Raw genomic sequence first — 288,358 nt, 5'->3', positions numbered from 1 at the left:
GATCTCCAGGAATGAAATAATATAGAGAGAACTGAGTGACCAATCCAAAAGGAAAAATATCTGCATTATAGGGGGGCCAGAGGAAGAAGAGAGATAAAAAGGGATAGAAAGTGTCTTTGAAGAAACAATTGCTGAGTACTTCCCCAAACTGGGGTACGAAGTAGTTGGACAGAATGGAGGCACACAAAACTCCCAAGAGACGGGACCCAAAGAGGTCAACACCAAGTCACATAGTTAAAATGGCAAAGATCAGGACAAGGAGAGAGTATTAAAGGCATCCAGAGAGAGTAAAAAGGTCACCTACAAAGGAAAACATATCTGGCTATCATCAGGCTTCTCAACAGAAACCTTACAGGCAATAAGAGAATGGCATTATATATTTAATGCAATGAAACAGAAGGGCCCTGAACCTGGGATACTGTATGCAGCACGATTATCATTTAAATATGAAGGAGGGATTTAACAATTCACAGACAAGCAAAAGTTGAGGGAATTTGCTTCCCACAAACCAACTCTACAGAGTATCTTAGCTAAAAATATCACAGAACAAAACACCCAACATATGAAGAACGGAGGAGAAGGAAAAAGAAGGGAAAGAAATAATCATCAGACTGTGTTTATAACAGCTCAATAAGCGAGTGAGGTCAGACAGTAAGGTATTAAACAAACTAACCCTGAACCTTTGGTAACCACAAACTTAAAGCCTGCAATGGCAATAAGTTCACACCTCTCAATAATCACCCTAAATGTAAATGGACTGAATGCACCAATCAAAATACACAGAGTAATAGAATGGATAAAAAAGCAAGACCCATCTATATGCTTCTTACAAGAGACTCACCTCAAACTCAAAGACATGAACAGATTAAAAATCAAGAGATGGAGAAAGATATTTCATGCAAACAACAGAGAGAAAAAAGCAGGTGTTGCAATACTAGTATCAGACAAAATAGACTTCAAAATAAAGAAAGTAACAAGAGATAAAAGGACATTACATAATGATAAAGTGCTCAGTCCAACAAGAAGATATAACCATTATAAGCATACATGCACCCAATACAGGAGCACCAATGTATGTAAAACAAATACTAACGGAAACAAAGGAGGAAATAGAATGCAATGTATTCATTTTGGGAGACTTTAACACACCACTCACTGCAAAGGACAGAGCCAAAACACAAAAAATAAGTAAGGACACAGAGGCGCTGAACAACATGATAGAACAGATGGATCTAATAGACATCTGTATAACTATACAACCAAAAGCAACAGGTTATACATTCTTCTCAAGTGCATATGGAACATTCTCCAGAATAGACCATATACAAGGACACAAAAATAACCTCAGTAAATTCTAAAAGATTGAAATTCTACCAGCCAACTTTTCAGACCACAAAAGTATAAAACTAGAAATAAATTGTACAAAGAAAGCAAAAAAGCTCACAAACACATGGAGGTTTAGCAACATGCCCCTAAATAACCAATGGATAAATGAGAAAAATTAAAATGGAGATCCAGCTATATATGGAAACAAATGACAACAACAAAAAGCCCCAACTTCTGTGGGATGGAGCAAAAGCAGTCTTAAGAGGACACTATATAGCAATCCAGGCATATTTAAAGAAGAAAGAACAATCCCAACTGAATAGTGTAATGTTGCAATTATCAGGTTTTGTTTTTCTCCACTATACTATTGGCTTTGCTTTTGCTTGCAATTTTGCCAAGGGCTAACTAACCTTTGCTAAACAGTGTGGAAAAGATGAGAACACAAGTTTTCCAGAAGCATTTCAGGACGGTGCTCCTGAAGAATGGAAAACGCAGGGGCCAGGTGGCTATCTTGGCATGAAATACTGAAACCTACTGTTAGTTAGTCAAACATTGACTGCCCCATCTCCACCTATGTGAGAATGCCCCCCTTTTTTATTACAATGCTAGTGAAAATAGTGATGGAGAGTCTTATAGAAATACAGTTATGAGAGAATATTAACTAGAATAACCCTGTCTGACAATCAATCTTCTCATGTTTTCTTCCATCTGCTACTTCTGTAGCTTTTCTCCTTTCCCCATTACAACCATTTACTAGAATTCATTTCCCATGTGAAATTACCAAACACCATAATTTTTCAAGAAGTAAAAGTACCTCAAGACAAGTGCTGGGCATGGAAGCCACAGGACATAAACCTCCAAAGAAGAAAAGAGCTAACATTTTCAAAGAATATTTCTCTCCAATATTACCAGCTTTACATCTCCTGGTACAGCCCCAGAAGATGGCTGGTTAGCCAGAGACAGGTAAGATTCCTCACTGGAGGAACAACCTAAGACAGGAACAGTCACAGGGGGACCATCAGGTGAGAAAATGGGGGCCAACAGAAGTGAGGCTTAGAACCTCACCCTCCCCCAAGTTTTGAGAGAAATTTTCTGCACCCATGGAAGTTTTGTTGTCCTTGTCTAGCTTGGGTTAATACCTCATCTATAGGCACAGACCTGACCATCTATACTTGCCTTTTTACAGCACTAAATCATGCTTTCTATCTATACCTTGCATCTGCCTGCTACATCAACATTTTATTAGAAACATGAAGGGGAAAATGTGGGATTCACATACACAGTAAAAAAAATCATATGAATAATCATACATCATATTTGACTAGTTTATTAAGTTTGTAGTCAAAACAGAAAGAGTTTCTGATATGAATGCCTTTGCATTGTTCATCATTTAAAACTTGTTTAGTCCCTGCATTCGTGGAGTCATAGAGACCTGTGTATTGTATGTCAGGGAGATTTTTGTGTCCACCCAGAAGAAAGACAAATATAAATATGAAAGGAAAATTTAGTTTGCTCTGTACTGTGCCATATAAAGGGGTGTATAATGAAGATATGAGTTTGATTTTAGATTGATTATAAATTTATTAAAGCCTTTAAGAATATTTTTGTGAGAAAGAATCCTAACTAACTGTGGCAGTAGGTGACCTGTGTTTCACCCTGAGCTGTTAGACTCCATCGTCACTGCTACCTACTGCACAGTCTTGCAGTCACATGCACTACTTAGAAACTGTGTTGCATAAAAACATAGAATATGATAGAGTACATGTTGCTAAGAAACCTTTCTGTCAAGGAACAGAAAAAATATCACCTCTCTAACATTTGGTTAACCATCTATAGATTAGAAGGAAACAGAAAGAGAAAAGCTTGCCTGTGCTTGTTAATCTAAAGAACAAATAAAAAATAATCATATCTTTGTGCAAAATGGTATAAATAAAGCTGCTGGCACTTTGTCGAGAGACCACCTCCACCTGCTGGAGCTAGACTCCGGCAGTGATTGGCTTATTTCACTTAGCGTAATGTCTTTTAGCTTCATCCATGTTGCCTTATATGGCAGTATTTCATTCTATTTAAGGTTGAATAAATAGTATACCTATATATATATACCTATATATATATATACTTCATATTCTTTGTCCATTCATCTGTCAATGGACTTTTATGTTGCTTTCATGTCTTGGCTATTGTGAATAATCCTACACTGAAGATGTGAGTACAGGTAAAATTTTGAGATTCTGATTTCAATTCTTTTGGAGATATACCCTGTGTGGAATTGTTGGATCATATGATAATTCATTTTTTAATATCTCAAAGAATTGCCATATGTTTTCCATAGTGACTGCAACATTTTATAGTCCCAACAGTGCAAATGGGTTCCTGTTTCTCCACATCCCACTTAATACTTGTTATTTTTTTATAATAGTCATCCTGACAAGTGTGAGATGATATCTTATTATAGTTTAGATTTGCTGATTAGTGATGTTGAGCACTTTTCATAGTCCTCCTATTCTTCTTAAGTCTTCAAAGATCACCAAGAAGAATCTCATCCATACCTTTCTCTGTTTCATCACTTACATTGGGCTTAAAATTTCTTTTCCCAAAGTTTTAATATGTCCGTTATAAAATCATTGCCTTTTGTAGAGAGGATGGGGGGAAAGGGTAGGTGAGTAATTTTGATCTTTCTTTTTTTATCATATGTTAAAATAATATATAAACCAATATTTTTTCCCACATGAATCCGGGATAAATCTTGGTGATCTGTCTTGTAATGGGAATCAGAAGACCTGAATTTTAATCCCACTTCCCTCCCTATGCTCACATTTGTTTTTGTGATTTTTAGAAAGTGGCTTCCATTCTGTGGGCCTTTGTGTTAAATAAGTGGAAAAGTGATGTCTAAGATCTTTTATTCTGTGATGAAAAGAGTACATTAGAATATGAAACTTGCATAGTCATGGATGCTTGACAGTTTTATTTTATCCATTGTCCCTACAGCCGTCTTGGGCCCCTTAGTGTTCTTCCTATGTTCGTTTGTTTTTTATCTCATCTACATGTAGTTGTATTTTAGCCAATTCAGATTAGTGATTATAGATGTTAATTGAATCATAGAATCATACAGTTGTATCTCTCACAGCATGTTCATAGTGAGAAACACCAACAACTTAGAAATAATCATTTGCATAGGCACTGTAAATTTACCAGTAACATCAAGTTAAAAGTAAATACTCATCAATAATGCAAACCTTTGAAATATCTAATTACTAATTGGAAATATCTAATTACTTGTAAATTTCTAATTACTCTACCTGTAATCATCGACTTTTAGGATGTTAGATGTTGACCTTTATGACTTTCTTTTATATTGCCCATGAAAAGCTGATTTTCTGGAAGGTAGAGATCAACTTTTCTGTTGTCCTTCGGTTTCCATGAGGGAAGACTTTGCCTTCACTCTTCTTTTCCCTCACCTACTGAGTCTACCTGGCTGAAGAATTTGGGAGCATGAACTGCGAATATGTAACTGAATCTCTTCCTCTGTTTCCTGAGCTGCTGCCTGCCCGCAGGAAGCATGTGTTCTTATCTGTTTCTTTGCTTCTTATGTTTTACAGGAACAGGCTTTCCCATAAGGATACCTGTGAGTGGATGGGTAAGTCTGACTAATTATTTGGTGCAATTTTACGGAAGCCATATTAATCAACATTAGCTTTATCAGTAATAATGCTGACATTTTGATGTCTGTCTAGGTGCATGACTTCATCATCTTTCAAGTGGTTCCAAACTCAGACAAAGAAAGGGGAAGTTCTACTGTGGCTTCCTAAAGGCTTTACAATAAAGTAGAACTCCTACAAACCTAGAAAGCACATGTAAGCTCTGTCATCTTCAGTTATGCTACAATGTGTATATGGGGAGTCATTCAAAAAATGTCTTATCACAGCAGCAAGATAATTTTTACTGGCCAACACTTTGTGGACTTCATGATTGCTTCCACTAACAGACTAAAATGCCAACTGAGTGATGACTTCGTTCTGGACACTCCAGCAACCTTGAGAAACTCTCACCAGAAAGACAGCACAAGATCTGAATCTTTTTCAAAAACCTTAGGCGAATGCTTGGCTATACTGGCACCTTGCATATAAGCTTGTAGGTTTTTTGAACAAGGCAGACATATTTTTAGGGGTATCTCAGCACTGTCATATTGAAGAGATGGTCTGGTCTGAAGTGTAACGTTCCCTACAGATTCTAATGGACTATTACTACTAAACTGAATGGGCTTGTAGTCAAATGGGACTTTTGGTAAAGTAAATTCTTCTCTAATTATCTTTATTTGTATGAGCTCTGAATTTAGAAAAAAACTATCTGCCCTCAACTTAAAATGAAGTTACGAGGGAGTTCCTATAATCAGGAGATAGAAAAAAAATCTTTGAGGACTGCAACAGAATGACTCCAATACCCACCCATCAAAAAGGACAGGAAAAGCGACGCTGAGGAAGATACTGGCCCATTTGTGATTCTGTTATGTTAATCTATAGAGTATACAATTTTAATGTCCTATTTTCTGTGCTGGAGAATCCCCTTAGCAAATACTTAGCATATTAACAGTCTGTGTTTTTGCCAGAGCTCCCAAATCAGCCTTTCCCTTGGAAGAAAAAGGGATGAAAAGAGGGAGAGGAGGAATAACTATACTGTTAAAGAGTGGAAAAGAGTGGCTTTTGATAGTGTTTTTTAATACTTTGTTGAAGCAAGGAAAGGAAATAGGAAATTGTAATGCCTTGTGAACAGTGCAAGACAGGTTTCTCAAAGATCTTTGCAATCCTACTGTTTCAGACACATGAAAGGCAGTAAACTTTCCATTATGAGCAAACAGATTTGTTCCCTATCCTCATGATGCCAAGGTTCTTGTTTTCACAGTCAAAGAATGAACTTAGCAAACAGTCAAGGTAGGAGAGCAACGTACAGGCTTTTATTTAGAAATAAAGTGAGAGGAAGGAGCTCCTGGCTCACACCAGGAAGGGACAAGACAGCCCATCCTGGTGCCTTTTCAAGGGGATTCGTAGGCAGCTGAGGACTTTTGGGAACTGAGGGCTGAAGAAGTGGACTTATACCACCTGCCCTGCCCTCAAGGTGAGCTGGGTTATTGTCTGTTTGCTAAGGCTGTTTACAGTGAATTCACAGGTAATGCTGAGATAACCTTGTGAAACACAAATATTCCAGGAAAACTTGCTCCTGGCATTTTGACCTTTAACTGGTATCACTGAGGATGTCTGCATTCCCACACCTGTATCTTTTACCTAGAGAATTAGAGACCTTGATTTTGCATAATGCTTAACACAGTTTCAATAGGTAGTTCTTTGCCCATTTTTACATTGCTGACTGTAAATATTCCACCCTGCTTTTCCCAGAGGCCCTCACCCTACTCTGAGTACACCCACAGTCCCTGTATCATTCCCCCCTCTACAGATGGAGACCCTAGCTGCTGCTAGGGAAAGGGGGCAGTGACCACTCTGGCTACTTCATGCTGAGAAGGGGCACAGTAAAGGATGCAGTTAGGTCTCCACCAGTGATCAGTTGAGAGGGCCTCAGAAGATGGGCACTTCTATTCCAGGTCACATTTCTATTACTACTTTCAGTTTTGTGCCTTGTAGGCAAGAGAGAACAAATTGTGTTATTAAGTTAATTAGCAACATCTGGAGTTGGATTTTCCATTCTGGAAGAACAAACTTGATAAGATTAAGAATGCATGGCTGAATATGAGGACTAGAAATAGAAAACAAATTGAAATGATGGGAGAAAGCTAAAACATCTGCAAAATCATAGTCAGATATTTTGAGGAAACTAGATTTCTGGATTTGGTTTATATCCCAATATCTATTAGGATTTAGTATAGATAAGGCTGCATAATTGAAAAAAAATACTTTTCTCTAAAATCACCCTCATTTTTATTAAAAGTAACCAGATTAAGAAAATAATTAACAGTTGGCTTAATTATTCGCTTAAGTGCAGCAGGAAGTCCAATTGGTTACATAGGCTCTTTTAAATGTGCTTTGCTGGAACTTTTTGTAAGGAACTTCAGATTGCCCTTTTGAAGGCCTCTCAAGGCCAGAAAGCCACGCCAGACTTGCCATTGGGTTTTGCCTGCAGTACCTGTAGATTTGGGTGAATTCCTCTCTTCCCAAGGTCTCCAAGACATCCTAAGGTTCCTGCACCCTCCAGCAAGTGACCTTCCTTCCTCACCTGGTAAGGCTGGTGAGAACACTGTAAGCCAGTTACCAGGCCAGTTCTTCTGAGAGGCTGTGTTGGTTTTATAAAGTTAACCTTAGTTCCTTAAAGCTGTCTGTTCATATCTCAGTTTACACACGTCTCTCAGGTATGACATTCCAGTCAAAGCCTTGCTAATATAACCAGTGTGTCTACTTGATCCTCTTAAAAGGAAAGCAGATTCTTATTGAACTTATGCAAATAACCATCCTGCCATGAAATATAAAAATAGTCACTGAGGGGGGTCTGAACCAAGATGGTGGCGTGAATAGTTCAGTGGAAATCTCCAAAATACATATATTTATGAAAATACAATAAATAGGACTATTCCTAAAAGATACACCAGTGGATACAGTAAACAGCCAGGATACATCTACATCTGTGAGAACTCAACATCTCACAGAGGGAGTAAGTTACAAGCCACGGCCCGGGGGACCTGAATGCCCCATGACCCAGTAATCTTGTGGGAAGAAAGGAGTTGGAATGGGAAGGGAGTGAAAACCCAGGACTGCAAAACAAGCAGGTCTAGAATTCCTCACCTGGAGCACAGATGCATGGTGCACAGGGTGCTGGATATTAGTAAAATGGAAAACCAAACCTGCAGAGAAGGGCTGGCAAATGGTGCCCCTCAGACAAAAGAAAACTGCATGCTTTTTGCAAGTATTAAAGAGACGGGGACCCCACAGCTGGTTGAAGTCATCCCGGCACACATAGCCAGCAGCTGGGAATCCTGGGGAACTTTAGGCACCCTAAACCCCTTGGTGGCAGCACAGCTCTGAAGCCCTTCATGGGACTAAGCAGCCTGCCTGTTGTTACCCCAACTAGTGTGGAGCCTGACACACCAGTCCATGTGTGGGAGAGCAGCACTGAGCACCAGGTGTGGCAGAGCCAGAGGAGACAGTGGGTGGCACGTGCATGCCAGTGGCACCAGTGGGGACTGGGAGCATCCCATGCAAGCCCACCATTGTGGCAACCAAGAAGTCCTGAGCGGTTCATGAGCCAGCAGGGGTGGTGCCAGAGGGGCCTGGAAGAGGTCCTTGCAAACCAGTAGTAACCAAGACTGAGCAGCCCAGAAGCAGCCCGTGCACCAGTGGGGCCCAGGAGAGGCGTGTGCAAGCATGTGGGAGCAACCAAGTAGCCTGGGAGTGACCCGCACTTACCTGCAGTGGGAGCACAAGAGGGTCTCAGGTGAGACCCGCATGTATCTGCAGCATTGCCAGCGGGACCTGAGTGCAGCCTGTGTGTACTGGCAGAAGCAGTGCCAGAGAGGCCTGGGAGCGGACATGGGATCTGGTAACAGTGGTGCAGGAGCAGCTGAGGAGCAGCCCTGCTCCCAGCAGCAGACCAGAATCCTAGCCCGATGCACAGCCACCCGGGCCAGCTCCAAAGGCTGACGGCCCCACACAGCTGACCAGCTGGGGCTCTGCTATCACTGAAGAGCACACCCAGCTTGCCTGCCACTCACTGCAGGGCTCTGCATTGCTCTGAAGGAGACCCTGCCCACTGAAGCTTAGGGGATTAACCTGGAGTCAGCTTCTGGAGTGCAGGCAAGCAACACAGGCAGTACTGGAGGGCGAGGTGTCCAGCAAGCAGGAAAGGACTTCCTTGTCCCATCTAACACACCTGCAACCTGCCTACAGCCACAGCTATCACCATGAAAAGGCAAAAAATTTAGTCCAGTCCAGAATAGTCCAGACAACCCCTGAGAGAAGATCTGCAGAAACAGACCAAACCAGTCTCCCTGAAAAAGAGTTCAAAATAAATGTCTCAAACATGCTGAAGGATCTGCAGAGCAATATGCAAGAGCTAAAGGAGCAAGTACAGAGGAGACTACAGAAATAAAGCAGTATCTGGAAGGACTTAAAAGCAGAATGGACAGGATGCAAGAGGCCATTAATGGAATAGAAATCAGATATCAGGAACGCATAGAAGCTGATGCAGAGAGAGATAAAGGGATCTCCAGAAATGATATAATATTAAGAGAACTACGTGACCAATCCAAAAGGAACAATATCTGCATTATAGGGTTTCCAGAAGAAGAAGAGAGAAAAGGGGATAGAAAGTGTCTTTGAAGAAATAATTGCTGAAAACTTCCCCAAACTGGGGGATGGAAATAGTTGCTCAGTACACAGAAGCACACAGAACTCCCAAAAAAGGGACCCAAGGAGGACAACACCAAACACATAATAATTAAAATGGCAAAGATCAAGGACAAGGAAAGAGTATTCAAGGCATCCAGAGAGAGAAAAAAAGGTCACCTACAAAGTGAAACCAATCAGCCTATCATCATATTTTTCAACAGAAATCTTACACGCCAGAAGGGAATGGCATGATATATTAAATGCAAAGAAACAAAAGGTCCTTGAGCCAAGGATACTGCATCCAGCATACTTATCATCTACATATGAAGGAAGGATTAAACAATTCCCAGACAAGCAAAAGTTAAGGGAATTTACCTCCCACAAGTCACCTCTACATGGTATTATAGAGGGACTGCTTTGATTGGAGCACTCCTAAAAGAAGCACAGAAAAAAACACCCAAAATATGAAGAATGGAGGAGAAGGAATAAGAATGGAGAGAAATAATCATCAGACTGTGTTTAGATAAATCAATAAGCAAGTTAAGTTAGCCAGTAAAGTAGTAAAGAAGCTAACCTTGAATCTTTGGTAACCAGAAACTTAAACTTGCAATGGCAATATGTACATATCTTTCCATAATCACCCTAAATGTAAATGGACTGAATGCACAAATCAAAAGATACAGAGAAAAAAATGGATAAAAAAGCAAGACCCATGCATATGCTGCTTATAAGAGACTTACCTCAAACTTAAAGACATGCACAGATTAAAAGTGAAGGGATGGAAAAAATATTTCATGAAAACAACAGAGAACAAGCAGGTGTTGCAGTACTAATATCAGACAAAATAGACTTCAAAAAAAGAAAGTAATGAGATATTGAAGGACATTACATAATGATAAAGGTGACAGTCCAAGAAGAGATTATGACCATTATAAACATACATGAGTGCAAGACAGGAGAACCAACATATGTGAAACAAATACTAACAGAATTAAAGGAGGAAATAGAATTCAATGCATTCATATTGGGAGACTTCAAAATGCCACTCACTCCAAAGGACAGATCCACCAGACAGAAAATAAGTAACGGCACAGAGGCTCTGAAAAACACACTAGAACAGAAGGAACCAACAAACATCTATAGAACTCTACATACAAAAGCAACAGGATACACATTCTTCTCAAGTGAAAATGGAATATTCTCCAGAATAGAACACATAGTAGGCCACAAAAAGAGCCTCAGTTAATTCGAAAAGATTGAAATCCTATCTACCAACTTTTGAGACCACAAGGAATAAAACTAGAAATAAATTGTACAAAAAAGCAAAAAGGCTCACAACACATGGAGGCTTAACAACATGTTCCTAAATAGTCAATGGAACAATGACCAAATTAAAATGGAGATCGAGAAATATATGGAAAATTTGAAAACAACACAAAGACCCAACTTCTGTGGGACGCAGCAAAAGCAGTCTTAAGAGGAAAGTATATAGCAATCCAGGCATATTTAAAGAAGGAAGAACAATCCCAAATGAATAGTCTACTGCCACAATTATCAAAATAGGAAAAAGAAGAACAAATGAGGCCTAGGGTCAGCAGATGGAAGGACATAATAAATATCAGACAAGAAATAAACAGAATTGAGAAGAAAAAGCAATAGAAAAAATCAATGAAACCAAGAGCTGGTTCTTTGAGGAAAGAAACAAAATAAATAAGCCTCTAGCCAGATTTATAAAGAGGAAAAGAGAAGCAACACCTGCCAACAGAATCAGAAATGAGGATGGAAAAAGCACGACGTACCTCTCAGAAATACAAACAATTATTAGAGAATACTATGAAAACCTATATACTAACAGGCTGGAAACGCTAGGGGAAATGGATAACTTTCTATAAAAATTCAACCTTTCAAGACTGACCCAGAAAGAATTAGAAAATCTAAACAGACCAATTACCAGCAATGAAATGGAAGGGGTAATAAAAAAAACTACCCAAGAACAAACTCCAGGATCAGATGGATTTACCTGGGAATTTTATCAGACACACAGAGAAGACATAATACCCATTCTCCTTAAAGTTTTCCCAAAAATAGAAGAGCAGGGAATACTCCCAAACTCATTCTATGAAGCCAACATCACCCTAATTCCAAACCAGGCAAAGACCCCGCCATAAAGATGACTATACACAAATATCCCTGATGAACATAGATGCAAAAATACTCAACAAAATATTAGCAAACCGAATTCAAAAATATATCAAATGGATCATACACTAGACCAAGTGTGATTCATCCCAGCAATGCAAGGATGGTTCAACATGTGAAAATCCATCAATATCATCCACTACATCAACAAAAAGGAGGACAAAAACCACATGATCATCTCCATCAATACTGAAAGAGCATTCAACAACATTCAACATACATTCATGATAAAAACTCTCAAGAAAATGGGCATAGAGTGCAAGTACCTTAACATACTAAAGGCCATATACGATAAACCCACAGCTAACATCATACTGAACAACGAGATGCTGATAGCTTTTCCTCTGAGAATGGGAACAAGATAGGGATGCCCACACTCCCCACTGTTATTCCACATAGTACTGTAGGTCTTAGCCATGACAGTTAGACAAAACAAAGAAATACAGTGAATCCAGATTGGAAAAGAAGAAGTCAAACTGTCACTATTGTACATAAAAAACGCTATATACTCCACTCCAAAACTACCGGAACTAATATCGAAATTCAGCAAAGTTGCAGGATACAAAATTAACACACAGAAATCTGTGGTTTTCCTATACACTAACAATAAATTAATAGAAAGATAAATCAGGAAGACAATTCCATTCAAAATAGCATCAAAAAGAATAAAATACCTAGGTATAAACCCAACCAAGGAAGTGAAAGATCTACACCCTGAAAACTACAAGACACTCTTAAGAGAAATTAAAGAGGACACTAACAAATGGAAACTCATCCCATGGTCCTGGCTAGGAAGAATTAATATCATCAAAATGGCCATCCTTCCCAAAGCAATATACAGATCTGATGCAATCCCTATCAAATTACTGACAGCATTCTTCACCAAACTGGAACCAATAGTTCAAAAATTTATATGGAAACACCAAAGACACCGAATAGCCTAGGCAATCCTGAGAAGGAAAAATAAGGTCGGGGGGCAGTATTTCACTCCCGAACTTCAGCATCTACTACAAAGCCACAGTAATCAAGACAATTTGGTACTGGCACAAGAGCAGAGCCACAGACCAGTGGAATGGAATAGAGTCTCCAAACATTAACCCAAACATATGGTCAATTAATTTATGATAATGGTGCCATGAACATACAATGAGTAAATGACAGACTCTTCAAAAGATGGTGCTGGCAAAACTGAGCAGCTACATGTAAGAGAATGAAACTGGATCTCTGTCTAACCCTATTCACAAAAGTGAATTCAAAGTGGACCAAAGATGTAAATGTAAGTCATGAAACCATAAAACTCTTATAAAGAAACATAGGCACAAATCTCTTAGACATAAACATTTGTGACCTCTTCATGAGCATATCTCCCTGAGCAAGGGAAACAAAAGCAAAAATGAACTGGTGGGACTATATCAAGCTTAAAAGCTTCTGTACAGCAAAGAACATCTTCAATAGAACAAAAAGGTATCCTACAGTATGGGAGAATATAATCATAAATGACAGATCTGATGTAAGGTTGACATCCAAAATACATAAAGAGCTCACACACCCCAACAAACAAAAAGCAAATAATCCAGTTAAAAAATGGGCAGAGGAACTGAACAGACAGTTCTGTAGAGAAGAAATTCAGATGGCCAACAGACACATAAAAAGATGCTCCACATCGCTTGTCATCAGAGAAATGCAAATTAAAACCACAATGAGATATCACCTTACACAAGAAAGGATGGCTACCATGCAAAAGACAAGCAACAACAAATGTTGGTGAGGTTGTGGAGAATCAGAAACCCTCCTACACTGCTGGTGTAAATGTACATTAGTTCGACCATTGTGGAAAGCAGTATGAAGGTTCCTCAAAATTCTCAAAATAGAAATACCATTTGACCCAGGAATTCCACTTCTAGGAATTTATCCTAAGAATGTAGCAGTCCCATTTGAAAAAGACAGATGCACCCCTATGTTTATTGCAGCACTGTTTACAATAGTGAAGAAATGGAAGCAACCTAACTGTCCATCAGTAGATGAATGGATAAAGAAGATGTGGTACATATACACAGTGGAATATTACCCAGCCATAACAAAAAAATAGATCCTACCATTTGCAACAACATTGAGGAGCTGGAGGGTATTATGGTCAGTGAAATAAGCCAGGCTGAGAAAGACAAGTACCAAATGATTTCACTCATATGTGGAATATAATAACAAAGAAAATCTGAAGGAACAAGACAGAAGCAGAATCACAGAACCCCCAAATGGATTAACAGTTCCCAAAGGGAAAGGGACTGGGGTAGATGGGTGGAAAGGGAGGGATAAGGGCAGGAAAAAGAAAGGGGGCATTACAATTAGCATGTCTAATGTGTGGGAGGTATGGGGCAGGCTCTACAACGCAGAGAACACAAGCAGTCATTTTACAGCATCTTACTATGCTGATGGACAGTGACTGTAAGTGGTATGTGCGGGGGTCTTGGTGAAGGGTGAGCCTAGTAAACATATTGTTCTTCATGTAATTGTAGACTAATGATACCAAAATAATAAATAAATTAGTCACTGAGAGTTCTTAAATTCTGGAGGTACCAAGTAGAAAGATAAAGTTTCAATGCTGCTTATAAAGATAGTGATTTACTAAAATGTTGTCAGGTTAAGAGAAAAAGCTTAAAACACTATCAACAACATTTGAAACAAAAAGCCACAGAATCATCTTCCTTAGCTTACTTAATCCTATGTAACCAATACCCTTTCTGCTGAAATCTTGTTCTTTAGTAGTTTATGAGTATTTAAACAGGGGCTATAAATAACAAAAGACTTACAAATCACAATGGTTAAAGATCTGATGAGAGGTTACTATAAGATAGTTGATGTGAGGAAATTCAGATATTTCGGTAACACAAAACATTCAGTAACAAAGTTTAGCATCATTCCTCTTGACGTGCTTTCTGGGTAATTAAGCAGGTAATTATGTATCTGGTAAATAATCCAAATTAGCCAAATAACTTTCCTCAATGAGAAAAATTTCCTCTGACATGTTCTAGGGGCACTTTGGAAAATATCAGAGTTAACTAGAGGTAAAAGCAACTTTTTGATTTTGGTTTTGGGAAGTTTTCAGAAGAAAGTTTCTTTAGCACTTGCTTAAATAGGATTGTAGGTTCGCAGGAAGCAATACTTATCCATTTAACTGGAATGACAGCAAAATACCTGAAAGGCAAATACAGAAGGTTACAGTTGTGAGCAAAGTTGACCTTTTAGTCCTTTTAACATTAAGATCTCATCTTAAATACTCAGACAACTGAGACTTAAAGCATGAGAAACTGCTTTGGTAAAACAATTAGAAAACCTTTTGCAACCTTTCAACATTAAAAGCAGACTAACAGTTTAAGAAAACTGTCTTTTAACTGAAAACAAAATTCTGATTTGCTGTGTACTTGATATTGAGACTCACTTCCTTTAATTTTATGTAGCATGACCATATCAATTCTTCCACAAACGTTCTACAGCTTCATTTTACACTCAGAGTTCTCCCTCTTTAAATAAACAGCTGTACTTTAGAACAAAGTTACTTTCTTGTATCAAAAGACACATTCTCTAGAATGCAGAAATATTTTCCTTATTACTTTAAGTAGCTTTAATTAGAGCTTAAAATCATTAGGAACCTGGGGCGGAGCCAAGATGGCGGCGTGAGTAGAGCAGTGGAAATCTCCTCCCAAAAACACATAGAGCTATGAAAATATAACAAAGAAAAATCTTCCTAAAATAGAGACCACAGGACACAGGACAACATCCAGACCACATCCACACCTGCAAGAACCCAGTGCCTTGCGAAGAGGGTAAGATACAAGCCCCGGCCCGGCGGGACCCGGGCGCCCCTCCCCCGGCTCCTGGCAGGTGCAAAGAAACCGGAGCGGTTTTTATTTTTTTGGCAAGTGCTTTTTGGAAGCCTTAAAGGGACGGGCCCCCGTTGCTAGGGAGGCAGGGTGGCGGGACCGGTGAGCAGGTGCTTGGGACCAGCACCTGAGGACAAAGAATATCCCGCGTTTCTACCTGCAGGACCGGTGGGCGGGTGCCTGAGACCGGTGCCTGAGGACGGAGGAAATTGCGCGTTTTTCCCCTTTTTTTTCTCTTTTTGGCGAGCCCTTTTTGGAAGCCTTAAAGGGACAGGGACCCCGGTGCTAGGGAGGCAGGGTGGCGGGACTGGTGAGCGGGTGCCTGGTACCGGCACCTGAGGACAAAGAATATCCCACGTTTTTCCCTGCGGGACCGGTGGGCGGGTGCCTGAGACCGGCACTTGAGGACAGAGGAAATCGCGCGTTTTTCCCCCCCTTTTTTTTTTTCTCTTTTCTACGAGTGCTTTTTGGAAGCCTAAAAGGGACAGGGACCCCGGTGCTAGGGAGGCAGGGTGGCGGGACTGGTGAGTGGGTGCCTGGGACTGGCACCTGAGGACAAAGAATATCCCACGTTTTTCCCTGTGGGACCGGTGGGTGGGTGCCTGAGACCGGCACCTGAGGATGGAGGAAATCGCGCGTTTTTCCCCTTTTTTTCTCTCGTTTTGGCGAGTGCTTTTTGGAAGCCTTAAAGGGACAGGGACCCCGGTGCTAGGTAGGCAGGGCGGCGGGACTGCCTGGGACCAGCGCCTGAGGACAAAGAATATCGAGTGTTCCTTCCCTGCGGGACCGGTGGGTGGGTGCTTTTTGGAAGCCTTGAAAGGACAGGGACCCTGGTGCTAGGGAGACAGGGCAGCAGGACCAGTGAGCAGGTGCCTGGGACAGGCACCTGAGGACAAAAAAAAAAAAATCGCGTGTTTTTTCCTTTTTTTTTTCTTTCTGTTCCCTCTCTCATTGTTGCTGTTGTTGTTTTGGTTTGGAGAGTGCTTTTTGGAAGTCTTAAAGGGGCAGGACAGGTCACTCGGACCAGAGGCAGGGAATCTGGGGATCTCTGGGCACTCTAACCCCTAGGACAGCAGGGAGCACAGAGGCCCCTTATGGAGATAAATAGCCTCCCGGCCGCTCCCCCTCCAACGGGGCTCCACCATTTTGGAGGAATAGCCCCAGCCAGGCCAAGCCCACAGCAACAGCGGAGATAAAACCCAAAGCAACTAACTGGGCAGGAAGCAGAAGCCCTGTCTGCGCACAGCTGCCCAGCACAAGCCACTAGAGGTCGCTATTCTCCCAGGAAAAGGCTACAAACCAACAAGAAGGGAAGCTCTTCCAGTGGTCACTTGTACCAGCTCTGCAAACTATCTCTATCACCATGAAAAGGCAAAACTACAGGCAGACAAAGATCACAGAGACAACACCTGAGAAGCAGACAGACCTAACTAGTCCTCCTGAAAAAGAATTCAAAATAAAAATCATGAACATGCTGACAGAGATGCAGAGAAAAATGCAAGAGCAATGGGATGAGATGCAGAGAAAAATGCAAGAGCAGTGGGATGAGATGCAGAGAAAAATGCAAGAGCAGTGGGATGAAGTCCGGAAGGAGATCACAGATGTCAGGAAAGAGATCACAGAAGTGAAACAATCCCTGGAAGGATTTATAAGCAGAATGGATAAGATGCAAGAGGCCATTGAAGGAATAGAAGCCAGAGAACAGGAACATATAGAAGCTGACATAGAGAGAGATAAAAGGATCTCCAGGAATGAAACAACACTAAGAGAAATATGTGACCAATACAAAAGGAATAATTTTCGTATTATAGGGGTACCAGAAGAAGAAGAAAGAGGAAAAGGGATAGAAAGTGTCTTTGAAGAAATAATTGCTGAAAACTTCCCCAAACTGGGGGAGGAAATAATCAAACAGACCATGGAATTACACAGAACCCCCAACACAAAGGATCCAAGGAGAACAACACCAGGACACATAGTAATTAAAATGGCAAGGATCAAGGACAAGGAAAGAGTTTTAAAGGCAGCTAGAGAGGAAAAGGTCACCTATAAAGGAAAACCAATCAGGCTAACATCAGAATTCTCTACAGAAACCCTACAGGCCAGAAGAGAATGACATGATATACTTAATGCAATGAAACAGAAGGGCCTTGAACCAAGGATACTGTATCCAGCATGACTATCATTTAAATATGATGGTGGGATTAAACAATTCCCAGACAACAAAAGCTGAGGGAATTTGCTTCCCACAAACCACCTCTACAGGGCATCCTAAAGGGAATGCTCTAGATGGGAGCACCCCGAAAAAGCGCATAGAACAAAACACACAACATATGAAGAATGGAGGAGGAGGAATAAGAAGGGAGAGAAGAAAAGAATCTCCAGACAGTGTATATAACAGCTCAATAAGCGAGCTAAGTTAGGCAGTAAGATACTAAAGAAGCTAACCTTGAACCTTTGGTAACCACGAATCTAAAGCCTGCAATGGCAATAAGTACATATCTCTCAATAGTCACCCTAAATGTAAATGGACTTAATGCACCAATCAAAAGACATAGAGTAATAGAATGGATAAAAAAAGCAAGACCCATCTATATGCTGCTTACAAGAAACTCACCTTAAACCCAAAGATAAGCATAGACTAAAAGTCTAGGGATGGAAAAACATATTTCAGGCAAACAACAGTGAGAAGAAAGCAGGGGTTGCAGTACTAATATCAGACAAAATAGACTTCAAAACAAAGAAAGTAACAAGAGATAAAGAAGGCCACTACATAACGATAAAGGGCTCAGTCCAAAAAGAGGATATAACCATTCTAAATATATATGCACCCAATACAGGAGCACCAGCATATGTGAAGCAAATACTAACAGAACTAAAGAGGGAAATAGACTGCAATGCGTTCATTGTAAGAGACTTCAACACACCACTCACCCCATAGGATAGATCCACAGGGCAGAAAATAAGTAAAGACACACAGGCACTGAACAACACACTAGAACAGATGGACCTAATAGACATCTATAGAAATCTACATCCAAAAGCAACAGGATATACATTCTTCTCAAGTGAACATGGGACGTTCTCCAGAATAGACCACATACTAGCTCACAAAAAGAGCCTCAGTAAATTCCAAAATATTGAAATTCTACGTACCAATTTTTCAGACCACAAAGGTATGAAAGTAGAGATAAATTCTACAAAGAAAACAAAAAGGCTCACAATCACATGGAGGCTTAACAACAGGCTACTAAATAATCAATGAATCAATGAACAAATCAAAATAGAGATCAAGGAATATATGGAAACAAATGACAATAACAACACTAAGCCCCAACTTCTGTGGGATGCAGTGAAAGCAGTCTTAAGAGGAAACTATATAGCAATCCAGGCACACTTGAAGAAGGAAGAACAATCCCAAATGAATAGTCTAACATCACAATTATTAAAACTGGAAAAAGAAGAACAAAGGAGTCCTAAAGGCAGCAGAAGGAGGGACATAATAAAGATCAGAGAAGAAATAAACAAAATTGAGAAGAATAAAACAATAGCAAAAATCAACGAAACCAAGAGCTGGTTCTTTGAGAAAATAAACAAAATAGATAAGCCTCTAGCCCAACTTATTAAGAGAAAAAGAGAGTCAACACAAATCAACATAATCAGAAATGAGAATGGAAAAATCACGACAGACTCCACAGCAATACAAAGAATTATTTAAGACTACTATGAAAACCTATATGCCAACAAGCTGGAAAACCTAGAAGAAATGGACAACTTCCTAGAAAAATACAACATCCCAAGACTGACCAAGGAAGAAACACAAAAGTTAAACAAACCAATTACAAGCAAAGAAATTGAAACAGTAATCAAAAAACTACCCAAGAACAAAACCCCGGTGCCGGACGGATTTACCTCGGAATTTTATCAGACACACAGAGAAGACATAATACCCATTCTCCTTAAAGTGTTCCACAAAATAGAAGAAGAGGGAATACTCCCAAACTCATTCTATGAGGCCAACATCACCCTAATACCAAAACCAGGCAAAGACCCCACCAAAATAGAAAATTACAGACCAATATCCCTGATGAATGTAGATGCAAAAATACTCAATAAAATATTAGCAAACAGAATTCAACAGTATATCAAAAGGATCATACACCATGACCAAGTGGGCTTCATCCCAGGGATGCAAGGATGTTACCACATTCGAAAATCCATCACCATCATCCACCACATCAACAAAAAGAAAGACAAAAACCACATGATCATCTCCATAGATGCTGAAAAAGCATTTGACAAAATTCAACATCCGTTCATGATAAAAACTCTCAGCAAAATGCGAATAGAGGGCAAGTACCTCAACATAATAAAGGCCATATATGATAAACCCACAGCCAGCATTATACTGAACAGCGAGAAGCTGAAAGCATTTCCACTGAGATAGGGAACCAGACAGGGATGCCCACTCCCCCCACTGTTATTTAACATAGTACTGGAGGTCCTAGCCACGCCAATCAGACAAAACAAAGAAATACAAGGAATCCAGATTGGTAAAGAAGAAGTTAAACTGTCACTATTTGCAGATGATATGATACTGTACATAAAAAACCCTAAAGTCTCCACTCCAAAACTACTAGAACTGATATCGGAATACAGCAAAGTTGCAGGATACAAAATTAACACACAGAAATCTGTAGCTTTCCTATACACTAACAACGAATCAATAGAAAGAGAAATCAGGAAAACAATTCCATTCACCATTGGATCAAAGAGAATAAAATACCTAGGAATAAACCTAACCAAAGAAGTGAAAGACTTATACTCTGAAAACTACAAGTCACGTTTAAGAGAAATTAAAGGGGACACTAATAAATGGAAACTCATCCCATGCTCATGGCTAGGAAGAATTAATATCGTCAAAATGGCCATCCTGCCCAAAGCAATATACAGATTTGATGCAATCCCTCTAAAATTACCAGCAACATTCTTCAATGAACTGGAACAAATAATTCAAAAATTCATATGGAAACACCTAAGACCCCGAATAGCCAAAGCAATCCTGAAAAAGAAGAATAAAGTAGGGGGAATCTCACTCCCCAACATCAAGCTCTACTACAAAGCCATAGTAATCAAGACAATTTGGTACTGGCACAAGAACAGAGCCACAGACCAGTGGAACAGATTAGAGACCCCAGAAATTAACCCAAACATATATGGTCAATTAATATTTGATAAAGAAGCCATGGACATACAATGGCAAAATGACAGTCTCTTCAACAGATGGTGCTGGCAAAACTGGACAGCTACATGTAGGAGAAGGAAACTGGACCATTGTCTAACCCCATATACAAAGGTAAACTCAAAATGGATCAAAGACCTGAATGTAGGTCATGAAACCATTAAACTCTTGGAAAAAAACATAGGCAAAAACCTCTTAGACATAAACATGAGTGATCTCTTCTTGAACATATCTCCCCGGGCAAGGAAAACAACAGCAAAAATGAGCAAGTGGGACTACATTAAGCTGAAAAGCTTCTGTACATCTAAAGACACCATCAATAGAACAAAAAGGAACCCTACAGTATGGGAGAATATATTTGAAAATTACAGATCCGATAAAGGCTTGACGTCCAGAATATATAAAGAACTCACACGCCTCAACAAACAAAAAACAAACAACCCAATTAAAAAATGGGCAAAGCAACTGAACAGACAATTCTCCAAAAAAGAAATACAGATGGCCAAGAGACACATGAAAAGATGCTCCACATCGCTAATTATCAGAGAAATGCAAATTAAAACTACAATGAGGTATCACCTCACACCAGTAAGGATAGCTGCCATCCAAAAGACAAACAACAACAAATGTTGGCAAGGCTGTGGAGAAAGGGGAACCCTCCTACACTGCTGGTGGGAATGTAAATTAGTTCAACCATTGTGGAAAGCAGTATGGAAGTGCATCAAAATGCTCAAAACAGACCTACCATTTGACCCAGGAATTCCACTCCTAGGAATTTACCCTAAGAACGCAGCAATCAAGTTTAAGAAAGACAGATGCACTCCTATGTTTATCGCAGCACTAATTACAATAGCCAAGAATTGGAAGCAACCTAAATGTCCATAGGTAGATGAATGGATAAAGAAGATGTGGTACATATACACAATAGAATACTACTCAGCCATAAGAAGTGGAAAAATCCAACCATTTGCAGCAACATGGATGGAGCTGGAGAGTACTATGCTCAGTGAAATAAGCCAAGTGGAGAAAGAGAAATACCAAATGATTTCACTCATCTGAGGAGTATAGGAACAAAGGAAAAACTGAAGGAACAAAACAGCAGTGGAATTACAGAACCCAAAAATTGACTAACAGGTACCAAAGGGAAAGGAACTGGGGAGGATGGGTGGGCAGGGAGGGATAAGGGGGCGGGAAGAAGAAGGGGGGTATTAAGATTAGCATGCATGGCGGGGAGGGAGAAAGGGGAGGGTGGGCTGCACAACACAGAGAGGACAAGTAGTGACTCTACAACATTTTGCTAAGCTGATGGACAGTAACCGTAATGTGGTTGTTAGGGGGGACCTGATATAGGGGAGAGCATAGTAAACATAGTATTCTTCAAGTAAGTGTAGATTAAAAATTAAAAAAACAAAAAAAAAGAAAGAAAGAAAGAAAAGGGGGATTACTCCTTAACAGGATAAAACTATTGGTAAATCAAAGATCAACGCATGCTTTAAATATCCTTAATGTTGATCACTTAAAGGGTGTCAGATGATCAGCTATGGATGTACTCTTTTCTGATAATATTCCTTTCTCTTAATTAAAAAAAAAAAAAAGGCAGTTACTGTGTGCTGACCTCCAATGAGTTCTGCACAGTGGTATAGAGGGCATGTCAAAGCGTGGGCAAAGGGTCTCTTTGTTTCTACGCAGAAGATCAAGGCCTAGCTTGGATACCCAGAAAATGAACTAAGATACGATATGAGGAGGAGCTTCTGGCATCAGCACTCTCTGGAGGACTTGTGCCGGGGGATGATCATCAAAAAGCCTCCACAGGGATCCGGACGATGCTGCGGTTGTGGCTGCATCCAGCCCACCGTCTCCTGGACTTGCCATAAGAATGAGGAGGGAGATGTCTAGGCTGGCATGTGCATACAGTGAGATAACGAATTTGACCAGATCTGTACTGTTGGAACTCAACCAGGAGTTGGGAGGGATGCAAGTTGTAGCACTCCAAAATCTCATGACTATAGACTATCTATGGTTAAAAGAATATATGGGATGTGAACAGATCCCAGAAAAGGGCTGCTTTAATTTGTCTGATGGTTCAAGTACAGTTGGACAATATCCATCATATCATAGATAAATTTTCACAAATGCCTAGGGTGCCTAAATGGTTTTCTTGGCTTCACTGGAGATGGATGGTAATTATAGATTTGCTTTGTTTATGTCACCGTATTCCTATTATGTTAATATGTGTGTGCAAATTAGTTAGTAGTTTAAAACCTATACATACTTAAGGTACTATACAAGAAGATATGTCAAAAAAATAATCAATCCTCCCATGTTTCCTTCATATGCTACATCTATAGCTTTTCTTCTTCCTTCCTAATTACAACCCTTAAATAGAATTCGTGCCTCAGATCGAATTTACCGAGTATCATAATTCCTCCAGGTGGTAAAGATACCTCGAGACAAGTGCTGGGCATAGAAGCCACAGGGCATAAATCTGCAAAGAAGTAAAAAGCTAACCTTTGCAAACAGTATGGCTTCTCTCTCACTTACCAACTTTACATTTCCCTGTATGGCCCTGGAAGATGACTGGTTAGCCAGAGACGGGTAAGATTCCTCAAGGGAGGAAGAACTTAAGACAGGCACAGTCGCAGGGGGGCCATCAGGTGAGAATTTGTGGATCAACAGAGGTGAGGCTCAGAACCTCACCCACCCCCTGCTTTGAGAGAAATCTTCGGCATCCATGGATGTCTTGCTGCCCTTGTCTAGCCTGGATTAATACTTAGTCCATAGGCACACACCTGATCATCTGATCATCTACATTTGCCTTCTTACAGCACTAAACTATGTTTTCTACCTTTATCTTGCATCTACCTACCACTTCAGCATTTTATTAAAAATAAAAATAATAATAATAATAGGAGAAATGTGGGATCAACATATAAATCAAGTACAAAAATCAAACGAATATTCATATTTGACCTGATTGTTTATAGGTCATATTGCATGATCAAAACCGAAAGTTTCTGTGATGAATGCCCTTGTACTGTTCACCATGTAAGAATTTATTCACTATGTAAGAATTCGTTCCCCATGTAAGAACTTGTTCATTATGCTTCAGAAGATTAGAGACTGATGAGAATTAGGCTTGAGATGATTAATGATTGTACATTGTGCGTTGACCCCCCTATACTGAATTTTATTGTTGTTAACAACCGTTTGATCAATAAATATGAGAGATGCCCTCTCAAAAATAAATCATTAGGAACCTTAATTTTTAATGAACACTGAGAATTAGGCTATTGTAAACTGTTACACTAGCATTATTTAATTGATGAATTTATGAACACATTTTATAATTTCTGTAACCATGAGCTTTACAGCACAATCTCTCACTAAGCACAAAGTATGTCATCTTAGCAAAACTTAAGGTTTAAGGTTATCACAAAGATTCTCAGGCTGTTTTAGGTTTGCACACTGTAGCACACTATAACACACAGTTATTTTGAGGTTCACTTGATACATTTTAGTTTACTCATTCCTAACAACTAAATTATATTAGTCACATTAGACAAAGTCACTGCTCACTTTAAGCATTTTTCCATGAAAGTTTTACCAGATAACATAAACCTAAGTGAGTTCAGGTAAATTTAGGCAACTGATAACCATAAGGACATGTTTCTTTCAGTTCGATTTAAATTAGCATGAATGCTTAATATTTTCTATTAGAGTTTTCTGGAAGATTTAGAATGCCCAATTTTCACAAGTGCTTGTCTTTAAATCAATTACATTAATACCATCCAGAGATTGAAAAGTATTTTTCATTTACACACTTAGACACGTAAACATACAGAGTGACATGTAATGACTAAAGTTGGCAACACTTTCCACAAAACAACATATACACAGACAGATAAACTGATGCAAAGATTTGAGTTACTGATATTCAACTGAATTCTTTCTTTTTAGCTTATTTGACTAAAAGTATCTTAGTTTTCAAGAATACACTCTAAGGGTGAGCAGTTTACATCACTGGGATAAGATCTAGATGGCCCCAGACAAACAGAGCTGGTGAAGGCTCCAAACTGATAGGGACTGCGTGTGTCCAGGGGGCTGCAAATGAAATGCAAGTACAATTCTAGCACTGGTCACTTAAAGCCAGGCCATATTGTAAAACAGAAAATTCTTTAAGGGAGTTTAACTTAAAATCTTCCCAATTTTGGAAGATAATGATGAACCCAGTAAGTAGAATAGATTTTCACCAAAATAATTTAGAAAGGAAGTCCCATATTGTAGAAGTCCATGGGACATTTGATTATTTTCCTTCCTTGCATTAAAATAAATTTAGCTGTATAACCTTATTATAGTGTATACTTCTCTGAGGGGCCAAGCCTCTCCATTAGGGAGTTTGTATTGAGGCCAGGCTTGTGTGCAGAACAAAAGACACTTATTTTTAAGGGTCTGGGCATCAAATTGCTCCCAGTTTTTAGGATGCATGCCAGTAGTATGTCTGGCTTTAGTCTTGAAGAGGATGATGCCACCTGGAAAGGAGAGAAGGACAGGCGTGTGACAACTGGTTAGCCTTTTCTCTGTGTGAGCCTGGGTGGCAGCAGTCAATCACCTCCTCTGCCAGGCCTACTGGACTTAACCACTCCTTAGCTGTGTGGCCTGCACCTTGCCTTGATTCCCCTCATGCCTTCCCACTCAGCAAGAGTCACCTAAGAACTCTGGATTTAGTGGGACCTTACCAGTGTGCTCCTATTTTACACGTTCCGGGAGTCCTCATCCAGAACCTAGCTTCTCTGCATGGGATTTAGTCATTCCTTGAGAGCCCCCTGCCTGTCCAATCAGTGCCGAGACTGTGTGACCTCTCACTGACTGAGTCTTGGTCAGAGCCACAAGCCTGTTTTGCTTCCTTGGGGCTGCAGAAAAGGAAATTCCTAACCCCAGGATGGCTGCCTCTAAGGAAGGGAGGTCAATAGAAGAGAGCCATTGACATGTTGAGCTCAGAGTTCAGTTTGATTATTTCCCAGACTTCATTTACATTACACAGGAGAATGTAGCACAGGCCTAAGAGGACTGATTTGAGTGAGTAGCAAGGGAACTTCTTCCAAGGCCAGAGGTAAAATTCAGAGGCTGCCACTGATGTTTATGGGGGAGGGGAGGTCCATACTCTTAAACACCAGTTTCTGCCACTGCCTGGGTATATCATCCTTCTAGTCACCCACTGGAAGAAATCTGATCTGTGAGACAAGAGGTCAGGGGTCACCTGCGACTCTCATAGGCAGCAGCCTAGCCGGAGGTTCAGTCAGTGCCATGGGATCAATTGGTCAGAACCGAGATCCAGGACTACAGTCTTCTAGTCCTGTCTGCCCTCAGAGACCACAGATTAGGATAGGAAAGCAGGAAATGATCTCAGACACTCCCATACATTCCCTTCTATCTGGAGTTGTGGGATCAGGAGAGGCAGACACCAGGAAGCCTTTCAGCATATACTTAAGGCTGGTAGCCAATGCTAATCACCTTTTAAGTGGCAAATGGTGCCAAGCCACATTTTATGAGATAAAGTGTAGAGCATTACTTCAGAAATAAGAGTGAAGCATAGACCTCTTACCTTGAGATGGTGAGCATCACGTTCTGTGAAATTGATAAGTTAGGAGAGAGTTAGGAATGCCCCCTGCCTTACTATGTCCAGGGTGGCCTGAAAAAGCAGGCTGGAGGTCAGTGACAGAGAGAGAAACTCTCCTCATAGACACCCAGGTGGGCTATCAGGGCCTGTTTCCAGGTACATGGGCCTTTGAGAAGCTGCTGAAGTGTAGCCTCAGCCTAGACTCTCACAGGTGACCATGTCTTTCCTCAGTCCCTCGCATCTGAGGAGATGCCTGTGAAAGGGAATCCTGGCTGACATTTCTGGCTCCCAAGGGAGAGGGGGGATCCATTGAGGGAGATGCAGGGGAACCAGTTGCTCAAGACTTTGAGATAAGCAGGTGAGTTAGTCCCATGTAAGTGGCTGACAATTGCCCAATGGTGTGTGCCTCAGATGGCTTCCTTCTGTGTGGACAGTGAGAGAAAAGGCAGGCTCGGATGCTGATACCTCCAAAGTTATCCTGTATGAGCCCCCCAGAGATGATGCTGAGGCTCTTGTTTGCAGTCAAATAATGAACTTGACAAACAGTCAAGATAGGAGAGCAAGGTACGGGCATTTATTTAGAAATGGAAAAGTGTAGAGATGTAAAAAAGTGGTCAAATTTGAGAGACGTTTAGGAACTCAAGTACAACAGAACTTGGTACTAGAATGGATGTAGAATATAGGAATTCTACACAGTCATTTTGACTTGATTGGATGGATGGCAGGATCACCTGCTGAGATACAAAATACTGAAATAGTGTAGTTTATTTATTTTTGGCAGATTGATGGTGATTTCTTTATGAACATTACTTAGAGACACCTGTGGAGTACCCAAACAGAGATAGTAAATTGGAAGTTTGATATATTAATCTGGCTCAGCAGACAGGACTAAGATAGAGATATACATTAGAAGTCATTAGCATATAGATTGTAACGTTGGAAATGAGAATGGATGAGATGGTCAAGGAAGAATGAAAAGAGAGATGGAGACAGCCTGAAAGAAGCCTGGGAAAGCCCAGCTTTTCAGGGAATGGGAGGTGAGAGTGGGGAAGCTGATCTAAGCAGAGAGGGGTGAGTGTCCAGACAGGATTAGGGTGTGCTGTCCTGGAAGCCAGTGCAGAGAGACATATCTCAAGCAGGAGGTCCTGGGCAGCCAAACTGAGAGGTCAAGGAAGACCAGAGCAGGGCTGACAGGTGACCCAGTGAGTAGACACCAAGAAGGTCGCAGGTGGCCTTGGCAACAGGCTGTTTTGGTGTGGCGATGGGGGCAAGGCCAGAATGGAGTAAGTTGGGAGAGAGGGAGAGGTGAGGCAGTGAGAGAGCCAGCATGGATTACACTGGAGGAATGGGTGGGGAAGAGGAGGGCAAGGGCGAGTGGTCAGTGGCAGGAGGGAGGTGACTCTGATGGAGGGCTTTCCCCTCCATATTGCCTTACGACAGGAGGTGCCACTGAACCTCCAGAAGAAAGGGTGATAGAATGAACACTCTTACAGGGAGTCTGAACAGGGAGGAGAGCTTGGGGTCCAGCTCTCAGCACGTGAGGGACTGTTCCCCAAAGGGAGTGGGGGCCCCTTCCTCCATCACTGCAGAAGGAAAAGAGAACAGGAAAGGTGGGACACAAATCTGCTGGCAGCCTCAGAGACAAGAACCTATGGGGTTCCTGGGGGAGCACTGGGGCTCTCTTGAGCAGTGACTTCTGGAAGGTGCCTCCGCACCTGCCACGGAGAAACATGTGGAGAGCCTTGGACTCAGTGCCCTCCTTCCACCTGCAAGGAGCACGAGCTCCCCTCTCAGGCCTGGTGGGATGGCCGGAGGTTCTCACCTTCCTGTCCTCTGGTCACTTCTTCCCAAGTGGATGGGAAGATCCAGTCGTGGCAGGCAGGAGCCTCATTCACAGCTCACTGGCCTCTGAGGTGTCCTCACCTGTGTCTGTCCTGCCTCCAGGCCCCCTCTGCATCGTGGCCCTGGTCATCATTGTGGGCCTCACCGGGATCATAGCGTCTTCCGTGGTGGACCTGGCAGTGGCTTCCCTCGCATCCAGCAACTCTTCAGCAGTGAATGTGGGCCCCTTCCCTGCCTCATTATGGAGGTCACCACGGCGGCTGCCTGGGCTGGGGGTTGAGGCTCCAGGGGTGGCCCAGACTTCCTGGCAAACCACCTCTTGCTGTCACTAGTCTGTTTCGGCAGGCACCTGGCACAGCCAGCCCCCACCCACCCAGGTGCTTTACGTGGGAATGCCAGTCCCCACTAATCACAATTCTGTGTCCAGGTGGAGTCAGTGGGGTCTGAGTGAGGGGCTTGCTCCCTGCTTGCTCCTTGCAGTTCTTCCACTGGGCTATTAGATGGGGAGGGCACTCGACCCTTCTTACTGGTGACAGTTCACCTAAACATTTTTTTATCGTCTTTTCAATGAAAAACATTGTGGTTACTACATTCACCCATATGATCAATTCCCCCGCATACCCAATTACAGTCACTGCCCATCAGTGTAGTAGGATGCCACAGAGTCACGGCTTGTCTTCTCTGTGCTACATTGTCTTCTCCATGAAACCCCTACACACGTGGACCCAATCATAATGCCCCTCAATCCCCTTCTCCCTCCCTACCCACCCGCCATCCTCCACACCTTCCCTTTGGTAACGTCTAGTCCCTTCTTGGAGTCTGGGCATCTACTGCTGTTTTGTGCCTTCAGTTTTGCTTCATTGTTATACTGCACAAATGAGGGAAATCATTCGGTACTTTACCTTCTCTGCCTGGCTTATTTTACTGAGCAAAATATCTTCCAGCTCCATCCATGTTGTTGTAAATGGTAGGACTTGTTTTCTTCTTATGGCTAAGTAATACTCCCTTGTGTACATGTAGCACATCTTCTCTTGCCATTCACCTATCTGATGGACACTTTGGTTGCTTCTATGTCTTGGCTATTATAAATAGTGCTTTGATAAACATAGGAGTGTATATGTCTTTTTGGATCTGAGAAATTATATACATTGGGTGAATTCCTAGGAGTGGAATTCCTGGGCTGAATGGTATTTTTAGCTTTTTTGAGAAACCTCTGTATTGCTTTCCACAGTGGTTGAACTAGCTTACATTCCCACCAGTCATGTAGGAGGGTACCCCTCCACATCCTTGCCAGCATTCGCTGTTCTTACTCTTTTTAAATACTGGCCATGCTAACTGGTGTGAGAACATATCTCAGTGTCGTTTTAATTTTCATTTCTCTGATGATTAGCAATCTGGGACATCTTTTCACATGCCAGTTTGCCATTTCTATTTCTTTTTGGAGAAGAGTCTGTTCAGGTCCTCTGCCAATTTTTTGATTTAGATATTTGTTTTTTGTGTGTTTAGGCATGTGAGTTCTTTATATATTTTGGATGTATTAACCCCTTATCACATGAGTCACTTACAAATATATTCTCCCATACTGTAGGATGCCTGTTTGCTTTGCTTATGGTTTCCTTTGCTGTACCAAAGATTTTTAGTTTGATGTAGTCCCATGTACTTTTGTTTCCCTTGCCTAAGCAGATGTGTTCAGCAAAAGTTGCTCATGTTTATTTTCACGAGATTTTTGCCTCTGTTTTCTTGTAAGAGTTTTATGGTTTCATGACTTATGTTCAGATCTTTGACCCATTTTGAGTTTACTTTTGTGTATGGAATTAGGCAGTAATCCAGTCTCATTGTCTTACATGTGGCTGTCCAGTTTTGCCAACACCAACTGTTGAAGAGGTTGTCACTTCTCCATTGTATATCCATGGCTCCTTTATCATATATTAATTGACCATATATGCTTGAGTTTATGTCTGGGGTCTCTAGTCTCTTCCACTGGTCTTTGGGTCTGTTCTTTTGCCAACACCAAATTGTCTTGATTACTGTAGCTTTGTTGTAGAGCTTGAAGATTTGGAGTGTAATCCCCCCTGCTTTGTTCTTCCTTTCCAGGATTGCTTTGACTATTTTAGGTCTTTCATGGTTCCATATGAATTTTAGAATTATTTGTTCATTGAGGAATACCCTTGGTATTTTGACAGGGATTGCATTGAATCTGTAGATTGCTTTAGGCAGGATGGCCACTTTGACATTAATTCTTCCTCTCCATGAGCATGTGATGTATTGCCATTTATTGGTGTCCTCTTTCATTTCTTTCATGAGTGTCTCGAAGTTTTCAATATATAGGTCTTTCACCTACTTGGTCAGATTTATCCCTCAGTATTTTCTTCTTTTTAATGCAATTGTGAATAGAATTGTTTTCCTGATTTCTCTTCCTGCTCATTTATTGTTAGTATGTAAAAATTTAACAGATTTCTACATGTTAACTTTCTATCCTGCAACTTTGCTGAATTTGGTTATTAGATCTCATAGATTTTAGGTGATTCTTTACAGTTTTCTATGTATTATATCATGTCATCTGCAAATAGTGAGAGTTTAACATCTTCCTTACCAATTTGGGTTCCTTTTATTCCTTTGTGTTGTCTGATTGCTGTGGCTAGGACCTCAAGCACTGTGTTGAGTAAAGTGGTGAGAAAGGGCATCCTTGTCTTCTTCCCGATTTTAGAGGAAAAGCTTTCAGCTTTTCGCTGTTAAGTATGGTGTTAATTGTGGGTTTGTCATATATGGAATTTATTATGTTGAGGTACATACCCCCTACACCCATCTTGTTGTGAATTTAAAAATATGAATAGATGTATTTTGTCAAATGCTTTCTAAGTATCTATTGAGATGATTATATGCTGTTATCCTCCTTCTTATTAATGTGGTGTTTGATATTGATTGATTTATGAATATTATACCATCCTTGTGTCCCTGGAATGAATCCCACTTGGTCATGGTGGATGATTTTTTTTGGTATATTTTTGGATTGGCTGCTAATATTTTGCTTAGGATTTTTGCATTTATGTTCATCAGGCACAATGGTCTGTAATTTTCTATTTGGGTGTTCTTTTTATGGTTTTGGTATTAGACAGATGCTGGCCTCTTAGAATCGGTTTGGAAGTATTCCCACCTGCTCAACTTTTTGGAATTCTTCAGAAAGGATGGGTACTAGTGCTTCTTTAAATGTTTGGGAGCCTTTGGCTCTGAAGCCATCTGTACCTGGCGTTTTGTTTTGAGGCATTTTCTGATTATGAATTTGATTTAATTGCTGCTAATTGGTCTCTTCAGATTTTCTGTTTCTCCCTGGGTCAGTCTTGGAAGGTTGTATTTTTCTAGGAATTTGTCCATTTTTTTCTACATTGTCTAATTTATTGGCATATAATTTTTCATAGTGTTCTCTAATAATTCATTGTATTTCTGCAGTATCCATTGTGATTATTCCTACTTTATTTCTGATTCTTTTTATTTGCATACACCCTCTTTGTCTTGATAAGTGTGGCTAGTAATTTATCTATTTTGTTTATCTTCTCAAAGAGCAAGCTCTTGGTTTCATTGATTTTTTTGGTATTGTTTTATTTTTCTCTATGTATTTATTTTTGCTTGATCTTTTTTATGTCCCTCCTTCTACTGACTTTGGGTTTCACTTGTTCATCTTTTACTAGTTTCTTAATTATGATTTGATTTTAGACTGTATATTTGGGATTGTTCTTGTTTCTTGAGCTAAGCCTGTATTGCTATGTACTTTCCTCTTAGAACTGCCTTTGCCACATCCCATGTATTTTGGACTGTTGTATTTTTGTTTTCATTGGTCTCCATGTATTGCTTGATTTCTATTTTAATTTGTTCATTGATCCATTGACTATTTAGAAGTATATTTAGACTCCGGTGTCTGTAAGTCTCTTTTGTGCAATTTATTTCTATTTTCATACTCTTGTTGTCTGAGAAGCTTCTTGATACAATTTCAATCTTTTTTAATTTATTGAAGCTCTTCTTGTGGTCTCATATGTGATCTATTCTGGAGAATATTCTATGTACACTTTAGAAAAATGTGTATCCACTGTTTTTGGATTGAGTGTCCTGTAGATATCTGTTAAGTCCATTTGATTTAGTGTATTATTCAGTGCCTCAGTTTCCTTAATTTTGCTGTCTGGTTGATCTGTGAGTGGTGTGTTAAAATCTCCTAAAATGTATGTTATAATCTATTTACTCCTTTAGTTCTGCTAGTATTTCTTTTGCATATTTAGGTGCTCATGTGTTGGGTGCAAAGATATTTATAATGGTTATATCCTCTCATTGGACCATCCCCTTTATCACTCTGCAGTGTCCTTCTTTCTCTCTTTTTACTTTCTTTGTTTTGAAATCTATTTTTCTGATATAAGTACTGCAACTCCTGTTTTTTCTCCCTGTTATTTGCATGAAATGTCAATATATCTTCCCATCCCTGCACTTCTAGTCTATGTATGTCTTTAGGTCTGAAATGGATCTCTTGTAAGCAGCATATAGATAGGTCTTGTTTCTCTACCCATTCTGCCACACTATGTCTTTCGATTGGTGCATTCAGTCCATTTACATTTAAGGTGATTATTGATAGATATGTACTTATTGCCGTTTTATTAATTATTTTCTTCTGTTTGATCTATTGATGGTTTTCTGTAGTATTATAACTGAATTTCCTCTCTTTTTAATATTTATTCATTTTTTTGTGTGTATTTATTGTAAGCTCTAGGTTTGTGGTTACCAGAGATTCAAGGATAACCTCTTTACTACATAACAGTCTATCTTAAATTGCTGATTACTCTATTTCAAACAGAATCTAAAGGTACTTTTTTCTCTTTCGTCTTCCTCCTCCTCATTTTTTTGTATTAGATGTCATGCTCTGGTCGTTTTGTGTATCCCTTGACCGATTTTGTGTATAGTTGATTTTTCTTCTTTTGTTTTGCTTTAATTTCAAACTTGCTTGGTAATTCGTTGGTGTACTACCTACACTGTGGGTTTATTTTCACTGGAGAAAACTAAGAGTTAGTCTTAGGGTCATTTCCATCCATAGCAATCCTTTTCATGTCTCATGTAAGGCTGGCTTAATGGTGGTGAATTTCTTCAACTTTTCTTTATCTGCAAATTGTTTTATCCCTGCTTCAAATTTAAATGATAATGCATAGAGGATTCTTAGTTGGATGTCTTCCTGTTTCAGTGTATTAAATGTATTATGCCCCTCCCTTTGGGCCTGAAGGGTTTATGTTTAAAAAGCCTGCTGATAGCTTGATGGTATTTCCTTTATAATAATATTTTTTTTCTCTCTCTGGCGGTTTTAAACATTGTCTCCTTATCCTTGATTTTTGCTATTTTAATTATATGTCTTGGTGTTGTCTTGCCAGGTTTCCTTTTGTTATGGGATTTCTGTACTCCCATGACCTGATTGTCTATTTCCTTCTCTAGATTTGGGAAGTTTACAGCAATTATTTCCATCAAGAGATTGTCTATCTCTTTGTCTTTCTCTTCATCTGGTACCCCCATCATGCAAGTATTTTTTCATTTATATTAGTCACATAGCTCTCTTTTCATTCTTTCATTTCTACAGATCTGTTTTTCTTTGTTCCTCAGATTCTTTGTCTTCCTGTTCTCTAATTTCTACTTCATTTAGCGTCTCCTCCATATGATCTAATCTACTTTTAAATCCCTCCATGGAATGCTTCACCTCAGATACTGTATTATTCAACACTGAGTGGTTCATTTTAGGTTTTCTATCTCTTTGTTGAAGCCCTCTCCAAGATCTTGAATACTTTTCTGTAAATCTTTGAAAATGTTTATGACTTCTATTTTGAAGTCTTTATGAAGAAGACATGATCTCTGTTTCATTTAGCCCTCCTTCTGGGGTTCTGAGTTGTAGTTTTGATTGGATCAAACTCCTATGCATGCTCATCTTGTCAGGGATTCAATGTTTCTTTCTTTGTATTAGATATGTTTATTATGCTTTCTAGTCTAAAGATAAATAGCTTTATGAAGAACGTGTGTTATTTTGCCCAGAAGCTCAAGATTCTTTACTCTGTAGTGTCTGGTTCTGTTTTATGGGGCTCCAGTTGTTGGTGTGCTGTGGATGGGGCGCCTTTCTGTCTGTCTTCTGTAGTGGTCTAAGTCTAGGTGGGCAGTTTTCATGAGCTGCTGCCTTTGTGATGAGCTCAGGAATCTCCCTTGTGCTCACTGTGTGTGGGGCCACCCTCTGCCTGGCCTGCATCAATGGCAGGGCTGCAAGGTTAATGCAGTAGTATGACCAATGTGCCCCAGCTAGACCCACAGCACCAGGTTTGGATACCTGCAGGGAAGATGGAGCTCTCTGGGCTGGCTCCTCCAGACACCTTACTTGTTGGGATTAAATGAAGGTAAACAAGCTTGGGGTGTCTTCCTTTATCTGCCAGGCAGCAAAGTTGGATGCTGCTTCTGGGCCAAGTGGGTTGATTCCCAGCAGCATGCAGGGAGGTGCCTCATGGCTGTGTTGCCAGCAAGGGTGATGGAGCATCTGGAGCTCCTGAGAGTTCATGATCTTTTGGGGTAAGGAAGGCCTGAGAGGTACCCTCTACCTGTGCTTCATTCTGAGCAGAGAATTTCATCCAACACCCAACACCTCTGGCTCCTCTTCCACTGCTGGCAAGTCTTTCACACTGCTGCCTCTTCTTTGGATCTCAGGACTGGGGAAGCGTGGCTGCCCTCCACACTGGCTGGAGTATTGGCCTCCCAGTGTGCGACACCTGCTCCCGGTGTCCAGCCACAATAATCACCAGAACTGAATGTAACATGGGCTCATGCTCCCAGAGAAGATCTCCAGGGCCCGGTGTGCAGCACTCTTGGGCTTCTATCCCCTCACACTCTGTTCCCCTTTCCCCTACCTGTTGCCTGGTGTGGCGGAAGGGCTTGGGTCTCACTTGATCTTGGCTTTGCTCCTCACCCTTCTCTGTGTGGTCCTCTCCTCATCCTCAGGTGCAGGGGGTCTGTTCTGCAGTCTTAGGTCATTTTCAGTCTACTTGCATTTGCTGGATTTTCCTATTTTTCTGTGTTCTTTTTGGTTTCCATCTTGCCTTCCTAATCCATCATCTTTAATCTGATCAAGGCACAAAATCTTGATCGTAGTATAAATTAGTCATAGAGATGGAAAAACAGCATGAAAATACATATAAAATAAATAATATGTCCATCAGAAGTTAAAATCCAATAGGCAGAGTCATAAATTACTATAACTGAAAATAGTACATAAATCTACAATTATAGTCAGAGGCCTCAACAATTCTTTCCCAGTGGCTGGTACAACAAGTAAACATGAAATCAGTAAGGATGTAGAAGACCTGACCAACACTATCAAACACCAGGACTTGGTTTATATTTACAAAACACTGCACCTAATAAAAGCAGAATACATTTTTTTCATGTACACATGGGATGACATACACTATTGTAGACCACATCTTGTTTCATAAACAAGCCTCAATGAATGTAAAATTATCACTCATATAAACTGTGTTCTTAGGTCACAGTGGAATTGAACCAGAAATCAATAACAGTAAGATTACTGGAAAATTCTAAATATTTGGAAACTGATCAAAGAAGAAATCTGTACAAAAATTTCAAAAGCTTTTGAATTGAATGAAGATAAAATACCACAGATTAAATTTGTGGGCTGAAACTAAATCAGTGCTTACAGAGAACCTTATATTGTTAAATTCTTACATTAGAAAAGAGTAATAGTCTAAAATAAATAATCTAAGCTTCAACTTAAGAGGTTCAAAATAAACCCAACACAAGCAGAAGAAAAACATAAAGATAAGTCATTGAAATTGGAAGAGAAAATAAGTGAAATAAAAGTTGCGTCTTAAAAGGTCAATAAAATTGATAAGCCTCTAACTAGACTACCAAGAAAAAAGCAGGAAAATTAGCAATATCAGGAATACAATATGGGAATGTCACTAAAGGCCACACAGATGGTAAGAGGATAAAGGAATACTAGAAAAAAGTTGTGATGCTCAGAAATGAAACTTAGATGAAATATACTAGTAACATGAATGACAGCCTACAAAAACTCACCCAAAGAGAAATAGATAAACATAGCAATCTTATGTCTATTTAAAATTTTGTGTTTATTCTTTAAATGCTCCAAAAAAGAACACACCAGTCCCAGATGGTCTCAGAGATGTACTCTCCCATATACTTAATTACTGAAGAAATAATACGAATGATACTCAGTCTCGAGAGTATAGAGGGAACACTTTCTTCCCCAATTAAGCATTAATAATATGAAATCAAAGATATTACAAGAAAAAGAAACTGGAAACCGAGAGCATAGATGCTAAAATCTACATAAAATATTATGCAACCAAAGCTAGAAATACATAAAATGCATAGTACATCATGACCAAGGAGGTAATCATTTATTCTAATAAAGAAAAGGCTGGTTCAACCTTTGAAAATCAAAGTAATTCACCAGATTAATAGATAAAGTAGGAAAAAATATGTTCATTTAAATAAATGCAGAGAAAGCATTTGTTTTTGTCTTGAAGTATTTTCTTATGTTGCTTTCAAGTATACAACACAGTGGTTCACCAGTTACCCATATTATTAAACCCTCACCCCGAATAGTGCAGTTATTATCTGTTAATTTAGGAGGATATTACAGAATCATTGACTATATTCTCCATTCCATTCTAGTACCCCCGTGACCAACTTAAATTATAATATAATTGAGAATTTTTGTGCCTTTTGATCTCCCTCCCCCTACCCACTCTGTCACAACCCCTCTCCCATGGTAACCACCAGTCACTTCTCAGTGTCTATAAATATATTGCTGCTTTGTTCATTTTGTTCTCTTTAGGTTCCACAAATAAGTGAAATCATATGGTATTTGCCTTTGTCTGCCTGGCTTGTTTCACTTAGCATAATACACTCTAGTTCCTACAATATTGTGGAAAATGGCAGAATTTCTTTTTTGTGGCTAGATGGTATTCTATTGTATATATGTACGTTGTAAGCATCTACACATGACTTTTTAAGTCTCCCAGAAAACTAGGAATAGAAGGAAGCAGCCTCAACAAAATAAATGGGATCAACAAAAACCTGACAGTTAATATCATCCTTAGTGCTTAGAGATTTAGTACTTTCCCTGCGAGATGAAAAACAAAGCAAAGAAATCCTCTCTCACAATGACTCCTCAGAAAAGTACTGGAAGTCCCAATCAATGCAGTAATGGAGAATTAGAAATAAAAGGCATAGAGATTGAAAGAGAAGAAATAAAACTAACTATACTTTCAGACTACATCATTTATTTATGAAGACAATAGCAAAGAATCTACACAAAAAGATTCTAGATATAATGTATGACTTTAGCAAGTTTGTAAGATACAAAGTCAGTGTACAAAAATTAACTATATTTCTATTGACAAGGAATGCACAAATTCTTTTAAAATCCCACTTACAATAGCACAAAAATGAAATACATAGGTATAAATCTAATATACATTCAATATATACAGTGTTTGTATACTGACAACTACAAAACACCACTGAAAGAAATCAAAGACCTAAATAAATGAAGATACATACGATTCCCATACTTTGGAAGATTCAGCATTGTTAGGATGTCGGTTGTCCCAATTAGCTCTTTAGATTTAATGAAATTCCAATAAAAGTCCCAGAAAGCTCTTTTCCTTGCAGATGTTGATGAGTTTATTCTAAAGTTCACATGGAAAGCCAAAGGAATCAGAACAGCCTAAATAATTTTGAAACAAATCATGTTGTATAACTCACACTGATTTCAAGACTGCCTATAATCCTACAGTAATCAATATAGGATGATATTTACAAAAGCATGGATACATAGGTCAATGGAAAGGAAAAGATATCCCAGAAATAAATTTATAAAAATACAGTCACATGACATTTGAAAAAATAAAAAGATAATTCACAGTAGAATATATATCTTTTGCAAAAAATGGCACCGAGTCAATTGGACAAATGTGCAAAAAATTCTGTTCTGTAATTACTACCTTATGCAAAAATTAACCTGACAGATTAACCAACAAAAGGATGGGTAAAAATGTGCTGTATACATACAGTGGAATATTTTGCCTTAGAAGGAAGGAAATTCTGTCATGTTACCACATGAATAAACCTTTAGAACATTATGCTCAGTGAAATAAGCCAGTAACAGTAAGAAAAACACTGCAGAAGACCTTCTACATGAAATGAATTACCTAAAATAATGAAACACATAGAAGCAGAGAATACAATAGCGGTTGCATGGGGGTGGGGAAAATGGAGAGTTTGTATTCACTGAACATAGAGTTTCAGTTATGCTGAATGAGTAAGTTCCAGAGATATGCCGTACAACATAGCACCTATAGTGAGAAATAAAGTTTTGTGTACTGAAAAATTTGTTAAAAAATGGATCTCACGCGAAGTTTTCTTAGCACTGATCCCCAACCCACCCCACCCCCACACACAAGGGACACAAGGAAACACTGGGGGAGATGTTAGATATGTATTTTACCTTGGTTGTGCTGATGGTATCACAGGGATTACATATTCCAATCTCATTAAATTATACCCATTAGATATGTTTGGTTCTTTTACACTAGAGGTAAGTATTTAATAATATATGTAACTGTTGAACCACTGTGTTGTATATTTGAAATGAATAGAATATTGTATATCAATGATACTTCAATAAAAAAGGATATACTATATGTTCAGTTCTTTTGTATATCAATGAGAAACTCAGTAACGCTGTTAAAAATTGATTCAAAATTGTTTATAGTCCTAAATGTAAAATCATAAGATCTCTGGATGAAAGATCAGAAAATATCTGTGTTGCCTTGATTTAAGCAAAGAGTTTTTAGATTTGATATCAAAAGTAAAATCCATTTTAAATCATTAATTGTATTTCACTATAATTTACCAACCATTTACACTGTTGAAGACATTATTAACAGAACAAAGGACAAACTCTGCAAGGAGCACAAGAAGAGGTAGTACAGGAATGTAAACTGTGAGGTTTTGTGGAAGAAGAAAAAAATTTGTTGAAAAGTGAGAATGCAATGCAGCAAAGCTTTGCAAGGAGAGGTAAAGGCCATGAAGGAGGAGGATGTGCTCCTGTGAGAAGCGTAAGAGGCAGCGTGAGAACACCAGCTGTGAGGTACTGAAGAGAAAGTAAGAGAGTTTTTGCAGTGCAAGGCACTGTAGGATGGGTAAAGGATGTAGCAGAGGAGGTGCTCAGGGCAGCAACCGGGAAGCTGCCATCAGCTCTGGAAGCGACAGATGGTACATCAGAGAAGGATGAGAGGGTGGTGATGCAGGCACCCAACTCTCTTTCTTGAAAGCCCTCCCAGTTGTAGTCAAGAAAATAACACAGCAACTTCACATTCCTCCAGGGGAGGTGCAGGCCCCTCCCAACGTTGTGGAGCGCTCTGTGCTCTGTTCTTAGACACAGGCTGAGCTGGTATAGGTTTTGGGCCTTTTAGGCTACTGGAGAGTGTTTATCCTGCACTTGGCACAAATTCTGAGGCCCTAATACTGTTTGATATGAAAGGGTGTCATGTGGGTCTGGGATGAAACTATTTTTTCCACCATTAAATTTTCCTGATACTTTTGTGAAAAATCAATTGACCATAGGCACTTAATTCTATTCCATTGATCTATGTATCTGTCTATATGCCAATACTACACTGTTTTGCTTACTGGAGTTTTATAAGAAGATTTGAAATTAGAAAGAAACTAAATAACAAAATACTTCTATTTTGTTTATCCCTTTCAAGTTAGTTTTGGCTATTCTGTGCCCCCTACATTTCCATATGAAATTCAGGAATCACTTATGTAAGAAATTTCTGCAAAAACTCCAGCTGGAATTTGGAAGAGAATTAGGTTGAATTTTTAAATCAATTCAAGGTATATTTCCATTTTATCAGTGTTTAGCCCGCTGATCCATAAACATGGAATGTGTTTCCATATTTAGGTTTTCAATTTCTTTCAACAATATTTTATAGGTTCCAGTGTACATGCCTTGCAGGTTTTGAAAATTTATATTTTAGTGTTTATTGATCTTTTTTTAAAAATTAAAATATCATTAATATATGATCTTATGTTGGTTTCAAATGTACAACACAGTGGTTCAACAGTTACCCATATTATTAAATCCTCACCCCCTCTAGTGTGGTCACTATCTGTCAACATAGTCAGATGTTACAGAATTGTTAATTGTATTCTCTGTGCTACCAAACCGTGATCTACTTTATGTTGTTATTCTGAATTACTGTGTCCCTTAACCACCATCTCCCACTCCACCTTTGTAACCACTGGTTTCTTCTCCATGTCTGTGAGTCTACTGCTGTTTTGTTCCTTCTGTTTTGCATTGTTCTTTTGTGTGTGTGACATTAATACACAACTCCATGAGCAACACTGTGATTACTAGATTCCCCCCATTATCAATTCCCCACCCTACTCCATTACATTCATTATCCATCAGTGTGGTAAGATGCTATAGAGTCACTATTGTCTTCTCTGCTCTATACTGCCTACCCCAAGCCCATGTACATTATGTGTGCTAGTCATAATGCCCTTACACCCCTTCTCCCTCCCTTCGCACCCAGTGCCCTTATACCCCTTCTCCCTCCCTTTGCACCCAATGCCCAGTTGCTTTCCCATTGGCAACTGTTGTTAGTCCATTCTTGGGTTCTGTGAGTCTGCTGCTGTTTCGTTACTTCAGTTTTTGCTTTTTTCTTATACTACACAGATTAGTGAAATCATTTGGTACTTGTCTTCCTCCGCCTGGCTTATTTCACTGAGCATAATACCCTCGAGCTCCATCCATGTTGTTGCAAATGATATGATTTGTTTCCTTCTTATGGCTGAATAATACTCCATTGTGTATTTTAACACATCTTCTTTATCCATTCATCTACTGAAGGACACTTAAGTTGCTTCCATTCCTTGGCTATTGTAAATAGTGCTGCGATAAACATTGTGCTGCAATAAACTTAGGGATGCATATGTCTTTTTGAATCTGAGAAGTTGTTTTCTTTGGGAAATTCTCAGGAGTGGAATTCCTGGGTCAAATAGTATTTCTATTTGTAGTTTTTCAGGAACCTCCATAATGCTTTCCACCACGGGTTAACTAATTTACATTCCCACCAGCAGTGTAGGAGGGTCCCCCTTTCTCCACATTCTCGCTAGCATTGTTGTTCCTATTCTTTTCTGTGTTGGCCATCCTAAGTGGCATGAGGTGATATCTCACTGTGGTTTTAATTTTCATTATATAAATTAATGTACCTTTAGCCAGCTGAATTTCTTTTTTGGAGAATTGTCTGTTCATATCCTTCACCAATTATTTTTGTCAGGTTAGTTGATTTTTGCGTGTTCAGGCATGCGAGTCCTTTATTTATTTTGGATGTTAACCCCTTGTCAGATCTGTCATTTACAAATATATTCTCCCAAACTGTAGGATGCCTTTTGTTCTGCTGACAGTGTCCTTTGCTGACAGAAGTTTTTTAGCATGATGTAGTCTCATTTGTTCGTTTTTTATTTTATTTCCCTTGCCCGATGAGATGTTTTTGGGAAAAACTTGCTCATATTTATACCCAAGAGAGTTTTGCCTATATTTTCTTCAAAGAGTATTATGGTTTCATGACTTACATTCAGGCCTTTGATCCATTTTGAGTTTACTTTTTTGTATGGGGCTAGACAATAATCCATACACAGCACACTCAAAAAGAATACAACACACACATAACACAATATTGGGCATACACAGAAAGCAAACATCACAGCAAAGACACATAGAAGCAATCCCTACACAACATATCCCAAAACAGAAAATCATTCAAATCCATACACAATACACAGAGAATAGTACACAATAACACAGATGCCGCACATTTCACAACAGACACAAAATACAACCAAATCCAAACACAAGCACAGTACCACATGCAAAACACACACAAGAGATAGAAAATCACTCATCACACACAATCCACAGTACAATGAAAGCAGTACACACGGAACATACATTTCATTCACTGGGCAGAATACAACAGACACATACCACAACAGACCACACACAAAGCCTGACTCAGCCAGCACATGGAAAACACAATACACACACACAAAACAGGTTCAACACAAGTATCCATGCACAAAAGTCAAAATAAACAGAAAACCCACCACACACCATACACCACACTCAGAAAAGAATATGCAGAACACCAACACAATGGAGAGCAGAGTACATAACACACAATGCAAAGAATGGGCACATCACACACTACATGTGACCAAGAGGGCCACACACAAAACACACATCATATAGAACCTCAAACACAAAATGCAACCCAATAGTTGCAACATATATGACATATAAAGACCCACGCCATACACACAACACACAACCACATATTTCACACATAAAACTCCAAAGAGAACACATAGAGAACAACATACAAAACAAACAACAAAGCATGTTAACCACACACTTCTCATATAAAACTCTCACAACACAGGCAACACACAACACAGGGAAAACACACAAAACCCAGGGATAAAAGAAAACACAAGCACACAAGCACACACACCACTCAGTGCAAAACACAATACACACACAATCACACACTACAAATCATTCACTGCCATATTCACACTACTCAAACAACACACTAAACCCACAACAGAGAACCCATCACATGCAGCATAGAGCATATACACACCACACAAACAAAAACCAACACATAAACCACAACAGAGAAAACTCTGAAACAACACAACACTTCAAACACAAAAGCAAACATCACATTTAGCACAAAAAACATGCAGCGACACAGAACAAATCCTGACTGGAACACCATGACCACAAAAAACAGAGAATGCATGCAACCTTTCAGCAAACAACTGTTCACACTAATCAAGACACACCACACACTTCACAGCACATAACTGCACATAATATCCATAAGCCACTTTTTGCAGAGTACACTCAGAACACACAGTGAGGATCACCAAACAAGCACAACCACAGTGTCAACACACTTCACATTACACACATAACCTGAAAAAGCACAACCACCCATAGTCAACACATTTCTCATTACAAACATAAATCAAAACCCAACAGAGAAAAACTCTCAAAAACAAGCAGACAAAAATCACGTCACACACACAAAACTCACACAGCACATACAAAACCACATGCAAAGCACACAGAAGGAAGGAAATGACATAGGAAACCCACATATCCTACACTGTGGAAAAGACACACAACCACTCATAGAAAACATATCCACATGAAGTCAGTACAATGCAGAAAGTACAACACTCATGCACAACACACAAATATATCAGTCACAGGTCACACAGTATGCAAAACAAATATCACACACCACATGAAACACACACATAGCACATATGCACAGCATATGCAACATAAAACATGCACAGCAAATATGTACAATGCACTAAACACACAGACCACAAAACTCACGCACCACACACACACAACACACACAACACAGAACACAATATTTAACACAACACATAACAGACACAACAGAGCTCAGACCACCAACCCAATATGCACAACACAGACAACACACAACACACACAAAACACAACAATGGATAAACAACCCCATTTCTAAACATGGTACAATACAGGGAAAAACAATACAAAACAGTAACAGCATACACAACATGACAACAGAGTGAAAACACACAGCATCACAGCACAAACATAAAACTCAGTGCCAAATGCACACAGCACACAACCAAAACAACACAACCACAGCAACGAACTTTCAAAACACACAAATTCTGACACAGCAAACAGAGCATAACCGAAAAGTATACAATACACTAATACAACAATATTAGACAAACACAGAAAGCAAACATTACAGCAAGCACAGATATAACCACAATCCCTACACAACATATCCTAACACACAACCATGTTTCACACATAACACTCGAAAGAGAACACACATGAACAACATACAAAATGAACAACAAAGTAAGTTAACCACACACTTCTCATACAAAACTCACACAACACAGGCAACACACAAATCAGAGAAAACACACAAAACCCAGAGAATAAGGAAAGCACAAGCACACAATAATGCACACCACACAGCACAAAAGAGAATACACACACTATCACACAATAGCACAAATCACACACTGCCTTGTTCACTCTACACAAACAACTACACCCACAATGAAAAACCCATTAGATACAACATAGAACATACACTTATCACACACACAGAAGCAAACACGTAACACAGAACAGAGAAAATACAGAAAACAACACAACACATCAGACACAAAAGGAGACATCACAACATTTAACATACAACACACACAGTGACACACAACAAATCCTGACTTGGCCACCATGACAACCAAAAACAGAATGCACATAAACTCTCAGCAATACAGTTCTTCACAATAATCAACACACACCACACACATCATAGCACATAACTGCACATAATATACATGAACCACTTTTCACAGAGTACACCCAGAACACACAGTGAGGATCACTAAACAAGCACAACCACAGAGTCAACACAGTTCACATTACACACATAACCCAAAAAAGCACAACCACCCATAGTCAACACATTTGTCATTACACACATAAATCAAAAGCCCAACAGAGACAAACTCTCAAAACTAACCAGATAAAAATCTCATCACACACACAAAACTCACACAACACATACAAAACTACATGTAAAGCACACACAAACAAGGAAATGACACAGGAAACACACATACCCCACACTATGGAAAAGACACACTACCATGCATAGAAACACATATCCACATACAGGCAGTACAACACAGAACATGCAATACTCAAGCACAACACAATCAAATATATCGGTCACAGGTCACACAGTATGCACAACAAATATAACACACCACATTCAACACAGACATACCACATATGCCCAGCATATGCAACCTAAAACATACACAGCATATATGTACAACACACTAAACACACAGACCACAAAACTCACACACCATATACCAAACACACAACACACACAACAGAAACACAATATTTAACACAACAAATAACAGACAAACACAACAGATCTCAGACCACCAAACCAACATGCACAATGCAGACAACACACAACTCACATGAAACACAACCATATGTAAACAAACCCATTTCTAAACACATGGAACAGAGAAGAAACCACACAAACCAATAACAGCATACACAACATGACAACACAGTGAAGACACACAGCATCACACAACAAACATACAACTCAGTGCCATGTGCACACAGCACACACTGCAAACACTGCACACAACACAATGACAACAAAGTACACTCAAAACACACAAGTTCTCACACAGCAAAAACAGCATAAATCTACAGAATACACACTACACACATAACACAATATTGGTCAAACACGGAAAGCAAACATCACAGCAAGCACACATATATACACAATCCCTACACAACATATCCCAAATCAGCAAATCTTTCAAATTCACACACAACACTCAAAATGAGTTATGCACAAGGTCACAGATGCCACACTTTTTACAATAGAAACAGAAAATACACAAAAACAAATCCATGCACAAGCACACAACGCACAGTAACACATGCAACACACACACAACAGATAGAAAATCACACAATCCACAACACAATGAAAGCAGCACACATGCAACACACTATGCACAACACAAAAACAGACACATACCACATACTGTACACACAGAGAAGCCAAGCCATCACATGGCAAAACACACAGCATACACACAAACTAAGAAAACAGGTTCTACACAAGTAACAACACACACAACAGACAAAATAAAGGGCAACCCACCACACACCATACACCACACTCAGGAAAGCATACACAGAACACCAACACAACCGAGAGCACAACACATATAACACAATGCAAAGCACAGACATATCACATACTACATGTAACCAAGAGAGCCACACACAAAACACACAACATATGCAATCACAAACACAATATCCAACCCATAGATGCAACACATACAACATACAAAGACCCACACAACACACCCAACAGCTAACCACATATTTCACACATAACACTCCAAAGAGAACACACACAGAACAACATACAAAACAAACAACAAAGTAGGTCAACCACACACTTCTCATACAAAACTCACACCACACAGGCAACACACAACACAGAAAACACACAAAACTCAGAGATAAATGAATACACAAACACACAATAATGCACACCACACAGCACAAAACACAATACACACACTATCACACAGCACAACAAATCACTCACTGTCATATTCACACTACACAAACACACTACACCTACAACACAGAACCCAGCAGACACAACATAGAACATACACATACCACATACACAAAAACAAACATAATGCACAACACACAAAATGGAGAATATCACAAACAAAAATATACGTCACAACATTTAATTCACATGACACACAGTGACAAACAACAAATCCTGACTACACCACCATGACAATAGAAACATAGAATACACACAAGCTCTCAGCTAACAAACAACACTTCACAGTAATCTGTACATCATAGCACATAACTGCACATAATAAACATGAACCAATTTTCACAGAGCACACTCAGAACACACAATGAGGATTACTAAACAAGCACAACCATACAGAGTCAACACACTTCACATTACACACATATATCAAAAAAGCACAACCAACCACATTCCACACATTTCTTGTTACATGCTTAAATCAAAAACCAAACACAGTCAACCTCTCAAAAATAACCAGACACAAATCACGATCACACACAAAAAACTCACTCAACACATACAAAACCACACGCAAAGCACACACAAGCAAGGAAATGATACACAACACACGTTTCAAACAATATAGAAAAGGCACACAACCACACCTAGAAACATGTATCCACATACAGGCAGTACAACACAGAACATATGACATGCATGCACAATACATAAAACATGTCAGTCACAGGTCAAATAGTATGCACAGGAAATATCACACACCACATGCAAAACACACATACCACACATGCACAGCATATGCAGCATAAAACGTACACAGCAAATATGTACAACACACTAAGCACACAGACCCCAAAGTCACACACCATACACAAAACACCACACACACACAACAGAGAATGCAATATTTAACACAACACATAACAAACAGACACAACAGAGCTCAAAACACACAAACCCAATGTGCACAATACAGAAAACACAGAACACACACAAAACACAACCACGGGTAAACAACTCCATTTCTAAATACATGGAACACAGAAAAAACAATACAAAACAACAGCGCACACAACGTGACAACACATTGAAGACACACAGCAACACACAATGAATATAAAACTCAGTACCATATACACACAGCACACGCTGCACACAACCAACACCAAACAACCACAATAAAGAATATTAAAAACACAAAAATTCTCACAGCAAACACAGCAAAGCTGAACAGAATAAACACCACATACACATACACAACCTGCAACACACACAAAAGACAGAAAATCACTCAAGCCACACACAATCCACAAAACAATGAAAACAGCACACGTGCAACACACATTTCACACACTATGCACAATACATGAACAGACACATACCACATAGAGCACACACAAAGTCAGACCCAGCAAGCACATGGAAAACACACAACATACACACAAAATGCACACACAACACACGTTCTACACAAGTAATATCAAGCTCAACAGGCAAAATAGACAACCGACCACACACCAAACACCACACTCAGGAAAGCATACACATAACAAAAGCACAACCAAGAAGCACAATATGTAACACACAGTGAAAAGCACAGACACATCACACACTACACGTAACCAAGAGAGCCACACACAAAACACACAACATACACAACCATGAACATAGCATGTAACCCAATAGATGCAGCACATATGACATACAGAGATGCACACAACACATTGAAACACAACCACACATTTTACACATAACACTCTGAAGAGAATACACACAGAACGACATAAAAAATGAACAACAAAGTATGTTAACCACACAATTCTCATACAAAACTCACACAGCACAGGCAACACACAACACAGAGAAAACACACAAAACTCAGAGGTAAAAGAAAACACAAGCACACAATAATGCACACCAAACACCACACTGTGTGAAAGAAACAGAATACACACACAATCACACAATACCACAAATCACTGCCGTATTCACACTACACAACACACTAAACCCACAACACAGAACCCAGCAGACCCAATATAGAACATACACACACCACAGACACAAAAAAAATGTAACACACAACAGACAAAACACAAAAACAACACAACACAGAAAACACAGCACATCACACACAATAGTAAACGTAACAACATTTAACACACAAAATACACACAGCAACACACAACAAATCCTGACTATGCCACCATGACAACAAAAACAGAGAATGCACACAAGCTCTCAGCAAACAAACAGCACTTCGCACGAATCAACACACACCACACACACCAAAGTACATAACTTCACATAAACATGAACCACTTTTCACAGAGCGCACTTAGAACACACAGTGAGGATTGCTAAACAAGCACAACCACACAGTCAACACACTTCACATTACACACATAACCCAAAAAAAGCACAACCACCACAATCAAGACATTTCTCATTACACACATAAATCAAAAACCAAACACAGATAACCTCTCAAAAACAACCAGACACAAATCCCAATCACACACACAAAACTCGCACAGCACATGTAAAACTACATGCAAAACACATACAAATAAGGAAATAACACACACACACAACCAACACCACACAAGCACAACACACTTCTTATACAAAACTCACACAACACAGGTGACACAGGACACCAACACAACCATTGTTGTTACCTATTGTATTCTTCATCACTGTCTCTTTTCTCCCACCCAATAAAATACACTACTTCTGTCATTCAGAAGGCTTTGTCAGCGGAGATACTTCAGATAAGAGTCAGGCTTCAAGTTTACAGAGCAACGATTAGGTGTCAGTGACTAGTGGAAGGTGGGGCATCTGCCGCCAAAGCAAATGTGAGAATCCAAGAATGGGAAGGGTCTTGGGTCAGGACAGCCACTCTGAGATTCATGTGATGTCCTAGATGGTCATTGTGGGTAAAATTGTAATATTTCCAGAATATCTCACCTGGCTTTAGTACATCTGCATATCAATAGGCATCCAGAGGTGGAAGAAGTATAGCTTTAGTGCATTGGCATCATTCCTCAGGGGTGGAGAGAAGTTCATCTCCATATCAACGGGTAATTACCTGGGCAATGGGAGGGGTGATCTGTACCTGAGAGATAGCAGGGAGGGCCGTTTTTACTTCTGCTGGAGCAGGAAAGAGAGAAGGGCCCGGACTGCAGTTTGTAAGCAATAAATGGATTTTAAACTTTGTTTCTCCCTTTGACTAATTCCAGTTTTTAGAGGTATTTTGCCCCAGGATTTCCTCTCCCTGGACTTACAGCCACCAAACCTGTCTCCCTAATGGGAAAAAGACTAAAAAATATACATGGAGGCAGGTTTGGATGTCATATTAAGGAGTTTGGACTTTTCCCACAGGCCTTGCGAAGCAACTAAGATTTTGAAGAAGATAGTGACAGCTCATAGCTTCTCCAAGAGATGAGGTGGGAGACACGAAGGCCAGTGAGGAAACACCTATCCTGGGGCAGGGGGGCAGGGGTGGCTGGAGGGCTGCAGACAGGGCTTAGCAGGATGTAGCAACCGGTTGGATATGGGAAATGCTAGAGAAAGAGCCCCTGGTGAGGACAGAGATTTCAGACTTACCTAGATGAAAGCATGGTAATGTTCATTAACCAAAACTGTAACAGAGAGGTTAATTTGAACTTAGAACAGCCCAAAATGCTAGTGGCCATCTCTGTGCTGTTATTCAGAAAATAGTGGTTAATTCCAGCCTTTCTCTGAGGAGGTGGGCGAATCTGCATTTACTACTTGGAAGAGTTTAGGTTTCTTAGATGCTAAATGACAACTTTTCTTGAATGATTACAATGCTCTGAGAGTTACAACTTCCGTGACTTTCAGTTTCTCATACTTAATCTAAGGAGCTAGAGTAAAAATGTTTCTAAAGGCCCTTCCATGTTTGTAATTGTGCAATTCTCAGAACTTTGCCCAGAATAGTGAAACAGTAGCAAAAGGAACTCGTGAGTTTGAGAATCGGAGGGAACTAAACTCTAATTAATCCCTGTTCCAGTTCTAAAGCACACGCCAGTGAACTTGGAGCTGTGGCTGCACCCTTGGCTGCTCTGAGTCTCCTGCTCCTGAAAACTGTGTTTCATAAAACTTCACATGGCTGCTTTGAGTCTGTTGTATGTGAACTCGGTGCCCGGCACAAGGTAGGTTCAGAGTAAAGATAGATTCCCTCCCTCCCTCCCTCCCTTCCTTCTTCCTCCCTTTGTCACTAAAGGGAAAGTGTTAGTCCAGTTCCCAAACTGGTGCTGGGGTAAAACCTTCTCTGTAGACTCTGTGGTGCCCCAAAGCAGCTATCATTGTGTCAGAGAACTGCTTTCTATGTGCCATGGTCAGTTTTGCCCCAAAGCACAAGACCTGACTGTGAGAGTAGCAGAGTGGCAAAGAGGCCTGGGCAGCTAAGTCTGCAGTTGCTCTTTCAGTTGGACCCATTTCCACTCCAAATGCCACACCCGGGGATGTGTATAAAGGGGTAGAAAAGAGCCACCCCATCTTCCCTGCACAATTGAGCAACAACACATTCACTCATTATATTTAAGGGATATAGTGAATCAGACAAGGTTTACTCACCTTTGCACAATGCTTTGCTGCTGAGAGCTTTAAAAAAGCCTCTGTGATAGTTACAGTTCTACTGCTGAACCTCAAAGACAGCATGAAGCTCTCTAAACCTGACCTCCAATCACTGAGTTTATCAGGATTCTCAGGAGCAAGAGACAGGAGTTGTCCCCTCTCCTGCAGTGAATGCTAGAAATGTTACTTTTTCCAGAAAGCTAAAGCTCCCACCCCTGTCCTGTACAACTCATCTATGGAGAAAATGAACAAGAAAAAAGGTTGGAATCTCCTTGTATATAAAATTTAAATGGCACTTGAATCTGACATGATGTTTGTGTTCAAGTTCCAAATTGCACAATTTTCATCAAAGACTTCTGTAGATCCTACCCCAACATTATGTAATGTTGCTGTACTTAGGAATTTTGTTTTGGGGTAAATGAGAAATAAATTAATCCTATCAGTCCTTGAGGAGATACCATTTAGAGACCTTGCTATTTCCTGAAGGAGATGCCTCAGAGATATAAATAAACGTGTGTGTGTATACATACATATAATAAAATAAAATAAGAAATATTACACTGTATATAGAAATATTAAAGAGATTACATTCATGCCTTACATGTGAGGAAACAGGCAAACAGGCACATGGAGGCTGAACCTGGTTATATTGCTCTCCCACTGTATAAAAGAGCAGCCTGTTTCAGCTCTGAGATCCATATCATCTCTCCTCCACATACCCAATCAGCAAGGTAGACCAAGAAGCAAGGGTAGGCAAATGGACTAATCGCTGGTTACTTTGCAAATGCATTCATTTTTCAGCATGCTGTTATTGAACATCTGCTGTGTGCTGGGCATGATACAAGCAGTGGGGATAAAAGATGAATGATATAATTCCTGGCCTCTTGTTGACAGAAGGCTGATACAAGTTTACAATCTAAGACTTGTCTCTACACAGAGAAAACAACACTTAAATCTCAACAAATCCATCATTCCACCATCAGATAAAGTTCGAGGCTTTACAGTTCCCAGAATGCCCTGTAGACACAGAAAAAGTAAGAACAAGCAAAAACAGGAACACAACAACCATAGAAGAGCAGCCACCTCTATAATGGAATAATTGAGGTGGCCTTCGATTTAAAGCTGGTCTTTTCTCCTTTATGCAGCCTCCTTAGTTCTGGTTCTCTGCAAAAATGGGTGATTGATCAGCATTAGAAATTTAATTACCAGTTAATTGGTTGTTATTGAATCACTGGTACATCTCAGTTACCTGCCACTTCACAGAGCAATCTATAGTATTTCAGTGAAGAAAAGGTTCCAATTAAATAGTGAAATAGCACTCATTAATATGTCAAAGTAAATGTCTAGAATGAGAACATTTCAATAATTACGAGTGTCAGGGCTTAGCATCTCTGGGACTCCATTTGTTAATGTATCACCATGCAAAAAGAAGAACTATTTGTTGCTATATAAAACAGAGCATTTTAGATGATTTTTTAAACATCAGAGTCAATAGATACAAGAGATTTGCACTCCATTTGACAGATATATAACATAAGGAATAAGTTTATTTTAAATATAAATAACTAAATTTTTATTTCAGTTTATTCTTAAACACTAACTTGATTTAAAATGTACCATGACAACCTTCTGACTACTATAAATGTAATAGAACAATAATAGAGAATTTGTAGTTGTCATTTTCTGGTACTTGTAGCTACATACAAAGATATATAAAAGTAAACATTTTCTTTCTTCCAAGTTAGACTTCATTCTCCTTAATAAATTCTTCTGCTTCTGTTAAATGCCACAAATTTACCATTTCTCAGCTACCTTCTTAGGAAAGTCAGGAGCCAGACACTATTTGTCCATTTTAAATTCTTAACTACCCCTATTCCTAAAAAAAATGCTTTGGTAATATTGGTTTATAGCTCCACACTCATTCCCTATCTAGTCATAACCTATTAACTTTCTTGTTCATTCAATCAGTTAATATTCATAAAAAAATCTACTATGTGTGTTATGGCTACTAGCAATATAGTGGTGAACAAGCAGGGACCCTGATGGCAGGGACATCATTCAGATAATCACACAAGCAAATAGCAGTTGAGTCTGTAATGAACACTGTGGCACATAGTAAAAAGTATTACGGCCATGTATAATAGAAGCATTTGACCTAGGTAATAGGATCAGGACAGGCTTCCTGAGGAAATGATGACAGAGTAAAATCTGAAGGAGGCATAGCAGTTAACAGGGTAAATGGAGGTGGAAGGAGCTCTCCAAGCAGAGAAAAAAGCATGTGCAAAGGCCCTGTAATAGGAGGACATGTGGCACACTTGGAGAACTGAAAGGCCAGCAAACTGGAGCTCAGTGTACAAAGTAGAGCTTGGTGTAGGATAAGTCTGGAAAGTTAGTAGGATTCAGATGATTCAGGGACCAACAGGCCTTGTTAAAATTTTTGTTTTTATTCTAAGAGCAATGGGAGACATTGTTTTAAACAGAGTGACATGATGAGATTTGTGTTTTAAAAAGACAATGTGGCCACAATGTAGAGAATGGATCTGCAATAATGAGATCGAATGTGGCAGGTTTAGTTTGGAAGCCATTACAGTAGTCCAGGAAAAGGACAAGGTAGCTTAGATGAAGGTTGAATTGGAGACAGAGAAAACAGGTTGAAATCCAAAGATACTCAGACAGTGCAGCTGATGACAATTGGTGATGGGCTGGATATGGGGAGGAATCAAGGATGACACTTATATTCCTAACTTGAACATCGGGAGGAAAAGTAGAGGTATTTGCTGGAGTGCATTGTCTCATAACATAAGGCCTGGGAGAAGATTGTGGTTCCCGCTTTACCCATACTGAGCTGGAGGTTTTTGAGACACCTGAGTGAATATTTCATAAGCAGTTTGATGTGTGAACAGTCAGCTCAGAAGAGAAGGGTAGCATGGGAGTACTAACCTGTGTGTCAACTAAATAGAAAGAGAGGCTGAGATTGCCTGGAGAGAGGGTGAAGAGAAGAGGAGCAGCCCTAAGATGGAGCCTTAAGAAACCCTGACACTGCTAGCCATGAATGGTCCTGCAGAGGAGACATAAATGTTGCAGTCTGAGAAGTAGAAGGAAAACCAGGAGAATGAAGTGTCAAGGTGAAGGGAGGGATCTATAGTGTTGTTGAGTCATCTGTTATTAAACAATATTTTTATAAAGCATCCCATTTGAAGTTGAAACCTAAAGGACAAATACCTAATTGAGTGGTAATTGCCTTTTAGTAAGCTGAAGCATTTGATACACCACTTTTACATTTTTTGAGCCTATCAAGATAATGATAGGTTCTGTTGTAAGGTATTTCTGTAAGCTAGCTCATTTAATCTTCACAACAGCTCCAAAAGGTGGGCACATTTCTAAAATTCTCTTTATTTTACAGGTGGTAGAACTGAAACAGATAATGTGAATTTCACAAACACAGAAAAATTATAGGGACTGCATAAGGTAAACAAGCATTAGGGACCAGAATTTGATGCAGGAGCTTGAATCTGGGTCTGTGCTCTGCTGCCTCCCCATAAATAATCTATCAACAACCACTTCCCACCACCTCACTGGACACAAATGCATGCATTTTAAAATATAATGTCCTAGTACGACTCTAACATTTACTATTCTTCCAGTTGAAATTCATCTCATTGGATTTGCCTGCTGGAAGCATTACCTTTATGCCCCGGGCTGAGTTGATTTTTTTTTTTTTTTTTTTTTTTTTTACTAGCACCAGCTCAGTTCCATTTTTGGAATTAATATGCATATTGAACCATGGTGCAAATTGATATTTAAGGTTTGTCCCCAGTTTGGAGTCTATAGCTACACAATAATAGCACTTTGCCGTCCTGGGGCATTTAGGTCACTAGAACCACTGCTATCACTCTGGGGCTGTTTGTTTATTTGGGTGGTTATCCCTGCTCTTCCTCCCCAGCTCTGAAGTTTCTTGCTACTTTCTTCACATCTGAACTCATATTAATTCTATGACCATATTTTATTCCAGCACTTTCGAGAAATCCCTCAAGTTTGGAAGTGTGCAGTGACGTGTATCAAACGGAGTTCACCACAGCCTTGCAGCATGTTAACTTATTCATGGGCCAATTGAACCGAGTCCTCTTAATATCTATATCCACCTTCATTAATGGAGAACTCACCATCGCTAATCTTGGGACGTCAGAGGGTTGCTTCATGCAGATACATGCTTTCTGAAAGTGGCTGTGTCTGCTTTATTTATGATTGTGCAATTAATATTTTTCTGTTTTGGCACTAAGGTATTTGCAAATTTTGAAATGTGAAAATCACAGTAGAAGGTACAGACACAGACTGAAAGCAAAACAATGAAGCCTGGTCCCCTTTTTATGAAGTGTACAGCCTATTTTTGTTAAATTTTCAAAGCTTTCAGTTTAAAAATGTTTCCTTTAATTTTCTTGCCTAGAAGGGTTTGGGTTTTGTTTTGTGTTTTCCCATTCATGATTACTGTCACATGACTGGAAAATAAAATGAAACAATTAAAGCACTTTCAGTAGATGCTATGGATCAAAGAAGAGCTATTCTGTGAACTGTGCATCTCCATGAAAAGAAACATTCACATCATTGAGAAATATTGGCAGCAGTTAGGAAAAGACGTTATCATCAAAATCCCACTGTAACTCCAGCTCTTCTGGTTCTGTAAAATGATGGGGGTCAAACACAAGTTTAAATACTAAAAAATATCCGGATTTTATTAAGAAATGCTCTTAATCGACAGCAACAGTGTTTCCAGACAATAAAAGTTCATGTTTCAGACTTGCTGTTATCATGTTTCCTAGATTCAGGAATCATAGCACTTTGCAGAAATTAAAATGCTCTTGTGCTGGATCACTTTTGCTGCTTTAATAGTTTTGGTAGGGCTTTCAACCTGATTTCATTAGTAGGTTCTTAATGCAGAATGACCATGGCATCTATAGAAGTGTTGACTTTCTACAAATACTAGAAATTTCTTTTAAAGAGAGATGGTTATTTCAAAATCATCTGATAAAGTTAACATCCTAATCAGAGAATGACTTTTAGTAAATTAGTTGAGGAGAATGATGTTTTCATGTGACTTGCTCATCTACACATCTTCTCCCTGTATTCTTTTGTAAAATCTATTTTCAAAAATTACCACTGTCAGAATCTAAAGATACAAATATGTGGTCAGAAATACTGACCATAGACTGTTGGTTACCACAGAAGTAGGGGAGGGGTAAAACAGGTAAAGAAATACAAACTTCAAATTATAAAATAAATTGGTTGTAGGACTGGAAGTACAGTAGAGAAAATATAACCAGTAATGTAATATCTCGGTATAGTACTGGGTTACCTACACTTAACCGTGGTGGGCATTTAATAATACATGTGATTGTTGAATCACTATGTTGTACACCTGAAGCAAATATTGTGTATCAGCTATATTTCAATAAATAAAGAAAAAAAACTTAAAAATTACCCCTATCTTTATAGCGGCCTAGATATTGGTCATTGCCATATTGTAAATCATGTTTTTCTTGTACTAGTAGGCATAGTTGAATTTTTTCAAAGTCATAAAAAATATAAATAAAACCTTCCTAGCTCAAAACTAATCTTAATGGTCCTATTATCTAAGCGTTCCCACAATTAGTCTCATCTTCTCCCATTTCTCCTCCCAAAAAATCTATACCTTTCCTTCCCCTCATCCCTCTTTTCCTGCCCACTGTTCTTATTTACCCACCTCAGCCCAGTTCTCTCCTGAGGTCCTCAGAGTCTGAAAGGTGGATGCCAAACCCGTCACACACACACACACACACACACACACTAATGTATCTGAAATGTGGTTATAGCTGTTACTGTACAATGTGTAGTATTAGGTTGTATCTATGTTTTTTAATTTACATTGATATCATTCTATAGAATTCCAAAAAAATTGAAGAAGGATTAGAGAAGCTATATTGAATTCTTTACGTGTTCCCTTTGTCTTTGATTTGCTTCCTTTTATGTCTTCTTTTTGTTCCTAATTGTCAGTTATCTTGCCAAACCAGTTTCATATTACTAAGCAAGCTTTCTACAGCTACTGGAGATCTGACATTACTTTTTGAATCAAACTTCCTGGGCTATTTCCAGATTTCTAAGGTTCTAATAAAATCCAACATTTAGACAGATTCTTTTAAAGATAACTTTATAACTTTATAAACCATTGATAACTAAGTAATTCTGTTGTATGACAGATTCTACCACCCAAGTAATATGTCAGGCATCAGGCTCATTATAGCAGAAATGCTGCAGTAAATGTTTTATTCTCATCTCATTTTATTCTTGTAGTATTTTCATAAAAGAAATTTTATTAACACCATTACCTATCCATCCAAAACATTAAAGATGAAAATAAGTAAATTAGTAAACACTTATTTTATGGAAAGTACTGATATCACTGATTTTTTTAATGAGGAAGCTCTTAATTTATCAAATATATTTTGAGAACCTACGCAATAAGCAAAATAAGTGAATCTTATTACACAAATAACTGAATCAAAGGAAGCAATGACATAGAACCTGTCTTTAAAGAACTAAGTTTTTAGGAGAGATACAAACATGGACCTAACATCAAGACTACACAAGACAAAGACATACAGACAAAGGTTATTGAGACCCACATAAGATCTATTTCTCTGACACTTGCCTACCAGAATTCCATTGCATTAAATTTTTTAATGTTGTTATCATTAATCTACAGTTACATGAAGAACATTATGTTTACTAGGCTCCACCTTACCCCCAAGTCCCCCCCCACAAACCCCATTATAGTCACTGTTCATCAGCATAGTAAGATGTTGTCAAATCACTACTTGTCTTCTCTGTGTTGCAAAGCCCTCCCCTTTTCCCCACCCCAAACATTATACATGCTAATCATTATACCCTCTTTCTTCTTCCCCACTCTTAACCCTCTCTACCCTCCCATTCTCCCCAGTCTCTTTCCCTTTGGTAACTGTTAGTCCATTCTTGGGTTCTGTGAGTCTGCTGCTGTTTTGTTCCTTCAGTTTGTCTTTTTTTCTTATACTACACAGATGAGGGAAATCATTTGGTATTTGACTTTCTCCATTTGGCTTATTTCACTGAGCATAATACCTTCTACCCCATCCACGTTGTTACAAATTGTAGGATTTGTTTTCTTCTTATGGCTGAATAATATTCCATTGTGTATATGTACCACATCTTCTTTATCCATTCATCTACTGATGGACACTTAGGTTGCTTCCATTTCTTGGCTATTGTAAATAGTGCTGCGATAAACATAGGGGTGCATCTCTTTTTCAAACTGGAGTGCTGCATCCTTAGGGTAAATTCCTAGAAATTGAATTCCTGGGTAAAATGGTAAGTCTATTTTGAGCATTTTGAGGAACCTACATATTGCTTTCCACAATGGCTGAACTAATTTACATTTCCACCAGCAGTGTAGGAGGGTTCCTGATTCTCCACAACCTCACCAACATTTGTTGTTGTTTGTCTTTTGGATGGTAGCCATCCTTAATGGTGTGAGGTGACATCTCATCATCGTTTTAATTTGCATTTCTCTAATAACTAGTGATGTGGAGCATCTTTTCATGTGTCTGTTGGCCATCTGAATTTCTTCTTTGGAAAACTGGCTGTTCAGCTCCTCTGCCCATTTTTTAAGTGGATTATTTGCTTTTTGTTTGTTGAGGTGCGTGAGCTCTTTATATATTTTGGATGTCAAGCCTTTATTGGATCTGTCATTTATGAAAATATTCTCCCATACTGTAGGGTCCCTTTTTGTTCTATTGATAGTGTCCTTTGCCATACAGAAGCTTTTCAGCTTGCTATAGACCCACTTGTTCATTTTTGCTCTTGTTTTCCTTGCCCAGGGAGATATATTCATGAATATGTTGCTAATGTTCGTGTCGAAGAAATTTTTGCCGATGTTTTTTTTTTAAGAGTTTTATGGTTTCATGACTTACACTCAGGTCTTTGATCCATTTTGAATTTACTTTTTTGCATGGGGTTAGACAGTGATCCAGTTTCATTCTCTTACATGTAGCTGTCCAGTTCTGCCAGCAACATCTGTTGAAGAGACTGTCATTTCCCTATTGTATGTCCATGGCTCCTTTATTGAATATTAATTGACCATATATGTTTGGGTTAATGTCTGGAGTCTCTAATCTGTTCCACTGGTCTGTGGCTTTTTTCTTGTGTCAGTACCATATTGTCTTGATTACTACGGCTTTGTACTAGAGCTTGAAGTTGGGGAGTGAGATCCCTGCCACTTTATTCTTCTTTCTCAGGATTGCTTTGGCTATTCTGGGTCTTTGGTGTTTCCATATGAATTTTTGAACTATTTGTTCCAGTTTGTTGGAGAATGTTGTTGGTAAGTTGATAGGGATTGCATCAAATCTGCATACTGCTTTAGGAAGGATGACCATTTTGATGATGATAATTCTTCCTAGCCAAGAGCATGGGATGAGTTTCCATTTGTTGGTGAACTCTTTAATTTCTCTTGAGTGTCTTACAGTTTTCAGGATTTAGGTCTTTCACCTCTTTGGTTAGGTTTATTCCTAGGTATTTTATTCTTTTTGATGCAATTGTGAATGGAATTGCTTTTCTGATTTCTCTTTCTATTGGCTCATTGTTAGTGTATAGGAAAGCCACATATTTATGTGTGTTAAAGTTGTATCCTGCAACTTTGCTGTATTCCAATATCAGTTCTAGTAGTTTTGGAGTGGAGACTTTAGAGTTTTTTATGTACAATATCATGTCATCTGCAAATAGTGACAGTTAAACTTCTTCTTTACCAATCTGGATTCCTCTTATTTCTTTGTTTTGTCTAATTGCTGTGGCTAGGACCTCCAGTACTATATTAAATAACAGTGTGGAGAGTGGGCATCCCTGTCTTGTTCAGGATCCCAGAGGAAAAGCTTTTCACTTCTTGCTGTTCAGTATGATGTTGACTGGGTGTTTATCATATATGGCCTTTGTTATGTTGAGGTACTTGCCCTCTATACCCATTTTGCTGAGAGTTTTTATCATGAATGCATGTTGAATTTTGTCGAATGCTTTTTCAGCATCTACGGAGATGATCGTGTGGTTTTTGTCTTTCTTTTTGTTTATGTGGTGGATGATGTTGAGGGATTTTCGAATGTTGTACCATCCTTGGATCCCTGGGATGAATCGCACTTTGTCGTGGTGTATGATCCTTTTGATATATTTTTGAATTCAGTTTGCTAATATTTTATCGAGTATTTCTCCATCTACATTCATCAGGGATACTGGTCTGTAATATTCTTTTTTGGTGGGGTCTTTACCTGGTTTTGGTATTAGGGTGATGTTGACTTCCTAGAATGAGTTTGAGAGTATTCTCTCCTCTTCTATTTGTTGGAAAACTTTAAGTAGAATGGGTATTATTTCTTCTCTCTATGTCTGATAAAATTCTGAGGTAAATACATCTGTCCCAGGGGATTTTTTCTTGGGTAGTTTTTTGATCACCGCTTTAATTTCTTTCATTGCATTAAATTTTATGTAAATAAACCTAAAGCATTTGAAGGCTCAATCAATATCACTGAAATCCATTTGTTTTTTATTTCAAATACTATTCAGGGAAGAGTCGGGAGTGCAGCAAAGACAGGAGAACTTCTAATTTAATCTAGCCAAGCAGTAATTACTGCCAAGTTCTATAAAGGTTTGCACTAAAGCACTAAATCTGGCCAGGCCTAAACTCTACAACTCACTTTTTAATAATACTGTGGAGTTTCTGTAACAAAATAGCATGGGCGTATTTTTTTCCCAAAGACAGCTGCCATACATGAAAAGGAACAGGCTAATGGTTTTACTTCCTTCCTACCCTGAAGCCTAAATGCATAGTTACTTGGCAAATGTTTTCTCCCAAGAATTTACAGCTGTTTCTGCCTTTCCTTTTGTGCTTATGTTTGGCTCTGGGTGGGAATACAAGCTAAAGCCCCAGATGTCAGGTGCAAAGTGAATCAGGTGTTTCACAGTGGTTATTTGATTAGAAAGAATTATATTGTTTAGCTAACAATATTATATGTATGGCAGACAACATTTTTAACATGTTTCTAACATTTAAACATGTGTAACTTATCTCCTACAGGTGCAACTATGTCTAAATATGCTGATATCTACATATATTTGAGTCTCTCTTTAGAGCCATGTCAGTATAGATACAGATTTCAAAAGCAGTTTTTATTTGTGTAGTCACTCTCTTGGGATGCTTTGAAGTAAAATAATATGAAAAGCAATACCCAAGATAGTTTAAGTAAATAATAAGAACGCACAGTGCCCCCTTAGGAATTTTGAATGGGGAAGGGACATAGATGGGAACAAGACTCAGTAGCAGCCCAGTGTGCAGGGCAATGTGGGAGAGGGAAGGGGTACTCATAATGATCACAGGACTGATCACAGGAATTGCCCACGTCTCCCCTTCAGAACTTCTCATCTAATCTAATCCAAAAATAATGCTTGACTTATTTTTACAGCAATTGTGTAAGGCCTTTAATCTCTAGATGCAAAGCATTGCTAGTAATATATTTGTGCATGACTGTCAGGCCAGGGAGAGTGAGTGGATCAGGAGTGTGGTAGGGGGGAAGTACTTTCAAGACTTGTTTCAAGTTCAGCTCAACAAATACACACTGGGCAGCTATCCTAGGCTGCATACAGTGGCCACTGCCTGCACACTCTCATAGCTGTCATTGGGTCTTTTGTCAAAATCCTTGCTCTTCTCCTATCCTCTTCCCCTCTCCCAATTCCTTGATGCTGTCACCATCCATCACCCCTTTTCTCTCATACCTCTAATTAACTGGGCTAGTTGCATCTTAAGCAAGAAACTTAGAGGTAGGGATCACCTAAAAAGACATCCTCTGCTTATGATGATTATTTATGACCATCACTTAAAGGATTATGTTAGCATTCAGTGAACTTAATAATTACTTATCTCCACTAAGAGGAATCCATTCATCTATTGACCTCCTGCCTTCAAATTCCTTTGGTTCCTGTGCCACCATCATGGTATGTCAGTGATCTGTGTCAGAAGCCTGTAGCATACAAAACATTTGCGATTGCTGCTGTCTCAGAGTATGTACACCCAAGTCATCAACTCATCAGTGCTCTGAGCATCCAGCAGACACATAGGCAGATGATCCTTGAACCTGAACATTTCTCTTTAGAGATTTCTAACTTACCCATCTCCTTTATAAAATGGTCAGATACAAATATCACCTACCTTTTTATTAAATTTGTGCGTTGATTTAGTTATATCTCTAAAGAATGGTAGCTTTGGTGTTTTTCCTTGGAGGAAAATATACTCATAGGTTCTGAATGTTCCTTTGTGTTGGAAGAACCTATTATAAGTAGTAATTTTAGAATTATGTCAAGAACTAAAAATTAAATCCAGTTCAGGTACTGTCTCCCAAAATGATTTAATTCATGCTCTTGAAATACCTACAACTTAAGCACTGTTACATGAATAGAAATGTAAAATATAAGTATTTGAAACCATGGTAAAATGCTACACTTTTGTTTGTTTTGCTTTTTGGTAGTAGGGAATAACTGGGATTTGTTTGGGTGCTTTTTTGAAAGAGTGAAGAGACATTTTAAAACCTAAAGAATGTGTGTGTGTTCGTGTATAATAGTAGTTGTTTTTTTAAAATTTTATCACTTCTAAAATTCAGGAACAATATACTCTGTTACAGATTAGCTAATGCTACAATCATTGTATTTGGAATACTGATTTGCAAGTACTGGTTATTTTTAAAGTTTTACAAAATTACTAGCATATTTGGCTTTTGGATCCTTTAAATTTTCTTAGAAAGGTCTCAATCTGGTAATGACCCATTCCGCTCACTTTGGCTCATCTCAAAAGTCGAAACACAGACATCAGTATTGTAACAATAAGGAAAATGTCTTACTTTTTGTGGGTACCTGGCCTTACTGGTACCAAATTGGTGCAGAATCACTTGTGCCCATTTACCAAAAACAGCAGAGAACACAGTAAAGCTTCATTTGTTCAACTTTTGGAATAAAGTTGAACACAGGCTTCCGCCTGCTATTTTTTCTTACCACTTTTAATCTTGTGTTGTCAGCATGAATCAGCAATTTCTATTTCTTCTCATGTTTCACTTTTTTCCATCCCAGAAAACTAGATGTTTACCTTGATTGTAAGAAAAAACTGTCCTCTTCCCATCTGATTTCCTTCTAAACAAACACTAATTTCTCTTACATACTGAGGAAGGAAATAAACCTTAAGCAAGTGTCTGAGCCAGCTTAGGCCGCTATAACAAATTACCATACTCAGGGTGGTTTAAGCAGCAAATATTTATTTCTCACAGCTTTGGAGGCTGGGAAACACGAGCTCACAGTGCCGGCAGACCTGGTATCTCGTGAGCACCTGCGTCCTGGTCCACACGTGTTGTTCCTGCTGGTGTTCTCACACAGCAGCAAAACAGCAAGAGAGCCCTTTGGGGTCTCTTTTATGAGGGCATTCATCTCATTCATGAGGGATGCACCCTCATGACCTGATTACCTCCCAAAGTCCTCACCTCTTAAAACCATCACACGGGGGTTAGGATTTTAACATGCGGATATTGGGGTGACACAAGCAGTCCATTTCAGTAGGCAAAAAGCAGGAGGTGTTAGAAGCCATTTCTAGAAATGCTGATAAAACTCTTGAAGGTGGTCTAAATTTCTAAAACATTTAAAAATCCCATCCTTCACCAAGCCTTAAGTGAGCTTCTTATTTCAGTCTATCCATATATTTAGGCAACAAGTATACCTTCAGGACCTATCACCTGCCCAACTCCATACCAGGAACTACATGAAAGCAGACCCACTTCCTGGAACCTTAAGGTCACACCCACTTATAACCCAACTTGTTTAGTAATAGTGTTGACACCTTCATTCGCATTTTTTTCCTCTCACATTTTTTTCTCATTGAGTCTCAGATTCCAATAATTTGCATCATCTTTCAATAATATTGAAGCTTTCCTTCCTCCTTAACAGAAATCCTCTATTTTTCTTAACTTTTAAATTAGAAATCAATCTAGATAATATCAAAGGCTCCACTTGGTTCTCTTTGCCTAGAAATAGAACTGTATATTTTCTGTTCTTATTCAGTCTTCACATAACATTAGTACCTGGGGAGTAGGCTGCATCTCCCACTCTAACTGATTCTCCCAGTGAGAATGCACTTTATTCTGTCTGTCCCTCCCCCACCTCCAGCCTCTTGAGGATCCTGTTTTACCAAAGTCCAGTGTGGCCATGAAGGAAGTTCTTCAGAACCCTGGTTGTGAGGCTGAGCATATAATGCCCAACTGCTCAGTCCCAGGCAGGAGGAATGGATGGAAGACTATGGACACTCAGTAGTAAACCTGTCTTTTACATAATTTAAAAATGTTTAGCAGAGAAATACAAAATTCTAAATCCATAATAAGGTACCATGGTTCACACCCACTGGCATGGCTTTAATCTACAAAGCGGAAAATAACAAATGTCAGTGAAGATATGGAGAAATTGGAACCATCATACATGCCAGAGGGAATGTATAATTGTTCAGCCTGTTTGGGAAATGGTCTAGCATTTTCTCAAAGGTGAAACATATTTACCAGAAGACTCAACAATTCCAGTCCTAGGTTTATAACCAAGAGAAAATATATGTTCTCACAAAAACTGGTGCATGAATGTTCATAGCAGAATTATTCACAAAGTCAAAAAGTAGAAACAAACCAAATGTCCATCAACTGATAAGGGGATAAATAAAAGATGGTATAGCCATGCAATGGAATATTATTCAAGGGTAAAAAGGACCAAAGTACTTATACATACTCCAGCATGGATGAGCCTTGAAAACCTTATGCTAAGTGAAAGAAGCTAGTCACAAAAGACCACATACTATAGGAGTCTACTTATATGAAATGTCCAGAATAGGAAAATCTATAGAGCTACAAAGTAAATTAGTGGTTGCAAGGGTCTGGAGGGTATGAGGGGTGGTGGTATGATGACTAAGAGATATGGGTTTAGAACATTAAAATGGTCTAAAATTGGTTGTGGTTCTCGTTGCACAGATCTGTGGATATAATTTTAAAAATCATTGAACTGTCCACTTAAAAAATGAAGAGAAGGCCACATAAAAGAATTTCATGTTAAAGTGTTATTCTTAAATTCTTACACTGTTTAATCAAAAATGAGACTATGTTGGGGATGAAGGGATATGGATTTTATGTATTTGTAGATATATCAAACAAAACTACTTTGGTCAGGTTTATGAATTTTGGGGCCTAGCCACAAAGGTTTTATTTATACTATTTGTCCATATATTTCTTCCTTGTGTCCACTCCCAGAAAATTTGAGATCATAGGTACAACAATCAAGTAAATTCAGATTCTTCCCAACTCCCTGGCCCGAAATATATCAGTCTTGTAGTTTCAGGAGCATATAGAAAAAGGTTTTGAGTCCTAAACACCAAAGATTAGTTGTCACCACAGTAGAGACTAATTTCCAGTCTTCTGTTTCATACTAATTGCCCTAAGATCGCCTGGTGATTTATCATAAGAATTAAATTTAAATGCTAGAGTCCGTTCTATCCCTAGAAATGTCTCCATGACAACCAAGGGACCTCCTAATTTCTTGCAGACATTGCTACACGAGTATTTCGAGGTTTTTTAACTATTTAGAATTCTGGCAATAAGAGAAAGTGAGGAATTAATGACAGAAACACATTCTTGGCAGTTTATATCAGTAGGTGTACATGCAGAGAAAGGGCTAATGATCCACTAGGAAGGTATTTGTATCCATGATCATGATATCTGCTTAAAACTGCAGTCATCTCACTTTTCCACACACTTCCCATCTTCCCTGGCTCATCCTGTTTTCTGTACCATGCCACACTCTTCCTAGTTCATACCCAAAAGTAGAGCTCACTAGCTCTACCAGTGACATTTCCTCTGTGCCACTAAAAACCATTTAGATGATGAGTCTTTCTCCTTAGGCACACTTAACCTGTACAGCCCAGATTACTGAAACAAGAAGTATTTGGCAAGGCAAATATATTGTGAAATTTATTTTAATACTTTGGCTCACATGTGGCTCTTGGGCTCTGAGTTAGAGCTTTTTATTGGTATTTACTTTGGTGCTCTGAGAGTGTAGCAGTTGAGTGTTTAAGAAGAGGTCAAGCAAACAGATTCTGGCATTAGATAAAGCTGCTTGGCAACTTGGCTCTTGTACTTTCTAGCTAAAGTTCTCTGGTGTATATTCTTTGTAGAAAATAGTAGTATGTACGTCATTGGATTATTGTGAGGAGCAACAGAAATACCCAAATCACAATGTCTGGCTCAGTTGCAATGTAGAACCATATTTTGTACTCTCCAGACAAAATGTCTTAACAGGGAATGTACCATATCAGTCTACCCAAGTTCCAGAGGTGCAAAGAGCATCTTTATGAAAAGACAAAGAAAAGTTGATCCTTTCTGGGAAATGCTTACTTGGGTAGACTTCAGATATTTTATAAAATCCAACATGATGATCCTAGTGGTGAAGAAGGGATTGCTTACTGTACATATGGAAAGTGATACAAAGAGAGCAAGAAAATAGAAAAAAAGGTACTAGATGGTAATTGTTATGTAACAGGTCCAAATAGAATGAGAAATACTAGAGGGATGGACACAAAATGCCGATATACTTAGGAAAGTCCAGAAGGATAGATCATCTTCAGAGACGTGGAAAGCACAGACTGAGGCACAGGCAGAGCTGGGTTATTAACAGGCTGTTTTGACGAGTGTGAGAAATTTTTGTTTTCAGCTTTGCAGTTGGAAGAGACTGGCAACAATCAGGGAAATGCGAAAAATTGGGGTGTAAGGGATAGGAAAAATAGGAGGTGGTGAACACCAGAGGTGAGTCCAGGTTAGAAACTGCATAATTAAAATGTCGATAAATTGAGAGAGAGGTTTTAGAAGCCTGATGTCCTGATACTCTGCCTCTGACCAGCACCTGGAGGCGGGTAAGACCGGTAATCAAACTTCTTTTTACTTCCCTTATGAAAGTCACATGAATTATTTGGCGGTAAACTGAGGAAAAACAGCAGTTTCCATTGTTTTCCATCCTGACCAAATAAACTTTGACCCACCATTTAACTTCGGTGCAAATACTGTCACCCTGCTTAATGGAGATACTTTGAAAGTGTTGACTGTTTCAAGTAGAACAAAAAAGTGTCATGATGCTCAGCTTTCATGGCTTTGTGTGTGCTTGGTTAGTTTCTCTATCAACAATCTTCTCTCTGGGAACAAATAGTTACCTTGGAATCATCCCAGATTGTTTCAGAGCACATGACTCCTTGGGCTGAAGAAAAAATTTACTGCTGCCCCAGAACTTTTATATGTTGTGTTTGAGTTTGTTAGAGTACTAAGCAGTTAATTTCTCCTGTAATTTTCATTCCCATTTTAAAGATGCCCTGTGATGTCATACTCATGGCAAATACATGTGCTTTCAATGAAACGTTAAAGGGTATTTGGGATGTTGAGCAATTTCCCAGTCAATTTCAAGCCCAGAGCTGTCCTTATCCTTCGGCACCTCATGTAGGAGCAACGTTAGAGCCCATTTCAGAATGAGAGTCTCCCGGTGAGGTCCGAACTCTCCTAAGTCTGAGTGCTAGTCTCAGGTAGTCATCCTGGTTTTGTTGGACTTACTGTCACTGGGTTCTAACAATAGGGCAGATGGAAACTGTATAGCTAAGAAACATCTCAAATTAGAAATACCTGAAAGTAAAAATGACACCTGTCATCAAAACTCATTTCCAAGACATTGTTAAAACCATCACACCTTATTATAAAACCAGACCAAGAAGCAGAACTTTACTTATAATCTAAGTGATAACATATGATAGGGCAATGGCTTATAAAAACAATAGCACTTCATTTCAGAGTCACTGAGGGCCTATTTTGAACTCAATGATCTATAAATATGGCTTAAGATTATCAAAGCTGGAACTAGAGCCAGGTCTCCACAGTCCCTGTCCACTATCCCTTTCATTATATAAAGGAAAGCTGCTCTGTGGGAAGGGCCATGGAGGAGAGATTAAAAAATATCCTTGTAGCATAAGTGACTTCTTCTGTTCTGGGAGAGTGTGGGCTCTTCCAGTACCACCGTGAGGATTTGCCTGAACATGCTGGTTGATTGACTCAATATCTCCTTCCCTAGAAACCATTGAAAGTTCATCGGCAAGAGTCTGTCGTGGGGTTCAGATAAATTGCCTTCAGGGCAGGAGATTAGAAGATGTCATCTTGATTTACAATGAGCTAAACTGTAGGGCCTTTAGGTCAAATACCCGTGAGCTCTCCTGATCTGTTATTATTGTTATCATTCACATTTTCCTCTTAATTTAAACTGAGCTGATTGTACAAAGGGTGTTTCTGTTTTGTTTCTCAGGTTGTGGTTTCTCCATCGGTATCATGAACCCCTCCTGTGAATATTCCCCTGGATTCCCAACCTGCATCTCCAGAAGTTATCGCGGAACACCCATTAAACCAAAATGGCAGAGGAGGGAGCCAAGATGGCGGCATGAGTAGCTCAGTGGAAATCTCCTCCCAAAAACATGTTTATTTTTGAAAATACAACAAATACACCTATTCCTAAAAGAGACACCAGTGGGTACAGTACAGCAGCCAGGATACATCTACATTTGCGAGAACTCAGCATCACACGAATGGGGTAAGATTCAAGCCACAGCCCAGCGGGACTCGAAATGCTCCCCCACCAAAGACCCCAGAGTGAAGAAAGGAATCCGAGCAGGGAGGGAGAGAAAGCCCCGGGCTGCTAAACAACCAGTTCTAGAAATCCTCACTGGGAGTTCAGACACAGATGCACCAGGTGCTGGATATTGGAGAAATGGAAAAGCAAAACCTGCGGGCAGGTCTTCACCACCGGCGCACCCCTGGGACAAAAGAAAAGCGAGTGCTTTTTGCAAGTCTTAAAAGTACAGGGACCTCACAGTTGGATGAAGCTGTCCCGGCACACTGAGCCCAGCACCTAGGAATCTTGGGGAACTCTAGGCGACCTAACCACTTGGGTGACAGCACAACTCTGAAGCACCTCATGTCTATAAGCAGCCTGCCTGTCATTCTGCTAACTGGCATGGTGGGTGACACATCAGCCCAGTAGTGGGAGAGTAGCAGTGCACGCAGGGGCAGTGCCAGAGGCACTTGGAAACGGCCTGTATGAGCCCAGAGTGGCAGTGGCTGAGCAGCTCGTGGCCAGCCCTCATGAGCCAATGGTGGTGGCAACAGAACGGGCCACACAAGCCCACAGTGGCAATGCCATAGGGGGCCAGGAGCAGCCCACAAGTGCACGTGGTGGTGGAAACTGAGCAGCCCGGCAACATCAGTGGTGGCGGTGCCAGAGGGGCATGGGAGTGGGCCACGGACACCTGCAGTGGTGCCAGACAGTCCCAGGAGTGGCCCGAGGGAGCTGGCATTGGTGGAGGAGCAGCTCAGGAGCACCGTGCCCCAAGCAGCTGCCCAGAATCTCAGCCCAATGCACAGCCACCCAGGCCAGACCCAAAGGCTGCTTCAGGCAGAGAGCTGCATGGCAGGGGCACCGTTTTCACAGGAGAGTGTATGAAGCATGCCTGCCACTCCCTGCAGGCTCTGCGCTGCTCTGACAGAGACCCCACCCACAGCAGCTTAGGCGATTAACCCAGTGGATCCTCCAGGATTGTGAGTAACTGACACAGGCAGCGCATAAGTGCAAGGAATCCAGCAAGCAGGAAAGGACTTTATTCTCCCAGCTGACACATCCACAACCTGCCTACAACCACTGCTACCACCATGAAAAGGCAGAAAATTTTAGTCCAGTCCAAAGTATCCAGACAACCCCCAAGAGCAGATCTGCAGAGACAGACCTAACCAGTCTCCCTGAAAAATAATTCAAAATAAAAATCATAAGCATGCTGATGGATCTGCATAGCAATATACAAGAGCTAAAGGAACAAGTACAGAGGGAGACTACAGAAATAAAACAATGTCTGGAAGGACTTAAAAGCAGAATAGACAGGATGCAAGAGGTCATTAATTGAAATAGAAACCAGAGAATAGGAATGCATAGAAGCTGGTGCAGAGAGAGATAAACAGATCTCCAGAAACGAGACAATATTAAGAGAACTGTGTGACCAATCCAAAAGGAACAATATCCACATTATAGGGATACTAGAAGAAGAGATAGGAAAGGGGATATAAAGTGTCTTTGAAGAAATAATTGCTGAAAACTTCCCAAAACAAGGGGAGGAAATAGTTGCTCAGAAGACAGAAGCACACAGAACTTCCAACAGCAAGGACCCAAAGAGGACAACAACAAGATACATAATGATTAAAATGGCAAAGATCAAGGACAAGGACAGAGTATTAAAGGCAGCCAGAGAGAGAAAACAGGTCACCTACAAAGGAAAACCCATCATGCTATCATCAGACTTCCCAACAGAGACATTACAGGCCAGAAGAGAATGGCATGATATATTTAATGCAATGAAATAGAAAGGCATTGAACCAAGGATACTGTACCCAGCATGATTATCATTTAAATATGAAGGAGGGATTAAACAATTTCCAGAGAAGCAAAAGTTGAGGGAATTTGCCTCCCACAAACCACCTCTCCAAGGAATTTTAGAGGGACTGCTCTAGATGGGGGCACTCCTAAAAGGAGCACAGAATGTAACACCCAATATATGAAGAATGGAGGAGGAGGAATAAGAAAGGAGAGAAATAAAGAATCATCAGACAGGGTTTACAATAGCTCAATAAGTAAGTTAAATTGGACAGTAAGTTAGTAATGAAGCTAAACTTGAACGCTTGGTAACCACAAACGTAAAGCCTGCAATAGAAATAAGTACATATCTTTCAATAATCACCCTAAATGTAAATGAACTGAATGCACCATTCAACAGACAGAGTAATAGAATGAATGAAAAAGTAAGACCCATCTACATGCTGCTTAGGAGAAACTCACCTCAAACCCAAAGACATGCACAGATCAAAAGTCAAGGGATGGAAAAACATATTTCATGCAAACAACAGGCAGAAGAAAGTAGGTGTCACAGTACTAGTATCAGACAAAATAGACTTCAAAACAAAGAAAGAAACAAGAAACAAAGAAGGACATTACATAATGATAAAGGGCTCAGTCCAACAAGAGGATATAATCATTATAAACATAATTGCACCCAATACAGGAACACCAAAATATGTAAAACAAATACTAACAGAACTAAAGGAGGAAATAGAATGCAAAGCACTCATTTTGGGAGACTTCAACACACCACTCACTCCAAAGGACAGATCCACCAGACAGAAAATAAGTAAGGACACAGAGGCACTGAACAACACACTAGAACAGATGGACCTAACAGACATCTACAGAACTCTATGTCAAAAAGCAATGGGATACACATTCTTCTCAACTGCACATGAAACATCCTCCAGAATAGACCACATACTAGGCCACAAAAAGAGAGTCACTTAATTTAAAAAGATTGAAATGCTACCAACCAATTTTTCAGACCATAAAGGTATAAAACTACAAATGAATTGTACAAAGAGAGCAAAGTGGCCCACAAACATTTTGAGGCTTAACAACATGATTCAGAATAATCAATGGATCCATGACCAAATTAAAATGGAGATCAAGCAATATATGGAAACAAATGACAACAACAACACAAAGCCCCAATTTCTGCGGGACACAGCAAAAGCAGTCCTAAAAGGAAAGTATATAGCAATCCAGGCACATTTAAAGAAGGAAAAACAATCCCAATTGAATAGTCTAATGTTACAATTATTGCAACTGCAAAAATAAGAACAAATGAGGCCTAAAGTCAGCAGAAAGAGGGACATAATAAAGATCAGAGAAGAAACAAATAAAATTGAGAAGAATAAAAAAATAACAAAAATCAATGAAACCAAGAGCTGATTCTTCAAGAAAATAAACAAAATAGATAAGCCTCTAGCCAGGCTCATTAAAAGAAAAAGAGAATCAACACCCATCAACAGAATGAGAAACAAGAAAGGAAAAATCATGACAGACCCCACAGAAATACAAAGAATTATTAGAGAATACTATGAAAAAATATATGCTAACAAGCTTGAAAACCTAGGAGAAATGGACAGCTTCCTAGAAAAATACCTTTCAAGACTGAACCAGAAAGAAACATAAAATGTAAACAGACCAATTACCAGCAACAAAATTTAAGCAGTAATCAAAAAAACTACCCAAGAACAAAACCCCCGGGCCAGATAGATTTACCTCAGAATTTTATCAGACATACAGAGAAGACATAATACCCATTCTCCTTAAAGTTTTCCAAAAAACAGAGGAGAGAGGAGTAACCTCAAACTCATTCTATGAAGCCAACATCACCCTAATAGCAAAACCAGGCAAAGGCCCCACCAAAAAAGAAAACTACAGCCCAATATCCCTGACAAACGGAGATGCAAAAACACTCAACAAAATATTAGCAAAGTGAATTTGAAAAGACATCAAAAGGAACATACACCACGACCAACTGGGATTCATCCCAGGGATGAAGGATGTTACAACATTAGAAAATCCTTCAACATCATCCACCACATCAACAAAAAGAAGGGCAAAAACCACACGATTATCTCCATAGATGCTGAAAAAGAATTCGACAAAATTCAACATCCATTCATGATAAAAACTCTCAACAAAATGGGCATAGAGGGAAAGTACCTCAACATAACAAAGGCCATATATGATAAACCCACAGCTAACATCATAATGAACAGCAAGAGGGGAAAGCTTTTTCTCTGAGATCGGGAACAAGACAGGGGTCTTGCCCACTCTCCTCACTGTTATTCAACACAGTACTGGAGGTCCTAGGCATGGCAATCAAACAAAACAAAGAAATACAAGGAATCCAGATTGGTAAATAAGTAGTCAAACTGTCACTATTTGCAGATGACATGATATTGTACATCAAAAAACCATAAAGACTCCACTGCAAAACTACTAGAACCAATATCGGAATTCAGCAAAGTTGCAGGATACAAAATTAACACACAGAAATCTGTAGCTTTCCTATATACTAACAATGAGCTAATAGAAAGAGAAATCAGGAAAATAATTCCATTCACAATAGCATCAAAATGAATGAAATATCTAGGAATAAACCTACCCAAGGAATTGAAAGATCTATACCCCGAAAACTACGGTACACTCTTAAGAGAAATTAAAGAGGACACTAGCAAATGGAAACTCATCCCATGCTCCTGGCGAGGAAGAATTGATATCATCAAAATGGCCACCCTGCCAAAAACAATATACAGATTCAATGCAATCCCTATCAAATTACCAACAGCATTCCTCTATGAACTGGAACAAATAGTTAAAAAATTCATATGGAACCGCCAAATACCCCGAATAGCCAAAGCAATCCTGAGAAGGAAGAATAACATTGAGGGGATCTCACTCCCCAACTTCAAGCTCTGCTACAAAGCCAATCAAGACAATTTCATACTGGCACAAGAACAGAGCCGCAGAACAGGGGAACAGAAGAGAGACTCCAGACACTAACCCAAACATTTATGGAAAATTAATATATATGTATTATTACATATATTATAATATATATATTATATTATATACCATGGATGTAGAATGAAGAAATGACAGTCTCTTCAACAGATGGTGCTGGCAAAACTTCACAGCTATATGTAAGAGAATGAAACTGGATCACTGTGTAACCCCATACACAAAAGTAAACTCCATATGGATCAAAGACCTGAGTGTAAGTCCTGAATTCATAAAAGTCTTAGAAAAAAACATGGGCAAAAATCTCATGTACATAAACATGAGTGAGTTCTTCATGAACATATCTCCCCTGGGATGGGAAACAAAGGCAAAAATGAACAAGTGGGACTAGACTATATCAAGCTAAAATGTTTCTGTACAACAAAGGACACCATCAATAGAACAAGAAGGTATCTGAAGTATGGGAGAATATATTCATAAATGACAGATTGGATAAAGGATTGACATCCAAAATATATAAAGAGCTCACATATTTTAACACCCAAAAAGCAAACAATCCAATTAAAAAATGGGCAGAGGAGCTGAATAGGCAGTTCTTTAAAGAAGAAATCCAGATGGCCAACAGGCACAGGAAAAGATGCTCCACATCACTAATCATCAGAGAAATGCAAATTAAAACCACAATGAGATATCACCTCACACCAGTAAAGATGGCTACCATGCAAATGACAAGCAACAACAAATGTTGGTGAGGTTGTAGAGAATCAGGAACCCTCCTACACTGCTGGTGTAAATGTACATTAGTTCAACCATTATGGAAAGCAGTATGGAGGTTCCTCAAAATGCTCAAAATAGAAAAACCATTTGACCCAGGAATTCTACTCCTAGGAATTTACCCTAAGAATGCAGCACTCCAGTTTGAAAAGGACAAATACTCCCCTATGTTTATCGCTGCACTGTTTACAATAGCCAAGATATGGAAGCAGCTTAAATGTCCATCAGTAGATGAATGGATAAAGAAGATGTCGTACATATACACAATGGAATATTATTCAGCCATAAGAAAAAAACAGATTCTACCATTTGCAACAACATGGATGGAGCTAGAGACTATTATGCTCAGTGAAATAAGCCAGGTGGAGAAAGACAAGTACCAAATGATTTCACTCATATATGGAGTATAAGAACAAAGGAAAACTGAAGCCACAAAACAGCAGCAGAATCACAAAATCCAAGAATGGACTAATAGTTACCAAAGGGAAAGGGACTGGGGAGGACGGATGGGAAGGGAGGGATAAGGGCGGGGAATAAGAAAGAGGGCATTACGATTAGCATGTATAGTGTTGGGCGGGGCACAGGGAGGGCTGTGCAACAGAGTGAAGACAAGTAGTGATTTTACAGCATTTTACTATGCAGATGGACAGTGACTGTGAAGGGGTATGTAGAGGGAACTTGGTGAAGGGGGAAGCCTAGTAAGCATAATGTTCTTCATGTAACTGTAGATTAATGATACCAAAATAAAAAAAGAGAGACTCCAAACAACCTATCAAACAAAAAAAAAAAGCTCTCAACAATATGGGCATAGAGGGCAAGTACATCATCATTATAAAGGTCATATATGATAAACCCACAGCTAAGATCATAATGAACAGCAAGAAGCTGAAAGATTTTCCTCTGAGATCTGGAACAAGACAGGGATGCCCACTCTCCCCACTGTTATTCAGCATAGTAGTGGAGGTCATAGCCACAGCAATTAGATAAAACAAAGAAATACAAGGAATCCAGATTGGTAAAGAAGTCAAATCATCACTATTTGCAGATGTCATGATATTGTTCATAAAAAACCATAAAGACTCCACTGAAAAACTACTAGAACTAATATCAGAATTCAGCAAAGTTGCAGGATACAATATTAACACACAGAAATCTGTGGCTTTCCTATACACTAACAATGAACTAATAGAAAGAGAAATCAGGAAAATAATTCCATTCACAATAGCATCAAAATGAATAAAGTATCTAGGAATAAACCTAACCAAGGAATTGAAAGACCTATACCCTGAAAAACTACAGTACACTCTTAAGAGAAATTAAAGAGGACACTAGCAAATGGAAACTCATCCCATGCTCTTGGCTAGGAAGAATTAAAATCATCAAAATGGCCATCCTGCCCAAAACAATACACAGATTCAATGCAATCAAATTACCAACAGCATTCTTCGATGAACTGGAACAAATTGTTCAAAAATTCATATGGAATGCCAGATACCCCAAATAGTCTAAGCAATCCTGAGAAAGAAGAATACAGTTTGGGGGGAGGTTCTCACTCCCCAACTTCAAGCTCTACTACAAAGCCATAGTAATCAAGACAATTTGGTACTCTCACAAGAACAGTTCCACAGACAAGTGAAACATAATAGAGACTCCAAAAATTAACCCAAACATATATGGTCAATTAATATTCGATAAAGGAGCCATGGACATACAATGGAGGAAATGACAGTCTCTTCAACAGATGGTGCTGACAAAACTGGACAGCTACAAATAAGAGAATGAAACTGGATCATTGTCTTAACCCATACACAAAAGTAAATTCGAAATGGATCAAAGACCTGAATATAAGTCATGAAACCATAAACCTCTTAGAATAAAACATACGTAAAAATCTCTTAGGCAGAAACATGTGTGACTTCTTCATGAACATATGGCATTCCCTCCCTGGATAAGGGAAACAAAAGAAAAAATGAAAAGGTTGTACTATATCAAGCTGAAAAGCTTCTGTATAGCAAAGGACACCATCAATAGAACAAAATGTTATCCTACAGTATGGGAGAATATGTGACAGATCCGATAAAGGGTTGACATCCGAAATACACAAAGAGCACACACCTCAACAAGTAAAAAGCAAATAATCCAGTTAAAAAATGGGCAGAGGACCTGAATAGACAGTTCTCTAAAGAAGAAATTCAGATGGCCAACAGACACATGAAAAGATGCTCTACATCACTTCTCATCAGAAAATTGCAAATTAAAACCACAATGAGATATCACCTCACACCAGTAAGGATCGCCAACATCCAAAAGACAAACAACCACAAATGTTGGCAAGGTTGTGTAGAAAGGGGAATACTCCTACACTGTTGGTGGGAATGTAAATTAGTTCAACCACTGTGGAAAGCAGTATGGAGGTTCCTTAAAATGCTTAAAATAGAAATACCATTTGACCCAGGAGTTCCATTCCTAGGAATTTACCTGAAGAAAACAAAATCCCAGCTGCAAAAAGACAGATGCACCCCTATGTTTATTGCAGCACTATTTACAATAGCCAAGAAATAGAAGCAACCTAAGTGTCCATCAGTAAATGAGTGGATAAGGAAGATGTGGTACATATACATGATAGAATATTATTCAGCCATAAGAAGAAAACAAATCCTACCATTTGTAACAACATGGATGGGGCTAGAGGGTATTATGCTCAGTGAAATAAGCCAGGTGGAGAAAGACGAGTACCAAATGATTTCACTCAAATGTGGAGTATAAGAACAAAGGAAAACTGAAGGAACAAAACAGCAGCAGAATCACAGAACCCAAGAATGGACTAACAGTTACCAAAGGGAAAGGGACTGGGGAGGATGGGTGGGAAGGGAGGGACAAGGGTGGGGAAAAAGAAAGAGGGAATTACAATTAGCATGTATAGTGTGTGGGGGGCATGCGGAGGGCTGTGCAACACCGAGAAGACAAGTAGTGATTTCACAGAATCTTACTACACTGATGGACGGTGACTGTGAAAGGGCATGTGGCAGGACTTGTTGGGTGGGGAGAATAGTAAACATAATGTTCTTCATGTAATTGTAGATTAATGATACCACAAAAAAACACAATGTATGAATCTAAAAAAAAACAAACAAAACAGAGGAATCCACATCAAGGTCCTATGTGTTACTTTTTGACCTTGGTTACCTACATTTTTTTAAATAGTAGATGTCTGACAAACTTTCAAGAATGGGCTTTTAAAAAGCCCTACTACTGAAATTTCACTAATACTATAAGTCTCAAGAAAAAAATATTTCTGGCCAGAAATTGAGAGGAAATTCTTCTGCTCCAGAAAATCATTCCAATGGAGTGATCTGTTACTCTAGTGGGGATATGGCATAATGGAAGGAGTAGGATTTGGGCAAAGATAGATCTGGGCTTGAATTCCATCTCTGTCCATCCTAGTTATGTGAATTTATTTACCTGTACAATGAAAATTAAAATGCCTACCTTGTAGGTTGTTGCAGAATGTTAAGTAATCCATAAAAAATGCCTGACCCAGAATAGTGCTCCATAAATAGTAGCATTGTTTTACATCTTTTCTTCCTTGCACTGTAAAATGTCTTGAAAGGCACAACCTCTATTTCCACACCTCATTCTCTCCTCAACTCACTCCAGCTTAGTTTCACATTCCTCCATTCCACTGGCTCTCTTCTTGTCAAAGTCACCAGTGGTGTTCAATCATTCCTCAATGTTATGTCACTTCTCTGCAATATTTAGCCCAGGTGGTCACTCCTCCCTCATTGATTAGCTTTCTTTTCTTGGCTTCAGTGACACCACACCATCCTAGCTTCTACCTGTAAGTCCAGGAGGAGGAAATCCCAGGGCAAAATAGCTCTTAAAACCAAAATCAGTCATAGGGAGAAATAAAGCTTAAAACCCATTTATTACTTACAAACTGCAGTTGAGGGTTGTCTCTCTCCTCTGCTCCTGAAGAAGCAAGTCAGCAAGGAAGCCAGCCCCCTCTCTTTAACCTCTCTGGTTCAGACACACCCTCAGTTGCCTAGGTAATTACCCACTTAGATAAAGATGAACTTCTCTCCACCTCCCCAGGAATGATACAAATGCCCTAAAGCCATACTTCTCTCCACCCTTGAGCATCTGTTGATATGCAGATGTGCTTAAAGCCAGATGAGACATTCTGGAAATATAACAATTTAACCCACACCACCTATGTCACAGTAGGCTCCTTCTCATTTTCCTTTGCTGGGTCCTTTCCTCCCTCCAACTCAAGTATCTCAGATTCCGTCCCAGAACCCTGTTTCTGTCGTGGCCTCACACCCTCCCAAGTAATACTGTCCAGTCCTATTGTTTTAAATTCATGTATAGACCCCCAATTATTTATTTTCCCCTGAATTCCAGATGCATATGTTCAGCTGCCAGTTGACATCTCCATGTAGTAAGGTTAATTGATAAAAAAATAGATCTCTTGACTTTCCTGGCTCCTCACATCTTCCCCCACCTTAGTAAATTGCATCATGCACTGGGGATACTCTACCAAAACCCTAACCTCCAGCACATGCTCTTAACTCTATTTCCAAAATGTACCCACAGTCTGCTTCATCTGTGCCACCAAACCCCCAAGACCAGGCCACCATCATTTCTTAGCTGGACCATTGCTCAAATGGTCTCCAAGTTTGCAGTACAATCCATTCTTCCACAGCAACCAGAGTGATCTTCGGAAAACATAAATCATGTCATGTCAGTTTCACACTTAAAATCTTTCAGTGGCTTCCCACTGTGCTGAGAATGGAATCCAAAGTTTTCCATGGTTCCCTCAGGTCTGCATGACTTGGCCTCCTCTCCCTCTCCAGCCCATCTCATCCTGCTCACCCCCTCTAGCACCCTACCCTCTGGTCGTGCCAGCCTTTATTCTTGCCTCAACGCTTGTTTCCCCCTCAAGGTCTTGCCCTCCTAGTTTCCTCTGCCTAGACATCTGCCCCAGATTTTTCCATGGCTGCCCCTTCTCCTCATCCTCAGCAAGGCCTTCCCTGATCACCCAGTCTGAAATAGCACCAGCCCCTCAGTCATGCTCTATCACGTGACCCTGCTTTCTTTTCTTTTCATTATTTATAATCATTTGAAACTATCTTGCTTATTTTTGTGTTTTTTTCTGTATTTTCTTTCTTCCCTCCACTAGATTATAGGCACCTGGAAAGTAGGATTGATCTCTGTTATTCATCCCTGTGTCCTTAAAACTTAGACAGAGCCCAACACACAATAGACACCTGAAAATGTGTGTTTAATGAGTGAATGACTGAGTGACAGCTCTGCCTGTATGCCAAGCTGACACTCAGATGCTGTGGAATCCAGTCCTCTTCTTTTTCATCTTTTGCCACATGGGTAGTTCTTCTGCTTTACCTAAATGTTTTTTCTTCTCTTTCTCTGCTTCCCTCTACATTTTAAATGTCAGTGTTTTTCAACTAGTTATTAAATTCTCTCTCTTCAACATCTCCTATTTCTATCTTGTCCCCTCCTGCTCATGTCTGTCCTTACCTCACACTATCATCTTTTACCATAGCATTAAACAGTCTCTTAATTAGTCTACCTCCCCCCAGTATCACCATTCTTAAACCCAATATCCAGTTTTTCTAACACATAGATTTCAGTTAACAGCCTTGAAAGTCTCCACCTATCCCACAGACCCCTAAGTGAGGTGGGGAGAGGTCCTCTATGGTTGGGCTGGGCCTCTGCCTTCTGTGAGCATCACAGTTCCCAGCCTCCCCAGATGCCCCTACGCTCCAGCCATTCCCAAATGGCTTTCAAATGTCTTCCTGCTTTTCATCCCTTGCTCTGGTACAGACTTGCTCTTTCTGCTGCCAACCCCTTCCATCTGTATGTTAAATTTACACTCATCCTTCAATACCCAACGCGAGGATCTCCTCTTCTGCGAAACTCCTCCAACCTGCCAAGTCCACATTGGCCCTTTTCCTCCTATGCTTCCTCATTATCAAGTACATACTTCTGTGATTTTACTTTTCAAGTTATACAACAATCATTTATTAGCTTGGTACCACATTTTGAGTTCCTTAGTCACAGAAATTAAGTATTATCTTTGCATTTCTACACTCTGCATGAAATCACACAACTATTTATATCCACAATACCTCTCCCTTCCGTCACTTTGAAAATGGCTGGTTAACAAAATCCTTTACTTTGCACACATCTAACAATTGCTCTGAAAAAAAAGTAGTCTGCTTATTATGAGAACTCTAGGTTATTTTGGAATTCCTGAACCAAATGCATAATAAATTGGTTCTTTTAATAGTCCTTGGAAATAGATAACAACCAAGCAGATGCCAAAAGAAAAGGAGATGCTTGGTGTTCTTTGGTGGGGCGTGAATGCTAGGAACACTTGTACCTTTTGGAGCTTTCGCACTGCAGAGTCAGTGTCAGCACAAATGCATACGTGCACTATAAATATAAGCCTCTTTTTTTTTTGCCTTTATTCCCTATATCCAAAAGAATGAAATAGGATGTACATCTAAACTGTATCATCTCTCCTCTGCTGCTCAGAACAAAACTATCTTCCCCACTTTTAAGGCCTGTCCTTCCTACCACAGAAGTCAGCATACCACCTTTATAAAATTCCTGTTAAGAAGCACCCCAGAGATTTCTCCCAAGCAAAAATCAATTCCTATCACTCTGTTGGCAGCATTAGTGTGTGTGATTTTCAAAGAGAAACCAGCTCCCAAGATGTCAGATGGATAAGAAACAGGAAGTTGTTGACAGAAAAATAAGCCTGAGAAGGGAAGGACAGGACTGCAGGCAAAATTCAGGGTACGCCCCGCTCCAGCAGGCCTTGGTTTTTGCATAACGATGTGGTGATTAAAGCTTGCAATTAAAATGAGCAATGGCTTTCCAAGGGACAGCCTATTAAGAGTTAGGGTTCAAACTCAAGCATCTCTGGGGCTTAGGACGATTCTCAGTCCCACAGAGAAAAACTGTCACGGGTTGTGTGCTTACCTGGCCATGACAAGTGCAAACTCTGAGGTTAATGACCCTTGAAAGTATTGAAGAGTAAAAGCAATACATGTGGTTCCTAACTTGGTTTGGACTTCATTTATGTGAAACCTGACTAAGATTACCATGCTACATGTGTTTTTTTGTGTGTGAAAGTATTGAGAAAATATTAGAAAACCAAGATCTCCTCTGTAAGTCCAAGGAGAGGAAATCCCAGGGCAAAATACATCTCAAAACTGAAATCAGTCAAAGGGAGAAATAAAGTTTAAAATACATTTATTGCTTACAAACCTGCAGTCTGGCCCATCTCTCTCTCCTGCTCCAGCAGCAGCAATACCAGCCCTTCCCCTCACCTCTCAGGTCCAGATAAGCCCTCCTTGCCCAGGTAATTACCCACTGATATGGAGGTGAGCTTCTCCACCCCTGAGGAAAGATGCAAATGCACAAAAGTCATACTTCCTTCCACCTCTGAACTCCTGTTGATATGCACATGTACCAAAGCCAGGCACCATATTTTGGAAATGTTACAATTTTACCCACACCTCCTAAAGTGTCATAATTAGGGGAAACCCACAGTAATGAAATGTTTTGGGTATAGAAACACATGAAACAACACAAACACAGAACTGCCTGTTCTTTCTACACCAGAGTATAGACCCCATGTCCAGTGAATTCCAGTGAAAACAGCATGAACTTACAGAGAAATGCTACAAGATCAAAATGGTTCATAGCTTAGAATAGCCAGTCACCTCTGAGGGAGAAGAGGCAGTGGAATGTAGGAGCAGGAAATGGAGAGATGAAAGGCTGACAAGCAAAAGAATTGTTCTATGAAATGAAATCTCTTTGCCAAAAACAGAATAGAGTCTAATATTGTTATTAAGAGTGACTATTGACTGAAACTCTTACTTACAAAAGCACACTTAAGGATTAAAAAAGCCATGACTAGCTGCTGGGAAAAAAAAAACACTATTAATAAACTGTTGGTAACCATTCTTTTACCATCAGCATACCCCAGCATATTAATTTCATCAGGCTGCTGAAGCAAAGTAAAACAAACTGGGCGTCTTGAAGCAACAAAGTTTTTCGCCTATTGTCTGTAGGTTAGAAATTAGAAATCAAGGTGTCAGCAGGGCTGGGCTCCAAGACCGAGTCGAATCCGTTCCTGCCTTGTCCTAGCTTCTAGTAGTGGCTCTTCCTTGGTGTTCCTTGTTTTACCGCTGCTTCACTCCAATCTCTGACTCTATTGCTAATGGTGTTTTCTCTGTGTCTCTCTTTAACATGACATTTTCCTCTTATAAGGACGCCAATCATACTGGATTAGAAGCTACCCTAATGACGTCATTTTAAATTGATTGCATCTGCAACGACCTTGCTTCCAAATAAGGTCATAATCGCAGGCACTGGAGGTCAGGACTTCAGTACACCTTTTTGAGGGACACAATTCCTTTCCCTTGATTCAGCCTCCCATGGTGATCTAAAATAGGGCAAGCCTCAAGTTAAAATCGTCCCAGACTCCAAAATGAATTTTTCCCAAGCCCTACCACTTCCAAATGCAAGCTCACATGTATATTTCACCACGACCAATATCCACTCTGAAATCCTACAGCATTTATCTTGTGAGCTCCATTTCTAAAGTACTGCACTTTTGATTCACACATCATGTAAATGGATACTTGACATCCAATCTTTTATATCCAATCTATATGTCCTGTACGCGTATGTCTGTTCTTGACTGTGAGATCCCAGAAAGCAGTGACTAATTAATGGCTCCTTTTCTTTATTTTTGTTAAGCTCTTTAGAGGAGTTCCTACAAGCAAAGTGTTTTGAGCCCATAAAGATGTAGTTCATATATAGCAGCCTGGCAGTGTTGACACTGAGTCAGGGTAGACTCACATGTAGTCACATATTGTATTCAGAATCTTCTGCCTTCTACTTTGGACTTTGACCTAAGTGACTTAAGTGTGACTCACTCCTTGCTCCCTTATAAGGTTTTCTTATTTTATATGTCCTTCTGTCCGCCCTTTAATACAGCTTCCCTAAACCCAGCCTCCCATGAGGACATCTAACATTGCTTTACATGACTGAACGCTAAATATAGCCATCAATTAAGTTCTTTCCAGTGACACTCCTGAGACTCAGAAAAATTAAGAGATACAGTTGAAAATCAATTTAAGTGGCCCCCTGAGTACTTCCTTCATCATCATCATCATTTAAAAAAGCACATTAACATTCATTGAGTGCTTGACAGGTATTTTCTCATCAAAAGCCCATAAGGTAGGTACTTTATCATCCTAATTTAATTTTCAGTAAGGAAAACTGAGGTACAAGGACATCAAGTGAGTTGCCCAAGGTCATGCAGCTACTAAGTAGAGGAACACAGCATTTCATGGTGTCTGAAGCTTTTTCTGCTTGACAACATAGAGGACTACGGAAGCCTGGTTACCTAACTTCACACAGTTGTCCCTGGTAGCTGGGGCACAGATAAGATGTCATGTTACAAAGGAAATGTATTTGTCTAGGAAGAAAAGTAGTGTGGTATTGGGTATAGGTTATATGGTAGTTCATAAACTAATATTTAAGCAGGAAAACTCTGCTTATATGCAGAAGTTCGAAGAGGAAGAAAACTGAATGACCACAAATGGCTCTCTGAAAATGCGCTCCTCCTCCAAGAAATTTATTTATACAGTGAGTTCAAAGTGTCATGTGATGGAAGAGCTGTTGAGACTATCCCTGGCAAGAGGTGACTCACTACAGTCTTGACAAGAAGTTTAAGTTCAGTTCTTCATATGTCTCATCTTCACCTCACCGATCTGTTTTTTGATGAATTTCTCCCCTAGTCTCTTTGAATTGTTTAAGTGGACTTTAGTAATGCAATACTAAATCTAAAAGAACAAATGTTGAGGATGTTCAAAATGTTGAGGTCAGGATGTGCAAAAGATGATTTTAGTGAGTGAAATCTTTTGTTGCCTCTCATAGTGTATGTGACTGGCAGTAGTGTAGGTGGCCCATCATCCATGTGTCTAATCATGATAATGGTAGTTTTTCTGAATAGTTATGAGGTAGGGCAAGGACATGGAACAAGCATCGTGATTAGCTTTTCCTGCCTATGATGAAAAATGCCAAGATACAAACAGCATAGTAAGAACAGGAGGGACTCCATCTTAAGGCTAAGATTCCATTTTTATAACAAGGGATTTAGGAGGTAGGATTCTTAACATATTCTTTGGTAATCATCCAACAACCTATCTTAAGGCAGGGCAAGCAGTCCTAATATGTTCTCAGTGCTTGAGACATACCACTATCTTGGAGAAGAACTGATCAATAAGTTCCTTGTGTTAAATTTATCTTACAGAATATCTAGAGGACTGACTGTGGTTGGTGACATAAGGTCTCTCACTGAAGAGAGACATCATGAGACCACATGTCAAGCTTACACCTCCCAAACCCCCACTGCCCTTTGCCCCATTATTGAAAGCCTTAAAAGACAGAATCCTAAGCCCATAAGTGCACCTCCTCTCTGAGGTTGTCTGCACTCCCCTTTCTTCAAGTGTGTACTTTTCACCTTAAAGAGTTGTCACTGCTCAAGTTACTGCATTTTGTCTCTGCCCTCTTCTGGTGGTAAGTGTCTTTGTTACTGGGCTATTTCATTCTATTTTCTAGACTTAAACGCAAGTCTTCACTCTTTCTGTCCCACTTCAGACAAGAAGGGAAGGGGTAATGAGGTCTCTGATTTGGGCTTGAAAGTTTCCATAACCTGAGTGACTGGACAGGGCTTCAGATATATGATCATGCTCTCTAGTAGCCTGCTGGAAAACCTCCTTTCTTTGCCTTTGAGAAGTTCTCAGAACATAACCTCACTCCATCCGGTGCTCTGCAGCTCCCCCTAATCATGGGGTGGTAGGGGCTTAGTTCCCATGCCATGCAGATTTGAGTAGTCATTGGATACCAGGTGACCCTGGCTTTAGTAGTTGACAAGGATCTTCCCCATGCCTAGCAGGAGTTTAGGGAGCCTCCATCTCCTCCCTCTATTCATTCTGGCTCTCTGCTGCCTGCAAGGCAGCTGCCATTCCCTGCTACTATTGCTTTAATGAATTCCTTCCTTACCTACACTTGTCTGACCTGCTTTTGCTCAGTCAAGAAGCCTCCTCCATTCAGACTGAAGTCTCACCAATAGCAGAGAGAGACCTCCACAGGTGCAGCTGCCCTACAACATTTGTACTATGTAATTAAAACGCAGAGAAGGAAAAAATTATACATATTAATCATGGCTGGTATATATTGTGTACTCACTAAGTACAAGGAATGTTACAAATACCTCACTGTTATTATCTCAGTTAAATTCTCAAAACCTTTTTCAGTACAATTCATCAGGTTTAACACAGGAAATTGCTGATATTCAACTGTTCATAACCTATAAAAATGGCAAGTTCATATTTCAGCCTAATATTATTATCCCTTTGTACTAATGAGTAGACTAAGACTCATAGGGATTAAGGAACTGTCCCAAAAAAATGATGGAGCCAAATAGTTGAATCCAGGCACAGTGATTTCAAAGTCCAGAGTCTTAGACTTGTTTGAAGGACACAGCATATGACAGAATGCATTAGGATAGACATCATGCAAATATCTATGTCCACACATGTAGAAAGTCTCCCAGAAAGTTTTGTTCTTCATCAAGGACAGTTTCCCTTCTTGGATTAATAATGCTTTTCCTTTTGATGCCAAATACTTAATAGCCAAAAATTTCAAAGGAAACATCAGTGTGTGTGCACTACTCCTCCAAATGTTCTTTTCTCCTAATAATTAACCATTCGTCCCCTTTCTGACCTTTATCACAGTGAGACTGAGAATCATCACATGGCTCCCCCACCCTGGAAATGATTCATCTGGTGAGTCTGTGCAGTTTGTTGGGTGATTCAGTTTGTAGGAGGGTACTGGTTAAGTAAATAAAAATTTATCTGTTGTTCCAAAATATGATCTTGGAACAGAAAAAGAACATTAGAAATCAACTGATGAAGTCTGCTGAAGTATGGACTTAATAACAATGAATCAATATGTTTATTAATTGTCACAAATACACCATAATAAATGTTGATAATATGGAAACTTGATATGGGAACACTCTATACTATCTTGGTACTTTTTCTGTGAACCTAAAACTATTCTAATATAAAAGATTTTTCTTAAAATCTGGTTGCCTAAGGATCTCTCTTGCTGAGTTGGCCTGGTCATTATATCATTCAGAATTCTCTGTGAAGTAGTAATTGGAAAATTAGTATAAGCTGGCAAAAAGTAACACATTAGCATAGTTTCACTTTTTGTATTATTTCTCTAATCTGATCACCCCACAGTGGTCCCTGTTCAGACCCCTCAGAAGGCCCTAAGTAATGGTAAGGGCTTCCCTAATCCAGCTGCCTGTTCCTCACCCAGAGCATATGTAACCCTTAGGGTCAGTAGCAAGGCACAAGCAGGTGAATTGAGCCACTTGGCTATTTTACTTGAACACTAGTTATGGGGCAGGTAAAAAATGTAATTTAAATTTCAGAGTAATGTACACTTTCAGGCTTCCAGTTGCAGTAAAGCAGGGTATACAATGGGCTTCAAAGTACTTATAAAATATCCCCTATCTTTAGTTGAATGGAGGGTACAGGAATGCTTCTTTTATTATTCTTTAAAGCACATAAATGCTTTATACACCTGTCTGAAGTTGACATTCTTGGGAAGAAGCCTCTGAGATGGAAGTTATCATACAGAAGATTTATTTGGGAGTATCCTTAGAATCAACAGTGGAAGGTCATTGAAGGCAGCAGCATTGGATAGGGGAAGAAGCTGATCTGCAGTGCAAGTCTCAATGGGCATCTGAGCCAACCATGTAGGGGGTTTTGAGCTGGGGTGGTCCTTGAAGGTCGTCCTGACTTGGTGCTGAGGGACTGGTCTTTACAGCCCCTTGCTGGTCAGTAGGTGAATGAAAACTGCTCTTGGGAAAAGGTCTTCACCTTGAACACAGCTCCTCTCCTTGGCTGACATTTCCACACAGCAGGCTCACTGCTGACGGCTTTTTCCTGTTCTCAAGCAGTTGGGTCCAAGTCCTGACAGAGACTGACAGCACATCACAATGCCCAGCACAACACTGGTTTATGTGTGCTATTTTTCACAATAAAATGCATTTTAAAGAAAAGAAAATGGATAAAGCAAGAAGGTCAAGATGCTGAAGTCCAGCTCCAGTGAGTCCAGGAGTCCCTGAAGGATGGACAGCATCGGTGACCAACCAAAATAAATGAGGACACAGACACTAGCAAAAGATGAGCCTGGCCTTTAATGAAAAGTAGCAGCTTGATTATATACTCTTTGCTTACTTAAAGTACAGATATTAATAATTTAATTGACACATAGCAAGGTTACAAGAGTTGAGAGACTGAGATTACACCATTCATCAGATCTTGTTTCTAGGTAAGCTTGGTTTTTAGTTATTGTGGACAGAAAATTTTACAAAGGTTAGGTAGCTGTCAGACTCTTGGTTTCTTTTCAGATGACTATCTAAAGGTCACTCTTCTATTATTTTTATGTAGGCCCTCATTCTTTCATAGCTACACTGCCATTCCTCATCTTCGGTAGGAAAGAAGGAGGCTCTCTCTAAAAGAACATGATGGCCTTTTGTCAGGCAGGAATAAAGTTTATGGACTGTGCCTCGGACCCATTTCCAGTAAGACTTACAATGGAGGGTTTTCTGATCTGGAGTTAGGTAATGCCCTGTTCTCATTTGTTTTATAGTTTGCCAGGTTGTTCTTTGGCAGGCTAACCAAAGAATATTATTTGTTCTCTGTATCCACCTGTCACCATTAATCATTGAGTATGTTATTTGGAGGCCACATAGGGGTGGAGGCAGAATCTTGACCCAGGTAAATTTCCCATATCTTTTTTCCCATAAGATTGGATCCAGTACTCATGGGGTCTCACTTTCCCATCATCAGGGATAGTCACAAGGACAGTAGTGGTTTTTCCAATTTCCTTTAGGACCAGTACCCATAATTTTCAGGGATAATTGGATATGGCCTCTTCCCTGAAGGGGCAGCTTGAATTGAAACCAAAATAAGCAAATGTATTAGGAGAGACATTTTCAGCAGGAGGGATTTTGTGGTTGCTCCTCTGGGAAGGCCACTGTGCAGTCCCTTCCATCTGACTGCCTGGACTGTGTTAGCAGGCTGGCGGTTCAGACTGGCTCCCAGCATCAAGATAGAAAAGAGAATTCTTTAGGAATGCTACAGAAGCTCAGACATGACAGGACAAAGTCAGAAACTTAAAATGATGAGTTAGAATGAGGGAGAAAACTGAGCAGACTTGGAAGTGTCTGTCTGCCGAGTAATACAGAGGATCTCCACTGAGAAAGATGAAACCAGTGATGCAGGTGTTATTTGGTAATACAACCCAGACTGTATGATTAACAGTCCTAGTGGAGTCAGCCTTATGGGTGAGTTAGATTGACAACTCTCAGGAAGTTAATCTGCATATTCATCTTTTGCTTTGTCCCCACTGTAAGGGACATATGTGGACAAGGGTTTTTATTCCGAGTCTGAGAAGTCTGTGCTCCTTTAGTTACACAAAGGAAGGTGGCCCACCAGGGTGGTGAAAGATTCCTTGAGAATTCTAGTATGGAATATGTTCAAATGATAGAAGGAATTCACTTTCTCTTCTCTCTCGCTGACAACTATCTTATTATTATAAATGCTATAATAAATGTTTATTCTTCACTATGAACCAGGCACTGTTTTAAATGTTTAAGTGTCTTATTCATTCTTCACAACAGCTAAATGAGGTAGGTACTGTAGTTATTTCCATTTTATTGATGAGAAAAGTGAGGCACAGGTGAATTCAATCACTTACTCAAGGTCTCCAAGTTAGGAAGTAATAAGACAAGCACTGAACATAAGCACCTTGGTACCAGAGGCCCTCAGCTGGAATACGCAGCTGTCTGGTAGAGGTGGAAAACCATCAGTGGTGGCAGGAGCCCTGTGTGCGGCATACTCTCTGGGCAAGGATGCAGCTTAACTTAGCAGTCAAGTTGGCAGCACCCAGCACTGAGATGCAGACGCAACATCCAGGCATGGAAGGTGTGCCTGGTGGGGAAGGCTGTGGGGTGTCAACAAGAACTCTGAGAACCAGAGACAGCATTACCCCAGCCCTTGTTCTGACTCCACAGAATTCCCCAGGAGCTCTGCCTCGAGCCCCCAAGACTGTTCTTTGCCACCCTCACTTATTTGCACAAAAATGGGGCATAATTAGGATCATGACCTGAATGAAGTTCTTGTCTGCAGATGGATTTTGAGAGAGTCAGGTTAGCAGTATCACTAGACAAGGAAGGATGTTGAAAAATTCTGATCTTAGGCAGCAGCAGTTCAGTGACAAAGGAAAAAGTTTTCTGAAGCAGAAAACACTCATACTGGGATGGGAACTTTTACAGCCCTTCCCACAGAGCAGGTTAAGAACCAAACCCTGGAGGGAGACTAGCTGGATCAAGAACAGAGTACCTGGGGACCCTGAACATGATACTATCACTCTCTGTGCTTTAGGCATGGGTAAGGTGGTACCAACCTCCTCACACTGCACCTGAAATTGTACAGCATTGACACATGTCAAGTTTTCAGAACAGGGCATGACCTGAGTTTTTCTGAGCACCTAGGTGCTATCATTAATTCCTCCTGGGTAGTAGGACCTTGTTCCCCTTGACAAGTCCACTCCAGCCTTTCCTTTTTGCTCCAGGAAATCAGGGCGTGGTTCTGGGATCAAAATCATTCTGAGTAACAGAGTAACTAACCATTCTGTCTGGAAGGAAGGCAAGTATCCCACATGAATAGACAGGCTAATTCTATTCTAGTTCTAGCATAGGCAGACTAGCTCTAAAACTGGGAAACACATCAAAATGTATGACTTAAAAACAGAAAACACAATCACATTCTCTGGCCCTCTGGTTCCTTATATGTAAAGTGTAGTGGGGGTTCTGGACTCAATTGGTGGCCCCTAAATTGGCTTGCTCAGAGCTGGCATCATCAGCCTCCCAGGAAGGATGGAGGAGAAGCTGTGCAAGCAGGACCCCAGCCCCTACTCCAGCCAGAGCAGCCTCCAAATGGCATCTGCTTTATCATATCATCATGACTGTAAGAACAAAATACCTGTCGATGGAAAGAGAGCAGAACCACAGCTCCTGATGAAATATAATCAAGTTCATCCTAGAGTAAGAATCTCAAAGCTCTCTTTTTATAATTAAGGGTACAACCATTAAAATATTATACAATATTATACCCTTTTTCTTAATTCATGACAAATCCAAGTGAGCATAATTTGGAAAGCAGCAGGAAAGGGAATGAATAAATTGAACTAATTATTGTGCTGAATTTTCATGGGGTGCCACAGAAAGAGAGATGCTTTACAAATTTAAGGAAGCTGGAAAATATTTTTATCCTTGTTAGGAATTTAGACTTCTGTGTCTCTGGGAAGTCCCTTATTCCTTGCGAATGTGTGTTCCTGGTCCAACAGGCAGGCCTACCAGGACTGGCTTTTTCCTTAGACATGGTAGACACAGCAACTAGGGACCATAATAATTTTAGGGCCCCACTGAAATGTTTTGTTTTTCATTTTGTGTAAAATGAGGAGAAAAAAATATTATCAATAATAATCATTTCAGACTGGATCATATTCATCTTTGTACCAACAAAATCATAAAATCTGTACATCATAAAATATCCCTTTTAACATTTTTCAATGGAAGGAGTCAACAAAGGCAAGCGTGCATGCATCCTGATAATGTCCTAATGCAGCCCCATGCCTACAGCTCACAGCAGGGAAGGGTCACTCAGGGGACCAGCTGTGCAGAGTCCAGGCACAGCCCACTTGGAGGACCAAATCCCCTGATGTGTCTTGGATTTAATCATGTCAGCAGCATTCCGTTTGTCCTGAGGATCCTTCCTATTCAGACTGTTAAGAGAACCTTCCTATTCAGACTGTGGCCTCATCTGGGGACTGGTTAGAAATGCAAACTCACAGGCCCCACAAAAGACCTTATGAATCAGAATCGGGATTTCCACGAGATTCTGAGTGATTTAGAAGCACAGGGATATTTGCAAAGCATGGTACCAAGCATGATGATTCAGATGATTCAGATGCAGAGAACTAAAATCTGCAGAGAAACAAGCAAACCCCAGAGCAGATCAATGCCTGAGATTAGTTGGACATTTTCTTAAAAGGAAGGTAGAAGCACCAGTAAGCCCAGGTAAAGCCAAAGGCAGGAGGGCCAGGAAAGAAGCAGGAATGGAAACTAAGGGAGCCTGTCAGAGACATTTGGCCTTTACTGTGCTTTTCCCACTGGACTCCGGAAACGGTGTGTTTGGGGATGGGAATCTGGACACCTGACCTCCAAGCATGATGGCTCCCTGGAAGCTGAATGGACAGTGTGGCAGAATCAACCTACCTGCCCACATTCTCCTCCCCCACTTGGACTCAGGCAAGGGCATCGCATCCCCCCAAGACCAGTGCCCAGAGCTTTGAGGCGACAAGAAGCTAAGGAAGCCATGGTGTGTGGCAGAGCCACAATCAATCCAGAAGATCAGGAGATGCCAAAGAGCAGCTTCCGGGTAGCAATTTTAATAGAGATAATAAGACCAAAACAACTACTCTCTCCCTGTACTCTAGGCAAAAGGGAGGTGGGTGCTAGCTCTTTGGTTATAGGAAGGTTTCATCTACATTTTCTTCTTTAAGCGGTGGTTGTATTGCTTTAAAATTTTCAAAAACTCTAAACTGGAAAAAACTCTCAAGTTCCTTCCAGCTGTAATGAGGCCTGTTTCAGCCGTAATCCTCCCTGTCTGGGAAGGCTGGTGGGCACCAGTCACTACCTTTCTCTCTCCAGCTTCAAACCAGTTGAACAAATGCACATAAGGAGCCTGAAGATGATAAAAGGACAAAACCAACTATATATCTGGTGAAGCAGAATGGGAAAATTAAAACAAATTCCCACGCCCCTAGGAAAGACCTGATCCCCTTATAGTATTGCAATGAGTGGCACTCAGAACCTGCTTAAAACTTATTCGAGACAGTCACAGACTCACCCCAATAACGGTCCCACAAAGTCTATCAGCCAACAGCAGTCTCGCCTGAGTACCTGGCTTCTGCAGGTGATGTCATCTCCCCGAGCTTCTGCAAACCCACAGGCCCTGAGCCTCTGTGTTTCCCCTGTAGAACCCTATTGGGAGTTTTATCAACCATTTGCTCAGACAGACTGTGGCTCCTTTACTATTGTTAGCAATCAATTTGGTTTTGATTTTGTCATTTTATTTCAAATATTGAGTGAGGGTCACATCATCCTTTTCACACCCCGAACTCAGGGTGTATGAATGGAACTTCTCCAACCAGTTGCAGGTGGAGATGCTTAGTTAACTAACTTCATAGATAAAGCAGCCACTGGAGAACCCTGGCATTTTTACTAATGTGTGCAGCAGTTAGAGGAAGAGAGGGAATTAGTGACATCCTAGTTTCCACTGTCCAACTGGACATGAAGGGATGTCCACCAGATTCTCTCTGTCTCACCAAGCATATTAGTCACTTCCCAGGAGAGGGAGCACAGGTGAGAGGGAAAATGAGAGGATGGAGATAGAAAGTGGAAATGATGCTCCAAAACTGCTCCTTCCAGAGATTGGAGGCTGATTCCATAGAAACAGGAGGAGGAGAGAACAAGTACTCCTCCTAAATGTTCTCCATATGGACCACTTTGCAAGCTGGTTGGGGACAGGAGATATAAATACTTAAAACACTTGAGAAATACAGGGCAAAATAGTCTGCAGAAGATAGTTTCATTGGGCGTCAGATAGTAAGGAAGGATTTCATAGAGAAGAAAGAATTTGAGATGACCTGGAAAAGATGGAATAAATTAATCAAATATCATCAGGTTTTTTTCATCAAATATGATCCGTTTTATCAAGTACCATGGTGTCAGATAGTGGTTTCTGGGTTTTATAAACAAAGACAGGTAAGTCATCATTTCTAACCTCAAGAAGCTCATACCCTGAGTAAGTGGTTTGCAAACCTAGGTGCACATTAGAATTAACTGAGGAGCTTTTTGCATATACCTACAATCCTGATTTAATTGATCTGGGATGGCTTCTGTGTATCAGTATATTTTAAAACCTTGGGTGTAAGCAAAGAATTATTAAAGAGAAAAAGAAGATAACCACACAAGAAGAAGATAATTTAGACTTCATTAAAAGTAAGCTTCTCTCATCATTAAAAGACACTACCAGGAGTGAAAAGACAAGCCACAGATTGAGTGAAAATATTAGCAGTGCAAGTATCCAAAGCTAGAAACAATATAAATGTTCTGTATAGCTTGTAACAAAACAATTGTCCTCAATAGGGGAATGAATAAATGAAATGTGGTTGGAACATTGATATAATGGAATATTACACACAAAAAGAATAAATGAACCACTTACACAAAGAATGGAATGGGTGACTCTCACATTTTGTTTAGTGGAAGAAGCCAAAGACAGAAGAGTATATACTGAATAATTCAATTGTTAAAATTTCAAGAACAGGTAAAACTAATTTATGGCATTCCGAGTTATCCGTTGGTGACTTGACTGCGAACAGGAACAGAGCTTTCTAGGAAGCTAGAGTTGTTTGTTTTTTTCTAAATCCTGATCTGGGTGGCAGTTACGCAGAGTGTGTACAAGGACAATTCTCAGGAATTCAATTGTGAACCATCAGCAACCAATACCTTCAGCAAATAGGGGAAATAAGGGCCTTAGTACTGGAAAGGAGGTCTAGGAAGAGAATCAAAGCATCCACTCTCCAGTGGGTTCCAGTGTGGACCCCAGCGCTGAGAGCTATTGGTAACTGGTTCTCAAAGTCCCTGAACACACAGAGTAATACCCAAGTGATGGTTAGAAATGCAAATTATTGACTCCTACTGAATCAGATCTGAAAGTAAAGCCCAACAACCTGTATTTTAACAAGATCCAGATAGGCACTGAATTTGAGAACACTGTTTTAAGCAGATTTCACTTAAAAGTAGAGAAGAGCTTTTGGAGAAATGGAAGCAAACATAGCAATGTCACAAAGCAAGTCCAGTATGACATGAACAGAGTGCAGTCTGGAGAGGTGAATGAGAAACTTGTTTAGCAAATGGGACTAGACAGTAGAGGATTTTATTTTAAAATTTCCTCTCTTGGGGAAAGGATTAAAGATGTCAGCTTGAGAGGTGAGACAGAGGCTTCCTCCTAAAACTGCATATAATATGAAAATACAATTAATACAACTATCCCAAAAGAGCACCAGGAAAGAGGGCTGTGCCAGACTGCATATACCTGGAGAAAAGAGCAGATCTCATGGAACAGGGTAACATAACAAGGCTGTGGTCCAGCAGGACCTAAGCCCTTCCCCCACTCCAGCTCACTGGCGGGAGGAAGAGAAAACGGAGGAGGGAGGGAGTGGAAGACTTGGGACTGCTGAATACCTAGCTCCGGAGATCTGCTCTGGGAGCACAAACTTAGATTTCATGGTGCTTTCATGATACTCTCGTGATTAGGGGGTTGCAAATTCAAGACAGGCAGGGAGAATTCCTAGAGAGACTGAGATTCCAGCCGCTTGTGGAAAACAGGGATCCATATCTGGCTGCTCTGGTACAAAAGAAAGGCAAGCAGGAATGAAATAGAAAAGCAACAGAGACTTTTAGCACTGGAAGAGTGCAGACAAATATGATTCTAGAGTCGAGGGCAGAGCCAAGATGGTGGCATGAGTAGAGCAGTGGGAATCTCCTCCCAAAACCATAAATGAATACAACTCTTCCTAAAAGAGAGACAAGAAGACACAGGACAACAGTAAGACTACATTCATACCTGCAAGAACCTGGCACCTTGCGAAGGGGGTAAGATACAAGCTGCAGCCCAGTAGGACTGGAGTGCCCCTCACCCCAGCTCTGGGTGGGAGGAGAGGAGTCAGAGGAGAGGTAAAGGGAGCTCAGGACTACTAAATACCAGCCCTTGCCATCCACACCAGAGCGCAGACACAGTGCATGCGTGGGGTGCTGGAAACTAGGGACACAGGACAGTAACACCTGTGAGTGGGTCCCTGCGGCAGGTGCACATGAGACAAAGAAAAGCGAGGGCTTTTTGAAAGTCTTAAAGGGACAGAGACCCCACAGCTAGACAGAAGCATCATGGGACAGTTATCCTAGCAGCTAGGAATCATGGGGAACTCCGGGCACCCTAACCCCCTGGCAAGCAGCACAGCTTGGAGGCCCCTCATGGAGATAAACAGCCTCCTGGCCATTTCCCCTCTGACATGGCTTGACCATATCAGAGCAGCCGCCTGAGTCAGGCCATGCCCACAGCAAACACGGAGCTAAACTCCATAGCGACAGGGCAAGAATTAGAAGCCCCGCCTGTGCGCAGCTGCCCAGCACAAGCCACTAAAGGTCACTGTTCTTCCAGGAGAGGAAGGCCACAAACCAGCAAGAAGGAACATTCTCCCAGTCGTCACACATGCCAGCTACACAAACTATCTCTATTGCCATGAAAAGGCAGTAGAATTTGATAAAGACCAAATCACAGTCAACCTCTGAGAAGGAGATAGACCAAACCAGTCTTCCTGAAAAATAATTCAAATTAAAGGTCATAACTATGTTGACGAAGCTTCAGAGAAATATACAAGAGCTAAGGGATAACATCCGGAGGGAGATTACAAAAATGAAACAATCTCTGGAAGGATTTATAAGCAGAATGGATAAGATGCAAGAGGACATTGATGGAATAAAAACCAGAGAATAGGAATGCATAGAAGTGGATGCGGAGAGAGATAAAAGGATCTCCAGGAATGAAACAGTGTTAAAAGACCTGTGTGACCAATCCAAAAGGAACAATATCTGCATTATAGGGATACCAGAAGAAGAGAAAAAGGGATAGAAAGTGTCTTTGAAGAAATAATGGCTGAAAACTTCCCCAAACTGGGGGAGGAAATAATCAATCAGACCATGGAAGTGCACAGAGCTCCCAACAGAAGGGACCCAAGGAGGACAACACGAAGACACATGATAATTAAAATGGCAAAGATCAAGGACAAGGTGCAGAGTTTTAAAGGCAGCTAGACAGAAAAGGTCACCAATAATGGAAAACCCATCAGGCTATCATCAGACATCTGAACAGAAACCTTACAGGCCAGAAGAGAATGGCATGATATATCTAATGCAATGAAACAGAAGGGCCTTGGACAAAGGATACTGTATCCAGCATAATTATCATTTAAATGTGATGGATGGATTAAACAATATCCAGACAAGCAAAAGTTGAGGGAATTTGCCTTCCACAAACCACCGCTACAGGGTATTTTAGAGGGACTGCTCCAGATGGGAGCACTCTAAGACTAAACAGATGTCACCAAAGAAAGTAAAATCCCAGCAAGCAGACTAACCAAATACTAACTAAAGGCAAAAAATAAAATCAACTACTCACAAAAGCAGTTAGAGGAAACACAAAAGAGTACAGAATAAAACAACCAACAAATAAAGAATGGAGGAGGAGGAATAAGAAGGGAGAAAAATAAAGAATCACCAGACAGTGGTTATAACAGCTCAATAAGCAAGTTAAGTTAGACGGTAAGATACTAAAGAAGGTAACCTTGAACCTTTGATAACCACAAATCTAAAGCCTGCAATAAGTACATATATTTCAATAATCACCCTAAATGTAAGTGGACTGAATGCACCAATCAAAAACATGGAGTAATAGAATGGATAATAAAGCAAGATCCATCTATATGCTGCTTATAAGAGACTCACCTCAAACTCAAAGACATGCACGGATTAAAAGTCACGGGATGGAAAAATATTTCATGCAAAGAACAGGAGAAAAAAGCAGGAGTTGCAATACTAGTATTAGACAAAATAGACCTCAAAACAAAGAAAGTAACAAGAGATTAAGAAGGACATTGTATATTGATAAAGGGCTCAGTCCAACAAGAGGATATAACCTTTATAAACATATATGCACCCAATACAGGAGCACCAGCATATGTGAAACAAATACTAACAGAATTAAAGGAGGAAATAGGATGCAGTGCATTCATTTAGGGAGACTTCAACACACCATTCACTACAAAGGACAGATTCACTGGGCAGAAAATAAGTAAGGACATGGAGGCACTGAACAGCATACTAGAAAGAGATGGACCTAATAGACATCTATAGAACTCCACATCCAAAAGCAACAGTACACACATTCTTCTCAAGTGCACATGGAACATTCTCCAGAATAAACCACATACTAGGCCACAAAAAGAGCCTCAGTAAATTCCAAAAGTTTGAAATCCTACCAATCAACTTTTTAGACCACAAAGGAATAAAAGTAGAACTGAATTGTACAAAGAAAGCAAAACGGCCCACAAACACATGGAGGCTTAACAACATGCTCCTAAATAACTAATGGATCAAAGACCAAATTAAAATGATAGTCCAGCAATATATGGAAACAAATGACAACACAGAGCCCCAATTACTGTGGGATGCAGCGAAAGCAGTCTTAAGAGGAAAGTATATAGCAATCCAGGCATATTTAATGAAGAAAGAACAATCCCAAATGAATAGTCTAATGTCGCAGTTATCAAAATTGTAAAAAGAAGAACAAATGAGGCCAAAGGTCAGCAGAAGGAGGGAGATAATAAAGATCAGAGAAGAAATAAATAAAATAGAGAAGAATAAAACAATAGAAAAAAATCAATGAAACCAAGATCTGATTTGGTTTCAAACAAAATAGATAAGCCTCTAGCCAGACTTACTAAGAGAAAAAGAGAATCAACACCCATCAACAGAATCAGAAACAAGAAAGGAAAAATCACGACAGACGCCACAGAAATACAAAGAATTATTAGAGAATACTATGAAAACCTATATGCTAACAAGCGGGAAAACTTAGAAGAAATGACCAACTTCCCATAAAAATACAACCTTCCAAGACTGACCAAGGAAGAAAGACAAAATCTAAACAAATCAATTACCAGCAAAGAAATTGAAGCAGTAATCAAAAAACTACCCAAGAAAAAAAAGAACCCGGGCCAGATTGATTTACCTCGGAATTTTATCAGACATACACAGAAGATATAATACCCATTTTCCTTAAAGTTTTCCAAAAAGTAGAAGAGGAGGGAATACTCCCAAACTTATTCTATGAAGCCAACGTCACCCTAATACCAAAATCAGGCAAAGACCCCACCAAAAAAGAAAATTACAGATCAGTATCCCTGATGCACCTAGATGCAAAAATACTCAACAAAATATTAGCAAACTGAATGCAAAAATACATCAAAAGGATCGTACACCATGACCAAGAGCGATTCATCCCAGGGATGCAAGGATGGTACAACATTCAAAAGTCCATCAACATCATCCACTGCATCAACAAAAAGAAGGACAAAAATCACATGATCATCTCCATAGATGCTGAAAAAGCATTTGACAAAGTTCAACATCCATTCATGATAAAAACTCTCAGCTAAATGGGTATAGAGGGCAAGTACCTCAACATAATAAAGGCCATTTATGATAAACCCACAGCTAACATTATACTGAACAGCGAGAAGCTGAAAACTTTTCCTCTGAGTTTGCGACCGAGACAGGGATGCCCACTTTCCCCAGTGTTATTCAACATAGTACTGGAGGTCATAGCCACAGAAATTAGATAAAACAAAGAAATACAAGGAATCCAGATTGGTAAATAAGAAGTCAAACAGTCACTATTTGCAGATGACATGATATTGTACATAAATCCCTAAAGATTCCACTCCAAAACTACTAGAACTAATATCGGAATTCAACAAAGTTGCAGGATTCAAAATTCACACACAGAAATCTGTGGCTTTCCTATACACTAACAATGAACTAATAGAAAGAGAAATCGGGTAAACAATTCCATTCACAATAGCATCAAAAAGAATAAAATACCTTTGAATAAACCTAACCAAGGAAGTGAAAGACCTATACCCTGAAAACTACAGGACACTCTTAAGATAAATGAAAGAGGTCACTAACAAATGGAAACTCATCCCATGTTCCTGGATAGAAACAATTAATATTGTCAAAATGGCCGTCGTACCCAATATACAGCTTGGATGCAATCCGTATCAAATTACCAACAGCATTCCTCAATGAACTGGAACAAATAGTTAAAAAATTATTATGGAACCAGCAGAGACCCTGAATAGCCTAAGCAATCCTAAGAAGGAAGAATAAAGTGGAGGCGGGGGGGGGTTCTCACTCCCCAACTTCAAGCTCTACTACAAAGCCACAGTAATCAAGATAATTTGGTAATGGCACAAGAACAAAGCCACAGACCAGTGGAACAGAATAGAGACTCCAGTCATTAATTAACCCAAACGTATATGGTCAGTTAATATATGATAAAGGAGTCATGGACATACAATGGGGAAATGACAGTCTCTTCAACAGATGCTGCTGGCAAAACTGGACAGCTACATGTAAGAGAATGAAACTGGATCACTGTCTAACCCCATACACAAAAGTAAATTTGAAATTGATCAAAGACCTGAATTTAAGTCATGAAACCATAAAACTCTTAGAAAAAAACATAGGCAAAAATCTCTTAGACATAAACATGAGTGACTTCTTCATGAACATATCTCCCTGGGCAAGGGAAACAAAGGCAAAAATGAACAGGTGGGACTATATCAAGCTAAAAAGCTTCTGTAGAGCAAAGAACACCATCAATAGAACAAAAAGTTATCCTACAGTATGGGAGAATATTTATAAATGACAGATCCGATAGAGGGTTGACATCCAAAATATATAAAGAGCTCACACACCTTAGCAAACAGAAAGCAAATAATCCAATTAAAAATGGGAAGAGGAGCTGAATAGACAGTTCTCTAAAAAAGAAACCCAGATGACCAACAGACACATGAAAATATATTCCACATTGCTTGTCATCAGAGAAATACAAATTAAATCCACAATGAGATATCACCTCACATCAGTAAGGATTGCCACCATCCAAAACACAAACAACAACAAATGTTGGTGAGGTTGTGGAGAAAGGGGAATCATCCTACACTGTTGGTGGGAATGTAAGTGAGTTAACCATTGTGGAAAGCAGTATGGAGATTCTCCAAAAGGCTTAAAATAGAAATTCCATTTGACCCAGGAATTCCACTTCTAGGAATTTATCCTAAGAATGCAGGAGCCCAGTTTGAAAAAGACATATGCACCCCTATATTTATTGCAGCACTATTTATGATAGCCAAGAAATGGAAGCAACCTAAATATCCATCAGTAGATGAGTGGATAAAGAAGATGTGGTATATATACACAATAGAATATTATTCATCCATAAGAAGAAAACAAATCCTACCATTTGTAACAACATGGATGGGGCTAGAGGGTATTATGCTCAGTGAAATAAGCCAAGTGGAGAAAGACAAGTACCAAATGATTTCACTCATATGTGGAGTATAAGGGCAAAGAAAAACTGAAGGAACAAAACAGCAGCAGAATCACAGAACCCACAAATGGACTAACAGTTACCAAAGGGAAAGGGACTGGGGAGGATGGGTGGGAAGGGAGGGATAAGGGTGGGAAAAAGAAAAGGGGCATTACAATTAGCATGTATAATGTGGTGCTGGGTACAGAGTGTGCTCTACAACACAAAGAAGATAAGTAGTGATGTTACAGCATCTCACTACGCTGAAGGACAGTGACTTTGTAGGGGTATGTGGGGTGGACTTGGTGGAGTGGGGAGCCTATTAAACATAATGTTCTTCATGTAATTGTAGATTAATGATACCAAAAAAAATGTTGATCAGAAAGAAAATACATGCAAATACAGGAAGGAATAGATTTAAAAAAATCAAGCACCAACTCACGAGACAGAATATATCAATAACTAGAAATGCAGCAAGATTGAGATAGTAGAAGAATGGAAATCATCAATGAAGTAATTTTAAAAGTTTCTCAGAAATGAAGGATGTGCTCTTCTGGGTTGGAAAGATTCAAAGGACCCACTAAAATGGATGAAAAGCCATTCCATTGTGACATTTCAGAACTCTTAGGACAAATGTCACTGATTAAAAAATAAAAAATTCTGAAGAAATGGGACAGTGCCATCAAAATTCTGAATGAAATGATTCCACTGTAGAATTCCATATACAACCAAACTATCAGTCAACTACAAGGGCATCATGTTTTCAGATATGTACCATTGCAAAAATCTACTGCTTACTTACCTTTTCTCAGGAAGCTTCTGGACAATATGTCCTACAAATACAAGAGTAAATAAAGAGAAAGTCATTAGAAACCGAGAAGAGGAGATGACATGACAATAGGGTATCCCACACAGACTCGACGCAGAGGACTAAAGGAATCTCCAAGAGAATGAGACAGGGAGACACTGGAGGGGACATGTTCCAGCTTGGAGCACAGTGTTCCTCAGGAATAAGGACTTCTCATGGGCTGTCAGGACACTAATGCCTGCTGTGATCTGAAGGCCAAGGGCTGAGGTGAGCCTGGCTCAGGTCTGTGTCTGCAGTGGGCTTACTTTGACCATGTGCTGAAGTGCCTGCTCCCTCCTCCTCGCCCAGGTCAAGAATCACCTGCTTAGACCATCTTGGTTCCTTGGTCTCACCCCAGAAGTACACTGCTTCAACCTAAACCTGAGAGTGGGAGGATGGCCCTGGCGAGCCTGGGATCAGGGTACAGAGACCCCCATGCCCCCTCATTCCTGGCAGATGTCTCAGACCACATTCTACTACTGACTGGTGCCATAGTGTTGCCTGGAACGCACTCACAGCCATGCCCCGTGATTTTTTTACGCAAAGCATTTGTAAATTCACAGAAATGCTGAAGCCAGGTTGTATAGCACAAAGACCATTTTGTTGATCTTCTCCCAATTATGCTTAGCAATATTGTCCTGTCCTTACACAATGAAATAGTGCTTGAGCAGTAAGGTTCTTAATAACCTTGTCTTTCCATTTACACATAAACTGTTGTCAATAAAATAATAAAATATTATGTGGAGAAAATAAGCAGCACAGAATGATACACATTGAATCCAGATAGTGTTTACTCAGCGAGGTAAGGATAGACAGGAGAATGAGATGAGAGAGGAAGATCCGGGGACCTCAACTTTGTGAACAATGCTTTATTCATAAATATCTAGTAGAAGACATATGACATGAGGCTAGTTAGTTAACATCTGATAAAGCTGGACTGTGAACATGCAGATGTTTATGATATTAATCTCTATTCTTGACTGCATATTTGAAATACTTCATTGTGAAATAGAATGTATTTTAAAAATGAATTGAAGAGAGGTTAGATTTAGAGGCTTAAATGACTGTCTAGAATCGATCCCTTTTTAAGTGGGTCTGTGATTCTGCCTGTTTCCAAGGAAACAATTTAGCCTACTATAGATATATGGATGCTGGCAGAAAACATGAGACCCCTTGCAGAAGACAAAGGGCTTTATTGCTCATGGCAGATCAAGTCACAAAAGCATCATCATTATTTGCATTAATTTCTCTTGTCCCTAAGTCTTATTTGGCAGCACATACAAATTCAGATGGAAGGCCACATGTGTCATGGGGTACATTGCAGAAGAGGAACCCTGAGCTCAGAGAACCTGAGTCTTTTTCAATGGGAAGCAAGCATGCTTCTGTTTTGCTCTAGAGGTAGTCAGTATCTTCTAAGGTTTATGACTATGCAGGTTTCTTTTAAAATGATAGTCCAGAATAATCGTCTGCTTCCAACATGTGCAGCAGCATGAGAGGCCCGTTGAGTATTATCTCTCAGGGTATACACTCAAATCACCCTGTGTATTCCTTTCACTACACTTATCACATTTATAATATCATGGTGATTTGAGTGATTATTTGTTTACCATCCATTTCTTCTCTAAATAATCAGCCCCATGAGGGCAGGGACCTTTCCATCTCCAGTAACTAGAAGTGCGCTGATGTGTAATAGAAGCACAGTAAAGGGTTTTTGAAGAACTGCTCATGCATTATTAGACTTGAGTACACTAGAGGCATAACCAGCAGAAATGTGAATGGCTGGTTGCTGATGTCACAAGGCAAAAATTACTTTAATGATAATTCTTTACATTTATCCAGCACTTTTTATTTTATGAATCACCTTTTGTACATTATTTCATCCAAGCTTCATAATAAATCTTGAGTTGGATGAAGATGTTGAGAGACCTGTCTGAGATCAATGGACATTTTATGTGAAAAAAAAAACTCTGAAACCTTATTCTAAGCCTATACTCTTTCCTATCTTGGATAAGACCATTTTTTATCCATGACAGTTATAAGGTAGAACAATGTCAAAGCAAACTAGGAGAAATATCTTTCCAATGTTTCATGTAAATGAAAAGTTAAACATTTGGGCAAGTATTTCATATGTTCATTAAAGGTATCACAGTGAAGATGAATGATTAGAATTCAATTTCCATCAGACTATGAATTACAAACAGCAATGCTTTATATATTTATAAACTATGCAACGTTTGTACATCATTTTATCCTTACAGAACACAGTGAGGTAGATATTATTTGTGTTTCCTTTTTAACAGATAAGAAAATTGAGCCTAGTGAAATCAGTGGAATCATACCCCTATTTTTCCCATAAATTAAAATATAGAAATGTTAGACTGAGGCTTTCTTATAAAGGGAATTACTTTCCCAAGATGCAGAATCCTTTTCTTCAATACAACCCACAACAGTGTATTCTAATATGTTCTGCTCTACATTAATCTCTTACTTTGGCTCATTATGTCAAATATCATGAAATCAGGAAACTATTTCCTAAACTAAGCCAATTCATGTAAGAAGCAGTTGGTATATAAACTAATAGAAGCAATCACAATCACACTGTCTTCTGAATCTTGATTTTCTCTGGGAGTATTGAGATTTAGAGTAAAAGTAAATATTAATAATTTAGCTTTGTAATGTGGTTTAAATTCACACTGTTGTCATGGGATAGGCAGTGTAGCAGATAACTACATTAGAGGAGCAGAATTTATAATTCTGTATTTCATCCTTTCATCCATTTTTTTCAGTATGTGTTGCATCCAATCTCATATATATAAAGAAAACATTTCTCATTTTTACCATTTATTTTGTAGCTGCCATATACTGCTTTGTAGGCTGATCTTTTTATATATTAATTTATAGCCTTTCACAGCCAGGATATGTTACTTTAAGATATGGATCATGTCCTGTAGTTTAAAATTCTGTCTACTTCACCTCTCTGCTCTGAAGTATCCGATCCAATTCAGGTGAGTTCCTGGTGCTCTATTTCTCTCCACATTTGCAAAATTAGCCCTACTCTGTTCCCAGGGAGAGTCTTACCAAGGCAAGAGTAAAGTCTTTCCAAGTCAGTATTTTAGAGCTCATCCTCAAGGCTACACCATCCCTGATGAGGTGCTGGCTTCCCACCCCCAATCTGGAGTACCAGGGCACCCTCATGTGCCAAACCTTACCTTCTTTTCTATTGCTGTTGTTGTGTTCCCAATATGACAATTTTTCAGAATCCCTGAGTCAACTGCCATGAAAGGGGAAAGAGGCAAACTGAGCTTGACTTTCTTGGGGAAAATGCGAAATGTAAATGACACCTCAGAGTTGTTCTGACCTGCGGCTACAGAGCTGGGTTTTCATGCTCCGTCATCTGCCAGCTGTTAGCTAAGGAGCTTCTCCACCACACCTAAACTCCCAGCTGTCTGCTTGCTGGCAAAGCAGCCCCAGTAGCATGAGAGAATCTCCAAAGGAGAATTTCTTTGTGAAGCAGATGCAAGAAACTCTGCAGCATAGAAATAGCAAAGTGATCTGAGGACATCTGGTCAGAGCACTTAACACTGTCTGTCCGGGCTTTCCATACCAGAGGCAACTCAAGGGAGAAAACAGAGGTTCCCTCCACCAACAGCCCAGGACAGTGACTGGGGATCATCCAGCATATCCAGCATATCCCCGCATGGATGCAGCTAAAGTCATAAGAATAAGAAGTGGTGACATGAGCCCTGAGCTGTACGTCCTTGAGGGGAACATGACGAAGGAGGAAAGATACCTGGGAGAGGTCTGATGAGATAGGGAGCATCACAGGTGATAATTACCGAGGGACAAAAGACAGAGGAAGAGTGGGGGGTAAGCCTTTCTGAATGTGCATGAATTACTGTGGGGCCTCCCCAGAGCTGGGAGGGAGGAATCTGGGCCGGTACTCCTGCAATTCTTTGGATTAGACTCGAGTTAGAAAAACACAGCTGACGAGGTGGGTGCGGCTTGGGGAAACACAAATGACAAATTTCTTGATCTGTCCTGCTGCTCTTCTGCTGTTACTTAGTCCAAAAGAGTTAAAGGTATTATCAGACATTAAGGGTAAAAAAATCTATCTTTTCATTTACTATCAGCAAATCTGTTCATTTTGTTGCTTCACCTTTCCAGATCAAGAGTCCAACTTAATTTTTCACTCTTTCCTCAAACTTATGTTTGCCATATAGGGAGATAATTTTAAGTGAGAAATTAGTCTAATATTCTCTATCCACATTGTTTCCAAGACTATGTGAAGAAATCATATTCATGAATTCATTCCATAAACACTTTTTGAATTGGATACCACATTAAGTGGGTAAAAAAAAAAAATGAAAAGGAAATAGTCCTTTGTTGAAAAAGTACCAACATGCATAGGAATGATAAACATCAGATTCAGGTTAGTGGTTACCTGTGAGAGAAATGAAAGGGAGTGGGATTTGGAAGGCGTAAACTATATAATTATATTTTTTATATATCTTTTTTGTAATAATAATCCAAATAAGTAAATAAAAATAAACAGAAACTTTAGTATTTCCTTGCTGTAATTTAAATTCCAATAAATGTCAACTGAAGTAAGCAGGCAAAGAGAGGTAACAAAGGGCCTGGTAGTTTATTTGAATGCCACCCTGGGTGATGTTCCGTGGTCTGAAACACAGGCCTGGGAAGTCACCCCCAGCAGGGCAGGCAGCAAGTTTTTAAAGAAGGCAGGGGGAGGGAGAGCAAAGATGTACAGTGGCATGAGGATTGGCTCGTCTAGGGTATGTGGGGGTCTCTCGTTGGCCTTTAGCCAGGCACTGGAAAGTTACCACTAATCCTTTAGCTTGGGGAAAGGGCTCTAGTTGGGAGGGTTATCCCATCAGGCTCTGGAATGTCGTCAGACCAGAACCTGTTGGTTTCTTCACCTCGTTTGCTGAGGCCTGAGCTTGTCCATCAGGCTCACCCCTTCAGCTCATGCCTGCAGCCTAACACTTTCGTCACCCTAAAGAATCACCTCGGACACTCCCCATGTCCTGTACTTCATTTGGGACATTGTGTGAAGATGCTAAAGGCTTCAACTTACTGTGACAGACAAATTCAAAGCAGGAATCAACTCAGTATTAAGTGATGACTGAATATGGTGCAGTAAAGGATAGGAGTATTTGTATGCTCTGGGAGTTTTGGGGGAACATGCTCTCCTGTTCTGGAGTTCCAGAGCCACACTTTAGGGGATGCTATCAATCACACACATATGGGGGTGTAGCCCGATTTTTCAGCTCCCATTTATGGGCATGACATGAAAGAGACATTCAGTTAATATATACTCCAACAAAGATTTTTAAACACCCATGTATGAAACTCTATTTATCAGACAACTCAGTAAAACATAGGCTATGTCCTTAGTTTTTAATATTCAGGGACCACTTAACAAGTCCACACCCCTAAGTTTCTTCATGTTCTCGATAAATCCTCAACTGCCTATAAAACCCCCTAGACAACGCACCACTACAGACTCTCTTGTCCATTCCTGCTGTGAGCTGGGAGCTCTGTCCTTTCTCTTTATCTCTAAATAAAAGCCTGCACCTTGCTCTCCTATCTTGGCTATTTGTGAAGCTCATTCTTCCACTCCGCAAACAAGAACCTGGCATCACAATGAGGGAGGTATCATTACTAACCTCAAAGTATAGGTGAAGAAACCAAAGCCTCCAGACTAAGTGGCCCAGTTAACTAAGATCAGAACCCAAGATTTGCTGATCATAAAATCTATACCTTACCATTAAAGTACATGGCAAAAATAAATGGAGAACTTTCTATGGGAATCTAGAATAAGAAATTACTAGCTTTAGCTACAGAATTCAACGTGGACTTCATGGAAAAAAAGGGAAAATTGTACAAAATTTTAAAAGAAAGGTAGCAAAGAAATTCCAGAAAGGGCTTCAACAGAGGCATGAGAGAGCATGATGTGTAAGTAAATAGCTTTGTGTGTTTCAGTGACCTGTGCATTTAGGGCAACGGCAGAGGTGGGTTTGGTGAGGTGTGTATGAGCCAAATTATGAAAGACAGCACATTCAGGAGGGAGGAGGAATTAACAAATGAGTTTCTTTGAGAATTCCTTGGCACCTCTTTGAATGTCAGGCTTCTACAAGGTGGTTACTTGTGTGGATCTTTACAAATACAGCTGAATTAATAGGACACACTCAACTACAAGGAGCCAAAAGTTAAGGCAAATAATTTGATTTAGAAAGACAATTACTTTTAAAACATACATGAAGCTTGACATTTTGCTGTAGCCTTAAAGGACATTTTTTAAAACCAGTTGTGTTCATTGATCATGGGAGAGGAACAACCAACCAAATATTAGTTGTCTAATACTGGTAGTTTTTCTTAGGAGTGAGGTAAGCCATACTTTTAAACTATAGGTATGTGTTTTCCAGTGCAGAGATTAAATAATACAGTGTTATAGAAGTCTGTATTTGCTGTAACTACTTAGTGGTCAGTCATTAATATTTAATGAATATTTATAATTTTATTATACATATATCACAATCAATATATATGATTGAGATATATATTACATATCTTACATATGAGTATCTGTGGATGTATATATATGCATGCATATGTGTATATGCATATATACATACATATAATCATATAAAGAAAGAACATGAGTATGATCAGGACCCTTAATGTGTAATATCAACTAGATGTGTGATTTTTGTCAAGTCATTTAATTTATCTAAGGTTCTACTTACCTTGAAATGAGAAGCTTACACTAGATGGATTCTAAGATTTTGATTATGAAATGAGGAAACCTCTGGCTTTGACAAGCTTAAAATTAGTTGAGGACATAAAGCACATCCACAGGAAAACAGACTAAGCCCACAAGTAATTTAAAAACAAATCCTACAGAAGGAAGATTTTTAAAAAAAATCAGACTTTGGGTAGTTAATTGGGAAGGTCAATATTATACCACTAAGAAGTAGAGGAAAGGTGAGTTTAGAAGTTAAATGAGAAAAGGGTAGAAATTCTAACTTAGTAGTTAGAATTGTTTTGGGGGAGGAATATTTTATTTATTTTCTCTACATCATAAAATAACTTATTATCAAGAATACCAGTACATTTCTACTTGAAGTCATATAATGGTCATTCAATTTTTACACCTATTTTGTGTACTGGCTTGAAATCTTTCCAATGTTCCTAAGTTTCATTAACTCTCTAACTCCTTTTAGCTGTATCTAGAAGGTGGTATTGGGAAGTTTTTGAAAGGATTATCAGGAATTATGCATAATTGCTGGCTGTGTCACTATGGGGGAGCCACATGTAAATATCACCAAGGTTACTGTTATAAACAGTCTCATTCAAATTATTGCAAAACATTACCAGATTTGGGTGAGGTTTCTAGAGGAAAAGAGCAGCCAATCAGTCAAGCCATAACATTTACTCAGTACCCAATGTGTATGAGTTATTGATATTAGGTTTTGCTAAGTAAACAGAAACTGAAAAGCAGAAGAAAAAAAATCCCGGAAATAATGCTGATGCACAGCAGATGGTGGTGAATAAAACTGATGGGATGAGAAAGTACTGGTTTTATTTGAGGGAGAGTGGCTTTAGAGAGAGACAAAGAGAATTTTTGAAGAGTAAAGAATATGGAACACAGAATAAGATGGCCTGAGGTCTGAACCCAACTTAGTCACTTAAGTGCCGTCTAGGACAAATATTTAGCCTCAGTTTTCCTCTGTAAAATGTGTATAAGTTTTATTAATACCTTATTTCTTGAAGTTGCAGTGAAGCAAGGACTTATAAACTGAAAAACAGTAAACATGTTGTTTATTGGCATCCAGTCAGGTCCTTGGCCAAACTGTGTGGTTTATTCTCTATTATGCCTTCTCTGCAGCATTTATCCTCAACAGACACCTACTTTTTCACCGCATGTGTCAGCAAGTTTTCCCTCCCTGGACTGTGAGCTGTTCAATAGCACGGATTCTGTGTGCTTTTCATTCAGAAGAAACAATGATTCACACACTGTGAGCACCCAGTAAATTGGTTAGTAATAGTGTTTTGCATATGAATGGTTATTTGAACTTTTTAAGAGACTCTCACGTGACACATTCAGGTGTCAAATTCATTTCGCTATTTCTGATGTCATGTCACTATTTCAAAAGTTGTCAAGAGCTTCTCATCTTCTACTAAATAAAAACTTAAAAAACTTTTTTTAATTGAGCTATATAAAATTGATATATAACATTGTATTCGTAGTACTGGTGCCACCTAGGAGCTTTTTAGAAAAGCAGATTTTCCAACCCCATCCCAGACCTACTAAATGAGCTACTGCATCATAACAAGATTTCTAGCCAATTCATATACACAGCCTTGATTACATCTTTAGTTTCTAGCTAAACTTGAAGTTTTAAAAGTAAGATTCCAAGATTTTGCAAATAAAAGTAATGGATGTCCAATAAAACTTGAAAACAATGAATAATTTTTTAGTATATCGCAAATGCTTCAGGGGACATAAAATATATTTGTCTACCTGAAATTCAGATTTAACCGGACTCTGTGATTTAATCTGGCAATTCTCCGCAGAGTAAGATCTATGTCGCACACATATTTCAATTCCCCTGCAATAGTAGAGTGCCTTCCTCAACTGCTCAGCATTGTTTGTTTAAGGAATAGTCAATTGGCCTCTTGAGAACAGAGGTTTGTTTCTCTGGTTTTTGGTGAACATTGTACATCGTCAAAGACCAACAAAGTACCCTGCACACAATAAAGGACCAACTAACGTCTCTTTAATGAAAGAATGAATATGTCAAGAGCAATTTTCAGTTAAGGGACTTGGTTGTGTTACGTTTTAATGAAAGCCTGAATATTTTTCGAGTAATTAAAAAAAAGTTTAAAGAGCCTCTATTCGTACACTTTTTCACATTTTAGCTGGTAGTGTTCAGGGCTTGATGGGAACGTAATCGAGGGCTCAGGATGTACTCCGTCGCGGACCGAGTCAATACGGTCGTCTGAGAGCAGATTCCCGCACGCAGATTTCTGGCGTGTCGGCAGCAGACAGCAGGCGACGCCTCCCCCTTCCCGGGCCAATGAGGCGCCCGCGCTCGCGCACAGCCGCGCTCCGGCCCCCAGAGCCCGGCGGAGGGAGGCGGGGCTCCCGGGGCGCGTGCGCGGCGGCCTGGGCTGCGGGCCCCTCCCCCGGCGGGGTTGAGTGGCGCAGAGGACCGTCGGGAAAGGCGGAAGTCAGGAGGCCGCCGCCGCCGTTTGTCGCCAGGAGGAAAATGGCGGATGTGGAGGAGCGGTTGTCTGGTGAGGAGAAGGTAAGAGCCGCGGGGGCGGCGGAGCCCGTCAGTCCGGAGCCGGCCGAGCCCCGGCGCATCTGCCCGGAGTGGGGCCGGGGAAGGGCACTGGTCTGCGCGCTCAGCCGCCCTTCCTCCCTCTCTCTGCTGCGCCCTAGTGCCTGCCCCCCTGTCAGCCACCCGAGGCCCCGCGCAGGGGCAGCTCTGCCGGGCCTGCTCGCTCCGCTCCTTGTAGCGTGTGTGCTCCGAAAATAGGAAGTGGAAGCCGGGCGGCGGCGCCTGGCGCAGCGGGCGGGGCAGGGGGCGGCGAGGGCGGCGGCCGCCGGGGTCCCGGTCCCTCCGCCTGGCAGCGGGGCCCTGAGCCAAGTGTGGGGACTGCGAAGCGCTCTGGTCAGCCTGCGAGCGGCCCAGGGGCAGGACTCAGCCCCACGGCCTGGCTGGAGAGTGTAGCCGGGTGGGGGTTAAGGCCAAGGTCGCTTGGAAGGCAGGCCTTCACTTCTCCCAGAAGCCGAATGCGTCGTTTCCTGTTTGCGCTTTTTTCCTTGCCCGTGAAAGTCTCTCTTCTCTTTTTTTTTTTTGGCTTAAGCCGTACGCTTTGCATCTCCCGTGTTCCGTGGAGGTGGCAGAGTTGCTCACAGAAAGCTCCCCCCACCCCATAGTTGTTTCCGGCTCAGGTTGTCAACAGCCCCCCTGAGGGCCGATTTGGTGGCGCCCCGTCGTCCTGCTTCGATTTCTGCCTGAGGAGGGAGATTGTGTGGCTGCTTTCACTGTCTCTTAGATGATGTGACAGACAGCATTGGAACCAAGTGAACGACTTAAATCCTCAGGCATTTAAAATAAGAAACCTGATCATTGAACTACTTCTCTCTTAATCGCAGTTTTCATTTGGGTGTGAGGCCCCGTTCCCCAATACAGGGGACGGGACCCTACTTATTTTGAGTATTTCCTGGAGTGAACCTTGACGTTTCTCAGACTCAGAAGTAACTGACCTACTCTGAGTAAGATAGTTACAGCTTTTGATGTGTTCACACTTAATTTAACAACGTTCATATTTTAAGAGTTCTAAAGCAGTACAGTGAAACACAACACATCGTGGTGTTTGAGAAATCCTAATGTAAGCCTGAGGATATTTGCAGTTGGAATTCTGCTCCAAGTGTCTTTATATTGTCTCTTCACCGAAATATTCTGTCACCTTCCTCATGTGAATGTGTGGGTCTCATCTTCAATTTTGGAAATCCTTTCCTCTGCTGTTGGGTGAAGGTGATAATCAAACGACACAATTGGGAGAGCAATAAGGTCGCTCCATGATCCCTAATTCGCGGACCTGATAGGCAGATCCCGTGTACACAAAAGTTGGTGTGCAGTATTCACACGTGTAATATTGGTAAATAACCATGAGTTAGTAACTGAAAATGTACACAGGCTCACATGCACATTCAAAATTAAGTAGTGCCAAAAAGTTTTTAAAAGAATGTTACGTTTTTATTTTACCGTTTTGAAGTGGTGGTTAAGAAGCTCAAGTGGCTAGAAATCAAGTTGAGCGAGTACTCAGTGTTTGCCTTAATATAGACCTGCAATGTCTTGTAAAGGCCGAAAGTAGCAAAGTTTTTTCAAAATGAGATGACAAGATTCCTTATTATCTGGCACTCTCAGGGTACTAAGTGGGGAGGAGAGTGCCTTACTCTCTACGCTTGCCCAACACATTTTAAGGGTAGATGAATGAAAATTCTACTCTGAAGGAATTTGATGTTTTTGTTTTTAATTCGAGTTTTTGTAAGACTTTTCTGTAGACATTTACCTAGAGATTTCATTGCTATGTCTAGTAATTTAAGAAAAATACTGACCAAACTTTTGGGATAAATTGTCATCTTAGTTATCAAAATGTTCTTCTCATCTTTTGGGAGGAGGACGTTACATAAGGGATTGGAAAGGACTTAAAGGTGACATTATTAATTTAGTATTTAAATCCTATTACTCTTTCTCCCACTTTGTAATTTTCAAAAATAAGCTTTTAATACTTACAAGATTTTGGAATTTTCATTATTGATTGCAGATCTAAGGAAGGGGAAGCTCTTGAGAATTATGTAGTACTATGTACTTCATCTATGCCTGGCTCAGTTAGACAATACATAAGTTAATTGGTCTTAAGTTGGGGTAGGTTTTATTACCATTTGACGGATAAGTAAAATAAGGTTTCAAAAGCTTTAATTCACCCAAAGACATATAAGTATAAAGTGACAAATGTGGTATTTAAACCCGAGTTTGACTCCTGTGTGATGCTCTTGTGACAATAAACTACCTTAACAGTTGAAGATAGGAACTCTCTGGGTTTATCTCCTTGTTTTTAAATTGTTGATAGCTTATTTTGAAAAAGAAACAATAGTTCTTTTGTTTTTAATAAAAATTTTAAATACCAAACATTAAATAGTGTTGGGTTCTAAATTTAGTTTGTGTTTTGTTTTAGACCAAAGTTTATTATTGTTTAACACATTTAAGTTGTTTTTTATTAAGGTATTATTTATATGCACTCTTATTAAGGTTTCACATGAAAAAAAAGGGGTTACTACATTTACCCATATTATTGAGTCCCCACCCATACCCCAATGCAGTCACTGCCCATCAGTGTAGTAAGATGCCACAGATTCACTATTTGCCTTCTCTGTTAACACATTTAAGTTTTATGCAACTAGTATAGTTTCATATATGCCCTAAGTAGAAAGCATTTTAGAAATTAATGTAGATATCTTTGCTTTTTAAAATCATGTATGTACAACTGCTTTTTGAGGATACCACTATGAAATTTAATAAGCTTTTCACCTTTGGCCACTGGGTTAATAGGAAACAGAATTATCTAAAGAAGAACAATGAAGTTCTTTAGAGTTACTCATTTCCTGTAGCGTACCCCATGGAGTATTTTACATAGTTACAGAAACTCTAGGCCAAACGGAGTTCAAGTTCTCTATTGCTGGGTCAGCTGCATTATACAGTAAAGCCTTTTTGTGAATTTGAAATTATATAAACTTGTGGTATAAGGCTCAAATGAGAAAAACCATTCCCAGACCCCTCTCTAGGTGAAAAATCCAAGAAATCACTCCACGCTCCAGGAAAAAGACTCTTTGTTATTGGTTGGAAAGGAGTGTATTTCCCGGTCACTCCTTCCAACTTCCCCTAACGATTAGAGTGATCACTCCTATAGCTTTAATTCTAGTATCTTTGTAGATACATGTCTCGAGTACATAGTTCAGCTCTAACTTTATCTTTCTTGAGCACTGGTCATACATTTTTGTGTGATGGTCCTTTTCCCAGGAGACAAAGAGATGTGTTCAAATGGAACCTGCTGAAAGTCAGTTCATAAACCCCCTCCCCTTACACCTACACAAAAATGGGAAGAAATCTGTCTCATCCTGCACATTTTTCTCTTTATTTCTCTATTCCCATTATTCCAGTCATCCACTATGAGGTTTTAAACCTCAGCTTTATTTTTTTTCTCCTTGTGGTCTGTACCTTAAAATCAGTTTCTAAGTCTTTGTCACTTCTGTCATCGAAATGTGTCATACACAAGTAATTTATTTGAGAAGTTAATTCATTTATATTATTTGGTTTATAACCTCTTAGTTGTCCAGACTGTTGTTATTTGTGTTACTAAGTACTGTCGTTTAGTAACAAAATTTTCCTATGAATACAGAATACAAATTGTACTGTTCTGTGACTACACAGATAAGGAAGAAATAAAGCCAAAGGAGGAAAAGTAGGGTTAGAAGAATGTATCATACCGGGTCCTTCCCTTCTGTTGTATTTGCCACTGCCAAGCTTTTATTACAAAATTCCTAGACTAATACCTCCAACTTCCTGTATCTAAGCCATGTTTTAATATGTCATTTTTCTATTCCCAAACTTACAGTTGCTTGCTCCTCCATCAGTGCCAGCTCTTGAAAATGGTATTCCATTCTAACCTAAATAGTTCTGACTTCCCCTATATATACTGTTGTCTAAGATGCTCTGAATTCAAAGAGACCTGCATGCTAGTCCAAATCTAGTACCTCAGGTGAATTATTTAATCTCTCAGCTTTAGTATCGTTTGAAATGTGGGGATATAAAGGAAGTTCCTCTACTTAAATTTCTGTGAGCATAGATGTTGCCTGACATGTAGTAGACACATTATAAAGCATAGCTGTGTTAACTCTGCTCATGTTTTATCCACTTCGAGTGTTGGTACTGCTCCCTGGTATGTCCCAATTTTTAAAAGGGAAAATCGTAGCTCATCCCTCAAGATTTAGCTCAGAAGCTAGTTTAATCTCTCTTCTGAGCATTGCAACACATCATTAGTATTCAGCACAGTTTGGCATAATAGTTACTTGCTTACTTGTCCTTTATTCCCTATATTATTGAAATTCCTAAGTGCAGAAGTAATGTCATCTTTAGCATCTGTCCTGGACTGCATGTGATGAGTACATTGGTTCAGTGAGTAAATGAATAAGGGAATCATAAATTCACAAAATTAAGAGAAAATGTAACAGTTTTATGAAAAGTAGAAGTAGCATATAAAGGCAAATTTTGATGGCAAATCTAGTATGCCTAAACTTTTCATTTCTAAATAGTGCTGTAGATTTTAAAGGTACAGTCAGATGAAACCCCTGGTATTCTTTGAGGTACAGGTGGTAAAATTAGCTGTGGTTCAAATGACCTACACATGCTAAATATTCTTTATAAGTAGTTTATGTATTTATCCATTACTACACAGTCACAATTTGGCTTCAGAAATTTTGTTTGCAAGTAAAAACAAGGTAAGCTGCCATGTGTAAAACCCGTGTTATTCTTATTAACCATAAAGTAAATTCAACCAGTAAGCTATTAATGTAGAAAATAGTCATTTCTGAAAGGAAAGGAGCGACACATAGCAGCAATTCACTGGAGAGTTCCGCTTTATTAGGGAAAGGTGCTGGGTTATATAGGAAGGAGCATGAATTGATTGAGGTGTCACTTCTACGGGGCTGGTGGCTGTTGGCTAGGTGCTGGGATTGGGAGGGGGGCGAGAGGTGATTGGGCTTCAGGTGGCGCCAGCGGGAACTGAGGACCCCGAAGAGAAGCTGAAAGTTTGCCATCTTACTGGTGGGGACCCTTCATTCCCCCCTTTCTCCTCTATGGTTTTGTGGACGTTGCTTTCTCTCTGGCTGCTTCCCGCTGAACAGGGGCGGAGAAGGGAGTGAGGGCTTGAGGATTGGGAGGAAAGGGTTGATAGGACTCCCCGCAGTAAGGACGAGTAGATGTGGACTTCTTCAGGTTTGGAAATCAATGAAGGTTCCCTGTAACCATAGGTTGGCCAAGAGGATATGGGTGTCAGGAGCCAGGCGTCTGCGGCTATTGTTTCCGGGAACAGTTTCCAGTGGAGAGAGGGGTCCATCTCAGCGTGTGGTGAGGAGGTCACGTGAGGGTGAGGGATCTTCTGTGGCCAGAAGCTGGTAGTTCCTGAGTAAAAGCTGGTTGAAAGCTTGATTAGAGATTTTTCCGACTTGGGATTTGATGAACTTTATTATACAGGGTAAGAAGAGACAGGCGAGAAGAATGATTATTATGGGGCCTGCAATGGGCCACAGCCATGTGAGGAAGGGGTTTGTTAGTATTGAAGAGAATGGGTTGGAACTGGAAGCAGAGTGGAGGCTGGAGGCAAGGTCGGTGAGTTTGGTAATGTCAGTTTCTACAATGCCAGATTCGTTGATGTAATAGCAGCACTCTTCCCAGAGGAAGACGCAGGTGCCGCCCTTCTCGGCTGTAAGCAGATCTAGGGCCCGCCGGTTTTGAAGGGTGACTTTAGCTAGCGAAGTGACCTGTCTTTGGAGAGAGGCTAGAGAATCGGCAGTGGATGTCAGCGCTCCCTCAAGTTTGGCATTGAGATCTCTAACTGCCTATAGAGAGTGACCCAAGGCTTCTCCCGAAAACCCTGCCCCAATGGCTGAGGTGATCAAAGAGCTACTGACCATGATGGGAAGGAAAGCAGCTCTTTTTGTGCGCGAGGGCAAGGGAGGTTGGAGCTCAAGAAATTCTGCCATGCTGTAAAGTGTTAACTGTGGGATTAGGGTGATGAGAATGCAGGGTGTATCGGAGTTGAGAGGCAGTGAGTTGAAAAGACTGCTATTACACTAAAAGAAGTGTCCCGGTTGCGTAAAAGTCTTAGAGCCGGAGGTAGGGGTGTAGATAGAGAGGCAGTGAAGTGCGCTGGAGGGGGGTGGAGTTGGGCTTACACAGTGGTGGATGGTGAGATTATCTGTGTATTCTGGTTCCCAAAGGGGTATGTCTGCCAGGGGGCAGAGGGGTTGTCTTTCTGCATGGAAGGAGTAGTTGGAAATATTAAGGGGCACGGCGGCCAGCAGTGGGCGCTGTAGTGATGCGCACAAGAAACAATTGGCTGTGTTAAGGGTGTGGTTGAGAAAGATGGTGGTGTCCTGAATGAGCTGTAACGGAAGAGTAGGAGAAATGGGAAGAGGGGTGGGGATAAGAAGATAAAGATTCCCTATCAAGAGTTTGGATAATGACTTTTTCAGAATGTCTGCTATCTGATGCAACTTGAGAGATCTGGGAATGAGAGGGAACATACTTTCGAGAGATATGAAGTGTACTGTGGGGGGTCGAGGACTCCCCGTAGTAAACTGAGGCTGTGACTCTGGCAGCCCATCGAGAGTCCCAGGGATCTGGGATTGATAAGGAGAATGAGCTGTTGGGATATTTCATGAAACGGTTGGAGGAGTAATACTGTGGGTACTGGAAGTTACCTATGTAGTGAATGGTGCAAGACCAGTAGGGACATCTCCCGTAGGTATCTGGCCATCGCCTGCAATAGGCTTGTTTTTGGTCATAGAGGAAGCAGAGGTAGGGAGAATAAGGGTAGCTGCTAGTGAACACTTCGGTGGAGGGAGGAAAGTGGAGGTATAAAGGCTCAGAGTAGCTTTTCAGAGGGCAGTCTGGTGTGGCAATGAGGGCAGTAACTTTTGTTTGATGCTGTGTGTAAGTCTCTCTGACTTTGAATCGCCATACAAAGGAGGCTGGGGTGGTGGGGAAGACAATAGGAATGAGGAAAAAAAGGCGAGAGAGCAGTAAAGGAGGAAAAAGTCATGATTCGGGTATGGATGGCAAAGGGGGTGAACGGGATTTTGGAGGAAAGAGGACAGTAAGGTCAGGAGTCTGGAGGGAGGGAGAGTCTGTAAACTTTTGTAGGTTAAGAGATCTTTTAGGTGATGTGGGGACAGAATGGTAAGGGGCGCCCTGAATGTCAGTTTATGAGTTTCTTCCTGCAAGAGCTGTCTAGCGGCTAATGCTCGTAGGCAGGGGGCTCATCCCCGAACTGTGGGTTCTAATTGCTTGGAGAGATAAGCTACTGGGGGGCAAAGGATGGGCCATAATATTGGCCTAGGACTCTTAGAGCTTGACTGGCCCTCTCATGAATGTATAATGAGAAGGGCTTTGACAAATCAGGAAGATGGAGAGCTGGGGCTTCCATAAGGGCTTGACAGAGCTTAATGAAGGAGTGTCGGGGTGAGGAGGATAATGGTTTTTTAGGGGGGCTCTTGCTGAGGTTGTATAGGGGTCTTGCCAACAGGCTGCAGGGAGAAGTTAGGGATCTATGTTCTAAAATATCTAGCTCGGCTTAGAAAGGGCCTAGAAAGAAAAGGATTTTTGTCTTGGTTTTGGGAATGGGCAGGTCAGAGAGGAGCCATTTTCTGTCTAAGGTAATGGACTTTCTTTGTTGAGATAGAAGGAATCTGAGGTAAGTGATAGGAGGGGAAGAGATTTGAGCTTTGACGGGGGATACTCGGTAACTTCTGGAAGCTAGAAAGTTAAGTAGGGAGGCAGTGTCAAGTTGAGACTGTTCCCACGAGAGACTGCAGAGTAGAAGATTGTCTATGTATTATAAGGTGGACTTGGAGTGATCATGATGAAACTGTTTGAGGTCCTGAGCTAGGACCTGTCTAAAAATATGGGGACTATCTCGGAAGCTTTGTGGCAAAACTGACCAAGTGAGTTGTTTAGAATGTCATGTGTATGGGTCCGTCCAGGTGAAGATGAAAAAATCTTGGGAGCAGAGGTCTAGAGGGATAGAAAAATGGGTCTTTGAGATCTAGGACTGAGAAGTGGGATGCTGAGGCTGTATGGTTTTGGATCTAAGGGATGGATAGGGACAATGGCTATGTTGATGAGGCGAAGGTCTTGGACAAGGCGGAAAGATCCATTGGTTTTTTTAACAGCTAATATGGGGGTATGTCTTTGAGATCTAGGACTGAGAAGTGGGATGCTGAGGCTGTATGGATTTGGAACTAAGGGATGGATAGGGACAATGGCTATGTTGATGAGGCGAAGGTCTTGGACAAGGCGGAAAGATCCGTTGGTTTTTTTAACAGCTAATATGGGGGTATTAAATGGGGAGTGAGTGGGTCTGCTTGAATGATGGGTTGGAGGCCTATGAGGGCTGAAGTGGTTAGGGGGTATTGGGCCTGACAGATATACTGAGAGGGGTCACATAATTTGATAGAGGCAGGGGGACATAGGGCCACGGAGGGGCTTGTAATGTCCCAAACTTTGGGATTTACAGGGTGTATGAGGGCAGAACCGGAGCTTTCATTGGGTAGAGGGGGGTCGTCGGCTATGAGGGCCATCAGAAAGGGAGTACTGGGGGCTGTGGGAGTGGATATAGTTATGGAAACGTGGAGGAGGGAAAGGATGTCTCGTCCTAGTAAAGGGATGGGACACTGGGGCATAACCAGGAAGGAGTGGGAGAAAGGTATGGGATTGTCTTGGATTGTGCATAAAAGGGTGGGTGGGGAGTTTAATGGGAAAATCTGTTTACCTCCTACTCTGACTATAGGAGTAATGGCTGGCGTGGTAGGGCCCCGGTATTCTCACAAGACTGAGAAGGTGGCTCCTGTATCTAGGAGGAAGGAGATGGGGTGACCGTCTACTGTTAGAGTAACCCTGGGCTCCTGTTTGGTGATGGAAATGGTCGGGCGAGAAGCCCCCGGGCCCGTCAATCTTCTTCTGCCAGCCCCACTACGGCAGGCTTAGGATGGGGGTTGTTCGTCCAGCCTCCCCTTCGGGTGGTTGGGCAATCAGACCCCCAGTGGCCCTTTTTGTGGCATCTGGGGCATGGGGTGGTAGGAGATCTGGGGGAGGGGCACGCCCTTGACCAATGTCCCTCTTTTCTGCACTTGAAACAAGCTCTTGGGGGGGCTTGTTTGTAGAGGGGCACCCAGGTTGTGGTTTTATCAGCTGGGCCAACATCTGGAAATTGGCCTGATCAGCCTTTTGTTTACGGCATTCTTTCTCCTCCTCCCGCTTATGGAAGACTTTAAAGGCCACTGTTAGGATCTCAGTCTGTGGGGTAGCGGGGCCCTGTTCTAACTTTGAGTTTAGCTTTAATGTCGGGGTAGCCTTGAGCTAGGAAGTATGTCATAAGGACATGTCTTCCTTCAGGTGTTTCTGGGTCCAGGCTGGTATACTGTAATAGGGCTTGAGTGAGTCTGTCTAAGAACTCGGAGGGGATTTCATCTCTCTTTTGAATTATGTCTTGGAGCTTTTGAAAATTGACTACTTTACAAGCTGCCCTTTTTCAGACCTGCTATTAAGCAGGAGGCAAAAATATCTCGAGAGCGGAGACTCATGGCGGTGTTATAATTTCAGTGTGGGTCTTGTTCGGGGACAGCAGTGGGGCTAGGGGGATAGGTGGGGTCAGTCCTGTGGGTTTCAGTAGCCTGCATTTGGGCGAAGTCCTAAACTCGTCTACGCTCTTCAGGGAGGAGAGTATTGGCCAGGAGCATGAAAATGTCATGATGTGTGAGGCTGTAAGACTGGAGGGTCTATTGAAACTCCCTGATGTATGTCATGGGATCAGTGGAAAAGGAACTTAGGCATTTCTCTAGTTAGGCTAAATCTCTTAAGGAGAAAGGGACATGAACGCACACGATGCCTTCGGATCCTGCTACCTCCTGGAGGGGGGCGATAATTTTGGGAGGCTCTCGGGACTGAGTCTGAGGGGGACTGAAGGGTTCTGGCTCAGTCTGTGGGGGAGTGACGTGGTCTAGCCATGCCTAGTCGAGCAGGTCCTGAAGTGCAGAAGGGGGGCAAAGAAAATAAAGAAAGATAGAATCGGACCCACATGTCGCCAGCTAGCAGCCCAGCTGCTTGCCTCTGCTGCTTTAGTTGGGCTTGAACTCATGACTCTGAGGTTAAGAGTCCCATGCTCTACTGAGCTATAGCAGGGCTCCAGTTAATTGCTTATGGAATGCATTGTTTTCTATTCCTGCCACATCGGCAAGTGGGGGAAGGGCATAGCTAGAAGCAGGGGCGGTGTTTCTACACATCTTCAAGGTCTCCCTGTTTTCAGAGTGAGGAGTCTTGGCAAGATATGTTTTTGTGGACAGATAACTTCTAAGGACTGCACCAGTTGTTCTCTAGCTTGTGCATTCCCATGCTGCGTTCAGACATGGGGGAAGGTGCTTTCCCATTCTCCTTACAAACATGTGAGAAGACAAAGGCGGTCCCTAACAGGGGAGAAACAGGTGATGAGGGCAAAGACGGAGGAGGCCCCTGGGACCTAGTTAAAGGGGGGCTGAAAGGCTCAGGCTTAATCTGCAGGGAATGAAGGTGGAGGAGGTGAGATGGGGGAGGAGATGGTTGGGGAGGAAGGGAGAAGGGCTGTTGTAGGAGAAGAAGGGGAAGGGAGTGAACAGGAGGCTTCTGCGGGGGCGGCGGCTTGTAGGCTAGGAGAACTTGGGAGGGGGCGGGGAGAGGAGGAGGCAGAAAGCTTCCATATAGGGAATCTCCTTCCATTTTTTCAGGCGCTGGCAGTAGTTAAAAAGATCGCGAGTGATTTTAGGATCAAGAGTTCCCCCTGCGGGCCATTGCTTGTTATTGTCTAGGGGGGGATGTCAGCCAATCTTGGGAGCAATATTTACGGAGAAGTTTTGGTTTTATATCAGGCGTCAGGGAGAGGGTAGCCAGATGCTTAAGCAGGCATTCAAGAGGTGAACTTTCAGGGAGGGATGAGGAGGCTCCCATGGCTAAAGGACAGAGAAGGAGACAAACGGGAAGACGAACGGAGATCCTCGGATTGGAAGCAGACCACAAGGAGACAAAGGGCGTCCCCGATGATCCTTGGTGGTCTGCGGAAACTCGTATACGAGTCGGAATTTCTTGGGAAGTGTGGGTCGTCACCCAGACTTCCCTAAGAAGGCAGAGTGCCGGAGTCACGAGGTACCTAGTGCTAGGCGTTTTCGGCGGACGGAGCAGAAGGAGGAGGGAGGGAGGGAAAAGGGAGCGTTCTCATCCACAAAGGAGTCACCTCGTTTATGGCTGTTGGAGGGGGGTGCCAGAGAGTCAGCCGCAGCCGAGAAGGCCTGAGGCGGGGATTTATGACTGTCGGAGGAGGGGTTTGAGCGTCCGCCGCAGCCGTAAAGGCTTGAGGCGGGGATTTATGGCTGTTTGGGGAGGGGCCTGAGGGTCCGCCGCAGCCATGAAGGCCTGAGGTGGGGAGAGTTCCCTCCTCATCCCCGAGCGTCAGGGCCTTGCCGGACGATGACGGTCAATGGCACTGCGATAGCTCAGGGAAGAGTGGCCCACCGCGGGGAAATTTTGCTTAAAAACTTTCAGCACTGATGGAACGGATGGTGAATGCGTTTGACTGTCGGAGGAGGGGCCTGAGCGTCCACCGCAGCCGTGAAAGCCTGAGGCGGGGAGCGTTCCCTCCTCATCCCCGAGCGTCAGGGCCTTGCCGGACGATCACGGTCAATGGCACTGCGATAGCTCAGGGAAGAGTGGCCCACTCCGGGGGGAAAACTTACCTAAAGGCCAGAGAGGAGTGGTGAGTGTGATGAGCCAGCGCCGGAAAAAGAGGACGAGGGCAAGCTGCTGCTGGTGTCGGGGGAAGACGGGGCCCAGTTGGGGTGTCCCGTCTCCCGGGTTTCGGCACCAATGAAAGGAAAGGAGCGACACATAGCAGCAATTCACCGGAGAGTTCCGCTTTATTAGGGAAAGGTGCTGGGTTATATAGGAAGGGGCATGAATTGATTGAGGTGTCACTTCTACGGGGCTGGTGGCTGTTGGCTAGGTGCTGGGATTGGGAGGGGGGTGAGAGAGAATGATTGGGCTTCAGGTGGCGCCGGCGGGAACTGAGGACCCCGAAGAGAAGCTGAAAGTTTGCCATCTTACTGGTGGGGACCCTTCAATTTCTAATTTCATTCTGTAGATGAATGACTTCTGTCATTGCAGCAATACAATGTAAATATTAATAGAGAAAGCAAAAATTTTATAAGTGCTGTACCGTTAGTGGAATTTTTCAGACTTTACACATTAAAGGTAATTTGTAGTATTTTTTTCAGTACATTTGGGAGCCATCTATACAAAATAAGGAGAGATGTGTAGAATTTTTCATTTTAGAGTAAGAACTTGGAATATAAAAACACTTAGAGATGAGAGTACAAAGTAATTTTTAAAGTTGAAAAGAATGACGGAAACTTGACCTGTGGTTTGGTGCTTTGACCCAGAAGCCTAATTGTGTGAAGTAATAATTTATTGCAAGATATTCATGCATATTAAAGAAAAAACAGGTGTTCCATAGAACCACTTGTATTTGTCAAAAAGGTGAATTTTAAAAATTTTATTTTGAAGCTTAGAGGTACAGTCTACATTCTTTCTCTTGACATTTATTTACGTACTCCATTGTGAATCTAATGCTGATAACTTCTCCTGCACATTTTAGTTTATAATGTTTCTTTTGATTGATGATGAATGTGAACAGTCTTAAAACTACCTTCCCATTCATTCATTCACCCAAATAACGTATTTTATTGAAATCAGTAAAAAAACTCATAATTTTCCATAGTTTAGGATCTGTGAAATCAGGTTTCATTGTGACAAGGCTTATGATATTTAATTGGTAGTATTTTTCCTTTTTTAGTGGTAAGTAATATTATGCATCATACATTGATGGATTAAAATCAGCAAGGATACAGTGCAATCGGGATTGGTGGAAGGTGGTTAGTATGGCATCTCCTCACTCATTGTGCTGAGGGCTGTTGGAGGAGTTCATTTAAACTTGGGCTTTTTGATGTGCTCTTTGCATAAGTGAACATTATTCAGCCACGAGAAAGAAGGATATCGTTCCATTTGTGAAGACATGGATGGAACTTTAGCACATTATACTAAGTAAGATTAAGTCAATTAGAGAATGATAGTACTGTTAGATATCATTTATGTGTAGAATCTAAAAAAGTCGAATTTGTTTGGAAAAAAACAAAAACAGTGAAGTGGTGGTTACCAGGGAATCAGAGGTGGGGGGGATAAGATTGATGGTGTTTATGGGTACAAACTTGAACAACTACGAAATAAGCCACTGAGATCTAATGCACAGTATGATGAATAGAGACAGAGTGTACTTTAATGATAGACTGTGATATGTATTGCTTCAGTGGCAATCATATTAATATAAGTGTATCAAAGTACTACCCTGTACACCCTAAATCATGAAGCGTAACATGCAGGCCCAGAGATTTTTATGTAGTTTTGAAAATTCTCTCATTGTCGGTTGGTGCCTGGAGATAAGATAAGCCTTTTAGAAGAACAAGTTTGGACATGGCAAAAAAGAGAGGACAGAGAGCATAACTTTTGAATATACTTTCATTTAAGGCTGAAGGGAAGAGATACAAAGGTGAGGAGTGACTCTTGAAGTAGAAGCATATACCTACTACAAGTAGGTAGGTGCTCAAGTCACAGAACTTGAAGAGAATTATCAAAAGGATCAGTACTCCAACAGACACACGAAAAGATGCTCCACATCGCTAGTCATCAGAGAAATGCAAATTAAAACCACAATGAGATATCACCTCACACCAGTAAGGATCGCCACCATCCAAAAGACAAACAACAATAAATGTTGGTGAGGTTGTGGAGAAAGGGGAACCCTCCTACACTGCTGGTGGGAATGTAAATTAGTTCAGCCATTGAGGAAAGCAGTATGGGGGTTCCTCAAAATGTTCAAAACAGAAATACCATTTGACCCAGGATTCCACTTCTAGGAATTTACCCTAAGAATTCAGCAGCCCAGTTTGAAAAAGACATATGCTCCCCTATGTTTATTACAGCACTATTTACAATAGCCAAGAAATGGAAGCAACCTAAGTGTTCATCAGTAGATGAATGGATAAAGAAGATGTCGTACATATACACAATGGAATATTATTCAGCCATAAGAAGAAAAGAAATCCTACCATTTGCAACAACATGGATGGAGCTAGAGGGTATTATGCTCAGTGAAATAAGCCAGGCAGAGAAAGACAAGTACCAAATGATTTCACTCATATGTGGAGTATAAGAACAAAGAAAAAAACTGAAGGAACAAAACAGCAGCAGAATCACAGAACCCACGAATGGACTAACAGTTACCAAAGGGAAAGGGACTGGGGAGGATGGGTGGGAAGGGATGGATAAAGAGGGAGTGGGGTAAGAAAGGGGGCATTTCTATTAGCATGTATAATATTTGTGTGTGGGTTCACAGGGAGGGCTGTGCAACACAGAGAAGACAAGTAGTGATTCTACAGCATCTTACTATGATGGACAATAACTGTAATGGGGTTCGTGGGGGGGACTTGTTCTTGGGGGGAGTCTAGTAAACATAGTGTTCCTCATGTAATTGTAGATTGTTACCAAAACAAAAACAAAAGCAAAAAGGAAGCACTACTGGTACTGCACAGAGATTAAGGAGTATAGGATTGAGAAAACCTTTGGGTTAAAGGGAAAGGGATGAGAAACAAATTTTATTACTATATGCCAATATCTACCATATTAATCGCCATTATCAGAGTAACCTTTTGATTATTCCCACTTTACAGATGGGAAAACTGGTGCAGATGAGGCTAGCTGTTTAAATGGAGGACTAAATATTACTGGTGGCCTTTAAGAGAGAAGTTTTACTGGAGTTTGGAGCAGGGAGTAGAGAGAGAAGCCAGATTACCAGGGACTAAAAATTGTGTATGTTTTCCCTCAGTCTTGTATGCATTATAAACTACTCATCTTTCAGTAGCCAGATCCAAAGACTTTCTTCTTGTTTTGTATGCTGTCTTTTATCTGTACCCTTAGCAGTTTGTACATGACCTTTGTTATAACATTTACCAATTTTAGTAGGTTTACCTGTTGTTCTTATTTCCTGTGTTCTTTAGGGGCAGGTCCTTTGTCTTAACTCATTTTTGTAATTCCAGTTGAGAGTGTGACATATATTAATTAGGTCAGTGGTTTTCCACTCTAATTGCACATTAGAATCAACAGGAGAGTTTATAAACATGGATGTACAGGACTTTTAGGTTTGCTTCCTAAAGAAATGTCTTTTTCTGGAGACCATGTAATTGGCTGCAGATGGAGCCATCCTGATGTGTTGCCTAGTGACATGGAAGTCACTGTATGGTGAACCACAAGTCTGTTTGCTATTGCAGTTTCACACGAAATGGTTTTGTAGCAATGTTTGGTGAAAGCAATAGAGTGCTCATTTGATCTCAAGATAGTTACCTTTTCTTGATTTTGTTTGCAAATACAAGGTTTGGGCAATGGCCTATACTTTCCCTGGTGTTTAACCTCTTTTCATCGTCTACTTTTGACGTGGCTATTCCTGTGTTCCTTCTAACATTTTAGAGAAATCTAGCTGGCGTAGGTAACAGCAGCTAAAACATTTTATAAGCTTTTGTTCACCTTGTTCTCCATTCCTTAAATGCCTTTATGACTCCTTTCCACTCATCCAGCTCATGTCTATACTTCAGGGTTAATAAGCTTGCCTATATTCATTCTATATCCTTCTAAGGCTACCTTGGTTTTTTATTTGTTGCCCCTGTTGCTGTCACTGTGACTATGACAGTGATGTTGACAGTGGTTGTGGGGCTGGTTCTGCTAGTGGTGTTTATGACATCTAATCTTTATTGAGTATTTCCTATTGAATCTAAAAAAACCTATTTGGAGTTAGCACTATTTTACAGAAGGAAGGAGTTAAGCAGTAGGAAGTTTATTAAGTGACTTTTAAGAAGCTTATGTGTTGTGAGTGAAATTAAGCATTGATCTGAGCAAAAAGCCTAAGTTCTTAATGACTGCCCCATGCTGACTCCCCTCAAATTTTATTTTTACAATATAGTTAATGCGATATGTAATGATAGTTTTTTGACATCTCCTATAATTATTTTCATTTATTATTATTCAATAAGTAGAGTTTCAGCAGATTTTCATTGGTCATGCAAAAAGTTATGTGACCTTAATATATTTGGTTTTATATATAGTTTACATTAGTTTGCTAGGACTGTCACAATAAAACACCATAGACTTGGTAACTTAAAAAACATACATTTATTTTCTACCAATTCTGGAAGCTAGAAATCTAAGATCAAATACATTTTAGAATCCCAAATGAAAGGGTTTCATGGGGGTTTAGAACATGTATTTCAACATCAGACAAGTTTGATATGAGTACCAGATCTCTAACTTACTTGTTTATGTGACTTTGGAAAAGTTTCTTAATCCTTCCATTGTTCAGTTTCCTTTCTGTATCGTAGAGATAACAATAGTATATACTTCAGAATTTCTATGAAGATAAAATTAGATAATGCAAGAGAGGCACTTTGCTCAATACATCACACATTTTAAGTAATCAGTATATATTATTTTCTTCCAGGGATCTTACCACATTATTCACTCCTTTATTTCTTAATTCAAGACACATTTCTGAGTTCAGGTCTAGCAGGAGCTATGCCAGATTCCAGAGAGATCAAATCCCTGTCCCTGTCTTGAGGGAAGTTCCGTGGAAGCGAAAGACAATAGTTAAAGTACAGTATGTATGAGAAATAATGTGAGTACAAAGGCAGGCCACTATTAATGTTGGAGAAGAAGTTAGGGATGACTTCATAGATCAGTGAAGTTGGGTAAATTTTGGAAAATAAATAATATTGAGGTGGACCATAGTAAGAGCTGGAGGATAAGAGAGAAGTTTGGACATTGAGTATTTAATGTCTGAATTTTTGCAGTGGCCTTCTAGTTGACTTTCTTGATTTACATCCCTCTTACTTTTTCAAGTATTTTTATCATGTCAGCTTGATGCCAGGGTTCTTATTTGTTGAGTCTAAGAATGAACTTAGCAAACAGACAAGGTAGGAGAACCATGGAGACTTTTACTGAGAGAGACACTCAGAAGACAGAGCTCCGGGTTTACACCAGGAGGGGACAAGAGAGCCCAGGGTGGTGCATTGTCTAGGGGATTTATAGGCAGTTGAGGACTTTTGAGAACTGAGGGCTTAGGGTGTAGACTTGTACCACCTGCCCTGCCCTCAAGGTGGGCTGGGTTATTGTCTGTTTGTTAGGGCTGTTTGTGGTGAATTCATGGGGTTATGCTGAGATACCCTTGTGGAACACTCAAACGTTCCAAGCCAAGTTGCTCCTGACCTTTTGACCTTTAACTGATCTCAGTGAAGATGTCTATATTCCTAGTCTGGTATCTTTACCCTAGAGAATTAGTGTGACCTTGACTTTGCATAATGCTGAACACAGTTTTGATAGGGACTTTATGTTGTTACATTGCTTTGATTGTAAATATCTTGCCTTGCCTTTTCCGGAGGCCCTCACCTTACCCTGTCTAAGCACATAGTCCCTACCTCAAGTCTTAAATGACAAAGTTGTAGTGAATCTCTATTGCATATCTGCTCCTATTTACATGATCTCTTTCTGTTCATGTAACTTGGGTTTATTATATTGCTCTTTTTCTGTAACTTGGGTTTATTATATTGCTCTTTTTCTAACTTCATGTCATGAGCATGTGTTAGAAAAAGCATATACTATTGTTATCTCTACTATACAGAGAGGAAACTGAACAATGGAAGGATTAAGAAACTTTTCCAAGGTCACATAAACAAAGCACTTTAAATTTTTTCTAATATATTTTAGGCAATAAGTTTATCTGAAAACTCTGATTTTGTTGTACCTCACAAGTTTTTGTACATTTTATTTTCGTTATCAGTTATTTCACAAAGTTTTTAGAAGTTTTTGTCGTAATTTTTTCTTTACCTCATGAGTTGTTTAGCAGCATATATTCTTTTAAATTACCAGATGGTGGTGGGAGCATTGTAAATTTTTGTCACTCATTAATGTTGTAAGAGATGTAATATGCGTAATACCTATTCTCCGACATTCATTGAGGCTTTCCTCATGGCCTGGAACATAATCAATTTTTGTAAATATTCTATGGATGCTTGAAAAGTTTATCCACAAACTGTTAGTCACATAACTATATGCTTGTCCATAAATTCATTGCTTCTGTTTCCCAGATCATCATTTCTTTTGTCTGTATAATGTATCAATTATCAATAAAGATATGTTGAAATTTTTCTCTGTGATAGTGAATTTATCATTTTAAGGCTGTTTTTCTTAGGTGTCTGCATGGTTGATGAATCTTTTCTATTTAATAACTCTTTGGAGATACAGTAATGCTGTTTGTCTCTAAGTCTGTTCTTTTTATATGAATTGATATACACTAGATCTTTACTTTGGCTAATGATTGATATGTCTTTTTCCATTATTTTACTTCCAGTATATAGGTAATAACTGCAAACAACATATACTTAGACTTTTTTCATTTATCTCTACACTGTTCCTTACTACATATAAATACCTTGAAAAATCCAAACTTCTTATCCAAAGTCTTCTCTCCCTGCACCCTAGGCTACAAATTTACTAATTTCTTACTTTTCCTAACATCTTACAACTTTCATATTTGTATATGGCGCCCTCTAGTACCTAGAAGCTCTACTCTCTGGAGCTGCTCAGCCCTTGAAGTAATGTCAGGAGATGCAGGGTAGTGGTATTGGTGCCTGGGGGCAGAAAGAGCTGTTTCCTGCTTCCTGGCTGCTATGCCTGTCTCCACTGCCTAAACCGGTGGGCCAAGCACACAGGTATAAGCCTGTATGCTTTGCATCTGTAGTTGCTGTACACAGATCTTCCCTCTGGCTGGCCTAACGCCATGGTAGGGTTTGCTGGTTTGCAAGCCAGGTGGGGGCTGGCTGGGAGAAAGGCGCGGTAGGCTGCATATCACGGAGGGGGTCCTTAGAGGTGTGTAGCCAGCCTGCGAGCTGGAGCACTTGAAGGTCGTGAAAGCCCCTAACCTGCTGAGCAGAGTGCCCCCAGACAATTTTGTCAACCTGTTCTTTTTCCTGAGTAGTAAGCTCTGTGCAATCCTTGCTCCTTTAGCAACCCTCTTGCCAAGGGTTTCCTTGTTAGGAAGTCTCTCAGACTGCCCACCTTTCTTCTGTCCCAGAGCAGGCAGATGTGGATCCCTGCTTTCCACAAGCAGCTGGAATCTCAGTCTCTCCAGGAATTCTGCTGGTCTTAGCTTTCCAACCCCCTAATCACGAGATTTCCATGCAGGCACCATGAAATGTAGGTTTGTGCTCCCAGAGCAGGTCTCTGGAGTTATGTATTTAGCAGTTTCAGACTCCACTCCCTCCCCAGTCTGTTTCTCTTCCTCCCTCTGCTTAGCTGGGGTGGGGGAAGGGCTTGGGTCCCGCCGGGCCACAGCTTCGGTACCTTACCCTGTTCTGTGAGGTGTGCTCTTTCCCCCAGGTGTATGTACTCTGGTGCCGTCCTCTTTCCTGTTGCTCTTTCATGATTGGTTGTATTAATTATATTTTTGTACTATATGCAGTTTTAGGAGGAAGCCACTGTCTTATCTCTCACACTGCCATCTTTAATCCATTCAGCATTTTATTATTTTTTATCCAATTTTAAATGGAGTTGTTTTCCTGATTTGTCTTTCTGCTGTTTTGTTGTTAGTATATAGGAATGCAATGTATTTCTATATATTAATTCTGTATCCTGCAACTTCTCTGAATTCAGTGATCAGTTTTAGTACTTTTTTGATGGATTCTTTAGGGTTTTCTATGTACAGTGAATGCCATGCCATCTGTAAATAGTGAAAGTTTAACTTCTTCCATACCGTTTGGATGCCTTTTATTTCTTTGTGTTGTCTGATTGTTGTGGCTAGGATCTCCAGTACTGTTGCTACATAACATTGGTGAAAATAGGCATACTTGTCTTGTTCCTGATCTTAGAGGAAAAGCTTTCAGCTTTTTCTACTAAGTATGATGTTGGCTATGGGTTTGTCATAATGGCCTTTATTATGCTGAAGTACTTAACTCATTTTATTGAGAGTTTTTTTCATGAATATGTTAAATTTTGGCAAATGCTTTTTCAGCTTCTATTTAGGCAATCATGTGGCTTTTATCCTTTTTTTCTTTATGTGGTGTGTGATGTGGAGTGACTTATGAGTAGTGTATCATCCTTGCATCCCTGGAATAAATCCACCATAGTCATGATGGATGATTTTTTTGATATATTTTTGGATTCAGTTTGCTAATATTCTGCTTTTGTAGACTTTTGCTTATATGTTCATTAGGGATATTGGTCTATAATTTTCTTTCTTTGTGGTGGCTTTGTCTGGTTTTGATATTAGAGTGATGCTGGCAGTATAGAGTGAGTTTGCAAGTATTCCCTCTTCCATTTTTTGGAGCAGTTTAAGAGGACAGGTATCAACTCTTTTTTAAATGTTCGGTAGAAATTGGCTGTGAAGCCATCTGGACCTGGTGTTTTGGTTTTGGGGACCTTTTTGATTACCAGTTTGATTTCATTGCTGGTAATTTTCGTGTTCAGACTTTTGTTTCTTCTTGGGTCAGTCTTGGAAAGTCGTATTTTTCTAGGAATTTGTCCATTTCTTCTCCGTTGTCCAGTTTATTGCCATATAATTTTTCATAGTATTTTCTAATAAATTTTTGTATTTCAGTGCATACGTTGTGGTTATTCCTTCTTCGCTTCTGATTCTGCTTATGTTGTGTATATTCTTTTTTCTCCTGGAAAGTCTGATATAAGTACTGCTATGCCTGCTTTTTTTCTCCCTATTACTTACATGGAATATCTTTTTCCATCCCTTCACTTTTAGTCTGTGTAAGTCTTTGGATCTGAAATGAATCTCCTGTAGGCAGCATATAGATGGGTCTTGTTTCTTTATCTGTTCTCCACTCAATGTGTTGTGCTTGGTTCATTCAGTCCATTTTCATTTAAGATGATTATTGATAGATATGTACTTACTGCCATTTTATTGTTTTCTGCTGTTTTTCATCTCTCCTCTCTGTTCCTTTCTTCCTGTGTTATATTCTTGTCTTGTCATAAATAGTTTTCTTTAGTGTTGTAATTAGATTTCTCTCTCTTTTAAATTTATTTATTTATTTGTGTCTTTATTGTAGACCAAAATATTGTGGTTACCTCAGTCTGTATTTCATTGCTCAAAATATCAGGCATCATTTGTTTTATAAAGAAACTAATAGGAATGAAAGAACACACTGATGAAATGGCTAATATGCTGAAGAGAATAATTAATTGAAATGAGAAAAGAAATTTATCTTCAAGGCATGCTAAGCAGCCTCAAATGCCCACTGTTTTCTGTAAAAAAGCTATTTATAGCCCTACACCCAACCCAAGTAAAGTGTGTTCATGTCCTGGGCATGTTCCTACCGCACCCACAAAAAAAAGGCACCTTATGGTCTACTGTGTAGTCAGAGAATCAGAATTCAAAAGCCAGTTCTACCACTTATTTGTGCTATAAGCTCAGTGGAGTTTTTTTAACCTCCTTGGGACTTCACTTCCTCTCATTTTTAAAACGGGAAAAGTATGTCCACTTATTTCATATGTGGTAGATTGAGGCAATAAATATAAAGTCATAGGAATATACCTCACATATAAATGTTCAATAAATGTCGACATTATCATTTTACATTTTTTGAACAATTTTCATCATACCTCATCTTATGTGGTAATGCAGATTAAGCATACATTAGTTTCTTCTTGGAAATAAAAAGTGCCTCCCAATTATCTAGCCATTGTTTAGTCATTCAGTTAATTACTTTATAATAGGTATGAATCATTGTTATTTTACCAATTCCTTATTTGATTTCACTTTTGAGATTTCCACATTATCGCCATGATGTAGCCAATTACAAACATCCTTCCAGCATTTGCAGGGGAAGGTATCTGGAGTAGTAATGTTTAACAGATACCATGTTTTAGTAGTCCAAGTCCTGGATGGAATGTGAGAAATTTAAGGATCCATTTTAATATATCATTGTGTTTTCTGGATTGTGGGAAAATCAAACTTAACAAAATATAGTATATAAATAGTAAAAGAATTTAAATCCTCTTTGGATGTTCTATGGGCACATTTTGGAGCATGAATGCAATAAATGTTTTGAAACAGGGGCAGGTAAACCTGTTCTGTAGTGAACAGAGAGTCAATATTTTGGACTCTTCAGTCTATTCAGTCTCTGGTTCAAAATATTTACCTCTGACTTTAATGTGAAAGCAGCCATAGATAACATGTAAATGAATGAGAAAAACGGTGTTCCAGTAAGAAGACTGTATTTATTGACATTGGATTTTGGAATTTCATATAATTGTCCTGTGTTCTTTTGATTTTGTTAACCATTTAAAAATGTGAAATTCTTCTTTAGCTCACAAAACCACTCAAAATGGCTGGCTGGCTGTATTTGCCCCACAAACCATAGCTCGCCACCCCCTTTTCTTTCTTTTTTAATTTTTAGTAAGATATGATTGATACACACTCTTATGAAGGTTCCACATGAAGAAACAATGGTTACTGCATTTACCCATATTATGAAGTCCCCACCCATACCCCAGTGCAGTCACTGTCCATCAATGCAGCAAGTTGCCAGAGATCCACTATGTCCCTTCTCTGTGATACACTGTTCTCCCCATGATCCCCTACAACATGTGTACTAAACATAATACCCCTCAGTCCCCTTCTTTCACCCTCCCACACCCCTCCCCTTTGGTAACCACTAGTTCATTCCTTTGCCATCCCTTTTCTATAAACGCTAAGGAACCTGAGATGCACAGAGATTAAGTAATGTGCTTGAGGTCCTCCGGCGGTGGACCAAGAAGCCAGTATCCAGAACTTGGGTGCTGTGGCTTCAGAACGTGCTCCTTGCCCCACGTGCATGCATTTGCGGGCCCTACCACTGTGCAGGTGAGGGTGGCACACATGGGGCACATTTGGAACAAAGTGGCCACTTCACCTGATAGGAAGGAATCCAGAGGAGGGAGAGGCATGGAAGGGAGGCTGTGATGTGGTGGCCAGAGCTCACAGTGACATTTAATGTAACAGCAACAGAGGAGAGGCAGGACTTTAGTTAGTGAAATCATGTAATTTAGAAAAAAGTGCTGGAACTTCATCTTATTTCTAAGTTGGCATAGTGTTCATCTCGCTGCTTCCCAATCCTGGACTGGCGTGATGAGGGTGTGTGTCCGGGAGTAAAGGTGGGCATTTCAGGCAAGGTAAACTGCCGGAAAGAACAAAGGGGTTTGGGTCATTCAGTCTGAGAATCCGTCTCTTTCTGTTTCTCTGTGTCTCTGTGTCTCTTCCTGTCAATCATCCATCCATCCATCCATCCATCCATCCATCCATCCATCCATCCATCCATCCATCCATCCATCCATCCATCTGTGTGTATGTATATATGTGGAATCTGTAAAGGAACCTCTGTTAGAATTAACAAATTCAAATTGTGGGAAGGTTCACGTTGGCTGTTTCCCCTCTACCTGCTCTGCAGGCCTACTTTTGCTGCCTGTAAACAAACGATAACTATCAGCTCTTCAGCCATGTGCTCTTTTCTTTTTACAGTTAGGCAGGCAGTCCTGTTTGCATGAACTGCACAGTGTGTGGGTGAACATGAGTGTCTGCTGTAAACTGTAACAAGTATTTAGTGAGTGGGAAGAGGTATTAGTGCAGGGCTGGGGTGCTGTGTTCTAACTCCAGCCCAACTGAGAAGGAGGGCCTCACCCTGCTTTCTCTTGACCCTCAGGCAAGGAATTGACCTCCCTACTTTTTTGGTTCTTGTTTGTTTGTTTTTCTTTGGATTAGCTGCCCAGGAAAGCAAGAATCAAGAACAGCTCAGTCTGTTGAACCCTGAATCTCTCTTGATCCCAGAACCCAAGCCCAGAATGGAGTTTGGTCTTGGGTGGGGAGCAGGCTGCCCAGTCCAGACAGAATTAAGTACCTGGAGGGTGTGATGTGGGGTAGAAGATGAGGAAGGAGGACCCTTGGAGGAAGCTGTCACAGTGCCCCTCTGTTGCCAATGGCTGTGTCTCCAGTGGTGGCTTTCTTGGGCAAACAAGTTCCTTTCTGACAATGTGAACACCACTGGGAGGGTGAAAGAAGGTGACCACCTGCCTCACCAGATCACTGTTGTTGCCAGGCCTCCTTCAGCCTCTACTGCAGAAAGGGAAGTTTAATGTTCTTCTTTGGGGTGGGGGCATGTAGTTCTGAAGTGTAGGATGCCAGGGTGGGAATGTCGAGATGCATCTGGTCTCGGGGTATCAGGGATGAAGTTAGCATTCATTGAGCACCTACTGCGACATCACACTCGGCTGGGCTCTTTGCAAGAAGTATATTTTCCACAGACCCTTGGAAGTGATACTCTTTCCTGTGGTGTGTAGGTGAACAGATGGGCTAAAATGAGGAGAGGTACTTTTAACTGGTGAGATGTCTTTCCTTACAGTCTAAGAGGAAAAGGAAGTTCTAAGAGGTGGGAAATAAAAGCAGTGTAAAATGGGGTCTGTATCCAGTGCAGAGGAAGAAGGAAGAGCATTTATTAAGCACTTACTATATTCCAGGTATCCATGAGCAAATTAGATCTCTATTTAGTCCTTATGATGAGTCTGTGGTATGTTATTTCTGTCGTGTACATAAGAACACACATGTTCTGAGAGTCAAATCATTTCTTCAATGTCAAAAAAATACGAATTAGAGCAGGAAAGGGAATATAGATGGTGTGACTCTGGACAAGATATTGGCCAACAGAAGTGACCAGAGCTGGCAGATGAGACGAGAGAGAGCATCATAGGAATGGGTAGAACGTTCAATAACCCATTTAAAAATAACATCACCAACAAGAGCAGGGAAGAGGTTAGCTATAAATGGAACTCATATAAATAAAGCAGATAGATTTTTGTGGCAAAGGGTAGATAGGCAAGTCCTCCACTTATTGGTACCAGAGGTTGTATAAAATACTGGAAGTACAGGCACGAGCTACTGTCCCTACTTTGTGCCCACAGAGGCACATTATGGTCTTATCACCATCACAGAGGATGCAATTAATGTGGAACAAATGTGCACGAGGCTGGTGGGCATGGGACCTGCTTCTGTGAGGAGATGAGCCTGGAGGGAGCTGGACTTGCCCATCAGGCAGGACCCTGTACTGGGCTGGGGTAGGCCATGGGGAACACAGCGCATGGGTGATGCAGTCGGCAGTGGGACATCCCAGCCAGCTGGGGTTCAGTGTTTAGAGTCGTGAGCCTCATACACAGTGCATGAGAATGGGCAGGTGGAAAGCTGCTGATCTGCAGAGGCAGTCAATGGTGTGGACATAAAAAAGCCCCTGCCCATGTCTGTGGTCATTATTGCCTTTTAGGGCCTTCTTACTCTTTGGTGAAGCAGAAAATTTCCCTTGTGTCTTCCTGACCCCACCCTATGGCCACACACATCAAAAGGACCTGGAATGGTGGTTTAAGTGCAGGTTCCTGAGTTCTGTACAGACTCACTACATGAAACCCCCCATAATCAGTTCTTTCATACATTAAGGTTTGAGAAACATGAAGAGGAATATTCATCAGTGCTTTAGAAAGTAATCATATTAACATAGGCATATCCATCAGGTACGAAAGTATCATTTATTAAAATTTCCAGTTATGTGTTAGGTCTTGAGCTAGCCACTTTAATTGTGTTAGTTGATGTGATTTTTAAAATAAAGCCCATGTTGAGACAATGGTTATCTCTACGACACACATGAGAAATATGCATCCAGGAAGCTGAGTAGATTGCAAGATTATCTAGCTAAGAAATGGTAGAGCCAGGATGTAAACCCAGGTGTGTCCTGATGTAGGGAGAAAGTCTGGGATGGTAAGAGACTCGGGGTAGGTGGGATCAGAAACACATTGTGCGGTCCTCAGTGTACCTTTGGTATAGTGCAGTCGATGGCCAGTTTTTTTTTGGGACGAAAGAGCGAAGCAACAGCAAGCACAAGGAGAGGACCTTGCATTTTTACTACTTCTGTCAGCCGGAGCACAGCGACCGGCGGAACTAGACCATGTGACCCAGCCAGCTCCTTTGGATTGGGGGAAGAGCTATGGCTCTCATCCGGCAGTAGCATTTCCGCTCGTGCACCGATCAGCTGGAGGGGGTGGGACTAAGCCGCTTCTTTGGCCAACCTCTTTACAAATATCTAGTCTCCTGCCCGCCTACGGTTGAATCAAAAGCCCTTTGTAAAGTAGTCAAAGCAATTCCACTTTCTCATAAGATGGCTGGTCCGGTCTTTCCGGTTCGTTTTTCCTTTATTCCACTTCTGGTAGGGGTCCAGGAGGTGCGTGATTGACTTCTGGGAGACTAATGCTTTTATTTCCGGGCTATGGGTTCAGGCTGGGATTTGCTTTGGGTGGCTTCTGCTGATCTCGGCGCTGCCGCCATCATGTCAGACATGGACAGCGATGAGGTTTCTGTGGGAAATGGCCCATTTTCTTTAATTAGTTTCCTCTTTGGCAACATCAGTGGAGCCGGGCAGCTGGAGGGGGAAAGCATCTTGGATGATGTGAGGGGTGGGCATGGGGTTAGGGCTGGGGGTGTTGCGGCTAAGGAGACAGCTGGAGTGTGTAGTGTAGAGGATGTTTAGAATTCGAGGGCGGATGTGGTCCTCTTTCTGAGGGCGCAGTAATGAGAAGAGGATACTGCGTTTGTAGACTGCAGTAAAAGAGAGGAGGCTTCTTTGTGGATGAGCGTGAGAAGAAGACAGGATGGTAGACCAGCCCCTGTAGGTCAGGGGCGCCGATGTGGGTGACTTTGAACAGAACGTTCCACCTGACCCAGGCAGTAGGGAATATTTATTGCACTTTTAACCTAGGAAGGTTGCCTTCAAACTATTGCAATGGGAACTTGTTAGGCTGGAGGAAGGAAAAACAAGGACATGCAAACAGAACAGAGAGATATCCTAAAAGGAGAACAGACCAGACCCCAAGGTCTGTGCCTTATATGGAAAGGGGACAGCTCTTCCTGAATTCCATCCTTCTGATGTGCCAACTAAGACCCTGATGTCAGCCTGTTCCCTCTTGGAAGGAACAAAGTTTCTATTGTCTGTTATGTCACCGTTAGCCAATCATACCTCTCCACGCCCTTAAGATAGCTTGCCCACTCCTCCCCCTCCTAACCCCTTATAAGCCCCCCACCTCCCTGACCGGGTGTGACTTCCCCGGCCTGTGATAGCCAGACCACGGAACATCACCCGGGAATTTGCATTCATATAAACTAGAGTCCCTCTGTTGCCTCTCTTCGCCTGCTTATTTCATCCAGAATTTATCTTACAGAACCTACTTGTAGATACCTGAAACTGCATTTCTGCCATCGCTGATCTAAGGTGGCTGTAGAGCAAGAGGACTGGACAGAGGCTGCAACAAATCATATGGTTCACCTCCCTGTTACTAGAACAGTGAATGTTCAAACTGTCCGGGGAAGGCAGACCCCTTCTGGGCCCAGCGCCCTTAAGTAGTTTTCCCAGTGTTCACCGGCATTCATTCATGCTATCGTTGGCCTGTGGCCAAGCGAAACTCACCTTCGTTTAAGGTTCATCTTTTCAAGGAGAGAATAATGATCAATATTCCTTCTCCCGTGGAGCACACACAAGTACACAAAAACTAGCAGAAAAGTTATTGCCTTGTCTGGTCCAAACGACCTCTGTTGCTTTACCCTTTATTCTGAGAATAAAATACCCTTTAAACTGTTACATTCATTTAGTCTTAGTGGTGGTTTTTTGAATATTTCTTTATATTACCTTAAAGTAGGGTGATGAAATTGGACACAATATGTCAATAAATACCTGATGAATAAATAGTTGAGTGGAAGATTTACTTTTCACTTCTTGAATGTGAAGCTCCTTTTAGCACACTGCAGTCATTTTTCATGCAGATTTTATAGCTTTGTTGTGGACCAGGAAATACGTCTTGTATGGGAAGCTTAGGTATAGTTGTTGTCTTTGACTCTGGTGCTGTCCCTTTTTCAGGAGGGTAAGAAGCACCTGGCAGGCTTGGGGACTTTGCGTCTGGGCAGCCTGATCACTGAACTCACCGCAAATGAAGAACTGACTGGGACTGACGGTGCCCTGGTAAATGATGAAGGTGAAGTCTGGGTCACAGGGAGTAAGGTGGGGGAGGAGGCTAGCCACTTAGGGTAAATGTACTTTTCAATGGGAGTTACCTAAGGGAGTGAGAGTTATTTGCTATTTGTTAATATATACTCCCCCCTGCTTTTTTTTATTCATAGGCTGGATCAGGAGTACAGAAGATGCTGTGGACTATTCAGACATCAATGAGGTAGCAGAAGACGAAAGCCAAAGGTGTCAGCAGACAATGGGGAGCTTGCAGCCCCTTTGCAACTCAGGTGATTGTTTGGTGTCCTCTGTAGAGCATACCAGTGTATTATCCCGCTGTATAGTCTAGTTTGTTTGTTTCTTTCTTTGTGTGCTTTCTGCCATTGTTCCTGCTCTCTGTGCCTTTGCTCTGCTTCTCTCCCTTTGTCAGCTCAGTTCCAAGTTGCTGCTCTCCTCTGGTGTTCCGAGGCAGTGGTACCATACTCAGGCTATTATTCCTCGTACTGATTATTTCCAAACTTGTGGTGAATGCCAAGTAACGATGATAATGCTTTCTCCCTTATCATCTGGTATTTGAGTACCTACCTTGTTCATAGCACTGTTGTAGATGCTGTTTAAACTCAGTCTTTGCCCTCAAGGAATTGGTAATTCAAGGAGGATTAATATGTATGATCACATATAAACAAGCACACACATTTCTTGGCTCAGCTTCTGTTAATCACTCACCAGCTCTATGCTGACAGTGCAGTTAATGCATGCACACACCATAGGTTTTTCTCCTGGGTGTAAGGTACTACATTATAGAATCAGAATGTCAAAACTGGAAGGGGTCTTAGTGATTATTTTCTTTTCACCTCATCATAGATAAGGAAAACTTGAACTTGAGAGAACTTTAATAATGTGGAGCTTTATTAAAAGTTCTACAGTCAGCTAGCTGCAACCTTGAATAATTCAGCAACTCAGTGCATTAGACATTTTTGGAATACCTGATGTGTGCTGTGTAACTAATAGACAGTATGGAACAAAGATAATAAAATCCATTTTCTGATCCTGAACTCAGTTCCATAGTCTGGAACCTAGAGCTACCATCATATTCCACTCTTTCCACTGCCATTTGCTACCTGTCACTGCTTGAAACTTTTATATGAAGTTGTTTATTTGTTGTCCACCTTTTTGAATTACATTTCAGGGTCAGTTAATGGATTTGAGTGCTTCCTATATAAAGAGATGAATTGTACCACATACACAAGAAGTAACCCAGATAAATAGAAGATACAGGTCTTACCTTCACAGGGAAATTAGGGAAGATGGGGTAGACAATGCAAAGCATAATTACTCCTAAGAGGAAGACAGAAATCAGCTAAAAGCTCATAGTTCTGTATGGAGTTTTATATTTAGTTTTGAGAGCCTGCCAGAATAGCTAAGTTAAAAGTAGCATAACTATTGTTTTGAGCCCCCTGACTGAGGCTAAGGGGGAGTTCATAGTAGCTCTGATTTTTAGGGAATGTATTATTTTCAGATTTAGGTTTATTTCTCTAGGGATGATATGGAAGAGCATAGTGGTAGTTTCCTGTTGGGTTTTATGAGCTGACCACCTAGGAAAGGAGAATGTTGAATTTGATAAATCTCAATTCTGAGTTCTCTTGACCTCTGAGGGTACCTTTGTCTCTGCCATTAGCTTCCTCCTTCCCTGACATTGTCCCCTTCCCATGGCCTGATTTATATGGGTGCTTCTTTGGAATAACTGGAATTGCATGGAACTCATTAGAAAACGCTTCATGGAGGTGAATATTGACCAAAGTATTGAAAGACAAGGTTTGATGGATAAGAGGCAGCAGAGCATTTGGTTTGGAGACATGGATTGTCTGAAATGTTTGGAGATAGAATAGTGGGGGGGGAATTGGCCAGCGGGTTTTCTTGAAAGGAGTGAAAACATACCGCCAAAGAGCAAGACCCCAGGGTAGAAGAATTTGAAAGCACCTTCTTGGAAATAGAAAAGATGTGTTTGAGGGGTAAGAAATTAATGAAGGAGACAGGAGATTAAAATGATAGGTTGGGAAAATGAGGATAGAAGTGGTATTGATAGTAAAAGAAAGTAATTTAAAAGAATATTTCAGTGTTACGCAATTAAATATCTGAGTGAAAAGGTTATTTATATATTTTTATTATTTTTTATTTTGTTATCATTAATCTACAATTACATGAAGAACATTATGTTTACTAGGCTCCCCCCTTCACCAAGTCCCCCCAACAAAAACCCATTACAGTCACTGTCCATCAGCATACTAAGATGCTGTAGAATCACTACTTGTCTTCTCTGTGTTGCAGAGCCCTCCCCCCACATTATACATGCTAATCATAATGCCCCCTTTCTTTTTCCCAGCCCTTCTCTCTCCCTTCCCACCCATCCTCCCCAGTCCCTTTCCCGTTGGTGAGTGTTAGTCCATTCTTGAATTCTGTGAATCTGCTGCTGTTTTGTTTCTACAGTTTTTCTGTTTTTATACTCCACATATGAGTGAAATCATTTGGTACTTGTGTTTCTCCACCTGGCTAATTTCACTGAGCATAACACCCTCTAGCCCCATCCGTGTTGTTACAAATGGTAGGATTTGTTTTCTTCTTAATATTCTTCTATATGGAATATTTCTTCTATAATATTCCATTGTGTATATGTACCACATCTTTATCCACTCATGTACTGATGGACACTTAGGTTACTTCCATTTCTAAGCTATTGTAAATAGTGCTGCCATAAACATAGGGGTGCATTTGTCTTTTACAAACTGGGTTACTGTATTAGGGTAAATCCTTAGAAGTGGAATTCCTGTGTCAAATGGTATTTCTATTTTGAGCTTTTTGAGGAACCTCCATATTGCTTTCCACAATGGTTGAACTAATTTACATTCCCACCAGCAGTGCCCCTTTCTCCACAACCTCGCCAACATTTGTTGTTCTTTGTCTTTTGAGTGGTGGCGATCTTTACTGGTGTGAGGTGATACTTGATTGTAGTTTTAATGTGCATTTCTCTGTTGATCAGCGATGTGGAGCATCTTTTCATGTGTCTGTTGGCTGTCTGAATTTCTTCTTTGGTGAAGTGTCTGTTCAGATCTTGTGCCAATATTTAATTGGATTATTTGCCTTTTGCTTGTTGAGGTATGTGAGCTCTTTATACATTTTGGATGTCAACCCTTTATCAGATCTGTCATTTATGAATATATTCTCCCATACTGTAGGATGCCTTTGTGTTCTCTTGATGGTGTCCTTTGCTGTACAGAAGCTTTTCAACTTGATATAGTCCCCCTTGTTCATTTTTGCTTTTGTTTCCCTTGCCTGGGGAGATATGTTCATGAAGAAGTCGCTCATGTTTATGTCCAAGAGATTTTTGCCCATGTTTTTTTCTAAGAGTTTTATGGTTTCATGACTTAAATTCAGGTCTTTGATCCATTTCAAATTTACTTTTGTATATGGGGTTAGACAGTGAGTGATCCAGTTTCATTCTCTTACCTGTAGCTGTCCAGTTTTGCCAGCACCAGCTGTTGAAGAGACTGTTGTTTCCCCATTGTATGTCCATGGCTCCTTTATCATATATTAATTGACCATATATGTTTGGGTTAATGTCTGGAGTCTCTATTCTGTTCCACAGGTTGTGGCTCTGTTCTTGTGCCAGTACCAGTGTCCTAATTACTGTGGCTTCGTAGTAAAGCTTGCAGTTGGAGAGTGAGGTTCCCCCCACTTTGTTCTTCCTTCTCATGGTTGCTTAGGCTGTTTGGGGTCTTTTGTGGTTCTGTATGAATTCTGGAACTGTTTGTTCTAGTTCGTTGAAGAATGTTGTTGGTAATTTGATAGGGATTGCATCAAATCTGTATATTGCTTTGGGTAGGATGGCTTAAGTCTTCCTATCCACGAGCATGGAATGAGTTTCCATTTGTTAGTGTCTTCTTTAATTTCACTTAAGAGTGTCCTGTACTTTTCACGGTATAGGTTTTTCACTTCCTTGGTTAGGTTTATTCCTAGGTATTTTATTCTTTTTGATGCCATTGTGATTGCAGTTGTTTTCCTGATTTCTCTTTCTATTAGTTCACTGTTAGAGAATAGGAATGCCACAGATTTCTGAGTGTGAATTTTGTATCCTCAACTTTGCTGAATTCCGATATTAGTTCTAGTAGTTTTGGAGTGGAATCTTTAGGGATTTTTGTAAAATATCATGTCATCTGCAAATAGTGACAGTTAAACTTCTTCTTTACCAATCTGGATACCCTGTATTTCTTTGTTTTATCTGATTGCCATGGCTAGGATCTTCAGTACTATGTTGAATGACAGTGGGGAGAGTGGGCATCCCTGTCTTGTTCCCGATCTCAGAGGAAAAGCTTTCAGCTTCTCGCTGTTCAGTATGATGTTAGCTGTGGGTTTATCATATATGGCCTTTATTATGTTGAGGTACTTGCCCTTTTTACCCATTTTTCTGAGAGTTTTTATCATGAATGGATGTTGAATTTTGTCAAATGCTTTTTGAGCATCTATGGAGATGATCATGTGGTTTTTGTCCTTCTTTTTGTTTATGTGGTGGATGATGTTGATGGATTTTTTGAATGTTGTACCATCCTTGGATCCCTGGAATGAATCCCACTTGGTCATGGTGTATGATCATCTTGATGTATGTTTGAATTCCATTTGCTAATATTTTGTTGATTATTTTTGCATGTTCATCAGGGATATTGGTCTGTAATTTTCTTTTTTGGTGGGGTCTTTGTGTGGAATAATTTTAGAGTGATGCTGGCTTCATAGAATGAGTTTGGAAGTATTCCCTTTCTTCTATTTTTTGCAAAACTTTCAGGAGAATGGGTATTATGTCTTCTCTGTATGTCTGATAAAATTCGAAGGTAAATCCATCTGGCCCCAGGGGTTTTGTTCTTTGGTAGTTTTCTGATTACCACTTCAATTTTGCTGCTGGTAATTGGTCTGTTTAGATTTTCTGTTTCTCTATGGGTTAGTCTTAGAAGGTTGTATTTTTCTAAGAAGTTGTCCATTTCTTCTAGGTTTTCCTGCTTGTTAGCATAAAGGTTTTCATAGTATTCTCTAATAAATCTTTGTATTTCTGTCGTGTCTGCTGTGATTATTCCTTTCTTGTTTCTGATTCTGTAGATGTGTGCTGATTCTTTTTTTCTCTTAATGAGTCTGGCTAGAGGATTATCTATTGTGTTTATTTTCTCAAAGAACCAGCTCTTGGATTCATTGATTTTTGCTATTGTTTTATTCTCAATTTTATTTATTTTTTTTCTGATCTTAATTATGTCCCTCCTTCTGCTGACTTGCGGCCTCATTTGTTCTTTTTCCCATTTCGATAATTGTAACTTTAGACTATTCATTTGGGATTGATCTTCCTTCTTTAAATTTTTCTGGATTTCTGTATACTTTCCTTTTAAGACTGCTTTCACTGCGTCCCACAGAAGGTTGGGCTTTGTGTTGTTGTTGTGATTTTTTTCCATGTATTGCTTGTTCTCTATTTTAATTTGGTCTTTGATCCATTATTTTTGAGCTTGTTAAACATCCATGTGTTTGTGAGCATTTTTGTTTTCTTTGTACAATTTATTTCTAGTTTTATACCTTTGTAGTCTGAAAAGTTGGTTGGTAGTATTTCAACCTTTTTAATTTACTGAGGCTCTTTTTTGTGGCCTACTAGGTGGTCTATTTTGGAGAATGTTCCATGTGCACTTGAGTAGAAGGTGTATCCTGTTGCTTTTGGATGTAGAGTTGTGTGGATGTCTGTTAGGTCCATCTGTTCTAGTGTGTTGCTCAGTGCCTCTGTGTCCTTATTTTCTGTCTGGTGGATCTATCCTTTGGAGTGAGTGGTGTGTTGAAGTCTCCTAAAATGAATGCATTGCTTTCTATTTCCTCCTTTAATTCTGTTAGTATTTGTTTTACATATGATGATGCTCCTGTATTCAGTGCATATATATTTATATTGGTTATATCCTCCTGTTGGATAGACCCGTTTATCATTATGTAATGTCCTTCTTTATCTCTTGTTACTTTCTTTTTTTGAAGTCTTACTTTGTCTGATACAAGTACTACAACACCTGCTTTTTTCTCTCTGTTGTTTGCAAAAAATATCTTTTTCCATCCCTTGACTTTTAGTCTGTGCATGTCTTTGGGTTTGAGGTGAGTCTCTTGTAAACAACATATAGATGGGTCTTGTATTTTTGTCCATTCTGTTACTCTGTGTCTTTTGATTGGTGCATTCAGTCCATTTGCATTTAGGGTAATTTTTGAAAGATACATATTTTTATTGCCATTGCAGGCTTTAGATTCATGGTTACCAAATGTTCAATGTTAGCTTTTTTACTATCTTACTGTCTAACTTAACTTGCTTATTTAGCTATTATAAACACTGTCTGATGTTTCTTTTTTCTCTCCCTTCTTATTGCTCCTTCTCCATTCTTTTTATGTTCGGAGTTTTATTCTGTGACCTTTTGTGTTCCTTTGGCTGCTTTTGTGAGTAGTTGATTTTATTTTTTGCCTTTAGTTAGTATTTGGTTGGTCTGCTTTCTTTGCTGTGATTTTATTTTCTCTGGTGACATCTGTTTAGCCTTAGGAGTGCTCCCATCTAGAGCAATCCCTCTAAAATGCCCTGTAGAGTTGTTTTGTGGGACGCAAATTCCCTCACCTTTTACTTGTTTTGAAGTTGTTAAACTCTCCTTCATATTTAAAGGATAATTGTGCTGGATATGATATCCTTGGTTCAAGGCCCTTCTGTTTCATTGTATTGAATATACAATGCCGTTCTCTTCTGGCCTGTAAGGTTTGTGTTGAGATGTCTGATGATAGCCTGATGCGTTTTCCTTTGTAGGTGAGCTTTGTCCTCTCTCTAGCTGCCTTTAAAACTCTGTCCTTGACCTGTGCACCCTTGCCAGTATTTATTATTGTCTTACGGATGTTGGCCATGCTAACTGGTGTGAGGAGATATCTCATTGTGGTTTTAATTTGCATTTCCCTGATGATTAGCATCTGGAGTTTCTTTTCAAGTATCTGTTAGCCATTTGGATTTCTTCTTTGGAGATGTGTCTGTTCAGATCCTCTGCCCATTTTTTAATCAGGTTATTTGCTTTTTTGGGTGTTGAGGCATGTGAGTTCTTTGCATATTTTTATGTTAACCCATTGTCGGATAAGTTGTTTATGAACATATTCTCCCGTATTGTAGGATGTCTTGTTGTTCTGCTTCTGGTGTCCTTTGCTGTACTGAAGCTTTTGTTTTGATGAACCTCCACGTTTTCATTTTTGCTTTTGTTTCCATTACCCAAGGAGATGTGTTCAGGAAAAAATTGCTCATGTTTATGTTCAGGAGATTTTGTCTGTGTTTACTTCTGAGTTTTATGGTTTCATGTCTTACATTCAGGTCTTTGATCCATTTTGAGTTATGCTTTGTATATGGAGTTAGACAGTGATCCAGTTTCATTCTCTTAAATGTAGCTGTCCAGTTTTGCCAACACCAGTTGTTGAAGAGGCTGTCATTTCCGTGTTGTATATAGGCAGCTCCTTTATTGTATATTAATTAGCAATATATGTGTTGCTTTATATGTGGGCTCTCTGTTTTTTTCTGTTAATCTATGGGTTTGTTCTTGTGCAGGTACCAAATTGTCCTGATTATTGTGGCTCTGTAGTAGAGCTTGAAGTTAGGGAGCGTAATCCCCCCTACTTTGGTCTTCCTTCTCAGTATTGTTTTGGCTTTTAGGAGTCTTTTGTGCTTCCATATGAATTTTAGAATGTTTGTTTTAATGCTTTGAAGAATACTATTGGTATTTTGGTAGGGATTGAGTTGAATCTGTAGATTCCTTTAGGTAGGATGGCCATTTTGACAACTTAATTCTTCCTATCCATGCACATGGGATATATTTCCATTTATTGGTGTCTTTAATTTCTCTCAATGAGTGTCGTGTGGTTTTCAGGATATAGGTCTTTGATCTCCTTGGTTAGGTTTATTCCTAGGTATTTTATTCCTTTTGATACAATTGTAAATAGAGTTGTTTTCTTGATTTCTCTTTCTTCTAGTTCATCGTTAGTAGATAGGAATGCCACAGATTTCTGTGTATTAATTTTGTATCCTGCAACTTTGCTGCATTCAGATATTGATCATAGTAGTTTTTGGTGGAGTCTTTAGGATTTTATCTTCAGTATCATATCATCTACATGCAACAACAGTTTAACTTCCTCTTTACCAGTCTGGATGCCTTTTATTTCTTTGTTGTCTGATTGCTGTGTCTAGGACCTCCAGTGCTATGTTAAATAAAAGGGAGAAGAGTGGGCATCCTTGACTTGTTCTTGATCTCAGAGGAGAAGCTTTCAGCTCTTCACTGTTAAGTATGATGTTGGCTGTGGGTTTGTCATATATGGACTTCATTATGTTGAGGTACTTGCTTTCTATACCCTTTTTGCTGAGAGTTTTTATCATGAATGGATGTTGAATTTTGTTGAATGCTTTTTTAGCATCTATTGGAATGATCATGTGAATTTTGCCCTTCCTTTGTTGATGTGTATGATGTTAATGAATTTTTGAATATTGTGCCGTCCGTGCATCCCTGGAAGAAATCCCACTTGCTCATGATGGATGATCTTTTAGATGTGTTTTTGAATTTTGTTTGCTCATATTTTGTGCAGTATTTTTGCATTTATGTTCATCAGGGATATTGGTCTATAACTTTCTTATTTTGTGGTGTCTTTGTCTGGTATTGGTATTAGAGTGAAGCTGGCCTTACAGATGGAGTTTGGAAGTATTCCTCCTCTTCTACTCTTTGGAAAACCTTAAGGAGGATGGGTATTAGGTCTTCTCTAAACGTTTGATAAAATTCAGTGATGTAGGGGTTTTGTTCTTAGGTAGGTTTTTGATTACCAGTTTAATTTTGTTGCTGGTAATCGGTCTGTTCAGATTTTCTGTTTCTTTCTGGGTCAGCTTTGGAAGGTTGTATTTTTCTAGAAAGCTGTCCATTTCTTTTAGGTTATCCAGTTTGTTAGCATATAATTTTTCATAGTATTCTCTAATAATTTGTTGTATCTCTGAGGTGTCCATAATGATTTTTCGTTTCTCATTTCTGATTCGGTTTATGTGTGTGTAGACTCTTTTTTTCTTGATAGGTGTGGCGAAGGTTTTATCTGTTTGGTAATATTCTCGAAGAACCAGTTCCTGGTTTCATTGATTCTTTCTATTGTTTTATTCTTCTCGATTCTATTTATTTCTGCCCTGATTATTATTATGTCCCTCCATCTACTGACTTTGGGCCTCATTTGTTCTTTTTCTAGTTTCATCAATTGTGCGTTTAGACTATTCATTTGGGATTGTTCTTGTTTCTTGCAGTAAGCCTGTATGCTATGTACTTTACTCTTAGAACTGCCTTTGCTGCATCCCACAGGTTTTGAGCTGTTGAGTTTTGTTTTCATTTATTTCCATGTAGAGTGAAAGGTCTTTTGGTATAAGAACATGGTACAATTGTAGAGGGGAAAGTCAGGGCAAGGCATATAGATTTGGGTTTAATCTCAAAAAAATGGTGATTTTTGAAGGAAATGGAAAGTATAGAGGAATAAAAGAGTGTTCAAGACCAAGTTTTGAGTGATGCCTGTGGCTAAAGGACAGTGAAAAGCATAACCAACTGGAGAAAGTGGACAAGAAATGTGTCAGACTTGGGAGGTGAGAAAAGAGAAAGTTCACTCTCAAGGAAAGTGACAGAAGAATGTTAAATTCAATTATGAGATTAAACAGGGCAAAATAACAAATAAAGCAAGATTTGATCAGGACAAGGATCAAAGGTTTTTAAACAGTTCTTGGGAACTCCCTAAGTTCCTGTATGATGTATACGTAATGGAACAGCATTTGTCGATGTCATTTCCTTCTAAAGGCAGAAGGTGCATCTTCCCTGTGTGTTCTTAGGGATATGCATAGAGCTTTATTTGGTGCTTTAAATTCTTGAGTGATGAGGGAGCACCAGACTGTTGTGTGACATTCTGAATACTGAGCTTACCTTCATGGTATTATTAGATTATGATGAAGATGACTATGATGCTGATTGTGAAGACATAGATTGCAAGTTGATGCCTCCTCCACCTCCACCCACAGGACCTATGAAGAAGGATAAAGACCAAGATGCTATTACCTGTGGTAGGTAGTTTGTTTTTATTGATGGAGCAAGTTGATTCAAAAGTCCAGACTTTTGGTGTGCACATAGGGGCTATTAAGCTGCTAGGACAGGATACAACTTCCCGAAGTGATTCATTCAAATTTCTGTATTAAAGGGAAGCTTTACTTTTAAAACATGTGGCAGCAGTATCTTAACATGCACTCAAGAAGAGGTAGTTTAAATTGATCAGTGGTAGTCAAATCTGGCTGCCCATCAGAATCACCCTAGGTCTTTAAAAAAATATGGATTTCTGACTCTTCATCCCTGGAGAGTCTTAATTCAGAAGATAGAGCTTAGGCATTTCAAAAAGTACAGTATCCCAAAGTAATTTCTGATGCAACTCATTTGTGTACTGGTATTTGAAAACTACCTGTTTAGATGATTCTCTTTAAAATAAATTAAATGGGGAGGGCACTCTAGAATATGTATAAGTCATATAGAGCCAATAGCCAGATTCAGACATTACAAAGGCAGAGTCCTCATTGATCATCTCACCTCTTCCTAAGTCTGCAATAGTAGTAACCCTGTCCTATGCTAGAATTTGGGGAAGAGCAGTGTCTTTGATCTCCTGTATTTTGAGGGCATCTCTCATATTTATTGATCAAATGGTTGTTAACAACAGTAAAATTCAGTATTGGGGGGTCAGTGCTCAATGTACAATCATTAATCCATCTCAAGCCTAACTCTCGTCAGTCTCCAATCTTCTGAAGCATAACGAACAACTTCTTACATGGTGAACAAATTCTTACATAGTGAATAAATTCTTACATGGTGAACAGTACAAGGGCATTCATCACAGAAACTTTCGGTTTTGATCACGCATTATGACCTATAAACAATCAGGTCAAATATGAATATTTGTTTGATTTTTATACTTGATTTATCTGTAGATCCCACATTTCTCCCCTTATTATTATTATTATTTTTATTTTTAATAAAATGCTGAAGTGATAGGTAGATGCAAGATAAAGGTAGAAAACATAGTTTAGTGTTGTAAGAGAGCAATTGTAGATGATCAGGTGTGTGTCTGTAGACTGTGTTAATCCAAGCTAGACAAGGGCAATAAAACATCCACGGATGCAGAAGATTTCTCTCAAAGCAGGGGGTATGAGGTTCTGAGCCTCCCCTCTGTTGATCCCCAATTTCTCACCTGTTGGCCCCCCTGCCACTGTGCCTGCCTTAGGTTGTTCCTCCCTTGAGGAATCTTACCCATCTCTGGCTAACCAGTCATCTTCCAGGGCCATACAGGGAAATGTAAAGTTGGTAAGTGAGAGAGAAGCCATATTGTTTGAAACGGTTAGCTTTTTACTTCTTTGCAGATTTATGCCCTGTGTCTTCTATTCCCAGCACTTGTCTCAAGGAATCTTTACCACCTGGAGGAATTATGATACTCGGTAACTTCGATATGAGGCACAAATTCTATTTAAGGGTTGTAATTAGGAAGGAAGAAGAAAAGCTATAGAGGTAGCAGATGGAAGAAAACATGGGAGGATTGATTATTTCTTTGACATATCTTCTTGTAGAGTACCTTAAGTATGTATAGGTTTTAAACTACTAACTAATTTGCACACACATATTAACATAATAGGAATACGGTGACATAAACAAAGCAAATCTATAATTACCATCCATCTCCAGTGAAGCCAAGAAAACCATTTAGGCACCCTAGGCATTTGTGAAAATTTGTCTATGATATGATGGATATTGTCCAACTGTACTTGAACAGTCTGAGAAAAATCAGACAAATTAAAGCAGCCCATTTCTGGGATCTGTTCACCTCCCATATGTTCTTTTAACCGTAGATAGTCTATAGTCATAAGATTTTGGAGTGCTACAACTTGCACCCCTCCCAGCTCCTGGTTGAGTTCCACCAGTACAGATCTGGTCAAATTCGTTCTCTCACTGTATGCACATGGCAGCCTAGACATCTCCCTCCTCATTCCAATGGCAAGTCCAGGAAACGGTGGGGTGGACGCAGCCACAACTGCAGCATCGCGCCGATCCCTGTGGAGGCTTTTTGATGATCATACCCTGGCACGGGTCCTCCAGAGAGTGCTGATGCCGGAAGCTCCTCCTCATATCCTATCTTAGTTCATTTTCTGGGTATCCAAGCTAGGCCTTGATCTTCTGCATAGAAACAAACAGACCCTTTGCCCACACTTTGACATGCCCTCTATACCACTGTGCAGAACTCATTGGAGGTCAGCACACAGGGACTGCTATTTTTGTTTATTAAGAGAAAGGAATATTATCAGAAAAGAGTACCTCCATAGCTGATCATCTGACACCCTTTAAGTGATCGACATTAAGGATATTTAAAGCATGCGTTGATCTTTGATTTACCAATAGTTTTATCCTATCAAGGAGTAATCCCCCTTTTCTTTCTTTCTTTTTTTTTTAATCTTTAATCTACACTTACATGAAGAGTACTATGTATACTATGCTCTCCCCTATATCAGGTCCCCCCTAACAACCACATTACGGTTACTGTCCATCATCTTAGCAAAATGTTGTAGAATCCCTACTTGTCCTCTCTGTTGTACAGCCCACCCTCCCCTTTCTCCCTCCCCCCCATGCATGCTAATCATAATACCACCGTTCTTCTCCCCCACCCCTTATCCCTCCCTGCCCACCCATCCTCCCCAGTTCCTTTCCCTTTGGTACCTGTTAGCCCATTTTTGGGTTCTGTAATTCCACTGCTGTTTTGTTCCTTCAGTTTTTCCTTTGTTCGTATACTCCTCAGATGAGTGAAATCATTTGGTATTTCTCTTTCTCCAACTACCTTATTTCACTGAGCATAATACTCTCCAGCTCCATCCATGTTGCTGCAAATGGTTGGCTTTTTTCCACTTCTTATGGCTGAGTTGTATTCCATTGTGTATATGTACCACATCTTCTTTATCCATTCATCTACTGATGGACATTTAGGTTGCTTCCAATTCTTGGCTATTGTAAATAGTGCTGCGATAAACATAGGAGTGCATCTGTCTTTCTCAAACTTGATTGCTGCGTTCTTAGGGTAAATTCCTAGGAGTGGAATTCCTGGGTCAAATGGTAGGTCTGTTTTGAGCATTTTGATGAACCTCCAAACTGTTTTCCACAATGGTTGAACTAATTTACATTTCCACCAGCAGTGTAGGAGGGTTCCCCTTTCTCCACAGCCTCGCCAACATTTGTTGTTGTTTGTCTTTTGGATGGCAGCCATCCTTACTGGTGTGAGGTAATACCTCATTGTAGTTTTAATTTGCATTTCTCTGATAATTAGCGATGTGGAGCATCTTTTCATGTGTCTCTTGGCCATTTGTATTTCCTTTTTAGAGAACTGTCTGTGCAGTTCCTCTTCCCATTTTTTAATTGGGTTATATGTTTTTTGTTTGTTGAGGCGTGTGAGCTCTTTATATATTCTGAACGTCAAGCCTTTATCGGATCTGTCATTTTCAAAGATATTCTCCCATACTGTAGGGTTCCTTTTTGTTCTATTGATGGTATCTTTCTCTGTACAGAAGCTTTTCAGCTTAATGTAGTCCCACTTGCTCATTTTTGCTGTTGTTTTCCTTGCCCGGGGAGATATGTTCAAGAAGAGGTCACTCATGTTTATGTCTAAGAGGTTTTCGCCTATGTTTTTTTCCAAGACTTTAACGGTTTCATGACTTACATTCAGGTCTTTGATCCATTTTGAGTTTACCTTTGTATATGGAGTTAGACAATGGTCCAGTTTCATTCTCCTACATGTAGCTATCCAGTTTTTCGAACACCATCTGTTGAAGAGACTGTCATTTTGCCATTGTATGTCCATGGCTCCTTTATCAAATATAAATTGACCATATTTGTTTGGGTTAATGTCTGGAGTCTCTAATCTGTTCCACTGGTCTGTGGCTCTGTTCTTGTGCCAGTACCAAATTATCTTTATTACTGTGGCTGTGTAGTAGAGCTTGTAGTTGGGGAGTGAGATCCACCCTACTTTATTCTTCTTTTTCAGGATTGCTTTGGCTATTCGGGGTCTTTGGTGTTTCCATATGAATTTTTGAATTATTTGTTCCAATTCATTGAAGAATGTTGCTGGTAATTTGATAGGGATTGCATCAAATCTCTATATTGCTTTGGGCAGGATGGCTATTTTGACGATATTAATTCTTCCTAGCCATGAGCATGGGATGAGTTTCCATTTATTAGTGTCCCCTTTAATTTCTCTTAAGAGTGACTTGTAGTTTTCAGAGTATAAGTCTTTCACTTCTTTGGTGAGGTTTATTCCTAGGTATTTTATTCTTTTTGATGCAAGGGTGAATGGAATTGTTTTCCTGATTTCTCTTCCGGCTTGTTCATGATTGGTGTAAAGGAAAGCTACAGATTTCTGTGTGTTAATTTTGTATCCTGCAACTTTGCTGCATTCCGATATCAGTTCTAGTAGTTTTCGAGTGGAGTCTTTAGGGATTTTTATGTACAATATCATATCATCTGCAAATAGTGACAGTTTAACTTCTTCTTTACCAGTCTGGATTCCTTGTATTTCTTTGTTTTGTCTGATTTCCATGGCTAGGACCTCCAGTACTATGTTAAATAACAGTGGGGAGAGTGGGCATCCCTGTCTGGTTCCGGATCTCAGAGGAAATGCTTTCAGCTTCTCCCTGTTCAGTATGATGTTGGCTTTGGGTTTATCATATATGGCCTTTATTATTGAGGTACTTGCCCTCTATTCCCATTTTGTTGAGAGTTTTTATCATGAATGGATGTTGAATTTTGTCAAATGCTTTTTCAGCATCTATGGAGATGATCATGTAGTTTTTGTCTTTCTTTTTGTTGATGTGGTGGATGATGTTGATTGATTTTCGAATGTTGTACCATCCTTGCATCCCTGGGATGAATCCACTTGGTCATGGTGTATGATCCTTTTGATATACTGTTGAATTCTGTTTGCTAGTATTTTATTGAGTATTTTTGCATCTATATTGATCAGGGATATTGGTCTGTAATTTTCTTTTTTGGTGGTGTCTCTGCCTGGTTTTGGTATTAGGGTGATGTTGGCTTCATAGAATGAATTTGGGAGTATACTCTCTTCTTCTGTTTTTTGGAACACTTTAAGGAGAATGGGTATTATGTCTTCTCTGTGTGTCTGATAAAACTCCGAGGTAAATCCATCCGGCCCCGGGGTTTTGTGCTTGGCTAGTTTTTTGATTACCGTTTCAATTTCTTTCCTCGTTATTGGTTTGTTTAACCTTTGTGTTTCTTCCTTGGTCAGTCTTGGGAGGTTGTATTTTTCTAGGAAGTTGTCCATTTCTTCTAGGTGTTCCAGCTTGTTGGCATATAGGTTTTCATAGTAGTCTTTAATAATTCTGTGTATTTCTGTGCAGTCTGCTGTGATTTTCCCATTCTCATTTCTGATTATGTTGATTTGTGTTGATTATCTTTTTCTCTTAATAAGTTTGGCTAGAGGCCTATCTATTTTGTTTATTTTCTCAAAGAACCAGCTCTTGGTTTCGTTGATTTTTGCTATTGTTTTGTTCTTCTCAATTTTGTTTATTTCTTCTCTGATCTTTATTATGTCCCTCCTTCTGCTGACTTTAGGCCTCATTTGTTCTTTTTCCAGTTTCGATAATTGTGATGTTAGACTATTCATTTGGGATTGTTCTTCCTTCTTCAGGTGTGCCCGGATTGTTATATACTTTCCTCTTAAGACTGCTTTCGCTGCGTCCCACAGAAGTTGGGGCTTAGTGTTGTAGTTGTCATTTGTTTCTTTATATTCCTTGATCTCTATTTTGATTTGTTCATTGATCCATTGATTATTTAGTAGCCTGTTGTTAAGCCTCCATGTGTTTGTGAGCTTTTTTATTTTCTTTGTAGAATTTATTTCTACTTTCATACCTTTGTGGTCTGAAAAATTGGTTGGTAGAATTTCAATATTTTGAAATTTACTGAGGCTCTTTTTGTGAGCTAGTATGTGGTCTATTCTGGAGAATGTTCCATGTGCACTTGAGAAGAATGTATATCCTGTTGCTTTTGGATGTAGAGTTCTATAGATGTCTATTAGGTCCATCTGTTCTAGTGTGTTGTTCAGTGCCTGTGTGTCCTTACTTATTTTCTGTCCGGTGGATCTATCCTTTGGGGTGAGTGCTGTGTTGAAGTCTCCTAAAATGAATGCATTGCAGTCTGTTTCCCTCTTTAGTTCTGTTAGTATTTGTTTCACAAATGCTGGTGCTCCTGTGTTGGGTGCATATATATTTAGAATGGTTATATCCTCTTGTTGGACTGAGCCCTTTATCATTATGTAGTATCCTTGTTTATCTCTTGTTACTTTCTTTGTTTTGAAGTCTATTTTGTCTGATATTAGTACTGCAACCCCTGCTTTCTTCTCACTATTGTTTGCCTGAAATATGTTTTTTCATCGTTTGGCTTTTAGTCTATGCTTGTCCTTGGGTTTAAGGTGAGTTTCTTGTGGGCAGCATATAGATGGTTCTTGCATTTTTATCCATTCTATTATTCTGTGTCTTTTGATTGGTGCATTAAGCCCATTTACATTTAGGGTGACTTGAGAGATATGTACTTATTTCCATTGCAGGCTTTAGATTCGTGGTTACCAAAGGTTCAAGGTTAGCTTCTTTAGTATCTTACTGCCTAACTTAGCTCGCTTATTGAGCTATTACATACGCTGTCTGGAGATTCTTTTCTTCTCTCCCTTCTTATTCCTCCTCCTCCATTCTTCATATGTTGTGTGTTTTGTTCTGTGCTCTTTTTAGAAGTGCTCCCATCTAGAGTAATCCCTCTAGGATGCCCTGTAGAGGTGGTTTGTGGGAAGCAAAATTCCTCAGCTTTTGCTTGTCTGGGAATTTTTTAATCCCGCCATCATATTTAAATGATAGTCGTGCTGGATACAGTATCTTTGGTTCAAGGCCCTTCTGTTTCATTGCATTAAGTATATCATGCCATTCTCTTCTGGCCTGTAGGGTTTCTATCGAGAAGTCTGATGTTAGCTTGATGGGTTTTCCTTTATAGGTGACCTTTTTCTCTCTATCTGCCTATAAAACTCTTTCCTTGTCCTTGATCCTTGCCATTTTAATTACTATATGTCTTGGTGGTATCCTCCTTGGATCCCTTCTTTTGGGGGTTCTGTGTAATTCCATGGTCTGTTCGATTATTTCCTCCCCCAATTTGGGGAAGTTTTCAGCAATTATTTCTTCAAAAAGACTTTCTATCCCTTTTCCTCTTTCTTCTTCTTCTGGTACCCCTATACTACGAATGTTATTCCTTTTGGCTTGGTCACATAGTTCTCTTAGTGTTGTTTCATTCCTGGAGATCCTTTTATCGCTCTCTATGTCAGCTTCTATACGGTCCTGTTCTCTGGCTTTTCTATTCCTTCAATGGCCTCTTGCATCTTATCCATTCTGCTTATAAATCCTTCCAGGGAATGTTTCACTTCTGTGAGCTCCTTCCTGACATCTGTGGTCTCCCTCTGGACTTTATCCCATTGCTCTTGCATTTTTCTCTGCATCTCATCCCATTGCTCTTGCATTTTTCTCTGCATCTCTGTCAGCATGTTCATGATTTTTATTTTGAATTCTTTTTCAGGAGGACTGGTTAGGTCTGTCTCCTTTTCAGGTGTTGTCTCTGTGATCTTTGTCTCCGTGTAGTTTTGCCTTTTCATGGTGATAGAGATAGTTTGCAGACCTGGTACGATAGACCGCTGGAAGAGCTTCCCTTCTTGTAGGTTTGTGGCCTTCCTCTCCTGGGAGAATAGCGACGTCTTGTGGCTTATGCTTGTCAGCTGTGCGCAGACAGGGCTTCTGCTACCTGCCTGTTTGCTATGGAGTTTATCTCCACTGTTGCGGTGGGTGTGGCGTGGCTGTGGTTGCTCCTTCAAAGGGGTGGAGCCCTGTTGGAGGGGGAACGGCGGCGGGGAGGCTATTTATCTCCATAAAGGGCCTCTGTGCTCCCTGTTGCCCAGTGGGTTAGAGTGCCCAGAGATCCCCAGATTCCCTTCCTCTGGTCTAAGTGTCCTGTCCTGCCCCTTTAAGACTTCCAGAAAGCACTCTCCAAACCAAAACAACAGCAGCAACAATGAGAGAGGGAACAGAAAAAAAAAAGGAAAAAACACACGATTTTTTTTTTTTCTTCAGGCGCTGGTCCCAGGCACCCTCTCACTGGTCCTGCTGCCCTGTCTCCCTAGCACCAGGGTCCCTGTCTCTTCAAGGCTTCCAAAAAGCACCCGCCCACCGGTCCTGCAGGGAAAAACGTGCGATATTCTTTGTCTTCATGCGCCGGTCCCAGGCACCCGCTCACCGTTCCTGCTGCTCTGCCTCCCTAGCACCGGGGACCCTGTCCCTTTAAGGCTTCCAAAAAGCACTCGCCAAAAAGAGAAAAAAAAAGGGGAAAAACTCGCGATTTCCTCTGTTCTCAGGCGCCGGTCTCAGGCACCCGCCCACCGGTCCCGTAGGGAAAAACGCGTGATAATCTTTGTCCTCAGGCGCCGGTCCCATGCACCCCTCTCACCGGTCCTGTTGCTCTGCCTCCCTAGCTCCAGGGTCCGTGTCCCTTTAAGGCGTCTAAAAAGCACTCACCAAAAAGAGAAAAAAAAGGGGAAAAACGCGCGATTTCCTCCGTCAGGCGCCTGTCTCAGGCACCTGCCCTCCGGTCCCGCAGGGAATAACCCGGGATATTCTTTGTCCTCAGGCACTGGTCCCAGGCACCCGCTCACTGGTCCTGCTGCTCTGCCTCCCTAGCACTGGGGTACCTGTCCCTTTAAGGCTTCAAAGAAGCATTCACCAAAAAGAGGAAAAAAAAGGGGAAAAACGCGCGATTTCCTCGGTCCTCAGGCGCCAGTCTCAGGCACCCGCCTACCAGTCCTGTAGGGATAAACGCGTGATAATCTTTGTCCTCAGGCGCCGGTCCTAGGCACCCGCTCACTGGTTCTGCCGCCCTGCCTCCCTAGCAATGGGGTCCCTGTCCCTTTAAGGCTTCCAAAAAGCACTCGCCAAAAACAAAAACAAAAACCGCTCCGGTTTCTTTCCACCCGCCGGGAGCCGGGGGGAGGGGCGCTCTGGTCCCCCCGGGCCGGGGCTTGTATCTTACCCCCTTCGCAAGGCGCTGGGTTCTTGCAGGTGTGGATGTGGTCTGGATGTTGACCTGTGTCCTCTTCCTATTTTAGGAAGAGTTTTCTTTGTTATATTTTCAAAGCTCTATGTGTTTTTGGGAGGAGATTTCCACTCTCTACTCACGCCACCATACTGGCTCCGCCCCCCCCTCCATAGATCTTATTTTATGGTAAATAACTTAATTGTTATCCTATGGCCTTAAAAAAATTCTTCACCTCATGGGTCTCTGAACCAGACATGATAAGGGCTGACTGATGTAAAGATGTATAATTTTGGGCACATTCATTTAACCTAATATATTTACAGGAAGTAATAAATGTAGTAATAGTGTTTGTTCTCTTTCATCACAACCCTAGGGTACCAGGTACAAGGTGAGTTGGGGATAGTGGGAGATAATGAATTGGAATGAGTGTTTTGGGTTGCATTCTAGTAATCTGAGTTCTTGGAACTATATCCCCTGCCACTGAGCCATGCATAAGCCTAGATTGGGGGTTGTTGGCTGAATTTGAGGAAATAATGCTCACACCTATATGCCAAAGGGGTTTCTCTTCCTTGTTGCAGTGTCTGAGGATGCAGAAGACATCATCTTGCCCTCCGTCATTGCCCCTGCCTCTTTGGCCTCAGAGAAAGTGGACTTCAGTAGTTCCTCTGACTCAGAATTTGAGATGGGACCTCAGGAAGTAACACAGGCAGAATCTGAGAATGGAAAACTAACCCTACCATTGGCTGGGATTATGCAGTATGATGCCACCAAGCTGTTGCCAAGTGTCACAGAACTTTTCCCAGAATTTCGACCTGGAAAGGTACTTTCTGTGGAGAATGCCCACATTGCAAACCACTGACTTCTTCTAAGTACTGAGATCTATTGTTAAGGTACTGAATATAGAATGGCTTCCTTATTCTTAAAATCTAAAGGTGTCCTTATCCAAGGACATTATAGTAAGTCTTTTTTTAAGTTGCATGCATTGATAGCACATGTGATTTATATAGTTCTCATTAGAAATCGTTCTTGTTGTCTTAGAAGAATTAGTCCAAATTACTAAGGAATACTTCTTTCTTTGCTTTTTTGGAAGAGGTTATAAATCTGAGTTTATCGCTCCTTATCTCTTCTTCACAGTTGAGTAGACCCCTCAAAGTTTCCAGACCCAGATGTTGCTGTTTTTGTATCTGGCATTTGAGTTTCTGATACAGTAAAGTGTTCTTTGTACTAGGTGTTACGCTTCCTACGTCTTTTTGGGCCAGGGAAGAACGTCCCATCTATTTGGCGGAGTGCTCGGAGAAAGAGGAAAAAGAAGCACCATGATCTGATACAAGAAGAGCAGATCCAGGAGGTGGAGTGCTCAGTAGAATCATAAACCAACCAGAAGTCTTTGTGGAACTAAGACTTTGCTCTGCCACCACCTCCAAAGCCGTGTCTCTGATGATGAAGTAGACAAAATAGGGACCTGCGATTAAGACCTAGGAGGGGAACAAATGAGTTCCCCCTAGCATATGTCTAAATTAGGAATAACACCTTAGTAGGCAGAGTCCTGTGGTGATTACAAGTAATCATGAGTTCAGTCCCAGTGGCTATCCCTTCCTTTTTGTAATAAAAAAGTACTGGGGGCTGGAAGATGGTGATATGTAAACTGGGGAATAGGAGAGTTTGAATGATAAGCACAGTGTGCCTTGATATACTTCTGTTGTTCATATTCTAACTCCAATTCTATTCAAGAATCATCCTTATGGATCTTTTAACTTGCTCTCCTGCCTATATTCTTAGGACAGCTGGGATCAGGAAATCCTCTTCCCCTTCCACTACTTTGTTTTGTTACAGATCACGGTGATGGCTCCTGTGGAGTCCAAATTTTCCCAGTCAACTGGAGATACAGATAAACTGACAAATATCAAACCAAAAGTGGCTGAGTGGCGTTACGGGCCCGCCCGACTGTGGTATGATATGCTGGGTGTCCCTGAAGATGGCAGTGGGTTTGACTATGGCATCAAACTGAGAAAGATGGAACATGAACCTGTGATAAAAAATAGAATGATGGAGGTAAGCAACACTAGTATGTAAGAATGGAATCAAAGTGCCCAGGGCCCTCTTATTTTTATTTTACTTTCCAACTAGGATGATACTGGACAGGGTTTCATTGGTGAAAGATGTGGGTGTCTAAGCCTTTTGTCTGGTAAGGTGTATCACCCTGGCATCTAGGTCCCATTGTAAGGATTTTAGTTGTGAAATGAGTGCTGTGCCAGACTAGGAGTGGTCCTCCATTATTGGGTGGTTCTCTCAGGTCAAGAACCACATGTGATGTATGTAATATGGGATTTGGGGTGAAAACTTTGACCAGTGACCATTCAGGGATTTGTTGTTCCTTCCGTACTTATGCAGGACTTTAGGAAGCTTGAGGAAAGCAATGGCACTGATCTTCTGGCTGATGAAAACTTCCTGATGGTGACACAGCTGCATTGGGAGGATGATATCATCTGGGATGGAGAGGATGTCAAACCCAAAGGGACAGACCCTCAGCGTGGAAGCCTGGCAGGCTGGCTTCCTTCCAGAATGACACCGAATGCCATGGCTTATAACGTTCAGCAAGGTTTGTTTCTATGCTGGCTGTGTCCAGCACACTGCCCTTCATCTCAGTCATCCTAATTGGGCTTAGCTGTAATCTTTGCTGCTGCTGAGTCAGGGCAGTGAAATGGTTCGGATCTGAGCCCTGATTCTAGTCTTTAATAATTTTTTTTGCACTGTTATTAATGAGCTGTGATTCTCAATTTAAGAATGTGATAACCATTTTGAAATTAAAGATCTTTCTGAGCTATAAAAATTCTTTATGTGGTTCATTTTGTTTCCAAAACTCCTTTATCTTTATCATTCAGAATTTGCCTTCTTTCTCTTTAAACATGCCAAAAAAGGTATATTAATACTTAGTGTAGAAAAATTGGAAAATATGTTGTCAAAAGTCCCTGGTAATCCTACCATCCAAAGACTATTGACTATTAACTTTTTTATATACTTTGTTTTCAGTTTTCTGTGTGTGTGTGTGTGTGTGTGTGTATGTAGTAGCTGGGCTCATCTCTATAGATACAGTTTTTAACTAAGTATTCTATGTTCTAAGTTCTTCATAAATGTTTAATGACATGGGAAACTCGTTTTAAACAAAAAACATATGAAGTGGCATACTTGATACCCTGCTTGTGTAAGTGGGGAAGAAAAGCACTCTATATTAACACAGAAAGCTGACTAAAAGCAACTTCAGTATGGGTGTCAAAGTGGTTATTCTGGTTTGTAAGATCACAGATAGGTTCAGTTTTCTTTATACCTTTCTGTATTTTTTTCCAGATTTACAGTTAACATGGATTACATATATAATTTGGAAGAACAACAAAAATGTCTTAATTTTTAAATCCAAGAAATTATTTTTTTCCTTTGTCACACACTTTATTGGTTGCACAGTATTCTTACATGGATGATTTTATAAACTACAGCAATAATTGTATTTTTAATATATTTTACTGCCATTTATTGTTACCATATTTTGCCATATCATTTATTACCAAAATTTAACTGATTCTATTAAACATATGGCTATTTAAATTTTGACTCGTTAAAGTTATTGCAAGAAGCATGTTTTTCTGCAACGTTTTTTAAAGTGAGAAATACACTGTGTCCAGTAGGTTTCTTTTCAGTAGCCACATCAGTAATTCTTCTAACATTTGTTCGTTTTTCCTCTGCTAGAATCATGATTGAAAGGGGCATAAGTGTTTTGTCTATTGCTGAGTTTTTCTTCCTGTTTTGACTAGGTTTTACAGCCACCCTGGATGATGACAAGCCTTGGTATTCCATTTTCCCCATTGACAATGAGGAGCTGGTATATGGACGCTGGGAGGACAATATCATCTGGGATGCCCAGGCCATGCCCCGACTGTTGGAGCCTCCTGTTTTGACACTTGATCCCAATGATGAGAATCTCATTTTGGGTATGGTACTGTAAGGCCAGTTTCATAATTGACAGCTTGCTGTTAATGTCAAGAGGCAGTAGGAAATGGGTAGGTCATAACTAGAATCTTCTCTGTAGCAGTTTGAGAGAGCAAACGGTGGCTGTTAATTTCTAATATTTGTGTATCATTTAGGGAAAACTTGTAATGTAGGAAAGTTGGAAAGCAGTACCTTTGAGACGTCCTGAGTGTGTTTGGTGAGAGTGAATCATGGACTAGAAGTGGTTTGGAGTGGGATGAGAGATCTGGTTAGGAAGTACAAAGGTACTGGGAGAAAAGGTGAATCTTAGGGATAGCACCTCCAGAGTGATTTTTATTTCATCCTTAGAAATTCCTGATGAGAAGGAAGAAGCCACCTCTAACTCCTCCTGTAAGGAGAATAAGAAGGAATCATCTCTGAAGAAGAGTCGAATTCTCCTAGGGAAAACAGGTGTCATCAAGGAGAAACCACAGCAGGTCTGTGAAGGGAAAAGGGACTCAGTGTTTAGAACAAAGAAAGGTAATGGAGAAGGGTAGTCTGACTAAGGTTTATTTGATGACCTGTCATTTAGAACATGTGTCAGCCAGAAGTGAAAGATCCATGGAATCTCTCCAATGATGAATATTACTACCCCAAGCAACAGGGTCTTAGAGGCACTTTTGGAGGAAATATTATCCAGGTAAAAGCATTTTTTCTGTGGTGTATGGGAATCACTGCTTTGTTCTGCTGGAGAATAGGGGTTAATCTTGCCTAAGCTAGAGTTAGTATTTAATTAGTACTTTTGTATCTCCTGGCTTAGCACTCAATTCCTGCTGTGGAGTTACAGCAGCCCTTCTTTCCCACCCACATGGGGCCCATCAAACTCCGGCAGTTCCATCGCCCACCTCTGAAGAAGGATTCCTTTGAGGCAGTATCTCAGCCAGCTCCTCATTCAGTCCAGCCCTTGCTAAAGCACATCAAAAAGAAGGCTAAGGTATTATGATTGAATCCTGGTTAGAAAGAACCAGCCATAAAAAACATTGGAGTACAAATTGGGGGAATGCACTGGATATTAGGTGATATTAGGGAATTATTTACTTTCTTAGATGTCATAGAATGTTACTCTGGTTATTTAGGAGACTGTCCTTATTTTTAGGAGTCGTGAGCAAGAATACTTCATGGCTGAAGTGCTCGATGACTGCAATTTTCAGAAATGGTTCTGCAGAATCCATAGGAGATTGTTATAGATAAAACAAATACAGCAGAATATAAACAATTACATGTAGGTGGTGAGATAAGTGTTCTGTAGTTTTAGCTTTATTATAATGTTTCAGAATTTTTGTGATGAAATGAAAGAAAAGGCAAGTTGAGGTAGTGTTTGGAGTCAGTGTCTCAGAATGAACAGCATCAGTCTGTAGTTTCAGTTACCCTATCAGGAGCTGGACTATATTCTCTTTATTCTGGGCAGATGAGAGAACAGGAGAGGCAAGCTTCAGGTGGTGGAGAGATGTTTTTTATGCGCACACCTCAGGACCTCACAGGCAAAGATGGAGATCTTATTCTTGCAGAATACAGTGAGGAACATGGACCATTAATGATGCAGGTTGGAATGGCAACCAAGATAAAAAATTACTATAAGCGGGTGAGTCTACTCAGAAGATCTTTGTTGTTCATATAGCTAGTCAGATGTCCAGTGATAATCTGTAAATGTGTATATGTCTTTGTTATACTATAGATTTCTTGGAAGAAAGGAATGGTATCTTAGAGGTAGTAATACTAGTAAAGTGTCAGTTATGCTCATGGAATATTTTGTGTAGGTTTATTGATTATATTCCATGATAATACGTGAGTCTGCTGTGTTCCTTACAGAAACCTGAAAAAGACGCTGGAGCCCCTGATTGTAAATATGGAGAAACTGTTTACTGCCATACATCTCCTTTTCTGGGATCTCTCCATCCTGGCCAATTATTGCAGGTGAGGAATTCTTTCCTGTTGTAATGTTTAAGAAATTGACAGATGAGCTAGTCAGCCCAGAGAGAACCAATTTCAGTTCATTGAGGTACTACTCTTAACATCAAATGTGGGGAAGATCAGTATAATCCAAGAGTGGTTGTAATCCAAAATTTTTTTGATCTTTTTATTAAAATTGGCTTCTAACTATCTTATTCATGAGCTAAATTTAAAGTAGTTTTTTTGAAATTGTGCACACTGGTAAATCCAGAAACATCTGGGTGGCAAAGGGAAGTCAACCTGGGATTAATAATAATAGGTAGTTTATAAATGTTTGATTTGGATATGTCTAAGTGGTATGTTTTGACTATATTATTTGTGGTCATTTTGAGTATTGAACCACACCTAAACTGTGCTATTTAAAGTCCACAACCGTGGTAAAATGTTTTTTCTTCCTTCCTTGATGGCTGTAGAAAGGCCCTCTGGTAACCTAGCTTTCACACATTTTGTTACAGGGAGATAGAGAGGTCCACAAATGATGTGAGGAAATCTCTATAACTTGCCTGCCTTGTTTTTCCTCCACTTAATTTCTCTTGGCAATCTTAACCCTTTTCCCTGCTCTTGTACCTTGTGAGTTCCATTATTACTCTGGCTTATTCTCTTAAAGCATCTGCAAAGCCTACTTTTCTTTATCCTTTACATCTGTAGTCCATTTTCCAACAGATTTTGAGTACTATCTTTATTCTATTACTGGCATTTTTCTTCCTGTAACTTTCTGTTGAGATGTTCTATCAATTCATCTGCTTTTGTGGCTACCTTTGTCGTTTCTGAAAAATCCTGTTTTATCTTCTCCTGTAATTCTTTTTCTTTCTGTATTTCACAATTAGAATTTTGTTTGCACAGTCATATATTGAAGATCCTCTTTCTTCTTTTCCACAGCTCTGATTTTCTCAGAAGTCTTTCCTTAGATGCATAGGTTTCTTGTGACAGTTGATTCCCATGTGACTGCTACTTAAGTACAAAATTTTTCTCTCTTCCATGTTTAATCTCTCTTCTCTAGCACATATTCTACCTCATTAGCTTTTGTTGTTTTATTTTTAAATTTCTTTAACAAATGTTCTGATCTCATCTGTATTATGTCAGGGGCTAGGGTATTAGTATAGTACTTGTTTATCAGATGACTTCCATATGTAATCTTTATTGCAATCCTGTGAGATATAAGCATTTTAAGTATCTGTTTTGTAGATGGTGGAAAGTTAGACTCAGGGATATTAAATAACTTACCTGACATTATAATAGTGAGTAGCAGAGCTAGTGTCATGACTCCAAATCCTGTAGTTTCCCCTCTACTGACTCTTACAGATTGCCAGTGGATAAAAACTTAACCTATCCAATCCCACTTGATATTCCATATTATAATTTGTTTATATTACTGAATGGATTTTAGGTGGCATAATGGGGACAAGAGCAGACAAGCATGATTATCCTTTCTCATTAGTTGACCAAATTTCTTAGGGCTTCTCTGTATATAATTTGGTGTTTTTCATTCTGTTTTAGGCACTTGAGAACAACCTTTTTCGTGCCCCTATTTACCTTCATAAGATGCCAGAAACTGACTTTCTTATCATTTGGACAAGACAAGGTTACTATATTCGGGAATTAGTGGATATTTTTGTGGTTGGCCAGCAGTGCCCCTTGTTTGAAGTTCCTAGGCCTAACTCCAAAAGGGCGAATACACACATTCAAGACTTTCTGCAGGTGAGAATGAGAGGATAAGGAGGAGGTCAGGATGCACATAAAAGGGCATATGAATTTGGGGGCACATCAAGAAAGATCAAAATGCACAGGGGCTTAGCAGGGGAAGGGGCCCTGGTGAGGGCTTTTATTATTTGGCAGTTAAAAACATTCGGTTTATTGGGCAGGTTTTTATTTACCGCCTCCTCTGGAAGAGTAAAGATCGGCCACGGCGGATCCGAATGGAAGATATAAAAAAAGCCTTTCCTTCCCATTCAGAAAGCAGCATCCGGAAGAGGCTAAAGCTCTGCGCTGACTTCAAACGCACAGGTCATCAGTTGTGACTGATTATTTGCCCTCTCTGCTTCTTTCCAAGAAAGAAATCAGGGATTTCTGTTGAAGGATAAGTGTACCGCTAACAAAATGGAAAAAGAAATTGTTAGTCATCTTAAGGAGAAGATAGAAAATCTTCGAAGTGTGGAGGCTCTGATTGCTTTGTGATTTTGCCTGCCAGGAAATTCAGTGTGTTTGTTGGATGTCTTATTTGAGATGTATGAAAACCTAGCAGGGGTTCTCTTGACCAGTCAGACTATCTTTGGCTAGGCCTCATACCTTTTAGGACATTTCCTGGTTCAGTCTTTGTTTGCTATCCCTGTCACTGTCAATGAAAGGGCCTTGGGAATTCAGAATGTTTTCATTCTCTCTTATCTTTTTTAGGGATGGACTCAAACTGGTGGGTGCTGAAATCTGGTTTTCGTTTGCCAACTGAAGAGGAGATCAGAGCTATGGTGTCTCCAGAGCAGTGCTGTGCTTATTATAGCATGATAGCTGCTGAGCAGCGACTAAAGGTGAACACCTTCCTCTTAGGCACTGCTTATGCCTATGGGTTTTTTCAGTAGTTGAGAGAAGCGCCTAAGTATTCTTATCAGGCCAAAATAGAAAAGATCTAGCTGATGTGTGATGGCACAACTCTGACCCACTGAATTAATGAGTCTGAGTTAATGAGCATCTGTATTTAGCTCCCTCGTGGGCCTTAACTATACGTATATCAGCTGATAAGTTCCTTGAAATGTAATATATCCTCTGATAGCTTATGGTCATAGTTAACAGAATCCATTTTCTCTGCAAAATGTGCTTTGATATTCTGTACTTGGTGTTCAGTGAAATTGTGCTTTGTGCTTTCCAATTGACTGATAATTGATTGCATGAATTGGTCCACTTCCAGGATGCTGGCTATGGTGAGAAGTCCTTTATTGCCCCAGAAGAAGAAAATGAGCAAGATTTTCAGATGAAGATTGATGATGAGGCAAGGAAGTACACTAATTTTTATTAGTACATACCATTTATCCTTTTAGAAAAAAATAGCTTTATTATTTATTGAGGATTTTTAGAAAACCCATTTAAAGTGTACAATTTTTGTGTGTTTATGTTGTGTATGTTTTGATGTATGTTGATACCTGTGAAATCAGCACGACGAGTGTTTCTGTCACCCCCAAAAGTTTCTTTGTGCCTCTTTGAAGTCCTATTATCATGCCTCTTCCCTTCTCTCCACCCTCCTTATCCCCTGACAACCACTGATCTGCTTTCTGTAACTATAGATTAGTTTACATTTTCTGGAATTTTAGATAATGGATTCATATAGTATGTATTCTTCTTTAAAATTGTGTAAAATATACATAATATAAAACATAGCATTTTCACCTTTAAGTGCACAGTTCAGTAGTCTTAAGTATATTCACATTGTTGCACAACCAATCTCCAGAACTCTCCTCATCATGCAAAACTGAAACTGTTACCCTTTAAACAGTAACTCTCCACTCCTTCCTCCCCCAGCCTCTGACAACCACCATTCTACTTTGTCTTTCTTTTACTAATTTAAGTACTTCACCTACGTGGAATCTGTAAATATTCGTTGTTAGGTTACTGATTAATTTAATCTAGTGTAATATTCTCAAGGTTCAGCCTTGTTGTAGCATGTGCCAGGATTTCCCTTTTTAAGGGTAAAAATAATTCTGTTGTATGTGTATACCACATTTTGTTTACTCAGTCATTGATGGACATTTGTGTTGCTTCCACCTGTTGACTATTGGGAATACTGCTGCTAGGAACACAGGTGTGCAAACAACTATCCAAACCTTCCTTTCTTTTGCATATGTACCTAGAAATGGGATAACTCAATCATATTGTAGTTCTATTTTTCGTTTTTTTTTTTTTTGAGGAACCTCCGTACTGTTTTCTAAAGAAGCTGCACCATTTTATATTGCTCTCAATTGTGTAAGAGTTCCAGTTTCTCCACATTTCCCAACACTTGTTATTATTGTTTCTTTGATAGTAGCCAGCCATCCTAATGGGTGTGAGGTAGTACCTCATTGTCATTTTAATTTGCATTTCCTTAATGGTCAGTGATGTTCATCATCTTTTCATGTGCTTGTGGGCGATCTGTATGTCATCTTTTGAGAAATAGCTATTCAAGTCCTTTGCTGATTTTTAACTCAGATTGTTTATTTTTTGTTGTAGGAGTTCTTCATATATTCTGGATATTAACCTTTCATTAGATAAATGATATGCAAATATTTTCTCCCATTCCACAGGTTGCCTTTTCACATTGTGTTGTGTCCTTTGATACAGAGAAGTTCTAAATTTTGATGAATTCCAATTTACCTAATTTTACATTTGTAGATTGTGCTTTTATCCAAGATATAATTGCCAAATTAAATTATATCATAAAGCTTTTCTCCTGTGTTTTCTTCCAAGAGTTTTATGTTTTTAGGCCTTACATGTAGGTCTTTAATCCATTCTGAGTTGTTTTTTATGTGGTGTAAGATAAAGGTCCAACTTCATTAATTTGCATGTGGATATTCTTTTTTTCCACCACTACTGGTTGACAGTATGTATTCTTTCTCATCTGTCTTTCATTCTGTACTTATGTTGAGATTAATTCAGGTTATTGTGTATATTGAAAGTTTGTTTCATTTTTATTGCTGAGCAGTATTCCATAGTATGGATGTACCACATTTAGTTTAACTAATCATGTATCTTTAAGGATATTTCGTTGTTCCTAGTTTTTGGCTGTTAGGAATAAACTACTATGAATATTCATGTATAAATCTCTGTGTGGTTGTATGTTTCTTTTTTGCTTGGGTAAATACTTAAAAGTGGAATTACTGGGTCATGTGGTAATTCTGTGTTTAACCTTTGGAGGAACTGTCAGGCTTCTAGAGTGGCTGTACCATTTTACATTTCTACCAACAGTGTATCAGGGTTTCAATTTCTCCACATCTTTGTCAAGACTGGCTAGTTTCTGATTTTTTAAATTATGGCCTTTCTAGTGCCTTGTGGTTTTAATTTGCATTTCTGTAATGGCTAAGGATGTTGAGTGTCTGCTTATTTATACACAACATTTTTGGTCACCTGTTAATCTCTTTTTCCCATTTTTATTTTGAATTAGTTCTTTTTCTTATTATTGGGTTTTGAAACTTATGTATGTATACTAGGTCTGAGTCCTTAAAGAGGTATGTGATTTGCAAAGATTTTCTCCATCTTAATTTATTTATTTATTTTTATTTGTTCCTTCAGTTATTTGATTTTACTATTTTATTTTATTTTATTTTATTTACTTATTTTATTTTATTTTAGTATCATTAATCTACAATTACATGAGGAACATTATGTTTACTAGACTCCCCCCATCACTAATTCCCCCGCATACCCCCAAACAAACTCTGTCCATCAGCGTAGGTAAGACACTATAGAATCACTACTTGTCTTCTCTGTGTTGTACAGCCCTCCCTGTGCCTACCCCCCCCCGAACCCCTAACATTATGTCTGCTAATAGTAATGCCCCTCTTTTATCCCCTTATCCCTTTCCCTTTGGTAACTGTTACTCCACTATCGGGTTCTGTGATTCTGCTGCTGTTTGGTTCCTTCAGTTTTTTTCTTTGCTCTTCTACTCCACAGATGAGTGAAATCATTTGACGCTTGTCTTTCTCCACCTGGCTTATTTCACTGAGCATGATACCCTCTAGCTCCATCCATGTTGTTGCGAATGGTAGGATTTTTCTTCTTCTTATGGCTGAATGATATTCTCTGGTGTATATGTACCACATCTTTATCCATTCATCTAGTAATGAACACCTAAGTTGCATCCATTTCTTGGCTATTGTAAACATAGCCAGTGCTGTGATAAACATAGAAGTGCATGTCTTTTTCAAATAGGGCTGCTGCATTCTTAGGGTAAATTCCTAGGAGCAGAATTCCTGGGTCAAATGGTATTTCTATTTTGAGGAACCTGCATATTGCTTTCCACAATGGTTGAACTAATGTGCATTCCCAACAGCAGTGTAGTACGGTTCCTCTTTCTCCACAACCTCACCAACATTTGTTGTTTGTCTTTTGGATGGTGGTGAGCCTTACTGGTGTGAGGTGATATCTCATTGTGGTTTTAATTTGCATTTCTCTGATGATTAGCTATGTGGAGCATCTTTTCATGTGTGTGTTGGCCATCTGAATTTCTTCTTTGGAGAAGTGTCTGTTCAGATCTTGTGCCAATATTTAATTGGATTATTTGCCTTTTGTTTGTTGAGGTGTGCGTGTCCCACCCCCCACATTATACATGCTAATCATAATGTCCCCCTTTTATTCCCCCTCTTAACCCTACCTTCCCACCCATCTTCCCCAGTCCATTTCCCTTTGGTAACTGTTACTCCACTTTCAGGTTCTGTGATTCTGCTGCTGTTTTGTTCCTTCAGTTTTTTCTTTGTTTTTATACTCCACAGATGAGTGAAATCATTTGGTACTTGTCTTTCTCTGCCTGGCTTATTTCACTGTGTATAATACCCTCTATTTACATCCATGTTGTTGCAAATGGTAGGATTTGTTTTCTTCTTATGGCTGAATAATATTCCGTTGTGTATATGCACCACATCTCTTTATCCATTCATCTACTGATGGATATTTAGGTTGCTTCCATTTCTTAGCTATTGTAAATAGTGCTGCAGTAAAAATAGGGGTGCATCTGTCTTTTTCAAACTGGGCTGCTGCATTCTTAGCGTAAATTTCTAGTAGTTGAATTCCTGGGTCAAATGGTATTTTTATTTTGAACTTTTTGAGGAACCTCCATACTGCTTTCCACAATGGTTGAACTAATTTACATTCCCATCAGCAGTGTAGGAGGGTTCCCCTTTCCCCACATCCTCACCAGCATTTGTTGTTCCTTGTCTTTTCTGTTGTCCATCCTAACTGGTGTGAGGTCATACCTCATTGTAGTTTTAATTTGTGTTTCTCTGATAACTAGCGATGTGGAGGGTCTTTTCATGTCTCTGTTGACCATCTGAATTTCCTTGGAGAACTGTCTGTTCAACTCCTCTGCCCATTTTTTAATTGGATTATTAACTTTTTGTCTGTTGAGGTGTGTGAGCTCTTTATATATTTTGCATGTCAACCCTTTATCGGATTGGTCCATTGAAGTAATTTATGAATATATTCTCCCATACTATAGGATGCCTTTTTGTTCTATTGGTGGTGTCCTTTGCTGTACAGAAACTTTTCAGCTTGATATAGTCCCACTTGTTCATTTTTGCTTTTGTTTCCCTTGCCCAGAAGATATGTTCCTTAAGAAGTCGCTCATGTTTATGTCCAAGAGATTTTTGCCTTTTTTTCCCAAGAGTTTTATGGTTTCATGACTTACATTCAGGTCTTTGATCCATTTTGAATTTACTTTTGTGTATGGAGTTAAACAGTGATCCAGTTTCATTCTCTTACATGTAGCTGTCCAGTTTTGCCAACACAAGCTGTTTAAGTGGCTGTCGTTTTCCATTGTATATCCATGGCAGCTTTATCGTGTGTTAATCGACTGTGTATGTTTAGGTTAATATCTGGACTCTGTTTCTGTTCCACTGGTGTGTGGATCTGTTCTTGTGCCAGTACCAAATAGTCTTCAGTACTGTGGCTTTGTAGTAGAGCGTGATCCCCCTGCTTTATTCTTCCTCCTAAGGATTACTTTGCCTCTTCTGGGTCTTCTGTGTTTCCATATGAGTTTTAGAATAATTTTCTCTTGTTCATTGAAGAATGTTTTTGGAATTTTGATAGGAATTGCATTGATTTTGTAGATTGCTTTAGGTAGGTTGGCCATTTTGACAATATTAATTCTTCCTATCCATGAGCATGAGGGATGTGTTTCCATTTATTGGTATCTTCTTTAATTTCTCTCATGAGTGTCTTGTAGTTTTCAAAGTATAGGTCTTTCACTATCTTTGTTAGGTTTATTCCTAGGTGTTTCATTGTTTTTGATACAACAACTGTGAATGGAATCATTTTTCTTATTTGTCTCCCTAGTAGTTCATTGTTAGTGTATAGGAATGTCACTGATTTCTGTGTATTAATTTTGTATCCTGCTACTTTCCTGAATTCAGATATTAGTTCTAGTAGTTTTGTAGTGGATTTTAAGGTTCTTTATGTACAATATCATGTCATCTGCAAACAGGGACAGGTTAACTTCTTCTTTACCAATCTGGATGCCTTTTATTTCTTTGTGTTGTCTGACTGCTGTGGCTAGGACCTCCAGTACTGTGTTGAATAGATGTGGGGAGAGTGGGCAGGACCTCCAGTACTGTGTTGAATAGATGTGGGGAGAGTGGGCATCCTTGTCTTATACCCAGTCTTAAAGGAAAAGCTTTCAGCTTCTCGCTGTTAAGTATCATGTTGGCTGTGGGTTTGTTATATATGGCCTTTATTATGTTGAGGCACTTGCCCTCTATACCCATTTTGTTGAGAGATTTTATAATGAATGGATGTTGAATTTTGTCAAATGCTTTTTCTGCATCTTTGGAAATGCATGTGTGGTTTTGTCCTCCTTTTTGTTGATGTGGTGGATGATGTTGATGGATTTTCTAATGTTATACCATCCTTGCATCTCTGGGACAAATCTACTTGATCATGATAGATGATCTTTTTGGTGTATTTTTGAGTTCTGTTCACTAATATTTTGTTGAGTATTTTTGCATCTGTGTTCATCAGGGATATTGGTCTGTAATTTTCTTTTTTTTGTGGTGTTTTTCCTTCTTTTTGGTATTAGAGTGATCCTCATAGAATGAGTTTAGAAGTATTCCCTGTTCTTCTACTCTTTGGAAAACTTTAAGGAGAATGGGTTTTAGGTCTTAACTAAATTTTTGTAACATTCAGCAGTGATTCCATCTGGTCCAGGGATTTTGTTCTTTGGCAGGTTTTTGATTACCAGTTCAATTTTGTTGCTGGTAATTGTTCTGTTCAGATTTTCTGTTTATTTCTGGGTCAGCCTTGGAAGGTTGTACTTTTCTAGAAAGTTGTCCATTTCTTTTAGGTTATCCAGTTTGTTATCATGAATTTTTTATAGTGTTCTGTAATGATTCTTTGTATTTCTGTGGTGTCTGTCTTGATCTTTCCTTTGTCATTTCTGGTTCTGTTTATGTGTGTAGACTCTTTTTTTCTTGATAAGTCTTTTTGGGGTTTATCCATTTTTATTTTCTCAAAGAACCATTTCCTGCTTTCATTGATTCTTTCTGTTATTTTATTCTTCTCAGTTTTATTTATTTCTACTCTAATCTTTAGAATGTCCCTCCTTGAACTGACTTTGGGCCTCGTTTATTCTTCCTTTTCTAGTTTTGTTTATTGTGAGTTTATATTGTTCATATGGGATTGATTATCTTTGCTGAGGTACGACTGTATTGCAATATACTTCTGTCTTAGCATGGCCTTTGCTGCATCCCACAGACTTTGAGGTGTTGAATTATTGTTGGTATTTATCTCCTTGATCTCTGTTTTTATTTGGTCATTGATCCATTGGTTATTTAGGAGCATGTTGTAAAGCCTCCATGTGCTTGTGGGCTTTTTCATTTTCTTTGCATAATTTATTTCTGGTTTCATACCTTTGTGGTCTGAGAAACTGGTTTGTACAATTTTAATCTTTTTTTATTTAGCGAGGCTCTTTTTCTTACCTAGTATATGATCTATTCTTGAAAATGTTCAATGTGCACTTGAGAAGAATGTGTATTGTGCTGCTTTTGGATGTAGCATTCTCTTGATGTCTGTTAGGTCCGTCTGTTCCAGTTATTGTTCAGTGCCTCTGTTTCCTTATTTATTTTCTATCTAATTGATGGGTCTTTTGGTGTGAATGGTATGTTAAAGTCTTTAAAATGAATGTGCTGTATACTATTTTCCCTTTTAATTATGTTGACTTTTGTTTGACATATTTAGGTGAATCTATTCTAATGTGTTGCTCAGTGCTTCTCTATACTTATTTTCTGTCTGGTTGACTGGTCCTTTGGATTGAGGGAATGAGTGATGTGTTGAAGTCTCCTGAAATGAATGCATTATATTCTATTTCTTTGTTTAATTCTGTTATCACATATGTTGGTGCTCCTGTGTTGGGTGCATAGATATTTATAATGGTTATATTCTCTTGTTGGACTGATCCCTTAGCATTATGTAATGTCCTTCTTTATCTCTTGTTACTTTCTTTGTTTTGATGTCTATTTCATCTCATACAAGTACTGCAAATCCTGCTGTTTTCTCCCTATTAATTGTATGAAATATCTTTTTCCATCCCTTCACTTTTAGTCTGTGCATATCTGTGGGTTTAAAGTGAATCTCTTGTAAGCAGTATATAGATGGGTTTTGTTTTTTATCCATTCAGTGACTCTATGTCTTTTTATTGGTTCATTCAAACCATTTACATTTAGGGTGATTATCGATAGGTATGTAACTATTGCCTTTGTAGTCTTCAGATTTGTGGTTATCAAAGGCTCAAGGTTAACTTCCTTACTATCTAAGAGTCTGACTTAACTCACTTAATATGGTAGTACAAATAGTCTAAAGGTTCTTTTTTTCTCCTGTGACTTCCTCCTCCATTCTTTATGGATTAGGTGTCATATTCTGTACTCTTTGTCTATCCTTGATTGACTCTGGGGACGGTTAATTTGATTTTGCATTTGCTTTGTAATTAGCTGTTCTACTTTCTCTACTGTGGTTTTATTACCTGTGGTGACAGCTATTAAACCTTAAGAACACTTCCCTCTGTAGCAGTCCCTCCAAAATACACTGTAGATGGTTTGTGGAAGGTAAATTGTCTCAGCTTTTGGTTGTCTGGAAATTGTTTAATTCCTCCTGCAAATTTAAGTGATAATCTTGCCGAATCAAGTAATCTTGGTTCTAAGGGCCCCTTTGTTCGAGGCCTTTCTGCCTCATTGCATTAAATAAATCTTGCCACTCCTTTCTGCCTATAAGTTTTCTGCCAAGAAATCTGATGATAGCCTGATGGGCTTCCCTTGTATGTGTTCTTATTTCTCTCTCTGGCTGCTTTGATTAGTCTGTCCTTATCCTTGATGTTTGACATTTCAGTTACTCTGTGTCTTGGTGTTGTCTTCCTTGTGTCCCTTATCCTGGGAGATCTGTGCACCTCCATGGCCTGAAAGACAATCTCCTTCTCCAGACTGGGGAAGTTTTCAGCAATTATCTCCTCAGAGACACTTTCTATCCCTTTTTCTCTCTGTTCTCTTTCTGGTACCCCTATAATGTGAGTATTGTTCTGTTAACGATTGGTCACACAGTGCTCTCAATATTCTTTCATTCTTAGGGATCCTTTTATCTGTTCCTCAGCTTCTTCGTATTCCTCTTTTCTAGTTTCTATTTCATTTATCGTGTCCTCCACCATATCTAATCTGCTTTTAATACCCCCATTGTGCTCTTCAATGATTGTATCTCCAACTGGAATTCCCTCCTGAGTTCTTCAATATTTTTCTGTACCTACGTAAGCATGTTAATGATTTTTATTTTGAAGTCTCTTTCAGGAAGATTAATGAGGTCAATGTCATTTAAATGTTCCTGAGGAGTTGTGTTAATAATTTAAATTTCAACCAGGTTCCTTTGGCATTTCGTATTTGTGTATGGGCCCCTCTCGTATTGAGAAGCTCTACTCTGTGGAGCTGCTTAGCCCCTGAAGCAATGTCAAGGGCCACAGGGGAGTGGTATTGGTGCCTGGGAGAGGAAAGAGCTGTTTCCTGCTTCCCAGCTGCTGTGGCTGTCTCCAGTGTCTGAACCAGTGGGCCAAGCATACAGGTATAAGCCTCTATGCTTTGCGTTTGTAGTTGCTGTAAACAGATCTTCCGTCTGGCTGTCCTAATGCCAGGGTAGGGTTTGCCGGTTTGCAAGCCAGGTGGGGCTATCCGGGAGGAATGTGCAGTTGGGTGTGTATCACCGAGGGGTTCTTTGGTGGTGCGTAGCCGGCCAGGAAGCTGGAGCACCTAAAGTCTGTGAAAGCTCCCAACCTGCTGGGCAGAGTGCACCCGGACAATTTGTCTACTTTAGTTTCTCCTGAGCATTACTGCTCTGTGCAGTCCTTGCCCCTTTAGCAGCCCTCTTGCTAAGGGCTTCCTTGTTAGGAAGTCTCTCAGACTGCCCACCTTTCTTTTGTCCCAGGGCTGCCAGATATGGATCCCTGCTTTCCACAAGCGGCTGGAATCTCTTCAGGAACTCTGCCTGTCTTAGCTAATCACGAGAGTACCATGCAAGCACCATGAAATGTGTGTATGTGCTCCCAGAGTAGATCTCTGGAGTTAGGTATTCAGCAGTCTCAGCCCTCCACTCCCTTCCCACTCTGTTTCTCTTTCATTCTGGCAGTGAGCTGGGGGAAAGGGATTGGGTCCATCCGGGCCACGGCTTTGGTACCTTACTCTGTTCTGTGAGGTTTATTTCTTTCACCAGGTTTATACAGTTTGGCACAACCCTCGTTCCTGCTGCCCTTTCAGGATTACTCGTATTAATTATATTTTTGTATTTTATGTGGTATTAGAAGGAAGCCTCTGTCTCACTTCTCATGCCTCCATCTTTAATCCTCTCCTCCTTGATCACATTCTAGGTAGTCATTTGTAGTCTTAACTCGTCTGTATGGAGAAACACATTCCCCTACTCTTTTAATTTCCTTACTGTTTTGTGGGATTTCTAAAAGGTATTCAGGATTCCAGGAGAGAGAGGACAGACCATTTTGAGCAAACCAGTGGCAGAGGTGAAGTGGACTCTGATTCAGTGCTCCTAGGGTTGGGGCTAGTGTTTTGTAAAGCATGATTTATCATCTAATTATGAAAATATGTGGGTCATTCTAAAGAAGTAATTGTACTGTCAAATGCAGTTGTCAGTCTAACTTTTGTGCATCACGAGGATGGGGGCAACACCGTCTCTGAGAACTCTCAGGGAAGCTCAGCAAATATTGGAGTGAAGGATACCTCTGTTCCACATATTCCTTCTTCTAATGGCTGAAATCTTAACTTCTACTTAATATCATGATTTAATTACCATAGGAAAGAAGAACAGCAAGCTCTGAGCCCTGGTCAGCTTTATGTAACAATTGGTTTTTGTGGATAGTTTACAAAAGTATCAAATTGTGTTACTGTAATTGATCCAACTTTGTATCATGGCTAGACATAGAGCAAATGTGCTCCATAACCCTTAAATCTTTTCCTGTATGTCAGGTTCACACAGCTCCTTGGAACACCACAAGGGCCTTCATTGCTGCCATGACGGGCAAGTGTCTCCTGGAGGTGACTGGGATGGCAGATCCCACAGGGTGTGGTGAAGGGTTCTCGTATGTGAAGATTCCAAACAAACCAACACAGCGGAAGGTGAGAGTGTCCGAGTTTCTGTAGGATGTGAATCAAGGAAGATAGAAAGGAAGGTTAATGAGTCATGATGAATAGGATATATCATCTAGGAAGCAGTTAAGTTGACAGGATGATTTAAGTGGCTACTACAAGTAATTCAGCTCTCTAAGAATTCTTACCTGTTCTGTTGTATTTTGTTTTTGATGTAGGATGATAAGGAGCCTCAGCCAATGAAGAAAACAGTGACAGGAACCGATGCAGATCTTCGTCACCTCTCTCTAAAAAATGCCAAGCAACTTCTTCGTAAATTTGGTGTGCTTGAGGAAAAGGTGAGGAGGAAGAGGAAAATGTAGAGGCTCCTAGGGGCTTTGCACAAGGAGGGAAGAGCTAGTAGGCAGATGTAAGAAACTGTCTGGAGGATTTTGTGGTGTAAGTTGTGGTGGCCTGGGTCTTGTATACTTTTTCAGGAGTTAGTTCTAAAGCTTTCTGTTTAAAATATTTTGGGTGTTCTTTTTTTGGTCTAGCTCTCTAACCATGTGTCTTGGTTTTCTCTTTGAAATACCTGAATAATTGGTGTATGTGTGTGTGTGTCTCTCTCTTGTAGATTAAAAAGTTTTCCTGCTGGGAAGTGATTGATGCGTTACGCACAATGTTAACAGAACAGGCCCGCTCTAGAGAGGGACCCATGAGTAAATTTGCTTGTGGATCAAGGTTTTCTGTGGCTGAGCATCAAGAGCGTTACAAAGAGGAATGTCAACGCGTCTTTGACCTGCAGAACAAGTGTGTTTTAGTGCTGCAGAAAATCCAATCTGGAAAAGTGGGGGAGTCCAAGACACTATTTTATAATGGAGAAACCTAATTATGTTTTAGTCACACCTAATAATATAACTAGGTAGTAAGGTATCTGGAGATTTCAGGATGGCATCTGTTCATATACTGCTAGAGTACCTACTTTATTCAAAGCAACTTGGCAAAGGTTTTGAATGGCAAGTGGTGCTAGGTTTGAGCTCTGGGTTCCATGGCAACTTTTATGGCCTACTTAGGCCTAGCAGCCATTACAGTGGTGTTAGGGGACAGGAAGTTGTATGTTCTCTGAAGGCTTACTGTTGAGAGGATGGGAATGCCCTAATTCATAATGACCAATAATATATTGATGTGTTTCTCAGGGTCTCTCCAGGAATTCTGAAAGAGCTGTGCTATTTCGTATTTCTAACTTGCCTTGTTCACTGAATGTCTAGGAAAACTTGTGAAGCTTTTCCATTAAGGGCTCCGTATCTTAGTGGATTTTCAGTGTTGTTTTTAAGGCTGACTTCCCAATTTCCTACTGTAGCCTCAAACTGTTTCTTCAGCTCTTTGTAAACTTCTGTATTTCCCCTTGTCTTAATTTAATATTGTTTTTTTTCTCTTTTTAGGGTTTTGTCATCAACTGAAGTCTTATCAACTGACACAGATATTAGCTCAGCTGAAGACAGTGACTTTGAAGAAATGGGAAAGGACATTGAGAACATGCTGCAGAATAAGAAAACCAGTTCTCAGCTATCACGTGAACGGGAGGAGCAAGAGCGGCAGGAACTACAGAGGATGTTGTTGGGTGAGTGTAGTGGCTTCAGAGACAGACGAGAAAGATTAAAAAGTATAAGTAACTGCAAACTAATCATTGAGGCAGTGCTGGAGGCAGCAGATGTTGGGATGAGTGTAGAAAGATTGCCTGTAGATGAGGTAAGAAAGATGACTGTAAATTGGACTCTAGGTTGTGGTGCATAGATGGAGGAGATGCTATCAGTCCACTGCTGTCTCTGCATCAGGCCTGGCCAAGCCAGGGCTCTCAGTGCTGTCCATCAAATGAGCTTTCCGGGCATTCTTCATAGAGGGTAAGAGTTTTTAATACAGAATCTGAATGAATTTGGGGTTGGTTCTTGAACCCTCTGCAATCAGTATGTCAAATTCTGTGCAAATGTGCCTTTTCTGAGAGCATCCATGGCTTTCAGAAGATTTTCAGGATTTTCAGAGTATTCTGAGCACCTAAAGAGAACTAAAAAACCCCCAGCCAAAAATTGCAGAAGTTCAGGGTGAAAGGTGATAGTGGCCTGAAGTGGTTTGGGATATATATGGACTTTGGAAATGAAATTAGGTAAAAAAAAACAAGCTGACTTTAAGATTTCTCTCTGGGCTTGCTAGGAAGATGGTGGTACATTGATTAAAGTAGCAAATTTCAAAGAAAGAGGCAGGTTTAACATGGGGAGGTGTGGAGTTTGAGGTCCCCATGCCACTACCTAGTGTAGATGGCAAGCAGGCAACTGAAAAGTTGGATGTAGATACAGAGAGAGAATAAAGGCCGAAGATGAAGGTTTACGTAACTGTTCTCACTCATAGTAGTCTTTTCCTTTGTTTCCTTCTCTTTGTAAAAGCTTTGTGTAATTTTGTTGTTTTGACTACATTGTAAAGATGTAATAAAGCCTCTTCACCAGTGTGGTCGTGGATCAGCTGTATCTACATCACATGGGAGCTTGTTAGAAATGCAGAAATCTTAGGGCTCATCACAAACCTACTGATTAGATTCTGTATTTTAACAAGATCCTCAGGTGATTACTACTCTTGCATAATTAAAGTTTGAGAAGGATGCTCTGGACTTGTTTCTGTCGTGCATGGGTACATTTTTTTATTAAGGTATCCTTGATATACAATCTTATGCTTGGATTTCACATGAGCAACTTTGTGGCTACTACATGCCCCGCATTAAGTCCCCACCACATGTCTCATTAGAGTCACTGCTCATCAGCATAGTAAGATGCTATAGAGTAATAACTTGCCAACTTTGTGCTATATACTTCCTTCCCCGTGCCCCCCACTACATTCAGTGCACTAATCATAATGCCTCTTAATCCCCTTACACTCCCTTCACACCAACACTCCCCAGTCCCTTTCTCTTTGGTAACTGTTGGTCCATTGCTGTTTTGTTCCTTTTTGCTTTGTTGTTATATTCCTCAGATGAATAAAATCATTTGGTACTTGTCTTCAGCTGCCTTATATCACTGAGCATATACCCTATAGGTCTGTCCATGATGCAAATGGTAGGATTTGTTTTCTTCTTATGGCTAAATAATATTCCATTGTGTGTAGGTACCACACCTTCTTTATCCACTTATCTACTGATGAGCACTTAGGTTGCTTCCATAGGTTGGCTATTGTATGTTATATTGTGCTCTGATAAACATCAGGGAGCAAAGGCCTTTTTTATTTTTTATTTGGGTATCATTAATCTACAATTACATGAGGAACTTTATCTTTACTAGACTCCCCCATCACCCCCACATACCCCATTACAGACACTGTCCATCAGCATAGTAAGATGCTGTAGAATCACTACTTGTCTTCTCTGTGTTGTACAGCCCTCCCCATTTCTGCCCTCCCACATTATACATGATAATCATAGTGCCCCCTTTCTTTTCCCCACCCCTTATCCTTCCCTCCCCACTCATTGTCCCCAGGCCCTTTCTGTTTGGGAACTGTTAGTCTGTTCTTGGTTTCTGTGAGTCCGCTGCTGTTTTGCACCTTCAGATTTTTTCTTTGTTCTTATACTCCAAATATGAGTGAAATCATCTGATACTTGTCGTTCTCCACCTGGCTTATTTCACTGAGCATAATACTTTCTAGCTCCATCCATGTTGTTGCAAATGATAGGTTTGTTTTCTTATGGCTGAATAATATTCCATTGTGTATATGTACCAGATCTTGTTTATCCATTCATCTACTGATGGACACTTAGGTTGCTTCCATTTCTTGGCTATTACAAATAGTACTGCGATAAACATACGGATGCATCTGTCTTTCAAACTGTGCTGCGGCATTCTTACGGTAAATTCCTAGTAGTGGAATTCTTGGATCAAATGGTGTTTCTATTTTGAGTGTTTTGAGGAACCTCCATACTGCTTTCCACAATGGTTGAACTAATTTACATTCCCACCAGCAGTGTAGGAGGGTTCCCCTTTCTACGCATCTTGACCAGCATTTGTTGTTCTTAGTCTTTTGGATGCCGGCCGTCCTTACTGGTGTGAGGTGATACCTCATTGTGGTTTTAATTTGTATTTCTCTGATGAGTAGGGATGTGGAGCATCTTTTCATGTGTCCGTTGGCCATCTGAAATTCTTCTTTGGAGAACTGACTGTTCGGCTCCTCTGCCCGTTTTTTAATTGGATTATTAGCTGTTTGTTGAGGTGTGTGAGCTCTTTATTTATTTTGGATGTCAACCCTTTAACAGATCTGTAATTTACGTATATATTCTCCCATACTGTATGATGCCTTTTTATTCTATTGGTGATATCCTTTGCTGTACAGAAGCTTTTCAGCTTGATATAGTCCCACTTGTTCATTTTTGCTTTTCGTTCCCTTGCCTGGGAGATATGTTCATGAAGAAGTCACTCATGTTTATGTCTTAAGAGATTTTTGCCTATGTTTTTTTCTAAGGGTTTTATGGTCTCATGACTTAAATTCAGGTCTTTGATCCATTGTGAATTTACTTTTGTGTATGGGGTTAGACAGTGATCCAGTTTCATTCTCTTACATGTAGCTGTCCAGTTTTGCCAACACCAGCTGTAGAAGAGGCTGTCATTTCCCCATTGTATGTCCATGCCTCCTTTATCATATAGTACTTGACCATATATGTTTGGGTTGATATCTGGACTCTGTATTCTGTTCCATTGAATTGTGGGTCTGTTCTGGTACCAGTACCAAATTGTCTTGATTACTGTGGCTTTGTAGTAGAGCTTGAAGTTGGAAAGCAAGATCGCCCCTGCTTTATTCTTCCTTCTCAGCATTGCTTTGGCTATACTGGGTGTTTTGTGGTTGCATATGAATTTTAAAACTATTTCTTCCAGTTTGTTGAAGAATGCTGTTGGTATTATCATAGGGATTGCATTGAATCTGTAGATTGCTTTAGGCAGGATGGCCAATTTAGCAATATTAATTCCTAGCCAAGGGCATGGGATGAGTTTCCATTTGTTAGTGTTCTCTTTAATTTCTCTTAAGAGTGTCTTGTAGTTTTCAGGGTATAGGTCTTTCCCTTCCTTGTTTAGGTTTATTCCTAGGAATTTTATTCTTTTTTGATGCAATTGTGAATGGAAATGTTTTCCTGATTTCTCTTTCTGCTTGTTCATCATTAGCATGTAGGAAAGCAACAGATTTCTGTGTATTAATTTTGTATCCTGCAACTTTGCTGAATTCAGGTATTTTTTCTAGTGGTTTTGGAGTGGAGTCTTTATGGTTTTTTATGTACAGTATCATGTCATCTGCGAATAGTGACAGTTTGACTTCTTTGCCAATCTGAATGCCTTGTATTTCTTTGTTTTGTCTCATTACCATGGCTAGAACCTCCCATACTATGTTGACTAACAGTGGGGAGAGTGGGCATCCCTGTCTTGTTCCCCATCTCAGAGGAAAAGCTTTCAGCTTCTCGCTGTTTTAAGTATGATGTTGTCTGTGAGTTTGTCATATATGGGCTTTATTATGTTGAGGTACTTTCCCTCTGTACCCATTGTTTGGAGAGCTTTTATCATGAATGGACATTGAATTTTGTCGAATGCTTTTTCAGCATCTATGGAGATGATCATGTGGTTTTTGTCTTTCTTTTTGTTGATGTGGTGGATGATGTTGATGGATTTTTGAATGCTGTACTATACTTGCTTCCCAGAGATAAATACCACTTGATTATTGTGTATGATCCTTGTGATGTATTTTTGAATTCGGTTTGCTAATATTTTGTTGAGAATTTTTTCATCTATGTTCATCAGAGGTAGTGGTTTGTAGTTTTCTTTTTTTCTGGGATGTTTGCCTGGTTTTAGTATTAGAGTGATGCTGGCTTCATAGAATGTTTAGAAGTATTCCCTCCTCTCCTGTTTTTAGGAAAACTTAACGGAGAATGGGTATTATATCTTCTCTATATGTCTAATTCAACAGTGAATCCATCTGGCCCAGGAGTTTATTTCTTGGGTAGCTTTTTGATGACTGATTCAATTTTGTTGCTGGTAATAAGTCTGTTTAGATGTTCTGTTTCTTCCTTGGTTAACCTTGGAAGGTTGTATTTTTCTAGGAAGTTGTCCATTTCTTCTAGGTTTTCCAGCTTGGTAGCATATAGATTTTCATAGTATTCTCTCATGATTCTTTGTATTTCTGTGGGGTCCGTCATGATATTTTCTTTCTCATTTCTGATTCTGTTGATGTGTCCAGTTTTTCTCTTTTTCTTTTAGTTAGTCTGGCTGCGCGTTTATCCATTTTGTCTACTTTCTCAGAGAACCAACGCTTGGTTTCATTGAGTCTTTTCTATTGTTTAATTGTTCTCAATTTTATCTCTTCTTTGATCTTTATTATGTTCCTCTTTCTGCTGACTTTGTGCCTCATTTGTTCTTCCTTTTCAATGATTGTGACTTTATACTATTCATTTGGGATTGTCCTTCCTTCCTTAAATGGGAAAGGATTGCTATATACTTTCCACTTAGCTTTTCTGCGTCCCACAGAAGTTTGGGCTTTGTGCTGTTGTCATTTGTCTCCATATATTGCTGGATCTCTGTTTTAATTTGCTCATTGATTCATTGATTATTTAAGAGCATCTTGTTAAGCCTACTTGTGATTGTGAGCCTTTTTCTTTTCTTTTTAAAATTTATTTCTAGTTTTATACCTTTGTGGTCTGAGAAACTGGTTTGTACAATTTCAATCTTTTTGAATATACCGAGGCTTCTTTTGTGGCCTAGTATGGGGTCTATTCTGGAATATGTTCCATGTGCACTTGAGACGAATGTGTATTCTGCTGCTTTGGTTGTAGAGTTCTGTCAGTGTCAGTAAGGTCCATCTGTTCTAATGTGTTGTTCTGCGCCTCTCTCTCCTTACTTATTTTCTTCCTGGTTCATCTCTCTTCAGAGTGAGTGGAGTGCTGTAAGTCTCCTAGAATGAATGTATTGCAACCTATTTCCCTCTTTAATTCTGTTAGTATTTGCTTCACATATGTATGTGCTCCTGTGTTCGGTGTATAGATATTTTTATTGCCTTTATCTTCTTGTTGGATTGACCCCTTTATCATTATGTAATGCCCTTCTTTTTCTTTTGTGACTTTCTTTGTTTTGAAGTCTGTTTTGTCTCATGCAAGTACTGCATCTCCTGCTTTTTTCTCCCTATTAGTTGCATGAAATATCTTTTTCCATCCCTTCACTTTTCATCTGTGTGTATCTTTGGGTTTAAAGTGAGCCTCTTTTATGTAGCATGTAGACGGGTCTTGTTTTTAAATCCATTCTGTGATTATTCTGTGTCCGTCGGTGCATTCAGTCCATTTACATTTAGGGCAATTATTGATAGGTATGTGCTTATTGCTATTGCAGGCTTTAGATTCATGGTTACCAAAGGTTCAAGGGTAACTTCCGTACTATCTAAGAGTCTTAACTCACTTAATATGCTATTACAAACACAATCTAAAGGTTCTTTTCTTTCCCCTCATCCTTTGTCTTTCTCCTCCATTCTTTATATATTTCGTATCATATTCAGTACTCTTTGGCTATCCATTGAATGACTTTGGACGTAGTTCAGTTAATTTTGCATTTGTTTAGTAATTAACTGTTCTACTTTCTTCACTGTGGTTTTATTACCTTTGGTAACAACTATTAAACAATAGGAACACTGTCATCTGTAGCAGTCTCTCCAAAATACACTGTAGAGATTATTTGTGGGAGGTAAATTCTCTCAGCATTTGCTTTTCTGGAAATTGTTTAATCCCTCCAAATTTAAATGATAATCTTGCTGGATAAAGTATTCTTGGTTTGAGGCCATTCTGCTTCATTGCATTAAATATATCATGCCACTCCCTTCTGGCCTGTAAGGTTTCTGTTGAGAATTCTGATGATAGCTTGATGGGCCTTCCTTTGTATGTGATCTTAATTCTCTGGCTGCTTTTAATAGTCTGTCTTTATCCTCTATCTTGCCATTTTCATTACTATATGTCTTGGTGTTGTCTTCCTTGGGTCCCTTGTACTGGGTGATCTGTGCACCTCCACGGCCTGAGAGACGATGTCCTTACCCAGATTGGGAAACTTTTCAGCAATTACCTCCTCAAGACAGTTTCTATCCCTTTTTCTCTCTCTTCTTCTTCTGGTACCCCTTTAAGGAAAACATTGTTCCATTTGGATTGGTCACACAGCTGTCTCTATATTCTTTCATTCTTAGGGATTCTTTTTTCTCTCTGTGCCTCAGTTTCTTTGTATTCCTCTTTTCTAGTTTCTGTTTCATTGATCATCTCCTCCACCATATGTAAACTGCTTTTAATAGCTTCCACTGTGGTCGTCAACGATTGCATCTCCCGCCAGAATTCATTCCTGAGATCTTGAATATTTTTCTGTACCTTCATGAGCACGTTAATGATTTTTATTTTGCTCTCGGTTTCAGGAAGATTCATGAGGTCGATGTCATTTAAATCTTTCTCAGGTGTTGTCTTTATAATTTTACTTGGATCCAGGTTCCTTCTGCGTTTTATATTTGTGTATGGCACTCTCTAGTGCCCAGAAGCTCTACTGTCTGAAGCTGCTCAGCCCTTGAAGCAATGTCAGGGGTTGCAGGGGAATGATATTTGTGCCGGGGGGGAGGAAAGAGCTGTTTCCTGCTTCCTAGCTGCTATGCCTGTCTCCAGTGCCTGAACCAGTGGGCCGAGCACACAGGTGAAAGTGCCTATGCTTTGCGTCTGTAGTTGATGTAAACGGATCTCCCTCTGTGTGGCCTAATGCCAGAGTTGGGTTTTCCAGTTTGCAAGTCAGGTGGGGCTGGCTGGGAGAAAGGCGCACTTGGGTGAGTATCACCGAGGGGGTCCTTGGTGGTGCGTCGCCAGCCAGGAAGCTGGAGCACCTAAAGTCTGTGAAAGCTCCCAACCTGCTGGGCAGAGTGCATCCGGACAATTGGTCTACTTTCCTTTCTCCTGAGCAGTAAACTCTGTGCAGTCCTTGTCCCTTTAGCAGCCCTCTTGCCAAGGGTTTCCTAGTTAGGAATCTTCTCAGACTGCCCACCTTTCTTTTGTCACCGAGCAGCTGGGTAAGGATCCCTGCTTTCCACAAGCGGCTAGAATCTCAGTCTCTCCGGGAATTCTTCCTGTCTGAGCTTTCCAACCCCTTAATTGTGGGAGTACCGTGCAAGCACCATAAAATGTAGGTTTGTGCTCACAGAGCAGATCTCCCAAGTTAGGTATTCAGCAGTCCCAGGCCTCCATTCCCTCTCCGCTCCATTTCTGTTCCTCCTCCTGGTGACGTGGGGTATTGTAAGGGCCTTGGTCCCACTGGGCCACAGTTTTGGTACATTATCCTGTTCCGGGAGGTCCGCTCTTTTCTCCAGTTGTATGCAGTCTGGTGTAGTCCTGTTTCCTATTGGTCTTTCAGGATTTCTTGTATTTATTATATGCCGCTTCAGGAGGAAAACTCTGTCTCACCTCTCACGCTGCCATCTTTAATCCTCCTTCCTGAAGTTCTTCTTTGGAGAAGTGTCAGTTCAGATCCTTTGCCCATTTTTTAATTGGGTTAGTTGCTTTTTATGTGTGAAGGTGTGCGGGTTCTTTATATATTTTGGACATTAACGCCTGGTCTCATACGTCATTTATGAATATATTCTCCCATACTGTTGGTTGCCTTTTTGTTCTACTGATGGTGTCCTTTGCTGTACAGAAGCTTTTTAGTTTGAAGTACTCCTGCTTGTTCTTTTTTGCTTTTGTTTCCCTTGCCTGAGGAGATGTGTTCATAAAATAGTTACTCATGTTTATATTCAAGAGAGTTTTGCTTATGTTTTTTTTATCTGAGTTTTATGGTTTCATGACTTCATTCAGGTCTTTGATCCATTGAGGTTTACTTTTGTGTATGGAGTTGGACAGTAATCCAGTTTCTTTCTTTTGCATATGGCTCCCCAGTTTTGCAAACACACTAGTTGAAGAGGTTGTCATTTCCCTATTGTATGCCCATGGCTCCTTTATCATATGTTAATTGGCCATATATGTGTGGGTTTATATCTGGGCTCTCTGATCTATGGCTCTGTTCTTATGCCAGTATCAGATTGTCTTGATGACTTTGGCTTTGTAGTAGAGCTTGAAGTTGGGGAGCGTAATCCCCCCGCTTTATTCTTCCTTCTAAGGATTACTTTGGATATTTGGTTTCTTTTGTGGTTCCATATGAATTTTAGAACTATTTGGTCTAGTTCATTGAAAAATGCTGTCAGTATTTTAATAGGGATTTCACTGAATCTGGGTGCTTTTCTTACGATGATCATCAGCTGTTTCCTGCTTTGACTTTTCTCTTATGCTATTCAGACGAATGAGAATATACCTCTTGCTGCTCTGTCCCCTATAACAACATGTAGTTTTTGGAGAACTTTTCATATTTTGTACTTATAAAAACAGGAACATTGACAGTGGTAAAGTGAAGTCATGAAAAGACAAATCAATGTATTTGAGGGGCTGGTGGCTACTTTGGTTCTTTCTATAGAGCTGTGGTTTTGTGGCATATAGAGCTTCAGTGTCTCTACCCAATCCCAAGAAAATGGCTCTTTGAGTCATAGGGGTAGTTTGTCGAAATCTGTTTCTGCCTTGCAGCAGCAGGCTCAGCAGCAGCAGGAAACAATCACAGAGACAATGACACAGCTTCTGTGCCTAGCCTGAACTCTTCTGCCACTGGCCGTTGTCTTAAGATTTATCGCACATTTCGAGATGAAGAATGGAAAGAGTATGTTCGATGTGAGACAGTTAGAAAGCCAGCTGTCATCGATGCGTATGTGCGTATACGGAACACAAAAGATGAGGAATTCATGTGAGTTTAATTCACCAGTGTGGTGTGGTAAGGAGAATGAGAAGAATGGTGGGGAATTGGGGTAGGAGTGGGTGCTTGAGTTTTAGAAACTGTTTTCTGTACCGTTTTCCCTAGAGATCTTTTAACTGGGAGCAGTCTTGTCTTCATTTACATCTTTGGGTTTGAAGCCAAAGATCACAGGGAGAACTCCAAATGTGCCACCAAAAAGGCATGCTTTCAGTTGCCCCTGAGTCCTTTGCATTTTAGTTGGTTGGTTGTTAAAAATATTAGGCTTTACTCACAACTTCTCATTCTGGGAGAGAGGCCTCTGTTCCTGTGCAAGGCTGATGATGAAGGGAGATGGAAATGCCAGGTAGTCCCTTGTTTTTCCGTCTGGATGGATTACTTTAGTTTTGAGATGTTCAGCTAATAGAATAGTCTTGTTAAAGTGCTCATGGTTTTGTGATATTTTTGTCTTTGTTATTAGTCGAAAATTTGCCCTGTTTGATAAGCAGCATCGAGAAGAGATGCGAAAAGAACGGCGCAGGATTCAAGAGCAGCTGAGGCGGCTTAAGAGGAACCAGGAAAAGGAGAAGCTTAAGGGCCCTCCTGAGAAGAAACCCAAAAAAATGAAGGAGCGTCCTGACCTGAAAGTAAGTATGATGTGGCATGATCATACAGAAGAAAGCAAACCTTTCCCTTTAGCTTTTGGTATCCTCCCTTACTGGGAATGAGGGCAGTGTCATGGAAAGCTAGTTTCAAATGATGTGGCTGCTTGGCTGTTAACAGTATTGGTGTGACTGATACTGATACCACCAATTTGGTGCCCTTGGGGGTAATTTTATACTTCATCTGTTGGAAGAATTTTCTAGGAGTCGAGATAGGTTTGGTGGATTTTTTTTTACATGCACATTTATGTTCTTAGATACATATTTATATCTTATTTTTAAATTGTACAAATTAACAGAAGCAACAGAAAAAAACACATTCCGGGTAGTTTTGCATAACCCAGATAGGAATGCAGATGGTACTGTACAATGTAGCTGTAATATGACTCATAAAATGAGGCAACTATGGTACAGTGGAAAGAGCCATGGACTTGGAAACAAGATCTGGACTCAGGTTCTGGTTCTACCATTTGATAGCTCTGTGACCTTACCCGCCTCAAGCCTATTTCCTATAAAATGACACCTGTCCCACAATGTTGTTGTATTAAGTGACCTAATGCATGGGAATCACTTTATAAACTGTTAAATTCTTGGCAGATATAAACTGCTGTTATGTGTACTGAGGTCATTAGTATTTTAGTGTTTCTTTCTTGTAGGTGATATGATATAAACGTGACACAGTACTGACTTGACCTCATTTTTTCTTATTAAGGTATTATTGATATATGAAGGTTTCACTTGAAAAACAATCTGGTTACTACATTCGCCCATATTGAGTCTCCCCCATACCCCATTGCAGTCACTGTCCATCAGTGTATTAAGATGCCACAGTCACTGCTTGTTTTCTCTGGGCTACAATGAGTACTGACCTCATTTTATAGATGAACCTGAGGTCAGTTTCAAAACTGAGATGGAGACTTGGTATTATTGAGCCTTTTCCTTTTGGCTCAGAATATACCCATGCTAGCTGCCTGTGTGGCTGAATGCAGCCTTGGGCCAGCCTTGGGCTTCCAGCAGCCTTTCTCCTGCATGTTTGACATTATCAATGTTTACAACTTAAACTGGGAGTGAAAATCCTCACCCTTTTCTTCCTTAGTTGATTTTTAAAGAAATGATCGTTCTCTGTATTTCATTTTATTTTTAATGTATCAGTTCCATACATGCACTTTTGTCTAGTGGTTTCTGGTTGAAAGGCCTATAACAATTCTATTAGAAAAAAGTTCTGAACCTGCCTTTGTTTCTCTCCTGGCTCCCATGTATTTTTTAACACTAGCATGCAGCCTACTTACTCCTGTCATGTTGTTAATTTTCTTTTTGCAGCAGAAATGTGGGGCTTGTGGTGCCATTGGGCACAGGAGGACAAACAAATTCTGCCCCCTCTATTATCAAACAAATGCCCCACCTTCCAAACCTGTTGCCATGACTGAGGAGCAGGAGAAGGAGTTGGAAAAGACAGTCATTCATAATGATAATGAAGAACTTATTAAGGTTGAAGGGACCAAGATTATTTTGGGGAAACAGCTAATTGAGAGGTAAGGGAAAGCAGATCTGTTGGAGGCTGATGATATTGATGGGTGGCAGGGGTGGATGTGATGTGTTTTCTGCAGTTAACATGGATGGATTTTCCTCAGTAATTGTTGCCAGTAATGAAAATTAGTCTTTTGTCATGAAGCACTCAGGTTCCACTAATTAACACTGGGTGTGCTACTGAACTTTCCTGAGTCTCAGTTTCCTTATTTACAAAAGAGAACTACCCATACCAGGGTACCCATGAAGATAAACTGAGAGGGACTATATAGAACATGTAGAACAGTGCCTGGCATATAATAGATGCTCTTCGTATTCTACTTGCCAGCACTGGTAACATTCTTAAGGTCCCTAACCACACTATTCTGATAGTGAACATCCAAATAGGTCAAGGAGACATAAACGATGCTTGTATGTACCTGTCTCTTTCCCTCAGAGAATTTAATATTGATAATCAAGTGGAGAAGTTTTTAATGAAAGAAGATTTTCCCCCTAACTTTATAGTTTGAAATTGGAAACCTACAGAAAGTTGGAAGAAAAATACACTATACTAGTCCTCTAAACTCACCAGCTGTTAAAACTTTTGTCACATTTGCTTCATCTTAAATCTAAACCTTTTTTTTCCTGAACCATTTGGAAGTAAGTTGCTGGCATCATGACATTTTAGTCATGAACTTTTTCACACACATCTTCTAATCAGGACATACCATTATACTGTTACTGCAGCTAGGAAAATTAACACTGATTAAGTCATATCTGATATTCAGTATTCAGATTTCCCTGGTTGTCTCAATGCTCTGTTGCATATTCTCTGTGCAGAATCCAATCCCAGTTCAAATATTAAGCATTTTGAGTGTCTCTCAATCTAGAACTGTCCTTTGCACTTGTTTTGTTTTACATGTCATGTCTTTGGCAAGGTGATATTGTGTACTTATTACACCACATCAGGAAGCACATTATGTCAGGTTTTCTCATGAGTTTTAATCTTGTTAAAGTGATCCCGCAGATTCCTCTGTAATAAATACATGTTTTTCCCTTTGTAATTAATAAGAGGGTGAATAAACTGTTCCCAAACAATCTTTCTCTTAGTAGGTTTAGCATTGATGATCATTGCTTAACTCAATTATTATGTTAGGAGTTGCAAAACAGTGGTTTTTATATGTAGTGTTCTTCCCACGTTAACTGGCATGCTCTAAAGAAGAGCTTTCCCTCCCTTTTGTTTGAGTATTACTATGGATTCTGAAATTCTTTCCTCTGTAAGTTTAATGTCTTGTAACTCATTAACATCATTATTAATTTTGATGTTCATATTGTCTTAAACTTGACCTCTTCCAGCTAGATCCTTTGTCCTTTTGAAATGACCCTATAAATATTTGAGAACTTCTTGTCTTTCTGACACAAGATGTTCTAGGCTGTCCTTGAAATTTCCCTGTCCAAGACCTAGAGTCAGCCAGTTTTCCAAGGAGCCATGGTTCCTTTTATTAGGGAATGGTATTTAGAAAACCAAGATCTAAATGTTAGGTATGCTCATTGCCACTAAGATATCATTGCTTCTAGACTTTTAGTAGACAGAACTAGGAAGTGTACATATATCTGTAAATCACAATTCATTATGATACCTCTAATTCAGATTGCATCTATGGATTCTTCTTCATCTTCCCCCATTCCATATTTGTATCCTTCCTGTCATTCCCAACATCAACATATTTATTCATTTTCTCTTCTTAATATAGTTTGAGAATTACAATACTGATATCTCTATTAACAACAAATATATAAAGTAGATTCATGGTGTTTTCTGTAGTTTGTTGTCCTTGGACTATGTCACTGAAGTTGTGCAGTCAGGGTATGATACTCAAAATATATTCGAATTCTTTTTTGTGTGTAATTTCTTTATGAATTTGATATAGTTATATTCATTTGGTTTTTTATTGAGGTAAAATTGGTATATGACATAAAAGTTTCAGTGTACAACATTTTAACTTCATATTTATATCGTGATCACCACCGTAAGTCTTGTTCCCATCTATCACCATAGAATTTGTTTCTGTTTCTGTTAAGTTTTGGGATCTTTTTTCATCATTGTTGATTTATATTTTTGGTATCTGTAACAGTCATGTTTTGCAGCACATTAGAAAAGGAGAATGTAGTATCTTGATCCTATACAATGGAAGGGAAGAAGGTGGGTTTTTAATGACTGAGGGAAAAACAAACTTGTTTTTCTTTTCAAACCACTTTTTAATACTGTTCATGTTTCCATTCTGAGTAACTTAAGTTTCCTAAGACTTTAACCCTAAAAATGTTGGAGCTGGAAGGTTTCCTGGAATTCCTTTAGCCTAGTTCCCTTATCTGCCAAAAAGGAAAGTGAGGTGAAGTTACTTACAGCTTGCCCAGTTCTTAATTAATTTGGAGATCCTATAAGGCCTTGGGTGATCTGAGCCTTAGAATACAGATGTCTAGCTTTTGGTTAGGCTTTTCCCCTCCCAGGCTTTTGCTCTGGTACTTCGGACATTTTCATTGTAGTTGCTTTTTTTCTGGCAAGTGGAAATAGGGACTGCACACTATGAAAGTGTTATTGATTGCAGTGCTAATGAAGTTCGGAGAAAATCTCTGGTTCTCAAGTTCCCTAAACAGCAATTTCCTCCAAAGAAGAAATGGCGCGTTGAAACCAGTGTTCACTGTGACAATTTGAATGTGAGTATTTTTATTGCTTCTTTATGACCAGATGGGGTTCGTATTGATTCCCTTTACGCTCTAACCCATGGCTGTGGCACATCCTTAGATTCTTCTTTTGGCTTTGCCCTAAAAACTATGTGTAGTGTTTGTTACAAGATTGCCAAACTCTATTTATCTAGCTAGAAAGTATTGGGTTTTTCAAGTCTGAAGAAACATTCTGGGTCGAAGGTGCTCAAGATGCCAGCATGAGTAGAGCAGTGGAAATATCCTCCCCATGAAAATACAACAAATACAACTATTCCTAAAAGAGAGACCAGAAGATACAGTACAACAGCCAGGTTACATCTACATCTGCGAGAACTCAGCATCTCATGAAAAGGGTGATTCAAAGCTGTGACCTGGTAGGATCTGAGCACTCCCCCAACCGCAGCTCACTGGTAGGAGGAGAAGAATCAGAGTGGGGAGGGAGTGGAAACACAGGGCTGCTAAATAACCAACCCTAGTAATCTGCCTCAGGAGCACAGACACATATTGCATGCTGCACTGGATATTAGAGAAATGGGAAAGTAAAGTCCAAGACAGAGTCTGTGAGCGGGTCCCCACAGCCAGCTCTCCTAGGACAAAAGAAAAGCAGGTGCTTTAAAATTCTTAAAGAGACAGTAGTTTAACAGGTAGACAAAATCATCCCAGCACATGCGTCCAAGCAGACTGGGAATCTTAAGGAGCATCAGACACCCTAATCCACTGGGTGGCAATGCGGTTCCGCAGCCCCTCATGGCAATAAGCAGGCTGCCGTTCGTTCCCCTCCACCGGCACTGCACGGAAACAGCTCACTGCAAGGAAATTGCTGCAGACCAGCCGGGAAGCAGCCTCACCCACAGAAACCACACAGTCTTCTGCCAGCGTGCAGCTAACTGGGCCAGAACCCGAGGCTTTGCACCAGGGACAGAGGAAGCTGGCACAAAGTCCAGAGGGATGAAGGGACGAAGGGGTGCCATTCTCATAGGAGAACATGCCATGCGCCTGCAACCCCAGGCAGTGCCCTGGGCTATCCTAAGGGCTTCACTATGCATGGCAGCTCAGGGTATTAACCCAGAGATGGCTCCCTGTGTGTGGTTAACTGGCACAGGCAGTGGAGAAGGGCAAGGTGACCATCAAGCAGGAAGGGACTTCGTTCTCCCAGCTGACACACGTGCCACTTGCCAGTGATCACTTCTCTTGCCGTGAAAAGACAAAAGAACCTGGTCCAGTCCAAAATCTCTCAAACATTGCCAGAGAGAGGGCGTGGAAAGGTATAACCAATTTTGCTGGAAAAGAATTAAAAACGGAAGTCATAACCATGCAGATGGAGCTGCAGAGAAATATGCAAGAGCTAAGTGATGAAGTCTGGAGGTAGATAATATAAACGAAACAATAAAAAGAAGGATGTAAAGAGGAGACTGGATGAGGTGCAAGAGACTGTTAATGGCTAGAAATCAAGAGAAGAGGAATACAGAGAAGCTGAGACATAGAAAGATAAAAGGATCTTTAGGAATAAAAGAATGTTAAGAGAACTGTGTGACCAATCCAAATGGAATAATATTTGCATTATAGAGGTACCAGAGAAGAAGAGAGAGAAAAAGGGATAGAAAGTGTCTTTGAAGAAGTAATTGCTGAAAACTTCCCCAAACTGGGGAAGGAAATAGTCTCTCAGACCATGGAAGCCAACAGATCTCCCACCACAGGGGACCCAAGGAGGAAAACACCAAGACATATAATAATTAAAATGGCAAAGAACAAAAACAAGGACACAGTATTAAAGGCAGCCAGAGAGAGAAAAAAGGTCACCTACAAAGGAAAACCCATCAGGCTATCATCAGACTTCTCAACAGAAACCTTACAGGCCAGAAGAGAATGGCATGATATATTTAATGCAATGAAACAGAAGGGCCTTGAACCAAGAACACTGTATCCAGCATGATTATCATTAAAATTTGAAGGAGGGATTAAACAATTTCCAGACAAGCAAAAGTTGAGGGAATTTGCCTCCCACAGACCACTGCTACAGGGTATTTTAAAGGGACTGCCCTAGATGGAAGTACTCCTAAGGCTGAATACAGGTGACCAGAGAAAATAAAATCACAGCAAAGAAAGCAAACCAACCAAATACAAACAAAAGGCAAAAAATAAATCAGCTATATACAAAAGCAGTCAAGGAAACACAAAGGAGTACCGAATAAAACACCTAACATATAAAGAGTGGAGGAGAAAGAATAAGAAGGGTGAGAAGTAAAAAATCATCAGAATGTGTTTATAATAGCACAATTGAGTTAAGTTTAGATAGTTAGATAGTAAAGAAGCTACCCTTGAACCTTTGGTAAGCATGAATCCAAAGTCTGCAATGACAATAAGTACATATCTATCGACAATCACCCTAAATGTAAATGGACTGAATGCACCAATCAAAAGACACAGAGTAATAGAATGGATAAAAGAGCAAGACCCATCTATATGCTGCTTACAGGAGACTCATCTCAAACCCAAAGATATACACAGACTAAAAGTGAAGGTATGGAAAAAGGTATTGCATGCACACAACAGGGATAAAAAAGCAGGTGTTGCAGTACTTGTATCAGACAAAATAGACTTCAAAACAAAGAAAGTCACAAGAGAAAAAGAAGGACATTACATAATGATAAAGGGGGCAGTTCAACAGGAGGATGCAACCATTATAAATATATATGCACCCAACCAACACAGGAGCACTGACATATGTGAAACAAATACTAACAGAATTAAAGAAGGAAATAGAATGCAATGCATTCATTTTAGGAGACTTCAACAAACCACTAGCTCCAAAGGACAGATCAACCAAGACAGAAAATTAGTAAGGACACAGAGGCACTGAACAACGCACTAGAACAGATGGACCTAACAGACATCTACAGAACTCTACACCCAAAAGCAGCAGGGGAATACACTTTCTCTATTTTCCAGAACAGACCAAGGCCATGAACAGAGCCTCAGTAAATTCAGAAAGATTGAAATTCTACCAGCCAACTTCTCACATCACAAAGGTATAAGTCCAGAAGTAAATTGTACAAAGAAAAAAAAAGGCTCACAAACACATGGATACTTAGCAATGTGCTCCTTAATAATTGATGGATCAATGACCAAATTAAAACAGAGATCAAGCAATATATGGAGACAAATGAAAACAACAGTACAATGCCCAGAATTCTGTGGGAGGCAGTGAAGGCAGTTCTAAGAGGAAAGTATATAGCAATCCAGGCCTATTTAAAGAAGGAAGAACAATCCCAAATGAATAGTCTAAAGTCACAATTATTGAAACTGGAAAAAGAAGGACAAATGAGGCCCAAAGTCAACAGGAGGGATATGATAAAGAGTAGAGCAGAAATAAATAAAATTGAGAAAAATGAAACAGTAGAAAGAATCAGTGGAAACAAGAGCTGGTTCTTTGAGAAAATGAACAAAATAGATAAACCCCTAGCCAGATTTAAGAGAAAAAGAGAAGCTACAGACATAAACAGAATCAGAAATGAAAAAGGAAAAATCATGATGTACCCCACAGAAATACAAAGAATTATGAGAGAATTGTATGAAAACCCATATGCCAACAAGCTGGAAAACCTAGAAGAAATGGACAAATTCCTAGAAAAATACAACCTTCCAAGAGTGACCCAGAAAGAAACAGAAAATCTAAACAGACCAATTACCAGCAGTGGAATTGAATCGATAATAATAAAAAAAGTACACAAGAACAAAAGCCCCAGGCCAGATGGATTCACTGCTGAATTTTATCAGGCTTTTAGAGAAGATGTAATACCCATTCTCCTTAAAGTTTCAAAAAAATAGAAAAGGAGGTAATACTGCAAAACTCATCTGATGAAGCTGGCATCACTCTAATACCAAAACCAGTCAAACACCCCTCAAAAAAAGAAAATTACAGACCAATATCCCTGAAGAATATAGATGCAAAAATACTCAACAAAATATTAGCAAACCAAATTCAAAAATACATCAAGAGGATCATACACCGTGATCAAGCGGGATTCATACAAGGGATGCAAGGATAGTACAACATTCAAAAAGCCATCAACATCATCCACCACATCAACAAAATGAAGGACAAAACCACACGATCATCTGCATATATGCTGAAAAAGCATTTGAAAATTTTCAACATCCATTCATGATAAAAGCTCTCAACAAAATGTGTATAGAGAGCACATACCTCAATATAATAAAGGCCATATATGACAAAAACTCAGCCAACATTGTACTTAAGCATGAGAAGCTGAAAGCTTTTCATGTAAGATTGGCAACAAGACAGCGATGCCCACTCTCCCCACTATTAGTCAACAAAGTACTAGATGCCCTAGTCACAGCAATCAGACAAAACAAATAAAGCACATCCAGATTGTTAAGGAAGAAGTTAAACTGTCACTATTTGCAGATGACACGATATTGTACATCAAACACCCTAAGGACTCCATTCCAAAACTACTAGATGTAATACATGAATTCAGAACATTTGTGGAGTGCAAAATTAATATACAGCAATCTGTTGCTTTCCTATACACTAACAATGAGCTAGCCAAAAGAGAAATCAGAAAAACATTTCCTTTCACAACTGCATCAAAAAGAATAAAATTGCTAGGAAAAAACCTAACCAAGTGAAAGATCTATGCCCTATACCCTGAAAACTACAAAATACTCCTAAGATAAATTAAAGAGGACACTAACAAATGGAAACTCATCCCATGCTCTTGGTTAGGAAGAATTAATATTGTCAAAGTGGCCATCCTGCCCAAAGCAATCTACAGATTCAATGCATTCCCTATCACAATACCAACAGCATTCTTCAACGGACTTGAACAAAGTTTTAAAATTCACATGGAACCACAAAAGACCCCGAATACCAAAGCAGTCCTGAGAAGGAAGAATAAAGTAGAGGGGATTTCACTTCCCAACCTCAATCTCTTCTACAAAGCCACAGTGATGTAGAAAATTTGGTACTGGCCCAAGAGCAGACCCTTAGACAAGTGGAACAGAAGAGAGAATCCAGATATTAACCCAAAAATATATGATCAATTAATATACAATAAAGGAGCCACAGACATACAGTGTGGAAGTGACAGCCTCTTCAACAGCTGGTGCTGGCAAAACTAGACAGCTACATGTAAGAGAATGAAACTGGATCATTGTCTAACCCCATACACAAAAGTAAATTCAAAATGGATTAAAAACATGAATGTAAGTCATGAAATCATAAAACTCTTAGAAAATAACATAGGCAAAAATCTCTTGGACATAAACATGAGCAACTTATTCATGAACATATCTCCCAGGCAAGGGAAACAAAAGCAAAAATGAACAAGTGGGACTTTATCAAGCTGAGAAACTTATGTACAGCAAAGGAAACCATCAATAGAACATAAAGATATCCTACAGTATGGGAGAATATATTCATAAATGACAGATCCGCTAAAGGATTGACATCAAAAATATATAAAGACTTCACATACCTCAACAAACAAAAAGCAAATAATCCAATTAGAAAATGGTCAGAGGAGCTGAACAATCAGTTCTCCAGAAAAGAAATTGAGATGGCCAACAGGCACATGAAAAGATGCTCCACGTCGCTAATCATCAGCGAAATGAAAATTAAAACCACAATGACATTTCTCCTCACACCAGTTAGGATAGCCACCATCCAAAAGATAAACAACAACAAATGTTGGCGAGTATATGGAGAAAGGGTAACCCTCCCTCCAACACTGCTGGTGGGAATGTAAATTAGTTTCTATTGTGGAAAGTAGTATGGATATTCCTCAAAAAACTCAAAATAGAAATACCATTTGACCCTGGAATTCCACTCCGAGGAATTGACCCTAAGAATGCATCAACACAGTTTGAAAAAGACAGATGCACACCTATGTTTATCACAGCACTATTTACAATAGCCAAGAAATGGAAGCAACCTAAGTGTCCATCAGTGTATGAGTGCATAACGAAGATGTGGTACATATACACAATAGAATATTATTGAGCCTTAAGAGGAAAATAAATCTTTACCATTTGAAATAACATGGATGGAGCTAGAGGGTATTAGGCTCAGTGAAATAAGCCAGGTGGAGAAAGACATTTCAGATGACTTCCCTCATCTGTGGAGTACAAGAACAAAGAAAAAACTGAAGGAACAAAACAGCATCAGAGTCACAGAACCGAAGAATGCAGTAACAGTTACCAAAGAGAAAGGGATTGGGGAGGATGGTTGTGAAAGGAGGGATATGAGCAAAAAAGCGGCATTATTATAGGCACACATAATGTAGCGGGGGAGCTCATGATGAAGGCAGTACAACACAGAGATGACAAGTAGTGGTTCTATAGCATCTTGATACGCTCATGGACCGTGACTGTAGTGGGGTATGTGGTGGGGACTTGATGATGGCGGCAGTGTAGTAACCATAATGTTGCTCATGTAATTGTACATTAATGATACCAAAATTAAAAGTTAAAAAAGTAGCATTCTTATTTCTTGTTTCTCTGTAGAGACCTCGTAAGTCCATTCACCGGCGCCAGACAGACCCCATGGTGACATTGTCCTCCATCTTGGAGTGTATCATCAATGACATGAGAGAGCTTCCAAATGTGAGTTCATTGCATACATATCTACAGTAGGGATGGCTAGGCCCTTTCTTCTGTGTATAATTACAGGTACAGGGCAGTAGATAGAGTCACAGCTGCTTGGACCTCCTAATTTTTCGGTATACAGTTGTTTCGTTCTTTTCTTTAACAGTTTAGTTAAAGAGGAAGTCAGACCTGTTCCACCTAGAAAGATTCCTTTGAGAGTTGATATCCACTTAGACAGGTAAAAAGTGAGTTTTCAGGAATTGGCTCTGGCAAGTGTTCTTTGCTCATTAATGGTGCTGGATTTTGTTTGCACAGACATACCCTTTCCACACTCCAGTCAATGGAAAGGTTGTCAAGGACTACTACAGAATTATCACTCGACCAATGGACTTACAAACACTCCGTGAAAATGTGCGTCAACACCTCTACCCATCTCGGAAAGAGTTCAGAGACCATTTGGAATTAATTGTAAAAAACAGTGCAACCTACAATGGTAAGAATCACCTGATCCTTGACTACAAAGGTCACCATTCAGATCCTTATTTATCCCTTAATAGTCCTAAATTCAGACTATCTTGGACACTGAAAGGACACACAATGTATTGAGGCTTTTTGGGGTTATGAAAATCATGTATACATGTTCTAGTCATTTAATAAATACTGCTTTTTTTAGAAGAAAATAATAAATAGCTAACATTTATTTAACATTTTCTAAGTGCCATCCACTGTGTTAAGCACTTTATATATACTTACTTACATACTGTAATTCTCAGGACAAGCCTGAGATGTTTTTTTTATTAAGGGATCTTTGATAAACTGTCTTTTGAAGGTTTCACATGAAAAATAATGTGGTTATTACTACATTTACCCATATCATCAAGTCCTCCCTCACACCCCATCAAAGTCACAAATAGTGCTGCTGCTTATTCCCGCTTTTTAATGTACCCTCTGTATAATTTGGAGTGTATCTGTTGAAATGAAAGAATTTCATGGAGAGTACTGGGGGAAGAAGTGGGCCTAAGTAAGCAGAAGGGAGAGAGATTCTGTGTGGATGGAACATGTTCAGAAACTGTGCTTGTGACCATATTTGCTGTATGTGAATCTTTGATTTGATCTACAGATCTTTTAACATAGAGGCAGTTATATGCTCCAGCTAGAAAGGCAAGGAGGAAGAAATCTGTTTTCTGAGTCTTAAAAGAGGGTAAACAATATAGCTTCTGCACGTAAAGGATAAAGTTTTCTAGTTTCTAGTTGTGTCCTTGTCCATAGGTTCATATATAGACATAGGGATTAAGAGTACAGCCAGAGTATGAATAATTGCTCTGCCACTTACTAATTGAGTTACCTCAGACAAGTTATTTAATCTCCTCAGTTTTCTCATCTGTACAACTGGGACAGTAGTAGTACCTAGATTTTAAGACCTTTCACAAGCAGGCCTAACCTGTTTATCTAGTCTCATCACCTGTGACTGGATCCCACAACTACTGTAGACTCCTGCCACACTCAACATATACTTCACTAAATATCCTATGCTATTTCTTCATGTCTTTGTACCGTCTTTGCTCTCTGGAATGCTCTTTCTTCCCTTTCAGTGGTAAATTTCCATTCATATTTCCAGACCAGGTCATATCATCTCTTCATGAACAGTTATTCAAATTGCCTAAAGTATCCATTTTTTTGTCCTTTTGCTCTCCAGCACAATTAAGTGTATGTTTTCAGGTGTTGTAATATATATAATTATTTATGTATCTGATTCTCCCGCCACCTTGTGTCCTTCTAGAGAGACCATGTCTTACTCATCGTTGTATTCCCAGGACCTAGCAGAGTGCCAGACACATACATACATACAAGGGAAGAATAACTTTGTTAGGTCCACCTGTCATTCAAGTTGCAAGGATAAATACTTAAAACAAAAATCAGATTGGAAGGGGAACGGAAAGTTAAGTATTGACTTTGAAAATACGGAGTTTGAGGTATCTGTGGGTTATTTAGGTGGAGATGTTAGTAAAAAAAATAAGGAAGAAAATTTTAAAGTTAGAACTGTCTTATAGCCTTATATCCCTCTCTAGCTCAATCTTCTTTCTTCTCAGACCAAGGTGGTGGTCATTCGGCTAAAAAGTAGCAGAGACGTAAATACAAGTATATCTTATGTAAAGCCTATGCTCTTGACCACCATGCTCCACATACGCCTCCACTTACTCATTTCCCATTTGTACCTCACAACTCTGCAGTTGACTTCTGCAGAAATACTAGCAGCCTCCTAACTGTGGGTGGATCAGATGGCCTATTTCAGAAATACCTTTTATTTAAACAGCTTTATTGAGATATAATTTGTACGCTATATAATTCACCCACTTAAACTGGTCAGTTTTAATGTGTGTTATACATGTTGTAGTGTGTATCGGTATTTATTACCTCTTTTTATTACCACATGATATTCCTTTGTGCAGAGACCCTGTTTTTAAAAATCTGTTCATCAGTTTATGGACACCAGGTTGTTTGTGCTTTATGGCTAATACAAACATGCTGCTGTGAACATTTATGTACAAACTATTATGTGGATATTTGTTTTAATTTCTCTTGGATAAATATCTAGGAGTGGAATTGCTTGTAACAGATGGTAACTTTGTGTTTAGCTTTTTGAACTGCCAGACTGTATCTCTAGAGCAACTGCACTGTTTTACAATCCCAGTGTGTAGTAAGAGTTCCAATTTCTCCACATTTTTTGTCAGTACTTGTTATTTATTGTCCATCTTTTTTATTTTAACCACCTTGTGGATATGAAGTGGTATCTTACTGTTGTATTCATTTGCATTTCCTTAATGACTAATGATGTCGAGCATCCTTTTTTCCCTCCATCTTTGAAATAGAATTGACATACAGCACTGTGTAAGTTTCAGTGTATAGGGTAGTAATTTGACTTACATGTGTTGTCAAATGAGTACCACAGTGTTTAGTTAGCATCCACCATCTTACACAGGTGCAATAAAAGGAGAAAAATTTTGCTTCATTTTGATGAGAACTATTAAAATATAACAACTTTCCTATATATCCATACAGCAGTGTTAATTATAGTCATCATGTTGTACATTATGTCCCTAGTCCTTAATTTGTCTTATAACTGGAAGTTTGTGCCTTTTGACCACCTTCCTATAACTCCCTTGCCCAACCCCACCTCTGATAAGTCTGATCTCTTTTTCTGTGAGTTTGGATTTTTGGTAGTGGTGGTGTTGATTTTTTTGGATCCCACATAGAAGTGAGATCATGCAGTATTTGTCTTTGCTGTTGAACATTTTATCATGTGCTAAGAATAACTTTCTTGAACTTTTAAAGTGCATTTAGCACTGTTGACCACTTGATCCTCCTCAATCCTCTCCCTCTTATGGGGGGACTTTATCTAATCATTTCCCACGTTTTTCATTTTCATGACTTCAGCTGCCATGTATCCGCTGATTATCACCATCTTACACTAAATTTGCTTAAATTAGGGCAACTGTAAGTAGGAGGAGTGTAGAAGATCATTGAAGGAATTTCCTAAAGGAGTTCAGGGAAACTAAAATAACAGTCTGAGATGGGACAGGTATTGTTGTGTGGCAAAGGCTTTGGATTAGCCATATTTTGGGAGGACATCATAAACCAGGAGTTCTGTAAATGAAAATTGTAATCACAAATTATATATGCTAAGTATGGAAAGATATAAACCATGCATTGATCTTCTCAGCCATCTTTCAGCAGATTGTTATTCCCTGTCTATAGTATCATTTACAAGGTATTAAAGGCAGCAGTACTAATAATAGTAGTACTATGTGTGGAGGTAACACAAATAAGGAAGAGTTAAAATTAGTTTATTCATACATAGTGTGGATATGCCGTGTTAAGCCCTGAAAAATGGAGCTAACACTAGTATACCTGTCTGACTCAGCAGCAAGGCTGGTGCCTGGCACATAGTTGTATTAGGTGCTTGAGGAAATGTGTTATAAATCTGAAGAGGTATTGGCAGCTCTTGCCTCCTTAATCTTAATAATGTTTTGCTGTAATTTAGGTCCGAAGCACTCACTGACCCAGATCTCTCAGTCCATGCTGGATCTCTGTGATGAAAAACTCAAAGAGGTAAAACATTTAAAATGAGAGAAAGGCAGTAGAATTTGAAGGTGGTGGGAGCAGGGTTGAGGAAGTACGGCGTTAACAGAAAGAGGAGTACAGGAGTGTGGAAGTAGCATATCTTCAGTATGTTAGAGTCTGGAAGGGACCTTAGAAATCATATAGTCCAATCCTTTTTTGTAGATGGAAAAACTGAGGTTCATAGAAGAAAATGACTTGCCCTGGGCAGCATGACTACTAAATAGTAGAGCTGGGATTAAAATCTAGAACCCACATAACTCTTCAAAAAGGGCCAAGGAAAATGACTTCCCAGGAAGTCAGCTGGAGCTAAGAGAGAGTTCTGGCAGGGAGGAATTTTAATTTTTAAAAGATAATGTGTCTATATTCCATCTTCTTACCAAAAAAAAGGAAAAGACACCTTACAAGCTTATAAAAATATACAAGTTGATAATGATGTTAATATGAGGTAGACATCTCATAAAAGAGGATTACCAAATGACCGATAAACATGAGAAGATTCTCAACTTGATCACTGGGAAAATGCAAATTTAAACCAACATACCTACCAGAAGCTAAAATTTAAGAAAACAAACAAAACAAAACCCTGAAAATACTAAGTGTTTGTGAGGATGAGGAATTATTAAAACAATTTTTTCCTAGTATAGTCTGAAATCATTGTATTGGGTTAGATTCCCTTATAGAGAAGTCAGTAATCACCAATAAAGTGTTCAGTGCTTTCAGCAATAGTGTTGTAGCAGAAAGAACATGATATTAAAATCTAACTTGGTAAAGGTGTTTTTGTTGTGGGAGCTAAGCTATTGAGACCCAGGAATGTATATTTTTGGTGATCTATAGGAATAGAAGATAGAATTCCTAAGAGAGTGGTTGGTATATCCCTTTGATGCTTTTGGATGTATTGGTTGATATGGCTCTTTGATCTTTTACTGGAGTATCATTTATCTGGACTTTTTGCCTGGAACTGAGTAGCTGAAAATTCAAAGTTAGAGTCTCTGGCTCAAGGGGAATAGACAACTGAGCTGTAAATTCTCCTTAATTTTCTTTGTTGACCACACCTCAGGAAAACTTCTGTCTTTCCTTTCGCTTTGTTTTGTGTCAGGAAGAAGACAATTTGGCTCGTTTAGAGAAAGCTATCAACCCCTTGCTGGATGATGATGACCAAGTGGCATTTTCTTTCATTCTAGACAACATTGTCACCCAGAAAATGATGGCAGTTGCAGATGTAGGTGGTCTTCGTGCTAAATATTGTGAAGACAGTACAGGGGGAAGGAAAACAGTAGTATTTGCATGTATATGTATGTTGGGGAGTCTGGAGGGTGGTATTTATCGATTCAAAGTGATGTAATTTTAAAAACCAACCTTTTTTTGCTGTCTGAGGCATTATCACTGAAATCAAAGAGTCCAAAAACCCTATGGATATAGAGGCTTATTCTGCCTATTGTTGCCATTCAGTATTTCAATGTTCCTGAATAGCTCTGTAGAGAGATTAGGATGCCAGCCAGTGGGAGGCTTTGCATTTAGAGGTGCTTCATGACAAATGACAGTTTGATAGTTAACCAGTGTTTGTCGTCATCCTCATGTTTTGTCTATTACAACTTCATGTCCAGGGCTACTGTGTTGATTCAACGTATCATTTTGTTGTAATGATAGTCCCTAGGAATTCTGAACTGTTAACATTCAGCTTGCAGGCATATGTTATATATGTGCAATGCTATAAAACTTCTGGATGGAGCTGGGGATAAGAAATTTTAATTGTAAGTATAGAGCAGGAGATCTTACGCTATGAGAGCATAGGAACCTTTAAAGGATTCCATGAACCCCTTAAATTATATGCAAAGTTTTATGTAATTATGTCTTTCTGGGTAGAGAGTTCATAGCTTTTGTCAGATTCTTAGGAATATTAGTGATTAGGTTTAGAATTTCTGGTATAAAGAATGATTTTGCATTTAATTATTTCTCATGGTTTCTTTTAACTAGTCTTGGCCATTTCATCACCCAGTTAATAAGAAGTTCGTTCCAGATTATTACAAAGTGATTGTGAGTCCAATGGATTTAGAGACTATACGTAAGGTGAGTGTTTTGTTCTAAAATGTCTTTTTGGAATCCAGTAACTTTGTATATGCATCTGAGTCCCTGATTCTTTTAATCACAGAATATCTCCAAGCACAAGTATCAGGGTCGGGACAGCTTTCTGGATGATGTCAACCTTATTCTGGCCAACAGTGTTAAGTACAATGGTGGGAATTTCTCCTTCCGCCCCCCGCCCCCCTTCCATCAGGCTATCCCTCCAATATTAGTTAGCATCATTAAAATTTAAGTGCATGAAATAGCTTTGACCATTGATAGCAGAATCAGTCAAGTGAGCCTTTTAAAAAAACATACTTTAGTGTACATATTTTGTAAAGTTTGCTAATTTTAATGATGAAAAAAGCAATGTACACTTACTTTTTAACTTTGGAAAGCACAAAAAATGAGATGAAAATGAAAATCAAATGGATATTACTTTGAGGTTTGAGCTATCACTGTTTTCCATGAGATATTAAACTCACCAATGCCCCAGGCACTTAGATGAAACTTAACGAAAATCTGTGACTGTAGATGATGGTGAGCTTCTTCAAACCATGGAGTTTTTGCTCAGTACGTGAACTGATTGAATAATATATTCCAGCCAGCTACTTACTTATGTGCTCGCTACTTAATCTACTGATAGGAAAGACATAGTCACTCTCCCTCTTTATGTGATTCACACTCTAATTGGTAGACAGAGTTAAAATGCAGCTTGACAAGGGCTATATTAGAAGGACAGTGTACACTTCAGACACAGAAGGAACACTTTCACCTTAAGGGTTAGGTGATAAAACAATCTGACAGTTCAGTTTTGAATGACTTGCTTGTCAATAACTAAACACTGATTGAGCACCTACTACATACTGTTTAGTGATCAAAATGTAGATGAGCTCACAAATAAGGCATATATCAAAATATATCCAACATTGTTGAAAACTGATTATTCAACGGTATGTATGGAGGGGGTTGCAAATTCAGATCCTCTAGAGGAGGACATCATTGAGTGACATTGGGCTCAATAGGGACTGATGAGCACATACCCCGTGTAAAGGGATCAGTCACTATTTTTAGCTCGGTTGTTGCCACAGGTGAGGGCTATAAAAGGGATAGTTGGAGGATAATTTTTACTTTGTTCTTGTGTGTACTTAGTGTTTGGATTTTTAAAATTGAGTGTGCTTGTAATTTTTAAAAAAATAAACTTACATTTTTGGAAGGATGGATAAACCAGATAACATCTAGAATTTTGACTTGGAGAACTGGTGCCACTGATTAATATAGGAAGAGTGGTTTTGGAGAAGTGGTAGATGTAATCTGGGTTGTGCTGTACTGAGGCAAAGCATCCAAGTGAAGACTTTTTTTTTGGTATCATTACAATTACATGAGGAACATCATGTTTACTAGACTACCCCCTTCACCAAGTTCCCCCCACATACCCCATTATAGACACTGTCCATCAGCCAGTAGTGGTAAGATACTGTAGAATCACGACTTGTCTTCTCTGTGTTGTACAGCCCTCCCCATGTCACCCCAAAATTTTACATGCTAATTATAATCCCCCCTTTCTTTTTTCCACCACCTTATCCCTCCCTTCTCACCCATCCTCCCCAATCCCTTTCCCTTTGGTAACTGTTAGTCCATTCTTGGGTTCTGTGAGTCTGCTGCTGTTTTGCTCCTTCAGTTTTTTTCTTTGTTCTCATACTCCACATATGAGTGAAATCATTTGGTACTTGTCTTCCTCCACCTGGCTTAGTTCACTGAGCATAATACCCTCTTGCTCCATCCATGTTGTTGCAAATGGTAGGATTTGTTTTCTTCTTATGGCTGAATAATATTCCACTGTGTATATGTACCACATCTTTATCCATTCATCTGATGATGAAAACTTAGGTTGCTTCCATTTCTTGGCTACTGTAAATAGTGCTACAATAAACAAAGGAGTGCATATGTCCTTTTCAAACTGGACTCCTCCATTCCTATGGTAAATTCCTAGGAGTGGGATTTCTGGGTCAAATGGTATTTCTATTTTGAGTTTTTTGAGTAACCTCCATACTGCTTTCCACAATGGTAGAACTAATTTACATTCCCACCAGCAGTGTAGGAGGGTTCCCTTTCTCCACAATCTCGCCAACATTTGTTGTTTGTCTTTTGGATAGCGGCAATCCTTACTGGTGTGAGGAGATATGTCATTTTGGTTTTAATTTGCATTTCTCTGATGACTAGCAATGAGGAGCATCTTTTCATGTGTCTGTTGGCCATCTGAATTTCTTTTCTGGAGAACTGACTGTTCGGCTTCTCTGACCATTTTTTAATTGGATTATTTGCTTTTTGTTTTTTGTTGAGGTGGGTGTGCTCTTTATATACTTTGGATGTCAACTCTTTATCGGATCTGTCATTTATGAATATATTCTCCCGTACTGTAGGATACCTTTTTATTCTGTTGATGGTGTCCTTTAATGTACAGAAGCTTTTCAGCCGGATATAGTCCCACTTGTTCAGTTTTGCTTTTGTTTCCCTTGCCCAGGGGAAGATGTTCATGAAGAAGTCGCTCATGTTTATGTCCAAGAGATTTTTGCCTATGTTTTTTTCTAAGAGTTTTATGGTTTGATGACTTACATTCAGGTTTTTGATCCATTTTCAATTTACTTTTGTGTATGGAGTTAGACAATGATCCAGTTTCATTCTCTAGCTGTCCAGTTTTGCCAGCACCAGCTGTTGAAGAGGCTGTCATTTCCCCATTGTATGTCCATGGCTCCTTTATCGTATATTAATTGACTATATATGTCTGTGTTAATATCTGGACTCTCTATTCTGTTCCACTGGTCTTTGGGTCTGTTCTTGTGCCAGTACCAAATTGTCTTAATTACTGTGGCTTTGTAGTAAAGCTTGAAGTTGGGAAGCGAGATTACCCCCTGCTTTATTCTTTCTTCTCAGGATTACTTTAAGTATTTTGGGTCTCTTATGGTTCCATATGAATTTTAAAACTATTTGTTCAACCTTGTTGGTATTTTGATAGGCATTCCATTGAAACTGTAGATTGCTTTAGGCAGGATGGCCATTTTGACAATATTAATTCTTCGTAGCCAAGATTGTGGGATGAGTTTCCATTTGTTAGTGACTTCTTTAATTTGTCTTAAGAGTCTCTTGTAGTTTTCAGGGTATAGGTCTTTTGCTTCCTTGGTTAGGTTTATTCCTAGGTATTTTATTCTTTTTGATGCAACTGTGAAAGAAATTGATTTCCTGATTTCTCTTTGAGCTAGTTCATCGTTAGTGTATAGGAAAGCCATGGATTTCTGTGTATTAATTTTGTATCCTGCAACTTTGCTGAATTCAGGTATTTGTCTAGTATTTTGGAGTGGATTCTTTAGTGTTTTTTATGTATAATATTATGTTATCTGCTAATAGTGATAGTTTGACTTCTTCTTTACCAGTCTGGATGCCTTGTATTTCTTTGCTTTGTCTGATTGCCTTAGCTAGGACCTCCAGTACTGTTTTGAATAACAGTGGGGAGAGTGGGCATCCCTGTCTTGTTCCTGATCTTAGAGGAACAGCTTTCAGCTTCTTGCTGTTATGTATGACATTCGCTATGGGTTTGTCATATATGGCCTTTAGTATGTTGAGGTACTTGCCCTCTATACCCATTTTGTTGAGAGTTTTTATCATGAACGGATGTTGAATTTTGTCTAATGCTTTTTCAGCATCTGTGGAGATGATCATGTGGTTTTTGTCCTTTTTGTTGATGTGGTGGATGATGTTGATGGATTTTCAGATGTTGTACCATCCTTGCATCTCTGAGATGAATCTCACTTGATCATGGTGTATGATGCTCTTGATTTATTTTTGAATTTGGTTTGCTAATATCTTATTGAGTATTTTTGCATCTATATTCATCATGGATATTGGTCTGTAAGTTTCTTTTTTTGTGGGATGTTTGCCTGCTTTTGGTATTAGAGTGATGCTGGCTTCATAGAATGACTTTGGGAATATTCCCTCCTCTTCTATTTTTTGGAAAACTTTAAGGGGAATAGGGATTATGTCTTCTCTTTATGTCTGATAAAATTCAGTGGTGTATCCATATGGCCCAGTGGTTTTGTTCTTGGGTAGTTTTTTGATCACCGATTCAATTTGCATTGCTGGCAAGTGGTCTATTTAGGTTTTCTGTTTCTTCCTTGATCACTCTTGGAAGGTTGTATTTTTCTAGGAAGTTGTCCATTTCTTCTAGGTTTTCCAGCTTATTAGCATATAGATTTTCATAGTATTTTGTAGTTATTCTTCATATTTCTGTTGGGTATGTCATGACTTTTCCTTTCTCATTTCTATTTCTGTTGTGTGTAGATTCTCTTTTTCTCTTAATAAGTCTGGCTAGGGGCTTACATGTTTTGCTTATTTGCTCAGAGAACCAGCTCTTGGTTTCATGAATTTTTTTTTGTTGTTTTATTTCTCCTCAATTTTATTTATTTCTTCTCTGATCTTTATTATGTCCCTCCTGCTGACTTTGGGCCTCATATGTTCTTTTGTTCTTCTTTTTCCAGTTTACGTAATTGTGACTTTAGACTATTCATTTGGTATTGTTCTTTCTTCTTTAAATATGCCTGGATTGCTACACACTTTCCTCTTAAGACTGATTTTGCTGCGTCCCACAGAAGTTGGGGCTTTGTTCTGTTGTTTTCATTTATCTCTATATATTGCTTGATCTCTATTTTAATTTGGTCCTTGATCCAGTGATTATTTAGGAGCATAGTGTTAAGGCTCCATTTGTTTGTGAGCCTTTTTGTTTTCTTTGTACAATTTATTTCTAGTTTTATTCCTTTGTGGTCTGAGAAGTTGGTTAGTAGTATTTCAAATATTTTTGAATTTACTGAGGCTCTTTTTGTGGCCTAGTATGTATTCTATTCTGGAGAATGTTCTGTGTGCACTGGAGAAGAATGTGTATCCTGCTGCTTTTGGGTATAGAGTTGTGTAGATGTGTTAGGTCCATCTGTTATAGTGAGTTGTTCAGTGCCTCTGTGTCCTTACTTATTTTCTGTAAGGTGGATCTGACCTTTGGAGTGAATGGTGTATTGAAGTCTCCTAGAATGAATGCATTACATTCTATTTCCTCCTTGATTTCTGTTAGTTTTTGCTTCACAAATGTTGGTGCTCCTGTAATGGGTGCATATATATTTATAATGGTTATATCCTCTTTCTGGACTCACCCCTTTATCATTCCCTTTGTCATTTGGTATTTCATTTCCCTGAGATTACTGCTTTGTTCAAGGATTCTTTAGGGAATAGGCTAGGTATGTGATGTCTGTAACTTACTAGCAAGCCCTCTTCTCTTACATACTGTATTGAGCTCGTAGATAGTGATTTAGCAATCTTTGGTGTAAGGCAGCATCTTTACTTAAAGTCTTGTACTTCTGGTGAGTGAATAGTACAATATGCCAGTCAACAAATATGCACCAGAATATATTAGGGATACAACAAAGTTCATGTTTCTTTTTCCTTTAAATTCTTTTTATTAAGGTGTTATTGATATACACTCTTATAAACGTTTTACAAGAAAAACAATGTGGTTTACTACATTCACCCATGTTATCGAGTCACCCACCATACCGCAAGTACTGCAAGTCCTGCTTTTTTCTCCCTATTAGTTGCATGGAATATATTTTCCCATCCCTTCACTTTCAGTCTTTGTATATCTTTGGGTGTGAAGTGAATCCCTTGTAGGCAGCAGATATATATATATAAATATATATAAATAAATATATATATATAAATATATATATTTATATGTATATATATAAATATATACACATATACATTTATATATATGTGTGTGTGTGTGTCTTTTTTTTTTTTATCCATTCAGGACTCTATGTCTTTAGATTGGTGAATTCAGACCATTTACATTTAGGGTGATTATCGATAGGTGTGTACTTATATCCATTGCAGGCTTTAGATTCTTGGTTACCAAAGGTTCAAGGTTATCTTCCTTACTACTATCTAAGGGTCTAATAACTTAACTCACTTGGTATGCTGTTACAAAAACAATCCAAAGGTTCTTTTTTTCAATTCCTTTTTCTTCCTTCTCCATTCTTTATATATTAGGTATCATATTCTGTACTTTTTATCTATTTGTTGACTGATTTTGGGGGTAGTTGATTTAATTTTGTATTTGCATAATAATTATCTCTTCTTTCTCTACTTTGATTTTCTTACCACTGGTGACAGCTGGTTTAGCCTTAGGAACACTTCCTTCTATAGCAGTCCCTCCAAAATACACTGTAGAGATGGTTTGTGGGAGGTTAATTCTCTCAGCTTTTGTTTGTCTGGAAATTGTTTAATCCCTCCTTCAAATTTAAATGATAATCTTGCTGGTAGAGTATTCTTGGTCGAGGCCCTTCTGCTTCATTGCATTAAATGTATCATTCCACTCCCTTCTAGACTGTAATGTTTCTGTGGAGAAGTCTGATGATAGCCTGCTGGGTTTTCCTTTGTACATGATCTTTTATCTCTCTCTGGCTGGTTGTAATGGTCTGTCCTTATCCTTGACCATTGCCATTTTAATTATTTTATTTCTTGGTGTTGTCCTGCTTGGGTGCCTTGTGTTGGGAGATCTGTGCACATCCATGGCCTGAGAGACTATCTCCTACCCCAGATTAGGGAAGTTTTCAACAATTACCTCCTAATGACACTGTCTATCCTATTTTCTCTCTCTTCTTCTGGTACCCCTATAATGCAAACATTGTTCCATTTGTATTGGTCACACACTTCTCTCAATATTCTTTCATTCCTAGCGTTCCTTTTTTCTCTCTGTGCCTCAGCTTTTTTGTGGTCCTCTTCAGTTTCTGTTGCATTTACCGTCTCTTCTACTACATCTAACCTGCTTTTAAATTCCTCCATCATATGTTTCACTTCAGATATGGGATTTCTTAAGGATTGAATCTGCATCTAAATTCGTCTGTGAGGTCTTGAATATTTTTCTGTACCTCCATGAGCATGGTAATGATTTTTATTTTGAATTCTCTTTCAGGAAGGTCAGTGAGTTCAGTTTCACTTAGGCCTTTTTTTGGTGCTTGTGGTATTTTGGTCTGAACCAGGTTCCTTTGGTGTTTCATATTTGTATGCGGACCCCTCTAGTACACACAAGCTCTAATTTCTGGAGCCCCTCAGTCCCTGGAATGATGTTGGGGGTCGCAGGGGAGCAGCACTGGTGCCTGGGGGGAGGAAAGTGCTATTTCCTGATTCTCATCTGCTGTACCTGTCTCCACTGTTGAACCAGTGGGCTGAGCACAGAAGTGTAAGCCTCTGTGCTTTGGGTTTGTAGCTGCCCTAAGCGGGGCCTCCCTCTGGCTGGTCTGATGCCTCCATAGTGTTTGCCAGTTTGTGACCGGTGCCAGCAGGCCAGGAGGAAGATGCAGCAGGCTGCATATCAGTCGGGGTCCTGGCAGCTAAGAAGCCAGTCAGGGGGATAGAGTACCTGAAGCTCCTGAAAGTTCCCAGCCTGCTGGGCAGAGTGTGCCTGGACAGTTTTGTCCAGCTGTCGTTTCTCCTGAGCAGCAAGCTGTGTGCAATCCTTGCCCCTTTAGCAGCCCTCTCTCTCACTGTTAGGAAGTATCTCAGACTGCCTGCCTTTCTTTTGTTCCAGAGCAGCCAGATGTGGATCCCTGTTTTCCACAAACAGCTGGAATCTCAGTCTCTCCACGTATTCTGCCTGTCTTAGCTTTCCAACCCCACCAATCTCCAGAGCACCATGCAATGTAGGTTTGTGCTCCCAAAGCAGATCTCCAGGGCTGGCTGTTCAGCAGTCTGAGGCCTCTGCCCCCTCCCTGCTCTGTTTCTCTTCCTGCTGCCAGTGAGCTGGGGTGGAGGAAGGGCTTGGGTCCCACCAGGATCATGGCTTTGGTATGTTACCCTGTTCCATGAGGTCTTGTCTTTTCTCCAGGTGTATGCAGTCTGGCATAGCCTTCTTTCCTATTGCTCCTTGAAGATTATCTGTATTAACTATGTTTTTGTATTTTGTGTGGTTTTGAAAGGAGGTGTCTTTGTCACCTCTCACAGTGGCATCTTTAATCCCATAATCAAGTCCATGTTTTTTTTAAATTACCATTTGGGACAGTAAAGGTTGTTTATTAGGAAAAGGATACAGAAGAACATGCTTTCCTTCAGCCTTGAAGTTTCTGTAATGTATTTTCAGAGCAATCATGTAGTGCTAGGAGAAACAAAACAAAACCTTACCATGAGGGATACCAATCAATGTTAACTTACCCCATGTTTATTCTATATAAGCTATTGTAGTTCGGCATCATGTGGAGTTGTGTGAAGAGTGTAGAAAGAAAAATGGGCACAGCTAGACTTAGTGATCTAAATCTAGTAAGTGATTGCTGTAAGCTCCGTGAAAGCAGTATGTGTCTACCTAATACCCCTACTGCTTAGGATAATGCTTGGCATATAGTAGACGCTGAGTAAATAGCTTCTGAATGAAGCAATGGCCAAAGACGGAGGCGCAGTACCAGGAAAGAGTGGAAATGGTATTATAGAAAACACAGGATTAGAGAGTTTCGAGGAAGAAGTGATTGTCAGTTGTATATGTAACACAGGGCTTCTAAGTTCATATTTGAAAAATGTTCATTGGATTTGACAGCATATCATTGTTGACGTGATGTCAATGACTTTAATGAAGTGTTGTTTAACACTGTCTCATTCTCTGACACGGGTGCTCTTTTCTCTATTGTCCCATAGTACTTTGTGCATTACTGAGATTAGGAGTTTCTGTACATGTTCTTCATGAGGCCATGAAGGGCTTCAAGGATAAGGACCTGTCTCTTGTTTTTTGTTGTTGTTGTTCTGTTTTTTTTAATTTTTTATCTTTGTGTCACCAGAGCTTGGCACTATACCTGGCTTATAGTAAGTGCTGAAAAATGAAGAGTCAAGCCCTATTATAAGTTGTATTCTACAGGAAAAGGTGTTTTGAAGTGTCTGTATTATTTTTCTAATTGTTGTAGAGATCTGAATGGGTATGTTTAGACAAAGCTGTATATATATGGTTAAAGTTGCTAAGTGGAATGGTAGTTCATTTGGGGAAGAAAAACATTTTCAGGCTGCTGGGGCTTTTCTTTGGGTAGGTCCTGAATGTAAACCCTAGCCTTGCCAAGTGAAATTTATTACCCCAGTTCCCCTCTGGATAGTTTCTAGCCTCTTGAGTTTCCAGTCCAGATTCTGACTGAGGTTTGTTACTCAAGTTTGAGAGATCAGACCTCTTATGTCGGAAACTAAGAATCTTAACTTGCCTTAGATCCATCTTCTGCATAATAGTAAAGAGCCTAGCTGCAGTGTGGAAGAGTAGATTCACTTTTCTTTTTACTTTTTCTGGACCTACTTTGAGATAATGTATCTATGAATTGGGAGAGGCCAAGCTCATCTCTTTGATCTTTGTATCGTGTGTAGTTGTGCAGATTTTTCTCTTCTTTTAGTTTTAAATCTGGCACTTTTTTCCTCAAAAAGCTTTCTGTCATGCTAAGATTTTATTTTTCAGTTTTAATGATTCACATTGCAACACGTGCATAATCTCCCTCACTTAATAATTTATGCTTGTTTTGGCAGACTACTCATTTTCTTATGGAGGAAGGTTACTTTTAATATTGTTGTAAAAGCTCCCAAAGGAAATGTGAGCTTAGAAGTGATCACAAACCTCTCCTTGTTGTACAGCATTGCTCACCATCTTGACTGGGATTTTTCTCTGAAACCTTTCAGATAGCAATAATACATGCTCTCTCTAAATAGAACCACAAATCTTAAAACTTTCCTGTCTTCTGCTTACCTCACTAAGTAGGTAAATTAGCTTAGAAATGACAGAAGGACTTTTCTTGATTTTGGTAGAACATCAACTTTCCCAAGCTGTCATTGGAATTACACTATTTAGGAACATTGAGATTTGAATAATATGTAGGCTGTTGACCATCCTTGTTTGAAGTGAGGCAAAATATAAACGAATGTATTTCTTTGACAAGACATTTACAGTTGCTTTGCCATGATTTAATAAGAAGAGAGGGAGAAGTAAAATATATTCAGAAAACATTTCTTTTTGTAAATGAGTAGCTTATTCATATTCAGAAAACATTTCTTTTTGTAAATGGGTAGCTTATTCTCCTGTAGGACCAGTGATAAATCATAGTTGACCTTGTTTTTCATACTCACTTTCATGTCATTCTGGAAACTACTCTGTGAGTTCTCATTTTCCATGTAGTAGCTCTGTGTGGACTGGGAACTTGGTATTCCGTTTCTACTTAATCTTTTTCCCCACACGCTATTTACCCCAGTACCTTTATTATTACCACAGAGGCCCTGTTAGCTTTGTGTGTCTCTTTACTGGACTCCTTTTCTTCATAAGCTGTGATACCTAAAGTTGATTGTCCTAATTTTAGGAAGTTTCTGATTGCTGGAGAATATAGAGTGTGATATATTTAGCTTGATATGGGGTGGGATTGGGGGAGGGGTTATGGACTCTGTTGAGAGTCTCATGGAAAACCACAGGTCTTCTATCCAGACAAACGTGTATTACATATATAATTTTGTTAAGTTTTAGGAGGTTCATGTATTGCTCTTTCATTACCACCCCATTCAAGAATTCCTGGTAGAGGTAGAGATAAGAAAATATCTGGGTATTTTTATCCTTTTTCAGTGGTATTAACAGTCGTTTGCCAACTCCACTACCATCTTTAATCAAAAATAACTTAAATGCTACTTTGCATGTATAGTAGAGTCACAGAGGTAAATAGTTTAAACCTTGTAACCCTTGAGAATATGGATTATCAAAAACTGGCATGAGACACAAACAGCTAGTGACTGGAACACAAGACAAGTGTATCAGCTGTGTAAACAGTGTATTTTTTCATATTCTGCTGGTATTATTAGGTATTTCTTCAGAGATGAGTGTCACAAAGAAAATAGGGAGAGAACAGGTCCCATCTTTGGAATGGTTTAAAGTAAGAGAAAATTTTGCAAATGTATGAAAGTGATTTTTCCCTGTATTATAAATGAGAGTGTTGAGATACTGAAGGGTTAGTTCATGTTTAAGTTTCCAAACTGAAGTATACTAAGGGTGAAATTATTAATCAGTAGGCTGGATTTTTTGCCATGGGGCAGATTCGTATAGGTAAAACAGCCAGTACACTCTCTGAAGCTGATGTTGTACTGGCTCGGTGAAGGCAGCGCATGACTGGTACGCAGTCCGTTTTCTTTAGCAACACATCACTGTTAAGATGAAAGCTTTTCTGATAACTTTGGCAGTCTGTCACCATCAGTATTTTGGGGACCAACCTACTGAAGACCCTGGGAGATTAGAACTCTAGAAAACTTGAGTTGCAGTCTTCTGTCACTCAAAATATTCTTGATTATAAGCCAGCTGTGGCTGGCTTTTATTTATGTCCTAAATACCTGGATAGTTGACTTAGTTTTCTTTCTGTTGTATTTGTGTTTGGCACAGTCAGTCAGCCTGTGTGAGGACACAGCATTATTTTATGTATTTTAAAGATTAGATGGTCTATACTTATGAGAGCTTTTAACTGAAAGAGACTTAACTGTATAATCACTTGTAATAATCAAGTAGGTATGGCATGAAAACTTCACAGGCACATGTATATTTTTTATCCCTTACATTCTGATAAACAGTAGGTTTAATTCAGGCATTACCTCCTCTGTGGAGCCTTTCCTTAATTCCTTTTCCTCTCTTACCTCCCAGAATTGCTACTTCTTCCTCTGTGCCTAACCCTGTGTATGCTTTTCTACTGCATTGTATCACCCTGTTTGTTTATAGTCTCTCTCACTATACTAGACTCTAAGCTTCTAGGGGGAATAGTCTATGTCTTACTCATTTCAGGGTATAAAGCCAGGCACGTAGAAGGTTCTCAGTAATGTGTTATGAAGGAAGGAAGGGGTGAATGGAATGAATGAATGAGTGAATGAATGAATATTAAAGAATATTAGAAAGCCCTTAAGGAAGGTATCAAAACCTCGCATGCCTTCAGGGTCCAGGCATAAATGAGTTAAGCAGACCTGGTGGATTCTGCTGTGGTAACTTGGAGAACCCCTGCCTTACCTAAAAGGAGCAGCTGCTACTCCACTCCAGCCCATTGGTGCCTTGTGGGAATGCTGACTCTGTTGCCACACCTTTAAATTATTTAAGAGAAGCCAGACTTTGGTTATTTATATGAAACCTTATGACTGTCAGCCAAGTTTCTTAAACCCTTTTATTGATGTTTAATTTACATACCAAAAAGCGTGTATATTAGGGGTATACATCTCAGTCCATTTTCACAAACTGAACTGATCTTTTATGTGGACCAAACAAAACTGGATAGGCCTGCAGGCCACCAGTTTGCAACTTGTGACAAAGGCCATATGGGAGCTAGCTACATGGTTTTGTTAAGAATTACCTGATAGGTACGTGTGCTTTAAAGAGGCACATCAGCCAAATGCAGTGTGTGGACCTTGCTTGGATTTTGATGCAAATAAATGAGATATAGAAAAGCATTTATGAAACAGTTGGTGAAATTTGAATGTTGACTAGCTGTTTAATAATATTGAAGAATTACTGTTAATTATTTTAGATGTTACATAGTTGGCTTGGTTTTTCTCTTTTTATATAGACTTTATTTTTTAGAGCACTTTAGAGCAACTTTGAACAGAAGCTGCAGAGTTCCCATATACCCTGGCCCCCTCCACATGTAGCCTCCCTCATTATAAACATCCCCCACCAAAGTGATACATATGTTATAGTTGACGAACCTGAACTGACCAATCATTATCACCCAAAGCCCATAGTTCACATTAGGGTTCACTCTTGATGTTGCACATTTTTAGGGTTTTGACATATATAATGACATGTATCTGCCATTATAATATCATAGTTATTTTTCTATGAGTCTTTAAAGACACATACTGATTTATGAATGAAATGAAATAATACTGGAATTTGTTTCAAAATAATTTTGGAGCAGTATGAAAGTTTAGTTATAAATAAAAGAAACTTGACCATATATTGGTAATCATTGAAGCTGGTGATGTGTACATGAGTGTTCACTATAGAAGTGTCTCTGTTTTTGTATATGTTTGAAAATTTTCACCTTCAAATGCAGAGCAGAAGTTCAAGTTAAAGCTGAAGCATAATTTTTGGGGTCTGGGATAATGGGACAACTACCGTAGGTTACAGAATCTCAATTTCTGGAACTGAAGTCTACAAAATTAGTGACATTTCCTTTTTTCATCTGAAGGGCCTGAGAGTCAGTATACTAAGACTGCTCAGGAGATTGTGAACATCTGTTACCAGACATTGACTGAGGTAGGTGTAAGAGGAGGTCCCCTTGGAATCCAGCTTCCTGGAATCCCTTTGTTTCCTTGTCTGAGGAGGTTTGCCTTCCCTGCCTGTCGAATTTTAAAGTGTAACGTCCCACCCCCACCCCCACCCTCACCCCACATCCGTGTTTCCTTCCATGCTTTATTTTCCTCCTTAGCATTCAATTATTTTATCAAACTATACAATTACTTATTTTAATTTTCATATCTATTCTGCCACTAGAATAGCAGCTCATAAAGACAGGGAATTTTGTCTGCTCTGTTTGCTTTTGTATCTCCAGGATCTAAAGCACATATTGAATGAATTCACCAATTTTCTTTATTTCTCAGTATGATGAGCATTTGACTCAACTTGAGAAGGATATTTGTACAGCTAAAGAAGCAGCTTTGGAGGAAGCAGATTTAGAAAGCTTGAACCCCATGACTCCAGGCCCTTACACATCCCAGGTGAGTCTGAGGACTAGGAACTTCCTCTTAGAGTTTTCTTATTGGTTTGGGAAGTTGGGAGCATAACAAATGTATTGACTGAGATACCCTTCCTCTCTGTCCTTCCTCTTCATATGCCTTTTGTGTGCTTTCTTGTCTTCTCAAAGGCTAAGGTGAGTGAGGGCCATCGGTCTTGGTGGCCTTGTTGAATCCAAGAGAGGCAGATATGGAATGAATGAGTGGGGTGGGGTGTTTGTTGTTTAGGCAGTATTTAGGAATACCAGATTCCTGACCATTATGGCCAGAGGCATCCTTTTGAGTCTCTGGAGCCGTCCTGCCCATGAACTGGGGCTCTAGGACATCCTAGAGCCTATATAACTACATATAGACTTAGTTATACATGTGGGCCACATTGTTTCTGTGCCTTATAGATGCCTGATTACTCATCCCCATCTTAGTGTAACTCAGATGTTACCCATTTTCCTGGATTGGCTCCCTCTCCTCGAAAATGAAGATCGGTAACATTTATAATATTCCTTAATTTCATGTCAAAAGGTTTAGAAAGCAGGATTAATAAGAAATGTTTAGTCTTTCTGTTCTGACCCTTGAATATATACTAAGTGTATTTCATCTATACTGTACTCTTAGAGGGCTGGCATATTTAAAGGAATGGCCTCGCCAGAATACAGGTTGTGCTTGGTTTCTCGATTGGAGGCACCATGGTAAAGTGGGAAGCACATGAAGTTTGGATAAAACAGGCCTCGGTTTGGATCTTAGCTCTGCTACTATCTAGCTTTGTGAGGCTGAGATGCTAAGTTAACCTCTCTAACCCAGTTTCCTTTTTCTCTCAAGTATATTTCTCAAAATTGTTGTAAATATTAAATAAGCCTGTTTGCCTTGCACATAGTACACATTCAGTAAATGTTTCCTCATCTGTATGAAAGTTGTCTACAAAGTCCTCAGAGGCCCCTTCAGACTCAACCCAATCTTTGAATGCAAAATTCTCCTAATTTCCACTGGAAAACATTTTTTTCATTCTACTGAGGTTTTACTCTGAACTAATAATGGGACCTATGTGATCTTTGTTGGATTATTGCTGTCTGTATCTCATTGATGCACTCTCCCTATCTATCTTTTACTTTCTCTTTCACCCCAAACCTAGGTTACTGAGGGGTCTAATAGGCCCACAGCTTCCACAAGGCCCTTTCCGGTAAGTTAAAGCCTGGGTTTTAGCCACCATTTCCCAGGAGAGACGAGCCACTCTATGGCGCATGGTTTGCTCTAGTCTATGACAATGTAAACCTAGTCGTTGGGTGAGTCAAAGCTTTAAACCTAAAAGCCATCTCCCTTTTCTTCCCTACCCTTCCCACACTACCTGAAAGAGCTGAGGAAAATCTGGAAACTGTTAATCCTGCTTGAGCAGTAGCTATTGCTTAGTGCAGTTAGAGGATCTCCTGGGAAGGGTGGGGTGTAGATTGCTGCTGCATCCTTCTAGCTTACCCTCTCATTGTCGCCTTCACTCTTACATATACATTTTAAAATAGTAAACCCAGTTCATTACCTCTTAACCTGAGGAAGATGCACATGAGTGATTGTCCTTACTCATTACCACTCTTCTGACCCAAATGTTTAATCAAAGAGTGTTTGCAAAAGTTTGACCAGGCATTATACAACTCTAGTTGCATAGAAACATAAGAGTAATACTTTACTAACAGCTCTAAATGGTGGTAGTCAGTAATGCATTTTTCACTCAACTGTTTCCACCTAGCTTGTCATTGTGTCGTACACTCGACTTAACCCCTTATCTAAAACTGCTTACTTTGCAGTTCCTCGCAAAGCCTTTCATTCCTGATTTTCTCTTATGTTCCAGAGCTAGTTTATCTGCTCTGTAGTGATTTGAATTGTCTTGCCTCTCTTTCTCCAAAACCCTCTTCTCAATGAGCCTCACTTGTTTGCTTTTTAAATGAGAGACAGTATCATGTATGTGAATTTTTGGTTGATCAAAATTATGTGTTCTTTGGGAAAAATTGGGAAATATAAAGAATAAATAAATTGCCTAAAGTCAAGTCTTCCACTCAGAACCAACCACTGTGAACATTTTGGTGTGTCTCCTTCAAGTCCGTGATGTGAGTGTCTGTGAGTATATACACATGTGCATGCTTTTATAGACACATTTTTAAAGTGGAATGGTCAGTATGGCTTTCTGTCTTGTTTTCACGTTACAAACAGTTTGTTTCATTGAGTAGTCTTTAAAAACATGATTTTTAAATAGCTGTATAATATTTCTGCCCTCAGCCAGCTTTTTAGAGAAGTCTACTTCTCCAGCCTGTTCTTTATTGATCTGCTTGCCCTCCTGTCACTGAGTAGTCCTTTTGCTAAATCCCTGTTCTCTTCAGGAGAGGGAAGAGAGAAGAGGTCTATAATTTATTGAATACCAGGCATTGGGTAAGGGGCTTAACACTTCTCTCTCCTAGTTCTCCCAACGACCTTGTGAGGTAGGTTTTACAATTGAGGAAACCCAGGTTTAGAGTAAGTAATTAGTTAAGGTTACTCAGCTTGCAAGTGATGGAGCCAGGACTCGAGCCCAGAGCAGTTTATTGCAAAGCCCATGGCTTTTCACCACACCATTTTGCCTCATAGCATCCTCTGAAGAGCTCAAAAGCTATTAACCCATTCCATGCTCTTGTTGGAGTTAAAATTCCTTTATCCCATTTCCTATTAGAGATCCAAACCAAACAATCAAAATAGCACTGGTTGAAGCCCTGGACCTAAAAATAATAAGGCAAGGCCTAGAAAAAACTAGGTTATTGACCAGAAAGGCTGTTAGGATATAGAATGGTCCCATAGCTTTGATGGTTTTCTGCTTCAGGCTTCTGATCATGTGCATCAGAAGTCTCTCTGCTAGAATGAGCAACATTTGTAAGGTTCCCAAAACCTGTCTACATAAACCTGTGCCAAACTATGTTTTCTCTTTAAATCAGATAATTCTGCATGACCTTTTTCTGCAGTGAACATTTTAAGGGGGAGTTCTGTGTATTTCTCCCTTTCGTAAGTAGAAGCTAAGTTGTCTGATTTATGCCACAGCCTCCTGATTTGTATGATAACAGCACATCCCTCAGTGTGTCTCGAGATGCCTCTGTATTTCAAGATGAGAGCAGTATGTCTGTCCTGGATATTCCTACTGCCACACCAGAAAAGCAGGTAACAGAAGTAGGATTTTCTTTTTCTCTTTGTGTGATTGGTAGTGTGCTCTGAGGTGGGGAGCAATGGTAGTGATGATATATGACCGGTGTCAAGGATGATTGTGCCCCTTGGCCCTGGGAACGAAGGCTTAGAAATGTAATTTCAAGGTGGGATGGTAGCAGATCATGTGACTGGCATCTTCTGTGTCTCCCCATGGGCAGAGTCAGGCACAGCAGAACTTCAGGGAAGTGTAAGAGGCATCAGAGCAACCTGACAGATGACTTAGAGATACCACCTGCACTCAGAGACAGTTCAGAATAATTTCCCTGCTACTTCACCTATGTGTGCGATAATCTAAATGAAAAATATGTATAAAATAAAATTAGAATTTTAATATTGGTCTTTTCTAGAGGTACCAGAAGATATTCCTGATCTGAAGCCAGAAATCCTCTATCAGTTTTTCTCAGTCAGGGTTCCACTGGCGAGTGCAAAAACCCTGGAGAGTTTTTCTATCCCAGAGTCCAACACAAGCTAAGGAAAGCTTGGGTTAGAAAGGAAGTCTTCTTATGGTGATACAGTAAGAGGAGGCAAAGGACCTTCCTGTTCTTTGGGTTTTTACCCTACCCATGACTTCCAGAGAACCAACGGGGGAAAGTACACATGCCTTAAGCTGTGTAAACAGCCCCCACTAACTATTTGGGAACTCAGTTTCCATACCTTTCTCTGGTATTGTTGACTGGGATATCAGTGAGGAGCATCCTTCCGGGTGAGATCCCTTGGTTAACTCCCACAGGCATGTGCTATTTGTGTTCCTTACTCAGATGCACCAGGGCCAAGGTAGTCTGGGTGAGGAAGTCTCTGATGTGGATATTGAAGGGTATGAGGAGGAGGAGGAGGAGGATGGGAAACCTAAGACTCCAGCCCCAGTGAGTATGCTTATAGAAAGCTTATGGTTACATTACACTCTTACATGGTAGAAGCCCCAGTAGTACAGGGCAGGGCAAATCCCAGGGTATCAGAGGGTCTCCATAGGGAGGTCCAATCTGACTTTAATCCTTGTTACTAGCTCAGGAAGTCTGTCCACCACAATTACTTAACTTCCTATGAAACTGATAGCAAGGGTGGCTGGTGGCATCTTCTGGTCTCTTACTTGGTCTGTTGATGGGACTTTGACATGCAACTGGTCTTAATTCAGGAAAGTGAAGATGCAGATGGTGATCTTGCAGATGAAGAGGAAGGAACTGTGCAACAACCTGAAGCCAGAGTCCTGTATGAGGATTTGCTTATGTCTGAAGGAGAAGACGATGAGGAAGATGCTGGGTGTGAAGAAGAAGGAGATAATCCTTTCTCTGGTAAAGCTGGTTCCTTTGCTTCTGTTCCTATATAGCTTACCAGAGTACCCTCAGGACTGGATAAGAAGCTCTTGGCCTCATATGCTGTTGCCAGAAGTTGCTCTTCTATTGAAGTTCCATTTATAGGCCTTAGAGGCCTGAAGACTCACTCATAGGGTGATCAGATTCTTTAGCCTTAGAGAAAGTGAGGAAATAAAACAGGAGAAGAAGGTTTAAAAGATGGCAGGAAAAGGCAATGCAATGCCTTAGTAGCAACTTTGGTTTGAATATTTGATAAAGACTAGAAGAAATGTCTTATATGGCATAGTAGGGAAGGAAAATTAGGAGGAAAAGACCCTGCTTTGGGATGTTTTGTGGATTAATGACAATGACAGGGAAAAAGTATAGGAAAAGATGATAGGGAAAAAACAGGTAGATTGGACTGAGACGGAAGAAGGAATAATTGTCTGAACTCAGTTTCCATACCACAGATCTTGCCACTGTTGACTGTACACAATCCTCAGATGTGAGGCATCCAGGCAAGATGCCTATATAGATGTACGCAAGTAACTAGTTTTGGAAGACCAAAACAAAGATGGTAATTCTGTCAAGCTTATCTCAGGGTCTGTCTCTCTTCACAGCTATCCAGCTGAGTGAAAGTGGAAGTAACTCCGATGTAGGATCTGGTGGGATAAGACCCAAACAGCGCTGCATGCTTCAAGAGAACACAAGCATGGGCCTGGAAAATGAAGAAAGCATGATATCCTATGAGGGAGATGGTGGGGAGGCTTCTCCTGATCTGGAGGATAGCAACATCAGGTAATCGACTGCAACATGCTACAGGGCTGTGACATCACTGCCCAGCTATGATGTCAAAGGGCCCAGCATCAGATTTCTTTCATCCATCAAACATTTCCTGAGCCACCTACTAGGGCCATGCACTCTGCTAGGCCCTTGGGGACACAAAGTAGCAAGACCATCCTGCCCTTGAGGAGCTCACAGTCTAGTGGAAGAGACTTATAAAACCAAAATCATTACAAATGCAATGTAATAAGTGCTGTAGCTTAAGTTAAGTACAAAGTACAAAGTCATCACTGAGAAAGGAGTCTCTCACTCTGCTTGGGGTAATCAGACAGTTTCACAGACAAGGGATCATTTAAACTGGGCCTTATAGGATGCATAGGAGTCTACTGTAAATGGCAGCAGGTGAGGAGACTCTTAGAGTTAGAATAGATTCAAGGCGCAGAAATATAACAAAGTTTGTTCCAGAGCAGTGGTGTTGGGAGCTGTGACTCCAGAAGTATCAAGGGACTGGATTGTAGAGGATCTTAAATGGCATGCTCAGACATTTCAGTTTTGGGTAATAGAATCACCACTTTGAGAAAAAGGAATCAACATCAAATTTGTATATTAAATAAGTAATTCCTGGACAATGATGAGGATCTCAACTGGGATCTGTTAGAAGCAGGGGTAAAAGGAAGTGATGTGTTCAAGAGCTATTTGGAGAGTAGATCAGTTGGATTTAGGAGGTAAGGAGATCAGGTATAAAATGAATGGAAATTTCACTGCAATAGGACAGAGTAGGAACAAGTATTAGATGAGGTGGGAAAGGAAAAAAAAAAAAATTTGTTTTTGTACATGTTGGATTTAAGATACATATGATGTATGTAGGCAGAGGTGTCTGGCAAACAGTTAAAAATCTTTATTCATTTAGCAAATACTTATCACAAGTACGAAAGCAACTAAGATGTGGTCCCTTCCTTCAAAGAATGCAGTCTAGTGGGAAACCTAAAACAGCTAAACAGTCACAGTGCAACACGAAATGTGCTATGATAGGTAGCAATAAGGTTTTCTGGGACTTGGGTAGGAGTAGGGAAGGAGCTGGGTGGAGAAAGAAGCTGAGCTGAATCAGGGTAGGAATTAGCTAGATGAAGAAAGCAAAAGGCACTCTAGAGAGTAAGAATAGCTTGTTGGAAGATACAGAGGCATGAAGCACTTGTAGAGAATGCAAGTAGCTCATGTGACTGGAGCTTTTGATCCATTATTCATGTGATAGAGATCATTTAAAGAGGTTGGAAAGGACTAAGTCATGAGGGCCTGGACGTTTTGGGTAGACACTGATTGTGAGGGTACAGTATGATCAGGTCTCCATTTTGGAAAGATTTCTCTGTGCCCGAAAAGATAAATGGTCAAAATAACTTGAGTTAATAATTCACAAAAGAAATGCAAATGACCAATAAATATATGAAAAAACAACTTCCTTAAGAATTAAAGAAAGGCAATAAAACCAGGAAATGTAATTTTTTACCTAGGAGATTGACAACAATTAAAATGAATGGTAATGCCTATGCCCAGTGTTGGAAAAGACATTCGCAAATGACTGGTGGAAATGTAAATTGATAAAATGGGGTGGGCAGAAGAGAGGTATAACAATTTATCATTATAAATCAAAAACTTAAAAATGTGCATCCCCTTAGGCCCCAAAATTCCATGTTTAGGAAATTATCCTATGGAATAGTAAAACACTTTCATCAAGATGTTTGTACAAGGATGTTCATCACAGCATTGTTTCTGATAGGAAATTGGAGACAGCTTAAGTGTCCCAGGGAAAGACTGGTAAATCATGTTTCAGCCATACATGGACTACCATGCAGCTATTAAAATGCTGCTATAGATGTGTGTTTATTGACATGGAAAGCTGTTCATCATAATTATTAGTAAAAAAAAAGAAGCAGACTCCTGAGGAGTATGTAGAGTACTCTAATTTTGTAAAAAAAAATGTTTTAAGTATCTAAGCAAAGTGCTAGAAAAAAAAATTGGAAGGTCGTATACCAAAAGTTTTATCTCTGGGTGGTGGAGTTACTTGGTGATTTTTTTCTTTTTTTGTGGTGTATATTCTAACTTTTTGACTAGTGAACTTGCATTACTTGTTTGATTTTTTTTTTTAAATTAAAATTAAGAACAAAACAAACAAAAAATAAAGAGCACTCTGGTAGAAGTGTGAAGAATTAATTGGATTTCAGTGGTGCAGGCCAGAGAAAACAAAGGACTAAGCTAAGTGAGGCAGAGTAGGGATGGAAAGGAGGGTGTAGAGACAAGATATATTGAAGAGGTAGAATCTTGGGTGCTGTTGACTACCTGGATTCGTAGATCAGTGATGCTGTAAGTGGTAGGTGAAACAGATTGTCAGCATTTATGGTCATGTCAGCAGGAAGTGTCTCATTGAGGTAGGGGAGTTCCATTCAGGTGCTTGTGTATATGAAGCTGGCTAGTTGATGTTTTTGAAGAGGATCATTTTTCTCTCGGGTCTGTAGAATAGCCCAGAATCAGTCATTTTAGTGTCCAGGGGAGGTGAGATGGGATGATCCCTTGGTGGCACCAAGAATGGGACTGGTCAGCTAGAGGATGGTGCCTGAGCTTGAGAGATGACATGTTTCTTTTCTCAGTTATGGAAGCTATGAGGAGCCTGATCCCAAGTCGAACACCCGAGACACAAGCGTCAGCAGCATCGGTGGGTCTGAGGTATCAGAGGAAGAAGAAGATGAGGAGGAAGAGCAGTGCTCTGGGCCGAGCACACTAAGCCAGGTCCAACTGTCAGAGGACGAGGAGGACAGTGAGGATTTCCACTCCATTGCTGGGGACAGTGACTTGGACTCTGAAGAATGAGGCTTCCTTTGGGCCTCCTTGGTCAGCCTTCCCTGTTCTCCAGCCTAGGTGGTTCACCTTTCCCCAATTTGTTTATATATGTGCAGTGTCTGATCCTGAAATCACCAGGTTAACTAACACCTTAGCCTTTTAAGAGTAGTAAGTAAATGATAACAGATCACCTCTCCTGATCTTCCTGGGGCAACATCGCCACCCTTCGATTTAAAAGCAACCCCCTTCCCCTACTACTAACAAAAAGAGAGCAATCTCCTCCATCTCTAGAGCCCTCTTTAAATCCATTTAATTGCTCTTGGTATCATTTTTCCCTGGGAAGGGAGGAGAAATTATGAAAGGACTAATAACTTTACGTCCTCTTGATGTATTAGAAATTTTCCAAGCATGGTATCATCTCAATTTTCTAATTTGTAGGCCGGAACAGGTGACAGCCCCCTTGCTGGGACAGAGAATTGGATTCTGGTGGACTCTGTATCACACTAAAAACATATCTGTTGGACAAATTGCCTGTTGCTTTATGTGATTATGCAGTGCCTTGTTCCTAAGTGGATTTGAGGCTCAAATGACCATAAATCTTTGCAACAGCCTATATGTCAGAAATAAAAAGTTGCCGTGTAAGTGTGTACTGCCCCCCTACCTGCAGGGGAAAAAGTAATGATGATTTCCTTAGGGCAAAGACTGTCTTCTATTTCTTCTCATACGTAGGATATCTTTCTGTGCATAGTAGGTACTCAGTAAATGCTCCTAGAGACCTAAAGTCCTCAACAGATTTGTTACAGAGCATCTGCTCCAGAATAAACACTCTATCAGGTCCTTGGGATACAAAGGTAAATACAACACATTTCTTTTACCCAAAGAGCTCACCATGAAGTTGGGGGAAGGGGAGTGGAATTAAAAATGTGTTAATAAATTATTACAATAATGTGAGATGAGTTAAGAAGCTAGATACAAAGTGTAGGGGAAAATAGAGGAGTGAACATGTTTGAAGAAGTCAGGAAAGTCTCCCTGGAGGTAATTTATTTATTTTTATTTATTTATTTTTTATTTAGGTATCATTAATCTACAATTACATGAAGAACATTAAGTTTGCTAGTCTCCGCCCTTCATCAAGCCCCCGTCCACATACCCTTTCACGGTCACAGTTCATCAGCATAGTAAGATGCTGTAAAATCAATACTTGGCTTCTCTGTGTTTTACAGACCTACCCGTACCGCCCCCTACACTATTCATGCTAATCGTAATGCCCCCTTTCTTTTTCCCTGCCCTTGTCCCACCCTACCCACTCATCCTCCCCAGTCCCTTTCCCTTTGGTAACTATTAGTGCATTCTTGGGTTCTGTGATTCTGCTGCTGTTTGTTCCTTCTGTTTTCCTTTGTTCTCATACTCCACATATGAGTGAAATCATTTGGTACTTGTCCTCCTCCACCTAGCTTATTTCACTGAGCATAATGCACTCTAGTTCCATCCATGTTGTTGCAAATGGTAGGATCTGTTTTTTTCTTACGGCTGAGTAACATTCCATTGTGTATATGTACCACATCTTCTTTATCCTTTCATCTGCTGATGGACACTTAGGTTGCTTCCATATCTTGGCTATTGTAAATAGTGCTGCGATAAACATAGGGGTGCATGTGTCTTTTTCAAACTGGAGTGCCACATTCTTAGGGTAAATTCATAGAAGTGGTATTCCTGGGCCAAATGGTATTTTTACTTTGAGCATTTTGAGGAACTTCCATACTGCTTTCCACAATGGTTGAACTAATTTACATTCCCACCAGCAGTGTAGGAGGGTTCCCCTTTCTCCACAACCTTGCCAACATTTGTTGTTGTTTGTCTTTTGGATGGTAGCCATACTTACTGGTGTGATGTGATACCTCATTGTGGTTTTAATTTGTATTTCTCTGATGACTAATGATGTGGAGCACCTTTTCATGTGTCTATTCGCCACCTGAATTTCTTGGAGAACTGTCTATTCAACTCCTTTGACTATTTTTTATTCGGGTTATTTGCTTTTTGTTTGTTGAGGTGCATGAACTCTTATATATATTATGGATGTCAAACCTTTATTGGATCTTTCATTTATGAATATATTCTCCCATACTGTAGGATACCTTTTTGTTCGATTGATGGTGTCCTTTGCTGTACAGAAGCTTTTCAGCTTGATATAGTCCCACTTGTTCATTTTGGCTTTTGTTTCCCTTGCACATGAAGTAATGTTCATGAAGAAGTCACTCATGTTTATGTCCATGAGATTTTTGCCTATGTTTTTTTCTAAGAGTTTTATGGTTTAATGACTTACATTCAGGTGTTTGGTCCATTTTGAATTTACTTTTCTGTATGGGGTCAGACAGTGATCCAGATTCATTCTTACATGTAGCTGTCCAGTTTTGCCAGCACCATCTGTTGAAGAGACTGTCATTTCCCCATTGTATGTCCATGCCTCCTTTTTCGTATATTAATTGAGCAATGTGTTTGGGTTCATGTCTGGGGTCTCTATTCTGTTCCACTGGTCTGTGGCTCTGTTCTTGTGCCAGTAACAAATTGTGTCCTTTGGTTGCTAAGTAAATGAACTACTGAAGTCCTCTCAATCAGTTTTCATGTGCCTCCCATTTGAGCATTAACTTTCTCTCCTTACAATTCCTGACATTTGCACTTGCACTTAGGTTCCCCTACCTAAGCTACATTCAAGGATATATACTCTAGAGTTCTCCAGGTTATTGTGTTGTCTGAGTATGTGTGATTGGGTAGAAAAGGTTTTGGGTAGTAATCTCCATCCATTCCTCTCTCCCTTTCCTATTGTCATAGTCATTGCCCAATTTAATTTCCCAATGAGTCCCTCTTAGAATAATGTAGAAATGGTGAGTAGAAACAATGGTGTTCACAATTCCATTCTACTAATTCATCACCCACCCATTCATTTGGCCATAACTTACCCCATTCCCACAAGGTTCAGGAATGCAGTAGCTGGCAACAGCACAGGCTGGCCCACTGCCCTCCCATCCCAGGGCCCACAGAAGTCTTGTATTGCAGATGGACTGAGTAACCTATTTTAAAAATGTGTTCTTTGCTTGGAGATGCTGAAGTTTAAATCAAGGCAGGGATCAGAGACCCTTCTGAGACAGACTGTGGACAAGGCATATGGAATCTAGGAGCCTTTCACCCTCTTGATTGTCCCAGGTCTTTTTCCACAAAGTGCATGGAGTCCTGTGTGCATATTGTGGCATCTCAAGAGTTACCTGCTTCTACTTTGGTTTCTAATAATCTGGTGGGCTCAAGACACTGTGACCTTGGTCTTTAAGGGTTCATTTAGTAGCACGTGGCATTTATGGGCAAGGTCCTGGAACTAAATGTCCCTGTAGTAGGAACTCTCTTCCTAACCCTATTGGGTAATCATTGTTAGGTATCAGGAAACATTTGTTCTCAGTGAATGAAGCATGCTTAATGTCCTGGCTGTTGAACCAGGGGCCTGTCTATTGGGGTACAGTGCACAGAAGAAAACAGTGCCCCCACACCTGTCTCTCCACTTGCTCCGCCTTAGTTCCATGGGGAGATACACCCATGGGGGATATGATGCAAATGACCACCAAAGTAGCTCCCTACTGCCTGGAATAAACCTTGTGTTGAGACTCGGTTTCTCTCTCTTGGTGGAGTCGGGACATCAGTTCATTTCTCAAAGCATCATCCAAACATGGAGAAAGCCCAGGCCCACGTGTGTGTCTCCATCTACAGCCTTTGCCTTTTAGCTGTCTCCAGAAGCAGGGGGAGCTCTCCCCACAACCTGTCTGCTTTAGGAAGTGGTTCACTCGTTACTAGTCCAACTGACTGTCTCTGAACAGAATATAAGTATATCTCTGCAGTTACATTTGTATGGCTGGCATTTTTGAGTGCAGGGTTTCTTTTTTGTTTGCTAAAATCTTAGATTTATTTTTCTTGGTAGACACTCATGTAGCAGTGATACTTGGTATTCTTCTGTGGAAGGAGACTAAGCAGCTGAAACTAGTCACCTGCTTTGCTTCTATCAGTCTTGAAAAAATGATGGAAATTATGCTTCTAAGACACTAGAACAGTGGGAAGTATCCTGATATTTGGTATTTTTGAATGCATAAGAAAATGTCTACAATTTTACAAAATTATAATGACCACACTTCTGCAGGTGAATGGCAGTATTTTGTATTTGAATAAGGCTCTTTGTTATCTTTGAAGTAATTTGTTTCTGTTGTCTCGTTGTCGGGTGAAGTTAGTAAGAACTATTATTAACCCATTGCCTTGTTTCATCCTTGTAGAGCATTTTACTATGCCCAGGCCACTTCAAAAACAACGGCTTTGCTCCTGTATTCGTATGTGTGTGTCTGTGTCTGTGTCTATGTCTGTGTGTGTGTGTGTGCATTTAATTTGGAGGAAACATATTGACCAAGTAGTTGCAGAGATAATACAGAGGGATCCTGTGTATGTACAGATGGTCCTCACCCTGGGGTGATTTTGTCCCTTCGCAGGTCTCAAGGATGTTTGGAAATGCCTGGAGGCCTTTTGGTTTTCATAGTTGGATGTGCTACTGGCATCCAGTATGGAGAATAGGGATGCTGCTCTACATGCCAAAGAAGAATGCATTGCCTCACACACACAACAATTAACCAGCCTAAAGTGTAAATAGTGCTGCAGTTGAGAAACTCTGCTCTAGACGCTTGACCAGTTTCACTAGTGTTATCATGTTAAATTACCATGACACATATATCAAAAGTAAGAAATGCTTCAATATCATGACGCTATGGAATTTTTCAGATTTCCATTTGTTAAAACTAATACCCTTTGGTACTCCTCTTTAGTCTGATCCCATCTGTGACAGTTTCTCCATCTTTCGTTGTTTTTCATGACCTTCGTCTGCCTTTTTGTTTTTGAGCTTCGTACTTTTGAAGAGATTTGTAAGTATTTTTCACCTGGCTGTGATACCGACCCCATCCACATAGCACAGGCAGTGTATATAAATGTGTGCTTTGGGGTTCATCCTTGACTGCAGGTTTCTTGGCATTGAGAGGGTAGGGATGACTGGTAATTGTCGTGGTTGTGAGCTCAAGACAGTCCCATATAACAAGGCATTTCCTAAGGAAAATGGCAACCACAGTGCCCTCCCTTACGCACATAGCTCTCATGTCCTTTCTAGTAACTCATGTAGACTGAAATGCCTTGCTTCAAGTCTAGCAAAAGGCAGGTAGTCAACTTCAGAGTAAAAGCTTGATTTTTTATAGTTTCAGTCCAGGAGTTTTTGTCTCTAACAGTAAGTGTCTCTACTGAAAATCTTTGCTTTAATGTTTTTAGCAACAATTTGAGTCTTTTGGGAAATCTTTATTTGTAACTGGATGAAACGTTTTCATTTTATTTGCTGAGGTATTGCAAAGAAGCATGAGTTGCAGCCCAGTGGAAACACTGAAAAAAGAACTAGAATGCATAGCATATTTCCATGGCAAGGGGGCCAGGAAAGAATTTGGGGCCTCAGCTGTGTTCAGGGAGGTGTGTGTATCCCTCCTGCTGCTTTTCTTTATAGCCCTTCCCCCAACCTGCCAGTGTGCACATTCATTTACTTGTATCTTCTGTCTCCGCCCCCCTTAGAAAGCAAGTTCCATGGGAGGAGGAACTTTGCTGTGTTTGTAGTGTATTCTCTGACTCTCTAAAGGGAAATACCATCAAATCCAGGCTTGCACAGTATTTAAAGAAGCTTGAGCTGGAAAGAACAACACAGGCAAAGTGGCCAAACGACCTCTTACCTGGTTTCTGGCCTCTGGTAGTATGCTAGCAATATGGCTTTGTACTGTCTAATTTGTGCATACGGGATGTGCTGCACATAATGCTCCCTCTTTTCGCTTTGACAGTGTGTGTGGAGATATGTCGTTCTGTAACACACGTGTAGCTGTAGTTCAGTAGTTTGCCACAGCAGGTCATTGTGTCCTTCAGGGGATACTTGGGAGCACCTAAAGACACTCCTGATTGTCACTGCCGGAGGTGGTCCTAATGCATGTGGCCGAGAGAGGCCAGGTTCGATGCTCCAAGTCCCCGGTGCACAGGGCATCCACCCCCCACATAGAATTCTCTGGCGCAGTAGCCCACGAGCCCATTGGCCTATTTCTTCCCTTTAATCTGTGGACTCCCTTGACAGCACGTACTGCATCTACTTCACGCACTCCACTACTGGTGGGTGTTCAGGCAGCTCCAACTCGCTGCTCTGACGGAGTGCTGCCCGCAGCCTCACCGGTATGTATGTATGTATGTATGTATGTATGTATGTATGTATGTATGTATGTATGTATGTATGTGTGTATGTGTGTGTGTGTGTGTGTGTGTATGTGTGTGTGTGTGTGCGCGCGCGTGCGTGTGCGTGTGTGGGCAGTGAGTTTCTGGAAGCCGCGCTTTGCTCCAGGGAACACTCCCCAGTGCTGCTCCAGATGGCTGCCCCCCGACACGGCCGCACTGCCTGGGACCTCCCCCCCCCGTTTGATATTGTTTAACTTTTTAATGTTTTGCAGCCTGAAGAGGGTAAATACACAGATACTTTTTTTTTACATTTATCAATAACGCAAAACCATGAATAATTCACACCCAGAACATTCTTCTCAATGGGGGTGATGTTTTTGTCAAGCACACAGCACTTCATGGTGCTCACCTTTGTATTTGATGTGCGTTAAATACCCCCCCTTACCCCATTTTCGGAGCACGAATCTGACTGTTTCTGTCACTAGAGGGCACTGTCCCTCAGTTGTTCTCCACTGGGGTGATTTTTTTTTTTGACAGGTACTCCCCCCACCCGGCACCCCAGGAATATGTGGCAATGACTGGAGATAGATATTTTTTCACAGTGGGGTTATGCTACCGGCACCTAGAGCGGGCAGTCCAGGGATTCTGCTACACCGCTACAGTGCAAAGGATGGCAGCAAGCCAACCGCAGTTATCCGACCCCAGGCATTCCCAGGGGAACGCATCTACTTTATCCAGTCGGCTACTGGTGGACGTGTAGGCTGCTCCATGGGGAGAGACCGTGGCGTGGATGAGATCCCGCTCTGTGACTCCATCCAAAAAAGACACGGACAAACTGTGTAACAGAAAACTGCCTCCTGTTATTTCAGATAAGGTCAAGGCGGGTAAAGGGGAGTCGCCCTCCTGGGGTGGGGAGGGAGGGGAGGGTGGGCAGGGGGCAGGCTGTGGTCGTGGCGTCAGCTGCGGCTCCTCAGCGCCCGGAGCAGAGGCTTCCCAGAGGCCAGGGGCTGGACGCGCAGGCAGGGACCCCTACATCTCTCCGCGCGGGCCTGAAGGCTCCCGGCTCAGCCGCCGCCTCTTGGTGTGGTGGCCTTCGAGGCGGGGAGGTCCGCTGAGGCTCCTTTTCCTGCCCCGGCGCGGGGTGCGGGCCCTCAGCTCGGTGTCCTTGGCCTGGCGCGGGCACCTCTCGGCCGTTGGGTCGCTAGAGAGGCCGCCTCTGCCCCCAGGCTGGGGGACCCACAGGGCGCCGTGGCTCTGCGTGCGCCGGGGCGGCGGGCGGAGCAGCGCCAGCTCCCAACCAGAGTCCTGCGCTGGCCGGGAAGGGCTCGCCCCGCGGCGGTCTGGCGGGGCGGGCCCCGGGCGTCCTGCCGAGCAAGGCCTCTGGGCATCGGGAGCCTCACCCGACCGGGTTCTGGTGCGGGTCCAGCCGGGCGGGACGGCGGGGAGCGGTCGCGAGCGGACGCAGAGCTGCGGCTGGGCTCGGCGGTGGGCGATGGTCGGACCCAGGCTCTGCCCAGGTAGTGTCCCATGGCGACGGTGCGGTGGGCGCCCTGTTCAGCTTCCCGACGTTCCACGGACGGAGGCCCGCAGGGCTCAGCTGACCGTTGGCTTCGCGGCGCAAGGACAGCACGTGGGCGCGCCTGCGCCAGGTCAGCGCCCTCCGGACTCGCGACCATCCCGGGGTGCGTTCGCCCCCTGAACAAGCTTGGCACTGCTGGGCCCAGGGGGGTTGCCTCTGGCCAGAGGAGCCGAGGAGCCGTTGCCTTTTGTACCTGACATGTAAGGGGGAAAATGGAATTACTCCTACCAGGTCGCGAAAAGTACAGGAAATTGACGGGCAGGCACCCTTTCGCACCATTGTAAAATGAACATAGTGCTCTTCTAGGATGCTCTTTGAGGAAGGCTAATCAGTTCACTTTTACTAGTCTTTAAAGGGATGTGTTTTCTTTTTTTCTGGCATGGTTGCTCATGTCAATTTTTGCAGCTTTGTTCATAAGGAAATTGTGAAAGCCATTCAGCATTACTGTTTTATCTCCAAAAACATTGATTTAATGTGAACTCTAAAATCGAACCTTCATGTATTTCAAACATTCATATGTAGATCATCTCCAGTCTGAACTCTAATGCCATTTCTTTCTTGTCATTTCTACTGGTAATCCGTGTATACAGAGCAGAATGAGACCCAGTTCCACTTTGCAGTTGGAAATCAGGTAACTACAAATAGAGTTTTCAAAGGCTGCTGGTAAACTGTTGATAGCATATCAGTTTGGAGGTCTGTTATTGGGCTGGCCCTAATACTAGAGGCGGGAAGGGGCAGAAATAGTGGCCAACAGAGCAAGCAAGGATTGGATCAAGACTGGGCAACAGATTTTTCTTCTGTGTCTGAGAGGTGAAACGCTTGAACTAAAACACAAAAGGCTTCTGTAGTTCAGAGAGAGGCCACGTGCTGGGGAAGTAGGCATGCAGTTAGCTAATGCTGATGGAGAATGAGATCCCTAATGGTCTCTCCTGAGAAATTCTTTTTTAATTTGGTAAATTCTTAGTTAAGGAATAATCCCTAATTATGTGATTTTGAAACAAAGGAAATTTCCTATTTTGTATTCTTCTCAATAAGACAGCTTTGTAATGGTAGACATGACTTGTCATTTCTAGGTAAGATGCGACTTTAGATGTAGTAACACCAGATTGGATGTTCTAATGCAATCTGACACTATTTCCTTAAATGTACTTTTTCTTTCCATCATCTGCAGCATTCGCCATGTTCTACTTTGGAACGTAACCCAGAGGGTGTCCTTCTGGTTTGTGGTTACAGATCCTCCAAAAAACCACACCCTTCCTGCTGTTGAGATACAGTCAGCCATAAGCTAATCATCGCTAGATATGTCTTGTGCTGGTAAATCAACTTGTTAACTAATTAAACTGTTTTCATAGATTTTGAAGAATTCACTCTGCTTTCCAATGACTAATTTATTAATATGTTAAAATTTCACTTTGTCAGTTTGTATTAGAGGTCAGTGTAGATCTGTGCTTTTCCTCCTGGGGCAGTGTTCCCTCCAAGGAGACATTTGCCAGTATCACAATTGGCAGGAGAGGGAGGCCACCAACATTGAGTAGACAGAAAGTAGGGGTGCTGCTAACCATCCTACTATACACAGGACTACCCTCACAGCAAAGAATTATTTGACCCCAAATGTCAATCATGTTGTGCTTGAGAAGCCCTGGTTTTGATGATTTCTAAGAACATTCAGTGGTGTCATCTTTTGCTAAGAGCACTTTGTGTGGCCCTATTGTGTGATGGTTCATCACACAGGTCTTGGAGCCCGAATGCTTAGGTTTTTAATTCTGGTTTAGTTTCTTGCTAACTATTTGAATACAGACAAGTTACTTCCCCTCATTTTGCTTTCCTCTTATCACCTATAAGATGGGAATCATGATGGCAACCCTCTCTCAGAGTTGTTGAGAGATTTAATGAGTTAAGAAGTATAAGGCGTTTTGAGGGACACGTCAAACCTTTGACATTTATTTACAAGCCCAGAAAAATATTCACATTTCTTGGGTCTCTAGGGACTTACCTTCTTTAGTCAATTTACAGTCTTTGCTTTTTTTATTATTTTAGTATCATTAATCTACAGTTACATGAAGGACATTATGTTTACTAGGCTCCCCCCTTCACCAAGCAACCCCACATCCCCATTCATAGTCACTGTCCATCAAAATAGTAAGATGCTGTAAAATCACTACTTGTCACCAAGTTCACAGTCACTGTCCTTCAACATAGTAAGATGCTGTAAAATCACTACTTGTCTTCTCTGTGTTGCACAGCCTTCCCTGTGCCCTGCCAACACTATACATGCTAATCATAATGCCCCCTTTCTTTTCTTCCTGCCCATATCCCTCCCTTCCCACCCGTCCTCCCCAGTCCTTTTCCCTTTGGTATCTATAGTCCATTCTTGGGTTCTGTGCTTCTACTGCTGTTTTGTTCCTTAAGTTTTCTTTTGTTCTTATACTCCACATATGAGTGAAATAATTTGGTACTTGTCTTTCTCCGCCTGGCTTACTTCACTGAGCACAATACCCTCTAGCACCATCCATGTTGTTGGGAATGGTAGGATTTGTTTTTTTCTTATGGATGAGTAATATTCCATTGTGTATATGTACGACATCTTCTTTATCCATTCATCTACTGATGGACATTTAGGTTGCTTCCATGTCTTGGCTATTGTAGATAGTGCAGCGATAAACATAGGGGTGCATCTGTCTTTTTCAAACTGGAGTGCTGCATTCTTAGGGTAAATTCCTATAAGTGGAATTCCTGTGTCAAATGGTACTTCTATTTTGAGCATTTTGAGGAACTTCCATACTGCTTTCCACAATGGTTGAACTAAATTACATTCCCACCATCAGTGTAGGAGGGTTCCTGTTTCTCCACATCATCGCCAACATTTGTTGTTGTTTGTCTTATAGATGGTGGTGATCCTTACTGGTGTGAGGTGATACCTCATTGTGGTTTTAATTTGCATTTCGCTGATGATTAGCGATGTGAAGCATCTCTTCATGTGTCTGCTGGACATCTCAATTTCTTCTTTGGAGAACTGTCTGTTCAGATCCTGTGCCCATTTATAATTGGACTATATACTTTTGTTTGTTGAGGTGCATGGGCTCTTTTTTATTTTGGGTGTCAATCCTTTATAGGATATGTCTAGTCCATTAATGGTCTCTTGCATCTCATCCATTCTGTTTTAAAGTCCTTCCAGAGCTTGTTTTATTTCTATATTCTCCCTCCTTAGTTCTTGCATATTTCTCTGCAAGTCCATCAGCATGGTTATGACTTTTGTTTAGAATTCTTTTTCAGCGAGACTGGTTAAATCAATCACCCCAGGTTCCTTCTCAGTGAAAGATGTAGCAGATATCGAAGCTGTCTGGGTTAGTCTTGTCTGGACAAATATTTTTGCCTTTTCATGTTGATAGGTGCAATGGTGAGCTTTTAACTTTCTGTCAGCTGGGAGGGCCAAGGCTTTTCACTAGCTTCTGCCTTTTTTTACTGGGACAACTGCGACCTGTAGTGGCTTGTGTTGGGCAATTGCGTGTAAACTGGGTCTCTGTATCTTGCCCAGCTAGTATGGAGGAAGCTCCCTTGCTGTGGGCATGGTCAGCCTGAGGCTGCTGTTCTGCTAACGCAGGGCCCCGGAGGGGTCATTGATGGGGGTCTGTTTGGCTGTTTACCTCCGTGAGGGTTCTCACAGCTGTTGCCCAGGGGGTTAGTGTGCCCGGTATTCCCTGGAATTTCCAGCTGCTGGACTTTGATCCAGTTAGCTTCCATCCAGCTGTGGCATCCCTGTCCCTTTAATACTTTAAAAAAGCACTCCCTTTTTTTGTCACAGGGGTGCCAGCTTCGGGACCTGCTCAAAGGTCTTGCTCTCCTGTTTCCCTAGTTTCTGGCACCCCACCCATGCACTGTGTTTGGGCTCTGGTATGGAAAGCTATTTTCAAAAATGCAACAAATTGGGCTGAGGGTTTAGCAGTCCTGGGCTCCCTCTCCCTCCCTGCTCTGACTCCTCTCCTCCCGCCAGGAGCTGGGGTGAGGGGCACTCGGGTTCCACTGGGCCGGCGCTTGTATCTTACACCTTTCACCAGGCACTGGATTCTCTCAGGTGTGGATGTAGTCTGGCTGTTGTCCTGTATCTTCTGGTCTCTCTTTTAGGATTAGTTGTATTTGTTGTATTTTCAAAAATGTATATGTTTTTGGGAGGAAATTCCCACTGTCCTACTCATGCCACCATCTTGGCTTCCTACAGTCTTTACTTTTAAAACATATGTTTTAAAGGAAAAGGTCAATATCATGACTCATACAAATTAAAAATAATGCTATTGAGGCTTTTATTATTAATTAATGGGGGAACTTACAAAATGATAAAATCAGTTCAAAGGAGACTTCAAGGCACCACGCATGTACAGTGATTGAGGAATGTTGATGTTCATTTACAAAGAGATGCCCCACCCAGGCTTTTGCACTGGGAAGTACTCTACCATGTTCCACCAGACACAGTTTCCTTCGTCTTCTATGCACAAGAATCATTTACATTTCATCCATTTTCTGCGATTTGTAGATTTGCAATATAACTCAAAGATAATAAGAGGTGGACTTTTTCCAGAAAAGTGCACTCCCCAGATCCTCTTAATAGTTTTTAACCCATTTCAAGTTTTACATAGTTTTAACTGCCAGTTCCACTCCTCTTCTCTGTTCATCACGACAACTTTTCAAAAGTGAAATGTATTCTTTACAAAAGTGGAAGGAGGCAATGTGTGTTTATTTCAATTAGTGGGCACGTTATGTGTGTCAGAACTCCACATCCCACACATGATTGATGTTGGTGGCAAAGGTATACTGGAGGAAGGAGGCAGGAAAAAACTACTTCCTGAGAAAGAATGACTGAAACCACAGAACTCTCCTCACAAAGGACTCCTTCCAAGTTACTGAAATGCATATTGTTCTCTTTACCAAGGGAAATATCTAGTGAGGGAACTCATTTGCTCTCTGTAAAATATTAACGTTCAAGATAATGAGTATATAATCAAATGCCAAAGGTTTTTGTGTGAGCAGTCATCTCTTTACTTAGCTGATGCAAAGACATTGAGCATCTGTACCAGCGGGTAGTGATTTAGCCTGATGAACAAGAAGGTTTGAGTGGAATTGTTCCAGCACTCTGCCCCTAAGGATGCTGTTAAGACCCACTACTTGGGAAGTAAGAATCAGGAAGATTGTATTTCCCCGTGACAAGGGTTTTATGCAAGCCCTGTGATCTGGGAGGACTACAAGGAAAATGAAGGCACTGTGGTTAAACCAGCCTTCAGTTACTGTGAGGAGGGAGAGGCAGTGCTCTGGGTGAAGGTCCAGGATGTAGATGAATATGTTCACAACAAAGTGTCTGTTTTGGAGGTCCCAGGAGGAGAAGCTATTTGGGGGGTGAGGATGGCCAGTAGGGTGAGGATTTATCAGGGAATGGACAGGGCTCAGCAGGATAGTAAGAAAATAAAGGAAACAATACCAGGGGAAGGATAGAGCAAGAAGAGTGATGGTCCCTAGAAAGCAGGTTATAGGAATTTCAAGGCTGAATCATCTATGTGGTTGGGCAAAAATACTACTTCTACCTAGTACTTGTATAACACTTCTGGTTCACAAGGCATGTTCTTATGCATCTGAGGCATTTAATATCAACACCAGTCATTTTTGAGTAGTTACTATCATCCCTGATTTATAAATGAGGAAATCAAGGCTCAGGGTGATTTAACTGATTTTCTGAGGTCACCATGCTAGAAAAATAAAAACTGAGTACCTGAACTCAGGCTTACTGTTACTACATCGAGTGTTTTTTCCCCCCTTTTCTATCGAAATGTCCACACCAGTGGAATTACGGGAGAGACTGACTGACCAGTTTGAAGATGTCTATTTTAGCTCTGTCATGAGGGCCTGGCCTTATTCAAGGCCAGTTTGGTTGGAAGACATGCATGGTGACTGACACTTACTGGAGATTTCAGTGGTGGGTTTAGTCTGTACTGAGCCACAATTTATAGTCATCCTGAGAGGTGATAAAACAGGAAAGCATTAAGCAACCGGGTAGGCAGACAGAGAACACAGAGCAACTTCTCCTTCCACTCTGGGTTGTACCTCAGTACTGGTTTATTGTTTTTCAGAAGGGTTTGTGTTCCCAGATTATCAATATTAGGTATGAGAAAAGAAAATATTCCATAGTTTGATTAAAAGTATGTTGAAATCATCCCCTGCTGTAGATGATCTGGCTGTGACTGTCCTTCGCATTCATGAATAATCATGCCTCAGCAGAGATTTTTATTTGCTCAAGGAAGTAGTTCTTGATAGCTTGATGCTGGTCTGCAGAGATTCTCAAGCCATTACTGTCAGGTTTATGACCTGGGCTATCCAACCCAGTAGTCACCAGCTACATGTGGTTAGCAAGCACTTGAAATGTAGCTCGTCCAAGATTAGATATGCTCTAAGTGTAAAGTACACAGTGAGTTTCAAAAAATTACTACAAAATAAACTGTGAACCAGCTCAATATTGATAACATGTTAAAATTATATATTCTCAGATATGTTGGCCAGAAATATTTTTTAAATCAATTTCAACTCTTTCTTTGTCCTTTTTTAAAAAAATGCAGCTCCTAGAAATGTTTAAGTCCCATATGAGGCTCATATAATACTTCTGTTTTCCAGCGCTGCTCTGGAGGTAGATGAAGTCAGCCAGTCCAGTGGGAATTCAGTAAAGGCCGTATAATATCTGCAAGAAATCACCTCACCTAGTTTGTAAATTCTGGTTAGAAATTCACTTATTTGGTTTAAGTCAAATAAGTCTCTGCCACCAACCCCTCCCCAGTTGCCATCATCACCCAAAACGCAGGTTTTCCCCAGGAGAAGTCATACATTTACCTTTATATTTTTTCTAGACTTTCAGAATCCTAAAACACCATTTCCTTTAATCATATGGAACTACTTGCAGTTTACTGAACAATTAATAATACCATGTCTCTGTTCCTGTGCTCACTACACACTTTGGTCTGAAGAACTCCTACTTGCCCCTTAAAACACAGCTGAAAAGTTTCCTTTCATTCAGCAGCCCTGACTTCATGCTATGATGTCCTTCCTCCTCGGCTGCGCTCCCACTGTGCCCATATTTGCATTACTCACACCGAACTTTTTGCACCGCACTGCGGCTGTGGAGGGGCTGATCTGCCATCCTTCCAGACTGTAAGCTCCTTGGTATTTTCAATTCACTTTTATCTCCAGCACCTAACACAGTATCTTACTTGGTAAGTTTTCAGCAAATATTTCTTGAATTAATGGAAAAAAGAAAAAAAAAGAGAGATCACATTGATGAATTTGCAGCTGCTCCTGGCTTCATGTTTTCGTTCCTGTTTTTCTTGTCTTCTCATGTTTATCACTCACTTTTTACACACTTTTCGGGCCATCGGTATTTATGCAAGCCAATGTACACAGAGTTCTGTCATTTTAATGTAGGTGCTACTGCTCAGGAAATAAAACCTGGTGGGCAGAGACTGAAGCTCAGGACTTCTGGTTACTTCTGGGACATCAGTGCCAATGGGGGGCAGTAATGCATAGACAAGCATCTCTCTGGCAGCCAGCACTGCAGCTTATGCAAAGAATACCACAGCACAATTGCCCTTCCCAAACTGTCTAGTCAGCCTAAAGCCTCTTGCTATGGGTACGCTCTGTTTATAGAGATAGGGGGAATTATGGAGAGAGAGGTCTGTACCTTCTGTTTCTATTTTATTTCTGTCTTGTTTTGTTTTTAATCACTGTATTTTAGAATGAATAGCAAGTGGATCAACAGTGTCTTCTTTTTGAATTACCAGACTCTGTAATTTTCAAAAACCCCTTCCACTCTTGCACCACCCACAGACCCATCTGTGCCCATCCAGCTGAATTATTGTATTTGGTGTCATATTCTGCATCGTCATTGTTGCAGTCACGCTACTGGTTTTATCAGGAATCTGACAACGTAGAAGGTAAGATATTGAAAGGGAGTAATTTAAAGAGCATCATCTTATTTGTTCATGATTCAGAAAAATGAGAGAATTTTGCGTGAAATTTGAAGATAATACCCTAAATCTGAAACTTTGAAAAAACTGATTTTTCAAAATATCACTTATGTTCTTGTTTTTAGAGAATTTTTAGAGTCCAACGTCCTTTAGCTAGCTCCTTTATTTTCTTTCTCTCTATTCTACACCATGTGAATGTTTCATATCCAGAGTTGATTTCAACATCTTTGTTAGGACCTCATAAGCTGCAGAGTTAAGCAGACTTGCCGGGCAGGCAGAGTGAATCTTCCGCAGTCATCTACCTCCAAATGCTGGCAGTCCCACACTCCTTCCATGCCTCCTTCCTTGGCCTGCCTCTTGGCCCCGTGTCTGCAGCCACCATCCTGTGCCACATGCTTTTACTGTCTTATACTCCCCGCGCTTTGATGGATGCTCGTCTCTCTAGTGTCTATGATATTACATAGAAGTGTGTTCCTCAAAGTGTACTTCAGATCCACTCCCTGTACCAGAATCACCTGAAACACTTGTTTACAATGTAGGTTCCTTTGCCCTACCACAGACCCTCTAAACTAGAATCTCTGAAGTGGATGCATTTTAATGACTATCCAGTTTATTCTACTTCACTAAGTGTGAGAGCTTCCAGTGTAACTGCTTCTATATAGATAGATTCCCACTTTTCCAGTTCATCTGCCCAGATTCTGAGGCCCTTGTACACTTGCCATCTGAGTTACCAATGTTACTTCAAGAGTGAATTACAGAGCAGGTGGGGAGTCACTAAGGTGGGGGCAGGAGAGGAGACAGGATTTCTCAGCGTGATGAAAGGAGGACAGAATTTGGTCTACCGGTATCTCTGATCCAGAGAGAAGTGGACCGAGTCAGCTCTTCCCTAGGTGCTTCATTGCATCGTAAACTTTCACTTCTGACAGTGAAGAAGAGGAATTCTGGTGAGTGAGAAACCGGGGCACCTGCACTGGTTTTCCAAAGGGTTGGTGCTCACACGGGACATGGGGGTTGTGTTTGGTAAAGTTGTGTTCAACTAAATGTTTCTCCTGAGGTTTACTGCTTTCCATATGTTTTATCCTAGTTACTAGCAGAAGGTAATCATTTAAAATATGGAGACTTTGTAATTTTTGTCACAGATGATAAGTGAAATGCTATGGGTACATGTTATTTATTTGCTTATAAAAATTAAACACTAAGGTTAAGATCAAGTTCAAGCCATACTTGCTTGATTTTCTTCATCTTGGCATGACATGTAATGTAAAGAGTGTTTATGCCAGTTGATAATTTGTTTTCTTTTTTGAATATTAATAAATATTCTGTAATATTTGACTACCTGCATTTAAGATTTTTAAGGGTTTTTTTTAGATTTCCATTTCTGTGTCTTCATTAATTTTTCTCATGAGTGTCTTACAGTTTTCAGAGTGCAGGTCTTTCACCTCCTTAGGCTTTTAAGTTTTGTGTCACCCCAAAAGTGCTCTGATTCTGTGGCTTCTAATGATGGCAGCCTTTATAAATACACTTCACCTCCTTGGTTCCCAGTTTTCTCACGAGTATGATACAGCTAGAGTAGGAGTTAGGAGAGGGGACTCTCGAGATAGACTGCTTAGACGCAAAGTCTTTTTCTCCTGGATTCTGCTCTTGTATAGAACCCATCAACTGTGTGCACATCAGGAAGCACAGGTCATGAGTCAGGAAGCCAAGCTCAGGGAAATATGCTTTGTGGTGCTAGAGTCAAGTTGGTTAAGTCTTTGCTGTCTGGGCATAGATAACTTTGCTGGAGTGACAACTAAGTTTATGGGAAATAATGAATGTGGTGGGATAAAAAGAGTTAATTCAGTAGAGTACTCAGAGTGGAGCCCGGTCCACAGTGAGCATTCAGTAAGTGTTAGCTGTTACTGTCACTTTATTGTCCTGCCACTTTCTGGCCTTTGAGCAAGTGTGCGCTGGGATCAGCTATCTTTCTTCTGCTGATCCGATTCTACAGTAATATAATAATAACTGGTTGTGTGGCATCATCATCTGTTGCCTGGGGGAAATGAGGCTACTGTCACAATCTCGCTTTCACAAATTCATCTCACGTTCACACTAGGAAGACAGATGGACAAATCTCTTGTGTAAACCTAAAGAGCATCAATAATTAGCACATATAGTCAGGACAGTTACGACAACCTTCTGAAGATAAATTGATTTGTTGTGTTTTAACTTTGATACAGCCTGTGTTGGGTTTCTCTTGGGCAAAATATTCAAAGGGGAGGAGAGGGTGCAGTTTGAACTGGGGGGAGCCTGATCGTTGTGGTGAAGACCTTTCTGATCATGGAAGAGAGAGGTGTTGCCTCTAAAGGCCTTAGTCTTGAGGAAGACAAAGATTTGTTCAACAGTCTGATCCATACGTTAGATAATAATGCACATAGTGTTGTGTGATATGAAACCTTAAGCTTCGAAGCCCAGGAGGGACCCCAGGGTCATCTAAGTAAGCATTCTGCTTCTATGGAGATGAGTGCCAATGTCATCTAAGACATATCCATAGTTAAACCTACTTTTGAGGAGGTTTCTTAAGTAAAGCTTTAGCAGTTCTGCTAGCTGTGTCAAGAGTAGCATTGCATTGATTACTCAGAGGCATTAGGTTCAAGCATGAAGTCATTGGAGCCCAAACTAGGTGAACTCAAAGACCATCTATATCCCCTTTAGCTCAATGACCTTGGTTGAGTTGTCTAATTTCCACGGTTCTGTTTCTCCATCTGTAATAGAGAGATAATATCTCACAGGGCTTCCATGAAGATTGCATGAGATAAATGTGAATAAAGTACCTGGAATATAATATGCACTAAAGAAACTGTAATTATTATTGTTATCCAAGATCATCTTAAGTCATTTCTATGATTAAGGGATCCTGTGAAAGGGTCTCTTTTCCATCCAGATGTTGCTATTATACTGTAGAAAATTTTCCAGTTCAGTGTCTCATTGCTTGGGATTGTATTAGTTAACAAGCACCCATTTAGAAGGCAAATTATCTTACTAGGTCTACTGTTTACTATAATAGTGGTGAACTGGTTAACCAGCTTTCTAAAAAATAAAAAATTTATATACCCCAATTGTAGCATGTGCCAATTTCCTCTGAAGTATGAAATTTCTGAGTGCTTAACATTCACTTAAAGCTTGTGCCGGCCAGCTTCAGTGCACCTTTATAACTGCCCCCTCCTTGTGTAATAATTTGAGAAGGCTGCTTCTCTATCACCATCTAGTTGAGAATAGCAGTTTGGGGAAATGAGAGATTTGCTGAAGGGAAAAAGTTGGGAAAGTGCTATTTTTTGAATTTTTGAGCAACAGTTAGGGTGCTGAGTGGATAGGAAGGCTACCATGATGAGCTGTGTATAGTTCGCAGCGATGCCTGTGTCAGGTCTGTGTCCAGCCCCAGCCTGGAAGTGGATGTTCTAGCTCTTCGGTCAGCTTGATGATGCCGGTGATGGTGCACGATAGCGGCCGTGATGGTCATGACAATGGTGTTTTTGACTTGATGTGTGTTTTAGTAGAATGAATACTCTTGGTTTTGGGGTCTAGTCTCAGGCCCTGGCATTTATTAGCTGAGTGATCTTGAGCAGGTCGTGTGTGGCAAATGAAGATCATATTTTCTTATATAGTTATGATGATGAGAAGACAAAGGAGAGAATATACACAAGTGCTTTCTACACTGAAAAGTGCTTTATCAATACCATCTACTAGCACTACCATCAGAAAGCAGTTACAAAGTGCTAATTCTTTGTAATGTGGCACTTTGTGCTATAAAAGGAGTCATAGACAGCAGCATTTCAGACCTGCATGTATGTAGAATTGACTTATGAATCTTGCATATAAATAGACTTTTAATATTAGAGTCTTAGGAAGGGACTTTAACAATGATCTAAATCCATCTTCCCAGAAGCCAAGGCTCAGAGAGGTAAAAATATCTTATTCTTTTATTGACCATCCGTTCTGTGGTAGGAGCTGTGGTGTGTATCATGGAAGACACATACACGGATAACATGATTGGTCCTTGCCTATAAGGAGATTGTGATCTTGTAGTAATCAAAGACAGGTCAGGGACTCAGGACATAGAACCCTGGTTATATTCTATTCCTAAAAGGTCAGTAGTAAATGGAAATGCACTAAATTTCTACAGATCTTGCTTTTCATACAAGGGGATGGGGCTCAGCCAATATTTTCATATACTGAAACTTTGCATTCTTATATAATCTTAATTAAATGAATTGTCCCAAAAATAGCAGGGTAAATGAAATCAGAAATGTTACACCAAATAACTGCTTTTCTTTGCTGTTCTTTAGTATACATGCCCAATAGAAATCAAACACGTGTTTTGAATGAAGCCTGGAATGATTAAATAGAATTCCATGTCCACTTCTTTCATCAATCTTGTTCCATTCTGAAAAACAAGTTGCTCTATATAATTTATATCTCAGTTCCTTCATTTGAAAAGCAGGGATAATAATATAATATACATAATACTGCAATGGCAATTAAATGAGATGATCTATACAAAGCACTTTGTCTGATTTCTGCCATGTAATACATACTAATTATTATTATTGTTGCTACATAGGAGATACAGAGTGATGTGCCTGTAAACTCATGGTTAGAAGGTAGTGGTCCCAGTGTTTAAAACCAGATAGGCTTGATGCCAAAGCCCACCTTTCTCAGTGTGCTGCCACTGTCCCTGAGATCATTCCAGCAACGCTGACGTTTTCCCCAGGAGTCCGTACTGAGGAGGAGGACAGAGCCAATCCCCAATAATTGATTCTGTCCTGTTTTAAAATCACATTTGCCTGTCCTTTGTTGCTTTTTGGTTTATTCTTGGGCCTTGGCTCTTCAGCCCTATCTAGTTTGAAGGGAGAGAGCAATGCTCTTTCTGCTTTCAGCCGCCACTACCTTTTCTTGCACAGACCCTTGTCCCCAACAGCCTCTCGCTGTGAGGGCCACCTGCTACCCCTTTTCTTCCTTCTGCCATTCTTTTCTCTGGATTGATGAGAGATATCCACCCTCAACACTCCAGTCACTTTTTAAAAATCCTTTACCTGAAGCAAATCACCTAACGTTGCAGAAACAGCGGAAGTCATTAATACTCATTTTTATTTTTCAGGGAAAATAATGTCTATTTGTAACAGAATATCAAATCAGAATGATTCAGAAAAATAGTTAGGTTTTATTATTCTTAGAGACAACCATGTGCAGGCAGTGACTCAGTTGATCACAGTTGATTACACACTGAGAAATGTGCCAAAGTGCTGTACTACTGTCAGATAATCTGTGATCTGCATATTGTGTCCATCGGCCAGCGAGCTCCTGACGCTGCAGTTTGGGAAGCCCGGCAATGCCAAGACTGTGAACGACTGGATGCAAGGTCACAAAAGAACAATATGCCCCTGATTTGCCACTGACACCATTCGGTTTGCTAAGTTTCCACAGCCGTCTTGTTCAGAATCCTGTTGGTTGAGGAATCGTCCTAGAGAAGAGAGACTTGTCCTCAGCCATGTGCACCTTCCCGTTTAGTTCTTCCACCTTCCCTTGTGCTGCCCAACGGGTTGCTTTTAATTTGTGGTGGACGTGGGTCAGGCAGAATCCCCTGGAGTGATCTGTATGTGGCCAGCACTCTGCAGCTTTTCTTCTAACTAACTCTGTAAAAACGTTTTTTTTAAAACTGCAGACACTGGCACATACACACTGCCACCATTGCTCAGAAGACCACTGTTTCAGTGCCTCCTTCAGAATGCTTCATTCACTGAGATTTTTCTAATATGGGTTTCATACTCATATACACAAATTTCAGGGTAAGATTTGACTGTTTATAAAATCTGCTTACTGTTACGGAGAATTCTTATCCACTTCAAGCCCAGTGAGGCATGACTGGGGGTAAATTGCGTGAACTAGACATTTTTTTAATGATAATTTATAAATACACATTTGTTACTAGGGCTTTATCCCCACTGAACCATCACTCCCCTTTTATAATCCATATAATAGGGGAGGAAGGATGAGGGGAATTTGGAGTTTTCCCCTTTTTTTGAACCGTTTCTTTTCACTTTAGGACAAGAACTGTCTCTTCTAAACTATTGTAGGCACTCAAAACAATTATTGAATGAATGTTGGCTACTAAGAATGGAAGTGATGTGACTGATGGTTACAGACTATCAACTGCTTTTGCTTTCTGGAGGACATGGAAAGGAACACTAGCGCTGTCCCCAGGAGGAGGGGCAAAAATACTCTAATCCTCACCCCGTGAGACTCCAGTGCCCACCCAACCTGTGCTGCTGGCTGCTGGCCAGTGCTTGGAATGGCCAGTGCAGTGTCTTCACCCTGAGGCTGGAAAAACACAGAAGCCTGTCTTTCCTTAGGTCTCTGGGACTATCATCCCCAACTTCCAACCCAGCATTGGGCCTGTAGTGATACACTGTGACATTTGAGACTGGCATATGCAATGGCAAAATACTTTCAAATGATGACAGTGGGGTCTCCAGTATTGGAATGCTACTTGGCCTTTCTTTAGGAACTCTAACCATTAGAAATTATTTAATCACCTGTCAGTGAAGCCTGGCAAAATCTATACTAACCTGTGATTCCTAAAGTAGGAAAACGACTACTCCCTTCCATCCACTTGAAAAAATAACATTATAGGAGATAAATATCGTGTCTGCGTATGTATGTATATATATATGTATATGTGTGTGTGTATATGTGTGTGTGTCTCTGTATGTATGTGTATATATATATGTGTGTGTATATATATATATATATATATGTACATATCTTTCCTTCCTTTCCTTCCTTTTCTTGTGGTGGGTCTCATTCAATGTCTACCTTGGGCTACTGTCTGAGGAACTTTGCCTACAGCATCAGTCCATCCACCCAATTGTTTGTCCACTCACCTAACTACCATCTGTCCACTAGTCCATTAAGTTATCATCCAGCCAGGCAGCCGCTGATGTGCATTCATTGATCTGCCCATCCATACGTTCATCTTTCTGTCTAACCAGCTAGTCAGTCACCCATGTGCCTGTCCATCCAACTATGCACATGAGTTGAGTGTCGTCTTCTCTGTGCTGAGTCCTGATCAACTATTTTACGAAATGTCTTTAAATTTGGATTTTTCTCATTAGTTGCTCCTAAGAGATTCAGGTAAAAATGTGACAGGGCAGGAACACAGCATTTTATAAATGAATGAATTAAATACACACACACACACACACACACACACACACACACACACACACAGACAGACACAATATCAGTGTATCACATCCAGAGGCACTTGACAGTTTTTTTAATTGTTGGTGATGTTCACCAAATTTTCCCTTGACAAAGTGCAAATGTATTTTTAAAATTAGTACATTGCTTTGCTTGTGGGGGGGCTACACTGAGCTCATGGAACTATGCTGTTCCCTCTCAGTGGTTGAGTATCCATTGATGACCCTCATCAAAATCAATTATTACTGGAGTGGTGGTTTTCTGTTTCTGTTCCTCCTTCCATATTGGTTGTCATTTTTTGCAAACAAGAGCTCTCTCCTTTCCCTACCTTCTCCACTGTATTCTTTAAGGCACATTCAGATGGACTCTTACGTTGGACTAGTAGGAAGCTACCTCGGGCATCACTGGGCTTCTTCCCTACCTCCTTACCTGCCAGAGACCCAGCCAGGTTCTCAGGAACATCCACAGCACTGGGAGTCAATCCTGTTCACCACTCCAATGCCCACCATTCAGCCACATGATCTGTTCAGGCCTGCCTCATTGCAGTTTCTGCAGATTCCTGGCACAAGAGAATCTTGGGCAAGTCTGGGAGCCTCAGTGCCCACCATCCTGCTTCCGCGGTGCCCCAATGTCTAACTTGTGATAAGCCTCAGGGAAACTCTTCCTCCAGTTGCCTAGGCGTACCCACCTCTCTTTTCTCCCTCTCCCTCCGTGACGTCAGGAATAATTGGCTCAGTGCTTGGTCTTTCACAAGGCAGGCAGAACCTTTGAATTCAAGGTTACAGATTTCCTCACCCCAAGGAAATATTAAGGGTCTGTTACCACTTGGGTAGCAGTATCTACAAAGGGCCTGAGAATGAGAAACACAAAAATTTATCCTGTCATAGAGAGTTTTTGGAATGACCTGGAATTGTAGCTGTGAGTTGTAATTAGTAAGATGTTTTCTGAGTCCCAAAAACCTGACTTATAAATGAACACAATTACTTTGTAATGAGTAGAGCCAAGCGGTGATATCTGCAATTTACAATTGTCATTTCTTTCTGCAAAGTGATGAGACTTTGCTTCTCGATATCTTATTTCAGTCTGATTCTCAAGTTTTTAAAAAATTGGCAGACTACTAGTTGTCAAACCCTATGAGGGAAATTTCTTACCGTTTTAAAGTTCTAGAGCTAAACTTTTTAATTTTCTAATTTACCATATATTTTCCTTATATTCCTTCATACAGTTTGTGTGTGAATGTGTGTTAACAAATATATTCGTATCAATATGCATGTATATTCATTCATATACATATTCATGTGTATTTATTTTACTATTACAAAAAAGATCACTTGTTCTGATAAATATGTACATATCATCCATGCAGATTTCTTGTCTTGAGAGCATCTTTTCACCTCATCAGCTCTTTATGATCTTTGACATGTATTTGAAAACACACATCATCATCAATTACTTCACCATTCGAAGATTCCCCTCCCCTTGTCTGCTCTCTGTGTTTGTACCCAAGATCATGCTTTCTCCACTAGATCCCAATCATTCTTTCTGTGTGCATTTAGGAAGAACAAAGGACCAACTGAAGTGAATAAGTGTGAAAACACGATCACAATTGGAAATGGCATGCCCTGCGATTCCCTGGACATGAAGGGAGGCCACAGGAATGATGCCTTCATGACAGAGCATGAGCGGCTCACCCCTCTCTGAAGGGCTGCTGTTCTCCTTCCCCAAGACACTCAGCATTTGTTCTTTGCAACTGCTGAGGATCACACGTTATCAAGGGCAGATTATACATTTAGTTTCATCATTCTTTATTAAGAAATTTTTGTGGGTATGACAATGATAGGCAATCCTTTACACCCGTGAATACCCTTGGAACTGTACGCCACTCTCTAAAATATTTCTCTGACAACACATTGTGTAAATTTAATCACGTGGTGTTTATAGTTATTGATTTAAAAAATGCATTAGTATTTAAGCATTTCCAGAGATAAGGCCAGGCTACTATATGTTTCACACTTGGAAGACCTAAGGAAAAACATTTTTCTAGTGGAAAATACCTCTAATATGGTGTAGAAATTTCTGAAAATGAACCCTTTTCAATATCATTTATATCACTGTGTACATGACTAAGTAAGCAAGAATGAAAAGTAATCATTATAAATGGAATGAATGAAAATGGGCATGTTGATGCACAAGGTGGAATATCCTGTTGTTACCAACAGTTATTGTATCTTATACATCCGTCTCTTCTAGGGCAGCTCTGCTTTTTGACTATTTCTGCAATCTGCAAAAGTGGAGCCTCTGCTAACCTAATAAAGTGCTAATCATCTCTTTTTGATTATGTGACTGATTGTGGTTTTCACGCTGTGGAATATAGTAAACCTAATTTTTCCTAGTTATGTTTATTCTGCTCTATAACACTAGAAATAATTGAAATTTTTTGTGTGTATCCTTGCTTCAAGATACCTAGTAGTGTTCAGACTGGATTTTATTTCCAGACTGACCACGTGTTATTCTAAATTCTAACATTAATTATGATACATTTATTAATAAAAAGAAAGTTTGCTGCCCCATCTCCCAGGGCTGTCACTCAGTGTTGATGTTATAGCAGCAGTCTCTATCTCATTTCCCTGCCGCCAGCATTTTCCCTGGACACAGACTCTAAGATGGGTAGTGGCATGCAGAAGGCTTACTGTGGGGTGGGGGGGCTCTCAGGAGATACAGCTCTAAGCAGTGAGGAAGGCAACTGAGCTAGACAGACACTCAGGTGTCTGCCATCGTCTGATGTTCCTGTCTTTGTGTAATCCCCTCTCCACTGAGTGAGGACGGGACCTGTGACTTCTTCTAATTAACAGAATATGCAAAGGGGAGAAATGTCACACCTGTAATTACTTTATGGTATGTCTGAGTCTCTCTTGCCAGCAGACTTCTAGAGATTCTCTGTGCTGGCTTGATTAAATAAGTGGCCATGCTGGGAAAGCCCACAGGAAAGAAACCATGAAGAGCCTCTAGGAATTGCTGGTGGGTTCTCATCACCGAAGACAGCCTCCCACCAATGGTGAGCAAGAAATTGGGTTCCTCAGTCGTAAAACCACAAGGAAATGAATTTTGTGGACAATTGGAGTGAGCTTGGGATCAGATTTTTCCCCAGTCAAGTCTCCAGATGAAAATGCAGTCTGGCCAACACTTTGCAGCCTGAGAAGAGGACCTAGTGAAGCTGTGGTCAGACTCCTGGCCCATGGACATTGTGAGACATGATAAGTGTGTGTGTGTTTTAAGCCATGAAGTATGTGATAATATGCAGCAACAGGAAACTAAGAGTGCAGACAGAGGGAGAAGTAAGCAGCAACATGGATGACCAGAGGACCCTGCTGCTTCTAAAGAGAGCTTAGGAGGTGGGCCTGTTCCTGACTGAGGTAAAGTAGCTGGGCCTTTGTACCCCCACGTTATTAGTCGGGCATGGCCATGGATGCTCTCTGCAGCAGGCTTTGCTCTCAGGAAAGGCAGTGCCCTGTGGCTGGGGGCAATGCCCACTGAAGGACTCAGCTGTGAGCCTTCAAAAGCCAGTATTCCCAGCAGCTGGGGTTGGATACATGGGCCCTGAAGAGGGAGCCTGGTGGACCCCAGAATGTCCCCCACAACCTCTCTAGCTCATTGGCTGCAACACAGTCTGAATAAACATCCAAAATGCAAACCTGATCCTGTTGGTTCCTAACATAGAAGCTTTTAAATGGTTTCCTGTTACTTTTAGGATGAAGCCAGACTCCTTAACACAGGGCCCACTGTAGTATGATCCTCACTTCCTCTCTCAGCTGTTCTCCCCTTTCTCTCCCTGTTTTCAAGTCATAATAGATCTCTTTTCCAGATCTTTGAACATGCTGTGCCTCCTACCTGGCACACTGCTCCCAACCTCTCAGCCACTCTTCTAGCTTGTCCTTAAGGTTTCTCTCCCTTAAACACCTTCCCCTCCTGGAGGTTCAGATACATGCTCCTAGACTGCCCAGACACTGATGTCATTTCTCATTGCACTCTCATTGCATCTCAGTGTGTTTCTGTGGAGGCAGGAGACCATAAAGGCAAGGCACCCTAGAGCCTACAGAAGTCCTCATACAGCCTTGTCTCCATACATATTTTCAGAACCAACTTCACTTTCATCCCACCTCTAACCAGATAGAATCATCTGCAGCTTTGTAACCTCGCCATATCTATGCATCTTTTTGCATTGATGATGATTATACTATTTCATTTGTTTACATGTCTGTGTCTTCACACTACATACAATATTCTTAGAGGCAGTGTTCAGATCACTAAGAGTAGTTCCTTCCCTTCTTTTCTCCCTTCCTTATTTCTTTCCTTTACTACACAGATGAGCAGACTTGAACACAATCCCTGACTTCACAGACCTGAAAGTTTACATAAGTGCTCAATAAACATGGGCCATAATCAAGAAAATTACATGGTATCTGTCACAAATGCCCAGTCTTATCCCCTCTGCGAGCAAAGCCTGCATCTCTCCCTGTACACGGAGGAGTTTGATTTTGTGAGTATGAGATTTTTTTGCTTGGACACCATTTTGACTTTGGAACCAGATGCTTTATTAATATTACTAGGACTTTGTTATTTTCAGGAGAGAAAGAGATTTGCCTTCTCAGTTGACAATGTATGATTTACTAAAGAACCACTTCCTATCTTACATTCTACTGAGTTGTAGCCTCTGGAAAAGCTTTGCATGTAGGCATGGTGAAGCCTTGTCTGAATGTGAGCAAGCATGATGCAAGGCACACACTCGAAAGAAGGTGGACATTGTTCTTGGTAGGAAGAAAAAGCTAGGGTATTACCATGGCTTATAGTCCACCAAAATGGTTTATATAGGACCTGAAGAGATAAAAAGCATATCCATGACATCAAAATCTCCTGGGTGAGCTACTAGGAAAAGATGTCTGAGAATTCTCAGTACTGGGGTAAAGAAGGCTGAGAAACACTGTTCCTAGGTTGGCTTATTTTGATGGCAGGGGGTGAACCAATTTGATCACCAGATCATTTTCTTCACTGTCTGTTTATTCAGATGCTGAGGGAATTTATTCCACTTGTAAAAATCTGCTTCACTGAATATCCTTTTTGGGGAAGTTGTCTACACTAGCAGAGCTGTGCCGTAAACTTGACATTCACCGTAACAGCAAAATGGTGCTCATGTCTCCTGCCTACTGCCTTTGACAAACACTCTGTGTACTTAGAGAACAGTCGATCATCAACCACACCTTTCACTTTTAATTTGATGATTCCATAATGTGCTGCAAGGGAACACATTGTGAGGTGATATGTACAGGAAATAAAATGGTGTAAAGCCAGTGGAAATATAGACGTCATTCCTGTCTCCTAGTCCTTAGCAAAACTACAATGAAACTGGAAAGACAGAAGCATCTGAAAACCCAGTCATGACAGAAGAAATGAGCTGGGATGGTGATATCTGGACTTGTTTCACAGAGGAAATGTAAATGCAGGGACGCTTTGGGTTGTTTGGTGTAGTTTCAACTTCCACGCTTCCCACAAGAACTAACAGATACAAAACATCACTATATAAAAGAATGCAGTGAGTTCTTGCATTTAGAATGATCCATGATCAGATTCCAGATGTGAATGTCACCAAGTGAAAGGTGCACATTTATCATTCCTGCATAAGGAATAAATAGGAGAGACACAAATTAAGAACCAAAAAAGAGTAAAATAATCCCTCAGAGGTGAAATCCCCAGTTATTTTAAATTCACAGAGCCCCTTAACATAATATTTCATTTCATAAAACATGTTCTCCTTCATAGAAATCACGTGCCTAGTTACCTCAATTACATAAGCAAATGCACAGCAGTTTTTCCCCCTTCTTCCCTACTACCCTTCCTAGATCTGTCCTTCCTTTCTTCCTATCTGCTTCAAGAACTGATTGAATGTCCACTGTGTGTAAGCTATCATGCTAGGTTCAGGAAATAGAAACAGAGGAAGAATGTCCTAGAAAGGGTGTATTCATTATTTTTATGACAAGATTCAGATGGTCACTAAGAATATCATTCCCTTCGAGGGAATTTTGGTTTGAATGAATGAATGGAAACTTTCTGGTTCTTTATTGAGTCAGTTTGCTCTTTATTTTCACAATATTGTTTGAAAAAGCATTTTATATCAGTTATGGGTACAGGGTCAGAGCTAATTCTTAAAGTAGAGCATTAGACTCCTGTTTAGAGGACACAGTAGGGTACTGGGGGTACAATAGTTGGTGGTACTGGGCAGTCACAGACAGTTTGGCCAGTAAAGAAATGACAGCTATTTCCCTAGGCATAATTTTTCCATAGTTACTCCTTGTTGTCACTTGCAATTTTTGAAAATTAGTGACTATATGACAATAATATGGGTGTGGAGTGTTGGATAAAGGGGGACACTTTGGATCAGACCGAGAAAGAGTGATCCTAGTTTTTTTCAAGTATCTGATTTCTCTTTGACCCAACCTGACAGTAAGTTCCCAGAACAACAGGGCGAGGTCATAGCCAAGACCATTGGAAAGTGGGGAGCAAGAGCCCCCCAGCATTGCAAAGAACAAAGGTGAGCACTGGCCACCACGGGCAGGCAAACCTATAAGGTGCTGTGGTCCTGTGCCTTGCTACAGTGAACCAGTGGCCCTCACGTGCTAAATTTAGCAAAAGTTCAATTAAGACTCAGGTCTTAATTGCTCCTGGACTCATCTGTCATCCTAAACCATTAGTTCATAGCTCACCATAATTAGTGAGCTTGGAAGTATTGTGGCAGCATTCAGTTTGTACCAAGGTTGCGTTTGAAAACTTATGAGGTTGGACCAGATGAAACTGATGCTATGCATTCATTTTTGACCTACAGTAATGGCCATTTTTTTCTATGGTTCAAGCTGTTCGTTTGCCAGTGATTTCTTTGGAATTCAGGAAGGATGTTCCCCATCGAAACACATCATAGATGGTAAGACAGCCTTCAGGCCAGCTCACAGAAGTTCATTAACCCATAATATAGTTGAAATATTGTATATTCATGATGTAAAATATTAAAAGACAAACTGTTACAATGCCAGCAATTTAATGAAAACAAACAAAAAGAAAAACAATTGAATAAGAACCAGCGTTGACTGTATTTTCTTGTCAGTACTTGAAGGAAGCAGGTTTTAATGGAAGAATAAAGAAGTACATAGAATTAGTAAAAAGAATTTATAGACTCTCCTGAAGAGCTTTAAAGGTCATTGATCTTAGCTAATTAGAATCTGTACAAATGAGGTCTGAATTCACTGTCATGGCTTCACCATCATCTACTCATTTACCAACTTTGCATCTGGCTTCCATTCCCCTAACTGTGAGGAAGCTGCTCCCTGGGCAGTTACTAGCGAGTTTCTGGTTGTCAAGGTCACAGCTTCTTGGTACTTACCCTCCTAAATGTCTGGACTCATTTTACTGTGTGGGGCTCCCTGCTCCACTCTTGACACACTGTCCCTTCTTGACTTACCTGTGATATGGCCCTATCCTTTTACACCTATTCCTCTCTCTGATGATTCCTAAAGAAGCCAGAGAAGAAGTTGAAAGAGAAATAAATAAGCAGGTGAAAAATTGAGTGATTTGTGTAAAGTGTAGTTGAGCTCTCTCGGTAGTGATGAAAGAAGAGAATTGCATCTTGAAGTGCGTAATGAAGGTGGTGGAGAAAATACTTAGGGTTAATGGTTCTGTCTGCTGATGACCAGTAGGTTTGCTGCTATCCAGAGAAGCCCTGGGAAGAAAGAGAAAAGATGTTCAAGTAGTCTTTGTATACCAGTAGGTTTGCTGCTATCCAGAGAAGCCCTGGGAAGAAAGAGAAAAGATGTTCAAGTAGTCATTGTATATTCCATGATCAGTTGCTCCACACATGGCAGAGAGCACCAGGACTGGAGCAGTACATGTCCGCAGTCCCTCGTCTACAACTCTGAAAGCCATGTGATGGCAATTCCTGACCTGAACAGACATGATGCTCTTTGTGATCTTTATGTATTTTACTTAATGCTCTTTATTTATTGTCCTTCATGTTATTGAATGCAGACACATTCAAGTGTTTGGTGGAAGGATGCTGCCCCAGATCCCGCTGGGAATACATTAATGTGTGGTCTATGTACAGTATTATGCATGCAAGATGCCGCAGATCCACTATGTGCCTTCTCTGGGCTGCACTGTTCTCCCCGCGACCACCCACACCATGTGCACTGAACATGTGGGTGTCGCTGACCCCTGGCTGATGAGCAGCACCTGCGGAAGCCAGAGGGAGGATGTGCTTGTTGTGAGCTTTCATTCCCAGGACCAACCCCAGCTTTGGCTGTGCGCTTGTGCCACCCTCTGCCTCCAGCCCCGGGGGGTGCGTCATTCAGCCCTGCAATGTGGGCAGTGCATTCCGGCCTTAGCCCCTGCACCCTGGCCCCCCTTCCTCAAAAGTCAGTTCCCCTCACTGGGCTCAGGCTGACTCCGATTATCTTTAAGTCTGGGGCCCAACTGTCACCTCTTTAGCAAGAATCTGACTACCCTCCTATTATGTGGTACACTGTCCTTATTTTTTAATCATAGCATTCTGCGCTTTTTAAAATTTTGGTATCATTAATATACACTTATATGAGCAACACTGTGGTTACTAGATAGATTCCTCCATCATCAAGCCCCCCTCCAAACCCCATTACTGTCACTGTCCAACAGCATAGTAAGATGCTACAGAGTCACTACTTGTCTTCTCTGTGCTATACTGCCTTCCCTGTGCCCACCCCTTACATTAGGTGTGCTACTTGTAATGCCACTTTCTCCCCTTATCCCTCCCTTCACACCAATCCAGCCCCATCCCTTTCCCTTTGGTAACTGTTAGTCCATTCTTGGGTTCTGTGATTCTGCTGCTCTTTTGTTCCTTCAGTTTTTCTTTGTTCTTATACTCCATATATGCATGAAATCATTTGATAATCACCTTTATCCACCTGGCTTATTTCACCAAGCATAATACCCTCTAGCTCCATCCATGTTGTTGCAAATGGTAGTATTTGTCTTCTTCTTGTGGCTGAATAATATTCCATTGTGTATATATACCACATCTTCTTTATCCATTCATCTACTGATGGACACTTAGGTTGCTTCCATTTCTTGGCTACTGTAAATAGTGCTGTGATAAACATAGGGGTGCATATGTCTTTTTCAATCTGGGCCACTGCATTCTTAGGGTAAATTCCTAGAAGTGAGAATCCTGGGTCAAATGCTATTTCTATTTTGAGTATTTTGAGGAACCTCCATACTGCTTTCCACAATGGTTGAACTAATTTACATTCCTACCAGCAGTGTAGGAGGGTTCCCCTTTCTCCACAACCTCACCAACATTTGTTGCTGTTTGTCTTTTGGATGGTGGCCATCCTTACTGGTGTGAGATGGTACCTCATTGTGGTTTTAATTTGTTTTTCTCTGATGACTAGCGATGTGAAGCATCTTTTCATGTGTCTGCTGGCCATCTGAGTTTCTTCTTTGGAGAACAGTTCAGCTCCTCTGCCCATTTTTTAATTGGATTATTCGCTTTTTGTTTGTTGAGGTGTGTGAGTTCTTTATATATTTTGGATGTCACCCCTTTATTGGATCTGAGGAGGAACCAATAAGAGACACAAAAAGCAATTGAATCGGTTCAAGAATGTCAGCTTACATCCTTGCAATTTGCTACTTGCTGTGTCTGTGAACAGCACAGCCTCTCTCCCTCGACTTCCCTCTAAAAGCCCCAACTGCTTGTGCTTCGGGGGGACAGTGGTTTTAAGGCTTTTAAGGCACCAGCCTGCCACTCCCTCATTTGCTGGCCGATTAATAAACTATTCCTTTCCTTTCCTCAAAACCTTGTCATTGTGTTTTGTGATTTGACTTTGGTGACAAGGACTGGTTTTCTGTAACAGACTGATCTGTCATTTCATCAGTATCCCACAAGTTCTTCAAGTGGTGTTCTTTAAAGGAACATTAATTAAGCCTTTAACTGGTCCTTTCTTCTTACTCATCAGTTGTGTTAATGGAAACGGCCCCAAATAAAAAGAATGGGAGTAATAAAGAAAAACAGAGAGAGGAGAACAAAATTGATGAGTTAGGCTGATGGTGATAAGAAGGTGGGGGGGATCCTTCATCAGAGTATACCAAAATACTGTGGTCACCCAAAAGGAAAACAGCTTTAAAAGAGGAAAGGCTCAACTCAAAATAAAATCTCACTTGGACCAGCACTATAAGAAGATAAAAGCAAACTGTTCTTTTCAGTCTAAATCTCACATGTCCAGTTCGAGAACTCCTCACAGTCCACTGTGCACACCTAAGAAGAAGCTTCTACGCAGCAGTTGAGAGTGAACCTGATCATCGGTATCTCAACATTTAGGGAGAAAATCACTACAGATACAGCTAGGAGGTTTGCCTCAGAATATGATATCTGACTTACTTATTTTTACACGTTAGTACTGATGCCAATTTATCAAGGTGTCAGTGCCAAATAATTGTCTCCAATGTACTAGATCCAAAGTTGCTGTTTTGGGTATAGGGAAACTGGGAAGAAATGTATGGTCCATTGCCTAAAAGCACCTGCACAAGGGAGGTGGCACCATTAGGTTAGAGCAGAGGTCCTCAGCCTCAGCACTACTGACATTTGGGGTTGGATAACTCTTTGTGGTAAGGGGCTGTCCCGTGTGCTGAAGGATGTTTAGCTGCCTCCCTCATCTCTGCCTATCAATCTATTCCATGCCATGGGACTTGCTATCCCTGCCCCCTACAGTTGTAATAAAATGCCCCAAGATTATTTCCAAATGTTTCCTGGGGGTCAAAATTGCCGTGACTGTGAACCACTGGGTTAACATACAATAGGCTTGCACAGAGGCAAAAATCTTTTATCCCCTTATGTATCTTTTCCTAATGATAGCATACAAGAGAGTAGAATCAGTTTGTTACCTCTCTAATTAATCTGAAGATACTGGGGTAATTATTATAAGCTTCTTGAAATTGTTTATTATGTAGATATACCAAGTTCATTCCAATGGAACCATGAAGGATCATATTTCATTAAAAATGTACGACTTCTAAAAATTAGTAAGTGGTATTAAATATAATTGAGATGCTAGTTTTAAAAGTGCGGCGTTTTTAATCTTATAAAAGATTTCCATTTGCAGTGATTAAAGGTTTTATTAAATTTTTTGAACGTGTCACAGCCAGATGTACTTCTCAAAAAGCAACAAAATGTACAGAGTAACATATTTTAAGTGGTTTCATAGTTTTCTATAGTACATTTAAGTGCTATAGGTTTAATAAATTTGTGTGTAATAATGAAAACTGAATAATCAGGTCAAAATTGAGAAGTGGCATCAGTCCTTGCTATCTCCTGTTTTACTGCAGTAAGTGGAGCGTACATATCCCCTTGTACTTTTACAACTGTGATGAACTTTAATAGACATCTCACATGAAATCAAAAGAACGATTTACATGTTTCCTTTGCATGTGGTCTCATATTTAATTTACCCTGAGAGCAATAGATCAATAGTTACGTACTGAGAAACTGCTTTTCAATGTTGTTGTAGAGTATGATAAAGCACAGAGAAATCAATTTCTTTTTCCTGTCTCAGGAGGCTCGGTGCTTTTTGTATTGCTCATGGAAACACTAATCTCAGCTTTTTATATGTTTTCTCTAAAGTCTGAATACTGGAAGTAAATAGTAACATTATCAGAATTATTTAAACTGCTCTATTTGTTCTCACTAGCACTGTTGGTAATATGTTATTAGGCTTGTACACATGGAATTACTAAAATGAGCATTGATTGTATGAAGCAGGTTATATAAGTGTGAATCCTTCAGAAGTTTACTTAACACTGTTAGTACATCAAAACTAACAGTAAATATGTGCAGGGTTTTGAAGAGCGTAGGAAAGGAAAAACATTAACGTAGAAGAGAGACAAGAATCCCAGTAACTACTGTGTTCCATCTCTTTTATTAAGATTTCCAACAAGCTATTTAAGCATTAATTCATCTTCACTGCCTTCTATGTATACATAACTTGGTGTCTTTTAGTTTGATTATGAACCCACCTTAGGTTTAAATCCCCAGTCTCTGCAGATCAGCACTGTGTGTACAGTTTTCATAGTTTTCTGGGAATCATACCCAAAAACTTCTTTAAAAAATAGATGGTTAACTCACCGTTTTACGCTAGCAGTTTCTGTGGTTGAGTCTTACGTGGATTGTATTAGCTTCACATATGTATTCTACATATGTTAAGTTGGAGGTCAATGACCAGTTTACAAAACGGTATTTACCATTTAGGTGGGCAATATGGTAAGAACATTTTTGTCTCCTTTGGTAAAACTTAGTGCCTTCAGTGGCTGTGCGTCCATGTGCTTCCTGCAGGGTTGTATTGACCTGTTTGCAGGAGCTCAGCCGAGACTGTACAATACTGGGATGCAAACCATGAGCAGCCTAATAATGGTGGATCCTATTGCATTTGAGGTCAAAGCAGAGTGTAATTAATCATGATGATTGCGGAAGGCCCATATGATACCATGACATAAGCTTTCAGGGACCTGTTTGTTCAGGAGATGAGATTTGACCTGCTCCACATGGAGGAGTTCTTGGTGTTGTAAAAGTCCTTTGAGTAGGCTATTGCTCGAGGAGAAAACAATTCATGGTTTGGGAATTTGCCAGGCTGGAGCCACGTATAACAGAGGTAGATGACATCATTGCTACCTTCTTGGAACCTGTCCTTGGTGTTAATTAATAGGAGGTTTACTGTATTTACCACACAGAGTCCATTTCTGGATTGTATAAACTTTATGATAAGTACATAATGATATCTCAGTGTTTCTTTTTTAAAATTATGGGTAATGTTTGTCTGAACATGGGGGAATGTCTTTCTTTTTGGGTCATGAAGGGTGGACTCCTGGAAGGATCGTCTTCTATTTAGCCCTCAGCAGCCACCTGTTGGTTTGTTCTCTGTCTAGTATCTTTTTCTTTCCTTCCTTCTTCTTTTTTTTTGTTTATTGTTAAGAAAAGTGAATGGAAAAGTCATTTCCAAACATACCTCCCGGATGTTTGGAGCTCTGTTTCCTTTTCTTCCTTTCTCTCTTATTTTTTTTAAGTGGTAATAGTGTGTTTCACCTCTGGTACATTCTACTTCAGGAACCCTTGGGTCAAGTCACGTATTAAAGGTCACCTGGCAAGCATCCTCTAGCCCAAGGCTTTTTGCTAATGGGTGCCTTTCCAATATATTGAATAAAATTAATCTGGTAGAATAAAAGCAGAGTTAAATTCTACTGAGTGCAGTTATTCCATTTAAGTCCAGTGAAATGAAGAAGTATTTACAGATATTCTTGGCCGCCTGCGTGCTGGGACATAGATGGAGAACAAGTTTTCTGTGAGATGGGAGACAGACAAATGAAACGAAGACACTAATGGTCACAAGGCACCATTGTCAGTTGGTGATGGCTTCACAGGAGGGGAGGGAGGGCTCATTTGAGCCTGGGGCACCTTTATCCTCATCCATCATCTAGCTGGAGGGTTTCTTGTGCTTTCTCAGTGCTGGGGAGGGACAGGGGGACTGGGAGAAAAGTGCTGGAGACAGGCAGTGCTGGGTGTCCCGAATAAATGAGGGGACAGGTCAATGTGACTGACCCAGAGTATGCATAAAGGGAGGTAAGACTTGGACAAAAGCACACACAGCATAGGATTGCGCAGCTTCACGGCTGGAAGAGCTAACACTGTCTTGTTCTCATGCCTCATTCACACTTGGGGGCCGCAGTCGAGGGGTGCATCCTGCCGGTAGTTGGAGGGACAGGGACTTGAGGTGAGTCTTCTGACCAGGAACGAGTGCTCTTTCCCGTATGCTATGCATTTTTAAGCACCCTGCCTCCTTTCATTAGTTCATTTGCTCATTCATTCAGCACCCATCGCAGGCGCCCTTCCAGGATTCAGGGCTCCAGTGGTAAGCACGCGCTGACAGTCCTGGCCTCAGTGGGCTGACCTGCGCTCGTGTCCTTCCTGAGGCCTCAGTGTGCTGGGTCTGCCTCCCGGTTCCTCCCTGCTCGGATCCCTTGGGTCTGCGATTATGGCAGATGTACACAGAGTGCTCACCATCTGCCAGGTGCTCTAGGCATTTGTGTGGATGCTCTTCCTGAAAGCCTGCAGTGGCTGCACGAGCTGTGGGTGGTCAGGATGAAACCGAAGCCTGAGTAACTTCACCCAAAGCCTGAAGGTGCAGTGTCTGTCTGATGGGAAAGTTGAGCCCAGAGCCATCATCTGTACCTGACCTGCCCTTGGTTAGGTAACTGTGTGCCCTTTGCATCATGTTATAACCACCAGTTATCTTTATCTTCATTTGTTGTTTGACCCCCAGGACTGTGAGATAATAAAAGTCTATCATTTAAGTCACTCAGCAATTTGTTACAGCAGCAGTGGGAAACTAATACAGCCCATGCGTAGAGTGAGAACAGGAGCACCTGGACAGCATGGTGTCTTTGATAACAACCATAATAGCTGGCACTTGTTGGATGCTTAGGGGGAATCATGCTAAATATTTTATACCTTCTTTTCTCCCTGGTTTCTCACAACAGCTAGGAGTCCTCATGCCTGTGGACTGAGCCTGGAGTCTCACTCACATTAGGTACCAAGTGATATCTGATGGCCTGGTGAGCAGGGTGGATTTCTGAGAGAAGAGGCCAGTAGGAAACTATTGGAGGTTTTCACAGATGGTGACTGGCCTTGAGCTAGAGGAAACAGGACATGAGGACTGGAAAAGGCAGGGATTACATCAGAGAAATTGTGAAGGAAACAAGAAGTGCCCAGGTTTTAGCCAATCTTGAAGAAGGCAGGTGCAATCAGGGAGGTGGGGCAGGGTTCAGAGGAATCTTGCTGCCCCCTCTGGGGGAGCAGGACCACCCCATGGGCCAGCCCAGGGCCTTCTATTATCCCCGCTTGGAAGCCTGCCTTGTTTATGTTCCCGCTGCTGTTGACGGTGTGTGCTCAGTGCCTTGGCTACAGAGTGAAGCAGCTCCAGCCTTTCATCTTACTCTCTTGCTGATGGGTAGCAAGTCCTAAGAGTTACTCAGCCGGGCCGGTGTTACTGAAGACCAGGTTTTCTCAGTCTTAGCACTACTGATATTTAGGGCTGTGTAATTCTCTGTTGTTGGGCTGTCCTGTGTAATAAAGGAATTTAGCCCCATCCTGGTCTCTATCCACTGGGTGCCAGGGGCACCGTGCGCCCGCAGGTCCCGACAGTGTCTCTAGACATTGCCAAATGTCCACTGGGGGCCAGTATATATAGCCTGGCTGAGAACCCCGTCACTACTTCCATCTGCCTGGTTACCACTGTGCATGTTTAGGAGCTGAGTTTGTTTCAGACAGATTGACAGTCTGTGAGATGTTATGGATCAAAGAGTAAGATCACAGGCCTGATTTCTGTGTTTCCATGAGAAATGGATATTAAACATGATGCTTTGAAAAATCCTGAATTTACTACACCATACAGACAGGCATACCAGTATGTAAAACTTTGGGAATGTATTTTAGTCAGAGTATATTCTTCAACTTGTATAAAATTCTCAATCAGTGGGTAGTTACTGACTGTCAAGTGTATGTATATACCCAGGGGACCAGAAGGAAATGAATCTGCTCACATTTCAGTGCTGTGCAGCAACGCAGAGCGGGCCTGGCCTTCCAGATGTGTGGCGCGGGTGAGTTTGCAGGATGCCCTTAGAGACTACAGGCCCTCTGTGGATGAAGGAGTGGTGAAAGGATTGCCTCTGCCTTTGCCCAGCAGCTCTATAAAGAGAGGGCAAGGTCACCTTGACAGGCTGCTTATGGAACTGTGCAATCTCCAGCATTTTCGATCTGGAAGGGCCTTTGTATTTCCTTAAAGCTCAAGGAGCTGAGGGAGACTGAGGGAAAGAGAAAGGCGGCCGGCTGGGCCACGCCCTCCGGGACCAGCTCTGCGCTCTGGTGGGCGGGGCCTGTGGAGGACTTCTGGGGGGCTCTCGCACTCCCCCAGGAGACGGTGCTGCCAGGGTGAGCAGGCCATTTCCAGGCCGCGTGGAGCCCCGGTGGGACACCGCGGAGCCGCTGCAGGACATGAACGCCCTTTGCCACTTGGAACTCTGTCCTGGGGAAAGGTGCCACTCTTCAGGTTGGGGAAGGCCTCTGACTGTGTGGGTCAATGGCATTTTCCCTGAAAATTATCCCTGTTTAAAAAAATTGGGATACAATTCCAATGCCATAAAATGTACCGTTTTAAGGCACACAATAAGTGGCTTTTAGTGTTTCACAAAGTTGTGCCATGGTCACCACTGTTGAATTCCAGGACATTTTCATCAGCCCAAAAAGTGCCTCTGAGCAGACACTCCCCATTCCCGTTCCCGTTCCCCCTCCCCCGCCCCCTGCCACTACTAGCCTCCTTCATATCTGGCCTTGCCTCTTGTGAACATCTCATCCCAGTGCAATTGTACTGCCTTCAGGGTATGTTCTTTTCACCCAACCTAAGGTTTTCATGGCATTCATCCTTGTTGTCGGGATCTGGTGTGTGCTTCTGCTTTTGGTTTAATGTAGGGGACATGCCATCATGGGTCCTAACTAGGGCCGCTGTGTGAACTTTGCCCACCGGAGTTGCTGGCGCCCTTTAAACAAAGATCAATTGAGGATCAAAGAACAGAGAGGTTAACTTTTAGGCTGTTACTTAACTTTTAGTTTGTTACTATACCTCACCCAGGCCTCTTCCTTTTGTTTCCTGAGGTGGTTGGGGGAAACGAAAAGGCTATATAAATTAATAAGCCAGCTGTGGAAACGTTACCAGTATGCTTCTGTGAGGCAGCTCTGACATCAGTATGCAGAGGGTCAAGATCAGCTCGCGCCACCTGCGCCGTGCCAACATGCAAGTCCTGGAATTTCCTCATGGCTGGATTTTCTCACATGTACCATAAGAAAGACAGTGCTTGTTGTTAATCGATGAAACAGCGTTTAATAAATGTAAACTTTCCCAAAGATGATGGCTGGCCCTAGGAGACCTAAGGACAGAGGTGGACAAACAGTGGCCCATGGGCTGAATCCAGCCCACCCACCACCTGTTTTGTACAAGTTGCAAAAAAAGAGTGAGTTTTCCATTATCAAATGCTTGAAAAGCAATAAAAAGAGTAGTATTTTTTCAAGTATATGTGAAATTCAAGTTTCAGCACCCATAAGTAAAGTTTTATGAGAGCATAGCCACACTTAGGTGTTTATTGTTGGGGACTGCTTTCAAGCTAACACTAAAAGGACAGAGTTGAGTTGCTGGGAAAAGACCATGTGGCCCAAAAAACTGAAAATACTCTCTGGCTCTTTATAGAAGAATTTTGCTACCCCTGATCTTATGAGTAATGGAACCTAATCAAGATAAACATTGGTCACCATTGTTATTCAACAATGGGCTGGAGGTCCTTGCCAATACAAGGCATCCAGATTGGTAAAGAACAAGTCAAACTGTCACTATTTGCAGATGACATGATATTGTACATTAAAAAAACCCTAAAGATTCCACTCCAAAACTACTAGAACTAAAATCTAAATTCAGGAAAGTTGCAGGATACAAAATTAATACACAGAAATCTATTGCTTTCCTATACACCAATCATGAACAAGCCGGAAGAGAAATCAGGAAAACAATTCCATCCACAATTGCATCAAAAAGAATACAATACCCAGAAATAAACCTAACCAAGGAAGTGAAAGACCTATACCTTGAAAACTACAAGACACTCTTAAGAGAAATTAAAGAGGACACTAACAAACAGAAAGTCATACCGTGCACTTGGCTAGGAAGAATTAATATCGTCAAAATGGCCATTCTGCCTACAGCAATCTAAGATTCAATGCAAACCCTACCAAAATAGCAACAGCATTCTTCAACAAACTGGAGCGAATAGCTTTAAATTCCTGTGGAAGTGTAAAAGACCCCAAATAGCCAAAGCAATCCTGAAAAGGAAGAATAAAGAAGGGAGAATCTCACTTCCCAACTTCAAGCTCTACTACAAAGCCATAGTAATCAAGACAATTTGGTACTGGCACAAGAATAGACCCACAGACCAGTGGAACAGAATAGAGAGCCCAGATATTAACCCAAATATATATGGTCAATTAATATATGATAAAGGAGCCATGGAAAGACAATGGGGAAATGACAGCTTCTTCAACAGCTGGTGTTGGCAAAACTGGACAGCTACATGTAAGAAAATAAAACTGGATCATTGTCTAACCCCATATACAAAGGTAAATTCCAAATGGATCAAAGACCTGAATGTAAGTCATGAAACCATAAAACTCTTAGAAAGAAACATTGGCAAAAATCTCTTGGACATAAATATGAGCAACTTATTCATGAACATATCTCCCCAGGCAAGGGAAACAAAAGCAAACATGAACAAGTGGGACTATATCAAGCTGAAAAGCTTTTGTACAGCAAAGGACACCATCAACAGAACAAAAAGGAGTCCTACAGTATGGGAGGATATATTTATAAATGACATATCCTATATCCTATAAAGGTTTGACAACCAAAATATATAAAGAGCCCATGTACCTCAACAAACAAAAGCATATAATCCATTTATAAATAGGCACAGATGTGAACAGACAGTTCTCCAAAGAAGAAATTCAGATGTCCAATAGACACATGAAGAGATGCTTCACATCGCTAATCATCAGAGAAATGCAAATTAAAACCATAATGAGATATCACCTCACACCAGTAAAGATCACCACCATCCATAAGACAAACAACAACAAATGTTGGCGATGATGTGGAGAAACAGGAACCCTCCTACACTGCTAGTGGGAATGTAAACTAGTTCAACCATTGTGGAAAGCAGTATGGAGGTTCCTCATAAAGCTCAAAACAGAAATACAATTTTACCCAGAAATTCCACTTCTAGGAATTTACTCTAGGAATGCAGCAGCCCAGTTTGAAAAAGACAGATACACCCCTCTGTTTATTGCAGCACTATTTACAATAGCCAAGAATTGGAAGCAGCCTGAGTGTCCATCAGTAGACGAATGGATAAAGAAGATATGGTACATATACACAATGGAATATTATTCCACCATAAGAAGAAAACACATCCTACCATTTGCAACAATATGGATGGAACTAGAGGGTATTCTACTCAGTGAAGTAAGTCAGGCAGAAAAAGACAAGTATCAGATGATTTCACTCATATGTGGAATATAAGAACAAAGAACAAAACTGAAGGAACAAAACAGCAGCATACTCACAGAACCCAAGAATGGACTAACAGTGACCAAAGGGGAAGTAACTGGAGAGGATGGGTGGGAAGGGAGGGATAAGGGGAGAAAAGGGGCATTACTATTAGCAGACATGATGTAGGAGGTGTTCCTGGGGAGGGCTTAGTAATACAGAGAAGAAAAATAGTGATTCTACAGCACCTTACTACACTGATGGACAATGACTGTAATGTGGTATGTGGGGGGGACTTGGTGATGGGGGAATCTAATGACTATAATGTCATTCATGTAATTGTAGATTAATGATACCAAAAAAAAGGTACACATTCATTCTGGGCATCTAATGTACATAGCATTTTGATTACAGTTAAGAGTATTACATGCTCAAATTCCAAGAGAGTAAGTCTCAACTGTTCCTCACCACAAAAATGAAATGGCAATTTTGTGACATGATGGAGATGTTAGCCAGTGCTGTGGTGACAGTCACATTGTAATATATAAGTATACTGAATCAACGCATCGTCCATCTTAAACTACACAGTGTTGCATGTCAATAACATCTCAGTAATATGAAGAAAATACTCATTGAAAACTAAGGTTTAAAGGTACAGAAAGTTCTAATTCCTGGGAGAATGCAGGTATAGTATTGTTAACTCTTTTGTGCTCCCAGGTAAATGAGTGCTGTTTCTCCCCATAATTTATGAACTTCAGTGGGCCTGAAAGGCCAGTTGACGGAATTGTGTGTGTGTACATGTGGCTGCTCCGAACATGCAGAAGGAAAGAAGAAACCCAGCTACTGTTTACCTCTTCCCAGCTCCCTTTAGAGTCCTGGAGATGCAGTAAGAACTCTCTGGGATCCATGTCATGGGGAGAGCCCTCTGTTAGCCTATTCCCCTTAGAGGAAACCGTGTGGCAATCCAGCCCCAAACCACTGTCCCATTCCAGGCAACACAACACACAAAAGGAAACTGGTATGTTCGCATTTGTAGATCATTCTTAAAATAATAAAAGTATAGTGCTGGAGAACAGGTTACAGATTGCTGGAGGTTAGGGGTGGGGGCAGGTGTACATGTAGCTATGAAAGAGTTGCCCAGGGAGAGTCATACTGGTGGAGCATTTCTGTACCTTGATTGTAAGCTACACAGAATAAAATGGCATGGAAGTATATTTTTACATACCAACACATGCACAGATAGACACACATGCTTGTGAATTCTGTATAAGCTCTGTGCATTGTACCAGTATCAGTTCTGGTTTGTCATGTGCTTTATTGTGCAAGATGTGACACTCGGGGAGGCTGGGTGAAGGGTGCATAAAACTCTCTGTACATTTCTTTGTAATTTTTTGTTACTCTATGATTATATCAAAATAAAAAGTTAAAAAGAAAATCACAGAATAAAAGAAACAAACAGATCCAGTTTTTTATACTTGTTTTTCTTTAAGACCATCTCCTTCCTTAAACTTGCTTGAGTAAATCTAGCACTTGGTTAGGTCCTCTGTAAATGTTTGTTGAATATAATTGTGCACGTAGAAACAGGTTTTGTTTATCTATAATAATAATCTGCATTTCAATTACTTTTTCTCATATATTCTAGAGTTCTCAAGAGGAGTCCCTCCTTACCAGATGTTAGACCCCCATTTTGTTGGGTGGGGTGGCCCTCCCTTATCTTGACTTGGGGGATGTGAACCCCTTTATAGCCTGATTGGGGAAGTCCTGTTGCTCAAATCCAGAGGATCTCCAGTGCAGGCAATTTTGCACATATATGTTGCAGTATATCAATTATATCTCTGGGGGCACTTGGCAGGCAATTTTGCACATATATGTTGCAGTATATCAATTATATCTCTGGGGGCACTTGGCAGTGTTTAGAGAGATTTTTGATTATCACAACTGGGGGTGAGGTGAGGTGCCATTGGCATCTCAGGTGTAGAGATGCCAATGGCATCTTGGATGTTGCTTAGTGTCTTAGAGTGCACAAAACAGCCCCCACCGCCATGAAGAATGATCTGGCTCCAGGTATCAAGGGTGTCTGGGTCGCTGTGAACCAGTCATAGAGCAGCTAGGCCTGCAGTTGACTGAGGCAGGAGTCCAGTGGCTGGAGCTGTCCAGTGAGCTCTGAAGGGGTTCCTGAGACTGGTAGGACTGGGGAGGAGGCTCCTTGTTCCCACACATCCACATGGAAATAACTCCTGCTAATCGACAGCCTGTCTTCATGTAAATCTGGAGTCTGGACAGTTATGTAGCTGCCAAAAAAGCCAGGTGGGCTGACAGGAAGATGGCAGCTTGAGTAGGGCAGTGGAAATGTCCTCCCAAAACCATATATATCTTTGAAAATACACAAATACACCTATTCCTAAAAGAGAGATTAGAGGATACAGTACAACAGCCAGGCTACATCTACATCTGTGAGAACACAGCTTCTCATGAAGGGGTTAGATACAAGCTGTGGCCCAGCGGGTCCCAAGCATTTCCCCAACACCAGCTCCCTGGTGGGAGGAGAGGACTCAGAGCAGAGAGGGAGTGGAAGCACAGGACTTCTAAATAACCAGGCCTAGTGATCTGCACCAGGAGTGCAGACAGACACTGCAAGGTGTGCTGGATATTAGGGAATGGAAAAGTAAAATCTGCAAACAGGTCGATGCACCCGGCTCCCCTGGGACAAAAGAAAAGCGAGTGCTTCTTGAAAGTCTTAAAGGGACAGGGGCTTCACAGCTGGACAGAATTGTCCCAGCACACTCAGCCCAGCAGCTGGGAATCCCAGGGAATGACAGGTGCCCTAACCCCCTGTGTGGCAATGCAGCTCTGAAGCTCCTCACAGTGATAAACAGGCTGCTGTTAATTCCCCCTCCTGTGTGGACCTGGCAGAGCAGCCTGGGAGTGGCTGCTCTGGGTGCTCCTCCCAGCATGCAGCCACCAGGTCATATCCAAAAGCCACTGCTGGTGAGCCACTGCCCGTCGCAGGTAGAGGAAGCCTGGATAAGGTGCGAAGGGGCACTGTCCTTGCAGGAGAGCACACCTGGGGTGTCTGTCTCTCCCAGCAGGGCTCTGGGCTGCCCTGCCCAGTGCAGGTCTGGAAATTAACCCACAGCCTGCTCCCGGTGGGTGGATAACACACAAAGGCAGTGTATAAGGGCAAGGCAACCAGCAAGCAGGAAGGATTTTGTTCTCCCAGCTAACACACATGCTACCTCTGTATGACTACCTCTATTGCCATGAAAAGGGAGACGAATTTGGTCCAGTCCAGAATTACCCAGACAACACCTGAGAGACAGCCTGGGGAGATAGATTTAACCAATCTCCCTGGAAAAGAATTCAAAATAAAGGTCATAAGCCTGCAGAGAAATATGCAAGAGCTAAAGAATCACACTGGGAGGGAGAATACAGAAATAAAATAATCTCTGGAAGGACTGAAGACCAGACTGGATGAGGTGCAAGAGGCCATTAATGGAATAGAAATCAGAGAAAAAAATACAGAGAAGCTGAGAGAGATAAAAGGATCTCCAGGAATGAAAGAATATTAAGAGAACAGTATGACCAATCCAAAAGGAAGAATATTCACATTATAGAGGTACAAGAAGAAGAGAGACAGAAAGGGATAGAAAGCGTCTTTGGAGAAATAATTGCTGAAAACGTCCAGAAACTGGGGAAGGAAATAGTCTCTCATACCACGGAAGTCCACAGATCTCCCTACACAAGGGACCCAAGGATAAAATACAAAGACAGAGTATTAAAGGCAGACACAGAGAGAGAAAAAGATCACCTACAAAGGATAATCCATCAGGCTCTCATCAGACTTCTCAACAAAAGCCTTACAGGCCAGAAGAGAATGGCATGAAGTATTTAATGTAACGAAACAGATGAGCCTTGAAACAAGGATACTGTATCCAGCATGATTATCATTTAAATATGAAGGAGGGATTAAACAATTTCCAGAAAAGAAAAAGTTGAGGGAATTTTTCTCCCAAAGACCACCTGTACAGGATATTTGAAAGGGACTGCTCTAAATGGAAGAACCCTAAGGCTAAATAGATGTCACCAGAGAAAATAAAATTACAGGAAAGAAAGCAGACCAAACAAATACTAACTAAAGGTACAAAATAAAATCAAATGTGCACAAAAGCAGTCAAAGTAAACACAAAGGAGTACAGATTCAAACACCTAACACATAAAGAATGGACGAGGAGGAATAAGAAGAAGAGAAATAAAGAATCATCAGACTGTGTTTATAATAGCTTAATAAATGAGTTAAGTTACACGACTAGATAGTAAAGAAGCTACCCTTGGCACTTTTGATAACCACGAATCTAAAGCCTATAATGGCAATAAGTACATAGCTTTCAATAATCACACTGAATGTAAGTGGACTGAATGCACCAATCAAAAGACACAGGGTAATAGGATGGATTAAAAAGCAAGGCACACCTATATGCTGCTTACAAGAGATTCACCTCAAACGAAGACACACAAAGATACTTCATGCAAATAATAGGGAGAATAAAGCAGGTGTTGCAGTACTTGTATCAGACAAAATAGACTTTAAAAGAAAGAAATGAGTTAAATAAAGACATTACATAATGATAAAGGGGTCAGTCAAACAAAAGGATATAACTGTTATAAATATATGTGCACCCAATACAGGAGCACCAGCATATGTGAAAGAAATACTAACACAGCAAAAGGAGGAAATAGAATGCAATGCATTCATTCTGGGAGACTTTAACACACCACTCACTTCAAAGGACAGATGCACCAGACAGAAAATAAGTAAGGACACAGAGGCAATGAACAACACACTAGAACAGATGGACCTAATAGACTCTATAGAACTCTACACCCAAAAGCAGCAGGATGCACATTCTTCTCAAGTGCACAAGGAACATTCTCCAGTATAGACCACATACTAGGCAACAAAAAGAGCCTCAGTAAATTCAAAAAGATAGAAATTTTACCAACTAACTTCTCAGAGCACAAAGGTACAAAACTAGAAATAAATTATACAAAGAAAACAAAAAGGCTCACAAACATATGAAAGCTTCACATACTCTTAAATAATCAAAGAAGAAATCACAAAATTAAAATAGAGATCAAGCAATATATGGAGAAAAATGACAACAGCACAAAGCCCCAACTTCTGTGGGATGCAGAAAAAGCAGTTGTAAGAGGACAGTACACAGAAATCCAGCCCTACTTAAACTAGGAAGAACAAATCCTAAATGAATAGCCTGAAGTCACAATTATTGAAATTGAGAAAAGAAGAACAAACATCACCAAAAGTCAGGAGTAGGGGGGACATAATAAAAATCAGAGAAGAAATAAATAACATTGAGAAGAATAAGACAATAGAAAAAAATCAATGAAACCAAGAGCTGGTTCTTTGATAAAATAAACATAATAGACAAGCCCCTAGCCAGGCTTATTAAGAGAAAAAGAGAACCTACACACATCAACATAATCAGAAATGAGAAAGGAAAAATCATGATGGTCCCCACAAAAATACAAGGAATTATTAGAGAATACTATGACAATCTATATGCTAATAAACCAGAAACCTGGAAGAAATGGACAACTTCCTAGAAAAACACAGCCTTCCAAGACTGACCAAGGAAGAAACACAAAATCTAAACAGACCAATTATCAGCAGCGAAATTTAATTGCTAATTAAAAAACTACCCAAGAACAAAACCCTGGACCAGACGGATTCACTGCTGAATTATATCAGACATATAGAGAAGATATAATATCCATTTTCCTTAAATATTTCCGAAAAATAGAAGAGGAGTGTATGGTTCCAGACTCATTTTATAAAGCCAGCATCAGTCTAATACTAAAATCAAAGACCCCACGAAAAGAAATTACAGAACAATATCCCTGATGAACATAGTTGCAAAAATACTTAACAAAATATAAGCAAACTGTATTCAAAAATACATCAAGAAGATCATACACCTGGATCAAGTGGGATTCATCTCAGGGATGCAAGGATGGTACATTTGAAAACCCATCAACATCATCCACCATATCAACAAATAGGACAAAAGCCACATAATCATCTCCATACCTGCTGAAAAGCATTTGACAAAATTCAATATACATTCATGATAAAAACTAAATAAAATGGGTATAGAGAGCAAGTACCTCAACATAATAAAGGCCATATATGACTAAACCACCATCAACATCATACTTAATAGTGAGAAGCTGAAAGCCTTTCCTCTAAGATCTGAAACAAGACAGGGATGCCCACCCTCCACTTTTACTCAACATAGGACCTGAGGTCCTGGCCATGGCAATCAGACAAAACAAAGAAATACAAGACCTCCAGATTAGTAAAGATGTCCAATTGTCACTATTTGCAGATGACATGATATTGTACTTAAAAAACCCTAGAGACTTCACTCCAAAACTACGAGACTAATATCTGAATTCAGCATGGTTACAGGACACAAAATTAATACACAGAAATCTTTTGCTTTCCTACACACTAAATGCACTAGCAGAAAGAGAAATCAGGAAAACAATTCCATTCACAATTGCATCAAAAAGAATAAAATACCTAGGGATAAATTTAAGCAAGGAAGTGAAAGACTCATGCCCTAAAAATTACAAGACACTCTTAAGAGAAATTAAAGAAGACACTAACAATTGAAAACTCTTCCCATGCTCTTGGCTAGGAAGAATTAATATTGTCAAAATGGCCATCCTTCTTAAAGCAAACATACAGATTCAATGCAATCCCTATCAAAATAGCATCAACATTCTTCAATGAACTGGAGCAAATAGTTTTAAAGTTCATATGGAACCACAAAAGACCCCGAATAGCAAAAGCAACCTGATAAGCAAGAATAAAGCACTGGGGATCATGCTTTTCAACTTCAAACTCTACTACAACGTCACAGTAATGAAGACAATTTGGTACTGGGACAAGAAGAGACCCACAGAGAAGTGGAAAAGGATGGAGAGTCCAGATATTAACCCACACATATATGGTTAGTTAATATATGATAAAGGAGCCAGAAACCATGGAAGAAACAGAATAGAGAGACCAGATATATACGGTTAATTAATATATGATAAAGTAACCACAAACATACAATGGGGAAACCGACAGCCACTTCAACAGCTGGTGCTGGCAAAACTGGACAGCTACATTTAAGAGAATGAAACTGGATCATTGTGTAACCCCATACACAAAAGTAAATTCGAAGTGGTTCAAAGACCTGAATGTAATTCATGAAATCATGAAACTTTTAGAAAAAAACATAGGCAAAAATCTCTTGGACATAAACATGAGCTACCTCTTCATGAACATATCTCCTGGGCAAGGAGAAAAAAAGCAAAAATGAACAAGTGTGACTATATCAAGCTGAAAAGATTCTGTAGACCAAAGGACACCACCAATAGAACAAAAAGCAATTCTACAGTATGGGAGAATATATTCATAAATGACAGATCCGATAAAGGGTTGCCATCCAAAACATAAAGATCTCATGCACCTCAACAAAAAGCAAGTAATCCAATAAAAAAATGGTCAAATGAGCTGAACAGAACAGACAGTTCTCCAAAAAAGAAATTCAGATGGCTAACTGACACATGAAAAGTTGCTCCACATCACTAGTCCTCAGAGAAATGCAGATTAAAACCACAATGAGATATCACCTCACACCAGTAAGGAACTCCACCATCCAAAAGACAGACAAAAATAAATGTTGGCAAGGATGTGGAGAAAGGTGAACCCTCCTACACCGCTGGTGGGAATGTAAACTAGTTCAACCATTGTGGAAAGCAGTATGGAGGGTCCTCGAAAAGCTCAAAATAGAAATACCATTTGACCCAGGAATTCTACTTCTGGACTTTACCCTAAGAATGCTGGAGCCCAGTTTGAAAAAGACAGGTGCACCCCTATGTTTATTGCAGCACTATTTACAATAGCCAGGAAATGGAAGCAACCTAAGTGTCCATCAGTAGATGAATGGACAAAGAAGATGTGGTACATATACACAATGGAGTATTATTCAGCCATAAGAAGAAAACACATCCTACCATTTGCAACAGCATGGATGGAGCTAGAGGGTACTTTTGTCAGTGAAATAAGCCAGGTGGAGAAAGACAACTACCAAATGATTTCACTCATGTGTGAAGTATAAGAAGAAAGGAAAAACTGAAGGGTCAAAACAGCAGCAGACTCACAGAACCCAAGAATGTACCAAGAGTTACTAAAGGGAAAGTGACTGGGGAGGATGGGTCAGAAGGGAGGGGGGAAAAGGGGCATTATGATTAGCATGTATAATTTGGGGGTGGGGAACGGGGAGGGATTTCTAAAGAGAGAAGATAAACAGTGATTCCACAGCTTCTTACTACACTAATGGACAGTGACTGTAATGGGATTATTGGCAGGGACAATCGAGTAAACATAATGTTCCTTGTGTAACTGTAAATAATGATACCAAAGTTAAAAAAAATGAACAAGTGGGACTATATCAGCTGAAAACCTGTACAGCAAAGGACACCACCAATAGAACAAGAAGGCATCTACAGTATGGGAGAATGTATTCATAAATGACAGATCAGATAATGGGTTGACATCCAAAATATATAAAGAACTCACACACCTCAATGAACAAAAAGCAAGTAATCCAGTTAAAAAAAAGGTCAGAGGAGCTGAACAGAACGAACATTTCTCCAAAGAAATTCAGATGGGCATCTGGCAAATGAAAAGATGCCCACATCGCTAGTCATCATAGAAATGCAAATTAAAACCACAATGAGATATCACCTCACACCAGTAAGGATCACCACCATCCAAAAGACAAACAATAGCAAATGTTGGCAAGGATCTGGAGAAATGGGAACCCTCCTACACTGCTGGTGGGAACATAAATTAGTTCAACCATGGTGGAAGGTAGTATGGAGATTTCTGAAAAAACTCAAAATAGAAATACCATTTCACCCAGTAATTCCACTCCTAGGTATATACTCTAAGAATGCAGCAGCCCAGTTTGAAAGGACATAGGCTCCCCTATGTTTATTGTAGCACTACTTACAATAGCCAGGTAATGGAAGCAACCTAAGTGTCCATCAGTAGATGAATGGATAAAAAAGATGTGGTGCATATGCACAATGGAATATTATTCCACCATAAGAAGAAAACAAATCCTACCATTTGCAACAACATGGACGGAGCTACAGGGTTCTATTCTCAATGAAATACTCGAGGTGGATAAAGACAGGTATCAAATGATGTAAGAACAAAGAAAAACCTAAGGAGCAAAACAGCAGCAGACACACAGGACCCAAAATGAACTAACAGTTACCAAAGAGAAAGGGACTGGAGAGGACGGTTGTGAGGGGTGGGAGAAGTCAGGGAGTGGTGGAGATAAAGGGCATTATGATTAGCATGCATGTGTGGGGTGCACGTGGCATGGGGTGGGCCATAGAGCACCAAGAAGACAAGTAGTGATTCTACAGCAACTTCCTTCACTGATGGACAGTGACAACAATGGCGTATCTGGGTGAAACTTGGTGATGGGGGAGTCAGGTAAACATAATGTTCCCCATGTAATTGTAGATTAATGATACCAAATTTTAAAAAATGGCTATCCTAGTAGGCATGAAGGGGTATGATGTGCATTTCCCTCGTGACTAATACCGGTGGACATCTGTTCATGTACTTTCTGGTCATTCATATATCTTGAGGAAATAATCTATTTAAGACCTTTAACCGTTTTTCCACTGGGTTGTTTGCCTTTTTCTTTTTAAGTTTTAAGAGTATATTCTGGATTCTGGACCCATATGGGATATGCAATTTTCAATTAATATCCAATTTTGAAAAGTTGTCCTCATGGGTTCAGTTAGCAGCTGGGCTCAGCAACCTTTGAAGTGGACCTGTGAGCCTTAGGTCTTCTGCAAAATACCAGGAAAGCTTTCTTCAAACAAATAAACAAGGAGAAAATGCAGCCTGTTACCCTCAGGTCACCCAAGGGGATGGATGAAGCTCCCTCTCTGCCAAAACTAACAGAGGTGAGGTGAGGCAGGTTTAGCTAAGGTGACTGGTGACCTACCTGAGTGGACAGGTATCATCAAAACAGAGAACCCCGCAGGTCCATGGAGAACCAGCAAGTATCATATCCCTGCCCAGCCCCAGAATGTCTGTTCAGAGCCTCTCATTAAGTGTGCAGCAGGCTGCCTTTGTCATGCCCACTGGCATTATAGGACGGCCCGGCCCCCTCAAAGTACCATCAAGACTAACCATGTTGCCAGGCCTCTCAGGAGGTGCACCCTGTCTGCCTTTGTCTTCTGTGCCTATGGGCACGTGCCCTGCATTTGCTGCGAGATGTGGAGCTGGGCCTGAGCTACTTTTTGGTTTCTCTGGCGGAAGAGAGCACTATTGGTGCTTGCTTATAGCCTTGCTTGAATCCTGTGACTGTGGACGAATGTGGTGTTCCACTCCCAGGAAAGATACTGTCAGCCTGTTTTCCCCTACGTTGTGTAGCCTTAATTCCCAAGGATGGCTCACGGTTTGGCTCAAAACCGAGCAGGTGGGGCAGTCCTGGGGCAGTTGGTGGAGCTTCCCAGTGAAAGATGGTCTCATCTGGTGGGAAGCTTGCGCAGGGGAAGGTGAGGCTCCCAGGGCCCCTCTGCCTCCTAGGAGGCCCTCTGAGAACAGGCCTCCTGCCCCCCTCATGGTGACTCCAGCCCTTGGCACCCCATGCCTTTTGTGCTGTGCCTGCCTGTACGTCCTTCACCGCTGCTCCCTTCCTGCCTCTCCCACTGGGCCAAAGGGACTGATTTCCCCACAGACGTTGGAATAACGGAGGGACCCCTAAAATCGGCTTCTGCTCTGTAGGAAAAGAGAAGGAGAAGGAAAAGAGATCTCAAAGGGCATCAGTTCCCCCAAAGGGTATGTGCTTGATTAAACTGCAAGTTAGGGAGAAAGGGGTTTTGTTGTGCAGTTTTATAGGCTTGCTGTACTTAGGTGCTGCGTCATGTTGATGTTCAACTGGAGAGAGAGATGGCAGAGCAGCATCTGTTTGGAATAATCTGGTCAGCCCTGCATCTCATGCTCAGCACATGCTCACTGAGTGGGTCTTAAAATTCCATTACTCGTTCAGAGCCACTGTCTCCCCCCAAAAAAGGTGGAGCTCATTCCAGGGTGTGTTGCCTTTTACCTTTGATTGCGTACAGATGCATAGCATTTTGTAAAGTATTTAAGATGAAATTCAGATGGAAAACAGACACAATAAAAGATGCCTCACAGAGCTAATCATCAGAGAAATGCAAATAAAAACCACAATGAGATATCACCTCACACCGATAAGGATGGCTTCCATCCAAAAGACAAACAACAGCAAATGTTGGTGAGGTTGTGGAGAAATGGGAACTATCTTAAACTGCTGGTGGGAATGTAAACTAGTTCACCTACTGTGGAAAGCAGTATGGAGGTTCCTCAAAAAGCTCAAAATAAAAATACCATTTGACCCAGGAATTCTACTTCTGGACTTTACCCCAAGAATGTAGGAGCCCAGTTTGAAAAAGACAGATCCACCCCTATGTTTATTGCAGCACTATTTACAATAGCCAGGAAATGGAAGCAATCTAAGTGTCCATCAGTAGATGAATGGACAAAAAAGATCTGCATATACACAATGGAATATTATTCAGCTATAAGAAGAAAACACATCCTACCATTTGAAACAGCATGGATGGAGCTAGAGGGTACTTTTCTCAGTGAAATAAGCCAGATGGAGAAAGACAACTACCAAATGATTTCACTCATATGTGGATTATAAGAAGAAAGGAAAAACTGAAGGATCAAAATAGCAGCAGACTCAGAGAACCCAAGAATGGACCAAGAGTTACCAAAGGGAAAGTGACTGGGGAGGATGGGTCAGAAGGGAGGGGAAAAAGGGGGCATTATGATTAGCATGTATAATTTGGGGGTGGGGAACAGGGATGGATTTCTAAAGAGGGAAGATAAACAGTGATTCCACAGCTTCTTACTACACTAATGGACAGTGGACAGTGACTGCAATGGGATTATTGGCAGGGACAAATGAATAAACATAGTATGTTGGGGACCGCCTTTGTCTTCTCACATGTTTGTAGGCAGAATGGGAAAGCACCTTCCCCCATGTCTGAACACAGCATGGGAAAGCACAGGCCTGAGAACAACCGGTGGAGTCCTTGGAAGTTATCTGTCCACAAAATCATATTTTGTCCTTGAAGACAAGCCAAGACTCCTCTCTCTGAAAATAGGGAGACCTTGAAGATGTGTAGAAACACTGCCCCTGCCTCTGGCTATGCCCTTCCCCCACTTGCCGATGTGGCAGAAATGGAGAACAAAGAACATTCTGTTTACGCATTCCATGAGCATCTAACTGAAACCCTGCTGTGCCTACCTTTGCCCAGCTACCGCTGACGACAATACTATGCTTGATTGTCTATGGGTTAATGCTATGTCCTGGAATCATGTAACCCCACTGCATTATATAAACTCTGGACCTTCATTAAAGTTTTGCTGGCGATGCATGGGAGCATCAGCCCTCCCAATTCGTTCTGTGTTTCTTTATTTTCTTCACCCGCCCCTTCCGCACTTCAGGACCTGCTCAACTAGGCATGGCTGGACCGCATTAATAATGTTCCTTGTGTAACTGTAGAATAATGATACCAAAATTTTTAAAAATGTTCATTTAAAAAATGAACAAGTGGGACTATATCAGCTGAAAAGCTTCTGTACAGCAAAGGACACCAGCAATAGACCAAGAAGGCATCTTACAGTATGGGAGAATGTATTCATAAAGGACAGATCACACACCTCAACAAACAAAAAGCAAATAATCCAATAAAAAAATGGTCAGAGGAGCTGAACAGAACAGTTTCCCAAAGAAGAAATTCAGATGGGTATCCGGCAAATGAAAAGATGCCCCACATCACTAGTCATCATAGAAGTACAAATTAAAACCACAATGACATATCACCTCACACCAGTAAGGATCGCCACCATCCGAAAGACAAACAATGGCAAATTTTGGCTAGCATGTGGAGAAAGGGGAACCCTCCTACACTGCTGGTGGGAATGTAAATTAGTTCAACCATTGTGGAAAGGCAGTATGGAGATTTCTGAAAAAACTGAAAATAGAAATACCATTTCACCCAGTAATTCCACTCCTAGGAATTTACCCTAAGAATGCAGCAGCCCAGTTTGAGAAAGACAGATGCACCCCTCCGTTTATCGCAGCACTATTTACAATAGCCAAGGAATGGAAGCAACCTAAGTGTCAACCAGTAGATGAATGGATAAAGAAGGTGTGGTACATATACACAATGGAATATTATTGAGCCATAAGAAGAAAACTAATTCTACCATTTGCAACAACATGGACAGAGCTAGAGGGTATTATGATCAGTGAAATAAGCCAGGTGGAGAAAGACAAGTACCAAATAATTTCACTCATCTGTGAAGTATAAGAACAAAGGAAAAACTGAAGGAACAAGACAACAGCAGAATCACAGAACCCAAGAATGGACTAAGTTACCAAAAGAAAAACGACTGGAGAAGATGGGTGGCAAGGGAGGGATAAGTGGGGGGTAGGAAAGGGGCATCAAAATTAGCATGTATAATGTGGAGTGAGGCATGGGGAGGGCTCTGCAACACAGAGAAGACAAGTAGTGTTTATATAGCATCTTATTACGCTGATGAACAGTGACTGTAATGGGGTTTGCTGGGGGGACTTGGTGATGAGGGGAGTTGAGTAAACATAATGTTCATCAGGTAATTGTAGACTGATTGTACCAAAAAAAAGAAATGTATTTAGTCCACATGTTTGGTTAGCACATTGCTTTTCTCTCTGCTTTGCTAGACTTATACTCTTTGGGGCTTGCCCTCATCTCTCGTTTCCCAGAGCCATCCCTGCACTTGGCTAGTAACAGTGCCCTCACCCACCCCTGAGCAGATGGCTAAATATTTATTTTATTACACTTGTGGAGGTATTTCAAATATTCAAGGTGGCATTCTGAGTTTGAAAAGCAGGTGCTGGTTAAAATAAAACATCATGTACTCCCCATATATGGTTCCTGCCTCTACCTGCCTACCATCTTCTCTTTCCATGGAACCCCATGCCCATGAGAGACAGGTGACTGTTTACCTGTGAGCATCACTTATGCAAGTTGTCCCAACCCAGACTTCAAGTTACAGTTATCTGAAGAGCATTTAAAAACTACTATTGCCCATGCTCAACCACAAATCAGTTAAAGCCAGCTTTCTGGGTGAATCCACATTTCCCCGGGGATTCTTATTGCAGCCAGGGTGGAAATCCACTGTCTCATGGATTTTATTTTGTTCATGGCAGTGAATGAATATTTGATGGTGATTTCAACCTCATTATGAAACATGGACAGGTAAGCCCTGATCCTAGAAACCAGAAAAACCAAGGTTTGTAAGAGGAAGGAGAGGTCAGATAGCTGTAAATGCCATTGTAATGGTGTTTTGGAGCCCTACAGAGGGAGATAAGGACTGAATAACTGCTGCATGCAGAACAGAGCCCGAGAGTAAATTACTAATCAGAACATCCCACCATGTCTGCGACCAACTGGGTAGTGCAGGAACCGAAGGTAAATTATTTGCAAAACCTAACAGCAGGTCTTCTCTCTGTTGAACACTGGAGGACAGGATATGCAGAAGTCAGACAGCCAGGTTTCCCTAGAGTGTCTGCTCAACTGAGCTCAGGGACATAGGATTAATTATTGGTCAGAACCCGCTGCCTAATCTTCCCCCTAGTGGAGAGGTAAGAACTGCTTAAGGCAGCACAGACACTAAGAGCTAATTACTGATCAGAACCTATCAGCAAGTCTGCCCCCTTGTGGACACTGGAGGACATCCAAGGAAGAAGTCAGATACCTTGGTTTCCCCCACTCCTCTGAGGATAAATTATTGATCAGAACCTTCCACGAGGCCTGCCAACTAGGGTACAGTTAAAGACATGCCAGGCAGAGCTCAGATTGTCAGGTTTCTCTTGATTGCCAGCACCGCACAGCTGAGGAACTGAGGGTTAAATACTGATCATACCCTTCTGCCTTGACCTCTAGTGGAGAGAGAAGACCTGCACAACTGAGCACAGAGACTGAGGATATCTGATTTATGAGACTGTGCAGCCTCACCTGCCCCATAATGGGCAGTGAAGATGTGCTCATCACACTGCAGGGACTTAAGGTCAATTACTGATCAGAGCCTACCAGCAAGTCTGCCCCCTTGTGGACACTGAAAGACATGAAAGGAAGAAGTCTGATTCCCTGGGTTCTCTCATAGCTCTGTGACCAGGAATAAATTAGTGATAGGACCCAGTTGCCTATTCTGCCCCATACTGCTCACTGATGGACAGCTCAACCCAAGGCTGGGACAGATGATAAATGATTGATCAGGATCTGGCTTCTCGTCTGTCGCCTAGTGAAAAGTGAAGATGTGCTCATCACTGTGAAGAGACTGAAGGTAAATTACTCATCAGTACATACCATGAAGTCTGCCCCCTTGTGAAAAATGATGGACATGCAAGGAAGAAGTTGGATATACTGGATTTTTCCACTGCTCTGGGACCAAGATTAAATGATTGATCAGGACCTGCCACCACATCTGTCACCTAGTGGACAGTTAGAGGCATTACAGGCATAGCTCAGATGGTCAGATTTCTCTTGACTGCCTGCTCAGCATAGCTCAGGGACCAAGGGTTAAGTACTGATCATGTCCTTCTGCCTCATCTGACCCCTACTGGAAAGGGAAGGACAGCTCTACACAGTGCAGGGACTGAGAATAAATGACCAATCAGAACTTGGCTTTTTATTGGCTACCTAGTGGGAAGTAGAGTTCTGCTCATCATACAGCAGGGACCAAAGGTGAATTACTCACACAACATGACAGCAGGTCTGCTCTCTGGTGGACACTGAAGGACATGCTATGAAGAAGTTAGATGACCAGGTTTCCCTATACTGTCTGCTCAACAGAGCTTAGGGAATGAGGGTTAATTATTGGTTGGAACCTGCCGCCTAGTCTGCCCCCTAGTGGACAGTGTAGGACAGCTCAACTCAATGGAGGGACTCAGGATAAATGTCTGATCCTGACATGGCTCCCCACCTACCCCATAGTGGGCAGTGAAGATGTGCTCATCAGAGTGCAGGGACCAAAGGTAAATTGCTGATCAGTACCTACCACCAAGTCTGCCCCCTTGTGGATACTGAAGGACATGCAAGGAAGAAGTCAGATACCATGGTATACATGGTCTCCCCTGCTGTTCTGGGACTGGGTATAAATTGGTGTTCAGACCCTTTTGCCTCATCTGCGCCCTACTACACAGTGAAGAACAGTTCAACACAGGGTGGGGACTAAGGATACATGACTGATAAAGACCTGGGTCCTCATTGGCTACCTAGTGGGAAGTCAAGTTATGCTCATCACAGTGCAGGAACCAGAGGTAAATTACTGATCAGAACTTACCACCACTTCTGCCCCCTTGTGGACACTGAAGGACATTCAAGGAAGAAGGCAGATACCATGGTCTCCCTCCCAGCTCTGGGACCCAGGATAAATTGGTGACTGGAACCTATTGCTTCATCTTCCCCCTACTGGGCAGGGTAGGACAGCTCAACACAGTGCAGGTATGGAAGATAAATGAGTGATCAGGACCTGGCTCCTCATCTGCTACATAGTAGGCAGTGAAGTTCTGCTAGTCACATGGCAGGGACCAAAGCTACATTACTCACACAAGGTGACAGCAGATCCACCCTCTGGTGGACACTAATGACATGCTATGCAGAAGTCTGATGGCCATATTTCTCTCTACTGTCTGCTCAACAGCTCAGGGACAGAGAATAAATTATTGGTCAGAACCTGTCACCTAGTCTGCCCTGTAGTGGACAGTGAAGGACAACTCAACACAATGCAGGGACTGAGAATAAATGTCTGATCAGGACCAGGCTATCAACCTACCCCATAGTGGGCAGTGAAGATGTGCTCATCACAGTGCAGGGACAGAAGGTAAATTATATATCAGTACCTACCACCAAGTCTTTCCCCTTGTGGATACTGAAGGAAATGTGAGGAAGAAGTCAGATACCATGGTATGTATGATCTCCCTTGCTGCTCTGGGACTGGGGATAAATTGATGTTTGGACACTGTTGCCTCATCTTCCCCCTGCTGCACAGTGAAGGACGGCCCAACACAGGGTGGGGACTAAGGATAAATGACTGATCAGGACCTGGGTCCTCATTGGCTACCTAGTGGGCAGTGAAGATATGCTCATCACATGGCAGGGACTGAAGGTAAATTACTCGCACATGACAGCAGGTCTGATCTCTGGTGGACACTGAAGGACATGCTATGCAGAAGTCAGACGGCCAGGTTTTCCTACTCTGCTAAACAGAGCTCAGGAACTGAGGATTAATTATTGGTCAGAACCTCTGTCTATTTTTCCCATTAGGAGAGAGTTAAGAACTGCTCAAGGCAGCATAGAGACTGAGAGCTAATGACTGATCAGAATCTACCAGGAAATCTGCTCGTTTGTGGATATTGAAGGACATGCAA

At 40.4% G+C, this 288,358-nt stretch overlaps 1 protein-coding gene across 14 annotated transcripts; it reads left to right on the top strand.

Moving 5' to 3' along the window:
* The first annotated feature begins 111,208 nt into the window (after positions 1 to 111,208).
* Positions 111,209 to 253,879, top strand: LOC118971528 (transcription initiation factor TFIID subunit 1-like). Of its 14 annotated transcripts, XR_012127641.1 has the most exons (40): positions 111,209 to 111,342; positions 139,491 to 139,605; positions 139,751 to 139,867; positions 149,602 to 149,721; positions 159,385 to 159,626; positions 160,035 to 160,154; positions 160,640 to 160,858; positions 161,198 to 161,405; positions 162,613 to 162,789; positions 163,136 to 163,263; positions 163,359 to 163,466; positions 163,587 to 163,760; positions 164,235 to 164,408; positions 164,636 to 164,740; positions 166,274 to 166,474; positions 166,639 to 166,780; positions 167,168 to 167,298; positions 167,676 to 167,756; positions 177,949 to 178,098; positions 178,287 to 178,406; positions 178,682 to 178,857; positions 179,490 to 179,668; positions 188,675 to 188,888; positions 189,355 to 189,520; positions 190,856 to 191,067; positions 193,648 to 193,756; positions 200,294 to 200,392; positions 200,690 to 200,867; positions 204,417 to 204,484; positions 205,593 to 205,715; positions 206,471 to 206,563; positions 206,646 to 206,730; positions 219,811 to 219,878; positions 220,223 to 220,339; positions 223,403 to 223,519; positions 224,697 to 224,853; positions 225,474 to 225,651; positions 228,279 to 228,546; positions 236,905 to 236,945; positions 237,486 to 237,577. XR_012127641.1 is itself a non-coding variant. In XM_073228299.1 (39 exons), exons 1-38 carry the CDS (start codon positions 111,304 to 111,306, stop codon positions 228,496 to 228,498), a joined length of 5,430 nt encoding a protein of 1,809 aa, XP_073084400.1. In that variant the 5' UTR covers positions 111,209 to 111,303; the 3' UTR covers positions 228,499 to 228,546; positions 253,101 to 253,879. The 14 variants fall into 14 exon arrangements, 13 of the variants coding, with proteins under 13 accessions (XP_073084400.1, XP_073084402.1, XP_073084401.1 ...); XM_073228299.1 differs by lacking the exons at positions 236,905 to 236,945; positions 237,486 to 237,577 and adding an exon at positions 253,101 to 253,879; XM_073228301.1 differs by lacking the exon at positions 237,486 to 237,577 and having other exon boundaries at positions 236,910 to 236,928.
* Positions 253,880 to 288,358: the final 34,479 nt, after the last annotated feature.

The sequence above is a fragment of the Manis javanica genome, unplaced genomic scaffold (assembly GCF_040802235.1).
Source record: "Manis javanica isolate MJ-LG unplaced genomic scaffold, MJ_LKY HiC_scaffold_24, whole genome shotgun sequence".
NCBI classification, from domain to species: domain Eukaryota; kingdom Metazoa; phylum Chordata; class Mammalia; order Pholidota; family Manidae; genus Manis; species Manis javanica.
This window is presented reverse-complemented; position numbering and strand designations above follow the sequence as displayed.

Bases quoted from the DNA above. Each gene is read 5' to 3' on its own strand.
- LOC118971528 (XM_073228299.1), top strand. From the start codon at position 111,304: ATGGCGGATGTGGAGGAGCGGTTGTCTGGTGAGGAGAAG. The intron at 179,669-188,674 runs GTGAGTGTAGTG...TCTGCCTTGCAG, and splicing joins ACTACAGAGGATGTTGTTGG to CAGCAGGCTCAGCAGCAGCA. The intron at 223,520-224,696 runs GTAACAGAAGTA...GTCTTAATTCAG, and splicing joins CTGCCACACCAGAAAAGCAG to GAAAGTGAAGATGCAGATGG.